The 288,358-nt window shown below is 45.6% G+C and overlaps 2 protein-coding genes, 2 long non-coding RNA genes and 1 pseudogene across 7 annotated transcripts in view; 3 read left to right on the top strand and 2 right to left on the bottom strand.

The window, feature by feature from the left end:
• Positions 1 to 39,089, top strand: part of USP31 (ubiquitin specific peptidase 31) — a 65,357-nt gene extending 26,268 nt beyond the window's left edge. Inside the window, exons 2-16 of the mRNA XM_032396216.1 lie at positions 2,468 to 2,605; positions 3,866 to 3,954; positions 4,046 to 4,138; positions 4,764 to 4,899; positions 7,394 to 7,538; positions 14,535 to 14,712; positions 17,143 to 17,254; positions 17,868 to 17,962; positions 18,958 to 19,035; positions 19,804 to 19,933; positions 24,170 to 24,289; positions 26,825 to 27,050; positions 31,917 to 32,075; positions 33,597 to 33,749; positions 35,881 to 39,089. Coding sequence (XP_032252107.1) covers positions 2,468 to 2,605; positions 3,866 to 3,954; positions 4,046 to 4,138; positions 4,764 to 4,899; positions 7,394 to 7,538; positions 14,535 to 14,712; positions 17,143 to 17,254; positions 17,868 to 17,962; positions 18,958 to 19,035; positions 19,804 to 19,933; positions 24,170 to 24,289; positions 26,825 to 27,050; positions 31,917 to 32,075; positions 33,597 to 33,749; positions 35,881 to 37,448 — 3,420 coding nt within the window. The 3' untranslated portion in view covers positions 37,449 to 39,089. The remainder of the gene's footprint in view (positions 1 to 2,467; positions 2,606 to 3,865; positions 3,955 to 4,045; positions 4,139 to 4,763; positions 4,900 to 7,393; positions 7,539 to 14,534; positions 14,713 to 17,142; positions 17,255 to 17,867; positions 17,963 to 18,957; positions 19,036 to 19,803; positions 19,934 to 24,169; positions 24,290 to 26,824; positions 27,051 to 31,916; positions 32,076 to 33,596; positions 33,750 to 35,880) is intronic.
• LOC116626744 lies at positions 10,115 to 10,689 on the bottom strand (annotated as a pseudogene). Its single transcript, XR_004298324.1, has one exon. The product of XR_004298324.1 is annotated as a 60S ribosomal protein L21-like (transcript).
• A 36,809-nt stretch (positions 39,090 to 75,898) lies between the features above and the next one.
• LOC116626735 lies at positions 75,899 to 164,753 on the top strand. 2 transcript variants are annotated; one of them, XR_004298317.1, is made up of 4 exons: positions 75,899 to 75,960; positions 134,716 to 134,795; positions 163,462 to 163,535; positions 164,677 to 164,753. It is a non-coding gene; the product is annotated as an uncharacterized LOC116626735 (long non-coding RNA). The 2 variants fall into 2 exon arrangements; XR_004298316.1 differs by lacking the exon at positions 75,899 to 75,960 and adding an exon at positions 131,237 to 131,302.
• On the bottom strand, positions 164,728 to 258,409 carry HS3ST2 (heparan sulfate-glucosamine 3-sulfotransferase 2). Its single transcript, XM_032396196.1, has 2 exons — positions 257,843 to 258,409; positions 164,728 to 166,106 (listed from the first exon to the last, which is right to left on the bottom strand). Exons 1-2 carry the CDS (start codon positions 258,328 to 258,330, stop codon positions 165,488 to 165,490), a joined length of 1,107 nt encoding a protein of 368 aa, XP_032252087.1. The 5' UTR covers positions 258,331 to 258,409; the 3' UTR covers positions 164,728 to 165,487.
• On the top strand, positions 166,462 to 181,199 carry LOC116626736. Of its 2 annotated transcripts, XR_004298319.1 has the most exons (4): positions 166,462 to 166,502; positions 173,951 to 174,091; positions 177,583 to 177,656; positions 179,885 to 181,199. It is a non-coding gene; the product is annotated as an uncharacterized LOC116626736 (long non-coding RNA). The 2 variants fall into 2 exon arrangements; XR_004298318.1 differs by lacking the exon at positions 179,885 to 181,199 and having other exon boundaries at positions 177,583 to 178,398.
• Positions 258,410 to 288,358: the final 29,949 nt, after the last annotated feature.

Here is a 288,358-nt window from a genome sequence, read left to right as displayed (position 1 = left end):
AGCAGGGGGAGTGGGTGAGGGAGAAGCAGGCTTCCCGCAGAGCAGGGAGCACGATGTGGGGCTCGATCCCAGGACCCTGGGATCATGACCTGAGCCGAAGGCAGACGTTTAATGACTGAGCCACCCAGGCGCCCCTTTACTGGGAAATCTTCTCTTTCTTCTGTAGCTCACATTTTCCCACTGTCCACACCAAATGGCTCTGGCTTTGATTCTCCTAAATGAGTGCATAAGGCCATAAGCCAAACTGTTTCAAGATGAAGTAAGGTGTCAGGTATAAAATGCTACAGGGAGATTGAGGAAGGTGAAGCCCAAGAAAGAAAATACTGGATTTGATGATTCAGGTGGTGTCTGACCCTGGGGGAAGTTTTGTAGTATAGTGAAGACTCCCCACACCCATTTCTCCTTTTGTGTACCTTTGTCTGAGATAGCATTCAGGTAGTATCCTTCTAGTCACTGAAACTTTGTTATCAGGGTCCTTCTTCTCCTTTGCTCACTTTATCCAATAATAAATTTTGCCAGTTGACACTTCAGTCTTCTCTCTCATTTGTGTCCCTTTGATTTTTTTCCTCCTTGAATTTGAATCTTCATAAATCGTCTTTTTGTTATCATTCACATTTAACTGATCATCAGGTTATGATGGTTCTTCTTCATAATCAAGTTGTAAATCTGTCCCTTCTTTTTTTTAAATATCTTTTTAAAGATTTATTTATTTATTTTAGAGTGAGGGAGTGAGTGGGGGGAGGGGCAGAGGGAGAGAATCTTCAAGCAGACTCCCCACTGGGCGTGGAGTCTGATGCGGGGCTCGATCCCACTACCCATGAGATCATGGCCTGAGCCAAAACCAAGAGTTGGAACTTAACCAACTGAGCCACCCAAGCGCCCCTTAATATTTTATTAAGTGATCTCTATACCTAACGTGAGAGTCAGACCCACAACCCCGAGCTCAAGAGTTACACACTCCACCGACTGAGCCAGCTAGGCGCTCCCCTATAATCTTCTTAATTGGAAAATGCAGTGGACAGTTTTTAGTTCTTTGTCCTATTTTATCATTCTTAACGCCATTCATCACTCTCTCCTTCATAACCCTCTTCTCTTGACTCTTGAGACTCTGTTCTCCTGCTTTTCTTGCCATGTCTTTGGTGGCCTTTTCTTGGTCTCCTTTGAGGGCCCCCAAATATATTTGTTCTCTGACTTGATCTCTCATGACCATGTCTGGGCAATCTCAGCTATACTCATGATTTCAACTACCACCCATCTGTTGACTTGCAAATCTTTGTCATTAGGGTGCACTCTTCCACTGAGCCCCAGATCTGTATTCTTCATTTATTTACCAGGTACTTCCACTTGGAGGTTCCACAGAACTTTAAATGCAGTGGATTTGAAAGGGGACTCATTATCATCTTCCCCAGACTTCTTTTTCATTTTGTCTTGATGAGGGGTACCATCAGTTGCTCATCATCTAGATAGGACACCTTGGGGACGTTAATGCCTCCTTTCTCACTGTCCCCATTCATTAGGTCACAAATCCTACTGAGTCTACTGCCTAAATTCCTAAATCTCTCAGGTCTGCCTTCATGTTTCTGTCCTCACTGCCTTAGCTTGGATCCTCATTATTTTCTTGCCTCATCAGTGCCTTTGTCTCTTCACTGCCCTCCCTTTGTGCAGTTGTGTCCCCTTCTTCCTCCCTACTTCCAAATCCCATATTCAGCTGAAATTTGAGTGCTTATTATATCTTACTTACATGTGAAATGTTGTGCATGCATCTTACTTAACCACCACATTAAATTACCATTCTCCCTTTTACTTTGGAAGGGAGTAAGCCCCGGTCTCACAAATACAAGTGGTGGGAGAGCAATTTGAACCCAGGCCTTATGCTCCAGAGCCATGAACTTAACCATTTCACTGAGAACCTTTCATTGGCCACCGCTCTTTCCATATTCTAGTCTTTGGAAGCAAGTCACTATTCAAGGTAGAAGGTTAAGGTCCAACTCCTGAGAGGGAACTATTGACATTGATTATTTGGAATTCTATAAGGAAGACTTATTTCTTATTTATTTACTCAATCATTTATGTTTTATAGATGTGTTTATTTCATACTTGGGTTTATAATTCAATACTATGTTACTTATTTAACCAGTTCTCATTTTTAAGATGTTCAAGTTATTACTAACTTTTTGCTATTATAAAGCCTGATGAATGAATATTTTCTTAGAAGTCTTGGCATGCTGTTTGATGGTTTCTTTAGATATATTCCTCAAAGTAGGATTGTTGGATAGGTGCATTTAAGTCTTCTGTACACGTTTCTGGAGGTGGGGTTTTCACATAAGCATCTGTTTTTATATTGCTGTGTCTTTCTAGGAAGTTACTCTAACACCCTTGAGATTTTGCATCCCTCTTTGGGATTATAAATAGTTCATCTTTAAAGCCAGGAACTCAACTAGGCGCTTTGATTTATTTACCTGTGTAGAGTATTGTGTCAAAGAACGCACTGCAATATCGGGGAAATTCCCAGCATGACGCCCAGGAGTTTCTGCTGTGGCTTCTGGACCGAGTTCATGAAGACCTCAATCATGCTGTGAAGCAGAGCGGCCAGCCTCCTCTGAAGGTGAGGGTGTGCACCCTGCTGGGGCAGCCAAGGAGCCATGAGCAGGGAGCTCTGTGGTGGTTTAGTGAATGGAGTGAGTGTAGATTCTTTTCTCAAACCTCCCCTGAGGAGTTGTTGCAGTTTGCATTTAGTTAATATAGTGAAATCAACTACGCTCTGGGTGAGTATAAAATTCAGGGATACTTAGAGGAGTTTTCCCGTGTTTACTGCTTGCTGGCAGCATAAGAGAGATGCTCTGTCTAAGGAACTTAGAGTCTAGTGAGAGGGGACATATTTGCATGTATGACTAGCTTTAGACTACAATCAGGTGATTCCAGTTCACTAAGCTGTTTTTAAAGCAGAAATTGGTTTCTTTTCCAGTGAGACATGTAGCCTTGTAGCTCACTGAAATGAATACACACTCAAAAAGGAAATGAGTGGAGGTCTTTGCTGTTACAATTGGATTTGAGTATAGGAACTGAACCCCTAGAATATTCTACCAAGAAACGGTGATTCATCCTCAATTTTTATGCATGCAACCTTAATATGATTGGTAAAATGATTTATATAATGGAAATAATTAAGACCAAAGAGTTGTTATTTTCTTGCCACTTTTAAAGTTTTTGATAATTCTGCACTGTATCTCGAAATTTCAGTCTGTGGTTTTGTAAGGTGTTTAGTAATTCTGATTCAAGGTCCTTCTGTGCCCGGACACTCTGTACTGTCCTAGGACCATGTGCTTGTGGCTGGCTCTCCCACCAGATTGAGATATACTTAAGGTCAGGCACTGTGTCTTATTTATTTTTGTGTCTTAATATCCTTTGCGGGACTCTCTGCAGGTGCTCAGTGACTATCGGGTGGGTGGACATGAAAAGGCCAATTCAGTATGCCATCGAGTGGCTGGGCATCCCAGCGAGCAGTGCAGCGGGCAGGGGCCTGAGCAGGTGGGCACCGTGGCTAGGGTTATTTCCTGGAAGAGGCCAGAGGGAGACCTTCGGAGCTGGAGGGAGATGGGAGCACCCTGTGGAAGGACTGCCGGACTGGGTGGGGTGGAGAGACCAGCACAGGCATGGTCTGTGGGAGAGCCTGTGACATGCGTCCTCGTGACCCCCGTCCTGGCCGCTGCGTTCCGATGCCTGGAGCACATCCTTTTCATGGGAACATCTGGACTTGATGTACTGCTTGTAGAGGAAGTCAAGGACATTTGTGACTGTTTCAGGTTCATCTTCCATCAAGAATTGGTACTTCTAACGTGTGAAATTGTACTTTCCCTTTTTTTAGCCACCGTCAGAGACTGATATGATGCCCGAGGGACCATCTTTTCCTGTCTGTAGCACTTTTGTACAAGAACTTTTTCAAGCCCAGTACAGGTATGAACATATCAAATTGTCTCTTACGTGGTCTGCTTGACACAGCTCTAGATGATCTTACTGTGCGTGTCTTTCGTTTTTGTTTCTGAAGATCTTCTTTGACATGTCCTCACTGTCAGAAGCAGAGCAACACTTTTGACCCTTTCCTCTGCATTTCTTTGCCAATTCCTCTACCCCACACAAGGTAAGAACAGATGTAATAAAATTACGACTGTACATTCCTGTGTATTCCTTTCCTCTGTAGGCTCCTGTTAGGGCTCCTTACTTATTGAGACAAGTAATGGGATTAGTGATAACTTGAATACAGGCATTGTAAAAACCTTACAGAAGTCTGTAAATCCTGGTCTCAATGTGCAGGGTGAGCAGGCACATGGGGCAAGCGTCTTTTTACAGTCCCTGTGGTTGTCGTCTGTTCAGTTGCTCATCCACTGATAGTGTGGGGCAGGGGGAGGGTTGTTGAGTGCCTTCTAGATTTTCTAGAGACTTTATGTTGCACTTTTAATTAGTTGCTTTATTTGAACTGTTTTTCAAAATTTTTGAGAGTTAATGCTGTTGTAAAGAACATTCAAACCACAGAATCAAGTGTTGATATGTTATATTTTGTTTGACTGCCTTTTCCAGAGATGTCTTGATTATTGTTTTCTGGTTCCACTTAGGTCCAGATGAGATTTTTTTTTTTCCCCTTTGGCTTCCAAATAAAGGTGTGGGTTAGCTTCAGTTTTGTGTTAATTTCAGATCAGGTTTGTTTTGCTTCTGTATTTTAGTTGAAGTAAGTGCCTAATGAGAAGATCTGACTTTGATCTGCACAGGCCTCTCTATGTTACCGTAGTGTATCAGGGGAAATGTTCTCACTGCATGAGGATTGGTGTGGCCGTGCCTCTGTCTGGGACTGTCGCCAGGCTTCGGGAAGCAGTGTCTATGGAAACAAAGATCCCCACTGATCAGGTAATAAGCCTGCTCAGGCCAGTTACATATGAGCCATAAAAGTGTTGCTTTCTGTTTTCCTGGAATTTTCTAACAGTCCTCTGCCAAGTATGGTTAGATAGAAATGTAAAACCAGTTGTGTCTGTATTGAGGAAAGAAAAATCAAGACCCAAAGAGGGAAAATGTACATCAAAACTTTTCAAGCTTCATTTAATTGTACATATATTTTTAAAAGCAAAGCTGTGACTTGACACCAAGACCTTCTTTTAGCTTTGTTTATAAAGTATAATTACTCAGCCTCTCTTAAACTAGCCTTATGAATGCTTATGTGGGCAATAGGAAGAGCATCCCTGTGGTATTTGAAGGTCACAGAGGCTTAGAAAACTCCACTAGTGGCTCTTGAAAACCCCTCTCCATTGTGGTGATAAGAATGGATATCTTCCTGCTGGTACAGGACATACAGATGCTCAGTATGGTCGCTTCCTGCTTAAAGCTGGGTCAGAGACTCACTTCATTTAGACGAGAGGAAGGAATGTTGTGCCCCTTCTGCCTTCTTTTTTTGGGTAAATTTTTGATAAGTAGTTATATTTAAATTGACCCAAAATACTTTTAGCCTATTTGTTACTTGACATTTTTGCATACAGTTTTTACTCAATTCACTATTATGATTTTATTTAGAAAAACGTTTCTTATTTTAGATTTACTAAGAAAGATGATCCTGTGGTAGAATAAGTTTTCCCTAGATAGCTTCTGGAAGCTGCTATGTAATCACATGATTAATAAAGGTGTTTTGTACGTTGGCCTCATGTGGCTTCATTTGGGAAGTTACCACAGTAAAACAAATACAACCAGTGGTATTACTTTAATATGGCGAATATCTCATATTTTCATAGGCCAAGTACTGGTGTGTTGATAAAATGTTCATATTCTTCCTTACTCTCAAGTGCTTTTTGATTCTTTTTTTCCCTTCAGGATGAGGGATAAGACTGAAAGAGGGAGGCAGGCTGAGCTGTGTGTGCAGGGCAGATCTGGTTGTATCTTTATTTTATTTTTTTAAAGATTTTATTTATTTGACAGAGAGAGACACGGCGAGAGAAGGAACACAAGCAGGGGGAGTGGGGGAGGGAGAAGCAGGCTTCCCGCAGAGCAGGGAGCCCGATGTGGGGCTCAATCCCAGGACCCTGAGATCATGACCTGAGCGGAAGGCAGACACTTAACGACTGAGCCACCCAGGCGCCCCCTGGTTGTACCTTTAAAGCTTTCAGTGCTCTCGGGCTTTTTTTGCATGTGATTTAAATGGCTGATAGAATTACAAGTTTGTTTTTGACCTTAGCTTGCTGGAGAAAATAAATTATCTTGCATGTTCACCTGCAGAAAAACAATGTGGTTATTAAACTCATCAGAAGAAAAATGTGCTAGGGATATTTTTCTTGGACTATTTGTGGAATGTGCCACCAGCCTGTTTCACCTCACAGACTCATAGTATGTTTGCATTAGCAGAGGGGATTTTAGGGGTCCCTTCCAACCCCCTCATTTGAAGGAGGCCCAGAGAAACCATGTGACTTGTTCAAGAGCATAGGGCTGGTTGGTGGCAGGCTGGGACTGGAACCTCTTCATGCCCAATCCAGTGCTTTTTCTCTAGACAGTGCTGCTGAGCATGTAATGAGCATCTAAATGTTTCCATTGTTTTTTTCCCCATCTTTTTTGTTTTGTTTTGTTTTGTTTTATTGTGAAATACTCAGCCATTTCAGAAACAGGACTCAGAAAGTGGAAGTATCTTGTCCTAAGTATCTTAGAACTAAGAGTTACTAACTCTAATACTGTGTTGTATATTCACTCCTATTTTTTCCTATGCATATACTACACTTGTTATTTTATAAAAATGGAATTGATTAACACATTATTCTTTATGTTACATCTTATTTAACTAGGAGATCTTTCCATGTTGGTGCAAATATATTCGGCTCATTCTTTGTAATTACAGTAGGACTATAATATATTTAACTAGTTCCTATTGTTGGACATTTGAGTTGATTTCATTTTTTTTTCCTATTACAAAATCCGTGGTTGTATGTCATTTTTTAACCTGAAACAAAGAAAAGTTACTGATGTAGGAGAAAGTCTTGGAATCAGATGTGGACTCTGTGCTTGCTGCGAGACTGAATAGTCAGATACTCGTTGGCAAGTCTCCCACCTCTCTTCAGTTTCTTCCCCTTGTGAGACAAGGGGCTTATACTTTGTCATTTCCTGGGGGCTCTTCTTCATGAAAACTTAGAGGAACTCTGGATTCAGTGCCATAGTGTTCTGAAATGAGAGCATATATACATTTACAGAGGATATCGTGCTTCTACAGTTCGCTTACTAAAGGCAGATAGTGTGGGCTCCGTGACGTGTTTCAGAGCCCTCTCACGTCCCCGCAAGCCCTGACGGGCTGGAAAAGCTCATGGTAGAATCGGGAGATCAATTCTTATTGGCTTTCCAGTTACCCAACTGTTTACATTTTTCCCATTTTTAGATTGTGTTAACGGAAATGTACTATGATGGGTTCCATCGTTCCTTTTGTGACACTGACGACCTGGAAACAGTCCATGAAAGCGACTGCATTTTTGCCTTTGAGACTCCAGAAATATTTAGGCCTGAAGGAATTCTCAGTCAAAGAGGTAAATGAGCATCTGTTTCCATAAGGGTTTGCAGGTTTCACAACTGTCTGCCCTTTGAGGTGTCTATTATATGATGGCATACTTTTTAAAATTATGGTAAAATACACATAACACTTATTTTTATGATGGTATAAATTCTATGGTAACATTTCTCTGGAAGAAGGCAGTTCTCACTGTTTCAGGCAAAGATATTTCCTTAGTTTCTAAGCCCCTATCTGAGGCTCAGAACTGACTGAATCCTTCCTCCTTTTCTTTTAAGTGGTTTCTTTTTTTTTTTTTTTTAAAGATTTTATTTATTTATTCATGAAAGACACACAGAGAGAGAGGCAGAGGCAGAGGGAGAAGCAGGCTCCCCAAGGAGCAGGGAGCTCAACGTGGGACTCGATCCCAGGACCCCGGGATCATGACCTGAGCCGAAGGCAGATGCCCAACCATCTGAGCCACCTAGGCGCCCTGTTAAGTGGCTTCTTAAGCATCTTATGACAGCATTTGGGAAGATGCATGATGCCATAGCTGCCTTTTTTTTTTTTTTGCATTTTGTTACCTGCTCCAATGCTTAATTTCTAAATTCTAACTCTCTGCTATAAAATGTTTTCTTGATACCTTGCTTTTAAGAAATTTGCATCAATAGGCAGCAAAAGAAAGTACAGCTGTGGACAGTGCCATTCCTTTTCCTATGATTTGGGCTGTGATACAGAATTTAGCCTGTCTCTCAACTGTGCTTGGAGGATTTGGGGGCTATTTCTGATTTTGAAAGTTGCTAGGCAACTCAAACTTTGTTCTTGGCCTTAGTGTTCTTCATGGTTCTGGGGCTTCTGTTCTTTTTCTTTACTCCAGTGATTATTAAAGCTTGAGAGGCACCTGGGACATGGTTAGAAATGCAGATTCTTGGACCCCACTCCAGACCTACTGAACGAGAGCCTCTGGGGGTGGGGCCCAGCATGCTGTTTTTCACAGGTGATTCCAATGCACACCAAAGCTCGAGAACTGCTGAACTGAGAACCTAGTCCCAGCAGTGTCTTTCTGCCATGATTTTTAGAACTGAACCTCCCTGCTCATCCTCTTTTCTTCTCCTTCCATACCCTGACTTTTCTTTTCTTTTTTTTTTTTTTTAAGATTTTATTTATTTATTTGACAGAGAGACACAGCAAGAGAGGGAACACAAGCAGGGGGAGTGGGAGAGGGAGAAGCAGGCTTCCAGTGGAGCAGGGAGCCTGATGCGGGGCTCGATCCCAGGATCCTGGGATCATGACCTGAGCCGAAGGCAGATACTTAACGACTGAGCCACCCAGGCGCCCCTCCATTCCCTGACTTTTAACTGTCCATTGGAATCTCTGCTTAGAAGTCCTGCGTCGTCTTAACACTCAGCATTTCTTAGACCTGATCCTCCTGCGTTTCTTCTCTGGAATCATGGTACCACCATCCTTCTTTTCACCCAAGGTGGATCTAAGCACTTCTCCCTCAAAATTCACATAGAAATGATTAAACACTATGCAGTTTTACTCCTCATCCTCTTGCCACTGGTACAGCTCAGACCAGTCTCAGCTGGGCTTTTCTAGTAATATCTCTACTATCTTTACCCCTAGACTTTCTTCTGTTTTTTTTCCATGGTGCCACCAGACTTATTTGGATATACGTTTCTGATCATATTATATGCTTATTGATTTGCCAGTGTTTCCCCTTTGAGATTAAATCTGAACACCTTGGAAGAATGCATGGCCCGTCATGGTTGGTTCTTGCCTTTCTTTCCAGCCTCTTTACTATACTCCATCTCCTTCCCCATGTACCCTATCTAGGTTACTCTCTATTTCTCGAATATGTCATGTACTTTTATACTTTCCAACTGTTTGCTCTGTTGAGAATTCATTTCTCCAGCTCCTTTCTCAGCTCCTACTTTGTCTCCCCTACACACGCCTCCCTGCATCTCCCCATCTCACCCAGTCCTAAGCAACCACTATTCTACTCTCTGTCTCTGTAGATTTCCCTACTTTAGACGTTCATGTGAACAGAATCATATAATATGTGGCTTTTTGTGACTTGCTTCTTTCATTTAGCATAATGTTTCAAGGTTCATCAGTGTTGTAGCATGTATCAGTCCTTCAGTCCTTTTTATGGCTGAAGTGTAGTCCATTGTATGTATATACCACATTTTGTTTATCCAGTGTTTATCCATTTTGTTTGTCCATTATCTGTTGATGGACATTTGGGTTGTTTCCACATTATGAAATAGTGCTGTTATGACCATTCATGTACAAATATTTGTTTGAATACCTGTTTAGAGTTTTTTGGGGATACACCCACATACACACACCTAGGAGTGGAAACACTGGGTCATGGTAATTCTGTGTTTAACTTTCTGAGGAATTGTCAGACTGTTTTCTGCAACAGGTGAATCATTTTTCATCCACCAATATATGAGGGTCATAATTTCTCCACATTCTTGCCAACATTTATTATTTTCCATCTTTTTTTTTTTTTTTAGGACACAAAGTTTGCTTTAAATATTTTTTGGGGGGAAAGGACACCACACTTCTACTCAATTAAGAGAAACATTTTTACAGTCTTGAGGTCTTTTATTTACTTTACATTTATCATGCCATGAATTCATAGGGAATGGGTTCCAGCAGTTTGGGCTCCTTTCCATTAGTTCTCACAAAGTGTGCTTCTCTGGGTGGGGCAGGCTGGCGCTTCAGTTGAACCCAAGTACCTTTCTCTTTGGCTTCCTTCTTTTTCTGATCATTTTCCTTCACACTCTTCAGGAATCTGTCTCGGCTCTTTGAGTGTTTAATATACTCAATGCGTACATTAATTCTCTTGGCAAGAATCTTGCCCTTGTTTGTTTACAACAATGCCAACAGCATGCTGAGTAACATTGTAGACTCTTCCAGTTTTGCCATGGTAACATTTGTGGGGCATTCCTTTTTGAACAGTGCCCATTCCCTTGATGTCCACAATATCACCTTTCTTATAGATTCGCATGTATGTGGCCAAAGGAACAACTCCATGTTTTCTAAAAGGTCTAGAGAACATATAGCGGGTACCTCTCCTCTTTCCCTTTGTGTTGGTCATTTTGGCGAATTACTGGAAGATGGCGGTTCCGGCCGAAAGGAAGCTATTTTCCATCTTTTTGATTATAGCCATCCCAGTGGGTGTGAAGTGGTGTGTCTTTTTGCTTGTATTTGCATGATAAATGATGTTGATCATCTGTTCATGTGCTTGTTGGACATTTGTTTACCTTCTTTAGAAAAATGTCTATTCAAATTTTTTCCCCATTTTTAAATTGGGATGTAAATTTACTGAGTTGTAAGAGTTCTTTATATATGCTGGATTCTAGACCCTTATCAGGTATATGACTTCCAAATATTTTCTCCCATTCTATAGATTGCCTTTTCACTTTCTTGATAGTGTCTTTTGATGCACAAAAAGTTCTTAGTTTTGATGAAGTCTAATTATTTTCTTCTTTTGTTGCTTATGCTTTTTGTTGCTTATCTAAGATTTCATCATTAAATCCAGGACCATGAAGTTTACCCCTGTGTTTACTTGTAGGGGTTTTGTAGTTTTAGCTCTTACATTTAGGTCTTTGCGCCATTTTGAGTTAATTTTTGAATATGGTTTGAGGTGGGTGTTCAGCTGCATTCTTTTGTTGTATGTAAACAGTCAGTAATCCTAGCACCATTTGTTGGAGATACCATTCTTTCCGCTATGAATGATCTTGGTGCCCTTGTTGAATGTCCTTATTTTAGTTCCTCTTTTTCTTCACCACCTACTTCGATAGGTGCCTCTAGTTTCTGAACCTTTACGTAATTCTGTATGTTGGGTTGGTCAGCTTTCTCCATTGCCAGCCTAGGATTCCGTTATCTCTGGTATACCCATATTTACATTATTATTTTCTAAGGAGTCTGTTATTTCAGTTTTAATTTTTCTTTGACCTAGCAGCTTCTTTTTGTTTTCCAGTTGCATTTTCATGTGTGTGCTTTGTTCAAATTGTTTTCTACTTTTATTACATTACAGTAAAAGAATACTCAGTTATCACCTTTTCCAGAAAGCTTCCCCCCCCCCCGCCCCGCCGGGCACCCCCCCCCCCCCCCCAGTCGGGCTGGCTGACTTCCTCCTCCTTGCTCCAGTCACATCTTCTGCTAATCTCTGACACCAGCACGTTGTGTGCAAATAATCTTTTTTCTCCTCTGTCCTTCCACCACACTGCGAAATTCTCTGTAGTTGGGGCTGTGTTTTATCTTTCTGTACCCAGCAGTTCAGTATAGTTCCTAATGCATAACAAGAGCCCAGTTAATGTTTGTTCAACTGAAAATTTGCTCAAATCCCCTTTCACACCCCCATGGCTAAGGGTTAACACTAAGTTTCTGTTTTTAATTGAATTTGGTGAGGTCCAAGTTTATCATCTACTGACCAGAGAGTGTCTTTTGGAAGACTATACCACTTATTGAGTATGTGTTAGCCTCTGTTAAAGCCTTGTAAATAACTTACTTGAGACATATGAAGCTGCTACCTTCCCCACTTTGCAAATGAGAGAGCGAAGACTTGGGGTGGTTGAGTAACCATCCCAGTCATGCAGCTGGTAGTAAGTGGGTGTGCTTTTTGAACACAGAGCTTGATTTCTGTGCAGTTGAGTGGTACCCTTCATGTCATGAGGGACCCTCATCACTTTAGAACAGGTCTTCCCAGCCTTCTGCAAGGAGGTGGGAAATGAGGTCGTTCATTGTCTCAAATTCAGACTTCTTTTATTTTTATTTTCTCATACCGAAGTTTAAAATGGCTATGGAGTGAAATCTGTTCTTCCTTTTGTGATTTCTTTTTGGTGTTTAAGCTTAAAAAGTTACTCTCTCTAATAGCTTGATGAAGATTCCATTTTTTCTTACTTCTAGTTTCTGTATACTTTTTTTTTTAAACTCTAATTCACCTGGAATTTATTTTGATTAACCACATACTAGTCATTTTAAATTGCTGTAATGCTGATGTCCCTTAATAGGTTTGGCAAGTCTTATATTGCTGGATATTTAGGTTATTGCTAAAATGCTGCTACGAATACTTTTGTATAACCACTTTTTATTTTATTCTCCTTTTGGTGGTGGTCTTATTTGTGTGTGTGTGTGTGGTGGTGGTGGTGGAGGGCTTTTGTCTTTTTTCTTTTAAGATTTTTATTTATTTGAGAGTGAGTGAGAGAGCACGGGGAATGGGGAGAGGCAGAAGCAGATTCCTCCTGATCAGGGAGCCTGACGTGGGGTTTGATCCCAGGACCCTGAGATCATGACCTGAACTGAAGGCAGATGCTTAACTGACTGAGCCACCTAGGCAACCTGGAGGGCTTTCTTCTATTTCCAAGTTTGGGTATAATTTCCTTAGGTTGTACTTCAGAGGATTAAAGAAGTGAACAGTTATTTTAATTTAATTTTATTATTTTTTTATTGAGGTGTAATTCACATATAACATGTTAGTTTCAGGGGTACAACATAATGATTCAGTATTTGTATATACTGCAAAATGATCATCACAGGAAGTCTAGTTAACATCCATCTCCATATAGTTACAAAAATTTTTTTATTGTGATGAGAACTTTTAAGATCTACTCTCTTAGCAACTTTCAAATATACAGTACAGTATTATTATTAACTGTAGTCACCATGCTGTACATTACATCCCCTTATTTATTTTATAACTGGAAGTTTGTACCTTTTGATCCCCTTCCACTAATTTTGCCTGACACCACCCAACCCCTGCAACCACTAATCTGTTCTCTGTATATGTGAGCGTGGTTTCATTGTTGTTGTCTTAAATTCCACATATAATGAAATCGTATGGTATTTATCTTTCTCTGACTTCTTTCACTTAGCATAATGTCCTCAAGGTCCATCCATGTTGTTGCAAATGGCAAGATTTCCTTCTTTTTTATGGCTGAATAGTATTCCATCGAAATGAACAGTTGTTTAATCAAGCACTTAATTGAGTTTCTCCTAAGTACAGGGCATTGTACTAGGTGCTGAATTGCTGAGTAGCTCTGATTGACAGCTCTCTTTTCACCTGATTTTCAGCAACCTGTATCATGCCAATCAATCATATATTTTTGTTCACTTAAATGTAGGTCCATCTAGTGTGATTGATTGTATTAAAGTTGACATGTCCTGTAATGGCTGTGACTCCCATAAGTGTGGTTTATCTTTTGTTTTTTATAATTCTGGCTCTTTAATTAGGGAGAAGAAACTGCAGTTAGAATATTGAAGATCATTCCACATTTACTAGTCTTAATTTTTTTTTCCAATTTATTTGGTTACTGGTTGCATGGTCTTACCTTAAATTTGTCTTGGTGGATCATCTCTGCAAACTTGCTCTTCTAAAACTGTATCCAGTATTCACTCAAGTGAAGAGGTTATTGTTTTTTATTTTTAAAGATTTATTTGAGAGAGAGAGAGAGCATCCATGGGTGGGGGGTGGAGCAGAGGGAGAGAGAGAGAATCCTCAAGCAGACTCCCCACCACCTGTGGAGCCTGATGTGGGGCTCGATCTGAGGACCCCGAGATCATGACCTGAGCTGAAATCGAGTCAGATGCTCAGCTGACTGAGCCACCCAGGTGACTTCAAGTGAAGAGTTTTAAATTTCAGTTTTCAAGATACATAAAGCTAGTTTAAAGGAAATGATGGATGCTTAAGGTATTTTAATGATGGGATGCCTGGGTGGCTCAGTTGGTTAAGCCTCTGACTCTTGATTTCAGCTCAGGTCTTGATCTCAGGGTCGTGAGTTCAAGCCCCACTTGGGCTCCACGCTGGATATGGAGCCTACTTAAAAAAAAAAAAAAAAAGAAAAGAAGAAGAAAAAAATTATTTTAATGACTGGATAAGTTATCTCAAAGTAGATCATTTGGGGGGGTTTGATTATAGTTTACATAATGCAACTTCTTAATTTCTCTATTGCGTAAATGTCTTTGTAATGAATGAAAAGAATTTTGAATTGATAGAATAAGTTTTTTATTTTTATTTTTCCAGGAATCCACTTAAATAACAATCTAAACCACTTGAAATTTGGCTTGGATCATCATCGACTGTCTTCTACACAAACTGCAGCAAAGCAAGGGAAAACAGACTTGCCCCCAGCAAGAGCGGGAAACGACAAGATTGTTCTATTAGTGTGTAACCGAGCCTGCACTGGGCAGCAAGGGAAAAGGTAAAAACTGGCTTACTAATAAGTGCTGAAACTTTAAAAGTCCAATATTTTCAAACATTTTAAAAAGTGGGGATGAAAAACCCTTACTTTTATTAATTTTTGATCCTGATATTTAGAAAGAATATGTGTATAAGTTGACCTGATTTTGAGGGGTTGGGAGGAGGAGAATATAAAATTAGGATGATAGAATCTGAATTAGAAAGGCTCTTCAAGCTCGTCTAGTTGTTAAAGGCTCGGTTCATGTGTTTATTTTTAGCTCAGGTTCCTCATGGGGCCTATAGGCCTATATCCAGCTACTTTCTTAACAGCCTTTTTTTTTTTTTTAATTCTTAACATATCTACTTGAATGGTACATGCACCTCAGCCTTATGTTCCAAACTGAACTGATTCTCTTTCTCTGTAAATCTGGCTCTCCAGTATTTCCTGTCTCAGCAAATGGCAGTACTGTTCATTCAGCTACTTAAGTCAGAAATTCGGGAGTTGCAAATCTCTCTCAAATCTGTTTCCTGCTAAGAATATATGGGAGTTTTAGACTATCTTTTAAAGCTGTTCTATCACAGTAGTAATGTAACCTGAGTAATAATGAAATATGGATATGTTTCAGGGACAAAGGACTCTGTTTCTACTGTTTGTCAGGGTAGCATTTTATTAGTCTTTTAAAATGTTGCTTAGAAATAACTTCCTTATTTAATGATGGTTAAATAACTTAAGTATGAAATGTGTTGATTTGTATATTTATGATACTTGTTAACAAATACTTTAGTGTTTACAGTGTGTTGGGCACTGTTCTAACACTGGGGATAGAGCAGTGAACAAGACAGACTGTGTTCTTGTGGAGCTTACATCCCAGTGAGGACAGACCGACTATAAACAAGTAAACACATGTCACTTCAGACAGTCCTCACCATTTTGAAGATATTAAAGCAGGCCTGGATGATGGAGTGTGCTGGTGTGGGGGTAGCCAGACCATGCTAGAGATGGGGACAGGGAGGTCCACCTGAGGAAGCAGCATGGAGCTGAGGAGACGGTGTGAGTGATGTGAGCCTCTGGGGAGAAGGCTGCATGGGGAGAGAACATGAGTACAAAGACCCTGAGACTAAGGAGAACTTGGCATGCTTATTTAAGGGGTGGAAAGAAAGGCAGCTCAGTGTGTTGATAAAAAATAAAGAACTTGTGGAGTCCCTTTTGTAATGATGCTCTTCTCTTACAAGGGAAGACATGACCATGTGAAAAATAGGAGTGGCTGATTTACATGTGCTTGTCATTTCTTTCACATCACAGTGCTGTTTGTGGAGTACTGTGTGTAGACTGAGGCTGTTAGGAACCGCTTTCTTGATCCGAGTGCCTCTGCTTCAGCCTGAGTCAGGGATTATCTCTTGGCTCCTTTGTTCATTCATTAAGCATGTACGGATTTCTGGGCATTGACTGGGTGTAGGGTACTGTGATAAATCATAGTTCCTGCTGTCAGTTAACTCAGTCTACTGGTGGAGGCAGGAAGATGGACAGTATTTGCAGCACGGTGGAGTGAATGCCGTGGCCCAGATAGCACAGGGAACAAATCAACAGGGTGCTTCCTGGAGAAGAATCCCTCTGCTGGGTCTTGATGTGAGTGAGTAGGAGGTGGCCTAGAGGAAGGGTGGGAGGGGTGTACTGAGCGGCGGAAGTTGACCGCACAGAGAGTGAGTAGGACATGTGTAGGGCAAAAGAATAGGTCTGAGTGGCTGGGCTTGCATGAGAGCGTGGCTGGGCCAGGGGTCCTCGGCCCTGGCTGCATATCAGAACCACCTGGGGGTTCCTCAGCAAATCTGTGCTTGGGCCATGTACCAGAGTGATTACAGCAGAATCTCGGGGGCTGCACTTGGGCATCACTGTGTTTTAAAGCTCCCTTGGTGATCTCAGTGTATAGCCAAAGCTGAGAACCGGGGTACGGTACTCCTAGGAGCCCAGCACGGGCAGGGGCCACATGGCTTCTGCTGCAGGCTGGGAGCTGACTTTCTGTGTCACTTGCTTGCCAGTGCCTTCCTTGTCAGACGGCCAGGCTGTGGCCCCCTGCCTGCCAGACCTTCTAGCCTTGTCTGTTCCTCCAGCACGCAGCCCCTTACATGGGGACCCATGCTGTTAGCCAGACCATGTCCACTCCCGTCGTCTTTCCTCACCATATTCATTGATCCTGTCCTCTTGCTACCTAGTATCGTCTAGAAGCCATTTTGACACATGAACTGTTAAATTTTGTTTAGAAATCTAAGCTTCTCTGCTGACTTTTTCATCTACTTATGGGAGTAACTATTAAATTTCCTGTTTGTTTTATTTTGAGAACTGTCCTAAAGCCAATCATATAGTCGTTCCATTTTAAGAGACCATGAATAAAGAATTACAATATTAAAGGGATTGCAGTACTTTTAAGGTGATTACAATATTTATGTGTGTTAGATTTGGACTGCCTTTTGTGCTGCACTTAGAGAAGACAATAGCGTGGGACCTTCTGCAGAAGGAAATCTTGGAGAAGATGAAGTATTTCTTGAGGCCCACAGTTTGCATCCAGGTGAGTAAGCATATCGACACTCCAGCATAGCATGCATGTGTACCCAAGTGAAGAAACAGTCACTGTGGTGAAATTTGAATTTCGGACCTCTGCACTCAGGGAAGACCAGGCGCTGAGCTGGGATGTTGAGGAGCCCTGGTGGACGGCTGTTTGGTAAAATCAGCTATGTTCAGATTTTCAAGACTAAGGATTTACCCCTCATTTTCTGGCCACTGCAAGAATTCCCTTGAACTGCTAGGTATTTCTTTATAATATATATTTATCTAATAAAGATTAGCACACGATCAGCTTTGAGAGATTGTAGAACAGGTATCTGTATATTTTCAAAATTAGGATTACTATATGAAGGTATCCATGGAGGACTTACATTAAATTAAGGTTCAGCCTAAAGCAGCATATTACTTGTCTTGCACAACATGTTTGATATGTAAATTGCATTTAGATAAATCATCTTTAAAGTGTGTAAGAGTGGCTCAACAACCTAAAAGAATATCAGAGAGAAGCATTTTGCAAAAGCGTTTGCTGTCCCTCTCATCTGTTTTGGAAATGCCACTGTGACGCACATGCCCTTGGAGAGAAATTCAGCCACATTTTCCTTTTCTGTTTGGTGCAGGTGTGTCCATTCAGTTTGCGTGTTGTCAGTGTTGTGGGGATAACATACTTGCTGCCCCAGGAGGAGCAGCCGCTGTGCCACCCAACGGTAGAAAGGTAAAATTCGATCAATCAGTCACCTTCTAGAATTTTATTTATCTTCCTCTGTGATTTCTAGTGATGTCTGGTATAATTTCTACGTAAGTGTGGTAGGCTCATTAGGCTCGTTTAGAAATTAAGTATACTTATTTTACTTTTCATTCACATTTGAGTATGATATATATGATCTTTTTTGAAATCAGGAAAGCAAATTAATGTATGTCCCAGGACTACAGATAAATTACACTTTAATATTCAATCAGGATGGAAGTTTTCCAAAGTAGAATTCTCATCATGCCACTTTCCTCCTGGAAATCTTAAATGGAAACCTGTAGCCTAAAAGATAAAGCCCAACTTCCATGGTGTACGAAGCTCTACACAGTTTGAACCCTGCTTACTTCCTGCTTGTCAGGCCCCGCTCTTCTCCTCCTCCCATCTTAGACCTTCAGTAGTATCAGAGCACAAGGATTGTTGGAACGTGTGGCACCGCTTCGTGTGTGCCTTTGCATGTGTGGTGTCCTCTGTTGATCATTCCGTTTCTTCAAGCCTTCTTTCTGTCCCGCCTCTCCCTCAGTAGACTTAGTCACTTCACTCTACTACCTCTGTGCTTGGTTTATGGAGAAGAAGGAGAGATGTAGGAGCAGACTTTGTTTCCAGAGGAACTATTATCCGGTCTCTATTTAGGTTGGTGAGAAATGAGACAAAAAGTTGGAAAGGTCATAAAAAAAAAAAAAGAATATCTAAAAGTGATTGTGGACAGCCTTATAACATGAGACTGATTGCTTCCAGTCTCTTTATTTCTATACTGGATGTTTTAATTTAAGGATTTTTCAGTCCAATTGTAACCTAGTTATTCTAGATACGAGGTCATAATGGTCTCAATAGAAACTTTTTCTGATGAGGAACAGTGATGAAGATTTTCAGTAATCATATTATGATACCGAATTTCAAATAGGACATAAGTAAAATCATTTCTTTAGAACATAATATGTGACTTCGTCTCCATGCTCTAGGGCGTTAAAATCTTGTGGACCAGGTGGCACTGCTCATGTGAAGTTAGTGGTAGAATGGGACAAGGAAACAAAAGATTTGTGAGTATTTTTTTTACTTAGTGCTTATAGAATCATTGTTTTAATGATCATTTTAATAGCATCCCTTTGCTCTTTCAGATTAGCTGAAACAAATCTCTCTTTAAGTATCCAAGTGGGTTGCTAATCCTTTATTTAACCAGTTATTTCTTTCCTGTACATTCTTTTGTCTGGATCTCAAAAACCTCAGAATGTTTGCTGCTGATCAGACAGAACTATTTATTCATTACTGTACAGGGCCAATTACTTTTTTTTTTATTTTTAGAGAGAGCATGCTCAAGCGGGGGGGGGGGGGGAGGAGAGGGCAAGAGAGAGAATCTCAATCCATGCTGGGTGAGGAGCCCGACTCAGGGCTTAATCTCACAACCCTGAGATCATGACCTGAGCTGAAATCAAGAGTGGGATGCTTAACCAACTGAGCCACCCAGGTGCCCCTTTGATTTTTATTACAGGCCCATTAATTCTAGTAAATTATGCCAAATGCATGGCCTTAGATACAAAGGACAAGAATATATGAATTAATAGTTCATGGCCAATCCCATGAAAACCAACTCCCAAGTTATTTCTTGAAAATAACTTTATAGATACAGAACTTTTCAAGAATATTTTGAAACATAGAAAAGTTGGATGACCAGTTGGATAACCTGTTTGCTTTCATTACACACTGGTTCTTTTTGGTTATAAATTTATAGTCACACTGTGAAGCTGCAATTTTGGGGTCAGTTTTGTAAGACATTCTCTGATAAATACCCACCCCTTCCCCCATTGCAGCTTGTTTGTAAATACTGAAGATGAATATATTCCTGATGCAGAAAGCGTCCGTCTGCAGAGGGAGCGTCATCATCAGCCTCAGACTTGCACTTTATCCCAGTGTTTCCAGCTCTACACCAAAGAGGAGCGGGTAAGAGCCTGGCAGCACTTCTTAGGTGGTGAGGGGGGCAGGGAGGGGGGTGGGGCAGGATGACACCAGAGAAGCAAATGATGCTCCAGAAAAGTCCCCAGACATTCTGCACTCATGTAAGTTCTGCTGCACACATAATGGGCATCTAAGTGCTATCCATTTTAGGACTTTAACAAAAAGTAGTTTAGATTACTAGAAAATTTTGACTGATTGAAATGCTCTAGAAGTGAAACTTTGTAGTTAATATTTTCCCCTTTTAACAATAATACACTTTTTTGTTTCGATTTAGAGATTTTATTTATTTATTCTTAAGACTTTATTTGAGAGAAAGAGAGATCGTGCGTGAGAGATCGAGCACAAGTGGGTGGGAGGCAGAGGGAGAGGGAGAAGCAGACTCCGCTGAGCAGGGAGCCCGACGTGAGGCTCGATCCCAAGACCCTGGGATCATGACCTGAGCTTGAAGGCAGACACCTAACCAACTGAGGCACCCAGGCGCCCCTCAATTTAGAGATTTTAAATCATTGGCCCTAGTAACCAGAATAGTGATTCTTAATTTTTTGGTACTAAGAACATAGGTGCCAGAACCTATTTAAATTTAAACTAAATTAATGAAAACGAAATAAAATTTCAGTTCCTTAGCTGCATTAGTCACATTTGGAGTTCTCAGTGCGGGTATACATGGAAAGTTCTATCAGACAGCATGCTTCAGACCAGTCAACACAGTGCTTGGCAGATAGAGGGGACTCAGTAAATATTTGAATGGAAGAATGGACAGATACATGGATAAGTAAGTCTCTGCGGATGGGGCCAAGGCCTGTGTGGTTTTTAAAACTCTCCAGGTTTTGGGGCGCCTGGGTGGCTCAGTTGGTTAAGCGACTGCCTTCGGCTCAGGTCATGATCCTGGAGTCCCGGGATCGAGTCCCACATCGGGCTCCCTGCTCAGCAGGGAGTCTGCTTCTCCCTCTGACCCTCCCCCCTCTCATGCTCTCTGTATCTCATTCTCTCTCTCAAATAAATAAATAAAATCTTTAAAAAAAAAAAAAAAACATTTAAAAAAAAAATAAATAAATAAAACTCTCCAGGTTTTTATGCACCTTGAGGAGCCTTGACTAGAGTACTTGGCATTCATCTAATCTTGAGTTGATGTTAGGATCATAATTTTGACTGCTCATTGTTACTGCTCACTCTTGTATATAGTGAAACAAGTCTTAATTTTCTTCCACTTGTCTGTCCTTTAAATATTTGAAAATACTTTTAATATTCTCACAGAATCTTTTTCCCCCAAGCTGTTCATAGCTCATTCCTTTAATAATAGTTTTTTATATGACCTGTTTTTTTTTTTCCCCCCCAGTTTGGGGCCTAATTATAAAATAGTTGGCTTTTTTTTTTTTAATTTTTAAAATTGTTTTAGATTTTATTTATTTATTTGAGAGAGAGAGAACACAAGTAGAGAGGAGAAGGAGAAGCAGACGCCCTGCTGAGCAGGGAGCCCGATGTGGGGCTCGATGCCAGGACCCCGGGATCGTGACCTGAGCTGAAGGCAGATGCCTAACTGACTGAGCCACCCAGGTGCCCCAGTTAGTTGGCTTTAAAATGGGTTGATGGCAGACTCTGGAACTTTGTCCTGTTTGGGCTTGCTTTTTTTTTTTTTTTTTTTTTAATTTGGGAGATGTTTGAGAATGGCACAAAGCTTAAAACTGAGCAGATCTACTATATGACAACATTGGTATTCCACAAAACATCTCACTGGTCTAGAAGGATGAGTTCAAGCTGGCAAGAAACATTTTAAATGTTTACTGAGTACATACTGTGTGCTAGGTGCTGCGCGTGGTACTGGGGATGTAACGGATCAAGCCAAGTGGTGGTTCTGCCTCTGGGCTATTTATAGTCTAGTGGGGATAAATAAGTAAATCAAGGAAGCAACTTGATGTGGTTGAGAAACAGGAATGAGGCCAGTGTAGCTGGAATGCAGGGGTGAAGAAGAGAGTTGTGAGGGTCTGTCCTGGTCATAAAATAACTGTAGCGTCTATAAGCAGTGCCTGGCACAGAGAAGGCATTTGGTAGGTACCTACTAGAATGAATGAATAAGTGAGTATTACTTGGGCAGTTCAGTCACTGGGTCCAAAAATAACAGTACAGGTACAGAGGAGGAGATAGGATTTAGCAGCAGACCTTGAGACAGTAACTTTGGGTTTAGTTGTCTGCAAGCTCAGTATTGATCCACAATGTCATGTGTCAGCCACCGTCAGCTGCCTTAAGGATACTTTAAAACAGTGTCCAGAATTCAGATGGTGATAGCACTGCCCTTTTCCTTACCTTAAATGTTCACGGTTAAAAGAGACTGACAAACCGTGGCATGAGAGAGTGGCTAGGGGATGGTACATCTGGAAACCATGATGTGCTGAATGTCTTTTGACAGAGGAGGCCTTAAGTGGGGATCTGATAGTTATTTTTAGGCACTTCAAGGACTGTCTGTGGATGAGGGATTGGACTTAATTCTATCTAAAAAGCAGAACTTAAAGATTGGAAATTACAAGGGAGAATGAATTTGTCTTAATATGAGGAAGAACTCCCTGACAGACCATCTGAAAATGAAATAGCTGCCTGCTGAGATAGCTGTCCTTCATTTGCTACGCAGAGTTAGCTAGACCAGCGATGCTCCAAGTATGGTCTGCAGGTCCAGGAGCTCTTCATAGCAGTTTACAGTAAGTACAGAAATCAGAGACGTTTTAGAAAATGTCATAGCTATTAGACATTGTCAGGACAGTCTTACTGTATCTTATACAAGTATCTGTGTTGGAAATTAAAAAAACAAATAAACAGCTTGCCCTTTTACCACAAGCTCTGGGCTGGATGGCCACATATGGAGACTATTAATATGTCAGCAGAGGTGCAGACTTACCGGATGACAGTGTAGGTCCCTGCCAGTCTGTGTCTGAGCCACCTCCATCTACCCAAACTTCTATTTCTCCCCATGTTTCCTACAAACATGATTGGGTCTCCCTGTCATGAAAAAAAAGAAAATCTCCTCAATTCTGTTTCCCTTTCCAGTGACCATGCCTGCCTTTCTCTTCCTCCTTTCTGCTTCATTCCCCATTGGTGGTTTCAGCTCTTGCCCTCCCTCCGTCTGACTTGCACTTCTGACAGTGCCCTCTGAAATTCTCTCGGTGGCCTCTGGTTTGCTCAGTTCTGTGGCCTTTGCCCCATCTCCAGCCGACCCCTCCAGGATCTCGCCATTCTCTCTCCTTGGTCTGTATAAAAAAGAATGCTTCTGGTTTGCCTGTTTTTCTGACTATACGTCCTCAGGCTCTTTCCCTTAAAAAGAGGCATTCCCCAAGATTCTGTTCTTGACTGCTATCTGTCCCATCTCAGTGGGCATTGTCATCCACACCATGCTTTCCTTAACCTCATCATGTTCATGGTCCCCGATCTGATGCCTCTTCTGAACTCCAGAAAGGATTTAAATCTCTCACCAGACATGCCTCATAGGCATCTCTAACTGAATATGTCCCCATCCTGAAACCCTCGCCTGCAGAGATGGCATATGTAGACTTGAAGCCTCAGATTGACGTTCAGAAAGACCTTGTTAATAGCAGGAGGTGGGGGGGCATTGTTTAGAGGGGTTCAGTGCTTGGGAGAGAGAGATCAGTTAGGAGACTCGCCAAAGTCCAGGTAAGTGCATGGGTGAGGATTGTGATTAAGGCCATCTTCGTGGGCATGGAGTAGAGGAGACAGGTGTGTGATATGGCAGAGACAATTACTTTGGATAGATGTGGAACTGGAGGAAGAGGGAAGGGTTCGAAGGTTTGGGATACTCTGCCCCTCCCCGCCCCCCCGCCCCTGCCGCGAGTACTGCTTTTGGTGGGTGGTAGTGGTGGTTGCTGAGGTAGGACTTAGAGGAGGAGGAGAAAGTATATTGATGGAAAGGCAACAGGTTGAGTTTAGGAGTTTGTGGAATTTGAGGTTCTTCTGTGACATTGAATATCCTCTGTGTAATATTTACCTGTTCAGTGATCTCTTTTTGAGAGATAATTTACTCAGCAAATCTTCGGGGGCCATCTCTGGCCAGGTGCCTCTTGTGATTGTGTTTTTCCACTGACTCCCCATCATATGTGGTTTCCAGAGAGATTCCGAATCGTACCACACCCTGACCAGGAAGTGAGTGCTATGGTCTTCTGTAGAAAGTCTTGCCTTAAGTGGTGCTTAACGGAAGTCGTTTCGTGTCCTTGTTTTCAGCTTGCTCCAGATGACGCCTGGCGCTGCCCGCACTGTAAGCAGCTGCAGCAGGGCAGCATTACGTTAAGCCTCTGGACTCTGCCTGATGTGCTTATTATACATCTAAAGAGATTTCGACAGGTAGGTAAATCCTCTGTCTTAGTGAGAAAAGCTGTGGCCATGTTTCTTACACCTCTGCTGGTGGGCTGCATGGGGATTCTTCGGGTGTCTCTGTTTGATCTAGTGTTCCTGTCCATGTTGTTACAGACACACACACATCTGCCCCAGTGGTTGGGGTCATGTTTTGTTCTTACCCAAAGCAAAATTTGAGCATCTTGTGACCCTTTAAATTCTAAACATTTTAGTTCATACTGCAGATATTTTACTTTGTTCTTGAGGACTTGCTTTAGATTTGTAAATGCTGTGTTTTAAATTTTAGTAAGTGTATTTTGGTATTTTAAAAAAAAAAAAGTAGAGCTCCTTTCTGGGGTGGGTAGAATTCTCTTTGTACCTAAAGTAATAATGGGTGTTATCCTGCTCCCAAGGAGCTGTCGTATAGTTGGGAAGATGAGTCATAAATATATACAGAGAAAAGCTGCTTTGAGCTGTATTACTCTGAGTCAGTTTTTCCGAAAAGGCTGTCTATTCCCTGAGGTTAGGGTTGTCCTGGGCGGGCCCCATTGTAGGAGAGGTAAAGAGGAAGTAAATGTTTAAGGAGCGTCTGAGGCCTGGCTTTAAGGTTTGTATCTGAAAGATTAGTAGGAGGCATTTCCCAGGTGAGGAGGGGAGCAGGGCTGTGCACTCAACAGTGGCAGAGGGAGCAATGCATGCAAAGCCCTGAGTGCGGATAGCATGTGCCAGAGACTGAAAGCAGGCCTATTTGGCTGCAGCTCCAGAGGATGGGGGAAGCTGTGAGCTGAGGTGGAAGGGGTACGCAGGGGCTGGCCAAGCAGACCCTTGTGGGCAGAGTGGGATTCTGATAAAGGGTTATAAACAGAGAAGCAACATGACCAAATTTGTGATTTGAAGAGACCATTCTGGCTGCCGTGTAGAGAATGTGAGGCTGCACGAATGAAGCTAGGGAGATCTGAAGGGAACCAAGGCAGCCATCCAGGGGAGGGATGCTGATGGCTTCTATGGAGCAGTGGCAATGGAGATGAGATCGGAATAGAATCAAAAGATGTTTAGGACTTGCTGATGAAGTGGAACTGTCTGTGGTGACATGCAGAGGATCCCCAGGGCTGGGCTTTCACTCAAAGGTTTAGGGTCTGGCTTCTTTAGTAAAGAATGTCCCAACTGCATGCTTCCATTGGGATCTGCACGTAGAGAGCTGGTGAGGTTCAGAGCCCAGCCTTCTCTGGCCCCTTCCACATATGCACAGTAACTTCCTTCGCTTTCTGTTTCTGTAGAAGGCATATCCCCACCCTTAACACACCTCGGACTCAAAATTGCAGTGTCGCTTTTGACTTCTTTCTTGTCCCTCCCCTGTAGCCAGTTACCTCTTCAGTTTGGTTGTGCCTCTGCATGGCCTCCTGAGTGTGTCCCCTTCTCCCCATTCTTTTTTTTTTTTTTTTTAAAGATTTTATTTATTTATCTGAGAGAGAGAATGGGAGAGAGAGAGAGAGCATGAGAGGGGGGAGGGTCAGAGGGAGAAGCAGACTCCCCGCTGAGCGGGGAGCACGATGTGGGACTTGATCCCGGGACTCCAGAATCATGACCTGAGCTGAAGGCAGTTGCTTAACCAACTGAGCCACCCAGGCACCCCCCTTCTCCCCATTCTTGGCCGTCAGCATGCCACTGCAGACCTGTGAAACTTCCCAGCTGGTTGCAGTCACATTGTCTTCTCCTTGATTTCTTAGCCTAAGCTGCTCCTCCCTTTGTGTCACATCCTGTGCACTGCTTACACAGCTCTGATGACATCCCCTCCGCCCTCAGGCCTCAGTGCTTGACTGCAGAACAAGGTCCAGATTCTTTAGTCTGACCTTCCTGACCATCCAGGGCTCATCCTGCCTTTCTCTTACGAACATTTTTCTTGTCTTAATAGATCCATGGCTCCTTGGGGTGGGCATTAGCCATGGCTGTTAATTTCTTAAAGCTCCCACAGACACAGGAAACATTTAGAAAACAGCTGTTGAGCTGACGGTTGGATTTCAGAAGATTTCCCAGTGGCCTTAATGGAAAGTACAGATTACCTAAGATTATCAACTAAATGAATATATCAAGTCAGTGTTAAGCGGTAACATGCTTGTTGGAGGAGGTGGGGGCTGGTGATAGGGCGCACTGCTTATCCAGCGCTGTTCTGTGCGCGTCGTCCCTCACATACATGAGCACTCCATCGCTGTTCATGCCTCTGTGACAGAGGTATCAGGATGAACTGCCTGATAATGTCATTTTGTAAGTCTAAAACCTAAAACCCCTCTATCAGATAAGGAAATGGACTCAGAGGCTCATCACCCCTTATATGTAGGTCATTGCTTGTTCTACTTTTAGTGGTATTACAACCTGTTCCTCCAGATAGTTAAAACTGTTAGTGAGTTTCCCTATTTTGAATGTGTCTTGGGAAACATCAGGTAACTCAAACCACTCTAGCTGATAGGGTCCACATTCCACACAAAACTGATCTACCATCTACTTGCATGAAAATATCATCAGAACTTGTTTTTCTTCTTGCAACAGGAAGGAGACAGGCGTGTGAAACTTCAGAACATGGTCAAGTTCCCCTTGACTGGCCTGGACATGACACCTCATGTGGTTAAGAGAAGTCAGAGCAGCTGGAGTTTGCCATCCCATTGGTCTCCATGGAGACGGCCCTATGGACTCGGGAGGGACCCTGAGGACTACGTCTATGACCTGTATGCTGTGTGCAATCATCATGGCACCATGCAAGGGGGGCACTACACAGGTCTGCAGTGCGAGAGGCCGGGCGTCTGTGCTGACCCTTCCTTCAGACAGGTTTTACTTGTGACAGGGTTACTTTTGCTTTAGAACAGTGTGCCAACTTTGAGGGCAGTTTTCATCCTCTGGATCGCTGTCCAAGAGCAAATAAATGAAAATTCTTCCTTCTTTTCCTGAGTTGGGTCCTCCAGTAGTTGTCTGACCTGACTGGGGAGCGGTGCGTGCAGACAGCACCATCTGGGCCACCAAGGGCTCACTGTGATTACCTCCCCTGCACTCCACATTTAAGGTTTCACTCCACCTCCTTGAAATTCTAGCTTCTCCCTTATTTGGAGTGATTTTATGAACCTGCTTTATAGTGTCTTTATAGTGACCTGGAAGAGTTTTTCTCTTTGTTTTAAGGCTAAATTTATTTTTCATTTTTTAAAAGCGACTGTGTTCATTATCTGAAATTTATAGGCTAGAGAGAACATTACCATCATCCATGGGCTCATCACTCAAAAATAACCATTGGCAACATTTTTTAAAAAATTGTGATAAATATACATATCAAAATTGACCATTTGAACCATGTTTGAAGTGTGCAGTTCAGTGGTGTTAAGTACATTCACATTGTTTTGTGGCCCTCACCACCATCCCGTCTCCAGAACATTTCTTCTTCCCAAACTGAAACATTAAACAGTAATTCCCCTCTGCCCTCTTCCCCCCATCTCCTGGCCACCACCAATCTTCCTGTCTCTGTGAATCTGATTACTCCTGGAACCTTCTATCAGTGGACCCATATAGTATTTGTCCTTTTGTGTTCAGCTTAGTTCATGTAGCATAATGTCTGTAAGATTCAGCCATGTTCTAATATGTGTCAGAATTTCCTTCCTTTTTAAGGCTGAATAATAATATCCCTTGTACGTAGGTAACATTTCTTCCAGTGTTTTTCTGTAAGTTTTGGCCATTATTTTACACTGTCATGATTGTACTGGTAGGTTCTATTTAGGTGAACATTCATGGAGCACGTCCTGCGTAGCTTGCCCTGGGCTCACATCAGAGGCACATCAGAAATGAATAGGCCTCAACCTCTGTCTTCCCGGAGTGTAATCAGGTAGGGGGAAATAGGGCCAGGTGATACGTAAGATCAGTAATGTGTCATAGGTTCTGTGGTGGAAATGTGCACAGGGGGTGGAGCAGGGGGCCGTGGGAATGGTCAGAGCATGCTGGAGGCACAGGAGAAGCTGTGGGGATAGTAACCTGCTCTCTGTACCTCAGGACCAGATGGGCTGACGGGGAGACAGACAATAAAAGTTTCAGAATCAGAAGCACAGTGAGGTGCGAGTGCTATGTACATGTCCCCGTATCCCAGTCTTCACACTTCACTGTAACAGAAGTATTTGGATGTTGGTGCTTAATTTTTATACAGTTTTTTCATGACCACAGAACATTCTGTTGATGGAACTCTAATTTTATATAGCCATTCCCCATTGTTGAACATGTCTACTGTCTCTGGTTTTTAACTTTGACTGTAACACTGATGAACATCTTTTAGTTTATATTCTAGTTTTGTAATTCCTCGAGATTGGTCTCAGAACTGGAATTATTGGCTTAAGGGCATGTGTGAACATCGGGGTGGCAGGCAGGTGTGGGGACTCTTCCTTGGACATTTGTGTTGGGGGGAGTCCATGGAGGGCGCTGCTGTTAATTTGGCAGTCTGTATGGGTGGGCGGCCAGGACTTGGATTTTTGCTTCCTTCACACTAAGCACATTTCACATGTGTACTTCTAGGGACTTCCTTTCTTCATGAACTCAGTGCTTCATGCAGTAAGACTCCAGGGCACCGGTGATTCATAAAGGTCAGGGGAGGTGGAGGAGGTTGGGCTCCACCAGTTAGTTTTTAAACATCTGTGAGACCCTTCCCTAGCAGTTAGCCCCGAGAGCCCCCTCCGCAGGCTCCAGAGCCCCTCCACCAGCACACTCACTCAACCTGCTCTCGGAGACCACAGGAGGCGGGGATGCGGCAGGTGACTGGATACAGTAATCTTTTATTCTTGAAACCCTTTTAGCTCACATTCGTTTAGTACTTAGATGCTGCAGGCAACAATTATTTGTGAGAGGAATGATCCCAACTTGGAGTGTATCTCATAGTAGAACGGTTTGTTTCGCCTCTACCCGCCCTAGGAAGCACACTCAGGGAGAAAAACGAGATAGAGAAGTCGAAGACCCTAGAAGACAAAAGTTAATTAAACATTTAGATGTATTTTACCTTGTATTTTGGTTTAAATCAAATTTAAAATCTGATAAGACTGAATTTTGTGTCTTGCATATTTTGTATTTATATTTTATGGGGCCAGTTGCATTTAAATGTCATGTGTCTGATTGGATGTTTGCCTTTGTGGCGTTACCAGTCATGTCTGTGTTCTTTGATCCTGAGTAATAGAATTATACACTCATGGACTCTTCAAATGGAAAGGGACTTAGGGGTGATTTCAGTCCACTGGTTAGCTGGTGTGGTAACACCTTTTCCAGCATCCCTGGTTAGTGTTCACGCAGCTTCAGCTTCGGTAAAGAATGTGTCTTCCGTTGATAATATTGTTTCTCAGGAAAATAATGCACTTTCCAACAAGAAATTGTTGAGAAAAAGAGGACAGTACTGGATTTTATCCTATCGTGTTCTTCTTTATATAGAGTGGGCTTTGGAAAATGCCTGAAAACCTGCAGGTACTTGGGAGGCCCCATAGTTTAGAGTCAGGAGCATGGGCTAGAAGCTAGACACCTCTTCCACGCTCTGTGACCTACAGCAGGTGACCTTACATGAACTTGGTGACTACGCCAGTGAACTAGAAGTGCTCGGACCTGCCTCTCGCAGCCTATTGTTACCTAGGAAGAGCTTAGGCACTTTCTGCATTATTTCCCCTTTGTGATGCCTAGGCCATACCACTGCTTTTCTCATTGATACATAAAAGTTTAGGGTTTTAGTTTAGAGAACATTTTAAATGCCTTTGTATTGTTGAATTCAAGATAACATGTTTTTAAGTCTTTATTTGGAATTTTATTTTGTACTAGTTCTAGCTATAATCACATGGTACGTGTATGGCTAACTTGTGTATGAATTCTAGATCAAACTTCCATGATGAAGAACCTGCCTTTTTTCTTTTTCAAAATTTCGTTTTTCATGAATCAGTCTTTGTAAAAATACAGAAAGAATATCACGGCAGTGTCAGATTGCTATTTAAATGCTAATTTCAGTTTGGGTGCTTATCTTGTTGTGGACCGGCAGCAGTCTATGAACCACAATTTGAGTAGCACTTGTCTAGAAAACACTTGAGAAGCTAGTGCCAGGAAGAAAAGCAAGTAGAATTATTTGGTAAATACACTGAAACCGTTAGTGATTTGCCGTGCTGCCTTAGTTGCCTTGCTGTGACTGGGAACCAGACCACCCTGAAGAGAAACAGACTGATGCTAGTGCTGGGCTGTTCTGTCACCTTGTCTTGGGCGAGTCCCACTCCAGAAGAGCAGCCACCTCGCCAGCCGGGTCATTTCTATATCGAGCCTGACCTGACACCACTGGCCAGTTGCCGTTTTACCAGCTCCATGTGCTACCTCTCTCTCTACTTCTCTCCCCTTCTGGTCCTAGGAGCCCATAGCGGTCCATGATTTCCCTCCCCACGATCAAAGATTCTTATTCTGCTCTTCTCTTCGGGGACATGCCCAGTGTAGCCCCCCCTCGCCTCAGTCCCTTTCATTTCTTAAGGTTCCATACTCACAAATGTGGTTGTCGCCTGCGAGGGAGTCACTCTTTGGCGCCTCAGGACGCTATGTGCCCTGCCTCTGAGTGTTCAGCAAAATATTCTAGCACTCATTTATTCTTGCTCCAATAAATGGGTATTTTTAGAAAGCGTGATAAGAATGTACCCCTTTGGATCAAGTTTAATCACACCTCTTGATATATCCTTACAAGATCACATGGCTTCATGAACACTAAGTTCTTGTCTGCTTTTGTTGGTACTCGAATGGTCTTTATTTCTCTCTCAGGCTTAGAATTTGAACTGGAGAGAAACACGCATGCATTCATGAGCTCAAATGTTCTTAGTTTGCTGGGGGACTTCCACTGGGGCCTTGTTGGTGCTACCCCTGAGAAGCAGGGTGGGGTAGTTTAAGTGCAAGCTCAGGGACTAGATACACTTGATATGAACTGGGCCCTGCTTTTCACCAGCTACTTGACCTTGGGCAAACTTGTTCATTTTTTTGAGCCTCTGTAAAATGGAAATAATAATAGAACAAATGTCATAGGATTAGCTGAGAAGTTTGGCACATAATAAGTGCTAAACAAATATTAGTTGCTGCTAGTATTAGTATCATTATTTCTAGTTCTATTTTCTATCTCTAATAAACACTAAAATGTGACAACATGCTTGTATCAGGGTTTCCCAGCCTCAGCACTCTTGACAGTATGGCTGGATAATTCTTGTGGCTGGGACTGTCCTGGGCATCGTAGAATGTTTAGTAGCATCCCCAGTCACCCACTCAATGCCAGTAGCACCCTAACCCCTAGTATGACAGTCAAAAATGTCTCCATTCATGGCCAGATGTCCCTAGGGGAGCAAAATTGTCCCAGGTTGAGACCCACTGGTTTAAATAAATGGGTATATTGTGTTTTCTAAGATTAAATAGAATTTTGTCCATTTGGAATAGTTTAAAATTTCCTGAAACATTTTGCCTGAGCGTGATAGGCAATTTGGATTTTTTACCCCTTCATATGTTACTACATGCAGCTTTAAAAAGCTCTTGAGTTAATGATACGAGCCAAAGCACTGGTGTCTGTGGGCAGAGTGGAGTGGTTGGTGCCCCCCTCCCCTGGTACTGATGACAGGCTCCTCTTTGGCAGCGTACTGTAAGAACTCTGTGGACGGCCTCTGGTACTGCTTCGATGACAGTGATGTGCAGCAGCTGTCGGAAGATGAGGTCTGCACACAGATGGCGTACATCCTTTTCTACCAGAGGCGGACAGCTATTCCATCATGGTCAGCCAACAGCTCAGTGGCAGGTAAGGCCAACTTATTCTTTGGTAGGTTTTTCTAGAACAGAAGATTGTAATTAATAGTCCAGAGAACTTCTCCACAAGATCTCATGACTCTGTGGGGTTGATCAGATCAATCCTCACATTTGCATTTAATCTGGAAACCAAAATGATTGTGGGTCAAGGAAATAGGGGTGGAATGTGTGAACCAGCAGCATTCACATGGAAGCATGTAGAGCCTGTCTCAAAGTGAGCACGCCATGTCTGCTTGTGGAATTAATGAATGAATGGAAGGAAGGAAGAAAGAAAGGAAGGAAGGAAGAAAGGAAAGAAAAAAAAAAGCAGTACGGCATGTTACCCTAAAAGGGAATGAGACTTGGCTTTGCCATGTTTTGGTTGGATCCATCATCTTGGAGCACATCCCATCCAAGCCACATGTTTAATCATCTGTAATGTGGGAGTACTAATAATACCTGCCTTATGGGGTCATTGTGTACATCAGATTAGGAAAATGTACGTTAGGGCCTTTTAGAAAAGGTAAAGCACTATTAAAAATAGTTCTTTTTCCCTGTGCAGTCGGCCTGTTCCATTAGAAGGGTTGAAGGCTACAGTCTATTAGATGGGCTGGGTTTAGCTGGATGGGGTCTAGTCTGGATGCAGCCACACAGTCCCGGCAAGGCAATGCATGCTTCTTAATGCAGAGTTTAAGAGACTGTGGCTGAGGACGGGGACATGGTAACATGGGATCATGTTAGAGAGTATTAACCCTGGGTTGAAGCTTGTGAGGGGTAGGTTCGAAGCCGCTGAAAGGAGGCACAGCTGAAGCAGAGTGAGCCCCTGCTGGAATCAAGCCTCACGCAGTACACCTGCCTCTCCGTAGCCACTCACTCCTTTAAGAGAGTGGGAACTCTAGTGCTCTAGTGCTTTTCCCCAGTGCTTTCCGGAGCCTGAGATATGCTTGGAAATTACACCCTCTTGAGGTCTATTTGAGACATGTTCTCAATTTTGAGAGCAGTTTCTGTTGCTCTGGAATATATTTCAGGGCATCCCTGGAATGGACAGTACAGATTGACACATATCCTGGGTGAGTGCATGTGTGTGTGTTTGTATATTAACATCGTGAAAATGACGTAACGACTCCAGAAAGCAGTGAGGCTAAGAAGATAATGGAGCATGCCACTTTTATTTGCTCTGTGTCAGAATTTTTTCTGTGTGTGCTTAGAACAGTACTCGGCAGTAGGTGCTTAATAAATATTTGTAGAATGAGTATGAACGATTCTATTGCCAGCACTTAAGACCTGCACTTTGCAGTACGAAGTGTCCATGCCTATACTTGGATTTCATTACTATCAACATGTGCGAGAGTCTGGCCTCCTTCTTCTCATCTTAAAGGGATATTCAAGCAGGCGCAGGTCTGCTTGGGGTCTGGGAATTAATACTGACATCGGCCACCTCCCAGCTCCGGCAGCAGCACTTTTGTGAGGGTGTGTGCCAAGCCGCCAGCCCGGGATTCTGGCCTGACCTCAGTGCCCGCTTTCTTTACTGCAGGCTCCACAAGTTCTTCCTTGTGTGAACACTGGGTGAGCCGGCTTCCGGGGAGCAAGCAAGCCAGCGTGACCTCTGCAGCTTCCTCCAGACGCACCTCCCTGGCCTCGTTGTCCGAGTCGGTGGAGATGGCCGGGGAGAGGAGTGAAGACGATGGTGGGTATGGGTCTTGTGACACATTTGTACAATGGTGTCTCATAGACACAGCACAGGGTCCCTCATGCTTAGGAATTAAGCCCCAACAAGACTGGGAGAAGGTAAAAGGGCTGTGTAGCTGTGGGTTACAATCCTAAGTGCCATTTTCTATAAACCGGATCATTCGCTTTTCCTCTGTGACCTCTAGGATGACTTTCTCCTCCTACTTCATTATTTTCCACTTCTAAGGTCTAGCGTGGAGGCTGGAGCTTTAACTCTGTATAATAATGTATACATTTCTTTCAAAGTGCTTTTCAAAGTTCCTAAAATAAGCTGTAAGGGGACTCCGCAAGGGTGATTTGCCCAGGGCCTCCTTCCTGGCAAGGAGTCGTCTCTGTGCTGGCTCCGCTGGGGGCTTCCTGACTCTTGGCTTCTCCCTTTTCCACCGCGGTTTCCTTTAGAGGAATTTGTAGCGTGTTCTTTTAAGTACAGAAGCATCTAGAACAAAAACTCTTGCTTCTGCATAAAGGTAGTTTTTAAGAATTCTGAAGATGGTCACAATATAAAAACTTGGGAAATATGATACAAATAGAACTCTTTTTTTTTTTTTTTTTTTTTACCTTTACTTACCGCTTGAGTAACGGCAGCAGAACCCTCAGTTCTGACAGGAACCCCAGGTGGTGCGGGAGGGATCAGGCAGCCCAGGCACTGAGGCTGGGAGGAGGCGAGAGTGAGCTCAGCTTCTCTAATGAGGACGGTGCCTCATCTCCCAGCAAGTCTCCTTCTGCGGCCAGCATGTCAGTTGCTGTAATCCTGTAGTCTGCGTCTAGTGATGGGTAATTGTGAGAACGTGAAGTGGAGGGAAACAACAGGAGGCTGGAAGGGGCTGCTTGGCCGGGGAGGTCTGCGTCATTGTAGCTCCAGCCCCTCTCCCTCTTCTGTCTTGTTGCCTCTTTATTTGTAAAATAACAAGAGTACTTAGCTGGAATTGCTAAGCTCCTGACATTTTATGGAAAACCAGCCAGTGGATCTTTGCTTGTTTAGGTAGAGGTTTTTCTCATTGCAGCCTTTAAATTTAGAATTCACTGTTGTTTTAACAGTAAGCTGGTTTGCCCTCGGTCTGTGTAGTTGGTGAAATCAGTATCCTCTTAAGCATCATCATCACACTGATGCCGGGTGGTGCGCACAGAACAGAGCCTGTCTCTGGGGATCTTATCTGGATGGTTTTATAAATACCACAGCTACAGTACCAAGTATGTATGAAATTTAATTTAGAATATTTTCTTTGGAAGGAAGTATTAAGGCACTCAAAATAGAAGTATGTAGTTCTAATTATGAACTTTTTCTTTGGAAGTTGGAGATGACTCAGGAGTATATTATTCTAATTATGGATATTGCCTTTAGAAGTTTGAAGTCACTCAGGATAGGAGTGTATTGTCTGTGGTTCTTTCCACTGGTCTGCTGTTATAGTCAATAATTACAAGCCAGGCTCCATGTGGCATTGAGTCAGGGGCAAGGGTTTGTGGTTCTGGTGTTAGCTCTGCCTCTGATTCTGTGTGATCTTGAGCAATGACTTGACTTCTGTGGGCCCTGGTTCTCCTTAGTTAGATGAAGAAGCTGGATCAGCAGCTCACATTTACTGAGCGTCTGTGAAATGTCAGGTGGGCATAGGACTTTCAGGATTTTATCTAGTTCTTATAGTAGTCCTGTGAGTTAGAGCAGACAGCCTATGGGCCAAATATGGCCCCTGCCTTTATTTGTAAATAAGGTTTTATTGGAACACAGCCACACCCGTTTGTCTATGTGTCTTCTGTGGTGGCTTTCATGCTGCAGTGACAGAGTTGAGTATTTGGCCCACAAAGCCTAGAGTATTAACTGCCTGGGCCGTTAAGTCTCTTGACCCCCGACGTACAGCAAGAAGTAAAGAGTTTGCCGATCCCTGAGTTAGAATGTCCCTATTTTATAGATAGGAGAACTGAGCTCAGAAAAGTTGAAGTCACGTGGCTGCTCTTATGACCCCAGACATGCTGGCTCTGAAAGTCACGCTCCTGTCATTCCACCAGGCTTGCCTTCCTTCCATCTTCAATATCTTAAGGTGTTGCTGGGACATGTTTTCGGTTTAGCTTAATGCTATTCTCTCTGCTGCATTCAGGAGGTTTCTCAACTCGACCATTCGTGAGAAGTGTCCAGCGTCAGAGCTTGTCATCCAGATCTTCTGTCACCAGCCCCTTGGCCGTTAACGACAATTGCATTAGACCTTCTTGGTCCTTGTCCGCCAAGCTGCAGATGCGCTCCAGTTCTCCCTCCCGGTTCTCAGGGGACTCTCCAATCCACACCTCTGCCTCCACCTTGGAGAAGATCGGGGAGGCAGTGGACGACAAGGTCTCCATCTCTTGCTTTGGCAGCTTGAGGAACCTTGCCAGCAGTTACCAGGAACCAAGTGATAGTCACAGCCGACGTGAGCACAAGGCTGTGGGTCGGGCCCCTCTGGCTGTCATGGAAGGTGTGTTCAGAGATGAATCAGACACCCGCAAATTGAACTCCAGTGTTGTAGACACACAGAGCAAAAACTCAGCACAAGGGGATCGTGTGCCCCCAGTCTCTGATCCATTTGATAACAATAACCAGATTGCTTATGTGGATCAGAGCGATTCTGTAGACAGCTCTCCAGTCAAAGAGGTGAAGCCCACCAGCCACCCGGGCTCCCTCACGAAGAAATCAGACAGCACAGCCAGGAGATCCCCCAGCTCCAGAGGCGCTTCTGAGCCAGATAGAGGCTTGCGGAAGGGGAGACCAGTCTTGGCAAGCCAGGAATCATCTCTTTCAAGTACATCTCCTTCTTCTCCTGTTCCTGTAAAAGTTTCTATAAAGCCCTCCCGCTCCCGAAGCAAAGCAGATTCTTCTTCCAGGGCCAGTGGACGGCATTCCTCCCCTGCCTCTGGCCAGCCCAGAAAGGAGTCCTCCCCCAAACCCCAGGACTCCGTGTCATCTCCTTCACCCCAGAAACAGAAATCATCTTCCTCCCTCACCTACACTGCTTCCTCCACATCTGCCAAAAAAGCCTCGGGCTCTGCTGCAAGGGGTCCGTTCCCTCCTGGGAAGAGCAGGACTTCAGACCGGAGCTTGAGTAGAGAGGGCTCCAGGCAAAGCCTGGCTTCGGACAGAGCCAGCGTCACCTCCAGCTCTAAACCCAACTCCCCTCGGGTGAACCAGGCCAGGGCGGGGGAGGGCCGAGGGGATGGAAAGCACGTCAGGAGCTCCTCCATGGCCAGCCTGCGTTCCCCCAACACAAACATGAAGGCTGGTCTGAAGAGGGACAGCAAGTCGGAGGACAAGGGGCTATCCTTCTTCAAGTCAGCCTTGAGACAGAAGGAAACCCGGCGGTCGACTGACCTTGGCAAAACAACCTTGCTCTCCAAGAAGGCCGGTGGGAGCTCTGTCAAGTCGGCTGGTAAGAATGCTGGGGATGAGAAGGCAGAGAAAGGCTACCAGCCTCCAGGTTTCCAGCAGCCAAGTGCAAGTGCAGTTGGAAAAGAGCAGCTTGTCTCCAAGGACCCTGCTTCTGCTAAACATTCCCTGCTGTCCGCTCGCAAATCCAAGTCTTCCCAGCTAGATTCTGGAGTGCCCCCATCTGGTGGCAGGCAGTCTGCTGCGAAATCCTCAAAACAGTTCTCTTCTAGCATGCAAACCTCTGCACGGCCTTCTCAAAAACCTCAGTGATGTTTCTGCAATCCAAGTGTTTTATCTGTAAAGATGTTTATTTATTTAGAACCCCTTCCCTCCCACCAAAGCCCTCTGTGCTTTTGTTTTGTATGTTTCGGGTCACGTGCCTAGTGTGTGTGCGTGTGTGTGCGCGTGTGTGTGTGTAGAATTCAACTGCAAATTGTCAAAAGCGTCGCCTTATTCTGCCATTGAACCAAATAACAGCCATAGGCAAAGTATTGATACCAAGCTAACTGGAATAATTGTAGACGAGACCCTGGGTGGTCCCTTTAGCAATTGTACATATTTCTTTCTAGAGAACTCTAATGACTTTTGTTGGATACTAGGGTTTGGAAACCTGTGAGCCAGTTAAGCTGTCATTAGTGTGTGCTGTGGAAGGACCGGTTATTTGACTTGGGTTTCATCTGAGCAGGATTTGTCCTCACAGCTAATTGTCATGTGGCACCAGGAGCTCTAAAAACTGTGACGCTAACAGTGAAACAAACCGAGAGAAGACTGTTGCTTTCTGCACTTTGGCCCCATCTACCAGTCTCTGCAAAGGGCAATATTTTAACACTAATGTTTCTCAGGTATATACTCAGCTAGTCTAGGGTGGATGCACAATGAAGAAGGTGGCCTGTGAGTGACTGTCATTTCTCCAACTGCCACAGATAGAAATTTCTAGAGGTAGAAATGAAGTCTTTCATAGCTTCATGTCTGCAAAGATGTGTGTACCATAAGCTGTCTTGATTCTTAGGATATGTCCTAAGGGGTGGCAAATTGGACAGCCAGAGAGCCAGTCACTGATTAATTTTGTTTTCCTTCTAAATTCGCTAGCTATGGCCATGGGATTTTGAAATGTAGAGCAGTTGACATCTTTGAAAGATTTCCGGAAAAAAATGGATTCTGAACTGGATGCATGAATCTGTACCATTTTCCTTCTCTGGTGTTGCTTTTTCCTATGTTAGAAGCTGAAAGCTCCATGTTGCCCTGTGTGCGCATGCCCATGTTTCTTGTAACTTGGAGAGGAAAGAAGTTGCCTAATGCCAAAAGTCAGTTGATGGTGTGTTGAAGCAACGTGTGACAAAGTATTATGTGTGCGCTTCTGATGCTGCCTGTCAGTCTCAGTTGTAGACTGCTTTTCAGTAAGTCATTTATTTCTTCTTTGTGCTTAAGACTTAATCTCTTACCCAGGACTCAGAAGCAGGATTGGAGCATGTTCCATCTGGCATTGTCAGTGCAAATTGCATTTCTTGTTTAGAAAACCAGGGAACCTCACAAAAATCTTACAGATAAGCAAGATACATAATTCTTCAAGCTTTCTGGAGGTATCCTGGCAATTTTTAGCTTTTTTTTTTTCTTTTTCTATTTTTTTTAAAATGTCAAGAGAGTCATGGTCCTGATTCTCTTTGAATAGCATTTGTCACTTTGCCATGAAATATAGCATGCTAAGTTTATATGCTTTTAAATACTAACTTTTAAAAAAATTATAAACCCTTCCAGTTCTTCCTGAACTCTTGGTGCACAGATCCATTTATAACCTCCCTTTTCAGTATTGCTGTGTGTGAAGTAATTAGAACATGTACACATGCATAGCTATGAATTCTGCACTGCCTTTTTTTTTTCTCCTGTTCCCCCCCCCCCCCCCCCCCGCCCCCATGAATACCTCTTGGGAAATATTTCCAATAGGTTTCTAACTTTATTTTGCTGCTACTTTGAGCATTAGCAGGTAACTTGCAAGTCTGGAGGCCATTTATGTTGAGGGTAGCTGGCGTTTTAGACCCTTGCAATTTTTAAGACTTGGCTACTCAGCCTTGTGAAAGTTACCATAGTGCTCCATGAAGTTCATTGAACGTGAGCCTGTTGCCCGGTGCACTCGGTCCTGTACTCACCCCTTCACTAGGTATCGCTGTTGCACTGCATCGGCTTCTGGTCTCCCAAAGCAGCGTTCCTCTCCTCTACTGTAGTGTGACTGTCCAAGACTGGCTGCGCTCAGTGTGGTCACTGCTTCCACGGGCACACTGACAGCCCCATCAGTGTTTAGCCACCGTTGGTTTTTCTGTGTCACTTTTATTTCCTGAAAAGGATGCACCAAGTATGGGATCATCAGTATCAGGAATTGAATGTTTGTCTGATTTGAGCCTCTTGTCTTTCTTTGAAATAGGTAAATCTCATTTGAAATCTCCTATCTGAAGCTCTGAAACAGCCTTAGAATTATAGTTTGACTACATAAAGGTTTTTAATAACACCTTTTTCTGGGGCTGTTACCAGTTAAGCATAAGTAGGATCTAGTTTAACTTTCACAGTGGCAAATATTTTTATTCTCAAGTCCTCCAGGAATGGATTTTCCGTTATATCTAGTGTTTTCAAAAAAAACAAAACAAAAACAAGCAAACAAAAAAACAACTCTACAAATTTCTTTAATTTTCCATGGGACCTAGAAATAAAATTTCAGTATCTGTAAATAATATGTCTATGGAGTTTAGTCTGGTTTTTTTTTTTTTTTTCAGATTTAAATGAAAAAAAATCAGGAAGTATAATGGCATTGTCTAGGCTTCTTTAAGCTGTTCCATTTCTGTGCTTGGTAAACAATGAAAATCTCATCCATATCTACTAGGTACAACCTTTAAGTCACAGAAAAGGTTATTTGCCCAAAAGTTTGAAGGTGCTCTTTGAGGTGTGAAAGATCTTATGGGAAAATTATTACTTGGTTCAATTCAGTTGTTCAGTAGGTTAGGGACTTGATGTTTGTTTTGTTTTTTATTTTCCCAGTGATGTTTGGCACATTGAGCATATCTATGCTTTGGGGTTAAAAATGATCTGCCAAGGATGGTGGGCCTGAGTTTCTGGTTGGCAACCAGGTGGGCCTGATTAGAGCAGTCATTTCCTGGTAGGCACAGAGTAATCCCTGACAGGAGTGTGGCTCCTTAATGTTTTTTGCTTTTAAAAAACTTTTTATTTTTGATTTCTTTTCCTGTGAACATCCAGTGCACTGAGGCTATGTCATTCCTTCAGATGGCCCTACACCTTGCCTTTGTAATCCCTTGTATAATGTGGAACCACAACGAAACTGTTAAGCTCATGTCATCTCAAGATCACCTCCCAGCCCTTGTGTTTTCCCATCCTAAAAGCAGCCTAACTGAAAGGAAGTAATACCTTGCTGGGCCAATAGAAATGGATGTGGGAGTATTTGTGGTCTGGTAAAATATTGTAATTCTTGATGAAGCTGCCCTAAATCCTTGTAATCATTCTTTCCTCATTCATTCATTCATTCTGCAAGCATTCGTTGAGGGCCTGCTTTGCTTGTAAAGGCAAGCGGAAAGTGTCAGGAATTCGCTGTAGCCGAGGAGCCCTGGGAGCCCAGCCGATGAGCCAGGGGATGCCAGTGATACCCTAAATGGGGTGACGGTCCCCCCCCAAACAGAGAGCAGATGGATTCTGGTGAACCAGTCAAGGCCTGTGGTCCTCTTGAGCAAGTCTCTCCTGTTCCGGAAACCAAAAGTGCCCTTCTTCATCTTCGGAGACATTTTACTCTTACATCCACTTTTTCAGACTGAGCTGTCTCTACTACTTAGGGGTTGAAAATCCATTACGAAGTCACTTTCCATTAGAATTTGGTCATCCACGTGTGTATGAAATAGATGTGGGGGTTGGGGGAGGGGGACAAATTGCCATCCCTCTAAAGTAACTATCATGGAAAAAACTAGGGACAGTTTGTCCAGGAAGCAGTAGTGTCAGCCTTTAGGAAAAATGGAGCAGAGATGAGCTGTGAACAAAGCTCACTTATTTCAAATAAACATGTTTTTTTAAAAATAGATTGACATCTGACGTTACATTTCATTCTGACAAATTACCGAAGAGCCGAAGTTGTTGTTTCCTACGTAGGTTATTGGAATTATTGGATGCCAAGATAATTAGTGTTTCTGGGTTGGATTTTTGAGATAGTATGCAAATCATAAGCACAGTTTCAATAAAACACATATTCTGTGAGGCGTGTTGAACTTGTATTATTTGGAATTGAGAAGAGCAAAATTTGCTGACAAACCAGTGCCTATATCATAAACAGAAAGCAGCTGCTACCGTGCTGACTGTCTTCATGTTCGTAAAGGATACATTACTGTGTTAAACCTGACTACATTTTTTGAGGGGAAATCCTGTGCTTTCTTTAAATGAACACTTAGTGTTTCACACTGCCTTTTGATCAACTCTCAAAGTGTTCGTTTTGCAGCTGCAATTTGAGCATGACCAGTCATTTTTTCCCCCAAGTAATGACAACAGTTTTGCTTGGCCTCCATATAACCCAGAAAGCATGTTCTTACCACCTATGCAAACAACTAATAAAATGTAGACTACCCTAAATGTAAATTTTTAAAAAGGCAATTCTTGGATTATGGAGCTCTATTTTTGAATTTGTAATTTTTTACATGTGGCTTTATCATCAGTACTGAAGAGCCTGAATATGTTTTCTTGTTTTGCTTTGCACATGTTTCTCTTTGCTGTTTTGTTTTGTTTTTTGATCGTTGGCAAGATTGTATGTAAAATAAGTATTTTGCAAGCAGGAGTGGAATTGGATATGTTGAACACACATGGGTTTATATACTGTGTTTAGCCTGAACACTTTTCCTAAAGTATTTTGTTCTAAAAATAACCTGCCATTTTCTATAGATTTTAATTTTTTATATCTCCTAGGGTTCTATCGTGGTCACAGGGAGAGAATGTGGCTTCTAATAGTGCTAACAATTTTAAAATGCTTTTGTAGAGACTTAGAGCTGTTTTGGAAAGCTTTGGAGCTTCCCAACCACTGGTCACAATAAGACTAAGCTCGTGGAATTTATGGTAGCATTCTATAGTGGATTAGGTTCTAGATCCATCTCATAAGCATTTAAAACAGGTGTTTCCCAATTTTGGAGGGAAGGGAGATCCACTGCAGGCTTGTGAGCCTTTTTTCAAATCTCATACATGTACTCTCACCAAGATTCTGTTAAGCCTCTTCTGAATGACTTGTCTGAGATTCTGATACTCAGCATTCACTAGCATCATCTAGAGAACTTTTACTAATGCCTGGGTCCCACTCCCAAGCTTTTGATCTAACTAGTGTAGGGGCAGGTCCCAGGAATTGCCATACATTTTAAAGCTCATGGGGGTTTCTAATTTGCGGTCAGAATTGAGAACCACTGTGCTACACCATCCCTATGGTGAGAATCAATGCCACGTGAAGCATTCAGGAATGACTCAGACTCTGTTTTGTTGGAGAGGAAAGAAAAAAAAAAAGAGAGAACCACTGATATTAATATCCTGTTTGAAATAAGGGAGCCTTTCTGATTTGAGACCCTATTTGGGTGCTTGGAGCCTTTGGTGGGTGGCCCAACACTTGCCAGTCGATTGGGATTCAGTGGTCTTCAGTTTGCTGGAGCAGACAGAGTCCCCTGTGGGGTGTGCATCCTTCCCAGAGCCTTTTCCCTGGATGCCACCACAGGGCCAGACCAACAGGGGAGTTGGGAAGTCACTCTGAGTTAGAAAATGCTGAAGTAAAGCCTTTGTGGCCTTGGAAAACCTGTTCCTGATTTTGATAGAATGACTATCTTTGTAGTAATTACAATAGCAAACTCCAGGCTGCCACCTAATTTCCTAGTTAGCTCATTCTCTACTTATCCGCAGTGTAATTTTAGGAGTTATTTTTAGTTTAAAAATGAATGTGAGACATTTTATTTGGAGTCTTTTTTTTTTTTTTTTTTTTGGTAACCCTCCGTGTTTTTTCATGTAATTACAAAATATCAAATAATACTCATCCAAAAATTTGGCAGTATATGTTACCTATGGAGGCAAATGAAATCTAGTTTTAATCTGTGGTGAGCTGAAGGCACTTAAAACAACTTCAAAGTAGTCTGCTGTGTTTCTCAGGTGGTTTCATCCTGTTGAGCATGATGCTACCTACAAAAAAAAAAAAAGAAACACAACTTACCTGGTGTTTTCAACATTTCAAGGAATGAAGATTTAAGTAAAAATCCAAGTTGGAAATCCCCCTGTAGAAAAGCCCCTTGAAGCAGAATGGCCTGTTGTGGTGAATTTGCAGTGTGAAGTTGCCTATAGGTGCTATTCTAAGTGGTGCGGCATCCTCGTACCAGATGGGAAGGCAATTCCAGTGTTCTCTGAAGCTCAAGTTCTCTCTGTCGGCCTTTCAAATGTGCATCTGTGTTCCCCGTCAGTTTGCTCACCAACTGTGCCTCTCACCACTGGTTAAAATCGAATTCAAGCCCCATTACAAAAGCAGTTTCTTCCCTGAATGCTTCAGTTTTACACTGGAATTTCTGTAGTTGTCTTAAAAGCTGCATGTCCCTGTCACTGTACACAGAATGCCTTGATATTGTTCATGCACCATTCATAGTGATTTCTCTACCATTTTCTTCTTTAGTTGTACAGTAATACGGAAGGCAGGATGTCTTTCCTCGAGGCTGGAAGAAAAGTGTACCATACATTTTAAATTATTTTAGAAACAAGTGCATGAGTTGTGTCACTGACTTCTGTTATTTATTTGTATGTTTTATTATTCAAGGTGTATGCACTTTTAAGAAGCAAAATTTATATTTTTATGTTTAAAACGTTTTATTTCTGGAACAGCAGTTGATTATATAGTATACAGTTGGAATTAAGAGAAAAGTGGAAACTGTAACAAAATATAATAAATTTATTACATGATGCCCTCCTTAAGCCATATTCCTCTTTCTCCCCTTGCCAACCTATGTCTTTTTGGTGTTGAGTAGCCTTGGAAATGAAGCAGGAATTATCTTTGTACCACACTGATCTCTACAAAATAGTTTAAAACCATAGTGTGAAGTGAAAAAAGCAAGTTACAGAAGAATACAGACAGGTACTCTATATGTAAAATTTTAAAACAAAAAAAAATCACATCTATGCTTATTTTAATTTTCACAATCAGGGATTATTCCACTTTCTCTAAGAGGTAGTGTGTCCTGGGCCCTGGGGCTGGGCAAGAACTCACAGTCTGGCTCAGTTCCCGCAAAGGAGCCGTTCTTTTCTGGGCACTCACTTGCCACAGATATCCTCGTTTTTAACCATATGTTCTGAAAAAATTTTTCCCAGTCTTTACCACCTCTCAGGATAGGACTCCCTGTCGAGGATGTCACATTACTTATGACCACTTGGGGGCACCAAAGATCGCCATCGTCAAATGTAATTTAAAAGTCTAGTGTGTTCTTCGCCTCTCTGTTGACATGCTTATTCATTATGAGTTGAGTGCATTTTCAGCGAAGCAGGGGTTTCAGTTTAGATGAGTACCACCAGCCATCGTTTTTCCTGGAAACTATTAACTGCAGGTCATAGAGCAGGTCTTGTTTTCTAAAGCTCAGCAGGATGGTTTAGGATTAGGGCAGGGAAACGGTTCCTAACCAAGGACAGGTGTGAACCACATGCCCTAAAACTGAGGTACAGCACTTACAAACCTCTCTAATTTTAAATAGTGAAGTTTTGTTTTAGTTTCCATAAAGAGTTTAACCATGTAGTACACTGATTATTCAAGAGACTCCATTATGCCTGAAAGTATTTGCGTGTCATAAAGTACATAGACTTAATAGTCATACAGATATTTACGATCATTTTGTCTGTCTCCATAGAATTTGGAAGATTATTTTCAAATATTTGAATGATCAGTATCTCCCTGTACACCATTCTGTCCTCTGTCAGTCTTCCTGGAGAAAGCAGGGGCATGATAAAGCCCCTGGCCCTGGACCACATGTTCCTCTGGGCCCAGGGAATGATTCTAGGCCACTATAACTCCATAGGATGAGGCTTCGGCCTGTTCCCCAACCTCAGTGTCCCCTTTCTCTTTCTGAGGCCCGCTGCTAAGTGCTCCCAGGTGGTGGTTTTGGTTTTCCTTTTTGCGGCCCTGTTCTGAGTCTGAGGCATCTCCACACTGGTCATCTGGTAGATCTCACCTCTCCGGGTGGGTTGGGTCTACCTCATGTAGAACCCTCTGGATTTCAGTCTTGATTTGGTCTGGTCTTAGCCATGTTTCTCACCCCCTGTCAACATTGGCTACACACAGAAAGGACAAGGGCTCTCTCCTAGAGTGATAGGTTTTTGTATCATGCCATATAGCCTGATGGCCTTGCACCTTATTTCTTCAAGAGTTCAGGGCTGTGATGTTAATCTGACTCGTTCTTTGTATTTATTACAGCTCGGTTTTTCTTAAAGTGGGAAGGTGTTGTGAGTGAAACCAGGGTTGTAGTCAGAATCAGGCCTCCCCGCCACTGGCAGGCTCTCCTGCGCCTTTCCTTTGCTTCAGAAAAATCCACAGAGGCCCACAGTATACAGACCCAGTTTCCGAGAGTCGGATGGCGTCAGATTCGTCATCCCTTCAGAGAGTGGGAAGAGGAAGGCACATGTGGGGATGCTGCTGTGTGGCTGAGGACGGGTGGCGCCAGCTTCAGGGTTCCCAATCCACAAAGGTTGTGGTGGAGAAAGTGTCCCTTTACTGTTGCACTCAAGATCGAAGTCCAGATTCTTTTGTTTTGCAGTGCTTCCTGTCTGCCAGAATGCTGGGGGTATGACCATGTCCGAGGAGCTCACGGTCTAGCCGGTGTCAAGTTGGTTGATAGATCATTAACATTTTGGTGCTCACTGCCGTGCCATTTACTCATTGCTCTTCCCTCAAGGCATCACCACGTTCCCATCCCTCTTCCAGCATACTTCCCGGAATTCTGCCTAGGAGGCTTGTCTCCAAGGTACCCACATGGCCCATCCTGTCATCTCCTTCATGTCTTTACTCAGATGTCACCGTCTCAGTGAGGCCTTCCCTGACCACCCTTTTAAAACACTGCAACCTGCTTCATGTTCTCCCCCTTTCCTACCTTATTATATTCTTCATGTAACTTGTCACCAACTACCACAGTCTGTATGCAACATAATCTACAATATACGTGCAACATCAGTCTATCTGCAGTGTATATGCAACATAGAATATATGCAGTATAGTCGGTCTATATGCAGTAGTATAGATGCTACCTCAGTCTATAAGCAGTACGTACGCAGTACATAGTCTGGATGCAATATATGTGCAGCATAGAGTCTGTGTGCATACAGGGTACATAAGCTCACTTCTACAGCTTGTTTACCTGTTCTGTTCACTGCTCTTTCCCGGTACCTCAGAGAGTGCCAAGCCTATTAGTACTTAGTAAAAATTGACTACCTGAATTAGTGGATTTGCTTGAGTAATCCACTTACCATTCTGAGTCCCCTTCCTATCTAGAAGATGAAGAACAGTACTTTCGTCATGGAGTTGTGAGGGTTAAATAGGAAGGATGCCCATTATGCATCGTCCGGCACAGTGCCTGGCATAGAGAAAGGGCCCAGGGAATAGTGCCATTCCTAATCATAGCAATAGGGATGGAGAGAGGGGCTGACCCTCACGGGAGCTTTACAGAGGAGGGGCCATTGGAGCAAAGCTCATACCTTCCTGACTGGGGAAGCTGCTGGTACTTTCTGGAAACCCCAGGAATCAAAGTTTCCTGGAAGGTAGGGCAGGAATCAAAGTTTCCTGGAATGTAGGGCAGGAAGGCAGGAAGCAGTAGATGGAGGGAGAAGGGAGGCCAGCAGAGGCCTCGTCTGAAGGACCTTTCATGACTTAGGTCTGTCCTGAAGTAAATGAGAATCCAGGAAGAAATTTTAATTTAGGAGAGAGATGAGATCCAGTTTGTGCCTTAGCATGGTCACCATGGCAACAGTGTGGCACCAGTGAGCCCTGGTTAGGAGCTTGCTGCAGGAATCTAGGTGCAGTCTGTGGAATGCTGACCTAAAATAGTGTTGGGTGGACAGAGAGGAGGGGGAGCTCCTGGAGGGGTGACGTGCTCAGGTCCCAGAGGTGGGCTGCTGGTTCAAATTCTGGTACTTTGACTTCCTAGCTGGACAGCCTTTGGCAGATTACTTAACTTCTCTGTACCTCAAATTCTTCACCTGTAAAATGTGGCTGATAATGTCTGCATGATCGTTGGGAGGCTTAATTGGGGTGGTTGGTTTGTTTACACTTAATACATTGCATTAATTACAAGTGTATTTGATTTTATCTCCCATCTTACTATTCTTTTGATATTTGTCCCACCTATTCTATGTTTCTTTTTCTCTTCTTTCTTGTCTTTGTTTTAGATCAGTCAAGCATTTTTTAAATTCCAGTTTTTTACCTCTATTAGCTTATTATTCATCCTCTTACTCTTTTTTTAGTGGTTGTCCTTATGGTATCAGCATGCATTCCTGATTCAAAAGAGTCTAAGAAAACTTAGTAATTTTTGCCCCTTCAGGGTCTTAGAACACTTTGATTCCCATTTTACCCTTTCCACCATTTGTTACTGGTTGCTGTGCATTCCAATTCCGTGTGTATTTAACATGTATGGATACATAACACACGTAACTAAGATGATTACGAATGTTGAAAGCCAGTGTCCATTTAGATGTACCAGTACGTTCACCTTCGGTTTCTTGTCTTCCCCTCTGGTGTTCCAGTGTGTCTCCTGCAATCCTTTTCCTTCTGCCTGAAGAATTCCTTTCAGTCTTTCTTTTTTTTTCAGCCTGTGCTAATGATGCACTCTCTTAGCTTCTGTTTGATTGAAAAGGTCTTTATTTTGCCTTTCCTTTTGGAGGGTATTTTCACTGGGAATAGAATTCTAGGTTGCAAGTTATTTTCTTTCCTTTTCATTCCGTGGTCTTTTGCCATTATTATTTCTGTTGATAAGTCAGTTATTAATCTCATGGTTGTTCCTTTGAAGGTGTATTGCTGGGTTGTTTTTTTTCCTAAATGCTTTGAAGATGCTTCTCTTTGTTTTTCACTGGTTTCATTTTTAAATGTGTTTTTATCCTGTACTTTATGAATCTGACCTGGAAACTTTTTTAGCCATTATGTCTTTAAATGTTGCTGCCTCCCCATCTTCCCAGCCCGTTTTAGGACTCAGTAATTGGCGTCACCATCCATCCTTGGTGCTCAGTCCAGACCAGGGATCCATCCTTGACTCTGGTCTTTCCCTCAACCCCCATCCTTACATCAGATCCATTCACAAGCCCTGTCCAGATCCACTTACCCAAGTAGGTCCTAAATCTGCCCTCTTCTCCAACTCCATTTTATATCATCCTTTCCTCACTTTCAGGCACAGAAGCCACCTCTTAGTGCCTTGACTGGAGGGTCTTATTTCCATTTTATGCATATATAGACTGAGGCTCAGAGAGAGTAAATGACTTACCCAAGATCACACAGGTAATGAGTAATAGGTCTTGGATGTGAATTAGGCCTAATACTACAAGGCTTGTGTTTTTTCGCATTATTACTCCCAATTCCCTATATGATAGTAAATAAGGGAATTAAATAATCAACATATGGAATTGTATTTAGCCATGCAGTTACTAGAAGGAGAATCTAGATTGTATAAAGTCCTTTTCTTTGTAATCTCTGAGTAATTATAGCAAATTCCAGAAGTGAGGAAATTTCTGCTTTTTGGTAACAGAGTTTAGGAGAACCTCCTTGGCTCAATTTTTTTTTTTGAAACTAAAAAGTAATAATAATTTTAGACTCAGAGAAAAGTTGCAAAAAATCGTTCAGCTAATTCCCATATATTCTTCAACCAGCTTCCCTGAATATCAGCATATTGTGTAACCGTAATACAATGTTCAAAACCAGAAACTAGCCTTGGTACAATACCATTAACTAAATTACAGACTTTATCTGGATTTCACGAGTTTTTCCACATCTGTCCAGTCTTAGGTCCTACAGTGCATTTAATTGTCATGTCTCCTTAGTTCCTCCAATCTGTGACAGGGCTTAGTCTTTTTTGACCTTGACAGTTTTGAAGAGCACTGGCCAGTTATGTAGAATGTCCTTTTGTTTGGGTTTATCTCATGCATTGTCCCAATTAGATTGAGGTTTTGCATTTTTTGGCAAGAATATCACAAAAGCAATATGCCCTTCTCAGTGCATAGGGAGTACATGATATTGATATGTCCTGTTACTGGTGATATCAGAATCTTGGTCATTTGGTTAAGGTGATGTTTTTGGGTTTCTCCACTATAAAATTACTGTTTTTCCCTTTGTACTTAATAAATGTCTTGGGAGAGATACTATTAGACCATGCAAATATCTCCTCAGACTTTGGCCAACTCCTCAAATTTTAGGATCCATCAGTGGATCTTGCCTGTGACAGTTTTTATTACTGTGGTCTAATGGCAAAAAAAAGACATTTTAATAACCTGATTTCATAAGAAATCCAGAAGCAGAACAGGAGCAGGGGTTGGATCAGCACCTCATCAGTGTCATGAGGACCATGGTTCTGTCTGCCACGGTAGCCTTTGTCCCCAGAGTTGGCCTTCAGTGGCTGCCACAGTTGCGTAAACTTGAAAATGTCCAGCTGAAGAATGCAGGACCTGTCTCTCCCTAGGTCTCTCGACCAGTAAGAGAATATTTCCCAGAGACCATCCCCAGCCTCCTCTAAAAGTTCTTCCCTCTTGTTGACCAGGATCTTGGTCACCTGCTTATGACCAAGTTGCAAGAAAATCGAAGGAAGTATCTGACATTTCCTGCCAGTGTTTTGGAGGGTAGAAGGGTGTGCTCTGGCAGAGAAGACCGGGGAGTGAGTTTGGCGAGACAGCCCAGCACCTGAGGCCGTGCCTTGCAACTAAATGTTTGTAAGTCTCAATAAATCTTTGTGGAGTGAATGAGTTTGTCTCTTGCCTAGAGACATAATGGGCCATTACGTGGAAGCATTAGAGCTCTTGATTGTGGAATCAGAGAAGAGAATGACTTAGAGAGTGGATCAGAGGAACAGTGAGGACATCTTGGCAAGGATGGCAGAATGGCAAACGTGGGTCCCTGGTGGGAGGGTCCCAGCTCTGCGACACCCTTAAGCTTCACTGTGCTTTGGTCTCCCCGAGGATGATGCACCTCTGGCCCCGTTGTTCCCTCTCCAAGACCTGGAGAGACCTTACAGACGCATTTTTGAAGGAAGACAGAGAAACCTGTCTGCTAGACCCAATTGCCTCTACCCAAAAGGGTCTCTAGAGGCAAAAGGGCGCTGAGAGGAGATCCCTGCTCCATACACTCAGGCTCCTGGCTCTTGGGGCCTTGGGCACAGCCTGGTAGCTTGTTTGGTAAATAATGACATTGTTATAAATATTTAATAAGTCAAGGGACTGCAGCACATGCAAAATTGATGAGGTCCCTGTGTGGGAAATGCGGGCTTTTCTCTGTATGTGTGCTCTGGAGGAGGCAGTTAGAGGCTGACGTCTGCTTGGGCTGACACCTGTATTTGTGGTAGGGCTGATGAATGGCTGTAGGAATATTCGCCATATTTAGGAAGCATCAATCCATCACGCTGGAGTTTAGGCTGAGGGAGGAATTCACGGCCATCAATATTCTCCATGTTTATTAAGCACCGCGTGCTGCATGAGACAGTGAGTCCTACACCGGTCCTGGGAGCAGAGCCTCCAGAAAGGGCACGGTGGCTCCTTGATGAATGACTTTAATAAGAAGCAGCTTGGAAGTACCTTCAAGTAAGAAACTAATAATAATTAGATGTTTCTTAATCATTTATTTATTTTATAATTTATGCCCTGCCTGCTCCCGGAAAAGGAATGGATGTGGCTCGCAATTAAAACACATCTACCCAGGATGGTTCAAATGAAGATAAACACGAGTTCAGAAACTGTATTGAGGGAGTGAATTTTTCTTAATCAACTTTGCTGCTACCCACCGAGAATATTGTGTTCCCTCTGCTCAGCAGTCACCTTTGGCTCTGCGAAGCCCCGGGCTATGGCAGGTGTAAAGCAGCCCCCGGAGGTGTCGTGGGGGCAGGAGGATGAGGCCGGAGCACGACGTGACCTGTAGTCTCAGCATCTCAGCACTGGGCTCCCAGTCACATTTGCATTTCATTTATCATTGCTCTAAACAAATCTGTGTGTCTGTGGCAGGGTGGCATGAAAAATTAATGCCCCTGTGTCAGGCAGAGCTTGTCAGAGTGACAGTGCAGAAAGGGGATAACAAAGGGGCAACATGTGTGGCAATTTCTACTTAACAACCACTCTCGTGTTCCCTGAACGCCTTCTCCCAAGCCTGTGGGTCGGGCGAATGGGGCTTCAGCAGCCAGCACCCGCCTAGGAGCTCAGCACAAAAAACCTGTCTCTGTGCAGTAGCTCGGGCCCCGTGTCTGGCATGTGCTGTCCGGAACAGAAGTGGCTGCGGTCAGAGCTGGGTGACCAGTGTCCCAGTCTTTGCTGAGCCATCCTGGGCTCAGAGGAGCAGAAGGAAGGCAGCCCCGCGGAGGGTTCTCGGAGAGCAGGTCAGGGCAGAGATGTGCTAGAGAAGCTCCAGGATGGGATTACCTGGGGAACAGGGGTGCAAGAGGACAGGGAGGGGAGGTTCGAGTGTCCAACACCTCAGAACCTCCATGAGACTAGGGCTTTTTCCTGCACGCTTTGATGCTCCACAAATATTTGCTCAGTCAGAATCTTGTGCTGGCTTCTTTCTGACCTGTGGTCCTAGGGGTGGGAAGAGCCGCTTCCTTCCTGCAGCAGGGATGGTCCGGTGGAGCGGTTCTGAAATCATGGATCCTGGGGCCACACTGCCTGGGTTCAAGTCCCAGCTTTACCGCTTCCTAACTTTTTGTGGCTTTGGGTAAAAAAATTTTTTTAACCTTTTTGTGCCTCCATGTCACAGATGTATTTAGACAAATGTCTGGTGCTTGGTGTTAATTGGGTTAGTGATTATTATTTCCCTGACCTTCATCCAAGGTGAGTGGATGGGGAAGGCCGTGGAACTCAGTGACCTAGCCTTGAGCCACATCAAAAAGGTCATGCGGCCGGAGCTGTGTAGCAAGAATTAGGAGCTTATTGACTTGCTGAACGTTCGGCCTTGGGAAAATAGACATGCTCTTCTGTCTGGCTGACCCACTGAAAAAAAGAAGTCCCTCTTGCCTCCCTTCCCCACCCAGCATGAGTATAAATGCCATGTTAGGTTTCTGAGACGAACCACTCTGACCCAAGCCATGGCTGAGCAAGGCATTCTCTTACGAAGGAGAAAGGAACACAGCTTTCCTGCCCTCTGGAAGTTTAGTAGTAATCTTCAGGCACTGGATCTCTTCCCTCATTGCACATTAGAATCCCCTGGGGAGTTTTTTAAAAAAATTGCTGACGTCTAGAACCCTCACCTAGAGATTCTGATTGGTTGAAGGTAAAGCCTGGGTAGCAGTGTGTTTTTACGGTTCCCTCCATGTTAATTCTACAGGTGGTGATGAGTGAGTCCAGAGAATCTTCAGGAGGTGTGCAGGACGGATGATAACAAGGTCAAGGCGTGTGCACCTCTGGTGTAAGGGCTGCAACATGATTTTGTTTTTTTTTAAAGATTTTATTTATTTATTTGACAGAGATAGCGAGAGCAGGAACACGAGCAGGGGGAGTGGGAGAGGGAGAAGGAGAAGCAGGCTTCCCACCCAGCAGGGAGCCCGATGCGGGGCTCGATCCCAGCTGAGCTGAAGGCAGACGCTTAATGCCTGAGCCACCCAGGCACCCCTGCAACATGATTTTGTACAGGATGTGGATGAGAGATGTGGCAAAAATTGCGAAGGTAGTTGTAAAATGTCTGGAGTTTGGAGAAACTCTGAGGTAGATCATCCACTATGGTTTGGGGCTGGTCGGGTTTCCTGCTCTAGCCCTTGAAATAGGAACTTCTGCCAACACCTAGGCAAGTGTTTAGAGGTGTTGAGAAGTGAGTTTATGTCCCGGGGTCAATGATCTCATCCTCTGCTGTACAAAGTGGCAATTGTCCTCCATTTTCCATTCTTCGAGACCCTGCTAGCAGCTGCATTTCCCAGCCTCCCTGCAGGCAGGGGTGGTCCTCTGACTAAACTCTGGCCAGGAGGGTGTAAGGGGAAGGGATGCATGTAACTGCTGGGTCACATCTTTGGAAAGGAAGCAGGTTGCCCTCCATTTCCTCTGTTTCCTCTTCCTGCTGGCTGGGCTGTGGTGGCCCCTGCAAGCAGAAGCAAAGCCGCATGTCAGGGAGGGCAGTGCAGTCCCGCAGCTCTGCACTGATGTGCGAGAGAAAAGAAGAGCCTGTTATTTTATTGAAGTCACCACATTGTTAAGTCTTTGTTTCAATAGCATAGCCTGCACTCTAACTAATACATGAGTCCTCTTTCACCAACGTTGGCACACTCCAGAATGCTAGGAAGAGGACAGGGAAGAGTAGAAAGAGGAGGGGGAGTAGGAGGATTTCCCCCTCCCTTCGCCACTGAGGTGATCTGTGTTACTCTCTTCTCAAGTACCAGAGAAGTCTTCCCTGACTCTGATCAAGTCCATCCCCTCCTGCTCTACCACCAAACGCCTCTTGAGTTCCGTGCACCCTAGACTTACAGCATTTATCACAACTGTGATTTTTACGCCCCCCTTTGGCTCCTTCAAAGGTTTCACCTTCAGGTTTGCTCTCAGCTGGCTCAGGTTCTTGGTTTGTTCTCCAAATCCTGCCAGAGCAGGGGGACATTATTCCTTGACCCCTTTGTCCCCTCTGCCATTAGGAAGCAATGATCTGCAGTCAGACTCTGTGCCTCCTCTCAGATCAAAACATGATCCAGATGGAGCCCTTTGTTTTCTCTGTGGATTCCATTTGGTGACCTAGCCTTTTGCTGAAGATTGGCTTATTCATTCAACATGTATGTATTGAATGCCTACTGTGTGTCAGCTACAGTATGCCAGACACTGGGGGTAGAGTGTTGAGCAAAACCAACATGCTCTTTGCCATCATGTGGCTTACAGTCAAGTGGAAAGAAAGTATTAACAGAATAACTTCATTGACCCACATTATTTGCAGAGAAACATTTGCATTTTTCTTTCTTTCTTTTTTTTTTTTGTTCATGAGAGTCAGAGAGAGAGAGAGAGAGGCAGAGGCAGAGGGAGAAGCAGGCTCCCTGCCTAGCAGGGAGCCCGATGCGGGACTCGATCCCAGGACCCTGGGATCATGACCTGAGCCGAAGGCAGACGCTTAACCATCTGAGCCACCCAGGCACCCCACATTTGCATTTTTCTACTTTGCTCAGGCCTATCAGAAAAATGAGAGCAATATTAGCCATCAGTGGCTTTTTTCCCTGGAAATGAGGAGAACTCTAGTATCATTTTGGTTTTTATTACTTAGATTTTTCCCTCTGATGAGACAGCAAAGAAATAAGCTGGAGAAAAGGATTTTTACAAACCAGTTAACAATTTAAGCTGTGCGTCTGACTCTCTCTTCCAGTATCTTACTGAAGTATCCTCACTTAAACCAAATAGAAAACTCTAAGCCACTCCTACAAATAAAAGTAGCATCCCTCAGGAGGCGTCCGTGGAGAGCTCAGTGTGGGGGTAGGGGGGACCCTTTAAAACCTGTGGCCTTGCGAAGATATTGCAAAAAAGGGATGGGAGGATTCCCCCACCTCCAACCTCCCTAAACCCCATGGCATCTGTGGAATCAGTGAAAGGATAGGGAAAAGGACTAGTGAGTACAAAACAATCCAAGGGACAAGTCCTGCGCTCGATGGAGCGGGGCTTCTACAGTGATGCCTTGGAGCCTGCATTCACAACCTGTAGGGGTTGAGGGGGGATGCTATTGTGTGTGATCAGTACCTGCCAGGTAGCCCCTTGGGGAGGGGGTTATCGAGGGGGCGGGGGGGGGAATAACTAAATACATGCATGAATAGGAGAAAGAACTTTCAATTATTTATGAAGGCTTTTCACAGACTGAATATAATAATATGCCATAAACCAAGGGGGTATGTTTACCTCAACTTTCTGTAACTGAGGTCAGTCAGACAAACAATCTAATGATCAAACAAAGTAGAATTTCCTTCTTTTGGTCTCAAATCCATCAACATGAGGTGTCGTTAATGAAGCTCACTCTCAGCTACTGGCATTGAACTATCTTCACTTATTTCTGAGAAAAAATCTCTAGACACGTGAAGGAACTCATCAAAGTGAAAGAGGGGGAGTACCCTGAAGACTCAGAACAAGGGATACACCATGAAGCTGCACTGCTACCATGAGATTTGGGGGGCGAGGCAATGACAGAAGCACATGCAGGGTCCTGTGAAAAGGTATCCTCAGAGAAGCAAAAGAAATTTTGGCGAGACAAAGCATGATTTCAAAAATGGGATAGCATAATTAAGTGAATAAATTAAAAGGCTTTATCAAGATACTCCTCTAGAATTTGGTTTAAAAAGACAAAAATCATAAAAGACAAGATATGAAACTAGATCAAATTATTCAATACTTATGTAAAAGAAGTTCCAGAAATACATAATGAAGTAGATGGAGGGGAAAAAATAATCAAAGAAAAGAAAATTTGCTTGACCTGAATACTTAAATTTTTATGTCCAAGGGGCTTCCTGATTTATGCTTAGAATTAATTGGGGAAAAAAAAGTTCTGCACTTGGAGATGTTTTGTGGATTTTTATAAATTCTAAGTATAAAAAAGATACTAAAATTAGCTAGGGGAAGACAAGAGCAAACTAAACCTAAAGGATGCAGAAGGAAATAATAAAGATTACAGCAGAAATTAGTAAAATAGAGACTAGAAAGATAATAGAGAAAAACCAACAAAACCAAAAGTTGGTATTTTGAATGAGTCATCAAAATTGGCAAATCTTTTGCTAGAGTGATCAAAAAAAAAAAAAAAAGACTCAAATTACTAAAATCAAGAATGAAAAAGAGGACATTTGTAATATTGTGATTGGTAATAAATACCTATTTGGTCTTCATCCTAGTTCTTGGCACAGACCTCCTAAAACCTTTGGAATTTCCTGAGTGAGAAGAGTGATAAAAGTGAAAGGAGTGTCTTTTATTATTCATAAGAAGCCCCTTCAACCACACCTGAATTTGTTATTGGGAAAGCCCCTAAGAAGGGAGTAGGTGCTGGTTGCCAGGAGAACCACCTTTGTGCTTAAGGGTTGGAAATTTCAGCCTCACCTCCCAACTTTCAGAGAGGAGAGGACTAGAGGTTGAGTTAATCACCAATGGTCAATGATTTAATCAATCATGCCTACGTAAGGAAGCCTCCATAAAAATCCTTAAAGTACAGGGTTTGGAGAGCTTGTTGGTTGGTGAAGACAGAAGTGCTAGGAGGGTATGGAAGCTCCTTGCCCCTTCCCACATAGCTTGCCCTACCTATCTCTGCCATTGGCTATTCCTGAGTTGTATCCTTTTATAATAAACTGGTAACCTAGTAAGTAAACTGTTTCCTGAGTTCTGTGAGCCATTCTAGCAAATTATCAGACCTTAGGAAGAGGTTGTGGGAACCTCTGGTTTATAGCCAGTTGGCCAGAAAAACAGGTAACAACATGGACTTGCAGTTGGTGTCCGAAGTGGAGAGGTAGGGGCAGCCTTAACTCTGGGATCTACGCTAACCCCAGGTAGACAGTGTCAGAGCCATGAAATTATAGGGCATTCAGTGGTATCTATAGAGAACTGGAGAACTGCTTGGTGTGGGGAAAAGCCTCCCACACTTGAGTGTTAGATGTGAAGTATTGAGAATAGTAGTAGAGATTTGAGAGGAGAAACAGTGAATTTTTCCCTTCTGACAATATTACTACTGACCTTACAGAAATAAAAAGGATTATAAGGGAATAATACTGTGAACACTGTAGCCAAGGAATTAGATAGCTTAAACAAAATGGACAAGTTCCTAGAAAGACAAAGTAGCCAAGAAGCAGTAAAACATCTGAATAGACACTGAACAAGTAGAGATTTAAGTTAGTAAAATGAAACCAAAAAAACTACCCACAAAGAAAAGTCCAGGCTGAGATGTCATTGGTGATTTCTACCAAACATTTAAAGAAGAATTAATACCAGACCCTTCCAAAAACAGAGGAGGAGGGAACACTTTGCAATTTATTCTATGAGGCTAGTATCTTGCTAGTCAAACAAGTTAAAGACATCACAAGTAAAGGACACTAGAGACTAGTATCTCATGACTATGAATACAAAAATCCTCAACAAAAATTACTAAACCAAATCCAGCAATATATAAGAGGGATTACACACCAGGACCAAGCAGGATTTATCCCAGCAATGCAAAGTTGGTTTAATATCCAAAGTCAATTTAATGTACCCTGTGAATAGACTAAAAGGCAAAAGCCACATGATCATTTCAATAGATGCAAAAAGGTATTTGACACTAACATCCCTGCATTATAAAAATACTCAACAAGGAATAGTAGGGAACTTCCTCACCCTGATAAAGGACATCTATGAAATTTCCACAGCTATCATCATATTTAGTGGTGAAAGGCTGAATGTTTTCTCTCTAAGATCAGGAACAAGAAGGATGTCTGCTCTTACCACTTCTATTCAACATTGTACTGGAGGTTGTAGCCAGCGCAGTTAGCTAGAAAATGGAATAAAAGGCATCCAGATTGGAAGGAGGAAGTCAAATTATCTCTTAAGTGCAGATGACATGGTCATGTATGTAGAAATCATAAAAAATCCACTAAAAATGATTAGAACTAATGAGTTCAGTGAGGTTGCAGCATACAAGATCAATATACAAATATCAATTGTATTTTTATACACTAGTAATGAACAAACTGGAAATGAAATTAAGAAAACAATTCCATTTCCAAGGGCATCAAAAAATAAAATACTCAGTAATACACTTAACAAGAGAGATTCAGAACTTGTACACTACAACTACAAAATATTATTGAAAGAAATTAAACAAGATTTAAATAAACAGGCTCGTACATTGGAAGACAGTATGGTTAAGATTGGCAATACTCCCCAAATTGATCTACAGATTCAATGAAATCTTTATCCAAACCTCAGCTGGCTTCTTTCAGAAATCGACAGGTTGATTGCTCAAAATCATATGGAAATTTATGGAACCCAGAAAAACCAAAAAGAAATTTTGAAAGAGAAGGACAAAGTTGGAGGACTCACACTTCCTGATTTTAAAACTTATTAGAAAGCTACAATAATCAAGACAGTGTGGTATTGGCATAAGGACAGACATATGGATCAATGGAGTAGAATTGAAAATCTAGAAATAGATTTACAGTCAATTAATTTTCAACAAAGGCATCAAGACAACCCATGGGAGAAAGTATAGTCTTTTCAACAAATGCATGGATAACTGGATCTCGCATGCAAAAGAATGAAGTTGAATTTCTGCCTCACACCATGCACAAAAATTAACTCAAAATGGATCAAAGACCTGAATGTTAAGTACTAAAACTATTACATTCTTAGAAGAAAACAGATGTAAATCCTTGTGACCTTGGTACCAAAAACACATACAGAAGGAAAAAAGTAGGTAATTGACATCATCAAAATTAAAAATTTTTATGCTTTAAAGGACATCATTGAAAAGTGAAAAGATAGCCCATAGAATGGGAGATAAATTTTGCAAATCATATTTCTGATAAGGAACTTGTACTAATATAGATAAAGAACTCTTACGACCCCAAAATATAAAGACAAATAACTCCATTTAAGAATGGGCAAAAAAATCTAAATAGTTCCCCAAACAAGATATACACATGACCAATAAACATGAAAAAATGTGAACATCATTAGTTATCAGGGAAATGCAAATCAAACCCATAATGAGATACCACTTCCCACTTATAAGAATGGCTAAAATAAAAAAGACAGATTACAACAAGGGTTGGAGAGGATAGGAGAATTGGAACCCTCATACACTGTTGGCAGGAATGTAAAATGGTGCAACCACTTTGGAAAACAGCTTGGAAGTTCCTCAAAAATTTAAACACAAAAATAAATGAAGTACTGATACGTGCTACAACATGGATGAACTGTGAAAACATGCTAAGTGGAAGAAGCTGATCTTAAAAGACCACATAATGTATATATCATCCCATTTATATGAAATGTCCAGAATAGGCAAATCCCCAGAAGCAGAAAATAGATTAGTAATTGCCTAAGGCTGTGGGCAGAAGTGGGATGGAGGAGGGGTGAGAGGGGTGGGAGGAGTTTGGATGAAATAGGGAGTACTTCTAAGGGCTGGAGAATTTCTTGTTGGTGTGATGAAAATATTCCAAAATAGATTGTAGTGATGATTGCACAAGTCTGAATATACCAAAAGCCACATACATTTAAAATTGTGAATTATATGGTATGTGAATTATAGTCTCAATAAAGCTGTTATGAAAATAGCAGTGGTGAATCACTGATATCAGTGAAAATTAGAATTGGCTAAGCAATTGTTAGTGTGGTTGTTAAGGCTATTATAATTGAGAAAAATGTTTTATTGGGAAAACATATTCTTTGTACAACAATTATCAACATTTTGACAGTCTTATTTTATCTCATAATATATTTTTAAAGATCCATGATAATCTGGGACCATATAAACTCTTTTACATATTTAGAATATGTATTTAGCATTCTTTTCAGCTGTCCACAGATGAGTAGAAAAACTCACTCCTCTCATGTCTTTCTCCTTTATTCTCACACAACTACCACACTCACAACACTTCTGATGCCATTTGTGTGGTGTTTTTTCCCACACAAGGCAATCTCTATGATACCAGCTGGGTATCCTACAATTCAATTCAATTCTGACACTAACTGGAGTAGCACAGAACCCATAAGTTAAGGACCCAGTCCCACAAGACTGCCCCCCCCCCACTTTATAGATGCCATTCACAAGAGGTAGGTCCCAAGTTATCCACAACTTCTGTTGACTTGGCTACAAATCAGAGGTTCCCATGACCACCCTCACCCCCCACTTTGAATTCAAGTATTTGCTAGAACAGCTCATAGAACTAAGAGAAACACATATTTACATTTACCAGGATAACATGTGAAGAGAGAAGAGATACATAGAGCAAGGTCTGGGAGGGTCCCAAGCACAGGAGCTTCTGTCCCTGTGGAGTTGGGGCACAGCACCCTCCTGGTATGTGGATGTGTTCACCAACATGGAAGTTCTGCAGACCCCATACTATTGGATTTTTATGGAGGCTTCATCATGTCAGCATGATCAGTTATTGACTCCATTTCCACCCCTCTCCCCTCTGTGGAGAACGAGAGGGGAAAGGTGGTGGGGCTGAAAATTCCAAGCTTCTAATCATAGGTTGGTCTTTCTGGTGACCAGCTCCCATCCAGGGGCCACCCAGGAGCCCACCCAGAGTTTTCTCATTAGAACAAAAGACACTCCTGTCACCTAGGAAGTTCCAGGGCATTTAGGAACTCTGTCAGGAACTGGGATCAAGTATCAAGTATTAGAGCAAAAGAAACTCTTAGTGCTCTGATCACTCAGGAAATTACAAGGGTTTGAGGAGTTCTGTGCAGGAACTAGGGGCAGAGGCCAATGTATTTCTTTTCTATTTTTCACAACAGAATACTTCTAAAGAATTATTTTTCACTGAAGATGAGAATTGTCTATTTTGTTTACATGCTGAATTCTTTTATGACTCAGAAGTGCTTTCAGATGCAAGTAACAAACCCAACCACAGTGGCTTATACCAACATGAGGAAACTTTTTTCTTCATATGAAAAATCCGAAAGTAGGCAGCTGCTGATATTGGTTCAGATGCTCAACAATGTCAAAGCAAATATTTCTGGGATTCTCTTGGTGTTTCTAAACATTAGCAGTCAAGACAGGAAGAAGGAGGAAGAAGACAGGGCAGCACCAACATCAGAAAGGTAAAAGCTTAAAAAAATAAAAGAAAAAGCTTACCTGGCAACCCCACCAACTTCCACTTACATCTGGGTCACATGGCCACCTCCAGTTGGAAAGTGGATGGGAAAAGGAGGGTCAGGGATGAGACTAGGAGGCAGGACACCAACGAACAATATCTGCCAGGATCCAGATGTCTATAACAATTTTTGTTATATAGTAGGAGGTATCTCTGTAGTCCTTTATAAATATCTATTGAATGCATATGGTACAATATTTATTCACAAATATTCAGCCCTCCTCTGTTGAGAGGATAAGAAATCCATGCTTTTTTGAACTCAGGTGTCTGAGTTTCATTCTTCAGCGAATGAAGTGGACACAGAAGTGGCTTTAATAGCCAGGCCTTCTTTTCTCTGCCCCTGTGATCATGGAAACATGTGTCAAAATGGAGTTTCTATCAGCTCAGGTCCCTGAATGAGCATGATGAGAAGAACGCCCAGCTTACCCATGTTATTTAAGCCACTAAGAATTTTTGGTTGTTACTGTAGCTTAACCTAACCCAACCTGACTGATACAATGTATGTACCCAGGCAAAGAAATCCACAAAAAATCCCCAAATTAAAATTTTATAAACTGTATTTCTTGATCACATTAATAGCAAGTCTGTGCCTAAATTGAGATAAATGGTAGCCATCTGGAAATTAAAGAAAATAAAAAAATAGCCCTTTTGTCAAAGTGGAAATTGATACTGAAAAAAACAGGCCAGACATTTAAGATGATGAGAACACTATAAAAATACATACAGGTGTGTGATTAAAGTTATTCTTAGTAAAATCCATAATCTAAAGCTGTTATTACTAAAATAAATATGCTTAAACATTGGAGATTGAGAATAATTGGATTAAGAATTCAAAATAAGAAGCTAGAAAATGAACAGGAAAATAAAAGCAAGAGGAAGAAATTAATAAAGATAAGAGCCTACATTAATCACAAAGCAAAAAGTCAGTGGAATTGATTAATCAAATCAAGGACCAGAACTTTGAAAGGATAAATCAAATAGACAAATCTCTGGGAAGTGCGATTCCTCTCAAAGCAGGTGGAAACATAGATATTCAATGTAAGGCATGAGAAAAGGACAATATAAATTGCTACAGGATTTCTGGTGGGCGGATTGACACAACTGTCAAAATGTAAAATGTGCGTACCTTGAAAACTTGATGAATAAATAAATGTTAGGTTGAACTGAATGAGGTTCTGAAATGTTGAAGTCTCATGGAAAAATACTACCTTTTTGTAAGAAGTTTGGAACCCCAGACCTGGTGAACAGGGGATAACATGGAACCTTCTTCTCCATCAGCCTTTGAAGAGAGATGTGTCTCGATTGTTTTGGTCCTGGAGATGGGCCATATTACCTTGGCTCCATGATCCTGTGAATCAGTCCTGTACAAAGGGGGTGATCCCAGCTATCCTACTTCCCTTCCCGCTTCCCTTCCGGAAATTTTTCCTGGATTGACAGACAAAACCATCCCCAGGCTCCCAGAGCTTCCCCAGACTCAGTGGGTGGGGGTGTTCACTGTAATGCCTTCTCCACTCACTGAACTGTCCTTGTCTGATGCCTCCAGGGAATCTCCTTGAGTCACCTTGCCCCTTCTCATGCTATGAACCAAGGCCTTTTTGAACTCAGGTTCACGTCCCCTCCTCTTTCACCTTGTTGCCCTAGGCTTTAATCAGCACTTATGGCTGGAAGGCTGGGGGTCATTTTGTGCACTGGACCTCTCTGCCCTTAGCATCTTCATCACCCATGGGATGATTTCTTTAACGCCCAGAATCCTAGAATGCAAAGTGCCAATACATCCAGGCTTCTGGCCTTGAGTAGTCCCTGGCCATTGGGATTCATGGCCAGAAATGAATGATAGACTATTCATTCATTTATGCATGTTGGCATTTATTCATTCACTCTAGTCACTCAAAAAAAATTTATTGGCATACCTATTTAGTTTCATCAGTGAAACCTACAGAGGAAAATCCTTGCCCTCCTAAAGCTAACATTTTAGTAGGGTGGATAAATAGTAAACAAAGTAAGTAGGTGAACTGAAGTGTATGTCAGTAGTAAAATCTATGGAGAAAAATAAAACAGAGGTGGAGGATAGGGAGTATGTAAGGGGTAGAGGCCCCACCAAGAGGTGACATTTGGATAAAGGTGTGAGGGAATGAGCCCTGAAGATTTTCAGGAGAGACATATTCCAGGCACAGGGAATAACAAGTGAAATGCCCTAAAGAGGAAGCCTATGAAGAGTATCCGAGGAAACAGCAGGGAGGTCAGTAGTGCTGGAGCTGAAGGAGCAAAGGGATGAGTGCTAGGAAGCGAGGCCAGAGGGAACAGCAGGCTGGAGGCCATTGTCAGAACCGTGGCTTTCTTCTGAGTGAGCTGGGAGCCACCGGAGGACCCTCAGTTGGGGAGGGACATGGAAGGACTCTGGCTGCGCGCTACTGGAAACACACTGTCGTGAAGCTGGGATAAACACAGGAGGCCAATCAAGAAGCTTCTGTAATAATCTGGAGAGAGGCGATGGTGGCGGGCCTGGGTGATGGCATGGAGGTGAAAAGTGGGGTGTGAAGAAAGGTGACAGTGACGGCTCCCAACGCCAGCTTTTAACACCCAGAACACGCACCTCCTGTAGGAATCCCTGCAAGGTAGCGTGGGCTCTCATCACTCATCTTCTAACCTCTTCCTCTCCGAGGACCTGCATGAGGTCATCTCTAAAAGCTGTTCCCCAGAACTCTGTGATTCTCCCTCCAGAGGGCTCTGTTACCCACTGTTGGATGAAAAATGAATAGGATGAAAACACCAAGTGAGCACGGGCTCATCTGAATTCTGCCTCAGCCCCCTTGCTCTCTTCAGTGACAGGAAAAAAACATCACCGTGTAAGCTGCTCAATGAAAAACAATATTTAATTAGGGCTGAGAGAGTTAGACAAGCAAACAATTAAATGTTCTATTAGAATCAGTCTTTAGCCATTTAAGCTTCAGTTCAAGAAGGAATTATTATAAAGGTCTAGTAGAAATGAAAATATAAATAGGGTAGTTTTGTGTTGCATTTCAACAGTTGCCTCAGCCTTGCAGATCTAAAGTCAGTTTGACCATGGCAGATGAAGGCTCCCAGCCACAAGGGGACTTAACACAAACAGGAAGGAGGTGGATGGCAGGCATGTCCACCAGCTGGCTGGGGCATAAGCAGGAGCCTTTCAGGTAAGCCTGTTTCATCCTGCACAACAGGGGCTTTTTCATTTTAATGTCTGAGAAGCAACACGAGAATTCTGCCTGGGAGGCAGAAGAGGCAGCTTAAAAGAAGCTTCTAGATGTCTTGTGAGATGTTGGATTATAGAATAAATATGTCTAATAAAATCCCCCTGGTTACCCAGTTTTGAGGATTTGGAAGTAACTTTAAGACTGTTTCTTGAAGGAATTGCTTCACTGCAACTGGAAAACTACCTGCACAGGGCACCACAATCACAGCAGAGGACTTTGGGATAAAGATATCATTCGTCACTGAGGTCTGAGTCTCTGCAGCCAGGATACCTGCACAGCCTTCTTGGGATGTAGAGAGGCAAGTCCAGGTCACCTCTTCCTTGTATCTTTTCAATGTCTTTTTCCTCTCAAGGAGTTCCCATCTCTTCGCTGGAATATCCAGTGTGTCATAGGCTCTGGTCTGGATGTAGTCCTAAGATAAGTCAGGTCTTTGCGATTGCAAGTGACAGAAAATCCCACTCAAATTGGTTTAGGCAAAATGGAGAACCTGTTGTCTTGTGTAACTGAAAAGTCTGGGGCTGGATCTAGCTTTGGGCAGGATTGGATCCAGGTGCTGAAATGAAGTCCATGGGAAAGCATCCACCTCAGCCTTGACTCTGCTTTCCTGGGTGTTGGCATCATTCACAGATAAGTGTTCCCTGTGTGATGGTAAGAGGACTTCTGGAAACACCAGGTTTATACATCAGTCTTTCAGCAATGGCAATAGAGAAACAACTTCTCCTAATACCTCTAGTCAAAGACAGCTTGGGTTACGTGCCCATCTGCAATCTGATTTTGGTGCCCAGAGGAGTGGAACACTCAGATTGACCAGAGTAGGATCACATGCCCATCCTTGGATCCAGAGGTGGGATTAGTCCCTACAGTAATCACTTGATTATGAATGGGAGAAGGGTGGTTTCCCAGAGGAAAATCAGAGTACAGTTTCCAAAAGTAGATGTTCCAAAAACAGTAACAGATTACCCCACATCCTTGCCTCTTGGTTTTCACAGTCATGATCAAAAGCTTGCAAGTCCCTATAAACTTAAACACACTGGGCATGGTAGGATTGCTGTTGTAACTTCATCACAAAAACAGTGGCCAGTGAGAGGAGATAGTCTGGACACCATGAGATGACACAGATCCTGCCCTTGAGCTTCCAGTATCTTTCAGTGTCTGAACTCTGGACTTGTAGTTCCCTTATCTACTTTAGGGTCTTGTTCAAGACCGGTCATGAGCCAGGAAAGAACACACATAAAATGAGGCACAGAATGAGTGTCTCAGGCTCATGGATCCAGGCCTTGAGAAAAGACTCTTTTTTTCATTGCATTAGTCTTTGGTTGCCATCAGAACTGTCATATTTAGAGCAAAAGTTGGCAAACTTTCTGTAAAGGGCCCCAGATATTAAATATTTTAGGTTTTGCAGGTCTCTGTTAACTACTCAACCTGCCATTATAGTGCAAAAGCAGCTATAGATAAGAGTGAACAACAGGCTTGGCTCTGTGTCAATAAAACTTTATTTACAAAAGCAGGCCACAGACCAGTATTGGGCCATGGACCATAATTTGCTGGCCTCTGATTCAGAGTACTGTTGCAGGTTGGGCTCCTTGGAACACTGCAGTGGAGATAGAATGCAAAAGGTTTTTCAAAGAGTAACACTTATAAAGAAAATGGGAGAAGGCAAGAAAGTAAGATGGGGCCACAGGAGCCCTGAGACGACATTGCAGACCTGATGAGGTCTCTGCCAGCCCAGGGGGAGCTCCAGAGCCCAGGCTGCCCATTAGAGAAGTCCCGCATTGGCAGAAATGACCAGGCCCAATACCACCACCTTGCTCAGTCATTGGCCAGGGACCAGCCCACAAAGAGTGTTACTTTGGTTCAAACGCTAAGGACCCTGAAGGAGCTGCCAGATGGAGGCTGTCAGTTACTCATACTCCTTGCCACTGGACAGCTTGCTTCTCTTGAAGGGGGACTTGAGGGGTATGTCTTTGGGTCTTCCATAAGCCCCCAGATCAAGCAGTAAATGAGTAAATGTGGTGGAAGAGGCTAGGGAGGAAGAGTAGGACTTTGGCCTGCCTTTAGAATGGGCCAGAAGGTTTAGATTTGGGACAGAAGCCTTTCAGTACAAAGTGTGATTTTGCCTACAGCATTCTTTTTCTTGAGAACCTGTGGTGGCATTCAGGGGCCTGGCTCCTGGCCAAACTCATTGTGGCCACCACATTTAAGATTAATCAAACTCATTTTTTTTTTTTTCCATTGGCAAACTTTTGGTTATAGTTTGGCTTCCCATGTGGCTTTCTCTGTAGTAAAGACTGTGCTGGCCATTGGGCTTGAGTGAATAGTTGTATTTCTCATTGTAAATGAATACTTTGAAATTACACCTTACATACCAGCCTCTGTTTCGGTAAGTCTGCCTCAGAGAAATGGGTCCACTGTCAGAGTCTGGACAACATTTCAGCCTCATAAACTGAGAACTGGACTGTGACCCACCAAAGCAAATGCCACCCTTTAAGGCTCTTTGGAACTTAAGGAGGCTGCCTTCCTTAGAAACCCCCCCTAACGTGTCAAGCTCTTCTTTGGACCTTCTACATGACAAGTATTTGAGAAGGTTGTTTGGGTGGACGACAACCACCAAATCTTGTAAGATGTAAAAGGCCCCACCATTCACCAACACCTGTTTTACCATGAGGTCAGTGCCGAGATTAACAACCATAAGGAGAATTCAAACCCCCCCTGCAGTGGGTCTGAAAGACACATGGCTCTCAGGCAAAGACTGCACTTCCCTGCCTCCCTTGCAGCTGGCTGAGCGTGGCCGTGGATCTAAGTTCTAGCCAGTGGGATGTGGAGATAGATAAGCCACGGGTGCATCTTCTAAGTTACAGAAAAAGGGTTTTTTCCCCACTTTCTCTTCCCTTTTCTACTGTCTGGGAGATGGATGTGATGATTGGAGCAGTCATCTTGGGCCATAAGATGGAAGCCATGCAATGAGGGAGGCAGAGCAATGAGCTAGAAGGATCTTCGTATCTGGATGATTATGCAGATACCACACCAAACACTGACCCCCTATCTAGGCATTTTAATGACAGAGAAATTAATTTCCAACTTTTAAAGCCACTATTATTTTGGGTCCCTCTCTTATAAACAGCTGAACTGATATCCTAATGAATTCAGGCCTTTTATTCCTCATGTGTGCAGCGAGAGAGGATCAGCAGAAGATTGCAGGTTTTTGACAAATGTCTAAGGGGGTACAGTGTGGGCAAAGGAGCTGTGAGCTGAGGGTTAAGGAATGGTGGCCAAAGGCTGGTCAAGGAGATGCATAGCTCTGGCCCCAGTGCCAAGGTCTTAACTGGGGAAGAGAGAGAGCGTGATCAGGAAACAGGAGAGAAAACCATGGGGTGTTTGCTGTATTCCAGGCACTGTGCCAGCCCTTTACATAGTACCCAATCCACCGGCCAGTAAGACCCAGGAATGCAAGAACTTTATAGTGGTTTGTCACTATATTCCCAGGGCCTAGAACAGGGCCTGGTTCATAGTAGGCCCTCAATAAATATTTGTGGAATGAATGGATAAATTACCCCACAATAATTCAATGAGATCTCTAGTCCTAGCCTGATTTTAGCCAACGAGGAAAGCAAGATTCAGAGACATTAAGTAACTTGCCCAAGGTTGCAGGTGGTAAGTAGCTGAACCAGGATTCAAAACCAGGTGGGTCTGTCGCAAAGCTTTGGCTCTTTTCTCTGCTTGGATATCATCTCTTTTGGGAGTACAGAATTTTATGCTTAGATCTGGCCAGAGAAGCAGTATTTCTATATGGATCAATGTTATTCAAACAACTAGTCTTAAATTCTGCTTTGAAGTAGCACAGAGTCCCTTCAGGATATCTGTGTCTTTACAAGCAACAGGGAGGCTGAAACCATTGTGTGAGTCCAGGGTACAGTTGGGTCCACTGGGAGTAGAGGAAAAGAAAAATCTGGAAGGAGCCCAGGTTACCATGAAGCTTATTTCTGTGCTTAGGTCCAAGACAGTTGTCCTGGGTGGAAAAACCCCATCAGAAACATTATTGTGACTATGAATTTTTTGCACATGTGCAATAACCAGAGGGGCTGTTGGTGATGAAAATTAACCAAAATAGTGTTCTTGAGTACAGGTAAAAGTTGTAATTTACCAAATAGTTGAGAGAACAGACCCAGTTGCAAATAGATTTGTTTTGTTTTGTCTTGGAAGAGAGGAGATTTAAAGCATTTGATAGCACTTTTAAAATGGGGAGAGTTGATTTGAAAATCTAGGGCTTGAGGGGCATCTGCCTTCTTTGAAGGGGCCTAGGTCGCTACTCACCAGGGTCCACCTGGCCACCTGCCCTTGTTTATTTATATCCCCAGTCTGGCTCTTGGTTCCTTCTGCATTTATAACCCTCCATTTTAGAGAGCAGAGCAGCGGGACTTCCAGAGGACAGAAGTGGGTGTGGGTCTTCCCCGGGTCCTCACAGCCTAGGGTAGATCACAGGTACTGACTTGTGGATGGCCAACCCGGAGCCCAGGTGGACAGGGTCCTTACGTCCTTGGGGAGAGCAGAGCAGCGCTTGCGGCACCATGGAGCCAGAGGCCACACAAGGCCACAGGGGTAGTACCTTCCTGAGGAGTGGGGAGTGACCCCCTCCCCCCCAGAGCTGCAGAATGTCCCATCATCTTGCTAGGCGTGGGGAGGTTGGCCTGGTACATGGGGCTCTGAGGTGGGCGAATGGATGAATGTGTGCGTGGGGTCTGTGTGTGGAGGCATTTTCCCCAGGTGGTCTCCAGGTGAGTGGTGTGTGTGCCTCGGGAGAGGAGGCTTTGTATCTGCTGGCATCCGAGGGAGCACACACGTCGTGTCTGTGTGACCGTGACAGATGAGGAGCCTGTGCCATGAACAGAGGGTGCGAAGCGTGTGTGCGGCATCTGCATGAACGTGCTTAATTGTTACCATCATATAGCTCTTTTATCAGCATATTATTTGTTTAATTGATAGCAGTTCTCCCTCCTCCAGGATAATTCATTCGGATTTAACATTGAGAACAGAACTAAGAGCCATCCATCCTCATTTCGCAGGGTGTTTGGAACTGATCTTCTGATTCTGGTTTGCCTGTCTGGTTAGTTGGTTAGCTAGCTAGTTGAGTGGTTGTACTTTAAGTAACCTGAGTGGGTTTCCTGTCTCTTTTCTGAGCTGCGTCTCTGGCTTGTTCGGTGGAGTCATCAAACCCCTGTTCTCTCCACAGCTCATTGCCACAGAATTTTTTCTTTCTTTCTTTCTTTCTTTAATTTTAATGAGTTTAAATCATCTCAGGATATATTAGATTATCCTCTCCCTTATGTTGGATATTCGTAGGGATGGAAGTCATCTTTTCTTCTCTTAATTGAACAGGGGCTGACTGCTGGGAGGTTTGGTATTCTGCCCAAAGATGTCCCTCGACATCCACAGCTGGGCTTCTGTCAGCTCTGTAAACAACAAGGACAGGCCAGGGCGAAGGTGCTCCAGCATTTAGAGCTGGAACCTCGGTGTGTGAACAAAACCTGTTTGAGGCACCCCGTTTGAAGCCCTACTGAATCCATGATGGCCGAGTCCTCCCTTAATTGGCAACCATCTGCCTGGTACAGTAATTCACAGGGACCTCATGCTGGCATTTAGGCAGCTTCCTGTTTTGCAAATGATTTGTGATTCATCATGAACAAAAGATTGCTCTTCAGATAACCTGTCAGGGTAAGGGGCCGGGATCCATAGGAATCTGTCCTCTGTGTTCTGATGGGTAGGAGGGATCCAAGGGGCCACGGTAGTGCAGGGGTGATGCAGCGCAGGCTTGCTGCTAGCTTATACAATGCCTTTGTGTGGATTTGCAAGATGTTCCCCCTCTGGGTAGACACAGCCCTGTGGCCACACAGTTTGGCAAGGGGAGGGCTCCTTCTAGGAAGAAAATGTGCCTCTTTCCCCTGGCACATTTAGCCCTGTGCTAAAGAGTGTGCTTTGCTAAGGAGAGTGTGGACTGTATTTCAGGCCCCACTTGACCCCTTGGCCAGGTGCTTTAGTGCAGGGCCCTGAAGCAGATGCCACTCGTTCTCTTGTGGCAACTGGGTGAGCCTCTCCTGGTACTGGTTCTTCCCACCTTGAGAGTATTAAAAACAAGACAACAGGCCCAAAATGAAGTCGCTTATGCTAAGCTCCACCTCACCAAACCAAGGCTTACTTTAAGGTAAGGCTTACAGTTTTGGCTCTCCCAGAAATGGAACCTTAAACCATCAGTCAGGAAATCTGCCTGATAAACCCCTTTCATCCGCTAAAGGAAATTAACCAGCTGCCTTTTTTTTGCTTCCTTTTTCCTGTTCCCTTTTGCCTATAGAATCTCTTGCCTTATGTAGCTCTTCAGAGCTCCTTTCTATCTGCTAGATTGGATGTTATCCACTTCATGAATTGTGGAATAAAGCAAATCTTTAAAATTTACTCAGCTGAATTTTTTTTTTAACAAGGGAAAGAACAATCTATCCTTTTTGCCTTCTCTTTCTCATGTCTTCCTCATATCTCAACCATTCTGTTATGATGTAGGTATTATTGGTCCCATTGGAGATAAGAAAATTGAGGATCAGAGAGATTTTCCAAGGCTGTGAAGCTTGCAAGTGATTGGATTGGGATGATTAGAACCCAGGTCTGTCCACTCTAAAGCCATGGTCTTTCAACTACATTTCCTTGTAAAAATCACTGGGTGGATTTGGATTTTGTGTGATCAGGATACTGCAGTGTTGGGTCTCTTCTCCTCAATCCTGTGATAATGCCTTAGTGTAACTCTAGCTACCAACTTTTTGCCAGGCTCTGTGATTAATGTTGGGTGTAAGAGGTAAATGAGCAAAAGGAACTTTCTGTCAGGAGCGATTGACAAGTCCTGTCACCCAACTACCTTGTGTCCATTTCTGTGTCTCCATGAGAGGTACCTAGGGGAGAAGAAGGAGTCCTGGACTGGAGGTCAAGGGTCTGGGAGCCTTGCCTCAGGTTGGCTGATGATTTGCTCTGTGATGCCCTGAGCAAATCACTCAGCAAGGGACCAACTCATTCAGTCTGTTTTCCTGGGGACTTTCCTGGTTTTAGCACTGGAAGTCCTACATCCTGGGAATCTCCCACACTTCTCCACAAAACATCACAGTTGGTCACCCTACACTCAACCCTAAAACTCCTATCAGGCTCCTTCAGGAGATTGCAAAGCACTTTGCAGAAGAGGAACATTTTCTTTTGTTATTTATTATATAAGTCATGCATGTTGATGGCTGAAAATGGAGATAACAAAAAAAGTACTATGCTAAAATGGCTAATAAACATAAGAAAAGATGCTCAGTTATACTCTTAAAGAAATGCAAATCAAAACAAGATATCACTTTCATCTCTCAGATTGGAAAAAAAAATGAAAACATTGAGAACACATAGTTTAAGCTGGAGAGGTGTGGAGGATGCATGCCCTTCCATTTTCCATGGTGGGAATGCAAATTGGTACAACCTTTTAGGAGGTCCATTTGGCATATCTATCAGCATCTGAAGGTGTACATCCTTTGTCCTAGCAAATCCATTTTTAAGAATGGGTCCTACAGAAATACTTGCATGAATGTATGAAGATGTATACAAAATAATGTTCGATACAGACTTTTTGTTGTTGTTAGAGAAAATTGGAACTAATGCAGGATTCCACCAACCAAGGGTGAACAATAGAAAAATTGAACATGGTGGAATTTTAGACATCCTCTTCCTGTGATTCCTATAGCCAGGGGTTCTCAAATGTTAGTGTGCATCAGAATTTTCTGGAGGGCTTGTTTAAACAGATTGCTGAGACTCATTCCCAGAGTTGTTGTTTTAGTAGTCTGGGGTGGAGTCCAAGAATTTGCATTTCAAATAAGCTCCCAAGTGATGCTGCTGGTCCCAGGACCACACTTTGAGAACCACTGATACAGAGAGAAAAGAGAAAAATTTTTCAAGTGTGACCTTGTCCAGATCTGGGAGGAGCACCGTCCGAGACAGAGAGGCCTGGGCAGGGAACCAGGAGGGAGATGGGACGTACCCTCTGATTTCCTCTCCACTGGCCCGAAGCCTTCACCTGATCCCTCAGAGCATAATCCAAGTAAAATCCTTGGCAAACAGGAAGCAGGAATGCCTGGGATTCCTACAGAGCAAGTCTCCTCTGTGGGCAAGGGAAGGGAGCAGCTTGAGGGTTGGCCTTGCTAGCAAAGGTATAGGGTGCAGAGGAAGAGAGAGGGCCAGCTGGGTGACTTCTGCCAGTTGTGTTTGTTGGTGTTTCTGCTCCTCCCTGGGAAGCTGGCATTCTGGTTTCAAGGACAACATCAGATGCTAGGGGAATAGAGGAGCAGGTGTTCTCTGGAACCAAACCTAGCAAATGAATTAACAGGTGCTGATTGCTGCCGGGCCGAGGTGTGTTACATGTGGATAACTGTTTTGCTGCCTTCTTCCTTCAATTCCAGGCTGAAACCAACCACCTCATCCTCTCAGCTAGAGGGCTGCTCTTGAACTCTCTCCATGTGCATACTGTGACTTAATTTGGGACTTTTCCTTAGGTACACAGTTTTGTACTGTCTTCCGTGGCTAGGGCAATGGTTGTGGCATGATGAAGAGTATGAAAAAGGAGTGCGGAAACACCCCCTTTCTTGCCTCCTTTTTGGAAACTCCCACAATCCCCACTACTACAACCTTTGCTAGAATTTTTCTCAATGTCCCAGGAAAGGTCAATGGAAGGCGGGAAAAGGAAAATAAATCATTGCTACTGCACCGCTCCTCACCCACCCATTTGGGCTTTGTTCCATTGCTGATCTCTGTTCTTTCTGTGTTCTATCTTTTGCTTCCACCAGATTTGTCCAGGTCCTTTAAAATGCTATATCTTCAGGGGTGCCTGGGTGGCTCAGTTGGTTAAGCATCCAACTCTTGTTTCGACTCAGGTCATGATCTCAGTGTGGCGAGATCAAGCCCTGCATCGGGCTCTGCCCTGAGCATGGAGTCCGCTTAGGATTCTCTCTCTCTCTCTCCCTCTTAAAAAATAAAAAGATTTAAAAAATATAAAATGCTATTCCTGGGCACCTGGGTGGCTTAGTAGTTAAGCGTCTGCCTTCGGCTCAGGTCATGATCCCAGGGTTCTGGGATCGAGCCCCGCATCGGGCTCCCTGCTCCTCGGGAAGCCTGCTTCTCCTTCTCCCCCCCCCCCCCGCTTGTGTTCCCTCTCTCGCTGTGTCTCTCTCTGTCAAATAAATAAATAAAAATCTTAAAAAAAAAGATGCTATTCCTTCTACTACCCGTTCTGTGCATCACCTAGAAAGGGCATTCTGGTGCCCACTCACTATTCACGGTCTTATTCTTGAACCACTTTGATCCATTCATCGCATTTCACTTGATTTTGGACTTGACTTTTCTGGCCATTGAATTTGTTATGCATTCTCCCATTTGTCTCTGTTCCTCATCCTTCATATTCATACCAACTTGGCTCTTCTCAAAAATGCTTTTAGTTCTCCACCTAAGCTTCACTGTCCTAGGTTACCATGGGTAACTCCCACTCTTAGTTCTCCCTGCTACCCTTTCTCTCACCCTTCTGGTTCCAGCACCCTGCCTGCAGACAGAGCAGCCCCCAAAGAAAAAGACTGGTAATTTCCTCTAGGGAAATCCCTGCCCTGAACTGGAGAAGAGAAATATGAACTTGGAAGCAAATGTTGAAGGCCCGAGCCGTAAGACTCCAGCCTAACACCAAGTCAGCTGTACAGCTCACGGGAGGGCTTTGAGCCATGAGCTGACAGAGAAGGACCGAAAGGTCGGCCAGTGAATGGAGCTCTGTGATAAGCTTCCTTAGCAGCGTCTCTGCTGTCCATGGTGCTGAACCCCACCAACCCGTTGCCTCGAAGAGACGAATAGGATCAAACGGTCCATAGGAAGGACATTAAAACCAACTGTCCTGGAACCTAAGCCCCACCAGGAAGATGCTTCACACTACATTAAGGTCTAGTTAAACTGTAGTTATTTGAGGTTGTCTGCTTGGGCTTCAGGTCCACTGACCAAGCAGAGAGGAAATAACATTGAACTGCTGGCCAAGCATTGTGCTTGACACCTTGGCTACATCTTAATCTTTAAAATAACTGACAGGGGGTGCCTGGGTGGCTCAGCCGTTGAGCGTCTGCCTTTGGCTCAGGTCGTGGTCCTGGGGTCCTGGGATCGAGCCCCTCATCGGGCTCCCTGCTCGGCGGGAAGCCTGCTTCTCCCTCTCCCACTCCCCCTGCTTGTGTTCCCTCTCTCACTGCCAAATAAATAAATAAAATCTTTAAAAAAAATAAATAAAATAACTGACAGGGGTAGGAATGATTATCTTCAATTTACTGATGAGGAAATAGAGGCACAGAGAAGGTGCTCACACTTTGGCCAAGCTCCTTCAGCTATTAAGTGGTAGAGTCAGGTCTCAGGCACAGAGGTGCCCATTCCCAAAGCTGGAACTGCTGCCATTAGACCCATGTGCCCTAAGGCTAGTGCCGATGGCTCTTTGTTAGGCAGATACCTAAGAGCTGCTGACATTTGGGTAGGTCACCAGATCGTATGTTTTCTCCCTGGGACATTTCAAATTTTAAATCTTTGAGACTCTGAAACCATTTCAAAAGCCCTCATTGTCCTCAAAAAACACACAACACACCCACACAAATGAACAAGCTTCATTTACTTTCTCATTTATGGGAAAGGGATGTGAATATAAGCAAGACATTCAAATTAAAATTGACTGTTTTATTTTAATTGACCTTTGATTTCCAACTCACTATCTCCCTCATGTCCCCGCTCCGGCCTCTTCCATCCCTTGCTGTGCTCTGTGAGTCATGAGGGCCTGAGGCTCAGCAGCTGTAATTGGTTTGTAACTTCCTGGAATGTCAAAGCCAAGATGGAAATTTTACGTATCACTCCACCAATTCTGTCCTGGCTTTAATAATAAGTTGGCAGAAGGGAAGGTAGATTTACAGCGGGAGAGAAATGTAATCAAATTTGGAGGTGAAATGCAATAAGTACAAATGCTAGTTTTCATTTGGAAGCTCCTTAGATAAATGTGATCTCACCCAGCTCCCCAGCCAAATCTGTTGTTTCTTCTCCTGGAGCGGTGGAGGGCCCTGGTGTAGTAATAATCCTCAATAGGAGAGTTTGTATTCAGGATTCCCCCTACCCCAGCCCCGGCAGAGTGACCCTGGAGGGCTGGGAAAACAATAGTGAAAGAGGCATGAAGAGTCCGTTAGGGAGACAAGGCTTAGCTGGGGCCTCAGACAAACAATACTGGAGGGGAAAGCTAGAGTTGAGTACTTGCTAGGTACTGTATTAAGTGCCTTGCATGCATTCTGTTTGAGTTTCATGGCAACCTTATAAGGAAGTGATGTTATTCCTCTCATTTGATAGAGAAATAAAGTGAGTTTTAGGGGTGGTATTCTCAGTGATCGCAGAATGAGATTCTGTTTCACTCTGAAGCTTATATTATTAACCCCTCTCTTCCAGGAATTTTAACAGCTATCGTTTCTTGAATACTCACACTCTTCAGGTGCTTCGAGAGAACTTCCATAGCATCTCTGTGTGGTAAGTACTGTTCCCATTATTATCTCTGTTCATCAGGCAAGTAAACTTTCACAAGATTGATCTTGTAAAAGTCAGTGGGTGTCACATGAATAGATGTTCGAATCATTAGCTGTTAGGGAAATGCACATTAAAATCACAATGAGATGCCCGTATACCTCTGTCCGGATGGTTAGAGTGTTTTTCCCATATGCTTCTTTTTTTTTCTTTTTCAAGTTTTTATTTAAATTCCAATTTGTTAGCATTAGTGTAATATTTGTTTCAGGTGTAGAATTTAGTGATTCATCACTTATGTATAACACCCAGTGCTCATCACAAGTGCCCTCCTTAATCCCCGTCACCTATGGGATGATTACAGTTTTTGAAAATAGTGATAACACCAAATGCTGGTGAGGATGGGGAGGACCTGGATCACTCATTCATTGCTGGTGGGGATGTATAGGGATGTAGCCACTCTCAAAAAGAGTATGGCAGTTTCTATGGAAGTTAAACATGTGCTTTATCATACAACCCATCAATTGTACTCTTGGGCAATTGTCCCAGAGCAGTGAAGACCTATATTCACACAAAAGCCCATGCATAAGTTCATAGCAGCTTTATTCATAATGACCAATAATTGGAAACAATCCAGATGTCCTTCAACAGGTGAATAGTTAAATTGTGGAACATCCATACTATGAATTAATAGTCAGCAATAAAAGGGACAGGCTACTGTTACATGCAACAACTTGGATTGGTCTCCGAGGGATTAGGCTGAGTGGGGGAAAAAAGCCAATCCCAAGGGATCACATACCATATGATGTCATTTATATAATATTTTTGAAATGACAGAATTATAGAAATGGAGATTAAAGGTGGCCATGCATTAGAGAGGAGGGGAGGGAGGCAGCTGGTGGTGGCTGTCAAAGGGCAGCACGAGGAATTCCTACGGTCATGGATCCCAACAGCGGTGGTGTTGACACAGATCTACACATGGGATAAAATTGCATTGAACTAAACACATACACACACACGTATGAATGGATTGTATCAATGTCAACTTCCTGGCTGTGATATTGTATCATATTTATGCAAGGTTACCATTGGAGAAAATTGGGAAAAAAGATCTATGACCTCTCTTTTTTCTTAAAAGCGAATGTGCATCTACAGTATCTTAAAATAAAACCTTTTTTTATTATTTATTTATTTTTTTTAATTTTTATTTTTTTTATTTTTTTTTTTTTAAAGATTTCATTTATTTATTTGACAGAGAGAGAGACAGCGAGAGCAGGAACACAAGCAGGGGGAGTGGGAGAGGGAGAAGCAGGCTTCCCGCGGAGCAGGGAGCCCGATGCGGGGCTCGATCCCAGGACCCTGGGACCATGACCTGAGCCGAAGGCAGACGCTTAACTACTGAGCCACCCAGGCGCCCCTAAAACCTTTTTTTAAAAAATGTCAGTGAGAGAAGTGATTGGAGAGAGCAAAGAGGGGAGAAGTGAAGGCACTTGCCCAAGTTCACACACGAGGCAATTGGACTCCAGAGCCTTGGGCTCCTATCCTTTGCTCTGTGCTGCCTCCCCATCTGATAGAAAACTGTTTATCCTTTACTTCTGGGAGCTTCCCCTTCTTCTCTTCATCTGACTTCAGTGATGTGATCAATAAAGGGGCCTGGAGTCCAAGATCACAAGGCCCATGCTCTTACTCACACTCAGTGTTCATACTCTACTGGCCCACTCCCCACACCCCCAGTCTGTTGTCCTCAGCCTTGCTGGAACTGGGCCAAGTGCTGCTTTTCTAGACCCGCCTGGCCCTGAGTCCAAACTAAGCTAGAGCAGAGGAAGCAAGTCTGATCCTATGAGGTGAAGTGAAGTGTCATTCCCTGGCAGGCTGGTCTTCAGGATCTGCGGAGGTGCTCCCATCTAATCAAAAGGCTTGGGCCTGAGTCCTGAGCTCTCCCCTCTCTCCCTCTGGGCCTCTAGTCTGCTTCCCGCCCCACGTTCCTGCTATAGGTGTTGTACAGACTCCCAGCTCCTCCATAAAGGGAATTACAAACTGGAGGTCTACAGATATGTCTTCTTTGGTTCACACAACTATTATAAAATGGAATTCTTTCGACAACATTGAAAAATAAGGATATTTCATTTCAAAATCTAGACTTTCAGATTGTCTTGACAAACCTGGAGGATCTTGTGTGGCAAATGGCTGAGTTGTGCCCCCAGTAGAGGGCATGCAGTGTTTGGGTCAGCGCACTTCAGACTCCAAGGTTGCCTGCCTGTCTCCGTGGGCACTGGTTTGGGACCCCTGCTCCGTGAGCCTGGATCTGCCTTCATCTACTAGCCCTCCCACTCTGAGTTGGGGTTGTCCCCTTCCTCTGAGCTAAATCACAGATGCTGTGAAGAGCTTCCTTCCACATTCTGCTGGCTGACCTGAGGTGAATCACCAAAGCTCAGGGACTAAAGTGCCCACGGGAAAGAGACAGTGAATAAGAGATGTGAACGTCTTAGATGCAAAATTCTTAAGTGCATGGCTGGTGACTTGGCTGGGACCTCATTTTTTAGTAACCAAATGGGCTTATTTGGTTTCTGGGGAAGTTGAAAAGATGTCAGAGACCCATCTGGCTGGCAGTAAATTGAGAGTTTACTATTTTCAGGTATCTAGTTACTTGCTCCAAGCTTATCTCTGAGGGGATGATTTTGCCCATGATTTATAGGCTGTAGGAAACACCTTCTCCTAGGGCAAGAATAAATAGTCTTTTCTAATTTTTGATCTCCTCCTGTGCAGCATTATTACCAGCCACATTGTGTAGCTGGGCAGGATGCAGGGCAGGGAAGGAAAGCCTCCAGGAGACAAGGAGGAAAGTTTGCTGCTCTGCCTCGGGCGGGTCCCCATCTTCTCATCCTGAACTCTTCATCACTTTAGGATTTTTAATGCCTACTTAGAATATTTGGAGGATATGGGCTTTTTACTAACCACTCCAGTGCTTGGGTTCTCCCCACCTCATGTCCCAGTGGATGCCAACATTAAATCAATCCCTCGTAGCAGTGAGACCCACATTTCTTATAGCAGAGTCTGTGGCCAGATTTTGTTCTAGGTGACTGGGCCCAAGAATCTGCATTTTGCTGAGTTACACTCTAGCCAGGAAAAACTTACTCAAATGGAAGTTTGATATTTAACTGATATAGACTCTAAATTCTAGAGGAAAGATTAAAGTATATATAGGCAATGGAAGTTGAATTTTTCACTAGATGGCTTTGTTTCGTAGGTAAGTTTTGGCAGGGTGGAGAGCTGCAGAATTTAAGGCTGGGTTTAAAGGCTTCAAGCATGGAAAATATTATGGTGTTCCCTGGATCTACCACCATTAATTCAGAATAAAAGTAATACTAAGGCAGAAAACACAAAGTGTATGTGTTGAAATAGCTTCCTTCTGAGATGTGCTAATTGGCAAAAGTTTAATTAATTTGTTGAAATGGAAACAATTTTATTTTGTGGCTGCTACTGCTTAGCTGGTGTCCCATGATGATGTTTGTTCTGCCTCGTGAATCATCTGGCTCTGGTAACATTCATTCATTCATTCATTCATTCATGCAATGAGTATTTATTGAGCTTGGCATAGCAGTTAACCAAAAGGCAAACATCTTTGCCTCTACGGAGCTTACGTTCTAATGCTGGGGAGACAAGCAAGAAACACAGTATATAAAATATATGGCATGTTAACAGTGATGCGTGCTCTGGAGGATAATAAGGCAGGAAAGACAGATAGAGGTTCCAGAAGTTGGAGGAGAGGTGATCAGGGAAGGCTTCCCAGAGGCAGGGTTTCTCAAAGTGAGCAAGTGAGCCTTGGAGGAGGCAAGTCCTGGCAGAGGGCACAGAACTTCGCCTAATCCTGGAGCAGCCAAGATGCAGGACCCTCAGGTACAAAGCCCCAGGTGACCCCAATCCAGAGGGAAGCCAGGCCAGACCGTCCCTCTCTTCTTACAGTAGTAGCAGAGTCTGAGCTGCTGCTCATCGCTGGTGACAACAGGGGCTGTCACCCAACTTCTGCTGAGAGTTACCACCTTCTCCTCGTGGGTCTGATCTGTCCAGTGAACCCCAGTTAAGCACCGATTCCATGCCTGGACCTGTACCAGGCACCTGCAGGTCAGAGACTGGTCAGCAAGCCTGACACAGAAAGTTAGAATCTCAGTGTGAGGCACTGAGCAGGGGCTGGTGGGGGGGAGGGTGGGGTCAGGGGCTTCCTGACTCTGACTTTCTCTCATCCCATGTCCCACTCACTCATACTCTAGGCCGCTTTCTAGGTCTCAGAGTTACCAAGTCTGGACTCACTGCGGGGCTTTTGCTGTTTCTTTCCCTTGCATTCTCTTTCCCCAGGTCTTCCAGGGGTGAGCCTGCGTACTGTCACTCTGTGTCTCATCCTTTATTTCCTTCCTGTCATAGCCACTATCTGAAATGATGGGTACTTGTGTCCCCTCTCCCTCACTCTTTCCACGAGAGCTGGGACCCAGTTTCTCCCATTCATCCCTCCATTCCTGGGGCCTGACAAATAAGAGGCTCTCAGTGAATATCGACCAATGAATAATTGATGCATACTTGAGCAACCTACACCCCTCTGCCTGCTGTTCAGGCCAGTGTGGCACATTCTTGGATGCTCCCACTGGCCATGAGAACTGTTGTCATCCATCCTGCAAGACTCAGAGCAATGTAATGATTAAGAAGATGAATTAGGGATCCAGACAGGCTTGCTTTGACATCTGGCTCTGCCCCCTTTCAAATGGTCTGCCCTGGGCAGGTTAATTAACCTCTCTGAGCCTCAGTTTCCCCACCTGAGCAGAGGATGCTTTCAGTAAATAGTAGCCTTTGTTATTCTGCCCAAACAATGGTTACCAGATTCCTGTGTCCAGAAGGGTGGCTTGTACCACTTTCTTCCCAAGATGAGAGCCTTGGCCTAGGCTGGAGCCCCCAGAGACCCCTGCAGAGAGATGGACACATCTAAAAGTCCAGCCTCAGTGATTGTGCCTCTAGGGACCAAGAGTTAATGATCCAGGGATGGTTAATGAGCTTCCTCCTCTGCTCTCTCCCATCGCAGGTGGCATGGCAGCCTTCCAGCCCAGCGGCTGCTCCCTGCACCTGTCCCCTCCACATCCAATTTCTTTGCAGTGTCCTAAAAAGCTAACCAAGCTGAAATCACTTATACCAAGGTTCTAAAACTCCGGCACCATTATTCAGTGTTCTTGAGGCCCCAACCTCATCACCGTCTCCCCATCCTTCCCATCTGCTGGAGCGGTTGAAGGACCCAGTGTTAACCACTGAGGTGATCTCTTTGGTGCTGCCCGTCTGGCCCTGCTTGGGTGGGGAGGACAGAATGAGGCTGCCCTGGAGGGCTTGCTTTGGTTGTGAATTCCTGAAACATCCCTTCTCATTCCTGAGCATTCTTCCTGGTGCTTTCCCAGGTAGCCCCACACATTAGAGTCCCAATTATATTATCTAATAAACGCCACCAGGGATTACCCCTGGAGAGGTGGCAGAACAATGTGGCTAGGAACAAAGACTCAGGAGTCGGGCTGCCTGGATTGAATCTTGGCTCCACCATTTAATAACTGTGATCTTGGCCCAAAATAATGTTAGTGTTCATTATCACATACAGCCTGCTTCACGGGAGCCAGGCATTGCTCATAAACCCTCAACCTAATAATAATAGGAGCTAATATTTATTGAGAGCCAGGCAATACTTGATGAATTCCCTTAATCTCCAGAGGACAGGTATGTTCATAGATAACTTTTGGTGTTCAGGGCTGTGCTTCAGCTGGGACTGGACCAGAAGCCTATGAACCCCAGGCGTTATTTGCATGGTGAGTTACATCAGGGTAAGGGAACTGTGATGAGGACATTGTAAGGGTTCATGTCCAGGCTCAGAGAAGACAGGATGGCATGTCCTCAGCCTAGCTTAGCCCAGCCCACACCACATCCCCTGGCCCTTGTCAGATTTCAGCAGCAGCCCATGGTGGGCACTTCTCATGCATGCAGACAGTGTCCCACCTTCTCTCTGCTTCTCTGTCTCACTGAGAGCCGACTCAGCCCTTGGACAGGCTGGGGAGATAATGCCCTTGGGGATAGACCTCAACTAATGGGATATGGGAGGAGGGGTAAATGTCTCAGCCTCCTGTCCTTCAGAGACACAATTCCTCAGCATGTCTATGGTAGGACTGAGTCCTACTTATCCACAACAGTTATCAGGTGAACAGCACACAATTTATTGACTTTTTATTGACTTTTCTTCTTTCCCCTATTACTCTGCCTACTTCTCCTCTCCTACTTCTTGGGATCACCTCCCAAATCAACTATTGGTACCCAAATCCTTGCCTCTGGCTCTGCTTTGAGGGATCCCAAACTACGACAGTCACGTAGTTCTGGGAGCTCCAGGGGACTGCCCTCTGGTCTACGCAGTGCTTTCTCTGCTGATTCCCAGAGCACTGACACAGCAGACACGGCTGATGCACAGGAACTGTGGGACTCAGGTGGTGTTCAAGCACATGTGTGACATCTTCCAAGGCTCCCAGCAAAACCTGGGGTGGTGTTGTCATGTTGACTCCTTATCATTCCCCCAAATGTACTCTTCCCTTTTAATTATAGGACTCTGTAGGCTGTTCAGTGGAAACTACATTTCGCATCCTCCCTTGTAGCTCGGCGTGGCCACATTCTTGCCATTGGAATGTGAGAGGAAGTGATGTGTCATTTCCTTAAAAGGAAATTGCTTGGCCTCTAATTCTTCTCTTCTCCCCTCTCTGGGGGCTGGAATGTTGGTGGTGGTGCACGAGCTTTGACTTAGATGAGAACAAGATAGAAGGAACCTGGGACCCTGAGTGACACTGTAGAGCAGAGTCACCTCCCTGTCCGGGACCACTGTCCACCTCTGGGATGTTACATGGGGGAGAAATCAACTTCTATTTTGCCTGAACTACTATGTATTTAAGTCTCTCTGTTCCAGCAACTTATCCTGTGCCCTAATGAAGGAGTCTGAGCAAGCAAATTACAAGTATAAATGCTGGTGTGACCTCATTTGTGCCCCAAGGCTGGTGAGGCCTAGGGGCATTTTGGTTGTGTAACTCTCCTATATGGTATGCTGAGCACTAAGGAACACCTAGTCAAGTGAGACCCAGGCTCTTCTCTGACTTATCACAGACCTCAGAGGCTCCCTTCTCAGCTTGTGTCCCCCTTCCTGTAATGCCATCTGCTTCCATGTTCTTTCTCCCAAACACCCTCTTCCCAGGCGTGGCTGTATGTTAGGCTTGGGCTGTCTTGTGTGGAGAGGGCTTTAAACGGAATACTCAGTCAGCTTCGGCGACCTGGGCCCCACAGTAAAGAGGCAGCATGTTCTGGAGCAAACATGCCTTGGCTTGTGTCTTCTCATCTTTGTGTCCATGTGGGGGCAGTATTCCACCTTTAGGTCATCCTGTATCTCGTTATCTATTGAACAGGTGGTGATGACTTATGGTATTAGTTTTCTATTGCTGTGTAACTAATTACCACGGCCTTGGCAGCTTAAGATAGCAGCCATTTATTACCTCACAGTTCTATGGGTCAGGATGCAGGGTGGGCTCAGCTGGGTTCTCAGTTTCAGGTTCCCCAAGGCTGAAACCAGATGTCAGCTGGGCTTGGCTGTCATCTTGAGGCCCTGGTGGAAAAAACCACTTTGGGGATCATTCAAAGTGTTGGCAGAATTCAATTCCTGGGGGTTGTAGCACTGAAGTCCTAGCTTTCTGGCTGGCTATTGGCCACTCTCTAGTCCTTACACACGGTCCCCTTCATGTCCAAAATCAACAATGGCACGTTAAATCATTCTCATCCTTCAAAAATCTTGCTGACTTTACTCTTCTGCTATCAGTTTGGGAAAACTTTCAGTCTTTAAAGGGATCCCATGATTTTATTAGACTCACCAGATAGCCCTCCTTTTTGATGAACTCAAAGTCAACTGATAAGTAACCTCAATTACATCTGCAAAATCCCTTTTGCCATGTAAGGTAGTGTGATTGCAGGCATGATTGTGCATCATATTCACAGTCCTGGTCATTATAGCAGGAAACCTTGGGGCCATCTTAGAATTCTGCCCACCACATCTGCAGTCCCTTGGATTTTAGAATGTTTGACCTTCAGCCTTCCTCAGGGGGAAGGAAAGGTTGTTTCTCAATGCTGGATTTAGGGGAAGAGCCCTACTATGTCAAGGTGTCCAAGGGGGTGAGATTAAGAGCCAGAAGCACGATTAATCTTGGATGAAAGGCAGAGATTTTATTTGCTCATCCAGCCATATTTATTGAGACCCTCTAGTGCTAGGTGCTCTGGATCTGGCAGTCAAAGGGACAGGGGCAGTCCATGCCCTTGTGGAGCTGATGGTCATAGTGGTGTAGCAGATCTTGAAGATGATGATGGCTCCCCAAGGAGAACTATAGGGGTCAGTGGGAGGGAAACTGAGGTTAGAATGTCAGCTAAGTGTGAAGAGAGCATGGATTGACATGTGGTTGAGGTAAAGTTTTACAATTTCTGTGAGGAATGTGAAGGCCACCATCTTTTTGGTGAGGTTAGAGATCAAACATTAAAGAGCACCAAGTCCTTTAAGAATCCTGAGATCTCCTTGGGTCCCATGGATCACCGAGAAACTCTATAACTTAGCTTATTAGCTTAGCCTTGGGGTCACCAACTTGAATAGGAATGACTACCAGGGCAGGAACTTGACATCAATCAATGAAGCAGCCTGAGTGTGAACTAAAGAACACGGCAAGCATGAAGGCAAATGGGGACTGGCCTGTGGTCTCAGTGTCGGGGGTGGGGGGAGAGTGGTGGGTAACAGGGGACAGTGTTGTCTCTGCACACGAGCATGGACACCTAAGGTGGGGGGGTCCAGCTGCTTGCACCATCGGGGACAGATCATCTGGTCTTCTGATTTTTAACTAAATTCAACTGATTTTGTAAAATATCCCAAAATATTTTAAAATTTAAGTAATTTAAAATTTAATTTTTTTGAAAATGTAAGGATCTTCAGAGAGGTGACACATGTGTGGGTGTTTGTGGCCCAGGGCCAGCCTGCAGGCTTCTGTTTGTGACTTTCAGCAGAGTTACCCTCCCTGAGTTGAATTTGGATGATCTGACATCAGCTTTAACTGAGAACAGTTCTGAGGAGGGAGGTGGCCTCTGTATCTCAGAGTTCCCAGCCCGAAGTTCTGCATGAGAAATGCCTTTGAGATTTCAGCTGAGGAAACCTTATGTGTCCTCCTAGAGATTCCTTTTTCTTTCTCTTCTTCCATCATGACCTCGAGAACAATCATGTTGCCCTTTCTGCCATCCATGTTAGATGACCACCATTCAATTCTACTTATCCCTCCCCCAGAATCTAGTATTTTGTCTTCTCTTCCTCCTCAAAGTCTCAACTCAGGCAGCTCTACGGGCTTCTGTTCCATTTCCTGGTACTTACTATCTGCCTCTGGGCAGGGGAGGTAAGTATTTTATTTAGCTCTGTATCTGCAATGCCTGGTACATGGTAGGCACTCAGTAAATATTTGAGTGTTGGACCAATGACTTGAGTATTGGACGAAGGATATGTTGGCCATTATTTTTGGTTGATACCAGAAATAGGCATGTATAAAAAGAACTCTGAAATTTGCGTAACTGCTATTATTGAGAACTCATCTCTCAATGTCACTTAATTAATTAGGGTGACCAACCATCCTCATTTTCCCAAGACTGAGGGAATTCTTGAGACGCAGTACTTTTAACCCAGGAAAACTGGGATGAGTTGGTCTCCTGCCCTTAAATAAAGACCTGAAGGAAAACAAGATTCTCTTGAAGCTCAGAAAGATGGAAAAAGCCCATTTCTCCTGCTAATCTGAGATGTTTTCTTTTGTCTGCTGATGGGATGTTTCAGAGCTCGCGTGTTTCTTCCCTCTTTGCTTTGACCTCTGAGAAGCTCCAAGGTAACTTCTCTGACATTAGTCAGTAGCATCTGTCAGTCCAGTTAGTGTGAAATAATTGTCTCATTGCCTCTGCCTTGGTTTTTATTGTCTTTTTTTCTCTTTAAAAATTTTAACAGATGGTACAAATTGTACCCAGAATTACATTAAATTATTCTTACCCAGGGGCACCTGGGTGGCTCAGTCAGTTAAGCATCTGATTCTGGGTTTGGCTCCGGTCTGACCTCAAGGTGGTGGAATTGAGCCCCTGGTCGGGCTCCGTGCTCAGGGTGGAGTCTGCTTGGGATTCTCTCTCTCCCTCTTCCTCTGCCCCTCCTCGGATCTCTCTCTCTCTCTCTCAAAATAAATAAATAAATCTTTAAAAAAAATTGTTCTTACCCAGCAAACATGGAGGAATGCTATGTCTTTTTGCTTCTTTTCAAGTGGCTACTATTCTATCCTATGTGTTTATTATTTCAGGGGTTGGCAAACTATGATCTTTGGGCCAAATCTGGGACTGCTGCCTCTTTTTGTAAGTAAACTTTTATTGGAATAGAGCCATGCTTATTAATTTACGTATCATCTGCGGCTGGTTCAGTGTTACATTGGCAGAGTTGAGTAGTTGTGACAGAGATCGTGTGGCCCACAAAGCCTAAAATACTTACCATCTGTAAAGTTTGCCAATCCCTGCATTCTATCAGAGACCTCAAATCCTTTTGAAAGGATTTCTATAGAATTTCAGATTTTACATATATAGGTATACTTTCTGTTCCAAGATATAGTATCTGTGTATATTTCTGTTTATAAAAGTAATATATGCTCGTTATAAACATGCGAACAACACACAAATATGTAATGAAGATAGTAACCATCCCTTTTAAACTCAATTCCTATGAGTGGCTTCAGTTACCTAATTGATATAGATTCTTCCTGATTCCTTTCAGTATGTAAACTAATCTGCATGTATCATTAAAACACTAAAAAAGAAATAAACCTCCATGTGAGCAGATTTTCCTGGGTAAGCATTCTTAAATTCTCCATCAGCAGCATTTTTCAGCCGCATCTCCACTGACATACTGGCTGACATTCCCACTCATTGTTTCCAATATCTTTCCTCATTGATCTAGTTTAATCAAAAGCCCTTTCTAACTCATCTTCACAACAGCAACATCATTGCAAGTTCCAATTATTCTTTTTTTAATCATTACTAATTACCGTTACTTTAAAACATCTCTCAGAACCAGTGAGGATGTCAGATGCCTGAAGATTGTCACCCTGCTTCTAAACCATTAAGCTAAGTATTTAGGACGGTGGCTTCGGCTGATCATCCTCTTGGTTCTGGGAGATCACTCAGCCCCCGAAGTCCAGATCTTGTAGGGCATCTGTCGTCACCCAGAATCTGCAGTCCATTGTGTTTTCTACATCCCGATTGGACCAGTTTCCCTTATCCCCCTCTTCCCTCCCCAGACATTTGCTCTGTCCCCTCTGGAATTCCCAGTTTGTCACCAGCAGACATCCCTATATTCTCAACCTCTTCTCTGACATTGTCTTTAATTTCTTGTCTTAGCTTACACTCAGAGGTCCCCCAGCCTCCTGGGCAGCCTTCCTGAGTGTAGGTTGCTTATCTCTGTCACCTCAGGTACCTCAGCATTCCCCTTTGCCACTTCCAAAACATTTTCCCTTTCAAAAAAATCCCCAAATCTTTCAAGTGGAATCCTCAGATTATGGTACCAGTTGCTTCTCCTCAAAGTGGTCATTTACCATCCCCTCACTCATTAAAGACTCTGGTGCCCAGTTAGTCTTTCTCTTCATTACCATCCCACTCTCCTCATCATTCTTGGTGATTTCAACATTTAGACAGCTAACTCGTCCAACCCTTTGACTTCTCCATTCCTTGGTCTTCCTACACGCCCGTGATTTGTTTCTCCACTTCTCCTCATGCTTTCCAATAGCCTCGACATTGATGGTAACTGTACAACCTCAAATCTAAATTTCACGTTGCTCAGTCTCTGACCAATATTTCTTCTTTTATTCTAATACCACCACCCCACACATTTTCCCAACTCAGTGAGACCTTTAGTTCAGCCCTGTTCAACAGAAATATAATGCAAGCCACATATGCCATTTATGTTTTTCTAGCAGCCACATTAAGAAGTATAAAAGAAACACTTAAGATTAATTTTAATATTTTTAATTTAATCCAAGAGATCCAAAATATTATCATGTTAACATTGTAGCCAATATAAAATTATTAATGAGATATTTCACATCCTCTGTTGCTCATATAGTCTTTGAAATCTGTGTGTACTTTATACTTACAGCACATCTCAGTGCAGCCACATTTCAAGAGCTCAATAGTCACATGTGGCTAGTGGCTACCCTATTGGATAGAGCAGCAGCTCTAGTCCACTGACACAATTAAATTTTTATCCAGCCTTTTGAATGTCTTATCCAGTGTAAGTTCCATGTTCCATTACTATCATCACACTATTTCAAATATTCTCCACTTTCCCTTAATCTATTCATCTAGGAAAAAACTCATTACTGGTTGGACCAAACCATCAGTCTGTACCCAGGCAATCGAATACCACAGGAGAAAATCACACATCTGGGCTGCCTTGCTTCCCCTTAGCTTCATGACCACAAATTTCAGATGGACACATAGCACTCCTCAGAAACCTCATCACACACTCCTCATTGAATCCGCTTAATCACTCTCTGAGACTACCATTTCAGATGTTTCTGCCTTTTCTCAAGCCTCCCGCCTTCCCCCCCCACCCCACCTCTCCCTCTCAGCAGATGCCCTGCTTCATTATTCACTACCAGATGTCACAAATGTAACATGTCCAGTTGGAACCCTGCACTTTCCATCCTGTTCAATTCAGGTGATGGGGCCATTGTCAAGCCTGGAACCTAGGAATTGGCTTTAATCCTCTCTCACTTCTAATTCACCAACCCATCCTATCATCCAAAAAGAACCTAAAATCTGTCCCCTTCTCTTGGAGTCTAGAGCCACCATCTTGGATATCAGTCATCATCCCCTGCTCAGGCTTCAGTAACAGCTAACTGGTCTTCCTTGTTTCCATTCTGCCATCTTGCAATCCATTTTCCACTCAGCAGCCAAAGCAGTCTTTAAAAAAAACATAAATAAATCAGAGCATGTTGCTCCCTTTCTTAAAGTCCTCGTTTCCATGGCTACAGAGGTCCTCCATTATGGCCCTTGCATCTTCAGTGTAATCTTTCATTGCTCTCCGGCCCACTCCCCACACTGTAGTCATACTGGCTTCTCTCTCATTTCTGCAACACACCAAGTTCTTTCTTGCCTTCTGGCTTTTTGCATTGCTGTTCCCTCTGCCAGAAAAGATCTTTCCCTAGTGTTTCTCATGATTGGTCCCTCTTCTCCTTTTGCTTTTTAGAAACATCTTCCCTTAAAAACCCCATGTAAAGTCTCCTCTCCCCTCTCCCATCAGTTAGTTTCTTACCAGGTCTGTTATTTCGCTCATGTCACTCATTATCTGAAACTACCTGGTTTATTTCCTCAGTTACCTCTTTATCATCTGTTTACCCACCAGAAATAAATTCCATGATTGTAAGGATGTTGTCTTATTCACCATTGTATTCCCTGAGCCTGGCACAGTACCCAACACATAACAAACTCAATGAATAGTCACTGAGTAAATGAAAGAAGGAGTCAAAGAACCGGAGGTTCCAGTATTTCAGGGCTCCCCCTCATTACTGTGAAACACACAGACTCCCAAGATTGAACTTAACAGCCCCAGCGAGATCATTAACCTCCTATCTGGGTCACTGAGATTGACAAAGTACCCTCTTTCCCCCACCTTGATAGAGATAATGTCTATAAATACTTCTGGGTGTTTGAGCTCTCTAAATGTGGTAAAACAGCAAGTCTAAATAGACCGCTTTCCTGACAGGGTTGGGTCAACAGAATATATTATCCCAGAGAGGCAGATGGGGTGGAAGCCTCGGGGCTACATCAGTTCGGGAGCTCAAGGGATGTTCATCATGCAAGCTGTACAAATAGGCTGTGACCTAGTAGTAGTTGTGGGAACTTATCATATGTTCACTTAAAAAAAAATCACGCTGGCTTCTGTGTGGATTAGAAGGAGGCAAGAAGGGATATGGGGCATCTGTTAGTAGTCATTCATTGGCAGGTGACAGAAAATCAACCATGATTGGTTCCAGCAATACAAGAATGTATTGACTCATGTAACTGAGTAGGCTGGAGGTGTATGGCTTCAGGTGTAGGTAGATCCAGGGGCTCAAAAAGCTACCATTAGCCAGGATGTGCAACTTAGTTACCTCTTCTCTCTTGAGCATAGGCTGTACTTAATGACTTGCCTCCAAAGAACAGAGTTTGGGAAGGGGGAGAGAACAAGGTAACATTAAGTAGAGAAGCCTGGAAAACTTTATGTTGGCCAGGTGACCAAGGTTAACAGTGACAGCCATTTTGATAATATGTACCTCCTGTTATGATGTGACCAGGAGGGCACTTCACTTCTGGAGCATTTCTCCCCCAAGCCCATAACTCTAGTCCAATCATGAGGAAAACATCAGACAAACCAAATTAAGGGACATTCTGCAACATACCTGACCAATACTCTGCCAAACTCTCAGTGCCATGGAAAATAAGGAAAGACTGAGAAGCTATCACAGACTTTCAGAGCCCAAGGAGACATGACAACTAAATGGAATGTGGACGCCTGGACTGGATCCTGGAACTGAGAATGGGAGTGGAAAAGCTAGTGAAATCTGAATAGAGTGATAGTGAAGAAGGCTGAGGGCAGGGCAAGTGTATAAGGAGACACTGTGTACTTTCCACTCAACTTTGCCTTGAACCTTACAGCTGCTCTAAAAATAAAGTCTTTTAAAAAAAATTTTATTTAAAAAATGAAACTATCAGCAAGACTCAGCTTCTCTCTGAGTTCTGCTTTCCTTGCTGTCAGCTCTTTCTCATGGGCAGGATGACCAGTCGCTCCAGCATGCCCAAGACAGTCCCAGTGCTTACCTGTTGTCCAGTATAAGTACTAACAGTATCTCCTTTTACTCTCAAAGTGTCCTGATTTGGATGATTAATTATGTGGTTACTCTGTGTGTGGACCTCAGCAGCTCCAGGCCAGCATCCTCCCAGCTTCCAGGCCAAGAGGCAGGAAAGATCCTTGTTTCTCAGCATTCGGACAAAAGTCCCTGCACTGGGTCTGACTGGCTCTGACTGAGTCCGGTGACCAATCTGGGACCAATAGTCTGGGGCATATTGTGCTCTTATTGGCCACATCTGGGCCACATGCCCACACTGCTGGCATCGGGACTGGAACCAGCTCTACCCAAACCACACTAGAAAGTTGGGGGTAAGGGCTTATTTTTCAGGCTGCATTGGAGGTAGAGTGGATACCAGGCAGGCAAAAACATAGATGTCAACCCGATGGGGAGACAGACGGTTTTCAAATGATTTACCTTCCCAGCTCCTAAAATTAGAATGGGCATAAGATTGCATGTATAATGCGTTATTCTCACTCCCTTGCATCATAGTTAGTGTGTTAAGAAACACACATAACCTGCAGACTATCTCATCTTGGCCATAGTTCATAGTGATGGATTATTGCCGTGGTGTTGTTTTCTTAACTGTGATAGTTGGGAATTATTGGGCTGCCTGTGAGTTGTGATTTATAGTGGTGTCAAGTTTCTTTTACATTCTACCCATGTGCAGAGTAGAAATCTTGCTATGTCTACAGAGGCATATTGTGAATTCCACCTGGTACGTGTGTCAGCTGTGGGGAATGGGTGAGAGCCATCATCTCAGTGGACTGATGGCCATTCTCTGTCACAAGAGGTCTCAGGGCCACCCAGCAGGGCTGGCCGAGTCCTCAGTGTGCTGAGTTCTAGGCAAGTCCCATCTACTTGGGCAGTTGTTGGAAGCACTGGCTAATAGGTCACAGGCTCAGAGGGAGGAACCTCAGGGCTGCCAAGCGGTGTGACCTTGGGCAAGTTACTCCATCTCTGTGAGAATAAATGAGACTAATAATCCCACCTTCCTCAGAGCATTGTTTTAGAATTAAATAAAATAATGCATAGGTAGCACTTAGTAGTGAGTAGCACATAGTAAGAGCTCAATAAATATTTGCTGTTACTTTTATTATTTTAGCATAACTCCACAGGCCTGTCTACAAGAAGTCAGCATGGCAATCCAGGGTGCCTTAAGGCCGCGCAACTCAAAGTGTGGTCTTGTTAGAAACGCAGACTCACCTGCTTCTCCCTCTCCTCCCTGCTCATGTGTTCTCTCTCGCTATCTCTGTCGCTATCTCAAATAAATAAAAATCTTTTTTAAAAAAGAAAGAAACGCAGACTCACGGGCTCTGCCCACCTCTCACCCACCTCTCACCTTCCAAGTCAGAATCTCTGGGGTTGGGGGTTGCAGTTTAACAAGCTCTCCTGTGATTTATTTGCATGCAGAGTTGAGAACCACTGCCTTTATGTGTCTTTCTATTAACCCTGGCTCCCAGTGGGGTAGATTCCAAGCCATAGCCTTGCTGTCGTGAGAAATGAGGCGAGGAGAGAAGATAAAGCAGAAGCGATGAGGTTTTGGGAGGGAGGCATTGGTCCCCAGTAATACTCTCTGGCCACTGAGACCTCGACTCTGGTTGGAGGTGCAGGAGGCTCTTCCTGTAAGAGTGAGCAGAACCCTGAGGCCACACCTGTTTGTTAGACTTTAAAATGCAAAGAAGGACGGTGGGTGGCTCTTTAAGGAAGCTGTTACTTTGCAAAAGTCTTTTTCTCCTTTTCTGGCTTCCATGACTATCCTGAGCTCTCTTGATGGTCCTTGACCCTGAAGGCTCCCTTTTGCACCTCCTTCCTCCCTAGCCTTTCAGTACTGTTCCCCAGGACTCCATTCTCAGTCCTGTCTTGTGTGATCTCACCCAGCCCATAGGTTCAACCATCATGAGTCTATGGAGCCCTTACTTTTCTCTGGAACTCCAGGTAAATGGAGTGCCTAGTGCCTAGAACAGTGCCAGGTCAGCACATGTATTCAATAAGTGTTGGTTGAATAAATGTCTAAAATGCTTTTCCAAATCAGCTGGGAGCTAACTGCAGCTAACACTCCTGGCAGCTGGGGCACACAGGGGCATGTGGGCAGCCCACATGGCATCCGTTACCCACCCCTTGAATAACATTTAGCAGAATCTGCTCTATATCACTTGTGTATTTCCACCTCTCCCTCTCAATTTATTGGCCCCTGGAGGGCCAGAACTAAGTTTTCCCCATTTGTCTGTCCCTGATGATGCTCAACACATGTGTTTAGTAGATGGTATTTGAATTGAATTTAGCAGGAAAAAATTATGCCTAAGAATTTTCTTTATTTGGGACATTCTCAATGTAGACTCTACAGAGGGTTAATGGAAATGCTTTTTGGGTTGGAGTGCGGAGGCCATAGTCAAGCTCCCAGAAATGTAGGTATGGGGACTGAGCAGTACAACTTAATAAGTTTTGAAGATGCTTAGACATTGGGTGCCCTCCTCTCTTTGAAAAGCAGAACAGAAGTGAGTGCTGAGCATCACAGGTCTGGACTACTGGCACATAATACTCCAATGTGAGAGTATTTTTATAAGATGGAAATTTGTTGGGAAATTCAATGTTTTTTTTTGCTGCATTCCTTCCAGACACGATACCTAGAATACATGGGCTGGAGGAAGGAACCAGGAGGAAGGGGATAATTGAGAAAAATCATGGGTTTCAAACTAGAGTTCAACCCTAGTTAGTAAAAAATTTGATGTGTATCTTTTTTTTTTTTTAAGATTTTATTTATTTGCGAGAGATTGATGTGTCTTTCTAATGGATGAGTAATTGAACAGAATAAGACAGGGGATGCCAAACATAAGGCTCTTGACAAGGATTATCAATTTAGGGTTGAACCATTTCAAATCTATCCTGGTGTCAGACTCCCCACCCAGCTGGAATGGCTTATGTCTCTCCCACTCCTTGTTTCTTAGACTCACAGCTGTTGGGGTTTTACCAGTCCTATCCCAGCTGGATGAAGACAGGTGACAGGGCAGTGGCAGAAAGGGTCCCACTGATTTAGGAAATAGAGGGGCAGCTGGAATGGAGAGAAGAAATAATCTACTTGCCTGTGACTAAATGCTGTGACTTGTCCCTTTGGACTCCAGGGTTAAACACAGAAAAGTAGAGACCAGAGTGGATTACAACACCTTTAAAGTTTGATTAATGTCATGATACTTTCTACACCATGATAATAAGACTATGATGTCCCCAGCAAACTCAAAGGAGTTATGTGTATTTGAACAGTGTTTAATAAGTCACCAGCCAATTCAGCCATTCTTCACATTATTTTAATAACCTACTTTACATGTTAAGTGGCAGGGAGGCACCCCATTCATCAAAAGAGGTAGCTTAAGCCTGTAATCATTAAGACAGTATGGTATTGGCACAAAAACAGACCATAGATCAATGGAACAGAATAGAGAACCCAGAAATGGACCCTCAACTCTATGGTCAACTAGTTTTCGACAAAGGAAAGAATATCCAATGGAAAAAGGACAGTCTCTTCAAGAAATGGTGCTGGAAAAATTGGACAGCCACATGTAGATGAATGAAATTGGACAATTTTCTTACACTATACACAAAAACAAACTCAAAATGGATGAAAGACCTAAATGTGAGACAGGAATCCATCAAAATCCTAGAGGAGAACACAGGCAGTAACCTCTTTCGACCTCCGCCAGAGCAACTTCTTGCTAGATATGTCTCCAAAGGAAGGAAACAAAAGCAAAAATGAACCATTGAGACTCATCAAGTTAAAAACTTCTGCACAGCAAAGGAAACAGTCAAAAAAACTAAAAGTCAACCTACAGAATGGGAGAAGATATTTGCAAATGACATATCAGATAAAGGGCTAGTATCCATGATCTATAAAGAACTTATAAAACTCAACACCCAAAAAACAAATAATCCAGTCAAAAAATGGACAGAAGACACGAACAGACATTTCTCCAAAGAAGACATACAAATGGCCAACAGACACATGAAAAAATGCTCCACATCCTTTGGCATCAGGGAGATACAAATCAAAACCACAATGAGATACTACCTCACACCAGTCAGAATGGCTAAAATTAACAAGACAGGAAACAACAAATGTTGGTGAGAATGTGGAGAAAGGGGAATCCTCTTACACTGATGGTGGGAAGGCAAGCTGGTGCAGCCACTCTGGAAAACAGTATGGAGGTTCCTCAGGAAGTTAAAAATAGAGCTACCCTATGACCCAGCAATTGCACCACTAGGTATTTACCCCAAAAATACAAATGCAGTGATCTGAAGGGGCACCTGCGCCTCAATGTTCATAACAGCAATGTCCACAATAGCCAAACTGTGTAAAGAGCCAAGATGTCCATCGACAGATGAATGGATAAAGACGATGTGGTATATATATATATTATATATATATATATATAATATATATATAGTGGAATATATCAGCAATCAGAAAGGATGAATACTTACCATTTACATTGACGTGGATGGAACTGGAGGGTATTATGCTGAGTGAAATAAGTCAGTCAGAGAAAGATAATTATCATATGGTTTCACTCATATGTGGAATATAAGGAACAGCACAGGGGATCATAGGAGAAGGGAGGGAAAACTGAATAGGAAGTCATCAGAGAGGGAGAAAAACCATGAGATATTCTTAACTATAGGAAACAAACTGAGGGTTGCTGGAGGGGAGGTGGTAGGGGGATGGGGTAATTGGGTGATGGGCATTAAGGAGGGCATGTAATGTGATGAGCACTGGATGTTATACACAACCAATGAATTATTGGCTAATTAAATTAAAAGAAAGAGGTAGCTTAAGCAAACCTCACATGTATTATGGCTTTGGATGGTTTCTCTGTATTTCCCATTTTTGAGATCTTAGTGACTTATGACACTCAACAGATGCTGAGTACAGTGGACAGTTGACTAGAATGCTCCAGGGTTGATTCAGCTGCCTATCCCAATAATTTCACCATAGCTAGCATTAACCGATCAGACAAATACTCAAACTGGAGACTGGCCAGATTATGAAGATGGACAGTTGGGATGACGGGGCAGACACTAAGTGTCCTAGGGCAGGGCAGATGCAGTAGGCCCTAGTGTGTGTCCTGGGGCAGCTCACATGAAGTCTTGGGGCCCTTCAGGTAGGTGGGGCCCAGTGCTGAGAGAAACAGATATGGTGATACATTGGAAAGCAGTGGGTCTTGTCAGGGAGACTTTCTGTTATAGGTTGAATTGTTATCCTTCAACAAAAGGATATGTTGAAGTCTTTACCCCCAGTACTTCAGAGTATGGCCTGATTTGGAAACAGGGTCTTTACAGAGTAATCGAGTTACAAGGAGGTCATCAGGTGAGCCCTAATCCAGGATGACTGGTGTCCTTATAAAAGGGGCAATTTGGACACAGAGACAGACATGCCCAGAGGGAAAATGACGATAAGATACACAGGACGAAAGTGGCCATGGAACTGGAGGGATGCATCTATAGGCCAAGGAATGCCAAGGAACTCCAGAAACATCAGAAAGTAGGTGAGGCCAGGAAGGATTCTCCCCTAGAGCTGTCATAGCACAGACCTACTGACACCTTGATTTTGCACTTCTAACCTTCAGAACCATGTGGAGACCATAGATTTCTGTTGTTTGGAGCCACACAGTTGTTTGCACTTTGTCAGAGCAGCCCTAGAAAACTGATAGACTCTCTAAGAGACATTGGGGCCAATTGAGTGGGGGCAAATACCACATGACACGGTGAGGAGCAGGCTTAGTTTGGGAAACTTGCAAGTCAAGAGCCATGGAGATGAAGCAAGCAACACCCCTCTCCCCATTCTCTCAGTGTCCCCCCAGAGTGGTTTTTCATAATGTGGGGCTGTACTGCGGGGGAAGAACCTGGCCCTGTGTCTCTACCTTTTTATAGCACCTTCGTATAAGTGGCCTTGTTTTGCGGGGGCGGGGGGGTGGTAATAAGGCTCTGGGCGGGGGGCACAGGCAATCAATGTCTAGATGCCGGATGTGTAGGAATGGCACATGACTGCCAGCTTCTTGTTCCTGGAAACCTCGGGAAACCTGGCATGTGCCGCAGCTCTGCCTCTGAGAGTGGTGGACCCTCCCCTCCCTCTAGCGTGCCATCAGCAAACCTGAACTTGTAGGATCACTCACAGGATAGTCCTGTTTGTTCCTCCAGAGGAAGCCATTCCTTGAATGGGCTCTGTTCTTCTGTTCCTAGGATAATAGCAGAGCAAGAGAGGAAGGCAGGAGTGCCGCAGATGACAACAGGGAGGGTTATGGCTCACAGCGTGGTACCTGCCCAGCAGGGATCCCTTGGCACCAGATTTCAGATCAGAGTGGTGGAGGAGACAGGGTGTAAGGAGACAGCCTGGGAGTGAGCTCTCTGGCACCCAGATTCCAAGTCTGGGTTGTGACTAATGCTGTGTTCTAGAAGGAGAAATGGGTGCAGGAGAAAGAGGCTGTGGGTGCTGCTGAGGATGTTTGGTTCAGAAAAGTCAGTGCTGCAGGAAGGAAGGCCTTTTCAGGACTGGTGCAGGACCTGAGGGAAATGGAGCTGACCCAAGTCTGCAGACGGAGGAAAGAATGGGTGGGCTGGGCCGGGACTGGGGAGAGAGCCTGACAGTGATGGACCGGGGCACACAGAGGCAGTGGGAAAGAGACAAGTGGACAGTCTGGGAACTCAGCTTCATTTGGAATTCTGTTTGGTGACAGTTGATGATTTTACATAGGTGGCATGCTCTTTCTATCTGCTTAGTTTTTCTATGAACTCCTTGAGGGCAGAAATAAGCTTGGTTGACATTTTTAGTCTCTGTGCCTGATTGAGTGCTGCCACAAAATAGATGCTCAAAAAAAAAAAAGTTTGTGGTTGCATAGGTTATTACTATGGCTACCATGTGAATAAGTTATTTGTGGCCCTGGAGAAGAGAGGTTTTAGTATGATTGCTTCCCTATATGTGGGGAGGGTGAGCTCCCAAGGATTGCCCATCTCTGTGGGAAAAACTGATACACAATCTTAGAATGGTGATTTTGGAGCTCACTGAAGGTCAACCACTGAACAACAATTCACTCCAGAAATGAATTCTGGTGAGGGAGTGGGGTGGGTGGAGAAAGGATAGGAAAGATCTGGACTGGCCAAATGAGGTTGGTGTTCACCAACTTGTGTGTTAGCTGATGAAAGTACCAGGACCCTTCCCTGCTTAGTCAGTGAGGCTGCCTGGCCCTCCAGGTCATATGGAGAAGGGCAGAGACCACTCTGGCTTACAGAATTTTAGCAAACTCGATGGGCCTCATGCTGCTACCTGGCATCGTGGAAATAGGACAGACAATAGGGTGGGCCTGGCTCAAAGGGATACATATCCAATAGAACTTGCATAAAGCTAACAATCATTTTTTACATAGAAAAATGTTCACAGTTCTCTCCCAGTCCATTCTCTAGCCCTCTCCACCACCTCCTATGACCCACATCCCATGAAAAGTGGCAGGAGAGACACAACAAGCAAGATGAATAAGGAAACCTACTCCCCAAGTTGGAGATGTTCCTTCTTAGCATCTCATGTGGGAAGCTGTCACCCTGTGTGCCCCGGGAACCCTCTGACATGTGCTGCTGAGTGATCAGGCTGCTGAGTGATCCGGGCACCAAGGGGATGCTTGGGCTCATATATTCCCTCCCTCTGGTATTTTCATATCATTTTTGCCTTTTTCCCAAGACTCTTTTGGAATTTTGTTGAGTTTCTTATCAAACTGAATGACTTATTTTGATTACATAGACCTTCATTTGTACCACGTCAAGGAATGTTCCTCCCTAGTCCATTTTTCTTTTTATTAGAGAATGCCAAAGGAGAAGAAAAAAATTTCACATATTGAATTTCCAGTGGCAAAAAAAAAAAAAAAGGATATGCTCAAAAAGAGATTTCCCACAGGTTAGATAGAGAAAACACCCCTTCCTAATTTCCTGGTGGCTGGCAGATATTTGCATCAGGCAGAACTCTTGATTTAAGCAATGGAAAAAGAGAATTTATTAGCTTATGAACAGTAAAGTTCAGGGGTACAGTTAGCTCTAGACATGGCTGGATGCAGGAGCTCAGACAAAGTCATCAGGACTCATCAATTTCATTTTCAGGCAGACCCTCCTCAAGTGGTGGCCAGGACAGCCCCCTGTGGCTCCAGATTATATCCAACTAGCTTGCATATCTAGGAGAAAGAGAAAAACTTTTGCCCAATCATTCCAGCCAAAGCCCTAGGGATGACATTTGTTGGCTTTGATTAGTACAGTGATGGGCCCTCTGCTTACCTTCGAACCCATCACTGTGGACGAGGACATGCAGTGCCCTCATTGACCAGGCCTGGCTTACTTGCCCATCGCTGGGGCAGAGTAGTGGGCTGTGCCCCCCACTAAACCTCAGGGACTTATAGGTTGATGGGGAGTGGAGGGGGCCAAGGAGGGAAAGTGGTTCTACCAAAGGAAACCATGGTGCTTTTGTCAAAACAGAGGCAACGGTACACTGGGCAGAAAAACCTGGCCATCACGCTATTTCCACACACCTCCAACAAGACGCAGACTAGCCTGTCTTTGTCATACAGTGGGTTGTTCAAGTTGGCGCTACACTCAGCTTACCAAAGACTTTCTTGGCCATCCTTTTGTTGTTACGGAACAATTTCTTCCCTTTTGCTTCTATTCTAGATATAATAATGAGACGTAGGAAAGGAGGAGCTCTCCATCTTCCCAGCAGATGTTTCCACATCCACTTCTTCCATTTGCTTCCTTTCATTCCTTAATAACCCAGAGGGGCACGGCTGCCGCAGGGAGTGGCAGTGTGGGAATGCACCTATTCTTCGGCTTCGCCTTGGGGACGCCAGTCTCATCACTGCACCCACCTTGTCATTAGCACATCCAAACAGGGGTCCCCCCCCTTTAAAGGAGACACAAAGGCAGCTTTTGTTTACGCCTTGGAGTGTAATGCAGTTTGAGTCTGGGAGCAGTGTTGGGTCCCCTAGTGACACTTCTGGCCCCAGAAACCTCTCTGACTCTGCAAGACTGGAAGGGCGATATGTATATGAAAGTGAGCACCCAAGGTGGGGGCAAGAAATCTGAGGAGTGACAGCCACACAGCGCAGTAGCCAGGAGGAGGGGCTGCTTCCAGCTTGTACCCACACGGGAATGGATATTTTTGGCCAACCCAATGCAAAGTCTCCGCTGGGAAAGGGCTTAATTCTTGGGAGATTTCTGAGTCTCTCTGCCTGCTGAAGAGGAGACTCTTTAGCCAGACTGGGCTAGGTCATCTCCTTTCGTCCCCACCATTCCTGTCAGCCCCACCCAAGCCACATGGACTGAGAGAGGAGGTTGGGTGATTTTATCCAAAAAGGGGATTAGTGTTGCCAGGAAAGCATGAGATGTCCACGGGTGCCCAGGAGCACAGGGATTCTCTGATGACAGATAAGGACAATGATGTGGGGATGAGGATAACTCATAGAGCCCTGTAATTGCTAGAGCCAGTCAGATGAAGTGTCCACAATTGCATCCGAGTGCACTGTAAGTGAAGTAAGAGGCCCGCCTTGGTGGTGATGGCCAGTGTGCACTGATGCAGAAGGGCTAGGCGCTGTGCTCAGCCTCCCTGCCCATCATCCCAAGCAACTCTCTCAGCAGTCTTTGCACCAGCGACTGTTAGCCCTGTTTTGCAGTTGAGGAGCCCAAGGCCCATAGACATTATACAAGGTGATGAGTAAGCGGGGGCAGAGCTGGGATCTGGGCCCAGGGCTGTTTGTGAATCCACGAAGACATCCTCTACCATATGAGGGCTCACTCTAGGTGTGGGGGGAAGGGTGGTATGTGAGGCAGGGCCCACTCACCCCAGTTCCCAGAGGAAGAAAAAAGGGAGGGAGAACAGAGGGCCTTGCTCTCTGCATCTACCACCCATCTCAGGAAATCCACCCAGACCAATGGAAGAAGCCCCTCAGAAGGGTGGTGACAGGTCTCAGCCAGAACCAGGCTGTGACTCTCCAAAGACCCAGAACCACCTCACTGGGTGGACGCTGGGCTTTAGGAGGCTTGGTTTCTCTGGGACAGGGCTGGGCAAATTTTTCCTGTAATGGGCCAGGTAGTAAATGTTTTAGGCTTTGGGGTTATAAGGTCTCTAACAAATATACCCAACTCTGTTTAGCTGTAAGCAGCCCTGGATGATACGCAAATGAATGGGAATGGGTGTGGCCTTGTACCAATAAAACTTTATTTACAAAACAGATCTGGAACAGGCTATAGTTCGCTTTAGGGGCTCTAGGAGGGACAGACTGCTAGTGCCCCCCTAGACCACAGAAAGTGGGGCTCTTGCCACAGAATCAACCCTTTTCATGGAACTTCTTACAAAACATCACCCAACCCAGACCTCTTGGACCTGAGCCTCAGCGGAAGGGCCTCAGGGGCCCTTGTACTGTCTCCCCTCTGACAAATGAAAGATAATTGGTCATCAGCCTGTAGGGTCATGTGCAGGAACTGGTAGGGTGATGGAGAAGTTGTCCAGCAAGTATAGCATCTTTTTAAATTCATCTTCCCACTATCTTGTTACTGTTGCATTATCTTATTACTTCTCAGATAGAACCTCTCCTGTGGCTCCATATCACCCAGAGTAAAAGCCAATGTCCTTGTGATGGCCTACAAAACCCTGCACTGTCTGGGCCCAGACCCCCTCTTGGGCAGCATGTCCTACCCCTCGGCTCCCCACAGTCATCCTGGCCTCCCTGCCATTCCTCGAACACACCAGGCACACTGTCATTCCAGGCTCTTTGCACTGACTGCTGCCTCTGCCTTGGATTCTTTCCCCCCCATTTATCTGTATAACTTGCTCCCTCATCACTTCTGTCGGGTCTGTGCTCATATGTCACCTTCTCATCAGCGCCTTCTCTGGCTATCTCATTGGAACTGGCAACCTTCCCTTCCCACTTCCTCAAGGTCCTTATTCTTTTTTCCTGCTGCATTGTGCTCCATCCCAGGTAGCACCATCTGACATTCTGTGCATTTTAATTATTTATGTGTTTATTGTCTGTCACCCTCCATTAAAATACAGGCTCCCAGAGGGCAGAGATTTTATTTTATTCACTGCTTTATCTCTAACATCTGGACTAGAACCTGGCACATAGTATATATTTAATAAACATTTGTTATATCTTTCTGTTTGATATAAATTGATCACATAGCTCTTATGAATTCCATTACATGGTTATATCCTCATTTATTTAACTGACTTCCTTTCGATGGATAGTGTCTACTGGTTCCAGTGTTTTGTTTTTAAAAATAGTGCTGCAAAATCTAGACTGAGAAAAAGTCTACAGACAAATGACCTGGTTTCTTCAGCAAAGAAATTGCAAGGAAGATGAGAGAGAAATGGGGTGGAGGGTGGGGAGGGCCTGCAGACTAAAAGAAATGAGGGACATGTCAGTAAATAGCAGTGTGTGAACCTTCATTGGATCCCGACTCAAATAAACAAACTCTTAAAAAACATATTTTTGACATTTATGGTACAATTGGAAATCTGAACCCTGGGTATTTAGCGATATCAGGAAAACACTGTTAATTTTGTTGGGATATGATAACAGTACTGTGGCTATCTTAAAAGAATAAAGTTCTCACCTTTTGAGATACTTAATGAAATATTTACAGATGAAATTATTTGATGTCTAAGGAATGCTTCCTAATAAGACAGGGACAAGGTAAGCAAGAGGGATAGAGATAAGACAAGCCGGCCATGTGCTGATAATTGTGGAAACTGGAAGGTAGGCTTATGGGGCTTATTGTACTGCATGGCGTACATTAGTATATGTCTGACATTTTCCATAATAAAAAATTAAAAAAATGAACTACAGTGCTGTAAAATCTATTATATGGGGTAGGATGGAGTAGGTGGGCTTTTAGATGACGTAAGATTATCTACGAGTTGGATCATTGTTAAAGATGATGGGTGTTGTGTACATGGAGGTTTGTTATACCATCCTCTCTCTCTTTATATGCTTGACATTTTCTATAATGGAAAAATCAAACAATTGCACTAGAGCGAACCTCCTGTTGCAAGCTTCTTAAGTCCTCCCTGGTCTCAGTCTCCTTAATTCTTTTTTTTTTTTTTTAAAGATTTATTTATTTTAGAGAGAGAGCACAAGTGGGAGGAGGGGCAGAGGGAGAGGAAGAGAAGCTCAAGCAGACTCCCCACTGAACGGGGAGCCTGATTCAGGCCTCGATCCTATGACCCTGAGATCATGACCCGAGCCAGAATCAAGAATCAGTTGCCCAGCCGGCTGAACCACCAGGCTACCCTCCTTAATTCTTGATATGGCTGATTACAGAGCCGCCAGCAGTGGTATCTGACCAAACTTTGGTTTGGCTTTGATATGCTAATACCGAAACTGTTAACAAAAAACCCAGTTTATTGAGGGAGCATTTACATATCATAAAAAAATTCACTTGTTTTAAGTGTGTGATTCAGTGCTTTTTAGTCACTTGGCAGAGCTGTGCATCCATCACCATAAACTAGTTGTAGAAAATTTCCATCACCCAATAAGACCCCTTGAGCCTCTTTAACACTTAATCTCCTTTCCCACCCCCAACTCCAGGTAACCACTAATCTACTTCCTGTGTCTATAGATTTGCCTTTCCTAGACATTTACCTAAAAAGGGTCCCTGCCTGGAATTTTTGACGTTCTCTTCCCTACTCTACAAAATGCCATTTCTTACTCAAGGATTCTTCCTGTTTGTTATCACTGCACCACTTTTTTTGGAGACATATCTTCTCATTTCTGTTCAGAAATTTAAATGATTCAGTTTCCTACATTCAGAGAATTATTGTGTCACAGGGATGGTCTGTGACCCCTGCTTTACATAGAAATTAATGATATGCTAATAAGGCAGAAATGATCAAGGCTCAGAGAACATCCTGCAGATTAATGAGCGGCTTAGAAAGCAGGCAGACAAATCCAAATCTAGAGGTCACCAACCTTGATAAGTAAATTTCTCGATAAATGTTCCCAGGACCATGGCAGTTGATAAGGTCCAAGAACCCTCTGTTATTTTTTTTGCAGTCCTGGGGCTCAGTTTTGCATTAGGTCCATGTCACAGATATTTGACAATATCTGCAGTTATCCAATAGGATAACTTTATTTGAAAATCCATGGGGGCCCTCCACTCATTCAATAAATACATATGAACAAATACCTACTCTAGGTCAGATGCTGTTCCAGGAGTTGGGGATACGGAGATAAAGAAAAAACTAGTTCTTGTTTTTAGGAAGTTCACAGTCTAGTGATAAAGACATATAGGAATAATGGCAAAAACTGAAATATTATGTGCAAGGCACAGTATTAGTGTAAAAGGAATCAGGAAATATTTCACAGAACTTATGTTTGATTTGGGTCTTGAGGGGTGAGTAGGAGTTTGCACATGGCAAAAAAGGGCAAGACCGTTTTAAGAGATGGAACATATATGAAGCAAGAGGTATAAAATGAGATTTGAGAGCCAAATCCTTCCTTTTATTTTCCATTGAGTATGATTTTTCTCCTTTCAAAAATCTAAAATGAAATGCCTTTTTTTTTTCTTTTTAGGTATTAGTATGATTTATTAGTATGAATTGCTGTCAGTTGAATAGAAAGCTGGCATATAGATTTGAAGGATTATCTGGAAAATTAACAGCTCTGTGGCTTTGGGGGAGGATAAAGTTGCAGGTTGGTTTCATCCAGAGGGAAGAGTACCCTGGGGGCAATAAAGGGAACTGTGGAGCATCCTCCAGAAAAGACTTTCTAATGTTATGGTGGCAAAAGGTTTTCTGGACCAGTATGTTTCAGAGGGAGAGTATCTGCACACTTAACATCTTCAAAAGGAACATCTTCCCATCCTTGCTTTAGGGCACCATTGTGATGCACCTTAAGCTTTTATGATTTTAACCAGACTTATGTAGGACCACCAAATCTGCAGACCTGATTGCACATTTCTTTGTGCATTTTAGACCTTTATTCTGGGATTCACTTTCTTTCTTCTTCAAATACTTCCTTTATTAATTCCTTAATGAAGACATTATTTTATTCTATTTGTCTGAAATGGCATTATTTTGTTCTTGTTAGAAAATGACAGTTTAGCTAGGTATGTAATTCTAAGTTGACAGTTCTTTTAGCACACTGAGATCTCAGTCTATTGTCTACAAATTTCCATTGAGAAGTCTTGCTACTCAGATTTCTATTCCTTTGTCTTTTATTTCTGGCTGCTTTTAAGATCTTTATTATTGGTGGGTGGAGTAGGGGGAGGAGTAGTTAGCATATTATTCAGTTTCTGTGTGATGTGCACAGGTGTGGGTTTAAAAAAAGCTTTTTGGATTTGTGTGCTTTCTGAGTGTCAGGATTAATTTCTTTATCAATTTTTGAAAATCATTATTTCTTCAAGGATTGCTTTTCTTCATTCTTTTCATTCCCTTTTGTTCCTTCTTTGGAGGGGAAGTCTTAGGATTGTGTGCCTTCTCTTCATCCCACAAAGTCGGGCCAAGGGCCTAGAACCTCCTGTTTATTTTCCTCAGGGCAGTGTCTTGAAGTGTGCAAGCTTGTGTGCCTTCCCCCAAACCTGCAGAAACAAGCCTGCTGCTGATAGCAATGTATTGTCTGCAGGGGTTTGCACTGGCCATTTGTAGGAGCATGTGCACACCATTTACGGAGGCTCATGTGGACTATCTTAGGGGTACACATGGAGTGCTGGAGCTGCATTGGTCATTTGGGGGAGCTGCAGGTGAGAAGTTCCATGGGATTTGTGGGCAGGCCTCTTGGTGGAGTCTGATGATTAGTTAGTAGGATCTGTGGCTGGGTTTTTGAGATCCATAGGGTGGTTGCTATAAGCCTGTTTCTTTTGCCTGACTCTAGCTTCCCCAGACTATTCAGCTATGCTAATCCCTTCAGCAATCTGAGAGGTGTGAAGCGGAAGTGGGCCTCTCAGGTCACATCTCTCCAGGCTGGGGAAGCCAGGCACTCATTCTGTTCTCACTTTCCCCCATGGGAGAAATTGTGGGCCAGGGACCTCTCTTGGTACTGAGCTCTGCCACCCAGGGGAGGGGGGACAGAGATGAAGTGAAATGGTTTTTCTTTTCTTTTTTCTTTTTTCTTTTTTTTAAAGATTTTATTTATTTATTTGACACACAGAGAGATAGCTAGAGCAGGAACACAAGCAGAGGGAGTGGGAGAGGGAGAAGCAGGCTTCCTGCCAAACAGGGAGCCCAATGTGGGGCAGACGCTTAATGACTGAGCCACCCAGGCACCCCTGAAATGGTTTTTCTTACTCTCTTCAATGCATTTGTTTTCAGGTTTTGAAGAGGGTGCTGGATTTCTCCACTGGGCTTCCAGGTTCCCACAAAGGTATTCCCGTCCAGGGATGGTGGCCAGCATTGAGGTTTCTGTCAGAAGGGCTGGCATCTGCTATTCCATCATCTTGCTTATATCACCTTGCAACTCTCTTCCCTTCTTTTGGAAATATGATTGGATATATGTTCCAGAAGCAGTGTCTCTTAACCACTTATAAATTTATATTTCTATCTCTCTGTGCAATATTCTGGGTAGTTTTTTCAGTCTGTTTTCTAGGTCATTATTTTTTTCTCTTTATCTGTTCTGATTTATGTGTTCATTGAATTTTCCATTTAAATTATTGTTTTATCTTCTAAAATGATGCTTTATTATTTTTCACTCTTGCCTCTGTTCTTTGGGATAGCATTTTATTTCTTTCTTCTTTAGAAAGTATTTTTTAAAATATTCTGAATCTGACAATCTATGTTTCATATGAAGTTCTAATTCTGCTCTATTGTTTCTGCTTATTTTCATTTATGGTGGCTTGTTTATTCATGTGTTTTTTAGTTTTGGTTAGTGAGCTAATGTTTAACAGGGCATTTTCTGTGGATTCCAGGGAGGCTTGGGTTGAGGGCAGGTACCTCCAGAGAGAATATGCATTTTCTTCTTCTGGGTACTCTGAAGAAACCAACCTGGAATTACTCTACTAATTTTTCACCTTAGGGTTTTCCAAACCTTGCAGGGAGTGCAATTTAAACCCCAAATGCATGTGAGAATAATTCTGTGGTTATGAATTCTTAGGGAAATGCTCTTTCCCTATCAGATCTCAGATTGAGTCAACAGGCTTCCTTAGTCTTATCTCTTTGCCAGTGGGTAAATGATTTTTTAATCAAACTTTTCACCAAGGGCATTATCCTTTGAGAGTCTTGGCCTTATTTTCCCACCATGCGTAGGTCTGGGACTTTGGTCATTTGTTCCCATGTAACTGTTAAAAATCTGTAAAACTGTAAAAACTTCTTGGTCACTGAGATTGGCAGTTGTCCCCCAGCCTCGATGTCAATTTGTCACCCTGATTTTTAGCCCTCACTTCAAATTTGGCATCTGGGGAATTTCTGTTATTTGCATCCTAATTCATGTATTCATTTAGAAGGATTTTTACCACATGTAGGAGGATTTCTACATGTTTTGTGTCAGGGATTTTTGTCAAGATGTCTAGTCCATTAGATTATTAGAAATGCAAACCCTATGTTGCTTTATTTCATTTTTTCCTTAACAATATGTAATGAACGTACTTGGTGCCAATAAATATTCATTTAAAACATAATTTTTATGAATGAAAGTATTTACCAATTTGCATATTTCTTTGTACATGAGGTTTTTATTTCATTACAAATATTCTTTACATAGATAAATTTAAACATATGGGTTGATTTCTCCATTTTGAAAGTTAGATTTTTTTAGTATGGCAAACAGACAATTACATCCTTATCGGTGCTGCATCTTAATGATAACTTAAGATACTCCCTTGAACTTTTGTCCCAGATGTGGGTCTTTTGTTTCTTCCTTGTACAGACATTTTTTTTTCTCTCCTTGGCTAACTGTCTCAGACATCATTATCATTGTACATGCTTACCAATGCTATCTTTTTTAAAAGATTTTATTTATTTATTTGACAGAGAGAGAGAGAGGAGAGAGAAAGAGCGTGCACAATCAGGGGGAGCAGCAGGCAGAGGGAGAAGCAGGCTCCCCACTGAGCAGGGAGCCCGATGTGGGGGCTCGATGTGGGGCTGGACCCCAGGACCCTGGGATCGTGACCTGAGCCAAAGGCAGACGCTTAACCAACTGAGCCACCCAGGTGCCCCACCAATGCTATTTTTAAAGCCAAAAAAATATTCAGAATGTGTGTGTGTGTGTGTGTGTGTGTGTGTGTGTGTGAGACAGACAGACAGAGAGACAGAGAGAAAGAGAGAAACAAAGAGAAAGGGAGAGAAAGACAGAAAGAGGCAGAGAGAGAGACTGAAAACACTTACCTGCTATACAGTTGTCTTAGGAGAAAAGAGGAGAATATACACTCATACGAGTGCAGTTTTCCCCCTAGTGAGCACCTGGCATCAACACAGTAGCTTAACTGGTTCTGTGGCTATGACTATTTGGCATTTCTTAAGGCTGGCATGAGCTATCTATTGATTCCAGGGTTGCTAATGACTGTGTGGAATAGAAGAAGCTTTTGTGGCCAGACTGAATCCAGACTGGGAGTTGCATGACTAACCATTCTTGAGACATGACCTGCTAAGGTAGTCAAAGTGGGTTTTATTTTCGATAAACTTTCTGTCTCCAGTCTCCCTGTGGCTACAGGTGAGGTACAGCTGGGAGAGCAGTCTGTGCAGGACCAGGTTCCCCTGAGAGCCTGGATGTTTAACAAGAAAAGGGTTTCTTCCTGGTGCAGTGGAAAAGGAGGGGTGTCCTTGGATAATTATTTGGACCCAACATCCACATAAAGTCCAACCTTCCCTCAGTATCACCCACACAGTGGTCCCTTCAGGATTATCTATATTGGGCAGGCGTGGTCTCTAGAGTCCTGTTTATGCAAGGTTATGTAAAAAGTACTTACAAAAAGAACCACACACCAAGCCTTAAGTCAGCAGATGTTTCACGCTGAAAATTCCCCGATGTCCAAAGCTCAGTTTTTAGAATGTCTTTCACCTCAATTGGGACAACTATAGTCTCTAGTTCTGGCTTCTCCCAGGCATCTGATGAGGTTTCTCAGGACTTCAGCTGTATTTACAACTTCTTCCTTTTTTTTTTTTTTGTTAGTTGGAGGCATCTCTGGAATATCCTTAACTGGGTGGTCAGCTCCATGAATTATTCTAAAATTGACCAATCATAACTCTATAGTTTGAACAAGGGAAAGTTGGGGAAAAGGAACTTTCTACCCCATCATCCATCCACCCACCCATCCATCCATCCATCCACTCATCTATCCACTCATCCATCCATCCATCCATCCATCCATCCATCCATCCATCCATCCATCCATTGGAATGTCCACTTAGTATCAGTCACTGTCCTGGACACCCAGACACAGAACTAAAAAGACAGGTCTGGTTCCCAGTGGCAGAGAGCTAACACTCTGTCAGGTGAGATGGATAGGACACAAGTGATTATGGAATTAATTGCATCTGTAGCAGGTGCTCTACATGAGATGTGTTGACTCCTCTCTAAGGCTTGTTGCCAGAGTCATTTTCAGATTCCCACCACTTATAACCTTCTCCACTGCAACTGCCCTGGCCTAAGCCACCATCATCTCTTGCTTCCTAAATGGATACTTTGCTTCTGCACTTATCCCTCATCATTCTTGACCCCTTCAGTCCATTCTTCATATGGCAGCCAGAGTGATCCCATTAAGCATAATTTAGATCTTGTCACTCCTCTGCTCCCCAATGGCTCCTCACCTTCCAGCGCACTGGTACCTCTTTTTTTTCTTTAAGATTTATTTATTTATTAGAGAGAGAAAGCAGGGGGAGGGGCAGAGGGAGAGAAATCCTCAAGCAGACTCCCCGCCCAAGCACAGAGCCTGACATAGGGTTCGATCCCAGAATCCAGGGATTATGACCTGAGCCAAAATCAAGAGTCGGCCACTCAACCAACTGAGCCACCCAGGTGCCCCCCACCTGGTACCTCTTTGACCTCATCTCTGACTCTTCTCCCCTCACTCACCCATCCCAGCCACACTGGCCTCCTTGTAAATCCTGGGACATGAGAGTCCCATGTCAGGGCTTTGCACTTGCCCTTCCCTCCACCTGAGATGTTCCTCTCCCAGATGTTCACACAGTTCAGTTCCTCCCCACTTCCGGTCTTTGTTCCTATGTCACCTTCTCACCACCTTCTCATTTCCCTGATTTGTTTTTCCTTAGCACTTATCACCAAACACTATGTGTTTTACTTATTTATCTTATTTGTCGTCCATCTGTGCTTTGGAATTCAGGTCCAGGAGAGCATGCATGTTTGTCTTGGCCTCAGCTGCATCTCCAGACCTAGAACAGTGCCAGGCATCTAGTAAGTGCCTGTTCAATATTTGTTGAAAGAAAAACAGGAATAAACCTTTAGTTTCCATCTGCTTGGATGCTTCCCTCTCTCATCAGGCCACAGTCTCATCTATCTGTCAAAGTAAAGAATCTGGGGGAAAGAGAAGGTGTGAAGAGGCCCCATTCCCCTGGCATGGCCTTTCTCTGCCCATTGCTGGGATGGTGGAAAACATAAGCCATCCTTAAACTCAACTAACACCTCCTTGAGGGAGGAATACCTTGCTCTTGATCCTGGCTCCTGCTTGGGGAGGAGTGAGAGGCTAGATGAGGAGAGTGGCAGAGAAAAGGAACCTTAAGCTACATTTTTAGAGGCTGACACGGGACACTCTTATAGACTGATTAGTGGCTCCATTTGATAGTAGTGAGTAGTTGTTGCCACCTTGTGGGCTTTGGGTTTCTTCTGGGCAGGCAGGACCAGTTTCCAGGTCTCTTATGGAAGGGAAAGAGGCCACCCCTCTAGCTGGCCACATTTCCAAGCAGAGAAGAGCAGCTCTTATCCACAGCTTGGGGAGGACCAGCTGGCTTGAGCCATGATGATGGTACAGAGCCCAATCATGCACAGTGTTTAACAACTGAATAGCTGAGACCAGACACTGGCAAGCCAGTGGTCAAGCAGCAAACTAAATAGCCATGAACCAAACCAGGGGCCAAGCAAGTCCAGAATCCAGCTGGCTAACGTCCAGAGGAGACCCCTGCCCCCCAAGCAAGCAGGAAAGCCAGAGTCGTCATGGCGAGTGCAGTGCAATGGTAAAGAGTGGTCCAGGAGTGGACCTGGGAACATTTCCTAAGCTCACTTAGTGGCCAGCCACCTCCTTCTGAATTCACTTTCCACTGTCAAATCAGATCAGACTTTTCTATCCACCTGTGAGGGCCATATTTTGGCCATGTTTTTCTCATATGCTCTGTAGAGCCTGCAGTTACCCTCTTACACCACTAGGTGGTGACCCTGCTTTGAAGAGTCAAAAGCTGAGGTTATTAGAAGCTGGGCACTGTGATAAGCAAGGTTTTTACATGCATTATCTCATTGAAACTTCAGACAACTCTGGGGAGTAAGTGCTATTATTATCCCTATTTTACAGATGAAAAACACTGAGGCTTAGCAAGTTTTGAGAGCTTTGCCTAAAGCCACTCATCCAATAGGTGGCTCTCTTACCACATTGCTATCTGAATAAGTTTGGGATTGGCAGAAACTCAACAATGACCATTTTGAAAAATATATAAAAAAAAATCATTAATAGTATTTAGTGCTCACTATGGAGCCCTTCCTATGTCTCAGGTACCAGAATAAGATGATTTAATTTAACCCTCAAATAACCCTGTAGATCAGACTCTGTTGTTATTCTCACTGTGTAGACGAGTTTGTTAAGGCTCAATGGGTTCAGTTAATCGCTGTGTAAATGCATCTGAGTAGGTGACAGCCCCAAAACCAAAAGCAGAGATTGCTTATTGTTTAAGGTGTTCTAAGTTCTGAATGGATGCTGGGGGGCTCTAGGTCATTGTGCTCTAGTGTGGAAGTTGGGTCTCAGCAAGGCAGGACTCCCATCTCCCACAAGCAGCACAGAGTCAGAAGTCTGACCCACATCCCAGCACTGGCCATGATTCAGGGACTTTGAGCTTCTACGAGGGTGAGGTGGAGGGTTAGGTCTTCTCATTTACAAAATACGGGTTAGGGCTGTTAATATAAAGGTTTTGAACTCAGACGCTTGCGGGATCAAGCAGGTAACAAAAATGAGAGACATGGATCAGGCGCGGACTGTGGGAAACTGGTGAACACAGACCCCATTTTAAGGAGCAATTCCAGCCAATTGTTGCCATGCAAGAATGGGGTGATTGTGGCTAGATCCCCTGATTTTTCAGGAGAATCCAGAAATTTAGATTTTTATGTAAAATCTCCTTTAAAAAATGCTGGCAGTGGATTCAAAGCTTTTTAAAAAAAATCTGTATAGATGAAAACACACACGCATGCCATGAGCCGGATTTGGCTGTCAGACCCTCATTTACTGTGCTCAAAGATGCCTACAGTTCTCTCCAGTTCTGAGGTTCTCTTGTCCCTTGAGTTTTAAGAGCCATGGTGCCAGATAAGTGGAATTGAGGAAGAAGAAGAAATTAGGAGGAAAAGAAAACTGTATGGCAAGCTTCCACGGGACTCTCCCCTCACAGCACTTCTTCTACTTTGGTCAGTTTCAGAACCACCTGGGATCTTGGTTATTCTTACCAAGGCCAGGACTGCCCTCCCTCATCCAGCCTGGACCTCTGTGTGCCCAGTGAGCTCTCCAGATGATCCTGACACACACCAAGGCTTGAGAACCATTGTCCTAGGTCAGCAGTTCTTAGCACGGGCTGCATTTGAGAATTACCTGGGGAGATTTTAAGACCACTGATGTGCAAGCCCTACCCAGGGCCAATTAAATCAGATGCTCTGACTGTGGAAGACAGGCTTTGTATTTTAAACAGCCCCCAGAGGATTCTAATGTGCACCCAGAGCTGAGACCCACTGACCTGGATCAATGTTCCTGGTCAATGCTCTTCACACTTTAATGTGCTGGAGGGTCACCTCTAGGATCTGGTTAAAAATGCAGGTTCTGAAACAGTAGGTCTCGGGTAGAGAGAGACTGAGATTCTGCAAATCACACAAGCTCCCAGGTGCTGCTGCAGCCACCGCGCTGGGGACCACACTTTGAGTAGCAAGGGTCTGTGATGGGGTTTTCCAAACTTCCCTGATAAGAAGAATCACTTGTTATTATTAAATATATCAATTCTGTGGAGCTAAATGAAGACCACCTAAATAAGAATAAGCAAAAGCTATTTATTCAGAGCTTCTCTAGCAGCTACCTTTGCCTGAGTTTTGGCAGAGACTCAGACAGGCAGGGAGTGGGAAAGTTTACAGTGGAAGAGAGGGAGGATTTTGGGGGTGCCCTGATTGGAGGCTATTGGCATGGGGATTCTGAAGGTGGGCTAACTAGAAGTGGGGCATCCTATGTGATGGCTTTAGGGGAGCATGTTTGGCTTTCTCTGCTTGGTCCTAAGTTGGAAGCAGGGCCAAAAATTAGGGAAGCTATTGATCAAGTCCTGGCTGTGTTGAGTTGATGGCTTCAGGGGTTGCTTAGCTTGATGGGCTCATTGCTGCAGATAATGGGTCAGAGCTCTATTTTTATATACAATCTGGCCAATGTCCATTTGTATATTCAGTCTTTCAATTCTTGGGTCTTTTTTCTAGACATTTTGATTCAGAAGTTCTGGCCAGGGGCCCAGGAATCTCCAGGTGATTCTTACCATCAGGAAAGTGGGGCGGGGTGGGGGGCACTGATGGAAACCATGTGAATTAGTAAATGCATGGGGACATGAGTTAACAGTAGTTACCAGGACCCTATCCCAGACTTAATGAGTCAGAATCTCTGGGAGTGTGGTGAGCAATCTGCGTATTTCGTATATCACTTATCTAGTCCTGAGTAATGAAGTCCCTCTAAACTTAGTGGCTTAGAGAAATAATGATTTATTATTTCTCATGTTCTGTGGGTTAGACTGGGACCTTCCCAGTTTAAAGACCTTGGAGCCCAAGGAAGTCCCTCCAGGTCTATTATGTGTCCCTTAGGAAGGAAGCTTGGTAAGTACTAGGGAGTCATCTACAAATTAGGTTGAGTGAACCCCAAAACTGTATTTTGGGATTTAAATATCAAAGTGTAGTGATTTCAATGGATTCCAAGAGGGAGTTTCTTATAATGTGATCTAGTGACTACAGGTGTTTAATTTGCTGCATGAAGCCTGTTCTGGTGGGAATGATGTAAATGAAGTTTTTGAATGACAGACCTTGTAAGAAGGTACATTTCAAACAAGCTGTAATAATGATAGCTAATATTTACTGAATACGTACTATATGCCAAGTACCGTTCTAAAAACTTTATGTATTTAATCCTCATTCAATTTTTATGATGACCCTATGAGTTACATCCCATTTAACAGAGGGGGGAAAAGGCACAGAGCAATTAATTAATTTGCCTGAAGTCATAAAGCTGGTAGGTAGAGGAGCTGCGATTTGAACCCAGGTAGTCTGACTCTACACTCCACACACTCAAATACATTGTATTATACTGTATACACTCAAATAAGAGGAATTCGCTCCATCTGAAGCCCCAGGTATAACCTCCCTTACTCTGTATTTCATGGGTTACAGGAAAGACACTGCTTTCCTGGCCTGGCTGGATTCAACAAACAGTGGTCATCAGGCCAGAAAGGACTAGATAGGGGGCTCAGTCTCCCAAAAGAAATTACTGGGGCGCCTGGGTGGCTCAGTCGTTAAGTGTCTGCCTTCGGCTCAGGTCATGATCCCACGGTCCTGGGATCGAGCCCTGCATCGGGCTCCCTGCTCCGTGGGAAGCCTGCGTCTCCCTCTCCCACTGCCCCTGCTTGTGTTCCCTCTCTCGCTGTGTCTCTCTCACTGTCAAATAAATAAAATAAAATCTTTATTGAAAAAAGAAATTACCTCCTGTCACTGTCCAGTCCTCAGCCAGAGGAGGTGGCCTCTCTACCCCCTTTCCCCCTGCCCAGCACCTGTAATTGTCCAAACATATCTACAGCCTGCTTAACAATCTAGAGCTTGTAAAAATAAAACCATAGAGAAAACAGCCACATCATTGTTGCTATGCCAACCTATGCTGCAACCAAGACTATTTTCTGGGGGTGTTGAGGTAGACAAGGTTCTGGAGGCTAAGATGGGGAGTGTTCGGAGTCAGCCTCAATGGATTTTGTGACTAGTCTGCCCAAAATATCCTTCAGTGGCTTGCACTGCTCTTAGGAAAATGTCTTCCTGCTTCACATGCTGACTACTTCTCCCCACCTGCTCCCAGCTTCATCTCTCCCATTTCCTCATCAAGTTCCCCATTCCTGTTATAGTGGACAGTTTTGTTCTCCATTTCCTTGCTCTCCACCACCTCCAAGCCTTTGCACATGTTGTTCTCTGCCTGGACCTCTGTTCATCCCCACCACCTGCTTTATTTATTCTCCAGCTTCTGTTTGTGTCACTTTGCTTGGGAACATCAAGAACTGTGAAGGGTCTGAGTCTTGCCATCCTTGCAAGCTAAACTTTTTAGCTCTGCTACAGCTTCATAGATGCTGGCAGAAGACAAGAGACACCTGGGTCAGAGAAAGAGGACAGTTTGTTACTCACAGCAGTAGCAGAGTCCAGAGTATCATCATTTTGCTTTGGTTTTCTGAGTCCCATTTCCCACAGTGTGATGTGAAGAGGACTAGATGACACCTGTGCATGCAGTGGGCTGCACTACAGGAGAGGAACCCAGGGCTTAGGGAACCCGAATCTTTTATACTGGGCAGTGAGCATGCTGACCTGTTGCTTCAGAGGGAGGTGTTATCTCTGTCTTCCAAGGCTGTTCACTGTACGAATAGCCTTGAAAAGCTAGCCCAGGGATGTCTGGGTGGCTCAGTCAGTCAAGCGTCTGCCTTCAGCTCAGGTCATGATCCCAGGGTCCTGGGATCGAGTCTTTCATCAGGCTCCTTGCTCAGCAGGGAGCCTGCTTCTCCCTCTGCCTGCCACTCCCCCTGCTTGTGCTCTCTCTCTCTCTGACAAATAAATCAATAAAATCTTTTAAAAAAAAAAGAAAAGAAAAGAAAAGTTAGCCCAGGACAAAGGCAGTTAGGACCTCTGTTTTCAAGATGTGTGGAGAATTATGAGATCTATGGAGAATTATCTCCCAGTCACTCTGGGTTTGATGGTTATTTCCCCTGGTCCTCCCAGTTAACTTCTTCCCAACTGTCAGTTGGAGGGGACCTTTTTTCATTCCCCACTCTCATGGTTTACACCAAATTTCTTCGATGTAACTTCTCATAGAACTGGGCTTTTGTCTTTTAGAGTACTTACCTCAGTCTGGAATTATATGGTCATTACTGAGATTATTGTGTTAACCCTTATTTTGCCATGATGCTAAATGCTTCATGAGAGGCAGGACTATTTTCACAACTGTATCTGTGTTGTCCAATACAATGCCTATCACACAGTGGGAACCAAATAAGTGTTTAATGAATGAATGGGACTACTGAATTGAACAAAATAAAATCGCTCAGGCCCAGAGAGATGAGGTGGTCTAGCCAAGGTCCCACAGCTAGTTTCAGGTAACTAGACCCAAGCTCCCTTGGAATTCACAATCCACTTCCTTTTCCTTCCATGGACACTTAGTCAGATTCTGTCTCTATATAATGGTGGGGTACCTATTGGGTGGGGCACTGGGAGAAGGGGGGACATTGGGCATGCATGAGCAGTATCTGGTCCTGTTTGGCTATAAGATTCCTCCCAGCCGTTCTTGCCCAGGGCTCCACTGAGGCCCAGAGTTGGAGTAAGGCTATTAGAAGCCTAAGAATTTAGTTTAGTGAGAAGTTCAGAGCTAAGACTATTGTGGAGATTGTAAAAATAGTCCCTCATTATTCCCCTCCCTATGTCCATGAGCTTGGGTAGTCCCCTCCCACACTGACTCTGGACTGGCCTTGTAACTTGCTTTGGCCAATGGGACATTGGCAAACACGATACAAGAGGAAGCTCAAAAAGCAGTTGCATATTGGGATCCTCCCTCTCTCATCCATCTTGGGATCCCTGTGACCACCTCTACATTAACAGTCTGGAGTAGCCTACTGGATGATGAGAGATGCACAGCCAAGTCATCTCTGTCACTACAGCTCAGTTAGATCCAATCACCAGACATGCAGATGAGGCTGTCCTAGACCATCTGGCCCTGGTCAAGCTGCCAGCAGACCACAGAGATCAGCTGAGCTGGCCCAGACCAGAAATACCAGCCTGCCAATTCATCTAATTGTAATAAATGTGTGCTGCTCAAAGCCATGTAGCTTGGGGATGGTGTGTTACATAGCAAAAGCTAACTGATACAACTATGGTGCACATTTGTTTAGGTTGAAATCCTAGCCTCACCATTTAATTGTTGAACCCAAGAAAAGTTCCTTAACCTCCCTGTGCCTTAGTTTCCTCACCTGTAAGATGAGCACAAAAATAGATCCTGTAGGGACACCTGGCTGGCTCAGTTGATAGAGCATGCGACTCTTGATCTCAGTATCATGAGCTCAAGCCCCACGTTGGGTGTAGAGCTTACTTCAAAAAAAATAGATCAAAACCTCAATGAGATACCATCTCACACCAGTCAGAATGGCTAAAATTAACAAGTTAGGAAATGACAGATGTTGGCGGAGATGAGGAGAAAGGGGAACCCTCCTACACTGTTGGTGGGAATGCAAGCTGGCGCAACCACTCTGGAAAGCAGTATGGAGTTTCCTCAAAAAGTTGAAAATAGAGCTACCCTATGACCCAGCAATTGCACTACTGGGTATCTACCCCAAAGATACAAATGTAGGGATCCGAAGGGGTACGTGCACCCCGACGTTTATAGCAGCAACGTCCACAATAGCCAAACTGTGGAAAGAGCCAAGATGTCCATCGACAGATGAATGGATAAAGAAGATGTAGTATATATATACAATGGAATATTATGCAGCCATCAAAAGGAATGAGATCTTGCCATTTGCAACCACGTGGATAGAACTGGAGGGTGTTATGCTGAGCAAAATAAGTCAATCAGAGAAAGACATGTATCATATAACCTCACTGATATGAGGGATTCTTAATCTCAGGAAACAAACTGAGGGTTGCTGGAGTGGTGGGGGGTGGGAGGGATGGGGTGGCTGGGTGATAGACATTGGGGAGGGTATGTGCTATGGTGAGCACTGTGAAGTGTGCAAGACTGTTGAATCACAGATCTGTACCTCTGAAACAATGCAATATATGTTAAGAAAAAAAAAAGAAGAAGATAGCAGGAGGGGAAGAATGAAGGGGGGAAATCGGAGGGGGAGACGAACCATGAGAGACGATGGACTCTGAAAAATAAACTGAGGGTTCTAGAGGGGAGGGGGCTGGAAGGATGGGTTAGCCTGGTGATGGTATTAAAGAGGGCATGTTCTGCATGGAGCACTGGGTGTTGTGCACAAACAATGAATCATGGAACAATACATCAAAAACTAATGATGTAATGTATGGTGATTAACATAACAATAAAAAATTTTAAAAAAATAGATCATGTAATTTAAAATGTTAAAGCATTAAATGAGTTAATATTTTAAAAATTCTCAGAATGGAGCCTGGTACACAGTAAGTGCTATACACAGGCGTAGCTATTATAAAAGATTATGGTTTTTACCACGCATCCCATATATAATTAAAACAAAAACTTAAAAAGAAATTAATACATGTAAGGATGTCTACAAAGTCTGTTTTGGAAATATTAAATGCTAAGTGCCATCAGCATTCTCCACCCCCTCATTTTGTGTGCACCCCCTGCTGCTGATGCCCTCAGTATATTCCAGTCTGGGGAAATCCCAGCTGAGAACCTCTGGGTGGAAGGATTCTCCCTTGTCTCATGGCAGACATTAAAGAGGCTCCAGCCAGCCCTCTCCCTGCAGGGGCCTGGGTTTTAGTAGGCTTCATCTGTATTCAAGCCAGGGAGCCACAGCACAGAGCAAGAAATTCACATGCACATCTGAGATCCTGTGAATCCTGTTCTCCAGACCATGATCTGTAGGGAAGGCAGAGGCCTTCCCGAGGACCCGCGCCTTTGCCCTCACTCCTCAGGGGTTGTGCTCATTAGAGGGAGAGCTCAGTTAATGGGGGTGCTCATCTGCACCAGCCAGGACCCTGCGCATGCTCTGCATACATAGCCTCAGAGGCCCCAAAAGGTTATAGAGATCGCCTTTTCCCACTTCCCTGGCCTTAGAAGTGGATACAGGTCTGTTTCTTTAACAAATTTCCACTGAATGGTATTAATAGAAAGAGATGGAGCTGTCTCTCTACCCTTGTATTACGTGATATCATGAAATCATCCCCTGGTGGAGGAGGAGGGATATCATTGTGAGCAGTCCTCTCTTCTTGAGGTCTCTGGTTTACATCCAGCTCATTATTACTTCCCAAGCCCCCAGTGTTCTAAAATGCTTAACAGAAAAAAATATTAGAGCCTAAGAGAAAAAGATACAATGTTGAAAGAAATAATATAGACTGTGCCAGCTTTTCTCAACCTTTTTTATTTTATATTATCTTCTTCCTGGGCACACAGACTCTGGCATAGATAAGGGGTACAGGGAATGACTCAGAAGACAGGCCTTGATGGCAAACAGATTTTTGTCTGTGTCCCAGCTGAGTTATTTCCTGGGTGCGTGAGCTGGAGCATGCTATTAATCTGGCCATACTTCAGTTTCCCCAACTATAAAATGAAGATAGTATTAGTCCCTATTGGAAAAAGTTGTTTGACAGTTAAAAGAGACAGGCAAACTTGACATGCTTCTCTACTCTTAGATTCTGGAACACCTATCAGGTATATTCCCACCCTCCTCCCACCTGATAGAACTACCTCATTCCATACAGGAGGAGGCAAGACCACCTGAGAGGGATGTAGGTTGCCCCAGGCCACACACAAACAAGTGACGGAGCCATTCTCAGAGTGCAGGTCTCCTGATCTAGCCCTTGACTTGTCACTTTGTCATCCCCTCTATTAAGAATCTCTCCACATCCACACAGTGCTAGCTTTCCAAGTGTTGACTGGACCAGGGCTAGACTGGCCTGAGGGGTGGCCGATCTATACTTGCTGTCAGGAATTTGACCTGTGACATTCAGCTTCAGCTGAAATGGCCAAACCGCATTTAGAGAGGTTTTCACATTGAGTTGGGGCCATGTGAGGGAGGAGTGTGTGTCACAAACGAGGGACAGTTGTGAAGCAACAGGATTTATAATGTAGAGAAAAGATAAAATATAGATGATGGGGAAGCATCAGGAGATGCAGATGGTCCAGGGAAAAACCAGAAAGCAGCTAAGTGGAGAACAAACCTGGTCCAGAGTGGGTATTCGGCAGGTGTTTATGGAATGCTGGAGGGATGGAAAGAAACACTGGAACTTCTTCAGGTTCTGCTTATCCCCAGATTCCCAGCCTCACCAAGGCCAGCCGGCCTATAACTCCTGCTCTCGGATTTCTGGGAGCCTTGCAATGCTTAATGCCTCTCAGGCATTCTAAATAAACCTCCTCTCTCTGCCTTTTCTGTAGGCTAAACTCTACTATCCCTAACAGGAGTTGCCCTCCTGCAAAGTGATGGGCAGGTGGTGAAGGGTGAAGGTGTAGAAGGAGGAAAGAATGGCCTAAGGATGGGGCCATGGGGAGGATAACCCGACAGCCTCTTTCAGGTTAGACACTGTTCTGGTTATTCATTTCTGCTGTAACAAACCACTCTAAAGCTTAGTGGCTTCAAACAACAACTTATTTTTGTCTCTCATGGTTCTGTGCGTTCACTGGACTCAGCTGGGTGGTTCTCGCTTGGGGTCTCTCATGCAGTTGCATGTGGGTGGCAACTGGGCTGCAGCCACATGAGGGCTTGACTTGTGTTGGATGTCCAAAATGTCCACTTGCATGGCTAGCAGTTGGTGCTGGCTGATGTTTGGAATCTCAGCTGGGGCTCCAGGCTAGGGTGCCTACACAGGGCTCTTAGTGTGGCATGGGCTTCTCAAGGCTTGGAGGCTGGGTTCTGAGAAGCAGCATCTTGAGAGCAAGCATTCTACAAGGTCCAAGGAGAGGGTGCAAGGCTTCTTATGACTTTGCCTTGGAAGTCCCAGGACTCTTGCTGCATTCTATTGGTCCAACAAGTCACTAAGCGAATTCCAGATTCAAGAATGGGGCAATAAGACCCACTTCTCAATGGGAGGAGTGTCAGAGAATGTGTGTCCTTCTTTAATCTGCTGCAGAGGCCAATCCGAACAAGCATGAAAATGTTTCCCCAGCATCTCAGCAGAGATGATGAGGGTGCGGTGGACCCTGGGTGGGGGTTTTGCAGGGCAGATAAGACTGAAAGGATGGGGAGGAAGAAAGGGGGACAGTAAGGCAGGCTCCAAAGACCCCTCATTCCTCTAATCGTCATCATCATCATCATCATCATCATCATCACATCATCATCATCATTAGCTTGTTAATAAAATTAGCTAATACTTACAGAATGCTGTCTATGTGCTAAGTTGTTCACAGCAATCCAGTGGGGTGGTGACTGTTATCCCTATTTCAAGGAGAAGAAACTGAGCCATAGAGATACTAAATAACTACAGCAAGTCCACACAGCATGTAAACAATAGCACTGGGCTTTGAACAAAAGGAATCCAGCTCTAGAGTCCCTACTTTCAGCCACAATCCTACACAACCTAACATTATTGCCCAATTAGCCATTACTGAGGACCTGCTATGTCCCAGGCCCTGTGTTAAGTTCTTTGTTATCTCATTTAATACCAAATGGAAATGAGGAATATTGCTGGAACTCAGCTCTGGAATCCTACAGTGGGTATAATTGCCACTAATTCTACCTGATTCAGCCTCCCATGCCATTCATTTTCTGTTGCCTGTGCCTAGGATTTACCAGTGGGTAGGGGGGTGAGTGACTGTCACAGTATGAGCACTAAAGACAGATAAGCCAAGTGAGTCCTGTCACTCAGGCCACCAAAGTGAGACATGGCTCAGAGTTTCCCAAGGCAGCCACAGGGGCTGTGTGTTGGAATGATCCATGGCCTGATGGGTACAGCTCAACTGGATCTAGACAGTGTAGCTGCATCATTGTTTAAGGAATTCAAATATAAAATATTATATGCATATAATGAGTAAGGTCATGTATGATTATACTGGTGTACCGCTTTTTGACCCTCTCACGCACCATTGCTATGGACCAGATGAGTAGGTCTTGACTATAAACAAAGATGTTGGTGTGCTCTTAATTCCCGAAGATGGGGAGAGATCTGTTGTCAAAGAGCCTATCTCCATCCTCACTCTAGAATTAAGAATGCCCCTGGACATGAGGGCTGACCTTCCCCCTGAGTGCTAATCTCTCCATGCATGGACAACACCTTGCTTACTTAGGTCATTGTGCAAAGACACAGTGATCAATAAAGGTCTGTGAGGAATGCTACCACCAGGCTCCACTGCAAGGTGCTGAGGAATTGATTCCACCCTCAAACTGTCCCTGGGGGCAAGCATGGTGATCTCTTAAATGGAACAATGGCAACGGTGTCATAATCTACAGCATCCATTAAAACAGAACTTTGTTGCTGCTTGGGTCAGAGGCAATGGTTGGTTTACCTTTGTCACAGGTTCTCTTAGGTACAAGCACCAACATCTCAATGAAGCTGAAAGACTTGATTGAGTTTGACAATTAAACCAAAACACATTTACACTTCATTCTTCAACTGATTCCCAGGTAGCCTGGAAGGTGAAGCTAATGCTGGAGATCCTGTATTTGTAGTGACATTTGTAGGCATTTCTGTGGTGGTTTTCAGCAGCCCGAACAGATTCCTGGTTAGGGAGGTAGTGGCAGAGGAACAGGGGATTGAGAGTGTGGGTGGCAAGCCGTTAGCTGAAATGAGGGATTGTGGGGTCCAGGCCGGTTAGGGAAGGATGTGAAGCCAGGCAGTTCACAGGCTGAGAAAAAGAGGACAAGACCCTGAAGGCATCAATGGTATTGGAGTGATGGAGAGGGGAAGAGATCGCAGCTGGAGAATTTAGCATTTATGACACGAGGCACTTTTAGGAGATGCTGAGAAGTTCCAGGTATGGCTCAAGTTGTTATACGGGAGACATCACAGTTGTGGGGTTTAAGAACTGGAGGGCTTTTTGTTGGACAGGTCATCCTCATGGACACTGACATTACCCAAGCTGTAGGGGAGTGTCCAGGAGATCAGGGATGTCAGTGATGAGGCTCTAGGGATACGTGGTCAGGCAGCATGGGCTGTTTTTTTGCTTGGGGTTAGAAGAGTTGGTGGGGAAGAACCCTGGGATAAAGTGAGGATGGGAAATATCTAGAAGATAGATTATCTTTTTTTAAAAATTTATTTATTTATTTTAGAGAGAGAGAGAGAGAGAGCACGCATGAGCAGCAGGGGCAGAGGGAGAGGGAGAGAATCTCAACCAGACTCCGTGCTGAGTGCAGAGCCCAACTTGATCTCAAGCCCGGCTTGATCTCAAAACCCCAAGATCACAACCTGAGCCAAAACCAAGAGTCAGAGGCTTAACTGACTTTGCCACCCAGGGACCCCTAGAGGACAGATGTTCTAAGCTCTTTGTATCTTATATAGTGGCCAAGAATGGCGGAGCTGTCTGGTGGTATGAACTGCCTTCAAATTTCTGGCTCAAGCTAATACTTTTGCAGGAGTCCAAGAGGTGTTGGCTGCTTCTGACTTTTGCTCAAGGTCTCACTTAGTTAGTGGGTCTTGAAAAACAATATGTTCCAGAAGCAAATGAGGAGGTGGGTTGGGAAGCCACCATGTAGACCCAACTCTTACCTGAATGATACATAAGCACACATCCTTCTGTGGAATCACTTACCTACTCTCCTTTTATGTTTCTGTGGAATTTTGGAGCGAAGAAAGCCCCTGATGGCCTCTGAACCCAGAGAAAGCTCCCTTCCTATGGAAATATCTACCACAACTTCTCTTGTACTGATCTAACCTATCTCGGTCCCTCTGGGAATACCAGCTGTGTCCACAATTGTAGTTGTGTTACAGATACTTCCCAAATGGTGAGGGTCTTCCTTTTGGACCTTTGACCTACTCCTAACTACCCACCTTTTTTGTGTGTGTGTGACACTTGTGAGGGAATAATTATTTTAGATATTAACCAAGGATTCTCTGTCCTTCCTTGTCCATTAAGTCAGGGGCTTTTAGTGCTTCTGGGGAGGAATGGTATTACAGAAAAGCCAGTGAGTGTATGCTATTTGGGGAGAAGGGTCTGGAAATAGCTAAACGACCAATGTAACTCTGCCATGGGAATGAGCAGATCTCAGCAAACACTCTGCATAGACAGTGAACAATGGCCAAGGCAGGAGGGGAGCAGGGTGGCTTGGAGGATACCAGTATGGGTGGTGGACAGTGACGAAGGATCAGATTCACCCTTGGCACTTGGCTCTTCTGCCCCCAGAATGTAGGTGTCCCACCCATCCTGGGAACAAGCTGGGATGGGGCCTTTTTGAATTGCTGAGATTATATTTCTACCACCAAAAAGAAATGGGGCTTAGGATACCACTAAAGATCAGCTGTAGAACCATCCAGAAAGTTCAGTTTGTGGACCGAAATTCTTACCTTTGAGGGACAGTCTGTCAGGAATTCTAATCCTCATGCTTTATTTTTTTAAAGAATTTATTTATTTATTTATTTGAGAGAGCGTGAGCAGGAGCAGGGGCAGAGGGAGAGTGAGAGAGAATCTCAAGCAGACTCCGTGCTGAGCATAGAGCCTGACTTGGGGCTCAATCCCATGACCCTGAGATCATGACCTGAGCTGAAATCAAGAGTCCGACGTTTAACCAACTGAGCCACCCAGGCGCCCCTAATCATCATGCTTTCAATTAAATTGCATGTGTGCATGTGTACTGACAGCAAATGTTAGAGATAAAGCCATGTTTCCTCAGGGCAACACTGTGGCTCTGTGAGAACTAGGGAGCTGAAGTCACTGCTAGTTTTTTAAATGATGGTCCCTGTGATAAGAATGAAGGAGGAGAAGTGTAGCTGAGTAGGGGTTAATGGAGAGAAGAGCAGGGAGGGAGACTTGCTTCAGGAGATCTCTCTTAAGGGTGGAATTTCTGAGAGGACTAGATCTTCTACTGGAGAGGACAGGGCCAGGCCATCAAGGCAGAGAAGATTCTGATATCAGGCCAAATCAGCTTGCCTTTTAGTTCTCCTGGAGGTGAGCCACTGAGTGTTAGGGAAGGAGTGGGTGTCAGGATTCTCTTAGGCATGGGGCTCTCAAGGGTGGAGCTGATGGTCAGGGCCCTTGGCCTCAGGAGCTTGGCCCTCATTAGCAGTCTCCGGTGCCCCCAGGCGTGGATTGGAATGGTTTAGACATAAATGCTGCGATCCTGATTGACTTGTCTCCATTGAGTCCATACCTATTAGGGATCTGTTGGTAATTATCCAGCTTCACTTCAGCCCCTGGGGGCCTGTATTCCGCAGCAGTAATGAGTCTGAGCAGCCTCTCTGGCATAATAAACAGCACCGGAACGGGCACAAGGGCACTGGCTTCCTCTCTCAATAGGGCAACTCGGGCTTCAAGGACGATGAAGTCACGATCACAGGCAAGCTTTAATTGCTTTTGTAAAACTGCAGATGAGTAGCAGGCATTGAGATCCCCTGAGCCTCAGTTGAGAAGTGAGATCTTTATTCGTTTTGCTTGTTTAGAAAGTAGTGGGATTAGTCACAACAACAGCTATCACCGAGTGTTATGTGCCAGGCTATGTGTTAAGTGCTTTCTATACATTTTTTTATTTAAAACTTATCACTACCTTATAAGCTAGGGTCTCCTGTCATCCACATTTTATGGACGGAGAAAGGAAAGCTCTGAAGAAGTGAAGTGATTTGCCCGGATGGCAAAGGATGGATCTGGCTGTAAATTTGGGGATGCTGGGCAGGAGTCAGGGGTTCTAGACAGGAGGATATGAGGAGTCTTTTCTGGTTCCCTTTGTCTTCAAGCTTGATGATGGAGTGCTGGTTAAAGGACATGGAGGCAAAGCAATATCTTCATGTATGAAATCTTTGTCACAAGTCTTCCTGTCTCTCCTAAAGGAGAGAAGGCACCAATAAAATCTCCTAAAATCTGCCTGTTGAGCAATCTCCATGTTCATGTAAGTTACCGGAGGACCCCAAGAGTTCACAACCCCCTAAGAGTAGTAGCAAGAGGTCCCAATAACCACACATACAATATCTAGGGAAGAAAGAGACTTTTAAGATAATATATAGATAATATGATTTTTTTTAAAGGGAGAAGAAGCAGCCATATGCACCAGTGGTTGGAACGATGTATATAACCATCTGAGTGGTAGAATTCTGGATGAATTTTCCCTTATTTTTGTTTTGTATAATGAACCTATTTTTAATTTAAAATAATCTCTGAATCAGTTATTTAAAAAACAACAACAACAACCATTAAAACTCTCTCCTAAAAACTCAGCTGGGGGGCGCCTGGGTGGCTCAGTCATTAAGCATCTGCCTTTGGCTCAGGTCATGATCCCAGGGTCCTGGGATCGAGCCCCACATCGGGCTCCTTGCTCGGCGGGAAACCTGCTTCTCCCTCTCCCACTCCCCCTGCTTGTGTTCCCTTTCTCGCTGTCTCTCTGTCAAAAAATAAATAAAATCTTAAAAAAAAAAACAAAACTCAGCTGTGGATATAAACCTTTTCAAAGAAAAGTAGAAATGAAATGTAACATCTTTGGTTTTATGGGATAAGCTAAAGCTGGATTCAGGAAAAATAATTGCCTTAAATGCTTTAGCCATTAAAGAAGTAAAATGAAAACAAATGAAATGAGTATTGACCTCAAGAATTAGGAAGAGAAGGTCAACAAAATAAACACAAGGAAATCAGGACAGAGCACTTAAAAAAAAAAAAAAAGAACAACCAAACTGAGCTAGAAAATCTAAGACCAATAAACATTGATAGCTAACTGGAAGACCTGGTTCTTTGAAACAGCCAGTAAAATAGAGAGACCTCTGGGAAATGTAAGAAAATAAGCAAAATTGAGAATGGAAAAGGAACCAGATGTATGGAATTAGAGGATCTTTTATAAGAATTATCAAAGGATATACAATACATTACAAATGAATTTAAAAATCTGGATGAAATAGCTTCTTTTCAAGGAAGATACAAGTGAATGAAATTGATTAAAGAAAGAAATGGAAAATGTAGATGGACCAGTAACCCTGAAAGAAATAGTAAAAGTTATAAACAAACAAACAAAACTCCACTTCTCTGAAAGTTTCCATGCTCAGATAATTTTATGGATGAATTATTTATTTATTTATTCACTTGAGAGAGAGCATGAGAGTGGGTGAGGGGAGGCAGAGAAAGGGAGAGAGAGAATCTCTCCACACTTAGCAGGTTCCACACCCAGCGCAGAGCCTGACTTGGGGCTTGATCTCACAACCCTGAAATCATGACGTGAGCTAAAATCAAGAGTCAGACGTTTAACCGACTGAGCCACCCAGGTACCCCTTTTTATTTATTTTTAAATTTTTATTTATTTTTTTGTTTAAGTAGGCTCCATGCCCAATATGGGGCTTGGATCAAGATCAAGAATTGCATGCTTTACTGACTAAGCCAGACAGGTGTCCCTATGAATGAGTTTTTTAAAGACATACAAAGAATAAGTCATTTTCAGACTACCTGAGTAGGTAGAACAAACAAAAAGAAGAAAAGTTCCTCAAATTGTTTCATGAAGCTAGCATAACTGATAGCAAAAATCTGATTATAAACATCACAAGAAAGGAATATTACCAACCAAACTTTCTTATGAATACTGATGTAAAAACCCTAAATAAAGCATCATCAAATCAATTTTAACCAAACTGGTTCTAGCACTAACAGTGCAATAAAGCATGATCCAATCAAGCTTAGTCTTGTAATGCAAGGATGGTTTAATATTAGGAAAGTTACCAACACATCTGATTATATTAGTAAGTACAGAGGGAAGCCAGATGATCAACTCTGTAGATTTTGTTTACACAATGGGTAGTCATTAATATGCATTTTTCTTAACAACTCTGGGTAAACTTGGAATAAAGGAGTAGTTCCTAAATATGGTGAAGAATTTCCATTTTAAAACAACTTCCACATTAACTTAAAAGCAAAATACTAGACATAATCTCATATGGTCAAGAGCAAAAAGAGATACCTATTATGATTCTCATAAGATCAGTATGTAATACTGCCAGTTTTAAGCAAAGATTTTCAAAGATAATATTATCTAGCCAGAGACAGTCTGAGATGTAGCCTCTTCTGGGCTTGCTACTATTTGGTGCCTCTTCAAATCTAATTTAAAAAATGGAACATTTGAATTACACAAGTTGTATGTGCTTGTTGACACAATTAAAACAACTGATGTAATTCAAGCATCTAAAGTAAAATTAATAATCTTTTCTTCCCCTCTACAGACTAATATCCCTAATAGACACTGTTAAAAGTGTTGTGTATTATCTTCCATATTTTCCTTTGCTTATATAAGGAGATGGAAACATATGAGTGCTTATGTAAGTTTTCTTTAAAAAGTGGGGAATATGGTGGCTCAGTTGATTAAACATCCAACTCTTGATTTCTGCTCAGGTCATTGGGGTTGTGAGATTGAGCCCTGCACATGGCTCTGTGCTCAGTGGGAAGTCTCCTGGAGATTCTCTCCACTCTCCCTCTGCCCCTCCCCCCACTTGCATGCACTCTCTCTTTCTCTCTCTCAAAAAAATAATAAATCAATTTTTTAAAAAGAAATTGTTCTTCGGCTTGCTTTTATCAGTTATCAGTTTACCATGGGTATCCTTCCAGTTAATACAAAATACTCTACATGATTAAAAGTGATGTCTATTAAACATTTGTTCAGTAGTTAAAAAGGAGAGTGTCTGAGGAAGACAATTTACAGCAGTTTTCAGCCTCTGTCTGTCCCCAGCAGTTTGGCTCTGGCCCTGAACTTGCACGCTCCAATATGCAAAATAATATCCCTATAGTTATTTGGACCCACCTTCCTTAGACAGCAGGTTAATGACCATCTTTACCCCTCCTGTACAAATGGCTCAGCATATTTCTTCCAGCCACATAAAAACCTCTCTTTGAGAGTTTTGGTAATGAAGATGGTCAGTACCATTTGAGGCTCCTGGCAGTGCTTTCACTGATGCCCCAGGTGAGTGTTTAGGTGTCTCGCCCCATAATCTGGTTCTGAATCTACTGTGGATGAGGGGGTGGCGAAATAAGCACTCACACACAGTATGTGAAAATGTGGTACAATATTTATGTGCGGTCACTTGTGCATCAAAATTGGCATACTCTTTGACCAGGTAATTTAACATAAAATGATATAATGTAAATAAATAGATTTATAATAAAATAATCACAGCTATGGGTAAGCTTTTCTGGACAATGTATTTACAGTATCAAAAAATTGGAAACAATCTTTATGCTCACCACCAGGAAATATAATTATGGTACATTCATGCAATGGAATTCTATTTGGTTTTTTTTTTTTAAGATTTTATTAATTTATTTGACAGAGAGAAAGAGAGCACAAGCAGGGGGAGTGGGAGAGGGAGAAGCAGGCTCCCTGCTGAGCAAGGAGTGCCAAAGGCAAACACTTAACTGACTGAGCCACCCACACCCCTCTATGTGGTTGTTAAAAGCAATGTTAAAGAGGGGTGCCTGGGTGGCTCAGTCGGTTAAGCATCTTCCCTTAGCCAGGACCTGCTGTCCCTTCCCTCCTCTTCCTGGGAGCCCCCAATCTTAAATCTTTTACCTAAACACTCATCTGAGGCATCAATGAAAGCATTGCTGGGTGGCTCAAATGTTGCTGTACATTGTACTTACTAAAATACCCCTCAAAGAGAGTTTTTAAAAAATTTTTTGTTTGTTGTTGTTGTCGTTGTTTGGGGGGGGAGGGGAGGGGCAGAGGGAGAGAGAGGGAGAGAATCTTAAGCAGGCTCCATGTCCAGTGCAGAGCCTGACATAGGGCTCAATCTTACAACCCTGAGATTATGACTTAAGCCAAAATCAAGAGTCAGACGCTTAACCAACTGAGCCACCCAGGTGGCCCTCAAAGAGAGGTTCTTCCGTGGTTGGAAGGAATATGCTGATGAGCCATTTGTAGAGGAGGGATGAAATGCCAAATCTGTCTCCTCTCATTGTCTTAGTGGCAGGGGATAAGTGGGGCCCTTGATGACTGCCTCCCCGCCCCTCCCCCCTAGAGGGGGGCCCAATTATAGAACAATTAGAGTGAGGCTCCCTGCCTAAGAATAGAGTTCTGGAGGCCACTCCATGGAGAAAGCAAGGATGGCAGGTGTAGGAGAAAGAAGGGAGAGGAGAAGCTTCATCAGATACCCCACAGTCTAGATTAGGCCTATTTGTTTTGTACAGTGGGTTTTTAAAATTGAATTAGTTGCCAGCATTTAAAAAATGGTAACGATATTTTAAAATCCAGATTTCTAGCCTCTTTTGAAAAGTCACATTGTTCTGGCACCACTGGTCCCACATCCCTACATTGTAATAATTCTCAGGAGCTGCTCTGGTCCTTTAGTTTACCTACAACTTGATTTGTGTTGTCTTCCCAGGCCCTGTAACATGACTGCCAAGTTGCATAGATTGTGCACTGCACAACTTCAGAGGGTGTCATTCCCATAGACCAATATGAAGAGTGCCCCCTGGAATTATGCAGTGTGGTGAAAACAGATGGTCCTATTTTATTTGCATTTTGGATCTCTAGATTAGGGATTTTTATATATAATGTGCAATTTTCACAAAAGCCATATTTAAGAAAGTCAAGGATCACTTACATCTCCATATAGTAGCAGTGCTTATTTCTGGCTGGTGGCATTATGGTTCGAGTTTTATTCTCTTTGTGATTTTCCGTGTTTTCACATTTTTCTGCAACAAACATGTATTCCTTCTATAATCAGAGAACAGGAGGGAAGCGACAATAAATGTTACATTAAGAAAAAAGTAAATGAGGTGCCTTGAGATTCTGGCAGGAAGGAGAGCGGAGGCCAGCATTTACTTGCAAGCGAGAGGCTGGAAGCAGGCAGCGAGAGGATTTCTAATGAGGCCAAGAGTCCAGGGAATGCGCCAGAAGGGGGCTGTGATTACCATCTGAATCTAACAGGCTTCTTTAGAAATTACTAAGTGCACAGTGTCCTGGGAACACAGGGAGACACAGAAACCGGCACAAGCAGGGTACATTGCCCTAGGAATGTGGACTGAGGTTTGCTTTCTTTTCTCTCTGTCCGCCAAAAGGAAGTGAACATAGGCTCCGAGCTTGGGAGAACTTGAATAATTGCCAAGCTGTGGCTGGTGAATAAAATTTCAGTTACAATTGTGCTTGTTAATGAAATCCAAGTGCTAGAGCAGGAGACCAGCAGAAGCAGCTCTCTTTTCTGAAAGCACAAACCGGGAAGCTGGTAAGGGTGGGGCTGGGGTGGGTTGCTGGGGAGCACAGTCAGGTGCTCCCCTGGGCTGGAAGTGCTGGGAGCAAGAGTGATTTCAGAAATAAACTGCGTTCAAGTGCGCAAGCTGTAAACCCTTTTGTACTTCAATGACCTCATCTGTAAAATGAGGATAATAATGCCTTCCTCACAGGATTATCGTTAAGAATGAAATGGTGTTACTAATACAAAGTTAGTTTCCCCCCCTCTTTTTTTCCCCTCAAGTTTATTCAATATGCCAAATACTGAGAACTTGCAGAAGGCAGACCACTGTGCTAGGTTCTGGGGGGAGGAGTAGACAGAGGGAGAAGATATAGCACTGTATTCTTTATGTATGTAATCTCTTTTGACATTACCATGATCCCATGAGATAAATATATATATATATTTTAAAGATGTATTTATTTATTTGAGGGGGGAGGGGCAGAGGGAGAGGGAGAGAGAGAGAACCTCAAGCAGACTACATGCTAAGCTGAGATCATGACCTGAGCTAAAATTGAGAGTCTGATGCTTAACTGTCTGAGCCACCCAGGCAGGCGCCCCAAGATAAATATTTTTGTAATAACTTCATTTTTAACTTTTCATTGGAAATAATTTTCAGACTCACAGAAAAGTTGAAAAATATGGTAGAGTTCCTATGTACCCTTCATCCAGCTTCCCCTAATATTAACGTTTTATGTAACCATAGTCTGGTTTTCAAAACCAAGAAATTAACACTGGTACGGTTCTGCTAAGTAAACTACAGACCTTACTCGAATTTCCCCAATATTCCCCCCCAGTGCCCTTTTTCTGGTCCAGGATCCCACGTTGCATTTAGTAGTTATGTTTCTTTAGTTTCTTGTCTTTCACAATCTTGACATTTTTGATGAACACTGGTCAGCTGTTTTGTAGGATGTCTCTCGATTTGATTTTGTCTGACGTTTTCTCATGATCAAATTGAGGTTATGCATTTTTAGTGAGAATACCACAGAAGTGATGTGTTCTTCTCAGTGCATCCAACCAGGGGGCTCATAATGTTACTATGTCTTAGAATAACTTTTTAAGAAAATAGGAGAGTTAACTTGCCTGATGTTCACAGTTTGGGACCAAGCAGAATCACTTACCACATAAAAATAGTCTTGGAAGCAGGAAAGATTTATAGATGTCAGAAGTGCAGGATTGATGGGGCGCCTGGGTGGCTCAGTTGGTTAAGCGACTGCCTTCGGCTCAGGTCATGATCCTGGAGTCCCAGGATCGAGTCCCACATCGGGCTCCCGGCTCAGCGGAGAGCCTGCTTCTCCCTCTGACCCTCCCCCCTCTCATGTGCTCTTTCTCTCTCAAATAAATAAAATCTTTTAAAAAAAAGAAGTGCAGGATTGAAATGTAGGTGAGAGATCATGACTGCTCCTGATTTAAGTTGTTCTTTGCATGTGGGTGTGAACTAAGCTAATAAGATCCTTCCGAGAGGAAACAGGGAGTTGTAGGGTCACAGATTCAGTAGCATCAGTCGGCATTAGGAGGTGGAGGGACACCGTGGGGCTGTTGCTTCATCTGCAGGGGCAGCTGTGCTCAGCTGAGCTGGCTGTGGCCATAAAGGAATGTGGGCCCGGTGTGGCCTGATCTTGCAAGTTTTTAAGAGCATCCACTAATCTGGATTCGTATGTGAAAAATGGACTATTATTTTTTAATTATTATTTCCCCCAGTTTTATTGAGATAGAATTCACATATGACACTGTATAAGTTTAAGGTATCAATGTGATGATTTCATAGACCTCTATATTGCAAAACAATTACCACAATAAGGTTAGTTAACATATCTATTATCTCACATAATTACAATTATGTATGTGCTGAGAACATTTAAGATCTACTCTCTCAGCAACTTTCAAGTATATAACACGCTATCGTTAACTATAGTCACACTGCTGAATATTAGCTCCCCAGAGCTTTTTCATCTAACTGGAAGTTTGTTCCTTTGACCAACATCTCCCCATTTCCTCCACCCCTAGCCCCTAGCAACCACCATTCTACTCTCTGTTTCTATGACTTTGGCTTTTGTTTTAGATTCTACATATACCTGAGATCATACTGTATTTGTTTTTCTCTGTCTGACTTATTTCACTTAACATAATGCCCTCGGGCCACATCCATGTTGTCACAAATGGCAGGATTTCCTTCTTTTTTATGGCTGAATAATATTCTGTTGTGTGTGTGTGAGAGAGAGAGAGAGAGAGAGAGAGAGAGAGAGATTCTTCTTCTGTTCATTTGTTGACACTTAAGTTGTTTCCATGTTTTGGCTATTGTAAATAATGCTGTAAGGAATGTGGGGATGCAGATACCTCTTCAAGATAGTGATTTCATTTCCTTCGGATGCATACCCAGAAATGGAGTTGCTGGATCATATGGTAGCTCTATTTTTAATTTTTTGAGGAACTTCCATTCTGTTTTCCACAGTGGCTTCATCAATTTACATTCCCACCAAAAACACTCTGGAGTTCCCTTTCTTCATATCCTTGCCAGCATTTATTATCTCTTGTCTTTTTTTTTTTAATTAATTTATTTAATCTCTACACCCAGCATGGGGCTTGAACTCACCGCCCTAAGATCAAGAGTGGCATGCTCCACCGACTGAGCCAGCTGGGCACCCCTCTTCTTGTCTTTTTGATCCCAGCCATCCTAGCAGATGTGAGGTGATATCTCACTATGGTTTTGACTTGCATTTCCCTGATGATCAATGATGTTGAGCACTTTTTTTCATGTACCTATTGGCCATTTGTGTGTCTTCTTTGGGAAAATGTCTATTCAGGTCCTCTGCCTTTTTCTTTCTTTCTTTCTTTCTTTTTTTGCTATTTACGTTGTATGAGTTCCTTACATATATTTTGTATATTAACCCCTTATCTGATATATGGTTTGCAAATATTTTTTCCATTGTGTAGTTTGCCTCTTTATTCTGTTGATTGTTTCTTTTGTTGTGTAGAAGCTTTTTAGTTTGATGTAAATGTTGCAAATGAATTAATTCAAAAACAGTGAGAGCAGCCCTTTATGGGCAAAGCCAAACATGTCTTTTGGCTGGGCATGGCTCACATACCATCTCTGGGCAAGAAGAGCAGAAAGCTGGAAATTATTATATTTGCGGTGGAGGAGGAGAGAGGCCAGCCCCCCAAAGTCAGAAGTCTTGGCCTGCTGGCTGATGTAGCAGATAAGGGCAGCACCCCAGAGGCTAATTGTGGGGGGGCGGTGAGGGGAGTAGTGTAAGGTAGGGATGTCAACACTGCTGAAAGCTGCAGAAAGGGAAACAGTGTGGCAGACTGCCAGAGGCCTATTCTTTCTCCTTAGTAACAAGATGCTTACATTTAGTAGAGCTCATTGCCACTTGGGATAAAAGACTGTTTTCCATTTTCTCTTGTAGATACGTATGGCCATGTGATTAACTGAGTGACTACTGAGATGCAAGAAGTGTGTAGGGTTTTGGGAAAGTCTCCTTAAAAGGTAAGGGACACATGCTTCTTTCCTCCTGTCCTTCCTCTGGCTGCCTGGAATATGGATGTAATGGCTAAGCACAAGCAGCCATCTTGGACCATGAGGTGACTAAAGATAATGGAACATCAGGAGGCTGGGTCCCTGATAACCAAGGAGTTACCAGAGCAATCCTGGACTCCTCCTCTCAAGGCTTCTTACTGTTGCAAGAGATAAATAAATCTCCGTGTTGCTCAAGTCACTAATATTTTGAGGGTATTTGGTTGCATGCATCTTGAGCAAGGAATGAGGAAAGGTCATTTGGAGAAGATAGCAGTTTCTATCTGAGATTAAATCAATGTTTCTCAAAATGGGTCATATTCCACCAGACATCAAGGTCACCTGGTGTGGCCATGTAGGTCCTAAGGGACCACCCAAGATCTCCTAAATCAGCCTCTCTGGAGGTGGATTCCAGAAACTGCATTGAAACTTGTTTCCTGGTGGTTTTTTACACGTTAGAATTTGTGACTTAGAAGAAGGTATGTTTTGGGGGAGGGGGGGGATGAAGGAAGTAGAGTATTAACCATTTGCCTAAATCCAATTTGCCTGAAGTGGAAGGTTATTATAAGCTGCCCTCCCTGTTGGAGAGTTACACATCCCTGCCCAGTTAAGCTCAAGCAAAACATTGAGATTTGCTTCGGTCAGTCACATGTGAGCAGAAGTGACATGTCTCACTTCTAAGCAGAACCTGTTCATGTTAGAACAATGTTTACCACATTTCGGTAATATTCCGGGTAGGGGCTGTACTATCAGCCTGGTTCCTGGGATGAAGATGACGTGGAGTGTAGCCTCACTCAACGTGTGCTGGAAATGGAGGGTGAGTGAGAAATAACCTTCTGTGTGTTAAGCCACTGTGATGGGTTGTTCCTGCAGCAGAACCTAATCCATTCTGACTGGTAGCAATTTATCTATAGACCATTCACCTAGTTGGCTATGCGTATCAGTCTAAGGCCATTTTCTTCCATTGGCCTAAGGAAATTTTTTACTTAATTTTTTATTTCTTTGAAACATTGTCTAAATTTGTACTGTTTCATTCTTTTGGATGTTTTTCCCTCTTCGGTCTGCTAAATAACCTTTCTTTAATGTGTGTTTCTCCCAATAAATATTTTCAGACCTGCTACATTTTGTATAGGATTTACCAAATTTATCCCTTTTGATTATTTTTGTCTCCTTCTTGAATTTTGTTTTGTTTTGTACCGTGCATGCCTGAGTGTATTTCACGAGCTAAAACCAAATTAATATGTAGCCGGCATTCTCTCCTGTTTAAGAAGGCATTGGCATTTTGACAGCAAGGATGAAGACATGAGATAGAATGGTTCAGAATTGTATTGCATTCCACTCTATTTTATTTTTCAAGATACTTAATTCATAAAGGAATTCTGGGATTATGAGACACAATGATACATGTAACATTGCTACCAAATGTATTTATTACTAAATTATAAAACTTTGCAGAAAAGGGCTCCAGACAAGCTAGCAGAAAGTCACTAACGTATTTGAACATTCATTCATTCAATAAATATTTATTGAGTGCCTCAAATCTACCAGGGCGACGGCAGGGATAAGATAGGTGTCTGCCTTCATGGAAGGCAAAGCAGGGTTTAGGGCCAGTAGTACGACTCAGCAATTTACTTCATCCTCCCTCGTGGAGCCTCAGTTTCCCTGTCTGTAAAATGAGGACGATCATAATTCACACGGTCATATGAGAAATGGATGAGCTCATGACACAGAGCTGGCAGAAGGCAAATGCTTAAGGATTGGTAGCCTTGTTGGCATTAGGCAGATGTCTTAGAGGAAGCGGGGACCATGAACAGAGGTTGCTTTTCTAGAGAAAAGTGTAATGGTGGAGGAAAAAAGATGGTGGGGGCCTGAGGGAAAGGGTCATTTGTTTAGCTCAGGACACTCAAGGATGCTTCCCAGCAGAGGGAGAATGGAAAAATATTGAAGACTCAAGAAAAGTGAGACAATAGGTAGGATCAAGCCTGGGAAAACCCAGGCTGGTGTGGAATCCAGGGCTTGGGGACAAAAGTTAGATTCAACCCATGAGGTGGGATGATCTGCAGTGAGCCCCAGGACTAGAGTGCAAAGGTGCCCAGGGATCCTGAGGCAGAGAGGCAGAAGCTGAAGGGCCCCTTGGTCTCTGTAAGGGAGAAGACACTGATGTGGGGTCCCCCACTCCCTGTGGAGTCAACAGGGGCCGAGAGACCTATGGGATGACACTGGCCAGAAATGCTCTCTCCTTCCTTGGCTTTTTAAGAGACTGCCTTCCTCCCCAGTCCCCTAAAATTTCATTTTTAAAGAACTCACATGTTTTCTAACCTGAGAAGCATGACTTTTTTTTTTTTTTTTTTTTGCCCCAGGCTTCCTAGGAACCTTTTAAAAGCAGGCAGGCTGTCACTCTGTCCCCAGAGTGACTGTGTGGGAGGAGAATCTGGTCAGCTCCCCAGCACTCAGCCCTTTGATGACTTGCCATTTGCCCTCTGTTTGAGAAAGGCCAAATGAGTTAACCTGGCTTACAAGGCCCATGGTGACCTGGCCCCCCTTCCTCACCTGCCACACCCCACCTCCCTTTCTCCCCAGAGGTGCCTCAGATTTTCCTATGTAGAAGGTGGGGCACCTGTCCCCAAGCCATACAAGTTTTACAGTGGCATAAAAACTTAAAACACTTTGGGACGCCTGGGTGGCTCAGTCGTTAAGCGTCTGCCTTCGGCTCAGGTCATGATCCCAGGGTCCTGGGATCGAGTCCCACATCGGGCTCCCTGCTCAGTGGGGAGCCTGCTTCTCCCTCTCCCTCTGCTGCTCCCCCCACTTGTGCTCTCTCTCTCTCTGACAAATAAATAAATAAAAATCTTTAAAAAAAAAAAAAAAAAAAAAAAAACTTAAAACACTTTGCCTAAGACTGAGACCACCTCAGTTGTCCATCTCCAAGAATGGAGGTGGTGGGACCAAAATTAGAAGGCACCCATTGGCTTCTGTCACTTTATGCTCCAGCCATACATGAAACTTGGCTGGGTTGCTCCAGTAACTAAACGATGAGGGAGATTTTGTGCTGTGCTGGTGCTCAGCCCTGGGTCTTTGTCCATGCTGTTCCCTCTGCCTGGAACATATTTCTCCACCCTTCTTAGCCTGGGTAATTTCTGCTCATCCTTCCGACTGTAACTTGAATGGCCCCTGCTCCGGCAGCCTTCCTGGCTTCCCTCCCCTTTCAGCTCTGCGTCTGTCCTCATTACAATTGCCTGCTTACACATCTGTCTCCTCTACTAGACTGTAGGAATGTTGTGTCCCTGGGCCTGCAGCCCAATTCCGTGCTCCTGGCACAGAGCAGAAATCAATACGTGTCTGTGGAATGACTCACCGAATGAAGGAATAAATGAATGAATTCAGCAGTGGCCCAAAAGAAACAGTGACCAACTCTACCTGCAGGTGGAGGTAGCTGAACAGGCAGACGGGAGTGGGAAGGGCATTTAGGAGCCCCCAGCGGGGAGAAGGAAACAGCTGGGATGCTGGTATGGTTCCTTACCGCCTGAAGGTTTTCACCTTTGTGGCTGGTGAGCCAGCGGTCTTTGAGGCTGAAGTTGATGTAGTTTTGGAATGTATGTGAGGTCCCGAGTCGATGGCCAAGAATTCTTAAGACGTCTTTGGTGCAAAAAGGTGATTTTATTAAAGCACGGGGACAGGACCCGTGGGCAGAAAGAGCTGCTGCACCAAGGTTGTGAGAGGTGACTGATCAAATACTCAGGAGTTGGGGGACGCAACGAGAAGGGAGGTTTTCAAAAGAACTTTCCTATGCTAAAGAGGACCTACAAGACACTGGAGGCCTTGCCATTGTCAAGTTAAGGTGGGTTTTCCTTCTAGTAAAGCATTAACATGAAGACAGTTGGGAGTTTCCTTCTGGAAGTGAGGTTATTGATAAGAATGCTTTTTTTCTTGTAAATCACTAAGACATTTTATAAACCGAGGGAGCCTCATGTCTTGCAGGACTGTGATCTCTATTAGTTGACCATTTGTTTTTCCTTCCCTTAGCTTTAGGGCAGCCAGGAGTGCCTGAGGCATGTCACACATAGCCCACTTGGGAGTGGGGGGGATTGTGGGATGTCAGCTTGGGCTTTGCCCTCAGCTTGCCTCTGCTCCCTCATCAAAGTGATGGCCTTTATCAAAATATGGGTGCTGAGCGGTCACCCCATGATTAAATCAAGACCATCAGCTTTGGAGTCAGACTTCTGGAGTTTAAACCCAGGCTTTGCTACTTGTTGGCTGTGAGATCTGGAGCAAGTCACTTAGGGTCCCCTGAGCCTCGGGTTTTTCCTCTGACAAATGGGCATTATGATAATAGCACCCACGCCCTCGCCCTCGAGATGCTAAAAGTGGCAGAAGCGAAGCATTCAAGGGTGCCAGGCACGGAGCAGGGCGCAGGCACTTAGGGATGAACAGGCTGAGAGGCGGGGGTTAGTCGGGTTTGGGGGCATCGGGCTCCCCTCCAGCTCATGCAGCCGGCATGCGGGCGGCCCTCCAGGCCTGGCGATCGGGCTCTGAACTCCTGCAGCAGAGGTTCTGGGGGATCCAGTCCAACTGGGGGCTGGAAAGGAGGCTTGCGGGCGCGTGGCTTCCGCTGCTTCCCTCCTCCTCTGGTGAAAGCAGCGCTGCCGGCTTACAAAGTGGCCCTTTAAATGGTTTTTATAGCGGCGTAAAAGCACCGGCAGTGCAGGCGGCCAGCCCCTCCCGTGACCTCGGAGCTGGTGGTAAATTGCCTCTCTTGGCAGAGGCGGCTCCGGGGGGAGCGTCGGGATCGATAGCCGAGCCTGGCCTGCGGAGGGGCGCGCTGGGCGGGGCAGCTCGCGCCCGATTGCCGGCCCTGCGGTGGGGTGTGTGTGTGGGGGATCGGGGTGGACTGGACAGGCAGGGCTGAAGCCAGGCCACCGAGGCCCCATCCTGCCTGGGAGGCTGGGGTCTCTGGGTACTAGGAATCCTGGGGATCAGAGGGAGTGTGTTGGGGGGTGAGGCAGGCAGAGATGGCACTGGATCCTGGGCGTGAAGGGAGGCTCTAGCCCGAGCCCGAAGCAGCCCCCACTGTCCCCTTCCTGCCCAAGGGCCATGGAGGGGCTGGTGTCAAATTAGGAGGCTGTCCTAATAAGATGGTGATTGCAAGCGTCAGCCCTGGCAACAAGTCTAGGTGTGTGATTCCACCTTTGCCTCTGTGACTTGGAGGAAATGACTTCACTTCCAACCTCCCTCCCTTATCTGCAAAGTGGAATGATAAGGTAACCCCACAAGTTGATGTGTTCTCACAGGTGTGGCTGGTACAGTTCCTGTGCAGTCTGCTGGGGTCTGAATGCTTGTGCCCCTACCCCACTCATATGTTCAAGTCCGTAGTGGAGGTATTAGGAGGTGGGGCCTTTGGGAGGGGATTGGGTCACGAGGGAAGAGCCCTCTGGGATGCGATTAGTGCCCTCGTGAAAGGCCCTAGAGCGTTCCCTCTTTCCTTCCAGCCTGTGAGGACACAGCAAGAAGTGGGTTGTCTGAACCAGGAAGAGGGCTCTCACCAGACACCAGCTCTGCCGGTGCCTTGATCTTAAACTTTACAGCCTTCAGAGAAAAATAAATTTCTGTTGTTTATAAGCTCCCCCAGTTTATGGTATTTTTGTTACTGCAGCTGAAGGGATGAAGACACAGTCTTATGGCCATGGAGACATGACTAGTTGATGGCTGCAGCCTCCACCTAAGCGTGGATAGCCTCAGCCTTTGCTCTAAAGAGCTACCTAATCAGATTGGGCTCAGGATGAAACCTAGGGTCCATCACTGACCTTGGACCTTGGTAGACCAAGGGCTTCAAGCTACATCACAGTTACACCCTCTTAGCCTCACCTAAGAATGAATAACCCTGCACTTATTACCCATAAGCGTGTTCCAGCTTTCGCTGCACTAGGGAAGTTTATGTCAGCCAGTAGGTTTACGCGTATATGTGCATATCTTCTCAGACGTTATTTAGAGGAGGATGATGTACATGAGGACACTTCATCTGCAGAATCTAATGAACATCATCAGATACTTACTTAAATGGAAACTTTGGTGTATTGTTTGCCTGTTAGGACCTATCATGAGGATGTAATAGCTCATCAGGTTTTGAAAATTAGATGAGAAAATATATGTAAAGTACTTGGCACAGTACCTAGAACGTGGCATTTGCTCAGTAAAAGTTAGCTAGCACTAATATTAAGATACAGAGACTGCAGCCCATAGGGTGTGAGCATGCATCAGTGTTTAGTTAGGATTAGTTTCTGCTGCATAAGTAGAAACTACTCTGCTTGATGAGGCCATGGCCATGCCTGACCCACTTCCCTTCCAGTCCCACTCTCCCACCCCCCACCCCCACCCATGCAGGCTTTTCTTGGGAGCACAGCTAGTAAATGACCGTCACGTAAATCCTTGTTTTGAGGCCGGCTTGTGGGGAACCCCTTCTAGGACAACCAGCCCCCCTACTCACTGTTATTGGGACCAGTCAGATTCTAACCCAGTTCAACCGATCAGAATTCAGTCGCAATCTTATCCTTGCTGGTCATGCTCACATCAATAGCAGCTAACATTTGTACCAGTCACTACAACAATTGCTTGACATATATGAACTGATTCCATCTTCCCAGTAACTCTATGAAGTGGATACTCTTGTTATTCACATTTGCAGGTGAAGAATCTGAGAACCAGAGAGGTCGAGTGACTTGCCCAAGTTACTTACAGCTAGTAAGTCATAGAGCCTGAATTTAGACCTAGGCAATTTGGCTCTTAGAGTTTGGGTCTTAACGGTACACTCTGTAGCCAATCACTAAAGGCACCCAGGAGAGTCAGGCAGGGTATGTAAGGTAGGGGACTGGAATATTCAGGATGGCTTCTTCATTCACACGTAGGTACCTGGGCTGGGATGGCTGAAAAAGCTAGATGCTGGCTGGCACCCCTGTCTCTCTGTCTCTCTGTCCGTCTCTCTCTTTTCATGTGACCTCTCCTTCTGGCTAGCTTGGGTTTCCTCACAGCATGGAAGTTTCAAGGTAATCTGACTTCTTACATGGAGGTTGGCTTCCACCCAAGTGTGCAGTCAGAGGCTATTCTCCCTCTTAAAGGCTAGACCTAGACTGGCACAGCATCACTTCTGCCAAAGTCCATTGATCAAATCAGTGATGGGTCAACCCAGCTTGAAGGAGAAGGGGAAAAGACCCCATCTTTCTGCTGGAGGAGTGGCCAAGAATTTACTTTGCCACAGACTATGATGTAAGAAAGATATAAAGGTTTATTGTTAAACTACTAGGCTGTTGGGACTGTTTGTTACAGTAGCTGGCCTATACCAACAGATATACCCTCTCATAACTCAAGTGTAGGGGCTCATTTACATCTTCCCTCCTGTAGAAAGGAGTCCCTTCTACAAGGAGCATCTAGTAAATGAAGCAAAATTGAGAGAGAATTGAAGACACTGTACAAGGAATAAGCTCTGGTTCTTATGAAGACCTCCTTTTTCTGATCTTCCAACTCCTTTTTACATGAAAGGAAAATAAGTTCAAGCAAGAGATATAGGGACTCAGATTTAGTTCAAAGGAAGATTTTATTAAGGAAATCAAGCTGGTAGTCAAAATGATCTACAGCCAGACTGGACTGTCTTGGAAGTAATGAGCTTCCCATCACTGAGAGGTGTTTGAGCCAAGGCTGGTGTCACTGAGATGTTGGAGGAAGAATCCAGTCATCATTGCTTCCATCCCCCAGACGAGTTTATACCCAAACCCTGTGAGATCCCAGTTTGGTGGGAAACTTTCCCATCCCAGAAGACCACCTGGTTAGGAATCTAAGCTCTACAGCATATTGAGCAGGCAGCTAAGGAGCATGAACATTCATCTTTCTAGAAAGTTCCAAGGCCAGGTAATAAGAAATTGGTCCTTGGCATTTGATAGGAATAATGTATTTTATGAAAGTCTTTTATGGTCTACTGTGAATTTCTCTAGAATAGGAACAGTGCCTGAAACATGCTTTGTTCCTTCCTCTCTGCCCCTTATCCCCAACATCGAGTGCTTCAGCATGACCTGCCATCCCTATCTCCAAAATATACCCGGCATGTGTCCACTTCTTGCCATCTTCCCTGCCTCCACCCTGGTGTAGCCCGCCATCATTTCCTACCTGTAGTACTGTACCAGTCACCAAACTGACTTGACCATGTGTTCATCTCTCCTCCCACAATCCATTCTGTACACTTGAGGCTGAGAGATCATTTCGACATGAACCATGTACTCTCCTGACTAAAACTCTCCAGTGGTTTCCCATGGTGCTTAGAATAGAGTCAGAATTCCTGCTATGACTAGAGGCTTTACAGGTTGGGACTTTTCATGTCTCATTGACTTCATCTCCTACCCTGTTGTTTTCACAACTTAGGCTCGGCCACACTGGCTTTCTTCCAGTTATTCACACACACCCAGCACAATCCCTCTTGCTTCTCCCTCTGCATGGAATACTATTCTCCCCCGTCATCTTGTTGTCATCCTTACCCTGCTCAAGGTCACCTCATCAGGGGACCTTTTCTGATCAGCCTGTGTAAGATGGAGACCCCTGGGGTTCCTGGGTGGCTCAGTCAGTTGGGCATCCAAATCTTGATTTCAGCTCAGGTCATGATCTCAGTGTTGTGGGATCAAGCCCCATCAGGCTCTGTACTCAGCACGGAGTCTGCTTGAGATTCTCTCTCTCTCTGTCTCTCTCCCTCTCTCCCTCCCCCTACTTGTGCTCTCTCTCTCTAAAATAAATAAATAAAATCTTTAAAAAAAGAGACCCCTCATCATTCTCCAGCTCCCTACACTGCCTTAATTTCCTTTCTATCACCAATTTATTTGCTTAGTTATTTGTTTATCTTACGTCTTCTCCCATAAAATGTTATTTCCACAAGATGCCTGGGTTATCTTGCCTTCACATTGTATCCCTAGAGCCCAGAACAATGGCTGGCACAGAGTGAGCACTCAAGAAGTATCAGTGAAATGCATGAGAAAACGAGCAAATATTTGGAGCTCCCTCAGCCTGTAGTGCAGAGCAGGCAACCACTGACTTTGTCGAGGGACTGAACGGACTCTGAACTGGCGGTGGCTTCGAGTTGTTGCCTGTGTTATGGGTCTGTGTTTCAGTACCTGCAGCATGATGATTTCATTCTTCAGAGGGGTCTTCGAAATCCAAGAGAGAATGATGTGGGAAACTGCAGGTTGGGGTCAGGCCACGAGGGATACTGCCCGGCTCTGTCCTGAGCTTCCAAAGATTCTTCCACCTTCCTCCTCTCTGGAGCACCTCACTCCCACATGAACGTCTGATCCAGCAAGGAGCCGGTGGGCAAGTCAGTATCTTCAAGGCTTGGTTAAAACACCATCCACACTCTGAGTGTATTGGCATGCTCCCGAAAGGACAGACTCTCTGGGTGGATATAACACGTAGTCAAGGATGTCTTAAGTGCTGGTGTTTGGATAATATTGCGAGACATGAATTTGTATTTTCTCCTTTTTCCTTTCTCCCATGCAGGCAGGTGGCAGGCTTGGTGTTTGATTGTTTCGGGGGAGGAATGTGTCAGGGCTGGAGGCAGAAGTATCCCCCGAGATTTCTGTTGTTGTTGCTGAAAGCCTAAACATGTTGAGGATAGGTTTGTGGGAGGAGGCACACTGGCTTGGAAGACTCAGGAAGGAGAGAGACTAAAAAAAAAGAGAGATCCCCTGGGCTGGGGTAGGTGAGAAAGGCCAGTGGGGCCCCAGAGCAGTGGGAAGGCAGAGCAAGCCCAGGGAGAAATGGGTACATGATGTGTCCGTGGACACAGAGTGTAAGGACCTGCCACGTACCCCATGTCCCACCCCTGGGGTGGAAACAGCGCAAGCAGACCTGAAAGCACCACACAGACGGAACGATGGAACTCTCGGGGGGTAACTGATGGCTGAAGATCCCGGGCCCCACGCCTTGGCACTGCACAAAGCCCCAGATCCTTGACAGCATGGTCTGGGCTGAGCCCGGGGGCCCTGAGAAATTGAGGCGGAGGTTCCCGCCAGCACTGCGAGACCCGGAATGGGGAAATAGGCTGGTTATTGAAAAGAGAGAGATGTGACCATTCGCGCATCCCTGACTTCTGAGACAGGGATTCATATCCACCCTATATTTATTACCGATGGGCTGAGAGAGCAGCGTGAGAGAGGAAATGATCGACGAGCGCGATGACCGCCTTTCTGGATGATAGAGGGGGTGGCTGAGTCTGTACTTGGTTTCCAGCTTGTCCTTGAGGAGTTCCAGAGCGGCTGCTTCCCCCGGGCTTCTGTATTCACAGTTACGGAAGCAATCCGTGCCTAATGATGCCATACGCACCATCACACCTTCTTTGTGTAAATAATGTCTGATAAAATGAGGTGTGAGCCTGCTGCTGCAAAGAACACTTAGCTGTTAAATGCTTTCCTTTCCACTCCATTGGCTTCCCCTCTTTATAGTGATTCCAGCAGAGCGTTTGTGTCGTATCTGTTTCCTGCCAGCTGGTGGTTTCCTCATCTTTGCTCTGAAGGGAGACCCACAGGGACCTCCCCAGGCCCACCCAGTCCCCGAGGCCCCGGCCTCTGCTTGGCTCAGGTGTCACCACAGAAAATGCAGGGTGAGGCCTCTTGTCTCTTTCCCTCTGTTCTTGGCTCAGAAGCTTCTTTTCCAGCTGAGGCAGTAACAGTTCCTCGACCTGGGTGTAGCTGCTGGTGTAGACCCCTGAAGAGTCGAGGGGCATAGCCTGGGGGGAGAAGCTTTCCTGTCTTGCAAAGAGGGTGTAGGATGGCGAGGTACAGCTAACCTAAGGACTTCCGGTGACTTCTAAGGAGGATGGTGAAAGACGAATACTGAAAGTAACGTTAATACTAATAGTAATACTGGTCGTTAATCTTTACTGAGCTGTTTGCTATGTACTGAGCACTGTACTAAGAACTTAAATACATTCCCATTTAGCCTCATCCCGGCCCCATGAGGTAGGTCTTGAGTAGGCAGTATTGATCAGAGGGGAATCCGCTTACAGGAGGAGATAAGATATTGTGGCTGGTGAGCAGAAGTAAAATGAATTATGTGGTACATTTGGGAGAAACCATAGAGGTCAACTCTGTGTTGTTTGGAGAAAGACAAAGTAAGGAACTAAGGCATGAGGAACAGTGGAATGTTTTTTCGTTCTCTGGCCCCACAAGTGGATTTTAACCAAGTAGAATTTAGGTCCGTGAAGACTGAATCCACAAGGCACCACTTCCGGTTGCCCCGGTAAGAGGACTCTCGCTTTAGGATAATAACATTATAATGAGAAAATGCAAATGAAATAATTAATTAGAGAAAGAGCTGTGTGTGGCCCAGTGAGTGCCACCTTGGGGACGACAGATCATCGATGAAGGCAGGAGGGAGAACATTTGTGCTAGATACAAAAGCTACCTGGAGAAAACGGGTCATGGCATGTATCTGGTTTCTCCCATGGACTTTGGTGAAAAATGGAACGGATAGTAAGTCATGCAGCTGCTTATCCACATTGGCTTCCTTTTCTGCCATTGGCTTTTCCTATTTATAGCTGCCTAGAGAAGTGTTTTCCTGGGACATGGTGAAAGATCATCTTCATGGTGACCCATGCATGGCTCTGTACTTGGCTTTGGACCCTGGGGTCATGGCTGACCTGGGATCTGAATGGGCAGCACAGAGTCAGCCTTTGCCTCTGCAGGCAGGTAGGCTCAGGGCCACCACCAGATAGTGATTTTAACAAACTGCTGTTTCGATTTTTCTTCCTGTCCTTACTACCAGAGGGTTGGGCATGCCCCAATGGAGTAATGGGAATTCACCAAGGGGTCAGAAGTTCTGGCTACTGATGTTACTGTATAGATGAGGAAATTGAGGCTCGGAAAGCCTAAGTAATATGTGCGCCAGAGCTGGTTAGAACCCAAATGTTTCTGACTCTAGTCCAAGCACATCATTCCCTTCAGCCTCTTATGCCCCTTCTTAAACTTCAAGAGACCCAGTGGGGCAAAGAGGATATAACGGATTGATTATTTTTTAAAAAAATGGTCACAGTCCTTCCCTTCTCTGAATCCTTTTGCCCTGCAAGGTGACCCTGAAGTTCTTTCTTTTTTTTTTAATTTTTTATTGTTATGTTAATTACCATACATTACATCATTAATTTTTGATGTAGTGTTCCATGATTCATTGTTTGTGCATAACACCCAGTGCTCCATGCAGAACGTGCCCTCTTTAATACCTATCACCCGGCTAACCCATCCTCCCACCCCCTCCCCTCTAGAACCCTCAGTTTGTTCTTCAGAGTCCATCGTCTCTCATGGTTCGTCTCCCCCTCCGATTTCCCCCCCTTCATTCCCTGAAGTTCTTTCTATCAAGAGGCACTTAACGCTGGAGACTGGGCTGGCCTGGTTACTAAGGATGGAAGTGATGGTGTGTCAGCTGTGAGCCCAGGCCTCAGGGGGCTCTCGTAGGCTTGCATTCATCTCTTGGAACCCTGTCATTGCCATGTGAAGTAGGACAGGCTGGTGTGCTGGAGGACGGGGAAACCCCAGAGCAAGGCTAAGCACCCCAGCTGATGGCACATGCAGAAGATCAGCCAGTGACGGCCCCAAGCAACAGAACAGCTCAGCCAGCCCAGGGGCTCGGGAGCAACCTAAATGTTTACTGTTTGATACCCCTTAAGTTCTGTGATTATTTGTTACACAGCCCTACTGTGGCGATAAATAACGAACACAGAAAGCTGTGGAGACTCCATCCTGGAAAGATGCCCAATAGAATATTGGACAGCAGGATGGCCAAGTAGGTTTGGCAGGTCACAAGGGCTCTAGGAATCTGAAACCCTGTGAGGATTCTGCACTCAGAGATGGATAGAAAAAAATAGATATTATGCAGTACCATCCTCAGGGACACTGCCCTTGGAGAAAGAAAAAGGAAACCAACATTCTGCACCAAGTAGTCTGTGTTCACTGTTCCATTTTGTCCTCACCGCTACTCCCAAGGACACCATTTCACAGCCGAGGGAGGGGAGGGGGCGTGCTCAAGGTCACACGGCTAGGAAGTGACAGAGTGGGGATTCTCAAGCAAGCCCGATGGACCCCAAAGACTGTCTTCTTCTCCATCAATTCTGTCTTTGCCACTGAGTCACGGAGCATTATTTATTTATTATGCTGGGCCCTGCGCTCGGCCTGGGATTTTCTGGTTGAAGGGAAGATAGTCTCTGTCCTCAGAGAACTGGAAGTCCATGGGAAATAAGGTATTTTGGGTGCCATGAGTCAAGTCTATTCAGAGTGTGGTTCCTTCCCAATAGAGAAATGCTGGGTCAGAGGGTTGTGGATTTAGGTAATGACTAATGCATGATGGTTTCTAATAACTCAATGCCTTTGCCTCCACACCTTATTCCTCATCCTGACATGGGCTTGGGATTTGGACCCTGGTTATGGATTTAAGGCAAGACTGAATGCAGGGCTACTATTTTACTCGGTTCTGGATTTGGCAGGGTTCCAGAATGGGTTATGGAGAAGGATCTAAATTTAAACTTAGATTAGACTTTGGCTTGTGTCCGAACTGCCCTGGGAATTGTTGGGTCCTTGTTGGCCTTTGAACTGTTTTGTGTTCCTTTAAATTCTGTACTTGGCTTTGGACACTGAGGTCTTGGTTAAGCTGGGATCTTAAATGAATAAGGCAGCTGGGCCCAGGGCTGCCACTGGATAGTTCTTTCCTTCTCTTGCTCAAACAGCCCCTAGCATCTCATCTCCTGGGAGGTCTTCCTCATCCTCATTAGAAGAAGGCCATACTTTCTCCCTCACCCAGGAGTGGACATGTCAAAGCATGGTTTGCATGATTCCTCAACCTATTTGCTACTTCCTCAAACAACTATACCACTTCCCTGACACTGGTTATCGGTGAGTCCTGTGTTAATCTATGTCCCAGAATCCAGAGCAGGAGAACTCTAAGGACACATTCTGCCTATAAAATGCCAAGGTCCTTTCCAAGAGCCTGTGACCACTGGGTTGAAGGAGCCAGGTACTCCCTGTGGTCACCTTCTGAATGGGCTGGGGCTGCCAAGCTGAGAGCTGAGCAAACCTGGAGACCTGGGATACTTTCTGGGCTGGGTTTTTGTTTTGTTTTGTTTTGTTTTTAGCGGGGACGGGGTTCCTAACAGAAAAGTTGGTAGGTGCTCTGTTTCTGCAGGGTCCAGGCCAGTGGGTGGCTGTCTACCTCTGCTCAGTAAAAAGCCATAGGACTAAAACAGGTTTACAGAAGTAAAATTCAAGATTCTGGGCAGGAGAAGACAGCATGGACAAAGATGGGGCCACAGCTGGAAGCCACATTGAGAGAAGATAGAGGAGCAAGGAGATGGGAAATTTAATAATCACATTAAAAAATTAAACATCAGGCCCCAGTAGTTGTCGCTTCCCATTCGCTGAGATTCACAACACTTGACATCCAATTATAATTGTGGGTTCCTATAAAACAGCCCATTAACTGCAACTATAAATTATTATTGCTTATGTGGAGTAGGCTGCTGGCTTAGTAGCTGATACTGAAGATTATGGAAATTATTAACAAGCAACAATGTCTCTTTGAGTCCTCGTGCTCTGCGCAAGATGTATGGACCAGGAGAACGAAGACAGCTGCCTGGGAGTTTGGAACTGCGTGTTCCGCCACAGCATACAGCTGCCTTTGTATCTGACGGAGGGAGGGCTTCTTTCTCTGTGCTCCTCCAATTTCCATCTGGTCACCTTCCACAGCAAGGAGCCTATGTGGCTGTGCCTGAGGATCTGGAATACAAATAGGTACATGCATGTACCCCCCCCCCCCACGCCCCCCCTCACATGCGCACACTCACACACATTGTGTCACTCCTGCCAGCAACCACTGCATCTCTGAAGGAAGAATCAAGGAAACACTTGCAAAAATTCTTTAACGGTGTATTCCATTCTTTTCTCAAGCCCTGAGTGAGCAACTCTGCTTTCTTCATTTCTCCCCTCTGGGCAGCACTCCTTCCCTGGAGGAATGTGCCGGAGAGCCAGGGGGCAAGGATTCTGCTCACCCCCAGCAGAGCTGGAGTGAGCAGCCCAGTGGGGAGTTTTCCGTCAGTCTGTCTGTGTCCTTTTACATCTTCCAGGAAGTCTCCAGAGTTTCTGAGTATTGGTAGTAGCTTTCTCTCTTTCTCAGGGCTACTCAGATTTTTGCTTTGTATTATTTCATTGGTATTTGGGGAGAGAATAGAGGTGAACATGTAGGCTAAATTCACTCTCTAGAAACCAGAAGCTGTCCATTGGATTTTAAAATAGGCTAAGTTTTTTTTTTTTTTTTTTAACAGCAAGAAGAATATGTAATATTAGTGACTGCTTTTTGCCAAACAATGGATGTTTCATCACATTAATCTTGAGAATTCTATGAGATAGGGACTATCATTACCAGCCCTTTTTACAGATGAAGAAACCAAGACACAGAGAGGTCAAGCTCACAGCTGATAAATGGCAGAGCCAAAATTCCAACCTGGGTTGTCTAAATCCAAAGCCTTTCCTTTGAACCTAACCATGCTGTCTTTGGGCTAAAAACAGTATTTCTTAATTACTGTCTTTTTATAAAATGTAGTGTCTTGTTAAATCTCAAGAAAAGATGAAGTAGGAATCAGAATAAAGAGCTTTCTCATTTTTCCTGGCTTAGGTCTAACACAATCTCTATTTAAATTCCCAAATCTTCTCTTGGTGGCACACTGCCCCCCCATCATCACGGCCCCCCGCCCCTGTCATTTTTCTCTCCTTGGGCATCTGTACAGAGGGAGAGCTTCCTGTCCAATCCTGGGTTTTAAAAAATAGGTCTGTCAGAGAGCCTGTGGGTCCTTGTTCAATCTTTTTGTCTCTGACAAGAGGGAGATGGGGAAGCTTGTATTTTTGTAGTTATCTTTTGCTGGACTGGGGTTTTAGTTGCCTGCAATGAGTAGGAAGTGAGTTTCCGGGGGAGTCAGCATTGCAGGAGAGAAGTTTCCTGCCGGGCAAAGCAGTTTCCTTTCTGAGTTTATTTTGGCAGCAGAAGTTAGTAGGGCACTGCGCTCCCCTCTAAGTGCCGTCATAAGGAGCTCGTTGCAGAAATGCCTCCACGTGGCTTGGCCTGCAGTCTGGGGGACCCGCCGGGGCCAGCAGCTCCGTGGGCCCATGGCCCACAGCCCACTGCCCGTGTCTCTCCACGCTGGGGATTCGGCTCACTGCCTGGCAAGCTTCCCTGTTTGTCAGTGCTGATGAAAGTCTCCCTACCCCACACCACCTGCCCTCTTTATTTACTTTTCTGTGACTATTTCAACTGGGATTTATGAAGGAAAGGAATTATAAGCACGTGTTTACATAATTATGATAAAAATGCAAATTTAAAATTTCCTTTTTAACAAGAAAAGGGACTGAGTGGATAAATACCCAAAGGTATATCTGGCTAGTGGAATTATGGGTGATTTTTATCCTTTTCTTTGCAGTTCTTCTTATCTCAGTTGGGTATCTATTGGTTTTACTTAATACTGTTTTTGTCTTTTAATTTCAAAATTTCAAACATATAGGGAATAATATAACAGACATCCAGGTACCCACCACAGATGTTTAACAAATGTTAGCATTTGCCCTATTGGTTGCAGATCTTTTTTTTTTTTTTTTTTAGAGCATCTATTTCTTTTATAATCGAAGGCTTCAGTACTCAGAGAAAGTTAATTCAGGGACCCTGTAAAGTCCTTCTGGATGGAAATAACTCGTTTCTTGACAGTGAAACAGGAAGCTAACACTGTCAGTGGGAGGCAGGTAGGTAACCTGGCTGCCCAGGAACCCAAGTCAGATTTGGAGGCACTGCTCCTATTGCCACAGTCCACAGGAGGGAAGGGGGGGGGCAAGCACCGGCCAGGTGCCTGGGAGCAAATTCCAGAGTGTAGTGACATCCACTCCCTGCCTTCCAGACCTCGGAGAGCCTTGCTACTCAAAGTGGGGTCCACAGACTAGTAGTGTCCCTTGGCAGCTTTTTAATCTGTTTTGAGAGGGAGGAGAAAATCCTTTAGTACTGTCTTTTTAAAGCAGCTTTATTAAAGTATAACTGTATACAAAAAAACACAAACCCTGCGCATGTTTAATGTGTATGGTTTGATGAGTTTGGACATGTGCATACACCCATGATACCATCACCACAATCAAGATAACAGACACAGCCAACACCTCCCAAGGTTTTCTTGTGTCCCTTTGTGATTTAAAAAAAAAAAAAAGAGACTACTTAACATGAGATCTACACTCTTAACAACATTTTAAGTACACAATATGGTATCGTTCACCGTAGACACTATGCTGTACAGCGGATCTCCAGAACTTATTCATCTTGCATAATTGCAATATTATACTTACTGAGCAACAACTCCCCATTTCCCCGTCACCACTTCCTCAGCCCCACCCCCAGGCAGCTTTTCAGAAACGCAGAGGTGCACTGTGCTTCTCGCTCATTAACACATTAACGTGCATATGAATCACCTGGGGATTTTGATAAAATGCACATGGTGATCCTACGGATCTGGAGTGGGGCCTGAAAGTCTGCATTTCTGACAAGCTCCTAAAAGACTGATGATGCTGGTCTGTAGGAGGCATTCTGGGTAGCAAAGTCTGAGAGGTTTTTTAATTGCCCCAAGCTGAAGGAGGCCACACTAGTTGTATATGGTTGGAATCTGTTCTCATTGTCCCAGCCAATGTTGTACTGGTTTTTATTGTTATTTTATTTTATTTTTTTTTTAAGATTTTATTTATTTATTTGAGAGAGAGAGAATGAGAGCGAGCACATGAGAGGGGGGAGGGTCAGAGGGAGAAGCAGACTCCCTGCCGAGCAGGGAGCCCAATGCGAGACTCGATCCAGGGACTCCAGGATCATGACCTGAGCTGAAGGCAGTCGCTTAACCAACTGAGCCACCCAGGTGCCCTGTACTGGTTTTTAAATCTTTTGAATATCTCCCTGCTCCCGGGTGATTTGACCACTAGAATGCTTTAGACTTTGCTCTCAGTTTTGAGTGCCCCAATTATTACAAATTATTATCATTAACTCTTTGCATAGAGTCCATCAGGGTAAACTCAAAGTATCATCTGTTCTAGCTAGAAAAAAAAGGATAAATTTCTATAACTTCCCAAATTATTGTCCATTTTTGGTGTATACCAAAGTGGGACAAATGTCTTGTTGGTGCATGAGAGGATTTTAGGTAGTAGACTGATAATTTCTTTAAAATGTTAAATTTGTTGGGATTTGAGGGATGTAATAAGTTTTGGGGATCCAACCCTATTCTTTCCATCTGAATTCTGAATCAACTGAGAAAAAAGACAAAAGCAGAAGGTGGATGGGAGATTACAATGGCATCCTTACTATGATGAAGTCTAGACTGAAGCTTGGTTCCTTAGCCTCACTAATACCCTCCCACATCGCCCCCTAGCTGACACCTTGGGCAGCACCTGAGGGAAAGAGAGGAACAGACCCAATTGTGGCAGATTATTGCCTTATTCCAGTCCAGGTGTACAGGGGAGGAGAAGGAGACAAAAATTGTATTTTTTCTTTATATTAGCCATACCAATCAAGACATTTGGACCAAATGACTATGCCTGCCAACTAGGTAAATTCTTGCTGCCTTTGTCTGGTAAGAGAAGAAATGTTCTACAAGATTCTAGGAATGTTTTGTGAAAATCCCGTCTTCTTGAAACCAGAGGGATGGGGGCAAAGACATCCACTCATAGTGATAGTTATACTTTTGTATTTTGATTAATTCAGGCTAGTGGGACTGATTTTCCATGTATGATAGAAATGTAAGGCTTCCTTTTAGAATAAACATAAGCAAATGAAAAGGAGATGATTAAAAGAAAGAGATTAAGGTAATGATAGCACAGGTAGTTTGTGGGTATGACCAAAATTGTAAAGATGGTGCTCAGATGGCTAAAGTTTGGAAAATGCTGGTCGAATTCATATTCCTTGAAATCTCCATGTCACATTTCATCTTTACAAACTGCAGATCAGGGTCACTTGTCCTAATGTTCTCTGTGAGGGACAGGTGGCTTTAGTTCACTTATTTGACCATTGATCATGGTTTGATTCTGTTTCACTCAATAGAGAACGTTTAGAATGAATAAACTAAGACCCTTGATATATTATTGGCTTTGATTTCATGTATATAAATCATTTATGGTTCAAGTCATGTGATCTTAATAGTATCGATCCAAGGCTTTTAATTCCCTCTCTCTGTTTCTTCCACTCATTTTTTCTAAATTCACTGTGAGAGTCAGAGTTGTGGGTAGGATAGCAAGTTCTGTTTTGTTTTTGTTTTTAAATGGCATACAATGAGACTGTCCTTCAACAATTTGACACAGTTTCTATGTGAACTAGAAACATGTCCTCCTGTCCTGGCAAACAGGGAGACCAGTATCCTTTTATCCATTGGATGTCACGGTTATATTCACAGGTGCCAGGAGACAACATGAAACAGTCCAACTGGTGGGCTAAATGCTGCCAGGTAGAATTAGCTAAATGTGAATTATGCCAAAAAGAAAACCTGTGTTTGGAAAAAAAAAAAAGTCTTGGCATCCAAATGGGAAATGTTAAATTACCTACTCAAAAAGTTCATTCACTCAGTTACCTGGGGGCCATTTTGCTGCCGAATTTTCCAGAAAGGTTAATTGCTACACACTTGTACTCAAAATTGAAAGTAGTCTCCCAAATAGGCTTATGTAAGGGATGGCAGCTCCCTCCACTAAAAAATTCCCCCAGAAAAGATAGAGTCATCTTATATTTGAGTCCTTAGAAAGTCTCCTTAGTAAAAGACTTGTCTCTAAATTACTTAATTTTGAACCATGAAATATTGTTTGTGCATCCTGAAGTGGAGTCAGTGCTACTTCAGGATGTTTATATAGGTTGCTGGGTGGACTTGGTACCAGAGAAGGCAAACAAATTTAGCACAGATTTAGTCATCATTCTTTGTGATATGAACTCATGGACAAGTGTCGGATGGAATCAAGCCATTGGAAGGTTGCCTTACAAAGTGAGGTGTTAGGTGGTTATGTTGATGGGATCATGACACCACCCCTTCCTGACCAATGACCCGAAAAGTCAACTGTCCTAATGTCCTGGGAATGGGTACATGAGACAGGGAGAAAATTCCTGTGGTGTCACAGAGTGGGACTTGACAGACAAGTATGACAGAACTGTTGGGTGAACTCAAGGCCCTGATGCCAAAGGTTAATGAGGAGAATTTGAATAATACCATTTCATGAGATATGAGGATAGGGGAAAGCAGTCTTTTTTTTTTTTTTTTAAAGATTTTATTTATTTATTTGACAGAGACACAGCGAGAGAGGGAACACAAGCAGGGGAAGTGGGAGAAAGAGAAGCAGGCTTCCCGCCGAGCAGGGAGCCCGATGTGGGGCTCGATCCCAGGACCCTGGGACCATGACCTGAGCCGAAGGCAGACGCTTAATGACTGAGCCACCCAGGTGCCCCAGGGGAAAGCAGTCTTATAAGTCCATATATTTTTTCCAGATGATGCCATTTTAAATACATCTGAGTAACTAAAATAAATGAGACATTACAGGTAGCTAGCTAGCTCCTCTAAATTTCTAAAAAGTTTATATTAGGTTGAACTGAGTGAATCTGACATTTTTGCAGGTCTAAACAGCAGTTTCCCATGGTTTGACTTCATAAACTCAAGTTGACAAAACACTTCACAAAAATATCATTGGGAAATGGTGGGTCACCTTATACGCAAGCACACATGCCACAGGGTCCCCTTATGTGCAAGCATCTATGCTTCAGGGTGACAGTGGGACCTTGGAACTTTCTAACCACAGAGTCTTCAAGGCAAGGGCCGTGATGATATTTCGGAGATTTAATGGGGCATTTGTTGAATTTTGTAATTAACGGAGGACCATTTGGGGACACAAACTCTTGGCTCTGTCAGTTGTTACACCAGTAATCCTCCTTTTAGAATAATCAAGCTTGTAGTTGTTTTCATTATAAATTATAATTTTTGTTCATTATTTGCCCAGTTTCTGTAGTAGAAGTTCTTTCACATGAAGTTGCAGAATACTTGTCTTTCATGTGCTCACTGGTGACATCAGTGGTGAATCCTTTGCCTACAGCTAATGCCAAAATCAGATGGTTGATGTTCCAGGAGGGATAAGGTAATAATTATTCCCTCAGAATTCTCCAGACTTTATCCCTGTATGAATTCAGACCAGTCACTGTTTGCAAATCTGCATAATGCTATCTTGATCTCCCACAGAATCCCCTTAACAGACCCATTATTCCATATTCTTACTATGTCTGGTTATCATTCTTTTAGGTAAGAAAGATAGGCGATTATCCCAGGAATTCCTGTAAAAGTAATTAACAAGGATACATTATGCTGACCAGCAGCTCTTAGGTAAAGGTCTCCCCCAGGAAATTGATTCTCTCTGCTTTGAGGTCACTTGATGGGATCAAGTGAAACACACTACCCATCGGTCTTCCGTAAGAGCCACGTTTGAACTCAACACGGAACCTTTATCATATCCTCGGATGTGATATCATATACACAAGCACACCATGTATCACACACATTTCTGCATGTAATGCTATCTTCCTCTTGGTCGTTTATTGTTTCATCTGGAATTTCATGTTGACTGTTGCTGCTACTTGGCTCTCCGGATGTCGGTTCAGTTTCTAAGCGTAGGCTTGTGTCAAATCCACACCCTCTCTTGCCCTTTATTGCCCCAGACAAAAACCAGGATTTATGCCCAATTTCTTCCTTTTATCTCCACTTCTCAGGTATTTAATATACTGGCCTTCAAGCCTGCTAGCTAAAAGACGACACCTAGCTGTTCCTGTTCCTCATTCCCAGACCTGACCACATTTGTGGCTGTCAAGTGTTTTCCAGAAGACAGCTTACATTTTAGTGCTACAGTGTTAATAAAAAGCACGGAATTTGGAGCTAGAATATACAGATTTGAGCCCTGGCTGTGTGACCTTAGACAAGTCGCTTTAACAAATACTCTGGGCCTCCATCTTGTCCCTTTGCAAAATGGGGCTAAAAATCTTGGTTATTACAAAGAGAAAATGCTGTTAAGGATGTGAAGGCAGTTTACAGATCCTGTCATCATCATTCAAAGGCAGGAGAAAGATTGAAGTCCTGCTTAAATACCTTTGTTTCCCAGATACTTGGCCTCTACCGTTTTATCTTTGTGTCTCTCTGTTACCCTGAGTCCCCTTGCTCTGTCCCTGCCCAAGGGCTCTGAACAGCTGCAGCCTCTGGAGAGATGCCTCGAAAGCCATGGTGAGAGGCCCAGCATGGAACCCCATCAGGACTGGGCTTATCTGGATCACGTGAACTACAGAGCCCATGCTGAGCTCTGATCCAGATGCCCAGCATGGGAGGAGGGGCCAGGTCAGGGGCTGAGGAGCAGCTACAGCCCAGCTGTCCATGCATCCTTTGCTCAAGGCCTACAGAGGAAAGGAGCCCTTCCTAGAAGCCTGAGGGCAGGACTGAAGGCCCATCAGCCTGTGGCAAGATGCCAGCCCCCCTGTAGGATTGAGCAGCCGTCAGTCAGACCGGTTCCCGCAGACAAGCTCCAGGCTGAGGTGTGCTTGCTGGGTGGGCCGTGCCCACAAAGCAGGTGTCAGTCAGCCGTGATCCAATTAGTCGTGTGTCGTCAATCACGTTCCAGTCAGATGGGGATTAGTGAGACACATGTCAGTCACACAGATGCCTCTCCAGTCCTTCGAGGCACATGGAAGTAAAATAAACATCAGCCACACACAGGCCCATAGCATGCATTTCCCCCAAACACTCTGCTGAGCGAGGAAGGGGCACAAACCGTGTGCCCCCAGCCGCGAGCAGGAGGAAGGATGAGGTAGTAATAAAGAAGCTGCTGGAAGCCCTTCTGTCCTCCCCTGCTCTTCTCTTGCCACTTCTCATTCATGTTCTGGTCCCTTCCTCAGCAGTCTGAGTGTGTGTCTACAGGGATGCAGATGCCAAGTGGTGGGGGAACAGGAAGGGGACTGCCTCACACTCAGAGACTGGGTTCTGAAGTCACCAGGCCACGTGACAAAGGCAAAATCACTGTGAGAAATCCCCTCAATCCAACACCACCACGTTTCCCTCCCATCACTGCTATGGATTTCTGTTCTTTATCGAGGAGGCATCTGAGGAAGGAGTTGGCTTGCGTGTAGGGGCCATGGAGTATGAAAACAATAAATAATAGTCGACATTAGAATCACAATCATTGGAGCAGAATGCTCACACTGTGACGGGGATGTAGGGCCGGAGGGGATAAGAGGGTCCGTGGCACCTTCTCATGGTCACTGTCGTATATGTTCATGTAGCAAAATGGCCAATGAAATGGGGCTCACACTATTTAAATCACCCCTTTCCTTCTCTTGCTGAATAATAGAATTGAATTTAGGTGAACTGAATGCTTGTATGACGTGACTCCTTTGCATCATCAGATGAAACGCAATCTGCCTCGTTGTGGAGGTGTTGGAAATATGCTCGGCCCAGTGCCCAGAGCTCAGGGTCCGTCCAGGTGCCAGGGATACGAGTGCATAACAAGATTCCAGGGCCTCTGACTCATTCTCTCAGATGTTTCCTGGCTAGGAGGGAGGGAGATGAGAGATGGTCCACTCTCTCTGCCAGAGCTGGCTTTAGAACAGACTCCTGAGCGGGGATAGAGCAGCCTCTGGAGAGAGGACACTTGACATCCGTAGCTTGAAATTGCCTGGGGTGGGTGCCCTCACACCAGGGAAATTGGTAAATGACGCAAATCAGATGTCTCTTCCCCACCACCCCCTTCACAGAGCCAGTTTGGTGTTGAGGGAGGTGAGAAGGTGGTGCTGGGGGCATGTGTCTTTAGAAGTCAAGTGGAGGTGATGGGAAGATGAATCAGAGATCTCAGATTGGGAGATACTAGAAGATGGTTGTGGGAGGTTTTGCAGATGGTGGGAAAATATTGGGAAGCTAGGAGACAGCTTTTTCAAACAGTTGGGAGTTTCACTGTAACAGAGATTGTGAATTGTATCCACTCTCTCCTTCTTCCTTAACATCAAAATCTTGGGTTGTCTGGGAGAAGATATATTCAGCTAAGAGACTACATTTTCTGGCTTCCCTTTCAGCTAGAAGTGGTCAATGAGATAGAAGTTACTGGTAGAATTTCTGGGCAATCTCCTCAAATAGGATTGACTTGGTTAGGAGGAGTGTTTTTCTGAATTCTTTCTTCTCCTCCTCCTTCTAACTGGTACATAGATGTGGTGGCTGGTGCACCAGCATGCATCTTGGGCCATGAGGACAAAACTAATGGACTAAGGATGATGTGGCAGAAAGAGAGGAGGAAGCTAAGTCCTTGATAACAAAATGGAGCTGCTGTCCTAGGCCTAGTCTGACCAGCTCCAGATTTCTTTTATTTTTATTAAAGATTACTTATTTATTTGACAGAGAGAAAGAGAGAGCAAGCACAAGCAGGGGGAGCAGGAGAGGGAGAAGCGGGCTCCCCACTGAGCAGGGAGCCTGAAGTGGGGCTCGATCCCAGGACCCTGGGATCATGACCTGAGCCAAAGGCAGATGCTTAACTGACTGAGCCACCCAGGCACCCCTCCAGATTTCTTTAAATGACCTCTTTGAGAGATTAATTCCCTAATTTGTTGAAGCAACTGTTGCTGGTAAAAAGCAGTTAGGAATATAATTTCTAAATGACACATTCATATTTCCATTTCACATTAGAAAATGGACTAAAGTTTGTTCTAAGTTTGTTTTGGGAGCTGAGGTATATAAGCTTTCTTATTATTTTTTTAAATGATAAAAGCAATATGTCCTCCTTATTTATCAGGAAGCCAAGTTTATCAAGAGCCAAGTTCATTGTCAAGGTGGGAGGAGCCCCGCTGGGGCACCTATTTATCCATCTGATTTGGTTCTTCAGATTTCCAGTGCTGGGCTCTGGGAAGTAGGGAGAGAGGACAAGGAGATTACAGATGTTCCCTATGGAAGGACTCTAAGTTGACTAGTGGCCCATCTTATCTGGGAAAAGAGTAGATCTGCATTTCTCCTCTTAGTATCTGGTAGGCAGGTATGAGGTACACTCTGAATTGGTTAAAAAAACTGAGAGTAGCCTTGGAACTAGGGTGTGGCAGAGGTGGGTCCAATCCAGTGACCAGAATTTATTTAGCCCAGTGCTCTGGTTCCTTGGTCGCAGTTAGCCCCACCTAGAAAAACCATGCTCCAGGGGCATTTCACACTGGCGTAGACCACTGTTCTCCAAAAGACGAATTCCTCCTCATCCTTCAAGGTTTGGCTCGGCTCCATTGTCACTTCCTCCGGGAAAGTCCCTGCTCTTTCCCCCTTGTCATGCAGTTTCAGATTATTATGTAGTAATTGTTTATGTAACTCTCATCCTCGTTAGTCTAGGAGGTCCACGAGGGGAGCAGAGAGGAAGACTAACACAACTGTGCATCCTCAGTGCCCAGCTAGTCTGCGTAACGTGTTCAGTAAATTAGGCGGAATGAATGAAATCCCATCGATGATTCATTGTTGTATACTTCATCTAGTAGGGTCTTCACCCAATTTGAGGAGTGGTCCACATTATGTCATTCTTGTTCCTGGGAGATGTAACATGATCATACCCGTGGGATCTCATGAAAAAGTTGAACTTTATCCAAGAGGGCATGAAATTGGTTATAAGGGGAGAAGGAGCGGGAGGAGCTCCATGCCCTTCATGGAGTCTTTGCGGATTCCACCTTCCGTTCCTGCACTGGCTTCAGGTATTGAACTTGCCTTCCTCTCTTGGGTATCTCTTGTGTGACTTGCTCCAGGGCAGCATCCAGAGAGCAGCAATCAAGGCTGCGTTACCCTCACATGCTAGGGGTGGGAAACAGAAGCATAAGGAGCATAAAATAGCTTGCCTGAGGTCCCAGAGTAAGAGAGTAGTGAGCTACAGTTACAACTCAGACTCTTTTTTTAAAAAGTTTATTATTTTTTTAATTTAATCTCTACACCCAACGTGGGGCTTGAACCTACGACCAGAGATCAAGAGCTGCATGCTCTTCTGACTGAGCCAGCCGGGTGCCCCGGGCAGCCCGTGCTCTTAACCACCATACTTGACATCTTGTGTCTACTACACTTTGAAGTAGCACTTGCTTCGAAGGGCAGAGATATGCAAAGCACAACAGCTGCCACACCCAAAGCACTCAGTACATGTTGGCTGTCCCTACGCCTTACCCTCCTTTTGCAAACACTCTGTAAATACTTGTTGAATAGTTTTGAGTGTTAATAAGTGTGAGTGAGGATATAGAAAACAGACAAACACACACACGAGCGTGTGTCCACAGAGACACGTGGGCGCACATGCCAGAGAGATCACACGTGATGGGTGGGCAATCACGAAGCACCATGACACCAGCAGGGACAGAGGAGCTCCACAAAGACAGGCCGGCAGCCAGCAGAATCCAAAGCATCTTGGATGTCTCAGTGCTAATTCCAGGAGCATTCAGGGCCCGGGAAGCCCAGTGAACGGGAGGAATGGTGGTCAGGGCTGCCATGCATGATTGTGCGGTCTGTGCCCTACAGCTGGGGCTGGGGAGAGCAGGGGCTGATAGCCAATCTGCACTCCATTCACTGTACATACTGTGCACCTGAAAGGCTGTGTGCATCCCAAAGGGGCACCCTTTTCTCACTGATCTGCCAAGGGGAGTAACTTTTTCTAAATCTCACAAAGATGCTGTATAAGCTAATAATGGCGATAAAGATCCCAAGAGACCGAAGAGATCCCAGGCAGAAGATAGTGCTTAGGGGCAGCATCCATTCTTGGGGTTAAGCAATAGTCAAAAAAGGCTGGTGTTTAGGGACAGAGCCCCAGTAGTTCATTTACTCAATTATTAAGTACCTACTGTATTCTGGGTACTCTGCTGAAGAAGATGGATATGGACTGCACTTCCATGGAGCTTACAGACCCATGGGTGAGACAGATGTCAAACAAGGAAACTAATCTATAATGTCAGCCAGTGGTTAGGGCCATATTAGAAGGAAAACAGAATGAAAGATTGACAGTGACAGAGGAGAGGGAGAGCAATTCTGGGTAGGTGTTTGAGTTGGGAATGCAATGTTGGGAAGGAGCCTGCCATGATATCTTGAAGATCAGCCCTGTGAGAGAATGAATGAACTGGTGTTGGGGTTCAGGGTAATATCCAAGGAATAGCAAATGGTTGGAACCAAAGAAAGGCAACCTAGAAGGACTGAGTTCTACCCAAAGGGATGTGAGAGAGAAAATAGTACTATTATCCTTGCACAAGCCCAAGGGGCCCCACTCATGATAGGAGGAAGCTGTGAGCAGGAAGGATGTTGCAGCCTCAAATGGAGGAGGCTTATTCTGCCTGTGCCCTTTTCCTCCCAAGAGAGTGAGTGTTCAAATGGACAACAAACAGCCAGGCCAAATACGACAACAGAACTCTGACCCACAATCTCTGTAGCAGAATGATCAGGACCTATTAATGACTGCCAGGACTCCTATTTTGATGTCCCTGCTTCCACCTCAGGACCAACCAGAAAAAATTACATAGCTATGCAAACCAACTACATAGGAGGCCCCACTTCTAGTTCACCTGCCTCCAGCTTCCCCTGGCCAATAGCCTCTAGTCAGGGCAGACCTGAAGCCTTCCCAATGCAAGACCCTTTGCTACAGCAAGCTCTGTGTCAGTAGGCTCTGTTCTCTTTTGGGAGTGTCTTCATGGATTTCTAGACTCCCTTTCTGCTGAGTGGGGATGCAGATATGGGGTGAATCGTGAGAGCTAGAATTGCCATATACCCTGGACTGTTAGAAACACACACACACACACACACTCCCCAGAGGAGACTTTTTGGTCTCAGATTGAATGGTCAAACTTCATCTGTTTAAACTGTACTAATTTGGAACTTGTGCAAGTTTGCCTGGAGCGCCCTGGGCGAAAGGGTACATTTGCACTGGATTAAAAATCAGAGTTTGCTGAGCAGATTCATGTACACCAGATTTCACTCATTTACTGGGATATTTGAGGTACTTTAGCCTCTTTCATTTGCATACAATGACGGATATGCTCATTACAATAGACTCTGACCTATTCATTAGTACTTAGAGCGCACTTAGTCTGGGTGGCCTGGGAATGCTTGGAATGGAGAGGAATAAAGCTGCTCCAGGACCCACAAAATTTTGAACTCTTGTCAATTTTGACTGGACTCCCCCAGTCGGGATGAACAAGCAAACCTTACTCTTTCTTGGATATTTTGTGTCCCCAGTGTAAATCTGTCTTTGGATACAGCTCTGGCCACCATGTGGCCCAGGATCACAGGACACCACTCTGGATGGGGGATGTGTAAGGCCAATTCATTAATGTCTACATACAACCGACCCACCCTTCTTCTGGTCACTCCAGCTTCTCGGTGGTGACAGCCCCCACTGGTCTCCACGTCACTTCTCTATGCCCACAGGGAAGCACAGAGGGGGCAAACTCCCAGACTGGCTCCTTGGTACCGTGGTCTCAGTCATTTGATCTCCTAGAAGCAGCTTGGGGCAGGAAGATGGGCCAAGATACAGAACTAATGTCTTAGGCTTTTGTGTCCTCCAGTCTCATAATTCACTCTCATTTTCAGGAACCTTGCACCACACTTGACCAAGCAAAGACCAAGTGGCCCCTGGAGGTTCAGCAATCCTTCTCGGCTTACCTGTGAGTACTATGGAGCTATCTGGGAATCATGACCCAGAAGTGTAGTTCTTTGGAACATTCCTGTCCATGCCCCCAGGCCTCCCAACACCTCTCCACCCATTCACACATTCATCCATTAAACATTTTCTGTGTGCCTCCTGCATGTTAGCATGACACAGTCTTGACTCTGGAGGAGCCGTGGTCTACGGTGAGACAGACATTTATACAAATAATGCTAATCTAGTGTGATAAAAGCTGTAATTGAGATGTGTGCAAACTACCAAGTGAATGCGGAAGAGTGAGCAGATAACTCAGCTTGGTTGGGGAAGGCTTCACAAATATCAAGCAGGTGACGCTTGAATGGAGTCTTGTGGAAGCTTCCATTAGCTGGAGACATGGGGTAGGGCTAGAGGGTAGGGAGGGGAGGCATTCCAGGCAAAGGCAGGAGGACTTAAAAGAGTCAAGAAAGGGCATATAGTTCTGTTGAGGTTGGAACAGAGGATGAGGGAAGGGAGATCCCAGAAACTGGAGTTGAGGTTGTCTTGGGCATCCTGCTGGAGGATTTGGGCTTTATTCCGAGGTCACAGTATACACACCCAAAGCAGGGTTGTGAACTCACATGCCAACAGGGGCCAGGCGATGATGTCAATCAGTGAGGTGGGCCAGGAAGCCCCGGGAGCACAGGCTTTATCCAAAGGTGGCAACTGATTGTTGCCATGCTAGAATGCACTCAGTGTCGCCAAGTTCCCATTAAAAAAAAAAAAAGGAAATCCGTATTTTTATATGAACACTCCCAAGTTTTAACTGTTGGAAATTATTTCAAAACATCATGCTGGCCAAGCAAAAACATCTGATGTCCTATCAGTCCCTGGGCTTCTAGTTTGGCACTTCAGATATAAAGCTTAAGCAGAGAGCTGTCATAGTCAGACTTATGTTTCAGAGTGTCCTCACAGATCTCCATATGACGTTTCTGCAGCAGCCTCTGCCAGCAAGAACCTCTTTTCCCCATCTTCACCCCCTTGCTCCTTGCCCACGTGGTTTTTGCATCCCTTGCTGCCCTCCGGGACCACGCCCACCCCTCACTGTCCTCCGGGACCACGCCCACCCCTCACTGCCCTCCCGGACCATCCTTGGCACTAACCACCGCCCCCATCTTGCACAGGAGGAGCAGGATGAATGAGCCGTGCTCCAGGCCTGGCTTAAAGAGAAGAGCCCAGCATTAAGGACACGAGAGAGCCATATTTATTTCACATGGACAAGCATGATTCCTTCGCATGCTGAACATGAAAGCTCGCGTGAGGAAAGTACCCGTAACAGCAGAATTAATGTGCTTTTGTCCACAGGGAGCAGGGAGGGTCACAAAGTGGTTTTCAAAGACAGTTACCCTTCAAGCAAAGTTGAGACCACAGGCTTTGAAATCTCTGGTTTATTTCATCATCGAAGGGTCTGTCTGCTAGGAGTGGCCAGGGGTGCTTCCGGCTCTGCAATGTCTCGATGAGCTAAGGTCAGGAGGAAGAGGACGGTCTCCTGTCTCACCACCCAGGGCGGCTAGGGAGAGTGAAGCTCAAAGGGGAGGTACATGCCACCTGGAATTATTAGCAAGTCCGCACTGGGGTGGACAGTGACAGGGACAGACTGCTGTGTTCACAGCAACAGAACCATCACCACTTATAATATCTAGCATAATCAGAAGATCTGCTCTTCTTAAAGCAATTTCCCAAGGCCTCTGATGGGCTGAAGGGAAATGATTTGAAATTGACCGGACATGGCAGAAGCAGGTCAACTTTGCCTAGACAGACTGGGGAGAGCTAGTGGCAGGGACCCCCTGGTCTCATGGCCTTTCAGGACGATGGAACCCGAGATGGGAAAGGGGGCTGGAGCCTGGGTTTGGTTTGCTGGGGGAAGAGGATCACAGGCTCTAGGGGCAAACCTCATGGAAGAGACAAGCAGAAGAGCCCTTGCATCTCGGTGGCTCACTCCCACCTGAAGTCCTGTCCAACCGTTTCATAAAATTTAATATTATAAGGTCTATAAAATTCCCGGAGCTGGTCTATCACTTCCGGATCGATCTGTACATGAGTTCTGCCTTTCGATTTGCCCAGGCACCGAGGCAGGAGGCTCGATTCTGTTTTTCTCAAGCAAGGGAATCCTTTGGTCTTGTTGAAGTAGAAATGCTTGTCCGTGATGAACCTCTTGATGCCCAGAAAGTCCTGGACCCGGCCCATCTCGCCCGCCGGGTCGGTGATGAGCCGCTCGCCGCTGACGAAGTGGATCTGAGCCAGCGGGAAGTACTGCAGCCAGCTCTCCAGGTGCAGCGCGTACATGCCAATGCGGATGGCGTTCCACGACACATCCACCTGGCCCAGCGTGCGGTTGCGGAAGGACAGGCCCTCGAAGGTGGGGATGTCTGGCTTCTTGGAGAGCGTCTGCGTGTAATCCGAGATGGCTCGGGTCACTGGGTTCCGCACGACCACGATCAGCTTGGTGTCCCGGGACATGTTAAAGATGCGCCGAGGGGCCTCCTGAGTGACGAAATAGCTGGGTGTCTTCTCCAGTGTGATCTGGCTCTCGAGGGTCCGGGGCATCAGGCTCCTGTGGGGCAGAAGCAGCACATCGTCAGACTGGGTCCCCCTGGGGAAGGGGAGCAGGGAGATCATGAGCGGGCCCCCCCCCCCTTCCTCGGTGACATCTGAGCTCCACCTGCATTCTCCGGGGGAGAAAGCCACTTTTAGAACTAGTCTTTCAGCAAGCGTGACGCTTACAATACTGTGTTGTCGACTATAATCACTACACTGCATTAGATCTCCAGTGAGGAAGCCACTTCAACTCGTGCTAGTTGTTTAAAAAAAATCTTTCTTTAACAGGTCTGGTCCCAGGAATTCAGCTGGGTAGGGATCAAACCATTCTGAACACCTACGAACTCAACAGGAGATCGAAGAAAAGAATAGCAACAACTCTCTGAATAGAAAAGTGACCACTTTCTGGAAGGTAGGACGTGCAGAGAAGTGAATCTGAGGCGATATTCGGGAGGGTAGACGGCGGGGGAGGGGGCCTCCGTCGGCCACTTCTGGCCAAGTGATAGAGCAGCGGAGCACAAAATCGGAACTTTTCGAAGTCCGCTCCGCTGAGGGACGTCGCTCCAGTGGCTAAGCAGGGGGGTGTAACCCTCGCTGGGACAGTGTGGTCTCAGGACCCTCGGGGTCACAGAAAGACCGGGGGTGCCTGAGTGCGGCAGAGCTCCCAGGTATCGGAGCGGGGAAGCCAGCTGCAGAGACGGAGCCCAGGCGCGGGCTCTCAGCTCGGGGTTGCCATAAACTGTGATCCGGGGCACAGTCGGGCCACTGCTCCTCCAGCAGGGACCCAACAAGCGGCAGATCTGGGGAGACTCCCCTTCCTCCCCTGGGAGGAGCGGCGCGGGAGCGCACCGCAGGGATCTACTGGGTTTGGAGACTCCACACGGGGTCGGGTGCCAGAGACAGAAACGCACGGTCACAGGCCGGGTGAACACGGAGTGTGGCCGGAGACCGGGGAGACGGGAGTGACTGACTGCTTTTCTCTGGGGCTCACTGAGGAGCGGGGCCCCGACTTCTCAGCTCCTCCGGGGCAGAGATTGGGAGGCCGCCATTTTCACTCTCGGCCTCCAAAGCTGTACGGAAAGCTTGTAGGAAACAAAAGCTCCCGAGAGCAAACCCGAGCAGATTACTTAGCCCGGACCGGGCAAGGGCGGGGCAATTCCGCCTCTGGCAAAGACATTTGGGAACCACGGCAACAGGCCCCTCCCCCAGAAGATCAGCAAGAACAGGCAGCCAAGACCAAGTTTACCGATCAATGAGAACGGCAGAACTCCAGTGCTAGGGGAATAATGCACATAGAATTCATGGCTTTTTTACCATGATTCTTTAGTCTTTCAAAGTTAATTTTTTTTAACTTTTTTTTTTAAATTTTTCTTTTTCCCTTTTTCAACCAACATCTCATCAATCCCTTTTTTAAAAAACATTTTTATTTTTCATTTTTAGAGTCATATTCTATCCCTTCATACTAGTTACCCTTATTTTTGGCATATATATATATATAAGTTGTTCTCTCTTTAAAATTTTGAGATACCATTTCTTCTAACAGATCAAAATATACCCTAAATCTCTAGTGTATGGCTTTGTTCTAGTCTCCTGCCTGATCACATTCTTTTTTTTTTTTTAAATCCTTTCTTTTTTCAAACTTATCAATTCCTTTTATAAAATTTTTTATAATTTTCATCTTTACAGTCATATTCCATCCCTGCATCATATTAACCCTTATTTTTGTACATATAGAAGTTTTTCTTTCTTTAAAATTTTGGGAAGCACTTTCTTCTAACTGACCAAAATACACCCAAAATCTAGTGTGTGGCACTGGTCTATGCACCAGCCTGATCATATTTGATCATATTCTGTTTTTTTTGTTTTGTTCTGTTTTTGTTTGTTTTTATCTTTTTCTTTTTTCTTTCTTTTCCCCCGGTTTCAGGTCTTTTCTGATTTGTTTAGAGTATATTTTCTAGGGACCTTGTTACCCTGTTAGCATTTTATTCTCTCATTCACCTCTTCTCCTCTGGACAAAATGACAAGACGGAAAAAATCACCTCAACAAAAAGAACAAGAGGCAGTACTGACTGCCAGGGACCTACTCAATACGGACATTAGTACGATGTCGGAACTAGAGTTCAGAACCATGATTTTAAAGATACCAGCTGGGCTTCGGGGCGCCTGGGTGACTCAGTCAGTTAAGCGCCTGCCTTCAGCTCAGGTCATGATCCCGGGGATCTGGGATCGAGCCCCGCATCAGGCTTCCTCCTTGGTGGGGAGTCTGCTTCTCCCTCTCCCACTGCTTGTGCTCTCTCTCTTTCAAATAAATAAATAAAATCTTAAAAAAAAAAAAAAGATACTAGCTGGGCTTCAAAAAAGCATGGAAGTTATTAGAGAAACCCTTTCTGGAGAAATAAAAGAACTAAAATCTAACCAAGTCAAAATCAAAAAGGCTATTAATGAGGTGCAATCAAAAATGGGGGCTCTAACTGCTAGGATAAATGAGGCAGAAGAGAGAATTAGTGATATAGAAGACCAAATGATGGAAAATAAAGAAGCTGAGAAAAAGAGAGATGAACAACTACTGGATCACGAGGGCAGAATTCGAGAGATAGGCGATACCATAAGACGAAACAACATTAGAATAATTGGGATCCCAGAAGAAGAAGAAAGAGAGAGAGGGGCAGAAGGTATATTGGAGCAAATTATAGCAGAGAACTTCCCTAATTTGGGGAAGGAAACAGGCATCACAATCCAGGAGGCACAGAGAACCCCTCTCAAAATCAATAAAAATAGGTCAACACCCCGACATCTAATAGTAAAACTTACGAGTCTCAGAGACAAAGAGAAAATCCTGAAAGCAGCTCGGGAGAAGAGATATGTAATCTACAATGGCAGAAACATTAGATTGGCAACAGACCTATCCACAGAGACCTGGCAGGCCAGAAAGGACTGGCATGATATATTCAGAGCACTAAATGAGAAAAATATGCAGCCAAGAATACTATAGCCAGCTAGGCTGTCATTGAAAATAGAAGGAGAGATAAAAAGCTTCCAGGACAAACAAAAACTAAAGGAATTTGCAAACACAAAACCAGCCCTACAAGAAATATTGAAAGGGGTCCTCTAAGCAAAGAGAGAGCCTAAAAGCAACATAGACCAGAAAGGAACACAGACAATATACAGTAACAGTCACCTTACAGGCAGTACGATGGCACTAAATTCATATCTTTCAATAGTTACCCTCAATGTAAATGGGCTAAATGCCCCAATCAAAAGACACAGGCTATCAGATTGGATTAAAAAACAAGACTCATCAATATGCTGTCTGCAAGAGACTCATTTTAGACCCAAAGACACCCCCAGATTGAAAGTGAGGGAGTGGAAAATCATTTACCATGCTAATGGACATCAAAAGAAAGCTGGGGTGGCAATCCTTATATCAGACAAATTAGATTTTAAACCAAAGACTGTAATAAGAGATGAGGAAGGACACTATATCCTACTTAAAGGGTCTATCCAACAAGAAGATCTAACAATTGTAAATATCTATGCCCCTAACATGGGAGCAGCCAATTATATAAGCCAATTAATAACAAAAGCAAAGAAACACATCGACAACAATACAATAATAGTGGGGGACTTTAACACCCCCCTCACTGAAATGGACAGATCATCTAAGCAAAAGATCAACAAGGAAATACAGACTTTAAATGACACACCGGACCAAATGGACTTCAGAGATATATTCAGAACATTCCATCCCAAAGCAAAAGAATACACTTTCTTCTCTAGTGCCCATGGAACATTCTCCAGAATAGATCACATCCTAAGTCACAAATGAGGTCTCAACCGGTACCAAAAGATTGGGATCATTCCCTGCATATTTTCAGACCACAATGCTTTGAAACTCGAACTCAATCACAAGAGGAAAGTCGGAAAGAACTCAAATACATGCAGGCTAAAGAGCATCCTACTAAAGAATGAATGGGTCAACCAGGAAATTAAAGAAGAATTAAAAAAATTCATGGAAACAAATGAAAATGAAAACACAACTGTTCAAAATCTTTGGGATACAGCAAAGGCAGTCCTAAGAGGAAAGTATATAGCAATACAAGCCTTTCTCAAGAAACAAGTAAGGTCTCAAATACACAACCTAACCCTACACCTAAAGGAGCTGGAGAAAGAACAGCAAATAAAGCCTAAACCCAGCAGGAGAAATAAAGATCAGAGCAGAAATCAATGAAATAGAAACCAAAAGAACAGTAGAACAGATCGACGAAACTAGGAGCTGGTTCTTTGAAAGAATTAACAAGATTGATAAACCCCTGGCCAGACTTATCAAAAAGAAAAGAGAAATGACCCAAATTAACAAAATCATGAATGAAAGAGGAGAGATCACAACCAACACCAAAGAAATACAAACAATTATAAGAACATATTATGAGCAACTATATGCCAGCAAATTAGATAATCTGGAAGAAATGGATACATTCCTAGAGATGTATCAACTACCAAAACTGAACCAGGAAGAAATAGAAAACCTGAACAGACCTATAACCACTAAGGAAATTGGAGCAGTCATCAAAAATCTCCCAACAAACAAAAGCCCAGGGCCAGATGGCTTCCCAGGGGAATTCTAACAAACATTTAAAGAAGAATTAATACCTATTCTTCTGAAACTGTTCCAAAAAATAGAAACGGAAGGAAAACTTCCAAACTCGTTTTATGAGGCCACCGTTACCTTGATCCCAAAACCAGACAAAGACTCCATCAAAAAGGAGAATTACAGACCAATATCCTTGATGAACATGGATGCAAAAATTCTCACCAAAATACTAGCCAATAGTATCCAACAGTACATTAAAAGGATTATTCACCACGACCAAGTGGGATTTATCCCTGGGCTGCAAGATTGGTTCAACATCTGCAAATCAATCAATGTGATACAATGCATTAATAAAAGAGAGAACAAGAACCCTATGATCCTCTCAGTAGATGCAGAAAAAGCATCTGACAAAGTACAGCATCCTTTCTTGATGAAAACTCTTCACAGTGTAGGGATAGAGGGTACATACCTCAATATCATAAAAGCCATCTATGAAAAACCCACAGCGAATATCATTCTCAATGGGGAAAAACTGAGAGCTTTCCCCCTAAGGTCAGGAACGCGGCAGGGATGTCCACTATCACCACTGCTATTCAACATAGTATTAGAAGTCCTAGCCACAGCAATCAGGCAACAAAAAGAAATAAAAGGCATCCAAATCGGCAAAGAAGAAGTCAAACTCTCACTCTTTGCAGATGATATGATACTTTATGTGGAAAATCCCAAAGACTCCACCCCAAAACTGCTAGAACTCATAGAGGAATTCAGTAAAGTGGCAGGATATAAAATCAATGCACAGAAATCAGTGGCATTCCTATACACCAACAACAAGACAGAAGAAAGAGAAATTAAGGAGTCGATCCCATTTACAATTGCACCCAAAACGATAAGATACCTAGGAATAAATCTAACCAAAGAGGCAAAGCATCTGTACTCAGAAAACTATAAAATACTCATGAAAGAAATTGAGGAAGACACAAAGAAATGGAAAAACGTTCCATGCTCATGGATTGGAAGAACAAATATTGTGAAGATGTCAATGCTACCTAGAGCAATCTACACATTCAATGCAATCCCCATCAAAATACCATCCACTTTTTTCAAAGAAATGGAACAAATAATCCTAAAATTTGTATGGAACCAGAAAAGACCTCGAATAGCCAGAGGAATGTTGAAAAAGAAAAGCAAAGCTGGCAGCATCACAATTCCGGACTTCCAGCTCTATTACAAAGCTGTCATCATCGAGACAGTATGGTACTGGCACAAAAACAGACACAGATCAATGGAACAGAATAGAGAGCCCAGAAATGGACCCTCAACTCTATGGTCAACTAATCTTTGGCAAAGCAGGAATGAATGTCCAATGGAAAAAAGACAGTCTCTTCAACAAATGGTGTTGGGAAATTTGGACAGCCACATGCAGAAGAATGAAACTGGACCATTTCCTTACACCACACACAAAAATAGACTCAAAATGGTTGAAAGACCTAAATGTGAGACGGGAGTCCATCAAAATCCTAAAGGAGAACACAGGCAGCAACCTCTTTGACCTCAGCCTCCCTAGAAACATCGCCAAAGGCAAGGGAAGCAAGGGCAAAAATGAACTATTGGGACTTCATCAAGATAAAAAGCTTTTGCACAGCAAAAGAAACAGTCAACAAAACCAAAAGACAAGTGACAGAATGGGAGAAGATATTTGCAAATGACATATCAGATAAAGGACTAGTATCCAAAATCTATAAAGAACTTCTTAAACTCAATACCCAGAGAACAAATGATCCAATCAAGAAATGGGCAGAAGACATGAACAGACATTTTTCCAAAGAAGACATCCAAATGGCTAACAGACACATGAAAAAGTGCTCAACATCGCTCGGCATCAGGGAAATCCAAATCAAAACCTCAATGATATATCACCTCACACCAGTCAGAAGGGCTAAAATTAACAAGTCAGGAAACGACAGATGTTGGCGGGGATGCAGAGAAAGGGGAACCCTCCTACACTGTTGGTGGGAATGCAAGCTGGCGCAGCCACTCTGGAAAACAGTATGGAGGTTCCTCAAAAAGTTGAAAATAGAGCTACCCTATGACCCAGCAATTGCACTACTGGGTATCTACCCCAAAGATACAAATGTAGGGATCCGAAGGGGTACGTGCACCCCGATGTTTATAGCAGCAATGTCCACAATAGCCAAACTATGGAAAGAGCCAAGATGTCCATCGACAGATGAATGGATAAAGAAGAGGTGGTATATATATACAATGGAATATTATGCAGCCATCAAAAGGAATGAGATCTTGCCATTTGCAACGATGTGGATGGAACTGGAGGGTGTTATACTAAGCGAAATAAGTCAATCAGAGAAAGACATGTATCATATGACCTCACTAATATGAGGAATTCTTAATCTCAGGAAACAAACTGAGGGTTGCTGGAATGGTGGGGGTTGGGAGGGATGGGGTGTCTAGGGGAGGGTATGTGCTATGGTGAGCCCTGTGAATTGTGCAAGACTGTTGAATCACAGAGCTGTACCTCTGAAACAAATAATACAATATATGTTAAAAAAAAAAAGAAGAAGAAGAAGATGGCAGGAGGGGAAGAATGAAGGGGGGGAAATCGGAGGGGGAGACGAACCATGAGAGACGATGGACTCTGAAAAACAAACTGAGGGTTCTAGAGGGGAGGGGGGTGGGAAGATGGGTTAGCCTGGTGATGGGTATTAAAGAGGGCACATTCTGCATGGAACACTGGGTGTCGTGCACAAACAATGAATCATGGAACACTACATCAAAAACTAATGATGTAATATATGGTGATTAACATAACAATAAAAAATTTTTAAAAAATCTTTAACAGGTTTGCTTTAAGAGAGGAAACAACCTAAATGTTCATCAATATGGGTTAAATAAATGGTGGACTAGCCAATTAATAGAAATAGGCATATCTGTTGCATACAAAAAGGGGATGATTTCCAAGATACAGTGTTAAAGGAAAAAAGGCAAGATACAGCATGTTCACCTCAGGAAGGACACACAACAGACGGATAAAAATGGCTGCTTCTGGGGAGGGGTCTTGAGGTGGGGGCAGAGTGAGAAGGTCAGGGATAAATGAGAATTACTTTTATTGTATAACCTTTTATGCTGCTTACAATTTTTAATGTATTTATTGATTACATATTCAAAAAATACAAAAGGAAGGCACTGAACATTCTTCTGGCAAAAGATATTTCTCCAAACATATTAAGAAAATCTTTTTTTTGGGGGGAAAGGCGTGTTTTGCAGGAACAGCAAGTGTTTTAGAAACGAGTTCTGATGCCTTTTTCTGCTGGAACACATCTGAAATACATCCTCGGTATAAGCCTGAAATAGCATGGAACTCCAGGCGGTTCAGGACCTCAGCCAGAAGCCAGGTAAGGCAACCTCTTGCTCCCTTACTTTTTAATTTCCTGGTTCTGCTTGAGACTTTAAGGGACGATGGTGGGATGCTCTGAAGTCTCCTTCCCTGATGCGTCTCCTTCAGGCCTTGATGGAGGGGAATACTCCTTGGCTCCCACTCGCTACTTCTCTCTGAAGGTCATGTTTTACACTTTAGACCACCCAAGGAATTTAAAAAAATGCAGATGTCTGGGGTCTATCCTAGACCAACTGATAAGAAATATATGGGGTGGGTACTTTTTTAAAAAGCTCTCAGATGGTTCCAATGTGGAGGCAGAGCTGAGAACCCCCACTAGAGATCATCGTTTCCCCACTGTAACTCACCTACCCCCAAAGCATTCATTTTCACCTTCCTCTGGAGCTTACAGCCCTGGCTCCTGGTCATCGTCTTCCCAGTTCCCATCATCTTCTCCATCCAATAACCCAGCTTCACAGCTCTTTAACCAAAATCTTCACTGTCTCTTTCCTTTTAGAAACTCTTCCTCATGGCCATATGTTGGGTTTTGTCATTGGAATTGCCCTAATTCTGAAATGGTTCACCCTGAAATTCCACTCTAGGACTGTGGAGGGGGTCGAATGGTGACCCTCTGAAAGATATGTCCACTCAGAACCTATGAATGTGACCTTACTTGGAAAAAGGGTCTTTGCAGATTTAAGTAAGTCGAGGATCTCGAGATGAATCCAGGTGGGCCCTAATCCAACGAGCAGTAAGCAGCCTTATAAGGGGTAAACAGGGGAGAAGAGACAGAGAACGCGGCGATGTGAAGATGAAGGCAGAGCGTGGGGTGATGGATGTACAAACGGGAAATGCCAAGGGCTGTTGGCCACCACCAGAGGTTAGTGGTTTCAGCCACACAGTTTGCCCAGGAAACAAATACAGACTATTATAACCTTATTTCTTTCCACCTTGATTTAACACAGTCTCAAACTCCTTATACCTGATCTTCAAATCCATCTATGAATCCCTTGATTTCACGGTCCTCCATGCCTGCTCTGGACCCACGAATACCCATCACAGTAGCGCCAGGTCATGGTCACGAGCATCCTCCTCCTCATCCATTTCCTTGTGCTAGGTGTTCTCCCATCTCTAGCAATGCGTCCTTCCCACCTTGCGTCCTCTCCTTGGACTGAGAGACAGCAGCAGAGAACATTACTGACCCTGACAGCTGGATCCTGGATATACTCATTAATTCGGGTTGCAGTGGAACTCTCAAACACTGCTCAGTAATTGTTTATATTTGTCTTTCCAGAACCCCCTACGGTTCTTCCTAATAAGTGCTCCACATTCTCACCAGGAGTCCCCAACTCTACTCCCGTTCCTTCCCCACCACACACATCAGCTCCTTCTGCCTTCCCCTCCTCCACCTTCGGACTGTTCTCTGTACCCATCCTGCGCCCCTCCCACCGGTCTCGGAGGACAAGGTGGGCTCACCTGTCCACCTGTGCTCTCAGATCCCTTCCCCTGGTGCCTCCCCCGGAACCTGCAAATCCGCTGTGACCTGACAGACAGACACAACTGTTAGCCTGCTTCCGAGCTCAAGGTCTAGAATGGACCCTTGGGAGTTGAAAGTTTAAGATTTATTAATGCTGAGTAGGCCGATTATTTTTAAAAAATAGGATATCATTATTAGCAATCACAAGTGCACATGAACAGAATTCCTTGGCTGGATTTCCTTAGAAATATGGCTATATTCTATTCTGACCCTGGCATACCCTGTAATTAGGCGTTGGCTTTAAGGACAAGAGCAGAAGGCATTATATAGATGTGATGGTGTGCTGCAAGCTAAGGACTTTCCAAACTCTATGGGAGTTATTGATATAAAGGTTTTCTCCAACACAGAAGGCTAACTTGACAAGCTACTAAACTGATTTCTTTGCAATACCCTTTAACATACTAACAAATACCCAAGAGAGAAACTTGTGGGTACGCATTCCCAAGCTTATTTGACTAAGGAGAGATACTTTTGCCAGGAGCACCAACGAACATCTCTCTGTTACCAGTCTGGGAAAATTCTGACCAAGTCCAGTGATCCCGGAGTACTGCATCATGCCCCCAACTGTGCCCTAAAGGGAAGTCCCATCCTTCCCAGTCCTAACTAGCGTCTCAGTGGCAAAACCAAGTTACAGATACTAAGGAGACTCTCACTCCAGACTGCAAACAACACACAAGTGTCATGGTGCCATGAGTCAAATGGCTCCTGGACCCGGTGCTCTGCTTTTCTCCATCCCTTCTGTATCGGTTTCTCCTCAGGTCATCAGGATAGACTACTGGGGGCCTGGGATGAGCATGTGCAAGGAGACTCTACATATACCCCGCTGCTCTGTGCCCAGGCAGGTGTTGGCGGCATTGGACTTTTCCTCGAGGCTCATTTTCCCTCTTCACATCATTGTTTAAATTTTGCTTACCTGTTTCCAGCTGCTAATAGCTGAACTCTTCTCTCTCAGCTCTGGCCTCCTTTCTTTACTATGTAGCTCTGCAAAAATTACTGGAAGAACTGTCTGACACCCCCAGTCTGGACTCACTCACCTCCCATCTGTTAGCGTAACCTGCTCAGTGGCAATTTTCCCTACATCTGGCAATAGCCCCCAGATTTCTCTATGAAGAACTCCCACTCCCGCTTTGGATAAAATCTTGGCAGGCCAAGGGGGTGGGTGCGTGACTGAAGTTAAGGCAATCAGGCCAATTGTGTCATAAAGACTGGAAACTGTGGGACTGAATCCTCCAACCGGGCACAGGAGCCTGGAAGAGCCTCCTCACCAGCCTTTCCTACCAAATCCCTTTGGCTGTCTTCATTCACGTCCTTTAAGATTTATTTTAAGAGAGAAAGAGTGTGAGAAAGAGTGGGAGGGGCAGCGAAAGAGGGAGAAAGAGAATCTTAAGCAGATTCCATGCTGAGCATGGAGCCCAATGCGGGGCTCGATCTCACAACCCTGAGATCATGACCTGAGCCGAAACCAAGAATCGGACGTTTAACCGACTGAGCCACCCAGGTGCCCTTGTTCTTGTCCTTTCTGAGACCTGGTTCTTCCATTTTCCTCTGTGTTCTGTGACTCCCCACATGTCCTTCCAATAAAGTACTACTAGTTTAAGTTCGTGAGCCTTGGTTTCTGTTGCTTACACCCCGAGAATCCAAATCTTATCTTTTTACAACCTGGCTTCCTCCCTGTTAAAGCCCTGCTCACCCCACTGGATTATGAACTCCATGAGGGCAGGGCAGGGAGCCACTGTGGATCTTCCCAACACCTCCCCCCATTCCACGTGATCTCCCCAGATGACCTCACTCCTCCGCCAGCCTTTAACCAGCCCCGAGGAGCTGCAGACTCACAAGTCTGTAATGGTAGATCCGACTCGCCCATGCTCTAGCCTGGAATGCCCAACCTTCTGTGGACTGGACAGCATACCTCCACAGCTGAATGCCCCATTTTTCTCCCCAAACTCACTTCTCTCTTTTGCCTGTGCTTGCAGATGATACCACCATGAATCCACTCACAAAGCAGAAACCCTCAGGGTCATTCCTGACTCCTCCTCACATCATTCCGGTAAGTTCTCAAGGAGCCCCCTTGTCTCCCAGCGTGCTCGCACAGCCTCCGGCTTGTCATCTATTTCTCCCTGACTCCATGTTTCTAGTCTCCTCCCTCTGTCCGTTCTGCATCCTGCGTCTGCCAGGGAAATCTTTCTGAAGCACATCCAATCTTATCAACCATCAACTATTCTTTTGCCTATTCCTTGACTTGGTACTCAAGGCCACTGCCTTACCTTTCCAGAATTCATCTCTCGCCACTTCCTGGCAACCCGATGCTCGTGTCATGCTGAATACAAAATCCGCTTCCCAAACACATTGTGCTCTGTCATGTGTTTTGCAACTTGCTGAGTTTTTTGTTTTTGTTAAGACTCTAGATCATTTTTCCTGTCTCTTTCACCCTGGAGAACGTTGACTCATCTTTCCAAGTCCAAACTACAAGTCACACCGTCTGTGAACCCCTTCTTATAATTTCAGGGCATTTGGTGCATCCAACTACCAGCACCCTCATCCCATCATGCAGAACTTACCAGATATGCATTCGCTTATATCAACACATGGTCAGCCACTTGGGCAGCTTTCTCGTTAGTTTTTACCTTCTAGCACAACACCCGGTATACTACAGGTGCTCAATACATGGGTCAAAGATCCAGTGTCAAAGGCAAATACCTACTGACAGGTTATCTTGAGTCCTTAGCAGTTACGAGTGTTCATTCAGGAAGCCCAGCCTTTTCTTGGCCTTCTGGCCTTGGGCAGAGGAAGGTTTCAACAGACAGGCCTGGGAGGGAGGGGGTGGTCATGGTGCTATTTTTAAGATTTTATCAGGGCCACAGGTACTCAGGCTCAGACTGAGGGAGGTCCAAGCTCGGCTTCAACCAAACCTCCACATGTAAGAAGGTAAAATGAGATGTAAGAAGGATCTTGTGCCCTGTTTTGCTGACCACACACACTCCTTCGCCCAAGGCTCCCGCGGTGTGGAGAGAGAACTGGGCTGTGGCCGGTCTGCAGTGTAACTGGGGTGGGGGTGGGGTAAAGTCCTGCTGCCCACTGAGACCACCTGCAAAGCTTCTGGAGATATCTAAATGGTCGGGCCCCACACCAGACTATTTAATTAAATCAGAAACTCTGAAAGTGGGGCCTGGACCCCTGCAATTTTGAAGCTCCCCAGTAGATCCCAGTGCGTCCCAGGGCCAAGAACCACTGATGCAGAGTGCATGTCCCTTCAGCCAATGAGCCTTTAACACAGTTGTTCGGGAGTATCAGCTGGGGTGCACCTTAGAGGAAAAGACTCCAGGCCCCTCCCCTGGACACTCTGATTCAGTGGGTTTGGAGTGCAGGAATCTACGTTTTTAACAAGCGCCCCCATGATTCTTCCTCTCAGAAAAGCCTGGGAAGAGCCACCATAATAACACGTACTCTCACCAGAAAGGTGCTCATGCTCGTTCCTAATATATACTTATGTGTATGTTCATGTCTCTGCCCATCCCCACCCCCAAGCACAGACTCTAAGTTCTAAGAGAAAAGGCTTGGTGTCCCTCTTGCTCACTTTCTCAGCACCAGGGAGGAGACTGGCACTCCGTAGGGGAGCAGGAAATGTTTGTCCGAGGGAAACACGAAGTCAGGGCTTTCACGTGGGAAGAGTGAGGAAGGAGCGATTTGTGTCACTGGACACGTGTGTCTCTTCCGTGCCACAGAAGTCTGCACTCTTACCCTCTTCCTGAGGGAAGAATCAGACTTCCTGGGGACCCTACCAAAAAAAGAAAAAAAAAAAAATCTAAATACTCTCTTGCCAGCCTGAGGCTCTCTGGAAAGGATGTTGTTTGAGCTACCTGGTGGGGCGCAGGCCACTCCCGGCCCCCCGCTGTCCACACCAGGGACGTCCCCTGCGTGTCAGCACATGGGAGCCTGTCTCAGCTGGGCCTGATTATGACCGGTAATACTCTCTGGAAGGTTTCATTTTCTACAAAATCTATACACTCCACATATGTGTTCTGGAAGGCCCAGCTGCCTGGGGGACTTTGGTGAGTTATTAGCTCCTAACTGGGCAACTAGGCTCCTTGAAAATCACTGTGGTCTCCAGAGGGAAAATTAAGAGCAGAAGAGGAAGAAAAAGGCTTTATTGCAAGGAACTGGTTCTTACAAGGAAAGCTGCTCACCCCCTGCATGCCGAGCCAAGTGCAGGCCCAGCCCCGGTGGTCGTTTATCCTCATCTGGGTGAGAGGATAAGTGAGGACCCCTTCCTTCCAGGTCCACAGCCCGGAATCCTTACACTTATGGGACCCAGGAGCAAAACGTGAAGTCCCAGCTTGAACTCCATCAGCAACTCCTCATTGCTCATAGGATGAAGACTCTTCCTAATCTGGCCCGTGGCCACCCCGGGCTCTGGCCAGACTGGACCCTTCAGGGTTCTCCCCACAAGACTATATTTCAGGCTCAGGGACCTTTCACATGCTGTGAAGCCCTCAGTAGCCTGTCAGGCAGAACTTCAGATCTTAGCTCATCATCACCTCCACGAGGGAGCCTTTCCTGCTCCCCCTTCCCGGAAGATGTAGGCATTTGCTACCCTTGTGATTCCATGGTGCCCACTGCAGACAGAGCCCCCATTTCACACATTATCTGTGTCTATCAGAGCCCTAGAGTGTAAGGTCGTGGAAGGCAGAGATCATGACTGTCACATCTCTATGTCAATGACGCTCAGCCTAGGCCTGGTAGGCACTCATGTATTCATTCAGTAAACAAGCATTCATGAAGCACCTACTGTATGCCAGGGATACAAAGATAAGCAAGGTGTAGCCTCTGTCCTCGAGTTAACAGTCTTGTGGAAACAGGGGTGGGGGGGGGGTCCTCATTTCCCAGTGTGAGGGCCAGTACCTGAACCTGGCTTCCCACAACGGCTGAGGGCTTCCTCCCTCTGGCTAGAGGGGCTTGGCCTGAGCCCAGTTTCCCCCACAGGTCATCAAGGTGCCAGGCAGCGGGCTTTCCCAGATAACTCCTGTGCCCAGCCTGCCTGGCATCCCAGTAGTATGACGATCCCCCAGCCAGCAGGGCTGTGCTCACCCCTCCCCAGAAGAAGGGAAGCTGCTGGAGGTGTGGGGGCAGAGTCCCTTCCCTGGAGCATACACCCAGGCCCTGGCATGTCCCTCGGGGCAAAGTCAGAGAACAGTTAACCCCACACCTGCCTCTTCTACTGAGACCCTTGCTGTGCAAGTTTAACCAGTGCAGCCTGTTCTGTCTTCCATATCTCGTGCATTATGGAATTTGTCCTGGATCCTGCCATGTGACAGAGACCAGAGAAGGACCCTCCTTGCATGACATGTCTCTACAGAGATGTTTGGGGGTAGTGGACACCTCTACTGGCTGGTTGTGAGCATGGGATCTGGAATCCACAGAAATGGGCACACAGCTTATTTCACTAAGCGTAATGTGCCCCAGGTTCACCCCACGCTGTTACAAGGGGGCAGGATTGCGTTCTTTTTTTATGGCTGAGAGAAGTAAGCCAGACACAGAAAGACAGATACTATACGATTTCACTTAAACGTCGAACTTACAGAACGAGAGAGTAGAAGGGCGGTTGCCAGGGGCGGGAGGGAGGGGGCAACAGGAGATGTTAGTGAAAGGGTACAAACTTCCAGTGAGAAGATGAGTAAGTCCCAGGGATCTAATTACAGCATGGTGACTCTAGTTAACAATACTCCATTGTGTACTTGAAATTTGCTAAGAGAATAGATCTTAAGTCTCAGCGCGCGCACGTGCGCACACACACACACACACAGTAACTATATGAGGTGATGGATGTGTTAATTAACTTGATTGTGGCAATCATTTCACGATGTATACATATATGAAATCATCACATTCTAGATTTTTTTTTTTAAAGAAAGCAATAAACGTGCAGCATGCATTGGCCGTATGCATGGTCTGCTAAGGGCTGAATGTTTATATCCTCCTTCAAGTTCATACTTGGAAGCCCTACCCGCCCCCCACCCCCCATGTGACTATCTTTGGAGGCAGGGGCTGTAGGAGGTAATGAGGTCATGAGAGTCAAGCACTCACTGATGGACTTAGTGCTATCCTAAGGAGAGAAGCAAGACAGATGACCCGGCAGGAAGGCGGCTGTCTGCAAACGAGGAAGAGACCTCTCACCCTGAACCAGATGGGCCGGCAATCTGATGTTGCACTTCCAGCCTCCAGCAGTGAGAGAAGTAAATGCCTGTTGTTGAAGACCCCCCGGCCCCCGTGGTAGTGTTGTGACAGCAGCCCGAGCCGACAGGGATGTGGTCCCCGGTGCCCTGGACATAAGCTCACGCCTGTTGCACACTGGCCCGGGGCCTGCTCTGTGGGAGAGCTGCCTCCCTCGATCTCCACATGAACTCCAGGAGGCCGCCAGCCTCGCTAATTCCTGCCTGCGAGCGGAGGAAACTGGGGCACTGAGAACACACGTCATCGCTAAAGCCACCGCAAGTCACAGAATCGGGATTCAAGTGTGACTCTAGCACTAGAAGGAAACGTGAGAATGTAAAATTAATCTTGGCACGAGGACAGCCTTTCTAAGCATGAGACAAAAATCATGAAGGAAGAAACTGAAAAGTTAGACTCTGGGAAAATTGGAAGTCTCCGAGATGGAGAAAAAAAGAACCATAAATTGAATAGAGGGAAAATGACCCCTTGGAAACATATTTGCGGCATGTGAGCCTGAGAAACGAAGGGGTGACTTGTTTCAGAGTTTTTGCAAATTAGTAAGAAAGAGAGAACCAGCCGGTAGAAGGAAGGCACACAGGCCATGTGAAGAGTGAATAGTAAAAGAGCTTGATTAAAATAAATACGTGAAGGGGCACCTAGGTGGCTCAGTCATTAAGTGTCTGCCTTTGGCTCAGGTCATGATCCCGGGGTCCTGGGATTGAGCCCTGCTCTGTGGGAAGCCTGCTTCTCTCCCTCTCCCCCTGCTTGTGTTCCCTCTCTCGCTGTATCTCTCTCTGTCAAATAAGTAAATAAATATCTTTAAAAAAATAAAATAAATACATGAAAAAGATACTCCATCTCTCGCAAAGTTAAAGAAATGCAGATTAAAACCATGATGAGATAATATCCACCTTTAACACCGGGAAAATATATTTTCCAAAAATGCTGACAGTTACTGCTGGCCACAGTGTGCTGAACTCAGCACTCTCCGACGCGGGCAGGGGTGTCAGTGGGCGCAGGACGGCAATAAGAGATCACGTCCCCAAATGGAAAATGCACCCTTAAATCCAGCAATGCCACTTCTGGGAGTTTATCTGTCCAGGCGGGTGAAGGCCTGGGTGCCTGGGTGTCTGCGGCGGCATCTGGGGCAGAGATGGGGAGGCCCGACCAGACGCCTGCTCCTGTTTGTCAACGGCAGCTGCCCAGCCAGCTGTGCGCGCGTGGGGCGCTGTGCCTGGTGCCTGCCCCGGATGGGGGGGGGCGGTTAGAGGCGTGGTGTCAACCTCCAGCCAAGCTGCTCACAGAGTACGGGCGTCCTCCTCACTGTCACTCCTGTCCACTGGCTGAACGCAGGGAACTCTGGAGGTCCCAGAAGGACAGAGCGAGACTTGATTTCTACCTTTCCCTTTCTGCGCTCAGTGGATTTTTCTTTGCCATAACTATGTATTCTTTGTAGTTAAAGAAAAAAAAAAAAAACACTAGCTAATAAAAAAAAGGGATGTTAAAAAGTCTCCATTGAGAACTGTTTTGGAAGAAGATGACTCCAGTTCCGTGGAGTGAGGGGGAGGAAGCGTGTTTGGAGGAGCCGAGGTGTGGGTGGGAAGCAGGCACTGGGAGGCCCAGGATGTTCAGCCCCCCTCTCAAGACGCTTGGCTCAGAAGAGAGGGAGGGTGACCGTGGGTGTTGGATGAATAGTTTCTGCTGCTCCGCAGACAGCTCAGTTAGTTTCCAGGCAGCTGGACCTCAGTCTCTCAGGCACTATCTGTGGCTAGCGTGGCCTGACCATGGGGACACTCTCGGGCTGCTCTTTGGGGGTAACTCTGGATTCCTTCTTTCTCAGTCTGGGCTTAGCTCCTTCCCCACACGGAAGCCTACCCTCCCTTTTCCCTGGGGGTGGGCCCCTTAAATCAGTGCTTTTCACACTTTAATGTGCATCTGAACCTCTCTGGGCAGGGGGTGGCTTGCTGGGATGCAGATTCTGACTGGGTAAGTCTAGGGAGGGGGCCTGAGACTCTGCATTTCTGACCAGCTCTGCAGCGAGGCTGACCTGCTGGTACACGGACCACCGTTGGAGTAGTAAGGTCTTACAGGAGTCCTGGTGATAGGCGCACAAGGCGCGTACCCAGCAAACGTTCACTGCATTCAGTGGAATTAGCTCTTCTTCTTTTTATTTATTTAGTTTTTATTGAGATGTAACTGACATATAACATTAGTTTCAAGTGTGCAACGTGATCCGCTATATGTATATACCGCCGAACGATCACCACAATAAGTCTAGGTAGCAACCATCACTACAGTGACATTTTTTTCCCCTGATGAGAACTTCTAAGATCTAGTCTCTTAGCAACTTTCAAATATACCATATGATTAACTGTAGTCACCATGCTGTAGAGTTCAAGTCTTTTTGATTTTTAAAAAGCTAATCACCGGTCCCTTCACCCTCTCCTGCCACAGTCCTATTATCTCCTTTTCTCCCCCAAGTTCTTGAAATAAAGCTCAGTGGCTCCACCCGCCCTCCTCACATGCATCCCTGACGTGTCCCATCTGCCACCCACCCCGTCACCCTGTGCAGCGGCGCTCCCTGAGGACACTCCCAAACAGCAATCCCGGCTCTGTCCTGGGCTTGTCACACTTCCCCGTGGTATCAGAGGCACCCACTCCCTACTTCGTGAGAAATGTGTTTTGTCCTGGCTTTGGGAACATCTTTTGGTCTTCTCCATATATATTTAAGAGATTTTCCCTCCACTTCCCATTTCCCTCCTCGTGCCTCAGTTAATGATCCCACTATCCACCAGTTGCCCCAGCAGCTCCCACATCTAGTCCATAAGCAAATCCAGCTGGTAACCTCCCACCCAGTCTCCTCTGACGCTGGCCCCAGCCAGCTTGGGAGCGGGCACGGCTTCCTTGTCCATGGTCAGAGCTGCAGGGAGCAGCTCGGCACTTTGCTCGAGTGAGGCACCAGCTTCTAGTGTCCGTTCCGAGCCAGCTCGCTCTCATGGGACCCTCCCCAGGGGCACCAGCACCTGGGGGCCACCAAGGGGGACCAAGGCTACCAGTGATGGTACCAAGTGGTGGCTTAGGGGATCTTCACCCCCTCACAGTCTCTCAAAGACAATCTCTGTGAAAGTAGAGAGAGGAAGAGGGGGGAGGCCAGAGCACCCCTGAAGGGCAGGTGAAGCCGGCAGATTGGCTGCTCTACAAATGTCCGACTGCCCCAACACAAGGGGGCCTCGGCCCAGTGGGCACTTCCGCCGCGTTCCTCTGGCCGAGCCGCTCTCCCACTCTCCCACTCTGCGCGACAACGAGTTCAGACCTTCTCTACCCTCTGCCAGTGATCGGAGCCTGCCCTCGCCTGCCCGTCTGCTGCCGAGCTCACGTCATACTCTAGAGAGAAGCCGTTCGGATGGAATGTCCTCACTATCCTGCTGCCAAACACATAGGGTTTTCCACCATGACCAACCCCAGGCTGAGGCTGCAGGTGTCAGCCCAGTGGCCTCTGAAGCCAGTGTCTCCATCTCCACCTTCCAGTGTTCCCTGCCTGTAGCGGCCATGGAGGTTCCACCCTCCACCTGTGCCTGGGTCCATTCTAAGGACCTGTCAGGCCCTCCCAGTTCTGAATGCTCCCCAGGCATCTGCAAACTCTCCAGCTGATAATCGGGTGAATCAGTGAGTTTACGTTATTTTTTAACACCAAGCTTTACAGTCGCACACTCCAGAGTCCCTGAGGCTACTAAGTTTTGCAGGGCGGAGCTGCAAGCCTGCCCCACTTCTTGCAGCATCACAGTGCCCCCTCGTGGGAGGTGATCCAACTGCAGCTGTTGGAATGAACCCCCCCTCTCCCCCTACCCGGCCCCGAGGCCTGCCCCTCTGCAATGCTCCCCTCCCATGCAGGGAGAAATTAGCCCCAGACAGGAGTCCTTTCCATCTTGCCTCCCACACACACAAGTGTTCCAGAATACATTAAGCTCCATGGTTGCAAAGGGTTAGCGGGGGCTGGCTTTCTGATCATGCAGGGAGTAAGGAAAACTGTGGACAGGGCTGCTGGGAAGTCAGTCTGCTGCTCACATATCATCCAGGCCTCTGCTGTGCCCAACGCCACATGTATGATTATTGAGTCAGTAATACTTGTGCACGGTCCAAGGCCTGCCCAAACTATACAGACCTGGATTCTTGTCCAGGCTATGGTGTATAGACAGTCCAGCTCTGGCATTTCAGATCTGGAAAGCATTCAGAATGCCCCAGCACAATGAGCTAGCAGACGCCCTTATCTTGTCCAGTCCTACCTTTTCCTGTCTCCAGGCCTTTGCTCTTCTTCCTGCCTGGGACACTTTCCCTGGTCTTCCCATGGCTCAGTCCTTTTCTCCTCCGGTCTCTGTTTACCTGTCACCACTCTTGGATATCACTCTCTACACCCCGTGGTTTATTTCCTACAAAGCTCTAAGCAGGATCTGTCATCATCTTGCTTATCTGGTTGTGTATCTAATGCCTTTCTCCCCAGTCGGTCTGCAAACCCCATCAGGAAAGGATGGTGTCGTCCCTGCTGACTGTGGTATCTCTGGTCCTCGTCCCTGTGCCATCCTGTTACAGGCAGCCAAAAACCAATGACTCACGCCGGCTCAAATGGAGAACACGGGAGGGAATCAGCACCCAGATCAAGAAGACCTGAGCTCCTTGAGGAAACCCAGCAGGCCAAGCTCTTCTATAGAAAGGGCTTCCCCAGGTGCAGTCACTGCTCATTCGTCACGTGCAAGCAATTCATGGACAGAGCTTACATGTGTTACAGTTATGTGTTCATTTTAATGTATTTTAGAAAACTGGAACTAGGAATCACCTTCATTTCACAGATTTCATTGCTGAGGGTGAGGCTTAACTATGCGGCGAACGCAGAAAATGTGAACTGATCTAAAGACGAACGTTCAGTAAATAATAGTACAAATGGCACATGAATACGGAAGAAAGGAGATCCTTCGATGACTGAAGTCTGGGAACCTCTGGCTCAAAGCAATGCTGGCAGGGCCGAAGGGAATCCAAGCCAGAGTGATGTGGACCTATACTCATTCGACAAACAATTATTAAGTGCCTACTGTTTGCTAGCCATTGCACTAGACGCTGAGGCATGGCTCTAAATAAGACAGATGTAGCATGAAGCCTCTAATCTGGTGGGAGAGATGACAAATAAATGCAGAATTACAATGTGGTGTGAAGGAAAAGGAGAGCAAGCATAACAAGGGAATTGAGTGGCCAGAGAAACCCTGGAGGGGACATTTGAGCACAAGGTCAAGAGGTGGGTATAGGCTTGTGTGAAAAGACGAAGGAAGACAGGAAAAGACAACAGGGTAAGAAAAAACTGGGTATGGATGAGGTAAGATGGTACTGCAGAGAAGCTAAAAATGTATCAGCAAATGACACTGGTAGCAAGAAAGAGCAGAATTAGTGACACAGAAAATTAAAATCAGAATACACTTGAGTCTGATCTTGGGCTTCTCAAGGAAGGGTCCACAAGACTGAACTGATGAGGGAGGAGGCGATGTGGAAGACAGAATTGTCATAGGCAATGCACAGTCTGCAGTGTTATTGAAGAGGAAATCTGGAACAAATTGGACAGAGTGATGGGCCAAGATTTCATTAAAGAGATATTTATGAGATAAAAGATGGCTATGGGGGCAGATCAAAGGCCAGCTTTGTCCTAACGAAATAAAACCCACATCCAGGAATCTATCTATCCATCCATCCATCCATCATCCATCCACCTACCCATCCATCCATCTCTCCATCTCCCCATCCATCCATCCACCCACCCACCCATCATCCATCCATCCATCCACCCACCCATCAATCATCCATCCACCCATCCATCATCCATCCACCCATCCATCTTTCCATCCACCCACCCACCCATCCATCCACCCACACACCCATCATCTATCTATACAAACACACATCAGGACAAACATTTTAAATTATACAAAGACTGCAAAAGTTCTTTAAGTATTATAGGTACCCAAAATGGCTAAAGCAAACAAAACGGGTTTTCTACAAATTCAAGCCAGACAAGGACTTTGCAACAGCATGAAATGCTAGAAAACCACGGATTATCATCTATAGAGCTTTGCAGAAAAAAAAAAAATTGTGACTTTCAGTACTTAGCCAATTTGCTTGTGAAGGCAAAAGAAAAGCATCACAAGATGTGCAATAGCTTTAAAAGCATTCCACCTCTTTCTCCAAAAAGTTCCTTGAAAATGAAAGCAATGACCTATGTGATGGTGACAAAGAATTCGAGAATGGGAAAGTTGTGCATAAAAGGGCAATGACTGGGATCAAACAAGTAGGAAGTCCAGATAACCAACAAATTCTGCTTCTGATATCATGATTTTCCTTTAAGAAATTGAAAAAATTAATCAACAATAGTTAAAAATTAGTGATTTGATAAATCAAACCCAATATCCCAGATTAAATTAGTAAAGAAGTTGGTGACAGAGGAAGAAGGGGAGGGTGGCAGAGTGTGTGAAAGTATGAGACTCTTTCCCAAAGGGCACTGCCTACTCATTTTCTCTATTGGAGCAGAGTGTAATGAACAATTCAAAACAGGACATGTATCTTCCAAAACACTGGAAAATAAAGAAGCAAAGAAAATGCAGCTCATATAACAAAGGAGACGGGAAAGGAAAGCCAGGGGAAAAAAGAGCCAAAATTGTAGAGCAAGATGACAGAAGTGTACGAGTAGGAATGATTGTGGTAATATTAAAAATTACTGAAAATAGGCTAAACACCCTAATTTTTAAAAATGACAATAAAGATTTCTCATTCTAAAATAAAACCTAGTCATTTTTGTGTTTACAAGACCACCCCAGGACACAAGGACAGAAACATTTCATATGAAAATGGAGAGGTTCAGATACATCAGGAAAATGCCAGTCTAAAAGAGAGCTGGAGTCATGATATTAATACCAGAAAAAGTAGAATCCAAGGCAAAGACATTAAATGAGACAAAGTGGATCATTTAATATCAATTAAAGGGCCCAAGTCCCAGTAGAACTTCCATCTAACATGGTGGATCAAACACAGCGTTCATCTCCACTCCCTCTCGGGTCACCACTAAATTGATAATGAATGGATAAAAAATATAAAGTCTACATAGTGAAAGAAAAGGTAAGGAGCTGGTGGCAGACAATGAAGAGAGACATATTTTTGGAAGAAGGGAGGCCGACGTGTGAGGGTATTGGAAGAGAGAGCCATAAGTGGCTCAGGGAGGGGAGGGGGGTCACTAATAAAAAGAAAGTGGATTCTGGAACCGGAGCCACCAGGGAGCCTGGTGGGGTGAGCAGCACAGGCGAACGTATAGTCAACAGTCAGGGTCCTATAGATCTCTACAAGCAGCAGCTACATTGCAGAGCTTGCCCCCAACCCTCGGCCCAACCCAGGCCACTGCCCTGCTCCTGTCAGGGCAGAGAAGGGGAGATTATGCTTTGGAGCTGCTGAGCCAGGCAGCCCCCGGACACCCGCACAGTGGACTGGGCCGAGACGCCTGCCAGAATGCCGACAGGCAGGCCCACCTACCTTAGGCTGACAAGCACAAGCTCCCTGACCAGCCAAGATTTCAAGTAGTATCTACCAAAGCATAATTTATTAAAAGAAAAGCTGTCACGTCCCATTGAGATCCATTATCATTACATCTAATACGAAATCATAATTCAGTGCAGAAATAGGTCAGAAGAGAAAAAATGATCATCTCAACAGATCCTGGAAAGGCACTTAGTAAATTCAACATCCATTACTAATCAAGAAAAAAAAAAAAAAAATCTTAAGAAACCAGGAAGGCTGCCTCTTTAACATGAAAAAAGAACATCCACCTCCAACCCACAGGCACCAGCATATTGAAGGAAATAATACCAACAGCTAACATTTACTGAGAGCCATGGGGCAGGCACGGCTCGAAGTACTTTCACATGTATTGTCTCATTTAAACCTCATCACAGTATCACCAGGTAGGTATTTGTATTAGCCTGATTATTCATGTAAAGAAATTTGGCACAGAGAAGTAACCCGCCCGAAGACCCAAGGTACTGACTGGTAAAGCCAGGCTATAAACCCAAGCATTTTGATTCTAGTGACTCCGTGCTGGTAACCCACAGGCTCCGAGTCTCATTAAAGTTAGGCAAGACAAAGATGCCTGCTAACACAATTAATATTTAATATTGTTCTATAATTTATAGACAGTTCAATTAAAACTTTAATAAATGGAGAGATGGGAAGTCATAACATTAGAAAGACATCCATTCTTTTCAAATTAATCTATAAATCAAACGTAATAGCAATCTAAATCCCAAGAGGATTTAAAAAATTGAATTTGACATGACAATTACAAAGTTTCTTTTGGATGAATAAATTAAAGGTAAGAGCTAATGCATCATGCTGGAAGGAAGAATCATGGGCAGGAAACTACAATGTCACACAATATATATTATGAAGCTGTAGTAATTAAAACAGTGTGGTTCTGGTTTGGGAAGAGGCAAATGGATGGGCAGAATCCGAAATCAGAAATAAGCACAACTACATAAAAAGCACATGGTAAAGGTGGCATTTTAAGTCAGCTGGTAAATTGGCCCATTGGGACTTTGTTGGGGGCAATTAGCAAATCGTCTGGGAAAAAAAGTGGAATCAAATTTCCTCATTCACACCTACACCAATGTGAATTCAAAATGAATGAAGTAATTCAAAGTGAAAAAGAAAACAGTGGAGTAAGCAATTAAAATATCAATAAGTATGTATATATTCTTGAGAACTGTGAAGGCTTTATACTCATAATACCAAAGGAAGAAAGCAAAGCAAAAGGCTTTCATATAACCACATAAAAATTTTAAAGTTTTGGGAGACAAAAAAAAAAAAAAATCATCATAAGGGGAAATAAAATGCAAAGGAACAAACTCTGCTCTACATAATAGATAAATATTTAATATCTGTAACAAATCAGTAAGGAAATAGCCCACCAGAAAACTTAGGAAAAGACACAATTCCTGAAAGAAGATATAAAATATAAAATTGGAAAGATATTAAAATTCATCAGGTATCAAAGAAACACAAATTAAATCCAAAGACAGCATTTTGACCTATCACAAAATTGAGAATTATTTAGTGTTATCCACGGTGCACAGAAACCTGCTAGGTTTTGCAAATAAGTTTACATTTTATGGAAGGCACTCATTAGAATTTATCATGTTGAAATGTGAAGATATTTGCAGGCAGATACGTATTTGAAGGATGCGCAACATCCGCTTAAAGTGGTAAAAGGTAATACTAGAAACAACCTAAATGTATATGCATTTAGGTAATGTTATGCTGTGATTATAAATAATGTTTCAGAAAATAAGACATGGGGAAAAAAAGAAGTCAGAAAACACTACATACACATGATAGCTGGTCTCTGTGTGCAAGTGTGTATACTCGGATATCAAAAAGAAGGACACAGTCACCCCATGATATTCTGGTATCCTCTACCTCTCCTAACCATATGTAAAAATAGATGACCTGCTGTTCGTGATGACTTTTCCTGAAAGATGTGTAGAATAGCCTGTTCTTTGCTTGATATTCGTACAAAACCCTTCCACACTTTGCTCCCAAAGCATTTAAAATTTACGAATTTTAAATAGGAAAATTCAGTATAGAGAAATAGTCCATTTTAGCCAAATAACTTATAATAGCAACTTCAAAAAGAAAATAAGGTGTAGATGCATAGAATATACTGGATGATACAGAATAATATCAGGGTGGGCCTCCAGGAAGGAAAACGAGAGGGCTAACAGTTGGGAGGAAACTCATTTTCCATGACATATCCTTTTTGTATCCTTTGACTTTTTTTTGTCAAATGCATTTTTTTTTCTTTTCTTTAAAGAGAGAGAGTGCGCATGTGCAAGCAGGAGGGGCAGAAGGAGAGGGAGAGAGAGCATCCTCAGTAGGCTCCACGCCTAGTGCAGAGCCCGATGTGGGGCTCCATCCCATGACCCTGAAATCAGGACCTGAGACGAAATTGAGTCAGACGCTTAACGTTGACTGAGCCACCCAGGCACCCCTCGAATGCATTGTTTTTTTCAAATGAAGAATGCAAAAGAGGAAAAATACAGGCTTTGGGGCCAGCCTTGTCTAAGTTTGAATCTCTATTTTGCCACTCACTCATGTGCAGCCTCGGGCAAGTCACTAACCTCTCTCAGTTTCCCCATTAAAGGGGGAGAAAATAAAAGTTAGTCTGCAGAATCGTGGGAAGGATTGATGATGTATGGAAATTTCCTAATGTGTTGGCTGGTGCATAGTAGGCGCTTGTTAGTTGTTGTTATTATGATTAATCTTGTACCTGTCTGAGACTGGAAGGAGAGCTGGAGCAGAATCTAATTATCCATGTTGGAACAAAGCCAGGATACCTGAGTCTTGCAAAACATGCTGTTGAATGTTCAATCAAGATATGTAAGTACACACAGCCACAGAACATACCCAGTGCTTTCCCCCAGGGTTTGGGAAGTAAAATGCATTTTACCATGGCACATCTGCTCGTTTTTAAAATTCCACAACTAATTAACCAGAATCCTCATCGGCAATCTCCTTGTGGATTAACTAAACATGTCAGCAAACCCTGGCCCTTTTCTGTTAAACACAAGCGATTTCTTCTACCCACTAGCGCCTCCAGCAAGATGCTGAATGCCTGGGGAGTTGAACAGAAAACAAAATCCAACTTTTACTTAACCTACTGGAAGGAATTTCTCATGCCAGAGGTCAGTGTGATAGCTCTTGAAAATTAGGAAGGCACACTAACTTAGCAGTTAAACCCCACAGGCTCTGGAGTCTGTCTGATATGACTTCTAATTGATCACCCCTTAACTGAGAAGTCACTGGTAAGTTACTTGACCCTCTGTAAGCCTCATTCTTCTCATCTGTGAAATGGGGCCAATTATGGTGCTTACCTCATAGGATTATTCTAATAGTTAAGGGTAAAGATGGCTAAGAATTAAATGTATACATTATATCAGTGGTGCTCGGCAAGGCCTCAAAAAAACGTTAACAAAACAAACAGACCTATGTGCTTTTCCAAAGAAGATCCAAAGGGAGGATAATGTCCTCATGAGTGCAATGGAGAGAAAGATGTATGATGTACATACATCTTTGCGTAGAAAGATGTAGGATGTACGTAGCTGCACTCTCTTTAGGGAACCCTGTAAATGACCAGGAAAAATAGTTGCAAAGAACAACCATATTGTCCTCTGTGTTAAGCTTATAAATGAGATTTGCTTATTAAGTATCTCCAAGACAAAAAGTAAGGAAAACCGTTTAAAGGTATGATTCCATTATAATCAAAGCCATTTCCTGAAACTAATGTAATACTGTGTGTCCACTATACTTCAACAAAAAAACAAAAATACAAACAGTTCAATGGTTTAAAGGGATAAAAAATACAGCGATGCTCCTTTAAGAAGAAAATCCCTTTAGAAAACCCCAAAGTCTGAGGGCACTTGGGTGGCTCGGTCAGTTGGGTGTCTGCCTTCGGCTCGGGTCATGATCCCGGGGTCCTGGGATCGAGCCCTGCATCGGGCTCCCTGCTCCGCAGGAGGCCTGCTTCTCCCTCTCCCTCTGCCTGTCGCTCCCCCTCCTTGTGCTCTCTATCAAAATAAATAAAATCTAAAAAAAAAAAAAAAAAAAGAAAACCCCAAAGTCTGGTTATTATTGTGATTATCTAATGGGATCTCTCATATATCAACATTATTCAAGGGATGGCTGTCATATAAATGTGATTAATTATTATTTACTCTACACACTTATTAGAAAAGTAATTTTCTGATTAGTAAGGAGGTCAAAGGAGAGATGTCAGAAGTTTTTTGTTTCCCTTTCTGATTGTACAAGATTGTCTCGAGGGAGACATGGGTTTTTCCTTAAATACCAAGAATCTTGAAATGGAAGAAGGCAGCCACTATGTAACTGCTATACCTTCAAATCAAACCTAAAAATAGTCATTGCTCCAAAGGCAGTTCTTGGGTCTGTTTTATTTTTAAAGAAATATTTTTGCCAAAAGTCCATCATTTTCCAACTGAGAGCCTTTCCCCTAAGGTTAGGAACAAGACAAGGACGTGCACTCTCACCAGGTCTATTCAACCTAATTCTGGAAGTCCTAGCCATAGCAATCCGACAACAAAAAGAAATAAAAGGCATCCAAATTGGTAAGGGAGAAGTAAAACTTTGACTATTTGCAGATGACATGATACTATATAGAGAAAACCCAAAAGATTCCACCAAAAAACTGTTAGAACTGATAAACAAATTCAGTAAAATCACAGGCTACAAAATCAATCTACAGAAATCTGTTGCATTTCTGTACACCAACACTGAAGCAGGAGAAAGAGAAATTAACAATCCCATTTACAATTGCACTAAAAATAATAATATGCCTATGAATACACCTAACCAAAGAGGTGAAAGACCTGTACTCTGAAAACTATAAAACACTGATGAAAGAAATTGAAGAGGACACAAAGAAATGGAAAGACATTCCATGCTCATGGATTGGAAGAACAAATTTTTTTTTTTTCCTGAAAGAATATTGTTAAAATGTCTATACTACCCAAAACAACCTATACAATTAATGCAATCCCTATCAAAATACCACCAGCATTTTTCACAGAACTAGAACAAACAATCCTAAAATTTGTATGGAACCACAAAAGACTCTGAATAGCCAAAGTCCTCTTGAAAAAGCAAAGCAAAGCTGGAGGCATCGCAATTCCGGACTCCAAGTTATATTACAAATCTACAGTAATCAAAACAGTATGGTAATGGCACAAAAACAGACACACAGATCAACAGAATAGAACAGAAAACCCAGAAATAAACCCACAATTATATGGTCAATTAATCTTCAATGAAGCAGGAGAGAATATGCAATGGGAAAAAGTCTCTTCAACAAATGGTGTGGGGAAAACTGGACAGGGACACGCAGAAGAATGAAACTGACCACTTTCTTACACTGTACACACAAAGATAAACTCAGAACGGATAAAAGGCCTCAATGTGAGACGTGAAACCATGAAAATCCTAGAAGAGAGCACAGCAGTAGTTTCTCTGACATTGGCTCTAGCAACATTTCTCTAGGTATGTCTTCTGAGGCAAGGGAAATAAAAGCAAAAATAAACTCTTGGGACTTCATCAAAATAAAAAGCTTCTGCACAGCAAAGGAAACAATCAATAAAACTAAAAAGCGACCTACTGAATGGGAGAAGATATTTGCAAATGACATATCTGATAAAAGGTTAGTGTCCAAAATACATAAAGATATGATAGAGGCCCCTGGGTGGCTCAGTCCATTAAGTGTCTGACTCTTGATTTCAGCTCAGGTCATGATCTCAGGGTTGTGAGATAGAGCCCCATGTAGGGCTCCACACTGGGCATGGAACCTACTTAAGATTCTCTCTCCCTCTGCCCTGCCCCCCCATATTAAAAAAAAAAGAAAAAAAGAAATGACACAACTCAACACCCAAAAAACAATGCACTGGGCTCCCTGCTCAGCGGGAAGCCTGCTTCTCCCTCTGCCCCTTCCCTCTGCTTGTGCTCTCTGGCTCCCTCTATCTATCAAATAAATAAATAAAATCTTAAAAAATAAAATAAAAATGGGCAGAAGACATGAACAGACATTTCTCCAAAGAAGACATACAGATGGCCAACAGACCCATGAAAAGATGCTCATCATCCCTTATCATCAGGGAAATGCAAATCAAAACTACAATGAGATACCACACCTCACACCTGTCAGAATGACTAGAATCAAAAATTCAAGAAACAGGAAGTGTTGGCAAGGATGCGGAGAAAAAACTCTCCTGCACTGCTGGTGGGAATGCAAACTGGTGCAGCCACTATGGAAGATGGTATGGAGGTGCCTCAAAAAGTTAAAAATAGGGGCGCCTGGGTGGCTCAGTCAGTTAAGCAGCTGCCTTCGGCTCAGGGCATGATCCCAGGGTCCTGGGATCGAGCCCCACATCAGGCTCCCTACTCCGCGGGAAGCCTGCTTCTCCCTCTCCCACTCCCCCTGCTTGTGTTCCCTCTCTCGCTGTGTCTCTGTCAAATAAATAAATAAAATCCTAAAAAAAAAAAAAAATGTTAAAAATAGAACTACCCTCTTATCCAGCAATTGCACTCCTGGGTATCTACCCCCCCAAAATACAAAAACACTAACTCAAAGGGACACATGCACCCCTATGTTTATAGCAGCATTATTTACAATAGCCATATTATGGAAGCAGCCCAAGTGTCAATCAATAGATGAATGGATAAAGAAGATGTGCTACATATATATAATAGAATATTAGCCATAAAAAGAATAAAATCTTGCCATTTGCAGAAACATGGATGGAGCTAGAGAGTATACCGCTAAGTGAAATCAGTCAGAGACAAATACCACATGATTTCACTCATACGTGGAATTTGAGAAACAAAACAAATGAGCAAAGGAAAAAGAGACACAAACCAAGAAACAGATTTTTCAACACCCAAGAAACAGACTCTTAACTACAGAGAACAAACTGATGGTGACCAGAGGGGAGGCGGGTGGGGGGATGGGTGAAACAGATGAGGGGGATTAAGGAAGGCTTTTGCTGAGATGAGCACGGGATGATGTATGGAAGTGTTGAATCACTATATGGTACACCTGAAACTAACATAACACTGTATGTTAACTACACAGGAATTAAAAATTAATTTTTTAAAAGTCCATTATTTCCCAGGAAAAGGTTATAGGCAATTCTCAAATCCCAGTTCTGAACCCCACCTCCTTAGTTGTGGTAAAAACAAAACAAAACAAAAACCAAAAAACCTGCTGAATGTGTAAAGCATGACCCCAAGGAGAATGTTTCAATGTAGTAAACCCTCGGGCCTGGGTGGCGGTCCAGTGTCTCCTACTTTGAGGTCGAGGTACGCGGAGCAAGTCACAACAGCTCTCAGACTCAGTTTCCACACATACGAAATGGAGAAAGTAGTATACTTCTGAGATGCGTAGTTTTATGTGTCAGTTTGCCTGGGGTGTGGGAGGCCCGACTAGCTGGTTAAACAGTATTTCTGGGGGTGTCTGTGAGGGTGCTTCTGGAGGAGATTAGCACTTGAATACAGAGTAAATCCTGAGTAAAGAGATCCGCATTATCTGATTTGGAATAAAAAGGCAAAGGAAGAGTCAATTCACTTTCTGTTCTTGAGCTGGGAGGTCCAGGTTTTCCTGCCTTCCGACCTTGGGGCTCCTGGTTCTCAGGCCTTCAGACTCGGACTGAATTTATCACCAGCTTCCCTGGTTCTCCATTTTGCAGACAGCAGATTGTGGAACTTCTCATCCTCCATAACCGCGTGAGCCAATTCCTATAATAAATCTCCTCTTATATATAATCTATATATATCCTATTGGTTCTGTTTCTCTGGAGAACCCTGACAAATATAATTTCTTACAGGGCTTCTGTGAGGATTAAATAAAATGTATATAAAATATTAGTGCAGTGCCCTGCATACAAACAATGTAATAATGTTCTGCTCAGCCTCCCTTTTCTACTTGTTATCATTGTCACTATGTTTGATTTTGGTTGTAAATTTATCACCCAGATTTTTAAGTCAGAAGCTTTCATTGTTCTCTGCACTTCCTCCTTTGTCTATTTTCAGAAATGCCTGTGAGCATGTGTATCTCCAGGTTTTTCTATTCGTGTTATTGTTACTTGTATTTTGTGACGGTTTCATATTTGTATATTGTCTTTGTATTGTATTTCAGGTAAACACATCTATGTGTGTCTAGAGTGTAAGGGAAGATAGGTAAGATAGGTTGATCTCGATTTTCATGATGCAATGGTTATTAGAGTTTCAACTCCTTCCTGCAACAGTCATTGAGAAGCTCAGTTGCTGGTGCCAGGCGCTGTCCTTGGTGCTGAGAGCAAATATTTGGCCTGAATGAAGGGCTCATAATCTAGCCGAGGAGACGAATAGCTACAGAACAAGGAGAAATGCTGAAGGGGAACATGCACTGAACATACAATGAGGGCAAGTGAGGAGGTGACCTGTGAGTCTACTCCAGAACGTACAAGAGTGAGAAGACTTCTCAGAAAGATGTGGAACTAGAAAAGTAAGAATGTGCCCAATGGGCAAGGGAAGGGAAAGCATCAAATGCAAGCAGAGTGTGTTAGCAAGCATGCGGCATTCTAGGGCAAGAAAGCTCAGGGTGGCAAGAATGAAAGGTGAGTATGAGGCAGTGGATAGAAAATTCAGGTAGGGGTCAAACACAGGGGTGCCTTTCATGGCATCCTTTGGAGTCTGACCTTCATGTGGTAGTTGATGGGTAGCCATTGTGGGAGTGACAGGACGACTGTACCACAGCCAGACTCATACTTCAGAATGGGGCCCAAAAATGCCTACAGGGGCCAGACAGATGACATATATAAGAAGCCCATTGAGTTGGTTCTTGGGGAACTGGAGAGCCTATGTCCCACCTCAATAAGGCAGCTACTCCTCAGCTGCAGGAATTGCTGCCATGCAGGCTTGATATGGAAACGTGAGTTTCATGCTGAATAGCTCGATATTTAGATGCTGACATCTAATGACTTTTAGAAAACCACCATGTAGACCAAAAAAATCATATGTAGAGCGTGATGATGGCTCAAGACGTCCAAAATGCAACCCCCGATGGCAGTGTGGAAGGGGCAGACGTTGGAGGGAAGGAGACATGTGCGCAAGCTTTCTTAATACAGTAGGAATGACAAAGGCTTGAAGTCACCGTGTGGTCGGAGAGGGAGCATGAGGTGTGTGTGTGGAAAGTCTAGTCTACGGTAACTCTCCAGCTTTTGACTCAAAGGGTCAAGGGAGGAAAACTGACACTCGCCAAGGTAGGGAATATGAGAGGATCAATAGGGTAAGGGGCAGGCAGAGGAGCTCATCAGCTCAGGTTTTGCATGACTGAGTTTGGGATGCTGAGGAGATCATTTACGGTCGGCACTGGGGAACCCAAGCCAAGAGAGCAGGAGAGAACTGGAAGGTTGGATCTGAGGGGGTGCAGCTGGAGAAGCTCCTCCAGAAACAGACTATGAGCGGTGAGAGAACCACGGGAAGCACAAGAGCTTGATGGGCTGACACAGGAAGGAGACCGGGCGGAGGACTCTGAAGAACGGGATGAGAAGAGAGGAGAACCAGAAACATGTGACTGCTGTTTGCCCCCTAGAGCCTATTACCCCCTGTCCCCGCAGTACTAGAGCCTCTCGTGTTAGCTGCACACGCACCCGCCAAGGGGAGGACTACACTTCACAGCCTTCCTTGAAGCTCAGTGTGGCCACTGCATCTAAACCAACCAGATGCAAGCAGATGTGATGTGTACCCCCACTGCACCCCTACACCCATGCCTGCACCTTGCTTCCTGCTGAGCCACCCTGGACTTTGGGGGTAAGAACAATACTCCAGGGATAGAGGAGCAACAAGGCAGAAGGGGTGTGGGTCCCTGGGTTGATGGTGTGGAACAGAGCCGCCTCGTGCTGGCCCTGGACTGCCTCCCCACACTGGTAAAGTAAGAGATGCATCAACTTCCATCTCAGTCCAGCCAGTATTAATCTGGCTCCGTCTATATTTTAACTAACTCTCTGGTGAAGTGGAAGACAAGGGATAATAGAGTTTCTAGAAGGAGCAAGGTGGTCAGTAGTGTCTAATGCTGTAAACAAGCCAAAGAAGTTTTCTTTAAAAAGTAGCCCTTGTGTTTATAAGATCATGAGATGATGGGTGGTCTCAGAGAGAAAGGAGTGTAAGAGCACGGGTCAGCTGGTCAGCTCTGAATGAGAAAGACCCGTGATGGCATTAGGGAATGTCTAGGTTTGATTTCCCCCCAAGAAGTGTCACAGAGACAAGGATTTGAGTGCAAGGAAGGCGACACTGAATGCAATAAGGTGATATCAACTTACTGGAAGGTGATATTAGGAGACACCAGAGAACAGGAAAAGGAGGTAAGGACAGAAAGGCCAACAATAGAAGTGTTATCAAGCCAGCTACCACTGTGGGCAACTGCAGTGCGATCCTGCTGGAAGCTCTGGCAGATGGTATGGAACACACCCCAGAGTCGTCCCAGTGGAAGAACAAGAATGCTGGAGTATCTATCCACTGAGCCTCCGTCTGTTATTGATGGAGTGCGGTCTCCGGGGCTGAGAACTCGCCAGCACTATGACTGCCCTCCCGAGGCCACGCGTGCTTCTGCTGAACCACAGCCTGCAGTGTGTGCGGGTGATGACCAGACAGGGGCTGCTCGAGGTGCACACGTGCGTGGAAACAGGTGGGCGGGAGATGGGAGGCTGGGAGGGAGCAAGGTCACCTGCTGAAGGGCGGTAAAGTGCGGCAGAAGACCTCAAGCAACCCAGAAGTTCTGAAGTGGCCCCTGGGGGATGGGTGTGGGAGGCCACCAGGCACGCACCAAAACAAATGCTCAGAAATGCTAGGGACTCTGATGAAGTCTGTGGCTCAGAATCCCAAAGTGGAATCAACGATCACACGGGGACAGCTTTACAATGTGAGGTTATGAAGCAGCACAGAAGAGGGGGGACAAGGTCTCCTTGGGTTCTTGAGTTTGTTTTGTTTTTAAATCCATGAAAACAGAAGCCACTTTCTAGGCGGTGTGGATGCACCTGCACCGGGCCCACTACTTTATGCTGTGCGAGAGCTTTCCTGCCCAAGGGTGTGCGGCCGGGGGGACGCAGGGAGAAATCCCATCTCCATCTGGTTCACCTTCCCATGAGTCTCCAGATGCACCCGGGCTCACCAGGAGTGGGGCCTCTGTCGCTCCTGCAGGAGGCTGGCGCCGGCCCTGGGCCACATACAAGGGACCCCCACCCACCAAGGTCAGGGCCAAACGTGGATCTCCAAAGGGGGGATCATCCAGGCCCCGTGTCCAATGGAGTAATGTGGGTACCCCCTTACCTTATAGCACCCCTCCCCAAGTTATCCTTGCCAAGAAAGGTCTTCTGCCTATTAGTATCAGGGAGAGCAAAGAAAAGCTCTATTTCAGTTTGTTTATTGCTCTAAAGCATCTGTTACTTTGCTATGTTTTGCGGGGAAACTTGGCATCTCATATTCATAAACAGGCTGCTTTGGGTTTAATTGTGCAGCTAACTTGAGCTATCAAATGGGATCTGTGGTGGCCTGGAGAGGTGTTTGAGGGAGAAGCAAATGAGCCTTGAGAGCTCCTTTGCTTAGAAGATAATCTACATGCTAACTGTACCCTGAAAAGGATGCACAGTTAGCTCTCAGTCTTAGGGTGGAAGGGAGCCTGGGCTCCCACACGAGTTACGAGAAGGCAGCTAGCTGATCTCTCAAGACCTGACCCTCACAGAGAGCTCGGCTGGGTCTGGGAGAGTCTGCTGAAATCTCCTGCTCCCAGCCTTTTGGCGTCCGGTACCCAGTCCCTGTGCGTCAGACCTTCCGCGCCGCTCCCAAGACCTCATCTGTTCCTGACCTACCAGGTGAGGCAGGTGATGCTCCTCTGGGGAAGGCCCCCACTCTATCCCCAGTAGAGGAGCATCTCTGGTAAAAATCCAGGACCAAAGGGAATCCACAGGGACATACACTGAGGCCACTCTCGTAGGAAGTGAGATGTGAGGGCAAGAGCCCCAAGTTCAAACACTCTGTTCTTCCTGGGGTTTTCGTTACTTCTGCCAACAACCCCCCCCCCCCCCCCCTCCAAGGGCCTTTCGAGGATTCTCCCTGCACTGGAAGCTTCAGGGAACGAGGCAAGCAGACTTTCCTCTGCCAAGCCACCGCTCACCAAACCTTCAGTGGCAGGGCAGAAGCCGGGGGTCGGGTGGCGGCAGTGCATCGTGTAAGAGTGACAGAAGCACAACGGTTAGAGCTGAAGATGCCTCCAGCAGCAGGAATGATGGTCAAGGCCAATGTCTAGGTGGGATCGGACACTGCCTAACTTTTCACAGGGGGTAAAATGGACAGCAGATGGTTTTTCCCTCTGTTTTACATATGGAAGAACTAAGGCTGGCGGAGTTACCCGAGATCATCCAGCTTGGAGATGGCGGAGGTTTGACCCAAATCCATTGGACCCAGAGCCTGCCATGGAGGGTGATACTGCTGGGCCTGTCCTTAGGATCCAGGGAGAAGATGTGGATGTGAATCTCCTTCTGTTACGGAGTCCTGTGCCTGGGGCCACGGAGACTCCTGCCAAAACTTGCATCCTCTTGGAAAAGCTTAGTGAATGAAGCTTCCGCTTCTTCGGTCTTGGCAGGAGCTCCAATTTGGAGTCAGACAGACCTGGGTTTGAAGCTCAGCTCAACCACTTACTAGTAGGGTCTTAGGCACACTAGTAGGGTTTCTTATACATAAAACAGAGATGATAATAGTAACACTCCATAGGGTTGTTGCAAGGATTAAATAAAATAGTACAGTGAGATAAATCAGATCATGTGAAGTTCCTAGAAGGGTCCCTGACACACAAGAAGCACTCTGTATCAGATGTCTGAAGTAACAGTTATATGGTGACATTTGGGTAAAGTATGGCTCAGCTTCTTTCTTGACCCCATTTCTCCTTCCTTCTCTGTCTCTGACTTGCCTCGAATTGGAGCCCTTGTCCCACGTGGGGCAGGACCCACCTGTTCTGGTTTCTAGAGGCCTGGCTAGAACCCTCTGGCTTTTCTCTACCAGACCCAGAAGAGAGTGAGGCAGGTGTAGTTCCTCCCTGTGGCCGGCTGGGTGGGTGCCCCAATTTCTCCTGCAGGCTGGCCCCTACGTCAGGGTTAAGGAGTGACGAGTAGCTGTAGAACGCCTAATTTTGATCTTAGGTTCAAGATGCACTCTGCAATCTAGCTTGAGCAGAACACAAGTAGAAATTACATTTTCATTTCCACTAAATTCAGTTGAGAACCAGGAAGTGAGGAGGGGAGTGATTAACGGCTAATCTCAACAGAAGGGACGTCCAGCTAGCATCTTCTATTTTATCCTCAAGCCAAAAACAACAAAAACCCAGGTAAGTGGTTATTTCAGCCACTCCAGGGACTTTCTAAAACAGCTCACTTCCTTTTTTTGATGACGGTACCTGTGATTCCTTGAACTTCCCATCTGTCTTCCACAGCACGGCGGGCCTTCCACGTAACATACTTCTATCACAGAACTCTTGTTCGAGCAAGACTGCTCCTATTCCTTCAACTCTTGCCCAATGGATCAGTTGTTCTGTTGTGTGTGTGTGTGCATGTGCATGCATGTGTGTGTGTGCGTGTGTGTGTGTGTGTGTCCTCTGGCCTCTCCAATTTATCTGGCTCACCCTTAAGGGTGTGAAACCCTGTCCGCTGCTAGGCTAATGTTTAAGGCAGCACTTTCCTGATGCAGTGAGGCTGAGAAATGTTCTCTGGCTTCTTTTTTTTTTTTTTTTTTTAAGATTTTATTTGTTTGAGAGAGAGAGAGAGAGAACAGGGAAAGGAGCAGAGGGAGAGGGAGAAGCAGACTCCACGCTGAGCGTAGAGCCCGACACGGGGCTCGATCCCAGGACCCCGAGATCACGACCTGAGCCAAAACCGAGAGTCAGAGGCTTAACCGACTGAGCCACCCAGGTGCCGCTCTGAGCTTCTTTACTATCATTTCTTTTCACCCCGTGACTCTCAGAGAAGGAAGCACAAATGGTCAATGTGGCCGGGAGCTGGCATCTGTTGGCAGTTTATAATATTCTGCAAGCACTACACAATGATCCAAATTCGCCCCAAATGGAGCATATGGTTAGCAGGGATGCTGCTATGGTCTGGGAATCTGAACGCAGCTAAGTTCACCTGCCTTGCTGATCCCCAAGACTCTCTCTGGAAATCCCACATATGCTGTTTTTTTTTTGAAAGCGAAGTCAGAAATAAAGATGTTCATGTGGCATTTCTCAATTATAAAATTTTGGCTAGTGTTCTTAAACAACATCAACAGCCACGGAAAAGCACGGTAAGGGCCAAGTCAGATTGTCCCCTGATGCCGCAGCCTCCTGGCTGCCACTTTGCAACCGGGGCCACTGGCATTTTCTTTCTTTCTTTCTTTTTTTTTGAGAGAGAGCGAGAGCGAGCTCGCAAGCAGGGCGGAGGGGCAGAGGGAGAGGGAGAATCACAAGCAGACTCCATGCTGAGTGTGGAGCCTGACGCAGGGCTCGATCTACGACCCTGGGATCATGACCCGAGCTGCAACCAAGAGTCAGATGCTGGGCCACCCAGGTGCCCCAACATTTTCTTCCTTTCTTTTACCAGATGTCTGTTAAGGACCCGTGAAATGCCAGTAACTTGAGAAGATGCTGGGAGCAGAGAAGCAAGCAATGGACCCACAGTTCTTGCCACTGTGGTCTTGCAAAGAACTAGATTAGGCTATGAACCGAGGGCAGGAGTCTCTGAGATGCTACGAAGTGACGTGTCTTCTCTGGCTTCCCAAGGTCACTGGAAGCCTGTGTGTCCTCATCTTGGTGAGGAGTTAGGGTTGTGCCATAGAAGCCGCCTGTCCCTACAGACACTTTTGTTCCTCCTCTGGTCAGAAAAGCTCTACTTCCTCTCAACTCATTTCCTTTGCTTCTCACAGGGCTGGACAGGCATTCTGGCATGTTCTTTAGAGCATGGAGCGGGGACTGGTGACCAAGGGGAGACGGGGAAACAGAGGAAGCGGGGAGAGACAGTGCAAGAGGCAGGACCCGAGAGCAGCCTCAGAGCTCGTGGGGTTCCCGAGGGTTCCCCACACCTCCTCCTGACAGCGCCGTCTGCACCTCCTGCCACGAGGCAGTGTCCTCCAGGCCTCCCAGTGCAGAACGGAGGGAAGGGGACCAGCACTGCTCCGAACACCTGGCCATGTCACAGAATGGTCGGGGCATGCACACTCACCCCCCCACCAGCCCCACAAGGCACAGGGCTATTATTATTCCCATTCTGCAGATGAGCAAAGTGAGCTGAGTGAGTTCCCAAGATCACAGAATCCATGGACGGCAGAGCTGGGATTTGAACTGAGGTCTGTCCCTTGGTTGCAAGTGATGAGACTCCACTCAAACTAGCATAAACAACAAGGGGATTTACTGCCACACATTCTCTGATGGCCAGTGATTTATCTGGTCTCAGACCCGTTTGAATCCAGGGGCTCAAACAGGTCATCCCCATATGGGGGTCTGTCCCCAGCACGTGGCTCTGCTGTCCTTGCTACAGTGGCTTCACTTTGCAGACCAGTCCCCGGTGGGACTGGCAAGGATGTGCGTTGGCAGAGCTGGAGATCCCAGAGGAAAAGGGAGTTATTTCCGCCAGAGCCCAGTCTCTTAGGGAGGTTTTGACTGGCCCGGCTGGAGTCACATGCCATCCCTACAAATCTCGGTGGCCACGGAATGAAGGTCCCTGACTGGCCGGCCTGGGTCACGTGCCCACCTCGGGAGATGGGGTGCAGTCTTCTATACTCAGCCAGGACCCCGTGGCACAGAGCAAGTTCTCCACAGGAAAACCCAAGCCTGGCACCAGCCAGAGAAGGAAGGAGATGCTGAGCAGGCAAAACGCATAAACGTTGTCTAGACTTTGGGTACCAAAGCTTTCCCCACACCTTTACTAGAAAGAAGACAAATCGAGAGAAGAGACTTCGCAAAGCTGAGCCTTCCCTCACTCATGCGCTTACTCGCTAGCATGGGGGTTGGCAGAATGGCCTTAACTCGTCCCAGAGGCTGGGTCCTGCGCTCTCTGGAGCTCTGTGGGGCTGCGGACGGTCCTCGTTCTCCTCTCTCACCACGGCGGCCAGTCACGGGTTCCCTCCCGGGCCCGTGGCCCTGAGCCCTGTCGGTGGGGCTCGGCCACGGAAAATCCTCACGCTTCGGTGGCCGAAGACGAGAGTGACGGCCTCACCTACTCCGGGCGCCCAGGGAAGATCTCAGGCTCACACGTATGTGGGGCAAGAATGCAGCAGCGGGGCTGTTACCTCCGGATTAATTTACACTCCGGTGGCCCCCAGAGACGCTGGAGGCTGAGGGATGCCGTGCCTGCCGGGTGTGCGGCCGCAGGAATGTCGCCACAAGCGCAGCTCATCGCCTCCTCCCCACACCTCGGACACGGTTCATCTGTGAGATGGGGCCGGCTCGCCAGGGCCACGTGCGCTCCATGGCAGACCGCTGGGGTGGGCACCCGACTGGCCTCCCACCACGGCAGAGGGTGCTGGGCCCCCACCTCCACCCACCACCTGCCTTCACCCCCGCAGGGGCGAGGCGCAGACGTGCAGGAGACCTGGCAAGAACACATTCCACAAGAGGGGCTCGATTACCTTCCGAACCCGGGAGCTCAGTGACGGCTGAAAGGACAGGAGAAGGACAGCTCCTAACACCACAGGCCAGCTCGTTAGGGCGCTGGGCCTCGAAGGCTCCGGGGGTGGTCTACAACACGCTGAAACGCAGGAGATCCTGCTGGAATCCCAGGAGGTCATCAAGCTGGGTTTTGCTCAGAAAGCAGAGACTGGGCTTGGGGCCGTCTAGACACAGAGGCAGGGTTGATAATGACATAGTGCTCGTGTTGCGTGTGGAGCCGGGGCCCAGACAACCTGTTTAGATGGTCCTGACACTGGCTGGTGAAGGCAGGTGCTCAGCTGGCGAAGCTGGAGTACAAAGTGGCTGAGTGATTTTTTCACTCCCCCCAGCTAAGGTGGTGCTTCGGGCAAATGCCAGGGGGCTGCCTGCACCCTCCCCCTTACTTCTGTCAATTCGTCTCCAACCATGTGCCCTCTCCCTTGCTCCCTCCATTCCAGCCTCATGGGCAATTTTGCAGGCGAACACACCAGGCGCACACACCAGGCGCACTCCTACCCCAGGGCCTTTGCACGTGATGTTCTCTGTGCGTGGAAAGCTCTTCCCTCAGATCTCCAAGCCTCCCTCCCCTTCTTCAAGTCTGTACTCAAATGCACCTTCTCAGGAAAGACACCCCTGACCGCCTTATCTAGAAGTGTAACACTCCTCCCCCGGCGCTCCTTTTCCTCCTTTCTTGTTCTACTTTTCTCTGCATCACTTGCCACCCTCTAATTACTCCACAATTTACTTGTTTCTGTTGTCTGAGTCACACTGTGCTGCTGCTTAATATCCTTCATCCACTCCCCATGGCTTATGGGTCCCCCACCAGGTGAGGTAATTTGGGGGGTGCTGGGGCTCAGCATCAATCAACACTGAGTCACAGACCAAAAAGGCTATTATTCCCTTTCCAACCTCTCCTGCTTAGCCAAGGACGAAGTCGCAGTTTGGCATTAGCGTGTCTGTAACACCTGTTATTCTGCATTTTTAACAAAGAGAGAGCACGTCTCATGCTCCGAGCCCACGGCAGGCAGCCCTGTCTAACCAGACGTGAATAACATCATTTTGTTTTTGTTAGGTCTATTTCTTTGACAAAAGACTCCAGTTTTCCCTTCACCACAGCAAGAAAGAGTTTACTCGCTAAATAATTAAAGTAGAAAACCCAAATGCCTGACACAAAGAAAAATCAACAAGGGGCTCCGCGAATGACAGAAGTTTGAGAAATCGTCATACACACAAGCAATTCCAAATATCCTCACATGGCGCCCTCGGCCCTTCGAGATCTGTTACTTGCTTCCATTCCGCGAACCCCCCACTCAGGAAATTCAGGAGGATTTAAGGTGCCCCCGGACTGTGTTTCCCATGCCCCTGCCCTCCCAGCGAACTCCTGCCCCTGCTTCGGAGCTCGACGTCGGCCTCGCCTCCTCGGAGAAGCCCCCCGCTATCCCTCTGTGCACGACCGAGGCTGTCCTTCGCCCCTCTCCGCTGGGCACCTCGCTTACCCTGCGACGCCTCGCGTGCGTGGACAGCAGCTCCCGGAGGGCAGAGGCGTCCTCTTCCTCTCCCGCCTACCCCGCCCAGCATGGTGCCTGGCACTTTCCAGATGCTCCATAAACGCTGAGCGAGACAGACCGTATCTCTCGGATGCGGGACAAGCGGGCTGCCTGGTGCGGCAGGGTCAGGGGTGGATCCGGGACACGATCCACGCGGAGACTGACCCGGCACCGTCCTCAGGGAAAGTCGTGACTGCGGGACACAGCCTCGGAGTTTCAGATCCCCGCCCCATGCACGTGAGACTCTTGGCTGTGGCAAAGGGACAAGCATTCTCCTCTGTACGCGTCACCGGCCACCGGCCACCGGCCAGTGTGAGAAGGGGCCTCCGTTTCCCTGCCACGGCAGCCACGGAGGAAGGCCTCAGCTCGAATGACTCCTGGTCTCTCCCCCTCCGCTCGCGTCGCTCCTCACGCTGACTGAACTAGCTGGCGAGTTTGGGAGAAGGCGCCAAGGACAGGGTGGTCAGCAGCCCTCCCCGAGCCCTGCTAGAACCAGCTACCCCCCCCACCCCCGTAGGGCACTGCCCACTCCTCTGGGCCGTCAGTGCTGAGGGGCAGCGGTGGGCGACACCGGCAGTCCCTCAGCTATGCTGGTGACCAGGCGGGTAAGTCTAACTCAGCAGGACGACTAGCAGGCTCTCCTGACCACATTCTCCAGCCACCTCCATCGGTGACAGGGCTGACATTTCAATCACCTGTTGTCTGACCGTCGACCCCACTGGCTCTGAGCTTGGGGAGGGAAGAGAGGAAAGCAGTCTTAGGTACCACCCTCCCCCTCCGCGCCCCCAACCTTCAACAGGCGTCAAGTCTTGGAAGTCTCCGGAGGCCAGAGGTCACGGGTGCGGGCAGAGGCCCTGCGCCTGAGCTGCCCCCAGGGGAACTGGCAGTCAGCACCCGACTGTGGGTGCTGTCGGAAGACCAGGTGCCCCTCGCCGAAGCTCCAGGGTCCCGGCCCCTTCAGAGAGATGTGGGCTGGCGAGAACCACACCAGGGCGGGAGTTCACCCTTCCTGCGTTCACTCATTCCCCCTTGCTGCTGTCTTTCCCGGCTGCCCCGCAGATCTCTCCCGGCAACCTCAGTCGCCCTCCCTGGCAGCCCCCGAGTCAGACAGGCCAGGCCTTGATCTTCGCCCCCTCCGCTTCCTGCTGGCTGAGCTGGCACGAGTGACTTCCTGTCCCGGTGTCTCGGCTCCCCTTTCTTTAGAGCAGCAGCACCACCAATACCAACCGCACAGGGCACGCGCTCAGCACGGTGCCCGGCACACAGCGAACGCCGTCCGTGTCGGCTGCCGCTGCGACCGGCCCATCGGGGCACGTTTCTGCGGCCCTGGCCTCCCACGCCCCGTGTGCTTTGTGATTTGGCGCCGACACCTGTGCTCCGGCTGCAGCCGCATGTCCTGCACCGCATCACCCAGCCCTGGGGGTCGCACACGGGGACTCAGCCCATGCTGCCTCCCCGCAGGGCAGGAGGACAGGCAGGTCCAGGCTGTCCAGATACTGGCAAAGGTCTCGGGGTGGAAACCCTGGGGCGTCTCTTCTGAGGATCTCGGGGACTCAGAACACAGCCCCCTTGGGGGCCTGGCTTAGGGATACAGAGCGCAAAGATCTGAGAAGAATCAGGAGATCTGTCGCTGGTCCAGCCTCTTGGGCCTGCAGGGACAACGGGTCCCAGTACTCATCCTGATTGTCCTGGGTTCTGGCCCCAACAGCTGCCTCTGCCCATTCTCAGCAAGGACGTTTACAGTAACTCAGGCCTTTTCCCAGACAGCATACGGCCTTGGCAGCATTTGGCACACAAGAGGCCCAGACTCCCAGCCGCATGGGCTCGCTGCCTGAGCTATTCTAAGCTAGGCCACGCCGGGCCGCAGGGGTTGGGGGGCTTGACTAGATGTCTCTGGGCACCAGGCTCGAGCGGAGCACAGCCCTGCGGGAAGGCTGGTCGGGGCGGCTGCCGAGGGACAGAGTCCAGCAAGCCCAAGAACCTGGAGGTGGGACCCTGGGAAAGAACACACTCGCCTTTGGGTTTTCTACTTAATAGAAGTTGAGGGGATCAAACTGATCGCAAAACCAGCTACAGTAACTCCTCTTCCTGTATTAACGTCCTTTGGGAGAACCCGGTCACAGTGCCTCCAAACGTGGCCACATGACTTCCTGCCGCCAGAGGACAGGAAATGCGACGCGTGCAGACCCTTCAAAAGCTCTCGTGCCCCGGGGCCTGCCCTCTTGCTGCTCCTGGAACCCCACGGCCACCACGGAGCACACCTGGGCTAACCAGCCGGAGGGTGGGAGACCACCGGCAGCTGGGGCCCCCTTCGTCTCAGGTGTCCTGGGCCAAGGTGCACACACCGGCCAGCCCCATCGACCTCCTGGTTGGCCACGGATGCGTGAGCGGGCCCCGCCAAGGGCAGGTGAGCCAGGCCCAGCCCAGAACCGCCCAGAGGAGCTGCGGCCGACGTGCCGACCTGCAGAGCTGCTGGGCTTCATCGACGGCTGTTGCTTTAAGCCCGAGTTCTGGAGGTGCCCCACAAAAGCCCACGGATTTCATGTTGCCAGGGACCACCAGAGGAGAGCCAGACGCAGACGCGTGCCTGTTCAGAACACCCCCGAATGGTCATTTATAAAATCTGAGTGACAAAGGGAATGATCAGGCATCCCAAACTACCTGCACCAGGAACGAAAAGCCATGTCCTGCTCCTCCCTTCCTTCCAGTCTAAGTTATCGCTCACCCAAGAGTTTTAGTTCGCTTTAAGTAGAAGTCCCAGGAAAACGGTCCTAGAAGCTTGACATTTAAGCAAAATAAGACTTAACGAACATTTGAGTGTCTGCTACATGCGAGGTGCTGAACCCGGTTTTTTTTTTTTCAAAGATTTTATTTATTCATTTGAGAGAGAGAGCGAGCGAGCGCACAAGCACGGGGAGGGTCAGGCAAAAGGGGAGGGAGATGCAGGCTCCCCGCTGAGCAGGGAGCCCAGACGCAGGGCTCGATCCCAGGACCCTGGGATCATAACCTGAGCTGAAGGCACAGGCTTAAGCGACGGAGCCACCTGGGCGCCCCTGAACCCGTTCCAGTTTCGTTGGCCTCGGCCACCCCCAGGTAATAACCCATGGCACGGAGCCTGCTCTCACAGGTTGGCTCGGGGTGGGGGAGCCGGGCTTCGAAATGCCCTCTGCTGACTCGCAGCTCAGCACTGTCTCTCACGACAGCACAGAGTTCCCGTTCAGTGAGTTCCTGTCCATCACTGCTCACGTGCCAGGTCCTTTTCTGGACGCTTTATGTGAATAACGTAACCCATAACCCTAAGCGTCCAGCATGGGACTGCTGTGGTCCTCACCTTACAGAGGAGGGAACAGAGGCACACGGGGGTAGGAAATCCGGGTCAGGTCACGAATGATGAGGAGGGCTCCAGCCAGGACTTGCCACCACGGGGCCTTCTGCCTCGGGAGCCCATTTTAGCTGGACTGTTCAATCTTAGGGACTGGAAGTCTGGAAGTCATTATAAGAAATAGCTCCTTTTCGTCTGCCTCTGGGAAACCAAGGCAGGCCCCCAGGCAGGGCAGTAGATTGCCTCACAAGTCGGTGTTTTGGATTCTTTGAGATGAAGTTTGGGAGAATCTTGCGCTCTGGGGTCCAGAGCTGCCCCCTCCCCCACCTCTGTGGAGCAGCGCGACACCCAGCGGCGGGCACCAGGGCAACCAGTTGGGACGCCCGCTGGGGTCACGCAGGTAACAGGGGAGAGGGACGGGCTGGGCGGGCCGGCAGCTGCCACCGAGACAGGAAATCCTTTCTCCCTACCCGCTCGTCAGAAAGCAAAACTGCGTCCCTGAACGCGCCCAATCTCGTCCGAAAGCAAAAGTACGGGTCTGCCATTGCCCTATTTCCCCATTTTTCAAGACAAGCCAGAAATGTATTATTTCCATGTGCTATTTTGAAGTTGGCACCCAGTGGGGGAAAAAAAAGTTTTCCCCCTCAAAATACCGTGTGAGCCAAACAAAACTTCTCGGGGCCAAATATTGCCCAAGAGCAGCATCTGCGACATTTGGTACAGAAGATAAAACTCAGGGTAAATGGCAATAAAAATCAGGCTGAGTTTAAGGGGGAACTTATCTCCTGGAAAATAAGTCTGGAAGAATCATCTTTAGGGTCGATAGGAGAAGTGAAGGGTGGATTATTAAACAGTCTTTCACGCGGGCTTATCTCCAGGGCCTGCCACCTGACATCCTAACACTCAGCTGACAAATCACACGGCTGCCCCACTTCTGTGTAGAGAGCAGATTTATAAGCCACGTTCTGAAATTTTCATCTCGGGGTGTCTGCGTGCTGCCGGCTGTCCGGGTGTCTCCGCTACACAGATCTCGTTTCTGTCGACAATAAGCAGACTGACGGCAGGAGCCCGAGGCACCATCTGGAATCATCCATCCCCCTGGCACCAATGCAAGGCCCGCATGTCTGGTCAGGTCCCCAGCGGGCCGTTCTGGGCCTGCGTGCACCCCCGGGGGAGCCTCCCCCGGCCCCGATAAGGAGTTCTGCTCCCTTGCCAACATCGGAGTCCCAGCCACACAGGTCCCTAGCCCACGAGCTGTCACCAACAGCGGCTGCTCTCGGCGTAGGAGCTTGGCGAGCTTTCCCAGAACTTTGCCTCCAAATTCCAGGCCCCTGCGAGGAGGATATGTTGGACCCGGTTCCTTCATTCATCAAATATTTATTGAGCATCTACGCATGCGAGGCACTGTTCCAGAGTCCATGCAGGAGACTGAACCACAGAGACAAAAATCCTTGCCTTCACGGGACTTGCGTCGTTGTGGGGAGATGGGCAATAAACAAGGCGAATAAACAAAACAGGCAGCATGCGAGGTGACTTCAAGTGCCAAGGAGAGAAAATAAAGCAGGAACGGGGATTATGAAGGGTGAGGGAGGTTAAAATTTACAAAGGGCATTGAAGGAAGGCTTTGCTCAGAAGGGGTGTTTGAGTGGAGACTTGAAGGGAGGGAGGGAGGGAAAGGGGCAGGAGGCTCTTGGAGGAGCGAGCGTTCCCGGCGGGCAGACACAGGTGCGATGTGGGGCGCCAGGCACCAGGAGGAAACCGGTGTTTCCAGAACAGGATGGACGAGGAGAGGAGATCAGAGAGACAGAGTGGAAGAGACAGGGGCATAGGACCTTGGAGGTCACTGAAGGACCTGGAGGTTTACTCTGAAGGAAACGTGAAACCGAGGAGTGACCCGATCTGACTCCTGTTTTAGCAGATCTCATGAGACTGCAGTGCCGGGGACAGACGGGAGACAGGGGCAGAAGCAAGAATCAGGAGGCTGTTGACAGACGCTCGCGAAAGAGAGGATGGTGGTGTGTCTGCGAGTGGGCGAGGAGCAGTCAGATTGTGGGGACATGCAAGTCCCCAAAGCCTCAGTTATTCCTCCCACCACAGCTTACTGAGCATTGCCGGTGGGATTTGGGGCATGGGGGATGGAGTCCCTGAAACGCTGTTTTGTGTCTGGTACATACCTGTCCACTTAGGCAGGTCCATCCCAGGGACTGTAAACCAAGCTCAGCAGTCAGACGGCCAGAGTTCAAATTCCACAGGAGCCCCTTACCCTCTAGAACCCTCGGCAAGCTTTCAAACCTCTCGCTGAGCCCGAGTATCCTCACCTGTAAACACAGGGATTTGAACAGCCACACCCTCCTTAAATGTGAGAATTTAAGACCATGTTCGTAAGACACTTCATAGTAAGTGCTCAAAATATGTTAGCTATTTTTTTTTTAAATCCAATTTCCTGAAGGCACTGGTGACCCAGATAAGGTGGAGACTCCAAGGCTTTTGCCTTCAACCTAAACTGCATCACAGGTGACGAGAAAGGGTTCCTTCTGCTCCCCTGGCCCAAATTAAAAGCAGGTTTGGGCGCCTAAGTAGCTCAGTTGGTTAATAAGCATCCGACTCTCGGTTAGGGTCGTGATCTGAGTGCAGAGTCCCCTTGAGATTCTTTCCCTCTCCCTCCCCCTCTGTCCCTCCCCCTGCTCATGCTCTCTCTAAAATAAATAAATCTCTAAAAAAAAATCATTAAAATAAATAAAAGCAGGTTGAAGATTCGGGGGTGTCCTCCAGTCCCGCTCTATAATCTTAAATCAGGAAAGTGAGTCTTGGGTGGGCTGAGTAGTTTGCAATAACCTACCCAAGATTACAGAGCTAGAAAGCAGCAGAGCTGGGCTTGAACCCACGGCTGGGTGGTGCTAAAGCCACATCTTTACAATAGCATGTTGCCTCCCGAATGTGATGGAAGACTTCTGCTCCAAGATTCGTCCAGCAGGGCTGGTCAGGAGGCCTCTAACAGAAGGCAGGGTCCGAACCCGCCCTGCCTCGGACGGCTCATTTTACAGAGACCCCCTTCTCTGGCTTCACTGGGCTTCCTTCTGTTCTCTGAACCACATAAATCGTAGCGGCCGGTCTCCCTGTTGAATACCTGTCAGGAAAATGCTAATTTCACTGCAGGTCCCACTGCTGTTCAGATGATCACAGACAGGTCCATCAAAAATCCTCAAGGGACGGCACTTATAAGAGATTCCCCCTGTAGACTCTACCGATGCAGCCTCTTAAAACTGCTGCTTCATTAATGGGCCATCTTCATACTTGTTAATGTCTAATTACTGACACTAATGGGCCCATGTATTTTAAAAATGAAATTATGGGTTTTATTCAATTAGGAATTGCTGAATAAATCTGGCCAGGGACACAGAGGACTGGTAGTTAAACAGGCACCCCCAGCTCAGGAGACCTCAGGATGCTGTGGCAGCAAAATTCACTCCAAAAAGAAACCAATCAATGCCGGGACTTGTAAACTGGATGAATTCATCTGTAGATTAACAGCAGTCCTGGGTAGGGCCCAGGCTCAGAAATGGATCTGAAACGTAACTGCTCCTGACTTTAAAATATTTCCTGACTTGGCATTCTCTGGCTGATTTACATGGAAATAACGCAACGGATAAGCAGAAAGGGGAAAAAAATGAAGATCCTATCTAATCCCACCAAGCAGAGATAAACACTATTAACAGTGTGGTGTACATTCCTCCAGACTTTTTATGTTTCTCTTTGGGTGATTTTGTGCAGGCAGAGTATTTTCAAAAAGCAAACTGAATCGCAACTAAATGAATGTGGTGTTCCGTAACTTTTTAAAACTTAACACACACTGGATAATATTCCTTATTAAAGTTTGCATTCATATTCTTTGTCTCTGTAAACAGTTGAGTAGTATTCTGTAACAATCCCCTAGGCTGGATATTTGTTTCAATATTCAAACAAAACTTACAAAACCTCCTTGAGGTGAAATACGCATCCACTCTTTCTTTCCTTGACACTATCTTCTAAAAGCAGAATTTCTGGGTGTGACTGAGTTTCTAAGGCTTTTCAACAAACGGCCAAATTTCCTTCTAGAACAGTTACACCAATTGACATTCAAAATAGCACCACAAGAGGACAGTTCCCAACTTCACAGGTGGGAAAAAATGCTATCGTTATTTTACTTCATTTTTCTCATGACTGCGGAGTGGAGCGTTTTCCTTTCATTTGTAAATTGTCCATTTGATTTTCTCTTTTACACATTATGTGTTGCGGACACCATTACCCGTGTTACCTTCTGCTTTACATTTATGATTTCTTTTTTAGTGTAAAAATGTCTTTATGTTTTTATGTAGTCCAATTTCTTAGCCTTTTCCTTTACATTTTCTGTCTTGGGTGTCATGTTTTGAAATTTCCCACGGTTCCATAACTATAAAGTGGTTTTATTTTTAAATCGAAATCTGTAATCACATTGAGACATTTTGATACACGTGAAGGAAGATCTATTTTCCAAATGGCCAGCCAGTTGTCCCAGCACCGTTTGTTGAATAAATCTTTCCCACAGATTCAAATGCCACCGTATCGTATGTTAAATTCAAATTTTTCAATGGATTTTCTCTTCTATTCCACTGATCTTTCTTTTATAGCAGTACTATTCTTTTAATTATTACAAACTTACATTTTGTTTATTATTGTTATTTTCTTAAGTAGGCTTCACGCCCAATGTGGGGCTTGAACTCACGACCCTGAGATCAAGAGTTGCATGCCCTACCGACGAGCCAGCCAGGCACTCCAACAAATTTATATCTTAATATAATAATCTTATTCCCCATGTTAACAATTTTCTTTACTGCTCTCACTGATCTCCAGATGAGCCTTAAAAGTCAAGGTTAAAAAAAAAGTCAAGATTTTTCTTTTCACTGGAGATTCCACTTAGTTGAATAAAAGGAGTAGATTAAGGAGAATTGACATCCTGGTACATACATGCCATGCTGTGCACTTAGGCCTCCTGTTTACATCATCCAGTAGAGTTCTATAGTTTTCTTCATACAGATTCTTCCTGCATATTTAAGTATTTAACATTTTTGTCTCTGTTATAAACAACCTCCCCCCATAACAACACACACCATATTACTGAACTGGTTACTGTGTGTGTGTCCCCTTTGCCAAACTTTGCTCAGCTCTCTTATTCATTCTAATAGACTGCCAGTTGGTTCTCTTTGGTTTTGTGGGCACACAATACCATCCTCCTCTAATTCTTGGGGAAAAAATGTGACTTCTCTTCAGGATTTGTGTCTCTTTTCTCTTTTTTCTTTTCCTATTGCATTGGCAATACCGTCCAGACCAACACTAATTTACTGCAGTCATCCTAGTGTTGTTCCGGGCTTTACGCATCATGTAGGGAGCCAGTCAGATAAATAAAAAAGAGCATCCTCCATCCTAATTTAGTATTTTGTTTTCAGACATGACCACTGACTTCCAGCAATGCCTAACTTAAAAGCCACCCAGTTCTGCATTTTTCCTTCTTCTGACCCGCTGCAGTACCTTGGCGGTGTTAGCAGGCGTCCGGATGACAAGCCATTAGCATTCCTGGAAGAAATACTACTTGGCTACAACATAGCCCCCCCACCCGAATTCTCTAGATACATATTTCTTTGTGCTAAGTTAGCCAAATACTATTTGCTCCTGTAGCGTTCGGGTTTTCTGCGTCTGTATTCAGTCTGGTATCAGGGCAATCCAGTTACTTGCTAGTAAAATAAACAGGGAAGTATGTTTTTCATACGTATGTCTGGAACGGCATAAATAATCTGGTTCCCTGAAGATCTGATGAATTCATACATCAGATATTTCTGGTCTAGCAGCTTTTTGGGGACATTATTTTCAAATACATCCATGGTTATCAGTATATCTTCATTTTTTCTATATCTTCTTGAGTCAATTTTTCCCCTAGAAGACCATCTGCTTAAATGACATCTTAATAAATGCCATATATATTTTTAAAATCTGTTTTGTCTTTCTAACATTGTGCATTTGAGTTTTCTTTTTTTTCCTCCCTTGATTTACCTACCCAGAGATCTCTTCTGCCTTTTAAAAAAAGTATCACTTGAGGGGCGCCTGGGTGGCACAGTTGGTTGGGCGTCCAACTCTTGGTTTTGGCTCAGGTTGTGGTCTTAGGGTTGTGAGATCAAGCCCCATGTTGGGCTCCACACTCAGCGTGGAGTCTGAGTTTCTTTCTCCCTCTGCCCCTCCCACTTGTGCGCTCGCTCACTCTAAAATAAATAATTGTTTTTTTAAAAAGCAGCTTGGGGTTATTAACTATAGTGTCTTGAGGGCCATGCTCTCGGAAAAAGTGGTAAATACGTGATTTAAATGTACTCAGTCACTATAGTAGATACATTCTGGGCTGACATCTCCCTTTCTTCGAACATCCCCCTCACCCCCAGGACTGGCCCCCTGTGGCCATATTTGGACTCAATAAGCCTGCCCACCCTGATTTGAAATGGACCAGCTGCAGACATTTGGTTCAGGCTACGGCAGTTGAACAAGCCATCTCTCTGAGGACCTTGGAACTGAGAATCAGAGATGCTAGTTCATGTTTGCCGTTTGCTCAAACAGGTAACTGCTGCTTTGGTTCCTGGCTACAGTTCTTCATGAGGACCTGCCATATTTCCTATACTTAGTTCCATGAACTATCCCTGTAATTTTATAATAAATCCCCTTTTCTGCTTTACCTGATTTGAATAAGGGCCTTCCCCTTGTACACCCCTTAGATAAGATCCTCAGAGAGCTTAGCAAAACCCTGCTCTTTTTGGTCTGAATGGACCAATCTGGTCTTAGCCCAGAAGCCCAAATTCCTCCACACACGGACCCCAATAATGGCATGTGCCCCAGGTTCTGCCTCTGTGTGGCCCCTAAAATGTGCCAGGTACTCCCTCTAGGACCTGTGAGTCATTAACTTCTCCATTCCAATTTCTCTTGTGGTCTTTGGTTGAACCTCCTCACCATCTGGCACCCTGTGTTCCACTTAACAAATGTCAATTTAGCAAAGTCTTAACACGTGGTCCATGCGCCCCATGATCAGGGGCTTTCAGATGGAGTGAGGAACCCTGCCAAACTCAACTCGGGAAGGAACAGCGGAGCCTGGTCACGGGTGCTGGGAGTTACAGAGGGTGAGAGAAGAGGGTGGTGGGTATTTGCCACCGAGCTTCTTGCATGGCCTGGAAAACTACAGGTTGTGCTACTAAAAACGGAACACAAACTAAGATGAAAAGCGCTTAAATGGGGAGAGAATTTCTGCCACCAAATGGGAAGATGCAGACCCCGCCGGACCCCAGGGGCTCGGATGATGTCCTCAGAGCTCGGGCTCTCTCTGCTCCTCTCAGCTCTGACTCCCTCAGTGTGTTGTCCATGTGGCAGGATGAGGCCTCCTATGGGCCCAACAGCCCCACTGGAAGAAAGCAGGCAGCCTCATGAGTCTGGCAGGAAAAACCCTGCAGCAGACACTATGGTTCAGCTTGTACTGAGAACCGACTGCCACAACCCAGGGGGATGGACGTTCTGGGATGTGTGGGGTTTGGGAGCGGGATAGGATGGCAGAGGGGCAGACAGCACGCCCGGGCCTGACAGAAAGCTGGACGGTGGTGCAGATGTCTTGGGATTTCAGTTGGAGGGATGGGTGGGTGATACGTTATAGAAGGCTTGGCCACATCTGTCTTCATCTTGAGGCTCAAAAGGTTATGTGTGTGTGTGTGTTTATTTTTACCCCAAGTGGAGCTGTTTCCTGTCAAGTTCAAGTTCCTGGGAACAGGAAGCTTGTGCCAGGGAATTTGGATACACTGGCAATGGCAGGTGTGTTGAACTTTGTATTGGGCCGCCCACACGCACTGTCACTTTGTCCCCCTGCATCTTAAAGACACCACAGGGTGGCAAAATCACCACTGTCTTCGTTCCCTGCTTTTACCAGGTTGATGGGGAAAGTCATAAAACCTAACTAATTAGGGATACTGTGAGTTCCAAAGCAAACACTGTCATTTCAGCCACGGCCATTTTTAAAATTTCACTCAAGTTTTCCTTGGCATCTAGTAGTTTCCGAGCTGTGCTAGGTGCTACGGATGCTTGCAGTGAACAAAGCAGGCCTGGCTCCCGCTCTCCTGGGCTGCCTTCTGCCTTCCCATGGGAGACATTCCAAGGCTCTGCTCTCCAGCCCACCCTCCTTTCTGCTCGGCCATCAACCCTGCTCGACTTCTCTGGAAAAATGAGAGCATCAGCCATACCTCTCTACCCCCTGAGCCTGGTTCTCCAGCCCGCCTCCTGAGAATGGACTCTGATCCACGAGGAGAGTAGCGGAGTCCCCAGAAGGTGCCGGAGTGTTCCAAGTCTAAGTGATCCCGCAGCCCGGGGTCGATAAGCTCAAATGCTACATGAGCAGGCACATAACGGGAATGTAAGGCACGGGAAAAGTTGAAGACAATGGATGCCAAACGCCAGGATTGCAAGAATACCAGGTGCCTGGTTCGTTTGCCTTTAAAACTCTGTGGGAGGCCAATCAACCCCCTTCAACAAAGCCACAGGCTCCATCCAGCTCCACGATCTGCCAGCTTGCAACCTCTGCTGTTGATTCCCTTCAAAGGAATGGAGGAGAAGCCCGCCTCGTGAATGAGATGCCCCCACCAGTCGCCTTTAGATCCCGAAACAAGAATGCCTAATTGGCTCGCTGGTCCGTTCATTCATGTCTTCCTTGTAGAGACGCTCACTGAGCCCCCATGGAGCGCCAGCCGCTACGCGGGGCGGGAAGGCTACCGTGGCGAAGATCCCGTTCCGAGGGGGGGGTCGGAGAAGCAGTGGAAACCAAACACGTAGGAGAAACGTGCCAGGAAGAAAATCAAGGGGATGGGGGAGGCTACTCTGGAAGGAAAGGTGCCTCCGATGGGATACGCTGGGCTTGGCTTTGAAGATGAAGGGGGGTGTGCAGAGCACTTGGGGAAACAAGGGTAAAGGCCCCGAGGCAGGAGAGTGGTTTGGCGGGTTCGAGAAATACAGAGGGCCAGGTGGCCGGAGCGCGGGAGGCGAGGCTGCGGAGGCTGCGGAGCTTGGCGGTGGCCAAGACCTGAGAGGCCGAGGCAAGAGGTTTGTATTTCATTAAGTTCCACTGACTCCTGGGAGGAGGCCCCCCACCCCCCCCGCAAGCTCTGGACTAAAATGTCATCGGCGGTCAGATGATGGCGCAGGTGCCCGCTGGCGAGAGCCGTCTAAGGCCGGTCCTGGGACCGCAGTTCCTCCGGCCAGCCTGTCACCTCGCCCCCCACAGACAGCCGGCGCACAGCCCAGCCCCCGGGCGTGTCCGAAACAAGAGCCACCCGCCCGGCAGGGGGCAGCCCCCCCCCCCCCCCCCGGGTTCGGCTCTGCGTGCCGCTGCAGGCCACAGGCAGGGACACGGCGGAGGCCGGTGCCCGCGGAGGCCAAACAAGGAGCTGACACGTCCAAACCCTGTGGCGGGACCGGCTGTTCCGTCCGTTCCCTCCGCAAATTATCAGGAACCTACGATGCGCCAGCAAGTGTTGTGTGAGGTAGGGATCAGAGCAGTGAACACACAAGCCAGTTCCTGCCAAGAGGGGGAGAGAGCGTCCCTCCCCCAGAGCAAATCAGACAGCACGAAGGGATCGGTGCTAGGAAGGAAAATAAAGCCCAGGCGCCGGACGGCAGACTCTGGCATGTACGGGAGGGGGGCTGCAACCTTCAACTGAGCCATCAGGGAGAACCTGATGGTTCTCACTCCCGCCGAAGCAGAGATTCGAGCGCCCGCCAAATGCAAGAAGGGCTGAGGTTCTGAGGCTGGGTGTGCCTGACACGCTAGGGGAAGATGATGTGCCAGACGTCAGGGTGCAAGGGGGGCGGGCGGAGCTGGGGTGCACATCATCGGAACTCCGGTCCCACAGCCCCCTCGTCCCACTCACCACCTGCCCCAAAGCTACCTCTCTGTCAGGTCCCACTTCCTGCTGGAGATTAAGATTTTAGGTCAACTTCAGCCATAGATTGCTGGAATTTTCCATCAAGACGGGCAGTGGGGATTTTGAAGGCAGAGGTGGACACTTCCCCAGAGAAGCCAACACTGGCAGGTGAAGACCACCCTGGCCCGCTCTGGCTCCAGACCAGGACAGGAAGGTGAGCGCACGGGATTCTTGATACAAGCCCAGAAAGGAGATAAGCAAGTCTGGCACCTGCTACACCAAACATGAGAATGAGTAGCAAAGTTTTAATTCAATTACGTTTTCAGCAAATAATAACAGAGCATGTACTAAATTCTGTTTTCTGGCCTTCTGCAAATTTGTGAGTCCCCAATATCTCTTCCAAAATTATTAGAGGTGGTGGCATTGTTTGCAAACAAGAAAAATTGCAAAATACTTCCACCTGTCTCTAATGTGAAGGCTCAGCTCTTTCCAAAGTATGGTACGGCTAACATTTGCCTGGGAACCTTGGGAGGGGAGACAGGGTCAGAAAACAAGAACTGTGTGGTTTTATCATATTTTCGATCAGCAAGACTTGGAGTTTTATTATACTGATGTTGCACTTTGCAATCCATACGACAAATTCATGAACGTTATCCCAGAGAAGGCCAGCGAGGGAGGCATTTCCCTCCTTTTTCAACATAGAAACAGGCTCAGAGAGGTAAAGGGACTTGTCTAAGGTCACACAGTACAAAGTGGGGACTTGAACCCGGGCTGACTGTACAATCCATGCTCTTGCTGATCGGGTTTCCTCACTAAATTGACTGCCTCCCCAGAATAGCTCACTCCTCAAATAGAAGAAACTGGTTCCAAAATAGGTCTTCCTAGAATTATATCCATAATAATACAGTAATCTAATTATCCCATACTTCATGATTTGAGAATATAAAATATCTCGGTTGTCTCAGCAGCTGAATTTTCTGGTTTAAAGATCAGGGCCATCCGCACCACAAATGTGTCTTTATGCATCCGCCTCCACAGTCCGTGAGCTGCTCAAGAGGGCCAAGGTATGTGTGATCCTTTTACCTCTGGTGTCTAGCACTGCGCCCTGCACGTTGCACATGTCGGGGAAGGTCTGTAAGATGAATGAATGAGCACAACAGAAAAGCCATCCTACTTGCTGCTGGTCCCTTCCATCTCTCCTTCAGCTCCCCTCCGATGCACCCAGTGGCTTATTAATTATGGATGGGAGTGGAGGCTCTGGAACAGAAGCCAATGTGGGTATAATCACACCCTGTGTTTGCATGATCATAAGTAGATTATTAAAAATGGATAAGGCAGCCATAATTGGGCTCCAGCCTACCAGAAATCTTAGAGGAAGCAGATGGAGCATTTGGGCATTTTCTGTGCTTTAATCTAAACCAGCAGAAAAAAAAATTGATTGGAAGATTGTCTTTCACATTCCATTATTGATGTGCGGGCTATCATTAGCAAATGGGTCACTGTAAGAGCCTTCCCCAGCACAGAATCAGAGACATGGGGATTTCATTTAGAGGGAGTTAAACTTTGTTCTGTTTGTCAGGCTCTTTTGAGAGTTTGGGCATTTAGCCAAAGTTGTAAGTGAATTTTTCCCCAAACACATTTCCCTATCATTTTGAAATGGGCCTGGGAAGGAAATGATATTAACGCATTTTCAACTGTTTATGCCTTAAAATCATCTCGAATACTCATCAAGAGGCTCTGGTGGGAATGACAAGGGGGAACTTTCTTAAAGGGAAATCATCCGGCGTAACGAACATGCAGAAAGATGCAGGAAGTGTCTTGTGAAGCAATCAGAGTTCATATTTTCTAATGGAAGAATTAGGACTGTGAAAACCCATGGTTAACAAGTAAATACATGTAAATAATCAAGAAGACCATATAGTATTGAGTGCTTATACCATCTTGGGCGTGGAGCCCAACACGGGGGCTTGAACCCACGACCCCGAGATCAAGACCTGAGCTGAGATCAAGAGTCAGACACTCGACCGACTGAGCCACCCAGGCACCCCGAGTGCTTATGCCATCTTAGGAAGCAAGTTTTATCATGTCCACTTTACAGAAGAGAAAACAGAGGTTCGAGGTCAAGTGACAAAATCTGAACCCAGCCCTGGCCGAATCCACATCACACCGTCATCCACATTTGCTGTGGAGTCATTATAATTATTTTGTCACTAGACTTAGCATTAGGAAATAACACATAAAGTCATGCGTGTGAGACCAAACAGAATCTTATTTTTAAATATCCAGGTGTTAGGGGCAGCTGGGTGGCTCAGTCGGTTAAGCATGTGACTTCAGCTCAGGTCATGATCTTGGGTTCCTGGGCTCCCTGCAGACTTCCGGGGAGTCTGCTTCTCCCTTGGCCCCTCCACCACTCCATTCGTGCTCGCTCGCTCTCTCTCAAATAAATAAAATCTTAAAAAAAAAAAAAAAAAATCCAGGTGTTATTTAGCCTCTCTAAACCTCACCTTCCTTACTAATAAAATGGGGGTGTCAGTAATATGTACCTGGGGTTTGTTATAAGGATTAAATGGCATAGTGTATCTAAAACAGCCAGCGAAGTGCCTCATACTTGATGTTACATATGAGCATTGAAGAAAGGGTTATTGAAATTATGTAGCATTTGTTGAAATGTTATTCTTACAATTGAAGGATACCCCCACCTCAGATCTGAGAGGTGGGAAAGCCTTCAGAAATTACTCAGCCCTGCTCCCTCCTATAAAGGCCCAGCGGAGAGACACGACATGCCCAAGGCAGAGAAAAATCAAGACTGCCCCTTCCTGGGTGCTCTGACGTAACTCTCAGCTTGATGATGTATCAGCTACCAAGTGGAAGCAGGCAAGGGCCTCTCCTGTTCTTCCAGAGCCTAATCTACCGGCCCCAGAATGGACTTCCCACCACTCTCTACCACCAGAAATGCTAAGAGATAAGGGATGGGGAAAGCATGGTTTCTTAGTGAGGGTATATGCTTTGGGGCTAAGCATGGGGGCACAGGAGAAGAATCATCCTATATTAGCAATAAGATTTCTATTTCTGAGAAATGACACAAGAGTGAGGACTTACATACTTAAACATGCAAAAGCAAGCTAAAGAAACTGCATCAGCCCTGGTGGCTCAGGAAAAGGAAGTGCAGCTTGCAAAAAGAACCATCGAGTTACAGCACCTTAAGAGGCCTGCCCTTTGATACCAGCCTCTAAGGCACCTTTATGCAGTTAGCAAAAGATGCCCCATCTGATACTTCTATCTGTCAGAAAACTAAAAGTGACACAAATTTAGAATGTCTATGATGTGACTTGGGCTCCCTGAGATGCGGCATGGTTATATAGTGCACAACCTGCCCAACTATACAGAGCAGCCCTGCTGGGTCCGTTCACCACTTGCTACTCTGTGGAAACAGAGCAGTTTTGCCGAATTAAGTGGAGGAGTCTTCTGTAACAGACATCTATTGTTTGTGCCGCCACCATCCATTCATCCTTCTTATAGTAATGGTACCCCAACATTTCTTCTGAGGATTTGGATGTGGCAGATTCCAATCCCTGCTTGAGAAGTGGACATATAACCCATGCCGAAACCAGGCAGAATATCCCACCCCCTAGATGTGACGAGCAGTTCAAAGACGAGCATGTGACCCGATCAGAGCCAATGAGTCTACAAGTAGACTTTTCCCGAAAATGCTGGGAGAATAGAAAATATTCCTTCTGTATTTGGAGTTGTGAGGATATGAGGGCTGAAGCTATAGGGGCATCATGCCACCATAAGGAACCTGAGAACGAAGGGGAGAGACAGACAGACAGACACTTGATGCATTGTTTCAGATACCCCTGAATCCAGCCGTACCTGAAGCCACAATGACTCCTGAACGTTTCAGTTACGGGAGACAATAAGTTCTCTTTGGCTTAAGCTAGTCCGGGTTTGTTTTTATGTCATTCATGCACAAAAGAGTCCTGAACGTCACCGTGAGGGCTCTGGACACCTGGGGCATTTGAAACATGCCACGGTCCCCTTGTCAAACGCGGGGAAGTCACAGTCCTGTGCTGGGATGGTCTGTGGCCTTATCTTCCTTCTCTTTCCCCCAGGATGTTCAATCCCTGAACTTGCAAAAACTTCCAGCTCAGGATCCATGGTGGGGGTTGGGGGGAGGGATTACTAGAAGAACCCACTCACCTCTACGTGGGAGGAAATGGCAGACCTGGATAGAACTCTCATCAATTAAAAGTAGTAAGAAGAGGGTGCCTGGCTGGCTCAGTCAGTGGAGCATGGGACTCCTGACCTTGGTGAGGTGAGTTCGACCCCCACAGTGAGCATAAAGCTTGCCAAAAAAAATTTTTTTAATTAAAAAAAAAAAAAAAAACACCTGTGAAACCTATGAGAACTATCTATGTCATGAAATGGGTAGAAAAAACATGCTTTTGAAAATGATTTTCTGCAGGAAATAGAAACAAATTCCAACAGCATTTACTTCATACTTTCAATAAAGTTAAGGAAAATGCAGACATCATGAATCAAAAACATAGATGAGATTAAAAAAAAAGAGATGAAAATGATTATGGTTTTGAGGCAGAAAGGAAATAAGCTATTTAACAATGTGTATCATGAACAAGATACTAAAATAAATGTAGCAGGAGCAATATTCAATACAAGAAACAAAGTTTCCTGAATTAAAAAAAACCAAAGCTGTGCTTCAAAAGAGTGCAAACCGTATTGGGGGGTAAAAAAGAAAATTCATAGACACCAAAACCAAGACACATACCCTGGTCAAGTTCAAACTTCAAGGAAAACAACTGGACAAATACTCAGGGGAAGAGCTTACCGACAAAGGCAAAGAGTCAGCCTGGCCTCAGACCTCACCTGTGTGGCATCAGGCAGAAGGCAATGTCCAGTTTTGGGTTCTGGAAGCCTGCGACCCCAGGGCTCAACACACCAGCCAGGTTACCGTCCCCGTGTGCAGCAAGAGGACCGTCTCTCAGCTATGGAAGGCCCAGAATATTCAATACTCCCATTCTACACTCCTGAACTCATACTCCAGCCAGTCATCAGCTGATTCAAAACACAATTCTGAGAGCACGTGTGTCTGTGCCTATAAACGAAAAATTGGATGAAATGGATGTTTTCCTAGGAAAGGATAAATCACCCAAATTGACTCAAGAAGAGTCAACCTGCTTAGACCAATAAGCACGCCAGGTATCTTGCTCCAGCTGACACCAGCCTCAGAGGATGCCCAATCTCCATGGATTTTTATTTGCTTTGGCTGCCAGCGCTGGGAGATGCCTTCCACAGAGCTGTTCTGCACATGGCAGCCTTCCAGCCTGGGAGGCAGCCCAGCTGCCATGCTGGCTTCTGCTTTAGGGATCTCTGCCTACCCGTGGCCCTCTCCCCTCCTCTCAGGATGGGGAATGCGAGGCTGCCCTCCCTGGTACCTTCAGACCAACCTCATTGCTACCAATGTAGCAGAAATGCCTTCAAGTTTCTACCAAACACAAAAGCTATTCCCAGAAAAGTATCCAAAACAAATGCAGAATTTCCTCCTGTTGTGTTGACCGTTCTCCTGGCGGGGGGGGGGGGGGGGGCGGGGGGGAGGTGAGGGGCGGGCGGGGGCTTTGGTCCCTGTCTTCTCCAGAAGTCCTGAATTCTCTTTTTACCCATTCACGGCCTCCTGAAATAGCAGCAGCAGAAATTTTACCAAATCCTTTCTCTTTCCTGTGGAAGAAGCTATTGAGAGTCCTTCAAACACATGGACAGAGAGAAGCCAGACACAAATGAGTAAATAGTACATGACGCATCGTATGATTCAGGCTATGTGAAGTCTTGAGAACAGACAAAATCTTGGGTGATGAAGACAGAATAGTGATTACCTCTGGGGGGGTGGTGACTGCCTGGAAAGGGGCACAAAGGGACTTTCTGAGGTGATGGAATGTTCTAGATCTTGATCTGAGTCGTGGTTACATGGGTGCATACAGACGTAAAAACTGATCCAGCCATACCTTCGGGTTTGGTGCATTTTACTGTATGCAAATTATACCTCAATTTAAAAAATAATCCTTCAAAGTGGGTGGAAAAGGTAAGCTGATATAAAATGGAATTGCTTATTCGGTAGGTAAAAAAAAAAAAGCTTCTATAATTTCTTTCGGGCAGATTAGTCAGAACCCGATCCTTTTCTCAGTTTGGGAACCAAACTACATAAGAAGATCCTAGGGGATGTGAGGATTTTATAAAGGACCAAAAGGAACGATTTTCATCTTTTCTGAGAAAGTACAGAATGAATTAGCCTCCTCGGAGACACGAGTCACCACCGAACACACGGAGTCGTCAGGGCTGGAGGGGCCAGCCTGAAATGATGAGAGAAAAGGCTGAGCCTTCCTGCAGGAGAAAACAAGCAGTAATAACCAGCTGGAGAAAATTCTTCAGACAAATTGAATGTGACAGAGAGGGGAAGGGCCAGGCCTGGCGAGGGAGAGAGTCATTAAGGGCTTCAGGAGGCAAGGAAGAAGGTGACATGAGGCTTGAGGGAGGAATCTTTGGGGCCTAGGGTGGTGCCTCCCTTCCCTAGGGGGTGTCTGGGAACCAGTAAGAACACAAGCTGGTGAGCTCGGCAGCCCCTGACTAGAATGACCAGGGACCAGTACCAGTGAGATTATGAAGTTTAGCGGGAAGCAGCCATCTATGAACTTGGGTCATAAAACGTGGTTCCCTCATCTGCCATTATATCTGCTACTTATTACCCAATAATGCTGCATTAAAAACCTCCCCCCAAACTCAGGTTTCAAATAACAGTCAATTAGTTTTGCTCACGTGTCTATAGAATGGGGGGAAGTTTGCTCATCTAGCCCCAGATTTCTCAACCTCAGCACTGCTGACGGCTTGGGCCAGATAATTCTCTGTCACGGGGGACTGCCTGGGCATGGAAGGATGTTTAGCAGCATCCCTGACCGTCGAGGCCTACTAGATGCTCAGGGCACCCTCTTCCTAGTCTGACAATCAAAAATGTCGCCAGACATTGTCAAATATCCCCCAGTGGGCTGACACTTGCAGCCGAGAGCCACTGCTCCAGGCTGAGCTGGGGCTGGGCTTCGGGCTGGGTCCAGGCGAGCCACATGTCTCCCATCCTTCTAGCCCGCTGGTTCTTTTTTTTTAAAATATTTTACTTATTTATTTGACAGAGAGAGACACAGCGAGAGAGGGAACACAAGCAGGGGGAGTGGGAGAGGGAGAAGCAGGCTTCCCGCGGAGCAGGGAGCCTGATTCGGGGCTCGATCCCAGGACCCTGGGATCATGACCTGAGCTGAAGGCAGACGCTTAACGATGGAGCCGCCCAGGCGCCCCTAGCCAGCTGGTTCTTGTAACGACTGCAGAAGCACAAGGGAGCAAGCCCAAGGATGTGAGCACGTCTCAAATCTTTGATCACGTGACATCAGCGGCGAACAGCCCTTTAAGCCAAGTGTGTCACATGACCAAGGCCAACACCGATGGAGTAAGGGAGCGTACTGTGCCATAACGGAGGGTGAGGAGTGTGAATATTTATGGAATAATAATCCAAACTATGCCCGCCATCAACACCATCACTGGCTTAAGATGATATTAGTCTAGGACGTTCTTTATCTTTTATCTCAAATTATCCTAGAGGACACAGAGAGAGTGTGACACAACCAGCAGAGAGGGGGAAACTCCCATGAGTCAGGAGAATCCGGATTATATCTGAGAGCCTCCTCCTTCAGGAGGATGAATTTTCATCTGTATTCTTAAATCCATGGACAATGGCTGGACCAGGCCAAAGAGGAGACAGCCGGGCTGCCACAGAGAACAAAAATAGGGACTTGGAGCCAGAAGACCCGACTTCTACTCATTGTTTTGCCATCTCCTACCCGTTTGATCTCAGGCCTGTCTCTGGACTCCACGATGACTTTGGTTTCCTCATCTATAAAACGGGGCTACATTCGTTTCTCCCCAATACAGCTGGTGGGGGGCTGTTAAATGACATAATGCATGTAAAATGCATGCGGCCGACAGTCTGCATGATGACTCCATCCATCCCTTCCCTCTCTGTACGTGCTCTAATTCCCTGGGCCCTGAATCGAGACTGGCCTCAGGGACCGGCTTGCCTAAGAGAACCCAGCACAGGGGAGGTCCAGGGACTTCTGAGACTAAAGTCATAAGAAGGCCTGCAGCTTCCCCGTGGACCTCTTGCAATGCTTGCTCTCGAGAGGCTTCCTCTTGGATCACAGCTGCCATGCTGCCAGAAGCCCACGCCACACAGAAAGGCCGTGTGTGGACACTCTGGTTGGCAGCCCCAGCTGAGCTCCCAGCCGACTGCCAGCCCCGGCCGTCAGCCGCGTGACAGCGCCATCTCGGACATGCATCCCTGCAGAACCTTCAGATGATCACGGCACCAAGTGACATTTACTGCCGCTGTATGCAAGATACCATGCACGAAGTGCCTGGCTGAGCCCCACTTGCCCCCACGCAACCGGGAGAGGTAATAATAAACTACTGGTGTGAGTGACTATGGGAGGTTGTTTGTTACAGGGCAATAGTAACCGGAACAGGTCATGCCATAATAATGTATTATTTTAGGGCTCTATGACCATATACACCTAGAGGGAGCATCGCACATTTTCGGCACTACCACAGTTATCACACCGAACAACTGCTTTGTGCCACTCAGTAGACACGGTCTCTTATTCTGATAATACAGCATCCCGACTTTGCTTTGGAGGAACTACCCTGTCCCTGCACGTGGTCTGGGAAGGGGTTCCCATATGGAGCTGCCAGTTTTAGCAAATAAAAATACAGCATATCCAGTCAAATTTGAACTTGAGATAAACAATAAATGATTTTTTAGTGTAAGTATGTCCCCTGTGATATTTGGGACTTCCTTATACCAAACATATTTTTTGTTGTTTATCTGAAATTCAGATTCAACTGGGGATCCTGTATTTTATTTTATGGGAGCAACCGTACTCCTATACCCAGCCCCAGAAGTGGGGGTGACCTACACTAAGCTGAGAGGGCACTGCACTGCCCTAGCCGTGGTGATCACATTGGTATGGCTATATTACTTAATCAGGGGCAATGAGAGAGGGACTCTCAGGATTTGAAACTACTTGAGGAGACTCTGTCTCTCCTGCTGAGTAGGGTGCTCTGATGTGAAGATTAGAACTGCTAGAAACTAAGGATGGAGATAACCCAGAGGGAGCAGATCCAAACAATGGAGCATTGTGTGCCCTGGATCAAGCCTTTCCTGGAGCTGCTCCCAGATAGACACATTAAGAGCAAGTGCACACTATTGAGGACGTTCCCTTTCTACTTCTGTGGTGACTTTGGGAGCACATACCCAGAAGAAGCCTCCATGAGCTGGGTCCCTGTGTGACCACGATGAGTAGAGGTCCCCTGCGGATCTTGAGGGTCACTAGCACCAGCAAGAAACAAGCCTGTGCTGTGCTAAGCCATGGACACACGGGGGGCTGTGTGTTAACTACAGCACAGCCGAGCCTACTCAGCCTGTCTACACAGACTGAGCCCGAGAACTAGACAATATGACGGGTGCTTTCCCACAGACAGAAGATAAGCCGTAGTACTTCCGTGCGGCGGCAACGTTTTAGTAAAAGGTTTTTTCCTCCTTCATTTACGCTGTGAGTCTCTGGGTGGGCTGGCTGATCTTAAAGAGATGGAGGACTAGACTATTTTAAAGAGGTAAGTGTGTGTGTCTGCGCGCTCCTCCTGGCAGTGGCACGGGAGCGCGGGTGGACGAGTGAGAACCGGGCGGGGAGTGAAAATCTCGGCTACACCTGCTATTTCGGGCACCCGGCATGCTTCACGGCCTCGGGGCGTTTCGACGCACCGTGCTGAAGTTCAGGCCCGTTTCCTAGATGAGAAAAACAAGGCACAGAGAGAGGCAGCAACGCCCGCCCTGATCGCACGGCTTCATGGTCCAAAATCAGCCGGGTTTAAAACATTCAACGTGTGAAAGCTTTTACAGATTCTCGGGTTGAATGCAAGATTTTAGAAAGCAGCTGGATAATTTTATAGCGAGTATAACCTGCTGCTAGGATGAATGCAATCAATCTAAAGGCCTCAGAAAATCACCACCGTCCACGGGAGAGTGTCAGGATTTCTAGAGTCTGCGGCAGGCGTGGGGGTAATCACCCAGCCCCGCATCAAATTCTGGTCTCTCTAACAGACAGCAGAGAACAAAAGGGAGGGGGAAGCCAACCTGAATACACACAGGCCTTCTCTCGGAGACCAGCAGGGAGGAAGGTGAGTGAGGAGTCACAGAGTCCCCAGGACTGAATGTGGAGACACAGAGCTGGGGAGGGATGTGGTGGAAGCGTGTGTTTTCCACAACCGCACTCAGAAGCAAGCTTGATGCTTTAAAAACAAAAAAACACCGTGCAGAAGTTCTGTTTTAGCTGGACCCAAAGCCACCATCTTTTGCTCCGCTCTACCGTGAATATCAGAGTTCCCTTCTGTCTACAAATTTTTGATAGGACCCCTATCATGTGTGGAGACCCACGGGAAACATAATCAAGGAGAGGATGCTTTACTGATTTACTGAGTCTCTGCTATAGGCTCTGTACTGGGAAAAACCGTTCACACTTCTCACTGAGGCCTAGTAACAACACTCAGAGGTCCTTGTTCTCCAAATGAGGAAACCGAGGCTCAGAAAGAGGATGTGACCTTGCCCAAGGTCAGACCGTCCGTGGAGGAGGCCCACCTGACCCCCGATCCATCGACTCTCAGCCACATCTTACTGCAGCCGTGTAACAAAGAATAAGACACAAATGCTGGATTTAAAGAGCTTATCAAGAGAGTGCGGGGGGGGGCAGGGGGGAGAGACACATAAAATAAGAATTACAGGATTCCAGAAAACACGCGAGGCTAGCCTGATCAAGCAAGAATTCAAGGAGAAAATGAGACTCCCAACTGAACAAATGTTCATTTCTTTCTTCTTCTTCTTCTTTTTTTTTTTAACATCGTGTACTGAGAGTTAATCATACTCCTTGCTCTATGGCTTATCATCACTGTTGATCTGTGCACGGCCCCTTTCTTACCTATATGTTAATAATGTATTCGCCTCCGTTCTCATTCTCCTCTGCCATAGGCAATCCATTCTCATATATTTAATGTGTATCTTTTTGCTTGAGTGTGTTCTTGCAAAATGTATACTGTTTTGCATGTGGGTTTTTAAAAATTTACATAAATGGTATTATGCTGAAAATCCCATTCCCTTTCCTGCATTTGTCACTCGGCGCTGTACTTTTAAGGTCTATCCGTGTTGCTTTGTGTTCATCTAACCTGGTGAGTCAAAGAGCCACAGGGGACTCTGCGCTGTGGACCCCCACCTCTGCACCCCCACTTTCCCCGGCTGGACACCGCGATGGTGGCCACCTTCCCCGCACCACCGCTGTGACTTGCTGTGACTTGCTTGCTTGTATGTGTCTTTGATGGAGCGCTCTGAGAGTGTCTTTAGGCTATCTGCCCAGGAGTGGAACTCTGGAGTTGGACAGGTTTCATCTGGCAGTAACGTCAGACTGCTTTTCAGAGTTACACCTGTCTGCCTTCCCATCAGTGGTCCAGGAGAGTCCTCATATCCCCGCGTCACGCCAACACATAGCGGTATTCTAATTTTTGCTAGTCTAATAGGTGTGAAATGACATCTTGATTTATTTTAATTTTGGTATCTCCAATGACAAATGAGTTCATAGAATGTGTACAGATTTTTTTTTGAACTGCCAACTATGTGCTTGGCATGGTGGGGGGTAGGACACAAGTACATGACCCGGATCTCACTAAGCTTACGCGGGGTACTGGGTAAGGTCAAGCATATAACAAGGGAGGCATTAAAGGTGGGAGGACAGAAAGGGCTTGCAGTGAGATCTGCTGGGGACACCACCAACTAAAGCCAAAAATAATATATTAGCTGGTGTTGACTGGTCCTCTTGCTCCAATATGGTAACCAGTCTGAAGGGCCCACTCATGTCAGTCCATCCTCAAGCAGCATCACACCAGAAGGGTCTTTTGTTAATGAGAAGAAAACTCAATTTCAAAAGACGAACTTTACCAAAAGCTGAATTTGCTTTAACACAAAAGCCTTCTCTTCACTGTTCTGCTACGTTTCTTATTGAAAGCAAATGTAGCCACACTTAAAGAGACATCATGAGGCCCCATAGCAAAGTAGTCTGAGCCAATGTGAACTTTCCTACCAACAGAAATGCTTGATGAAAGATTACAATAACAAACACATAGGTGAGTTCACAGAAAAGAAAGGGGAATCCCTGAATGCCAGGAGTGAAGAGAACACGGACGGTCAGAGTGTGCCACAGTGGCCAAAAGAGACAAAAAACCACCAACAGGCTTTAGTTGAGGAGTTGGTATGTCCGGAGAAGGACCCTAACCACATGAGAGTACCTAGAATCAAGACCCCTGCTTAGAGCCAGGAATCCTCAAGAGGTTGCCATTGTTGGGATGGGGCACTAGAGAAAGTCTTCTCGCTGGCCCAGCAGAACCGCCTGAAACATTGTCTTTACTCAGGGCTCAGGGAGGAGAACCTAAGTCTCAAGAAACTGAAACCCTGAACTTGCGTTTAGGACACAAGAACTCCAGAGCAAGAAATTAACACAAGAGTTTGTCCCCTTGCGGTAGGAGCAAATGCAAAGCCTCTCAGTAGAAAACACTTCCACAGCCGGGACACATGGAACTCACAGGGCAAAAACCACCCTGGCTAAGATGAGCTTGCAATTTAAAAATCACAAAAAACACGCCAGGAAATGATCCATCGTAATGGAGAGTAAGAAATACGACAAAAAGGGAATGGATCTTCCAAAGAACTTGAGATAATAAAGCAATTTTTTAAAAGATTTTATTTATTTATTTGAGAGAGAGAGAGCACATTGCACGCGTGGGCACGAGCAGGAGGAGGGGCAGAGGGAGAAGCAGACTCCCCACTGAGCAGGGAGCCTGATGCAGGGCTCGATCCCAGGACCCTGGGATCATGACGAGAGCCAAAGGCAGATGCTTAACCGACTAAGCCACCCAGGCGCCCTATAATAAAGCAATTAAAAAAAAAAGATAATAAAGCAATTTATTTTTGTTAAAGATTTTATTGTGTTATTTATTGGAGAGAGAGAGAGTGAGCATGAGCAGGGGGAGAGGTAGAGGTAGAGAGAAAGGGAGAAGCAGACTCTCCGCTGAGCAGGGAGCCTGATGCAGGGCTCGATCCCAGGACCCCAGGATCATGACCTGAGTAGAAGGCAGATGCTTAACCAACTGAGCCACCCAGGCGCCCCAGCAATTTATTTTTTTAAAAAAGATGTTTTTAGTTATTCATTTTACAGAGAGACAGAAAGCGAGCAGGAGCATAAGCAGGGGGGCAGGGCAAAGGGAGAGGGAGAAGCAGACTCCCTGCTGAGCCCAACGTGGGGCTCCATCCCAGGACCCTGGGATCACAACCTGAGCCAAAGGCAGAGGCTTAACTGAGCTACCCAGGTGCTCTGATAATAAAGCAATTTAAAAGAAACTGTAAAATAACTATTTTCTTAAGGTGAAACCTCAATTAAAAATAAATAGAAAGCTTTTGAAAGGTTCAAAATAGGACAAAAAATAAATACATCTTTAATATAATTTAAGAGGTTAAAAGAAAAAAGAACACAAATGAAAAAACAGCACATTATAGGGGGAAATACCTCCCCAGGCAAATCCAAGTTTTGGAAGAATTCTAGCCTTTCCAAATTGAGCCTCTTTCTTGTTAAAAACAGATACTCTCAAACAAATGAAAAATACAAAGGAAATTTTCTATAGTTCAACACAGAGAGCCTAAAGGAAGGAAAACGGGAAAGTGTAAAAATGTGAAGTGCTAGGGAACATTCATTAGCAGGTGCAACAAGTGTCTAACAGGAGGAAGGAGAGAATGTGGAAGCGAAAACAGAGAGATGATGGCTGAGAATTTTCCAGAACTGACAAAACGGCATTAAACCCTCAGATTTAAGGAAGCAAAATGTGTCCTGATCAAAAAAGAAAATAAAAACCTACTTAGTGCATACTAAGATACGTTGTAAAGAAATTACAGAACACCAAAGAAATAGCAAAAAGCAACCAGAGATACCACACATGTTCCCTCCAGAAGAATGATGACTAGATTCAGAGCAGAATTCTCAATGACAGTAAGGAATTTCAGAAGATGCTAGAATTATACCTTCCAGAATCTGCGGGAGAATAACCACCGACCTAGAATTCTGTTAACTATTAATCAAGGGTGAAGGCAACATAAAGACATTTTCAGGGGGAAAAAAGTCATTGGCAGAATATTTACTGCTAACAAGACAACTACAGCGCATACTTTGGTAGAAAGCAATTCAACTCAGAAGGAGGAGGTGGAGAAAGAAGCAATGTGAGCCAAGGAATTAGGAAAGCTCTGGATAAATCTACACAGCTATTTACTCTCTTTCAAAAAGGCAGGAATAAAAATCACAGGATCTGGGCTGTAACAGAAATCCTACATGGTACATGGACGTGGGGTGGTGACAGCAGTTAGTAGGTGAGGTTCCTGTATTATTCGGGAAGAAGGTACGATCCTGATACATTCTAAGACGGTTATGGTAAAATGGCAAGGATGACCCCTCAGAGAACACGGGCAGAAGAGAGAACTTCCAGAGTCGTCGAAGTAGACAGGCTTTTGAGCCGCCTTGTGGCTTGGAGCAGCAAAGGAGAGAGGAGCAGCGCCTCTGGAGAGTTCTGCAGCCACGGACGTTTCCCCGACAGCTTGAGGCAGGTCACGGGGGGAACGCGAACTGTGCCACCGATCCTAGCACGCGGCTGGATGTCAGTCCCGCTACCTCCCCGTGCAGCCGGCCGCTCGCCTTCACCTCTTAAGTGCACCCTGACACCATCACGGGATTCCTATTTTGCAAGCTCCTTTGGGTAATTGCAAAAGCAGACGGCAGCTCTGAAATAATGAAGTTTCTTTGCCAAGCAACGAACATGCAGACCGGGCTGGAGGTGACCTCCCTGACATGCGTGCAACGGAAATGATGTGGCGTGATTTCCACTTAGGGAGTCTGGGGGAAATCTCATGCTCTTTGACACAAGGCCACTCTCCTTGGGCGAAGCTGCCTGTGGAATCCCTGATTCCATCTGCTTCTACTTGCCTTTCTAAGGCAGGTGCCCATCGCCATGAAAACCAAAAAGTCAGAATCGATTTGATGTCAAAGACGACATGCGCGCCACACTGCAATTCCGCTTCTGTGCAAGCGAACAACATCAGCAACGCTGGCACCAAAGTTGCCTTTTGAGCAAACCTGAAGGCCACTCTTTGTCTTATTTTGCATAATTTGGGGGGTTCTGCACCCCCCCAGAAAATGACCACTTATGTGAAAAAGCAGAAGTAGAAAAAACAGAGCTCTTGGCCAAGATCATACTCCTGTCGCATGCATTCGAAGGCCATCAATTTCCATTGCAATAAGATGCATCCTCTGCAAAATGTTGCGGGTATGTATTTATAAATTTGAGGGGGATGGGAACAGAGCTTTCAGCATGTTGTCAGAGAAATTTATGAGCAAAATGGAGCTGGAAGCATCCAAGGCATTAACTCTAACTAGCAGGAGTGGCAGGTGAGGGGTATATCTGATCTTTGGGGACAAGGGAGAGAAACTGTGTATCATCTTAAAAAAACAAAAACAAAAACCCAGCATTTAATATGCTGCCTTGAGTTGAAGAAAAAGAGTGAAGTCGCGGCCACCCTGGAAAGGAAAGTCCACCTAACTCACGGGAGTTACCTACGCAGTTGCTTTTGTGCCAAAAAGAAAGCAACGTGCGATATGCTGCTCTAAGGTGTGATTTCATGTATCAAATGTGATTGACGGACCATTCAAAATTACACCTATTCTGAAGCTGCAGGCAGAAAGGAACATTGTTGTGCCCCTCCTTCACTACGTACGTATGCTTTTTTTCTTTTCCAGAGCTCCTTCCAGATTTCCCCAAGAAGCTCTTCACCCTTTCGCGCCTTCGCAGCTGTGAGCCATAGGGGCGCGTGTGCCCTCGGTGGGCGCCTGGGAACTTTGCTCAATCCTGCCCTGCCCGGGGGGGGGCACCCACAAACACACACTCGCTCTTTCGACAAACAGGTACCTATGTTACTAGGTGCCAGGCACTTTGCTAGGCGCAGAGGAGAGAGCCAGCGACAGGCGGTGCCGGCGGGGGGTGGGGGGGACCGGGACCATCACAGCTCAGCGCACACATGGGGCGACAGCGTTGGCTGTTGTAGGGGCAGTGAGATGGGGGGCTGGGGGTTCGTGGCTGGGCAGGGAAAAGCAGCGCTGGGCTGGGCTGGGCAGTCCTGGGCTTGCGCAGCGAAACCAGAAGGTCAGCATCACCACACCCGTGAGTCCTATGGTAATGACACCACGGCAGGATTTCCCAGGAAGAACGAGCACCCCGGGACCCCTCTCCTCCCCTGCAAACGGCAACGGGGCACACGCCAGGTGACACCTGAACCGCCCACCCTACACCTGCAAGAAGGAAGAACGGACGTTTCAGGGACTGCCTGTCTCCACACGCCGTTGTCCTTTGAGCAAATTGCCTCCCCCTCTCTCAAGCACATTCTTGCCCTTCTTTATGACCCCTGGCCTTTCATAAATGTGGCTCTAGGAGCTTCCGCTGCTGAGTTTCAGCAGCCGTGGACACCTAATCGATAGCTATTCCTAACGATTTTCTCCCCAGCGAGGAGGTCGGCCCAAACGCTGCAGCAACAAGCACACCTGGCCTGAACTACACAAGGATGTCAAACAGCCGAAGAGGCAATTTACCGGTTATGATTTTTGAGGGCCTGCTCTGTGGCTCCTGTAGGAGACAGAAGCGTCCTCCAACTGTCAAAAATGCCTCTTTGATCCCATGTTGCCGATACTGCACCTGAAGGGTGGTTTGCTGGGAACGCATTCCAGAGCGTCCAAAACGGATCGTTCCAAATCCCAGGCCATGGAATGTTGTATTCGGAGTCCCAACTGCGTGATAAATTTTTGCTCAGAGAGATCCTTGAGCTGGAAGGATCCTTAAGTTGATTTTCTCCAAATTTAGTCAGTCATATACAACTTGCACAATTCTGGCCATATTCTTGCACTTGTGTTTATTTCATGTTTCTCTTTAAAATCCACTCACTTTTTTCTTTTTCTTTAATTTTGCTTACATAAGTCTCTGTCTTTAGGTTTTTGGGTTTTTTTCCCCTAAAACGTTGTTAGAATCACATATAAAAAACCAGTATCTCTTGCCATAAACAAATACAGAGGAGAAAAAGATTTAGTTCTACCCAGGTGGTGTCGAGCTGCTGGGGACGTGTTACAGGCCTGTGAACACCAAGCTGAGACCTTCTCTTTGATATAATCAGAAGGAGGCAATGAAAACTGACAAAGTCATGTGCTCACAATGTTTTTTGATGTATGTAATATGAGCGCGTGTCATCCCAGATCCCCTCAAGGGTCGCCCCAGACCACCCGGTTCATGATACATTCACCTCTCAGGACACCCAAGTCCAGTCTAACTCTGTAATTCTATAACAGAAAACAAAGACACTAAGAACACTCAAGTCATTTGCCCAAGGTCAAAGGCAAGCCCACGAACTTACCAAACCTAGAACACGGGTTTCTTATTCTTTGAACACCACTACTGGACTGAGATTTCCTTCCCTCATGGCGCAGGACCCTGAGCACCATTTAAGATGATTCCTTAGACGTCCTCAGATTCCCCAGCAAGGCTGAGCTCCAGTCACCATACCGTCGACCAGGTATCCATAACCAGCCCCTCCTCTTCCCTGCACCCACTCCTCTCTATCAGTCCTGCTTTCAGGAATCACTACCTAAATAAACTCCCTGCACTCATGTTCTTGTCCAAACTCAGACACATAGTAAGGTCAAGAGTGCCAAGCTCATGCACTCCAGGTAAGGTGCCCGGGTGAGTCACACTGGATAGAAACTCTGGATAGAAGAGGACAACTCCTGTCCCACTCAGCGAGGGCATGCTTTCCTAGAGAGAGAGCAAGCACAAAGCCCAGGGACGCAACAGAAGGAAGGAGAAGAAAGAGGCTGTCCATCAGCAAGAGAGTTAGACTGAAAATCCGCACTACAGTGGGAAACACCGCAAAGAAATCCGGTAGTTCCAGGAGGCAAAAGACGGTTACAATGCTGGTTTCAGGTAAAAAGGCCTCCTTGTATGTTCAATGTCCCTCACTCCACCTTGCCAGCCCCTTTTGCTAATGACAGAAATAGGAGATGTCTGTGTCTGCACTGGGACCTGGGGACGCGCTTAACTCACGTGCCAGTAGTTCCAAGGATTTTTTTTTTTTTTTACAAGATGTAATTAAGGTGAGACCACAATAGCCAAGACATGGAAACAACCCAAGTGGCCACTGACAGGGGAATGGATAAGGAAGACGTATGTATTCATGACGGAATATGATTCGGCCATGGGAAAGAGGTAAATGGGTCACCTGTCTACTGCCACAGAGAGGGGAGAAAGATCACCAGGTACATGGAAGGAAAAGGCAGTTCAAAAACTCGGTACGAGGAATCAGAGCGCATGTCATCAAAGCAGCAGAGTTGCAGCAAGAAACAGAAGTAAGGTCAGAAAATCGCCGGCCGCGTCCTCAACGGGACTCAAGAAAACATTACATCCGTGCATCCACGGAGAGGGAATGATCTAGGGGCAATAACAGCTGCAGAAGAATAACCAGTAATGATGGGAAACGGAAAAGCCAAGACTGGAGCTGGAACCCCAGATGCCACGTGTCAAACTATGGGTCAGTGAATAGAACAAGTCAAGAGAAACAGCAATCAGAGGCAAAGGAAGAAAGTCCTGGAAGAGGCGAGAACCAAAGAGGACAAATCTGCAAAAGTGATTAAGATTTTTTAAAAATTTTTTAAAAGATTTTATTTATTTATTTGAGAGAGAATGAGTGGGTGAGCACAAGCATGGGGGGGAGGTAAAGGAAGAGGGAGAAGCAGACTCCCCACCGAGCAGGGAGCCCCATGAGGGAGCTGGATCCCAGGACCCTGAGATCATGACCTGAGCTGAAGGCAGATGCTTAACTGACTGAGTCACCCAGGTCCCCCCTGAATAAAAATTTAATGGGGAATCCGGATGATTAGATAAGGTGGGTGCTATTGATCAGAAGTGCTAGGAAGTGGTGATGTGAAGTCAGGAACCACACCTGAACACATCCTGATGAAATGTTTTAATTGAAACAATAGAGAAAAATTGTATAAGCATCTAGGCAGGGGAAAATGAAATAGTTTGTCTGCAGAGGGAAAAAAATGAATCCAGCTGACATCAAACTTCTCCTCTGCCATATACACAGAAACACACACACGGATACACATACACAGACACACACAGACACACACACCCTAAGATAATACGACCACATCTTCAGAGGTATTTTTGAAAAGATGTTGTCCTAAAATTTTTAATTCTGCCAGATTATTGCCCACGCATGAGAAAAGCAGGAAGAGTGTCTCTGAATCCGCAAAGGACTCAAATTAAAACACTAACTGAAAAAAAATTTTTTTCTTCCTAAGAGTTCGTCCACTGGTTGAGAGATAAAAATGAACAACTAAAGAAAGGTATTAATTATGGAGAAAGGAAGGTGAGGCTCGGTACCCGTAAACACAGACTTCTGCTGTTACTACGGTTTCGAAGCTGAAGTAGGACATCAAATGTAGCATCTGAAACAGAAGACGCATTACAGGAGATGATTTAGTAACAATTACTTAGCAGCAAAATCCCCTGCAACAGTGGCTAAGGCTGCCTGTTTTCTGTGGCTCCTGGGCATGACCTTTCCTCAGTTCTCCGCTAAGACTGTGGCTTTTAGCTGTAGTCCTTGTCTAACTCCTCCCGCACCTACATTTTCTTGAGCATGTCCACGATTTACCAGCAGAGAGTCTGGGGAAAATGCTCCCCCACTCCCCGCCCAGGCCGCCGTGCTGAAAATTAGCTTGAAAATGGTTTTCAAGATCATGCTAAGAAAATATCTTTAAGATACACAGAGTGCTTTATGAGGACTAAATATTAGATTTTACCTACTTCTTTTGCAGCATCATAAAGATGCTTAAGTCCTTTGGGGATTTTTAAAAGTCTGTGGTTACATGCTCTTTCTCATTCCTAATTTTGCATATTTGTGTTAGCTTTATTTTATTTTTTTCTTGATTAGATACCATTGGTGTTTGTTGATTTTACTGATCTTTCAAAGAATCAGTTCTTGGGTTTATTATTTTTTTTAAATCAAGGTTACTGCTTTCCTAGATTAATCTTCTGTTTTTATCTTTCCAAAGGACTCCTTCCTTATGTTTGTTTCATCATTTGGCTAACTTCTGGGGCAGAATCCTTAGTCAATTCATCTTTTTCATGTCATAAAGAAGCCAAGGTGCTCTAGCATCCAGCATCCAGCTACATCCGACTGGTTTCAACATATTATTATACACATTATCATTACTTTTTACATATTGCACACCTGCAGTTTTGAAATTCTTCATTTACCTGAGCAATTGAGAGGTGCAATGTGAGCTCCCAAGGTTAGCCTTTTTGTGATTCATAAGACGTGGCAATATAAACATATTACTTGGTAATATGGAGGAACACAGAAGTCTGAGAAAGCCCAAGGAATCAAAATTGGTTGCTCCATTGCATGTGAATCAGAATGTCGGGAGTCAGGCGGTGGGCTGCAGTTTTGGTGATAAGCCTTATGATATTATTTAACTGTTTAGACAATGTAGGCATTATTTTGATGAACATTAAAATCACAGAAGTGGAATAAAATACTGGGCAACCATAACATGGACAGTGTTGGGGTGGGGAAAGGTTGGGAGTCATGATCCTCGATTACTTTTTGCGAAGGCTTTGTTTGGTCAGATGTAAGGGCAACCATTAAATGCACAGAAATAGCTTGTATAACTTCCACTCCAGTAGAGGGAAAACAAGAAAGCTCCACTGATCCAATAGCAGAGTCAGGAGAGGGGGGAAAAAAGAAGGAAAATGAACAAAATAAATGATAGAAAAAAATCCAAATCGGTTGATAATCAGAACACACATAAACAAGCAAACTCTTATTGAAAGATGATTATCAGACTGCAGAAAAATATAAAAGCCAGCCAAATTCTATTCACCCAGAAACACACATGAAATAAGATGATGCTAAAAGCATGAAGTGAACCCAGAATGAGCATCCTAAACCCCTCACCATCTCTTTGAAAAAGAGAAAGAAAAATCTCCGGAGGTAAAAACAATTAGCCAAAATTTTCAGAAAATAAATACAAATGGGCAGTAGACATGTTTAAATTGCTATCAAAATTTTTCAAATTAAAAGGAGATTTTTTTTTGAAGATTTTATTTATTTATTTGACAGAGAGAGCAAGAGAGCACAAGCAGGGGGAACAGTAGAGGGAGAGGGAGAAGCAGGCTCCCCGCCAAGCAGGGAGCCCGATGTGGGGCTCAATCCCAGGACCCTGGGACCATGACCCGAGCCGAAGGCAGACGCTTAACCATCTGAGCCACCCAGGCACCCCAAAAGGAGATTATTTTCATGTGTTAGATTGGCAAAGATCAAATCGGTTGTTGATAATCAGCGCTGACAAGGTTATGAGGTTTTGGAAAAGCCCTTTTCGGCTCTGCCAGTGGAGTAGAAATGCCTCCGCCATATTGTCATGGGGTAGGGGAGGGCTGGCAATTTCTATCAAAAACTTTTTTTTCTTTTATGTATACTTATTCTCAAACCCAGAAACTCTTCTGTAAGAGATTGATCCTCAGGGAAAAGAAAATGGACAAGATGCTTGCTGCTGTTTTTATTTTTAAATAATAAAACGTGAGGACAATTGAAGTGTCTGTCAATAAGAGATGTGATGAAATAGATAATGGTCTAACTGAAGGCACTTACTATGATCCTGTAGATCCACGTGTACTGTGAGGGAAGGCTAGCCATGTCATACTGTTAAATGAAATCGCAAGTCATAAAATGATGTAAAATAATATATGTGCATGCATAGAACGGTATAGATGTGTCTGGGGGAGTAAAAAGCAGAATGCTAACAGTGGTTCCAACTGGAAGTACCATTCTGGGGGTACTTTTTAACCCTTTTATCAGTTTCCTTATTTTGCCACAATGTGCAGTTTCTATTTTCATTTTTCAAAGAATATACTCACATAGCTCAAAAAAAATAAAAGGTGTGTAGTGACAATCTCCCTCCTACCCCATCCCCATCCACCCAGCTTCTTGTGTATCCTTTCAAAATTTATGTACGCAAAAGTAAGAAAGTTCAGAAATATATTATCCCCCCGCCATTTCACACAAAGTGTGTTTTTCGCCTCGCTCTTTTCTCACCTGAACAATAGATCCTGAGAATGTCCCATATCGGCGTGTATTCTTTACCCACTCTGCTGAATTCCACCATGTGGCTATTATCTTTGTGTGTGTGTGTTTTCTTACTTCTTTACTTAGAGATGAATCATAATCAGAAAAGCCTGAATATTTGTATGCTGGGGACCCTGAGGACAGTGACCGATGTCAGACACCTTGATGTGTAGTATGATCATCATTTTTAAAATAGGTTAATATGATTTACTGAAGCCGACTGTGTAAGAGCCCAAATAGACCAGGTAACGTCGAGAAATAGAAATGGTCTTTCCCTCAGCGGAGGAAGGGAGGCTGGGCGGGGGGGGCACCAGGAACGTACCCATGCGCACGCCCCCTGCGCCATTGTGGTCAACGCACAGACCACCCTTCGCCCCTCCCCGTCGCTGCGTTCATTTACCCCCTGGGCATGCCCCCCCCCCCCCCACCCCATGCCCTCCTTCTCCAGCTATTCGGGCTCCAGAGTACTTGCAGCCACTTCGTGAATCCGATCGCCGCCCACAGGCTGGCAATGCGCACACTTCTGCCTCCAGCCCAGGAGGCTGTGGAGCACCACCCCAGTAGCGTCTTAGCCACCTAAAAACCCATTCAAACCAAGCCCAGTAGGAAGTGCCGTTTGGGGAAGGATGCTAGGGGAGCCTGGTGGCTTTCGTGGCTGCTCTCTGTTGTACGCATGGTCTCCGTGCCCAACTTCAGACACCATGGGAAGAGAGAACATGACTGGGTGCGCATCTTTAGCCGTGGCTGGGAAGTGAAGCCTTGTGGCCCGTAGGGCTCTGGGAAGCATGGTTCTTTACCAAGTACTGGGAAGAGGGAAATGTGGGCACCTCCAGTCCACGGTGCTCTTCCCCAGCTCTGGGGGTGCTTTGGCTGGAGGCGGTGCATTCGAGAGCTGTTTGTCCCTGCTGGGTTGGCTGGGGGTGGAGAGTGGGGGGAGCAAGGGGACGCCTCTAGCTTAGTCCTTAGGCTGTCTGGTGGCTGGGAGGTTAGACTCGTTGTCAGTACATTGTGAACTGTTCTGTTTGGGGGGAATCCTTGGATTCTTCTTCCAACCGTGGTTTGTGACCCATTTTTCCCCCATGCTACATCTCTTCCAACTGTCCCTGGGAATCCCAGGCAGATCTGCTGTCCACCAGCAGGCACTCTGATTACAAGGTGCATTTCCCACTGCTGCTTCCCACAGTCCTGACCTCAGCCCCTCAGGGGGAAGCCTGGCTGGACGTCTGTGCTGGCCACGGTGGCCCCAGACCTCAGTGCAAACTTCCCAACCTTTGCTTCAGATCCTAGCATCATTCAGGACCGGACGCTGGGACGGCGGCGGGGGCGGGGGGGGGGGGCGGTTACTGCTTCTAATTCGCGATCAGGATGGAAGTGAGGGAGGCTGGTGAACTCCAAACACATGGGAACTGGGTCGCTTTTTGGTACTTAGGATTTGGGGCATAGCATGCCCATCCGCTGCAGAGTTCTACAATCCTGGATGTTTTTTTTAAAATCAAGTTTTGGGTTTTTTTTTAAATCTTTAAAAGTATTACACAGTGAAATAGACTTTTGACTGGTGTTCAGCTCTATGAATTTTAACACACGTATAGATTCATGTGACCGCCATCACAGTCAGGATACAGAATGGCCCCATCACCCCCCAAAAATCCCCTTATCTGCCTCTTTATAATCATACCCTCCCCCTGTCCTCAACCCTGGCAACCACTGATTTGTTCTCTACCCCTGTAGTTTTGTCTGTTTGAGAGTATCATATAAATGGAATCATACAGTACATAACCTTTCTTTCACTCGGCATAATGCCTCTGACATTCATCCAAGTCACAGTTTTTTGTTTTTTGTTTTTTTAAGGAGCAACAGATAAAGGTTTTACGTAGGTTGTTTAAATTGGAATTGTAAAGCAAGTTTGGGTTAGCCCTCAGGTAATAGAGAGAAGGTACTGGAACTTACCAAACCCAGAGTCCAGATAAAATTATACAACACCGATCCAGGGGGGGAAAAGAAAAATCTAAAAATACAGCAGAGCTGGATCTTTTCCTCCAGTTCTTCACGTCTCCATTCGCTTTTCCCATGATGCCCCATCAATTTGCAATTAAAATTGGAATCACAGCTTTTGAAACCACCCAGACTTTGTAATGTCAGCCAGTCCCTCCCAAGCTGTTGATGGACCATGACAAGCAAGTACGATAAAATAATACAGCGACTTCAAAGCAAGAGGGATCTGAGGGGGTTGGCCAGCGTGTCCCCCAATATACACACACTTTGGTGGTGTGTACCACCAGCTGAAAAAGAAAAATGTAGGGGGCCCACGGACACAACTTGAAATGCCACCTAATCACATCCCTAGAAAATAATGACCTTTCCTTTTTCTTTCTGTTCAAATCTTCCGATTACACGATGGAGAGTCTTAGGTGTTAAAATGTTGTTAACGCCTCTCTAATGGGTTTCGTTCCCTCTCTCCTCATCAGAAAGAACGAGAGTGCCTCAGGCTGAGTATGGGCTGAGACTGAAGCGCGTGGTTTGGTTTCTACAGACTTTGTGTTTATGACAATTATCTACTCCGGGCTAGTGGGGATTCTCACATATGATGGTGACGCGAAGTTTCATGTTTGAGTAAATCGGTTTTAAAGTAAAAGTTATGAGTGGACTTTAAAGTCATGTGAAGTCAGTATCTGTAGACACATCCAAAGGTAAATCATGAAGATGGTCCCCAAGTGACTGAAGGTCTCGATGTGCCGTCAGATTTCAGACAGAACCACGAAGACCCAGTGCCTGAGGAGGCTTGCAGACAAGACTGCCCCCCAGGCACCACAAAGCCCACTCTTCCACTGACGGTTCAAGCATCCGGGCTCTCAGTACTGACCATGCAACCGATCCCAATGGACCGCCCTTCCCATGAAAGTTTTGCTTGGCTTCAGAGGGAACTGTGTCATCTCTGACACAATGGGTCCTCCTCACAGGCAGCTGCTTTCTCGGCTCCATCCGATCTCTCCCCCCAGCATCCTCTGCAGCCCTCACCCCAGTGTTTCACTGTCGTTCTGAAGGTGCCAACTCCTGATCAAGGCTGAACAAAAATTCTTCCAGGCTGATCTTTACGTCCACTCCTTGCCCTTCCCTTAGCCTCTCCTTGTTAGCAAAATCCACTCTCCAGGTTGGACTTCTGTCTACACCAAACCACCGAGTCAGAGAGGCAGTCACCTTCTGTGCAAGCAAGGTCATCTCTAAAGCATGGACCGCTGAGCTGCTCTGCCCTATCCAGTTATGAAGGCCAGAAGAAGGATGCAGAAGGCTGGAGAGCCCGAAGCTGTTCTGAACAGCTCTGCGCGCTGGGGACAGTGACCGAGCTGCACGCAGCAGTTTGGGGGCAGGGATGGCGTCACCAACTCAACATCCTCCAGGTACTCCAGGGCACCCACAGGAATGACAACAAGGAGCACAGGGGATTGTGGGTTCCCTCCCTGGGGGCCAGCTCTAGAACCACATGGGTTTCTCCAACCATAGGTCATCCTGGCTCTAGAATCGTCTCCTCCCTATTGGTCCAACTGAAGACTGAGAAGACTCCAGCTTTCCCCACCCTGACAAAGGTCCACGTCATGCCTCTTATCTTCCAGGCATGCCCAAGAGCTTAGTGATGGTCACACCTCCTCCAAGCACGATCCAGGAAGGGGGAATCACAATAGAAATAAAATCTAATGCATACTTAGGACATCAAGTCAGTACAACCTGGGAGGTAGGAACACATGTCATCCCCATCTCGCAGAGCAGAAAGCAAAGCTTAGGATGGTGGTGACTTACCCCACAGCGAATACACACCCGAGGCAGGACTGGCAAGCAGCAGTGCCTGTTTTGACGACCCAGCCCATCAAAGTCACGAAAGGACAGTGACAGGTAACATCCAGCCCCCAAACATGTTTTACAGAAATTGTCAATCAGTAAGACACAATTATAAATTGAGATTCGCTTTTTTTAAAAGATGCCATATTTCAAGCTTGTTCTAAAAAAGGAAAAAACCTAGAAGATCTGGCAATAAATCTGTTGAGATTAACTAGTGGTTGTCCCCCCTAAATGGGACAGCGCCCTCTCTAACTGGGACTTGTCCTTATCGTCCCTTCTCTTCACTGTCCCACAGCCAACTTCATTCGTTCACACATGTGTCTACAGAGTCCCTGAAGGATCTGAATTTGTGATGCCATCACTGTTCCAAACTGTTCCTCCACGAGATGCAAGGTCTGGGCAGTTCGGTCACTGCCCCTGCTCACTGCTCAAGGCTCTCCATGCTTTTACACACCTCCCTGGGCATCAGCCACCCGGATAGGGTAGAGGTACTCGGGGGTTCATGTTTGAGAGATGACCGTGAGGGCACACTTGTCATTTGAATGATGTCCAAATTTGAGTGCCTATCAAAACAGCTTTGATAGAAGTACCTTCCAGATTCATTTATGCCCATTTCCCCCTCTTTATCCTCGGCAGGAAAGAAGAATTGAGTTAAGTCAACTTCTTTCTCTCCTGGAGAAATGACGGACACATAGCAATCGGGCCAAGGTGCTCCAGGATTTCTGGTTAAGGGAGAGGTCTGTGCTAGAGAAAATACCAGATGGGGGGACCTCCAGTAGGGATTTTGCCACCGCGGAGCTTTGCAATGACTTAACTCATTTTTCACGGAATTAATAATTCAGATCCCCCATGGTTTCAGCCAGAAGTGGCCATAAACTGCAGAGTTTAACCAACCACTTCTGAAAATGGGATTGATCCTGGGAAATGCTACCTCCACTTTCAGCCACCTCGCTTGAGCAAAATGAAAGCTGTTAGGTGATTTCATATCTTCATTAAAACCATCAAAGCAGAAACACTGCAAAGAGGCTGCCAAAGCAGAGAACATTTCCCCATGCTCCGGCAGCTCTGGGGAAGTCAGGGAGACGCAGACCCCGACTACCTTGCAGGAAGGCGCTACGGCGTTCAGTTCTGTTTGAAGGGACCCACACCCGCAAGCCCCCTAAATCTAGCAGTACCAGCAAGGCTGTTATCTTGCCATGCATGCTGATGAGGCTGGAATGAGAATGAGAAACTGGGACACACACACACACACACACACACACACACACACACACCCTGAGGGGCAGGTACCTCTTCTGGGTTGGAGCAAAGCTAATTCAACCTTCAAAGGATCTCAAGAGGTTACTTAAGAACACTGCAATTGCAAAAAGAGCCTCAAAGACCCCTAGAAAGAGGGACTATGCCATCTCCCAGCCTCCAAGCTACAGTAGAACATGATTTTCCTGTCTTTGGTTAGTTCAAGGACACCTACAGATAGACCCTTGGCCAGTCAAGCCAGGGGCTGTCACAGGAAGTGTATGAGGATCAAACCCCAGCACCACTACCATCCTCAGCCCACCGCAGGCTTCCTTGACGGCCGTCCTCACGCCTTGGCACAGCAAAATCCCTCAGCATATCCGACTATGAACCTTCACACCGTACCCAGTGTCCGACACAGATGTCTTTGAGTAGGTCACACCTGAGCTGGAACCGACACGATGCGAAGCAGCCAGATCTAGGATACGGCAAAGGCCAAATCCCTAAAGCTGAGGCACCGGCCCCCCAAAGCCTCTAACCCACGCTGGGTGGGGACCCCTCCTCTGTGATCCCACCGTGATCTCACAGTCCCTCTGCTAGTCTCACTCCTGCACTTGTTTGCCCTTCAGCTCTTTAAAGGAGAGATCCTATTTCCCATCTCCACTTTTCCAGGGCTTGGCACAGTGCCTGGTACATAGTCGATGGTCAATAAATGTATGCAGGACTGAAATCAGAAGTGAAATCATGGCATGAATGTATTTAGAAACACCCTTGACCTCCCCACCACCAACTTCAGCCACTCCCTTTGAGAAATCCTCTCTGCCCCCTGAGACCCAAATAACATACTGCCTCCTCCAGGAAGCCTTCTAAATTTCTCCCAATTGGATTTCATCTTCTTTCTGTGCTGCTATAGCTCTGCTTGGATCTCTACATGGTATCTCTCACCATCTGATTTTCCATGAGCATCTCATAACCGCATCAAACCATGAAGAGCCCAGTGGCAGTACCCATGTCCTATTTATCTCCAGCTCAATACAGACTGGATGAAAAAAAAAATCAATGACTAATAATGACAGGTAACCCTTGTTGGACACCTTCCACATGCCATAAATCTGAGCACTTGTCCATGTTATCACTCATCTGATCCTCACAGCAAGCTTACAGGGTAAGGCAACGTGATTCGTCCTGGTGTGCAGATGGAACTGAGGCACAGAGAAGCGGCTGACTGGTGGGCGCACACCTGGCAGGTGGTAGAAGTGAGAGCCCAACCCGTTCATTCTGGTTCTAGAGCCAAGTTTTTAATCACTGAGCCCAAACTGCCTGCCCTGGGGCTCTCTGCCTCCTTACCCCCATTTTGAGGTCATCTCGCCCACGCCCTTTGAATCTGGGCTGTTCTCCCTCCTTCCAGTGAGATGCTTCTTCTCATCCCCCACTCCCAGGAGCACCGCTCCCCCAAGAGCCAGGGCTGCAATGCCTGGAGCATCTCCCTCCACCAGCCTCGGGGAGGATGCGGGACTCCTTCACCCAGCTGTGAGTACCTAGATGGGCGCGGGGAGGGGGGCACTGAGTTCATAGGAAGCCATCTCTTCATCAGCGCTGATGGCTATCTGCCCAACTAAAGGCAAGCTCCGGGAGCCCTGCTGTCACAGACACCCTCTAAATTGCCGCTGCTGGATACGGTTCTATCCAGGGACAATTTTCCCCTGTGGAGCTCCCTCTACGGAGCTGAGAAGGCCAAAGTGTCACCTTGCCCCACCACTAGGTTGAAGTCTCACATCATGCATCCCAGAGTGGAAGGGACTTTGCATCCTGAAAATTTAAAAAGACACCCTGTCTTGCATGAGCCTCAAAATTAAAAAAAAAAAAAAAAAAAAAGGCTTGAGCCCCATTCCCATAAGTTGCCATAAATTGCCGAGTCCCTGGTGGAAACAACTTTATGTCTGACTTTTGCCACACTGACGCCTGCATGTATGTATGTGACTGCCTTCGTAGATCCGATAATCGTGGGGAGGAGCGCCGTTTTTCCACCCATGGGGACAGTGAAGAAACCAATGGCAACTTTGAGAGGGTTGGGGTTTTTTTTTCCCTTTAAATACCTGCTATACCCTTTATTCTGGGAACCCCTGTTCTTCTGAAGGCTAGACTCCCTTGTAAATATTGCAAGTCAAAATACTTCTTGAATGCTCTTATTTGTTCGGAGTTTTCCTTTGGCTTGTCTCTTCCAATCATTAACACATCAAAGGAATCTGAAAGCTAGAAACCTCCCTGGATTTACTTAGGGTGGATTTCCTGCAAAATCTAGCAGCGCTTCCCCAGATGGGATGTCGGCTGGATGGCCCATCTCGGTAATCTGGAGTACTCCACAGACCTACTAAATATCACCAGGTAGTTATGAATTATTTATGAAGTATCACTGACTACTTCTCACTGTGAGAAAATTTGTTATTCTTTACATTTTGTTTCCACTCCTTCCATTCTCCCACATCAAGGAGAAAGGAAAGGCTCACACTGAAATTAAGATTTAACTAGCTCTTACTAGTATCCCCTAGTACCCTCTTCTATTTTTTTTTTTATTTTTTTAAAGATTTTATTTATTTGACAGAGAGACACAGTGAGAGAGGGAACACAAGCAGGGGGAGTGGGAGAGGGAGAAGCAGGCTTCCCGTGGAGCAGGGAGCCTGACGCAGGGCTCAATCCCAGGACCCTGGGACCATGACCTGAGCCAAAGGCAGACGCTTAACGACTGAGCCACCCAGGCACCCCCTTAGTACCCTCTTTTAGACAAAGCCACAGCAGGCCACAGGCTGGGAACATTCTAGCCATCTGAGGAAGCAAACTTTAATGGCACTGTTTTGTCTTCAAGCTATTTATTCTTATGATTCCCTTCTAATTATGGCGCATGAGGCTGGTTTTCCATGTAGGGTGGTTTTGAAATCAAGTTGATTTTTAAAAACACGTATTTTCACTCTCTCTGCCTATCCGGTGTTGGGCTTACAAACGCACAGCACGTCTCTAGAAGGACACGCAAAAGCGGGGACCTGTGATGGCTCTGGGAAGAGGGACCATACAGCAGAGAAACAGGGGTGGGAAGGAGGGGGATAATTTTCACGGGACATCCTTGTGAAGTTTGCATCATATTTTCAAAATATTCGCACTGAAGAAAAAAAAAATAAGCCCAATTCTCTAAGAAAAAAAATCACAATCTGCAAACGTGCTGACCTAAACAAAAATATCAAGAACATAAACAGCAGAGGCCAATGCCAGAGTTTGGCAAATATCGTGAAGGTGGCACAAGAATGTCCGACACTTGGAAAACGCGCCCCTCGGAAGATGGCAGGGAGCAGCCCCCCGCCTCCACCCCGAGCAGACGCCCCAGGTTTCTTTCTCATGGGAGCTGGTGGTCATGGGCACGGAGCCTCTGATTCCAAAGCTTGGGAAGACACCGCCAATGGACTTGTGCCCGGGGAAACCACATGTCGCCCAAGCCCCAGATAACCCGGTCAGCACCCCTGGCCCGGGTGCCTTGGAAGAGCATGCCCAGTAATACCCCCTTGCCCCTCTCCCTCTGCCATTATCTTGCTGAGAAAGCCGCCCCCCGCGAGGGCAGCACTGGGCCAACACCCCAGCTGTGTGGCTTGACAGGCAGCAATTATGTCTGAAATGCTAAGTTATTTCCACTCACTGGTGGCTTTTACCCACCTCGTCAAGCTGCCCATGGACTACAAAGCACCGCAGCCCCTGAGGAGAACAAAGTGGCAGCAAGGGCTGGCCTAGAGCAGCCTGGCACGGAGCCTGGCACATGGTAGGCATTTGACAAATACACGGATTAACCCGCCCCGGGGTCAGCTCTGGAGGAGAGAGGGAGTCCCGCCGGTTCAGCTCGGCTGCGACCTCTCCGACCCCTCCAGCCTGACTCACCGGCCGCGTGCCCGTCTACCCGCCCCCCGCCCCCCCCACTGCGGGGCCCTCCGAGTCCTCCGGAGGTCCCAGACCGATAGAGGGCTGTGTGCTTCCACCCCTCCCCACGCAGTCCGTCACTCAGGCATTCAGGGCTGACTCACGGAGGTCTGACCGAAGGGGAGGAGGTCGTCCCCGGACCCACGCGGCAGGTGCACGGGCGCATTAGCAAGGGTGCGGGCGGCAGCACCTGCTGGGTGCCGACTCTGCCCCGAGCCCGTTAGGGACTCCTGGGATGTGCCTCCAAATATCTGGGCGGTCCAGCAGCCCACAGAGAACGTGCCCGCCATAGCCTCTTGTTACCTTCCTTGTGGGAATCGGGCCGCACTTTCTCATGTCAGAAGGGACGTTTTCGGGGAGATGGGCACAGCTCCCTGACCCATCAGAAGAGGCCCCCGCTGGCCGCAGAGACAGCAACCTGGGGGCTCCCTCCTGGGCTGGCACTTGCCACCTAGCGTCGGGCTCTTCGGGGGGGTCCAGTGGGTCCCCACGGCAGAAGGCACCTCTGGGCGAGAGTTTCCACCCAACATGGAAGCATTACCTCACTGCATCTAAGACCCCATCAAATACCCTCATTTCAGAGATGTTAAAATGTGGGGGGAAGTGTGCTCTTAGAATCTTTGATAAATGATATTTTCACATCCAAAACAGCCTTAACAATGTGGGGCACCTGAAAAGCACCAAGGCTGTCGGGGTCTTTTCCCCCCTAAACAGCCACACACCAGAGGCCGCGGGAACAGCCCATCCTAGGGTGAGCTCTCCCACTGTCCCTGGAGGCTCCAGCGGGGAGCGAAGCCAGCTCTTCAAGACACGTCTCTGGGCCCTGCCAGTCCTGCCTGCCCATCCTGCATGTTCCTCGGTGCCTGACAACTGGACACGGGCGAGAGCTAACTATTACATCTCCAGCGCGCCGCCAGGCTGACAGCGAGCATACGAAGGACGGGGGATTTATGGACTCAATGATTTCCTTTAATCAGCGTGGATGACATCCTCCTGGACTGAGGCAGGAAAACTCCTCCGAAGACCTGGGTCTGCACAGACGTAACCGCGCGTGCAAGGGCACCCGTGTGGGGTGGGCGTGCGCGTGCATCTCTGCACACCTGACAGGCACCGAGCAGCCCGTGTCGGGTGTTGCTCAGTTGGTTAAAGACGGTAGAGTCTTTGGTCTTAGTTCTGCCTTTGGTCTTAGTTCTTTCTAAAGTTTGGCTTTGCTATTAGAACCTCACTTCTTGATTGAGAGGAGCTGGAACCGGTGATAGACCGTATTCTCGGCTTTTGATTCTGTGTCTTAAGACAGTTGCGTCCCGGGCACATGCTGTGTCTTCTCTGCCTTACACCGTCCCCAACACCACCATCGATGCTGAACAAATAAACAACCTGAGATGTGACGTCTAAAGTTTACAGGACCGGCTTATCTATCAAAACGTCGTCACCAAAGCACAGAGTCAACGATTGTGTCTTAACTCGCTCATGGTGGCATTTCAATGCATTTTAGAGAAGGTTCGGTTCCTCCTCACACCCCGCCCTCACCCCCGGCCATCCCTAAAAACTAGCAAAATCAAGAACACTTCGGACAAAACTCAGCTCCCCCTAAGACTCAAAAAACTACTAGATCATGCACCGTGTATATCTCCTGATGAAAGATGAAGGGCCCAAATAATTCTGCCTCACACGAGAGCATCCCACATATGATCTCAGATTGGGAGCAGCCTCTTCGCATGTTCTGTCTTACTCGAGTTTCACGAGATTGTAAAGCAGGTCAGACATCAGTTCCATTTTTAAAGGTGAGCAAACAGACACCCAAAAACACGAAGCGACTGTTTATCGATGCCAAAGGAAGGAAGCGAGGGAGGGGGGGAGGGAGAGTGGGAGGAAAGCAGAGAGAGAAAGAAGACCGAAAAATAAAAAAGCAAATTAAACCAGAGCTGGAACTAGAACTTAAGACCGGGATGCTAGCTCGTCTATCATGGAACTACTTTTCTAGCAATTAGTCATTTCCTCAGCCCCATCTGGTAACAGCAGCAGGGGTGGAACCCAATAGCTTTAAAAGTACTAAGAGCACTGACGGCAATCCAGAAGCCTTGGAAGGGACGCAGCTGGTAGCCACGGCGGCAAGAGTGTAACGTGGCTGCCCTGTCTTTATACCCCCCAGACTTTTCCAGCGCACTTTCCCACACAGGGTTTCATTCATTCTGCAAAACAACCTTCTGCGATGGTCGCTACCGGCCCCATTCCAGGAGGAAGCGGAGACGCAGGAGGACCACGGTCGGCCAATCCCACAGCATCTGGGCGCCCTCCCTGGTTCCCTCGTCAGGTTCCCTCCCTGCTGTCGCTTTGCCCACCTGTCCGAGCATCCAGCTGAGCCCACCCCGCAGGCCCAGCTGCCACCTTGGGGAGGAAACCGGGAGAGGGGAACCAGGCCAGACACGCACATTTGGGATGGAACTCAGAGAAACCTCTAAGGGGAGGGATCCCAAAGCAGAGGGCTGGGCTCTCCTAGGGTGGCCCGAACTGGGCTGGTTCCCAGGAGGGGCTCGGGGTCGACACAAGGCGGGCACAGATTCTGCCTCCTGGTCTCCAGCTGTATCACTCTGCCTTCAGGCACCGTGTGTCACCTCCTGACTTACCTCCACAGAAAGCAGGCTCTCCTTTGGGTTGGGAGTGAAGCTGGATTCTTCCACTGTCTCTCTGTACTGGGGCCTCGGGACCCAGGAAGTTGTCCCCAGGGGGCTTGGCCATGGGCAGATTATAATGCGATGCATGGCCTGCTGCTCTGCCATGCTGAGCTCTGCCTCTGGGAAACACAGTCTGCTGCCATGGGTGCTCTTTGGCCAGGTCTACCCGGGGGACACTGGCCCTACGGTGGCAAGCTGTGCAGAGCAGGGGCCAGAGCGCTTGGCTGGAAATATGCGCACCCGCGCACCCGCACCCACACATACGTGAGCATGTAGATACTGCATGCCGGTGACTTCTGGCTCATCAACTTGCTTTGTGACCCCATTTCAGATGCTCTCCGTTTTGGGGGCTGCAGTTTTTACATCTGTGAAATGACACGGGCCATGGGCAGAAAGAGGAGCATCCTATCACCTGCTGTCCGAACTCACAGAATTTGGGGATAAAGTGAGAACATGGGTTTTAAAGGATCCCAGGAATCCCTGTCACTTCTGCAATTAATACATATTTCTTGAGCAATAATAAAGGATAAAGCACAGGCAGAGAAATGTTCTGGAAAGTCTGGAAACAGCATCCAAATGGGGCAGCATTACCTTACCTAGAAACGGCAAACCACAACCAAACCCCTGGACTCTGAGGGTGTGGGTCTGCAACGAAGAGAAGTGCAAACCACACAGTGCTTTCCTGAGCTGTACACTCCCGGCCCTCCTGGGGAAGCGGTGGGATGGGGCAGTTTGCACCAGAGCTCTGGGCTCATCGTTCTAGAAAGGCAAAGCGTGAGAGGGAGGGTAACTCAGACCCTGGGAAGTGGGGTGGAGGAAAGAAGTGGACCTGTCAGTGTGCTTAAGGCTAAATAAAACCTACCAAGACTCAGCTGAGAATTTCAGCAGAATCCAAATGTGCTATTAAAAAAAAAAAAGGCATGGCTCCCATCTCTAAGGTTCACAGCTAAGCTGGCTTAGAATCACACATGCCAAGGTTAAAAATAAAAAGCAGCCATCCCTGAATGACACGGGCTCCGGGAAGGAAGCCTGGGGTAAGCTGTTTGCTGGTGAACCTGGGAGAGGGGAGTGCAGACACTGGGTGCAGGGTACTGGTGTTTACTGGAGGACACAGTATCTAAAAGCCAGATGCTCAGAATTTTGCTATTTTGCACTTAAAAGGCACTTCATACTGGCAAAGGGTTTCATAATAATCTTCAGATTTTCCATCGAGGAAAGCCTGCTGTGCATTAGAGTGTGACCACGGCTGACCCACACAGGGTTCTGCTGCTCCTCGCATTTGCCTCCCTCACCCTGGGGTCTGGCTCTGGCGCTGTCCTCACACACCTCGTACACCCAGATGGGATGCCTGTGGGTCACAGCGTGGAAAGCACCAGACCTACCATTCTGTGTCACTCTACTCCATTAAGCCAACATAATGGTGCTGGGACCACCAACAGGCCGCGTATCCCCTGCTGAGCTCCACTGGAGACAGGGTGTGTGTCTGCCTCCTAAGGACAGTACATGTCCCATCCCTTGGCCCCACAACCACGAACACTACAGGTCAGGCCTATCGGCCTCATTACCCCCTTGCAAATCCAGGACCCCTTATTATGACCCCAGTGGGGTCCCCCTTCTAATGAATTTTTCATTTGTCCAATATGCTTATGACTTCTACTCTCTAAAGGGTTTATTTTTATAAACAATTTTTAAAAATTAGCTCTAGTTACTGTTACTCTAGTCAGCTACCATGTTACTCCTCAGCTCTATGACTATGGAGACATTTCTAGAAGGTCTTCAAGGTGTCAGGTGAATGATGGGAATTCTGTGACCCATGTGTTCAACACCACCCTGGGGGACGCCCTGACTCAGCCCACGTTTGGGCCAGTCCTACACCACAGAACCATACAGGGATTGGGAGGCGGATGGGCCCTTAACAGGAGAGGTGGTCACCTTCCAGAAGCTTCAGGCTATCCCCAGACACCACCAGCCTGGGTGACTGTCATCCCTGGCAGGGCAACGGAGGAGTGGACAGTCTGGCTGTCCCTAGGATCTAGCCAACCCTTATCTGAGGTGCTCACCATATCCCAAATTCCACATCCTGGCTGCCGGTTTGGAAGCACCACCCAGGGCAGATGTCTTTTTTACACCTTGAAGGCACTTTAGAAAGACCTCGGAAAGCAGATGAGAGAAGGGACGATTTTCCTGCCCATTGTGATGGATGAGAAAATCGAGGCTCGAAGAGTTTCAAGTATTTGCTCAAGCTAAGTGACAGCATGACTCAAATCCAGGGTTCCTTGCCACTACCCAAGACCACTACCGCAGGGTCAGAGCGTCTGGGGGTCTCAGCCGAGGCACAGCAGCAAAGACCTGGAGCTGGGAATGACCCTCCAGAAGGGACCTTCCTCATCCCCACACCTCTCTTAGGGCCAGCGCGGAGCCCCGCCGCAAGGGGGCCCTATTCGGACCTTCTCTGCTCAGGGTCCTTCAGATGCCTGGAAAGATCGGCGAAGGTCAGGAGAGGGCCCCCTTCCCCGGGCACCCTGCTCCACCCCAGAGGCTGGACAAGCTGGCAGCCCACCAGCTCGCCCTGAGGTTTGGCTAGAGACCCCCCTTCCCTTCCGGCGCCTCCAGAAACAACTGCCCTTTGCCGTTCGAGAAAGTGCGTGGTCTACACCATCCCTGGGAAGTTCTGAGTAAATCCTGCTGGAGTCCCCCCACCTGTCAGCCTGAACCCACACAACGAGCTGGATTAAGGGGGAGAGAAGACGCAGGAGGAGGCCCTAAGGATGGACCCGACTGGGGACCCGGCGCGCGGAGTGGGGCGCTCCCTCTCACCTGTACCAGTCCAGCCCGCGACCGTAGTTCCTGTCGAAGAAGTGGGGCTCGGTGCCCAAGGCCCTCACGTCCGGGTGCACGCGGATGAACTCCAGCACGGCCCGCGTGCCCCCCTTCTTCACGCCCACGATGAGGGCTTGGGGCAGCCGCTTGGTGCCCGTCCTGGCCGAGCCCGAGTGGTTGGCAGCCGGGAGGCGAGGGGCGGGCGCGGCGGCGGCGGCGGGCGCGCTGGGAGCGCCCGGCGCGCTGGGCGTGGGCCCCGCGGGATCGCAGGGGCGGGACTTCGGGAGAAGTTTCTGGCCGCCCGCGCCGGGGCCGCGGAGGCACCGAGGCGCGCCGAGGAGGCGGCTCTGGCCCAGGTCGTCGCAGCAGCACAGGAGGCTGTAGCACAGGTAAGTGCAGGAGAGCGAGAGCGTGAAGGCGAAGAGCAGCCTGCGCGCCCTCCGCGGCTGAGCTGGCCCCGCGCGGCCCAGGACCCTATAGGCCATGGCTCCATGGGCCCGCGCCGGGGGTCATGGTTTCCGGGGAGCGCCGGCGGCGGAGCTGCTGTGGCCCTGCGGCCGCCTAGAGGGCTGGCGCGGCGCTGCCCCGGCCCCGCGGGTCGGGCGTGGGGGGCGCCGTCTTCCCCGGGCGCTGCCGGCCGGGGCGCGCACCATGCCCGGGGATCCCGGGGGCGGCGGCTTCTCGGGGCACAGGCGGCTGCGCGTCCCACATCTCCCCGTCCCGGGCCACGGGGCCCCGGGCGGCGCTCCTCGGGTCTCACGTGCGCCGGCTTCGGAGTGCGCCCAGCGCCCGAAGCTCCATTCCCGGTCGTTGGAGCGCGGCGCCCCGAACGCTCGGCGGCGGCGCGGCCCTCGGGCTGGCGCGCGGACCGGACGGTGGCGCTGGCGCGGGCCCCGCTCGGTCTCCTCGAGAAATGCCGAGCCGCGCGCGCTGCCGGCTCTATTTAAGGAGTCGCCTGACGTCAGCCGCGCGGGTACCCCGAGCCCGCGCCCCGCCCTGGGACCTGGCCCGCCCCCTGCGCCCCCACTCTCCTGCCCCTCCCAGGGACGCGCTACCCCGGGCCCTCCCCGCGCCGGCCGCTTCCTGAGGAGCCCCGGCGGGCTTGGGATGGCGAGGCATTTACTCCTCCGGGGGGGCTGGACGCCCCCACCACTCCCAGGGCTGGGAACCCCGGTCCGGGTTGCGCCAACATCCAGACCCGGGCGCAGACGCAAGCACTCTACACTGATACACGGTCCCGCCACACTGACACACACACACGCAAGCACACACACAGGTACACACGTACCCTGACCAGGACACACCCCCTCACCCCACATGGGCGTGGAAACACCGACAGGGACCCTCCCCTGTCCCCCTCATCCCCATCTCACCAGACACACACACAGCCTGGAATCGGACATCGTGCCGTGTGCGCACACACGCGCGGGACTGGGACACGCGCTCTAGACGGGGATGGGTGGAGGAGCCGATCGTGAGATTCCGTGACTATTCACGGAGCTCCCTAGCCCCCCGCGCGCTGACTCATACCCAGGCGGCTCGCTCTGTCTCACACCCATGAAGCATGCGCCCCCACCCCACTGTCACCCCACCGTTCCCGGGACGTGGCGGGAGAGTGCGCCCCAAAGGCGCGGACTCCGCGAGGGAGTGGGGGGGGGGGGTTCCTCTCTTAACGGCCGCCCCCTAGCGGCGGACTGCTCCCCAGGGAGCTGTTCCGGGGTCCCACAGTGTCCCTAAGGTCCAGGATGATGCAGACTTCACCCAGGGGCACGAGGAGGAGAAAGAGGGGAGGACTGATCCAGGAGCAATTCCACTTCGAATGACTCCCAAGTAATTGCTCACAGTGACCATGCCCAGACCAGGCATGTGTGACCAACCCCAGTGCTGCCCTGAGTGACCCACACTAGTGGATCAGAGCAAACCTAAGTCACAGTGCCCAAGAACGCAGCTAGCTAAGTTGTCACCCCACAGCAATGCCAAATCCCTGTGCCCAGGTGTTCACCAAGTGCTACCCCACAGAATGTCTGAATGACCACCACCCCCTCTACCGTCTCCCCCCACAAGCTAAACATCCTTCTTCAGGGAATAACCTGATCAGGCTCTGTGGACCTTAGCCCAAGCCAGGGAATATTAACCAGGCCCATCCTAGAAACCTTAGGCCAGTCCTTCTAGTACAGATCATAACTACCAACTTTGTTTCAAGCCCTCCCCAGGTTAACTCAATATCAACCACAGCCTATGAGTTTGTTACCATTATCCCCACATCACTTCCCTTCCTTAATTCAAATAGCAGCTAACATTTATTGAGTGGTTTGGTGCCGGTAATGTGCATATCACTTGACATGCACTATCTCCTTACTCTTTGGAGATAGGTTACTCATTTATAATTCCTAACTTATAGACAGTGAGATTAAGGCTTAATGAACACATAATCAGTAGTCAACAGGGCTGGGGTTAACCTGACTCCAGGATTCAAGCTCTTAATGACAGTGCTTTACAATTCCCTCTCTTCCTTTGATCATTCCTAACAGCATTCCGTGCTAGGCTCCTCTTCCAGGTGTGAACACATCTATATTACCGCTAAAACCTGACACCTGGGACCCAATGAGGACTTCCAGGTGTAGGTTGAAAAGTTCACCGGGATGCTCACCTCCCTTCTGTAAACTCTGCCTCTAGTAATGCCACCTCCGACTCCATTATATTTTTCTTGTAGCTACATCAAGCTGCTGACATCTCAAGCTCATAGCCAAGTTCCATCTCTAAGTCTCTTACAACTGCTGCTGATTAAGGCATATCTACCCCATACTGTGCTTGTACAGTGGGCTTTTTTGGACCCAACATGTAGGTCCTTACACATCTGACCTGATTAAATTTTATCTTGTCTCATCAGCTCACTGCTCCAGTTTTTAACAAATGTCTACTTGAATCTTAAATCACAATGCAGCTTTCAGTTATTCAAAAAGAAAACGTAGAAAGTTGAATTCTGGCAGCCTGATCCTCGATTCCAGGTGTACCTTGGGCAAGGGTTGACCTTTCTGAGCCTTGGTTTTCTCAGCTGTAAAACGGGGAGTTAGGATTAACTAGGAAAACCTCCTGGGGTTCCATTATTCAAGGCATGAACCACTCTGTTGGCATTATGTCATCTCCGTGTGTTTGAGTACAATTTAATTAATTCTTCTCTCACGTTTTTAATAATAATGTCAAAACAAATATGTTGGAAGGATCTCTAAGATAGACCTTCGACAGTTTTTCACATTGTGAACCTGTTATTTCTGCACTTCACTGTTAGAATTACAAGGTTAAATGTGGATTAATCCACTCTGACAAGAAATTTTTTCTTGCAAAAAAAAAAAATGAGTGTAGTTATTTCTCCTCATTCTCTACTTGGCTCAATTTAAAAATTATTTTTATCTTTGAATTCATAAGCTGTGAAATGCCTGGGTATTCCAGCCCATCAGAGCCAGGCAGATTTGCCTCTTCAATTTTCCAACTAGAGTAGTGACCGTGATTTGGATAGAGTTTCTCAGGAGTGAGACAGCGGACATGCCTGCTTATCATCCCCCACCCCTCTCTTTTTTCTAGAAGTACCATGATTCTCCTTTGAGAGCATCAGGGAGGATTATGCATGGACTAGGACTGGAATCCTTCAAAAATTAGACACAGTACTAAGATCCAGCTACTTCTCTCCATCTACTCTATTCCTCTTTGGACCTTATTTTCTTCTCACTCCTATCTGCCTTTTTACCCCCTTTATTTATAAACCAGGAAGGGCTACTGAGTTGCAAGCAAAAGAAGCTGATTTTGGCTAATAGAAGCAAAAAGAGGGATTTGGAACAGCTCACACAGGAAAAGAACTTAGCAGTTGCTCACAGAATGAAGAAGGTGGGGGAACTGGGCGCATAAACAGAATAGCAACCACAGGACACAGATCCTTCTCTTGCCTTCCTTTGAGTCTTCATTTGCTCTTTTGCATCAGCATTCTCTTGAATCTTCCCATCCACTCTTACGCCCTGCATTTAAGACCTTGATCTGAAATTACAAAACAAGGAAATGTTCTTTCCCATAAGTCTATGGACCCAATCAAGCCTTATTATTCAGTTGTATTTCAGTGTAAGTTTCCATTCTGTTCCCCCTAGAGCCGAGTTTTGTAAAATGTGAGAAAATGTTCCAAAGAGGGTGGTTCCTAAGAGGCAAAGGACTGTGAAATGGACTCACATGGTCTTGAGGGGTTGTGTGAGATGCAGAGTTCACATCTGAGCCGGAGGGTGTGCATGAATATTATACCTTTAGGAACAGACTGGGAGTGAGGATGAGAGAAGGTTTTCCATGTGCTTCACGCTCTGGCTAAAGTCAGAGGGCGAAAGCTCGAGGGACCAGATGCTGCCTATAGAAGGGAACAAATCTGGAAGGCCAGGAACCATGGTTGATTTTAAGTACTTTGTAAGATTCCAAACTTTCTGTCGTCTCCATGTTGGTTTACTTGTGCTGTTGGCAGTATTCTTCTTCTTCATCATCATCATCATCATCGACATGATGTATTGACCACCAGGCACTGGGCTAAGCATTTAGGTGCAGTACCTGATTTAATCCCAGCAATAAACCAATAACGTAGGGCTTATTAGTATCCCTGTCTTATAAATATGGAAACCATCTCAAGGAGGTTGATTTTTCCATGTTCTCCCAGATGCTGCAGGCTGGAGAAGGGGGAAACCAGTGCAAAAAAACATGAATGGGGCACCTGGGTGACTCAGTTGGTTAAGTGTCTGACTCTTGATTTTGGCTCTGGTCATGATCTCAGGGTCATGAGATCCAGCCCCCAGCCCCGAGTCGGGTTCCGTGCTCAGCGAGGAGCCTGCTTGAGATTCCCTCTGTCCCTCTCCCTCAGCCCGCCCCCTCCCCCGGCTTCTCTAAAATCAATCAATCAACCAAACTTAAAAAAAAAAAGCCAGAATGGGGAGGCTGATGATCAGCTTCACCCATAGCCTTCCCTTGGGTCAGAACTGTTTCGTGCCCCACCTCCCATCCTGCATTATGTAACCCACACAGTCTTCTGCTCACCTTATCTTACCATCTTGCCTTCTTAATGTGACTGTAAACCCCTTGGGGGCCAGGGACTAAACAGCTAGTTCCAGATCAGCCTGGTACTTAGAATCTGGGCTGCATATTCATGTTGGGACTCCCCTGGATTCCTGATCTCCTTTCTCCTCCTTGATGGACCACAGACCACTATTACCCTGTTAGGTCTTCCAAGAAAAAACTAATATTTCATTTCAAAATTTATCCAGAGTGGATTATTTGTAATGTCTGGGAAGATACTAACCTTGTCCAATAATGTGGTAGAGCTGACCCGGAAGTACCTGGTGATACTCCCTCTCGTCTCCTTGTCTTTAACCAAATGGAAGCAGATGAGAATGTCACCACTGGTGACCCCCCGGTTTATCCATTGCTGAAATGCAGATCTTAGTGGTATAAGAAGAGTACCTAGCTACAGAGAACAACTTAGGGAGATATATTTGTTGGCTTGCATTGAGTTTTTTGTTTCCCTCAACATTATTACTCTGTAGTAATATCCTGAATGTAGAAACAATTGAAAATCCTGAGAAGCAAAAAGAAAAAAGTCCCCCAAATAACAAGACTCAGAAATAACTATCACTTAATGTTTTTTACATCCTTCCAGTTATACATGTGTTTGTTAGTTTATGGGTCAGCCCATATCTATTGTTTTGTAAAATGCTTTTATGCTTGACAATATGGTGAATCTATTTTATATCATTAAATACAGACCTATGTAGGTCTAGTACTTTCAGAAAGAGAAAATAGGTTGCTTGCTTTTCTAAGTATGGGGTAAGCTTGCAGCTACCATGAATGGAGAGAACTGAACACGCTTATGAACTAATTCAACATGTAAGTAAGCAGAGTGAAAGGGAAAGACTGAGTCCCAGTAATAGTGTTTGAATCCCTGGATCCAGCTTTGCCTGAAGCTGTCTCTTCAAGAGACAGTAAAGCATAGTGGTTAGGAGTGCAGTGTCTGGAAACAGGCTGCCTGAGTTAAATCCTGGCTCTGCTAGTGAGATAAAACAAGATTATAAATGTAATGCACTCAGAACAGAGCCTGGCTAACAGTAAGCCCTCAGTAAACATTAGCCATTATTATACTGCAAACTTTTCAGTTATATCATCCATAAATTCTTTTTTACTTATTTTGATTGATAGAGATATGTATTTTTCAACTAGATCTTTATCTTTCAACCCACTTAAAAATTTTTATTGACAATAAAATAAAGTCAACCTGTGTTCTCAGTAATCACCTAAGATCCCTCCTGCTTTGGATCCAACTTATCTTCCTGATACTTTAAATGCTTCTAGGGAAGTAACCACATATCCATTCTGGACCTAGTTCGTGGCAAGTGTTCAGTAAATGCTTGTTAGAGAAATAGCTAATATCCCCAAAGACCCCTCTGCCTGGAGGACAACAATTTTAGCATGAGGACATGGAATAACTTATCTTAAAGGACTGGATTTTCTATTCATTGATCACCCCCCTCATTCCCCCTCTGCACAGATAAACATGATATATAGTCACTTTTTGTTTATGCCATCTACCCCCTTGATCCTTTCTCACTGTGCTATATTTTCTGGTTAAAATCAACTTTCTGCCCACTCAGTGCCCAGTGCCTGCACCCACACAGCTGAACACAGCAAATGCACAAGCATGATGACTAGTCCCACTTAAAACTCATCATTTCTAATCTCAAGTGGACCCTTCACATTTCCTGGCAATCATGCTACATTTCCCTTGTCCATTCATTCTCGGTTCTCCTATGTAACTATTTGGTTCCTTCTCCCCTCTTCTCAATCCTCAAGCAGCTCCTCCCAATCCTGATCATCTGATGGCCTTGCTTCCTCCAGACTTCACTGGCTAATAGAAGCAACTGGAAAAGAGCTCTTACTCCACCTCTACCCACCTGCCTGTAGCTATGTTCACATACTTTATTTTCTCTCTTGAATGGGAGTTCGTGGTCTTTGTTCCTTGATCAGGTCAGCCCCTCCATCTGTGTACTCTATCCAGTCTGTTTCCGTCTACTCAAGGACATGACTCCAGGAAGCCTTCCCTTTTTCTCCCTCATTACCAGTGTCCCCTCTCCACTGGGTCCTTCCCATCAGCGTATCAATAAACTGATATCTCTCCCATCTCCAAAAGAAAAGAGGCAAGCAACCCTGTCTTGACCTCATCTCTCTCTCCAACTGGAGCACCATTTTCATCCTTCTCTATATAGCTCAGCTCTTCAAGGGTGAGCTCTACTCACTGCTTCCCATCTCTCTCCATCCCCTCACCCTAAGCCCATCCCAGCCAGGTGTATACTCCCACCTCCCCTCTGAAGCTGTTCTTCTGGAGGTCACCAGTGCCATCCATTGTGCGAAACTCAAGCCAACTCTTCATCTTAGTGGGACTTGACCTAGGGACAGCCCGTGGCACAGCCGACCCTCTTTTCTTCCCGAAACTCTTTGTTCACCAGGATTGGAAGATGCCACAAAGTGTTTTTCTCACTTTTCTGCTCCTGAGTTTCCTTTGATGGCCTATTTTTACCTCCCTGACCTCTCACTTGGAGTACCCCAGGGATTGGTCCTTGAAAATTACCTCTTTCCTGTCAAGACCCCCTCCCTTAGTGACACCAAAGGTCTCCTGTGTGTATCCCTTCATATACTACTGCATCTCAAATTTGCAGCTCCTTTCCCTGGAATGTCTACTGAGACACGTCTGCCTGGAGGGCTAACAGGCATCTCCACCTAAATACGTTGCAAACCAAACTCTTACTAGTTCCCTAAAACCTGCTGTCATTGTAATTTTGGTCATCGAAGTAAATGGCAATTCTCATCTTCCATTTGCTCAAGCCAAGAATAATCTAGAGTTAGGGGCGCCTGGGTGGCTCAGTCAATTAAGCATCTGCCTTTGGCTCAGGGTCCTGGGATTGAGCCCCACGTCAGGCTCCTTGCTCAGCAAGGAGTCTGCTTCTCCCTCTCCCCTTCCCCTTGCTGTGCTCTCTCTCTCTCTCTCTCTCTCTTTCAAATAAATAAAAATCTTCAGGGGCACCTGGGTGGCTCAGTTGGTTCAACATCTGCCTTTGGCTCAAGTCATAATCCCAGGGTCCTGGGATTGAGCCCCCGCATCAGGCTCCTTGCTCAGCGGGGAGCCTGCTTCTCCCTCTCCCTCTGCCCCTCCCCCTGCTTGTGCACTCCCTCTCTCTGTCAAATAAATAAAATCTAAATATATAAATAAATAAAAATCTTTAAAAAAAAAGAATAATCTGGAGTTGGCCTTGACTTCTCTGTCATACCCCACATGTGATTTGTGAGCAAATCCTGTTGTTCCTCCCCACCCAGAATATATACTGAATTTGACTGCCTCTCACCACCTCCACTGCTAATATCCTAGCAGGCTTCAAATTTGTTCGAGCAGCTTGGAGTGCATGTTCCTGTGGCCTCAGCAGCACAGAACTCATGGGTATAGCAGACCCTCCACCTCTTAGACACCTTTGGGGTCCAGAGGATCCTGCAGTAGGGGAGTGTGACCACCTGGCTTGCTGCTAGGTGGGTGTGGCTGTGGTCCCTGAGGCTGCAGACAGTTCCAGGTGCTCCGGAACGCACAGCGATGTAGCAGTCGTGGGCTCTGCTAACATTTTCCCTTTTGCTTCTCCGGCCTGGGTGGGGGCAGCTCCTGAACTTACTCATTTCGCAGTAACTCCATCCTTCCCTTTTGGCGCCATCTACCCTTCCAGTACTTTTAGAACCAATCTCCTGTATTAAATCATTTCTGTTTGAAATACCTAGAGTGTTTCCCTTTTCCTGTCCAGACACTGATTGATCTAGCCCCCACCCAGTCTTCCTAAGATCTTCTCAACAATGAGAGGGATCCTTCTGTTGAAAGCCCTCTGTGGCTTCTCAGCTCATCCAGAGGGAGGATCCACCCCAGGGACTAAAGCATTGTCAACCTGGTAAGAATTGTTGGGAGATAGTAAACCCAAAATAAAACTGTCAGCTGCCCAGATCATTCCCCTCCACCCCGTACCTCTGCCTCCCCACTATTCTCAAGCAATGAGGAGTCTCAGAATTGACCTCATTGCAAAATGAGAATCAGAAGACACTGCAGGGGACTCAGGAATAAATACTCCATAAGAGGGTGATTTTAACCTCTCCCCTTGGTTCATACCAGCGCACCTCTCCTTTTCTGCACTCTGTGAGATTGCCATGCCTGGAGCTCACCTGAGTCACGTTTTCTATAGAACAAGTGACTGGAGAGTGGGCAGCACACATTCCCAGTGGCGTGCATGGCAGGCGATACCTGGGGGGGCCGGCTGCTCAGCCTGGCACCTCTCCCCCGCTTCCCGCAGCACCCGATGCGTCTGAGTACTGAGCTTTTGGCGATCCTCTCGGGCAGTCGTTCCTGTTTCCAGTGTTCGGTTCTACTTTCTTGGCTCTGCCGTGCCAGGTAGTGCTTCTGGTGTTTTATTGTAATTTCTCATTAGCTGTCATGTCCTCTCACTTTCTTTGTCCTTGTAGGTTAATACCTTTATTTCATTCCTTTAGACGCAGTGGTATTGTAAGCAATACAATCTGTGTGACAGAGGGGCTCTGAAAGAACCGTGAACTTCTCCAACACAGAGCACTCAGGTGGTGGCTGTCGAGCTAATCTGTGTGTGCCAGAGAGGCTGCCCCTCCAAGTCCGGGTCTTCAGCTCTGACAGCTCTCACATGTGGACCCTGCAGGCAGCAAGCTGCAGGCAAGTAGACAGTTTGAGAAGGTCAGCTGGTGGGTAGGTGGGAAACCTAATTAATTCGTACCATTCAGGTAGTACACGAATCATTCTTTTTGTATGAAGGAAGGATGGCGGAGCCAAAGAGGAGGGGCCCTTTGACCATCCCCCAGCAATTTTTCTTCTCTCCCCAAAAGTTCCTAACATTGGCACAGCGTACGTAGTCTACTTTTAGTCTTTCTTCTGTGCTTTCCTGTCTAGAAAACTAGGAAAACCCGGCCGAGTTTATTAGGGGTTTGGAGTGGAGAGTACATAGATGATGAGGATATTCTGCACCTTGCTTTTTTTCACTCCACGTGGTTAATGCCTGTAGATGTACCTCGACCTCTGCAAAGTATTTCATCGAACATTTGATGCCTCAGGTTGTTTACAATTTATATTGTTTACATATCATGGGTGATTTAGTCAGTTCCCTGTTAATAGGCATTTACCTTTGTATCCATTGTGATTAAATGTGACTGCCTATGACTGAGAAGCCAAAGTAGCAGCAGTTTGAATAGGATATTCATTTGTCTCATTTAAAGGAAGTCCAGGGGCGCCTGGGTGGCTCAGTCAGTTAAGTGGCTGCCTTCGGCTCAGGTCATGATCTCAGGGTCCTGGGATCAAGCCCCACATAGGGCTCCCTGCCCAGCGGGGAGTCTGCTTCTCCCCCTCCCTCTGCTGCTCCCCCTGCTTGTGTGTGCTTTCTCTCTCTCTCACTGTCAAATAAATAAATAAAATCTTAAAAAAATAAAATAAAGGAAGTCCAGAAGGAGGTGGTCTGGGTCAGCATGGTGGCTCCACGGAGTTCCCAGGCACCTGAGCTTCTAGCTCTGGGTAACCCTGGATGTGTCCCCCCTGCTTGTGCTTGAAGTTGGGTGCTGCAGTCCCCATAAGCACCTCCTCCTTCCCGGGGACTGCATGGAGGAAGGGGAAGAGGGTGTTCATCCCCCCTCCCGAGATTTCCCAACAGTCCCACGCGAATGTCTGCTCACTTCTCATTGGCTGGAATTCCATCACGGGGCCACCCCTGGCTGCGAGGAAAGCTGGGACAGGCACTCTCGTTCTGGATGGGTGGGAATGTGAATAGGTTCTGTTGGTTTGAATAGACTGTGGGCCCAGAGCTGGAAGGGGGTCTGGGAGTTAATCTCCGGCATTGACTCTAACTCTTAAATTGTTGATCACAGGACAGTATGGGGGGGAGGGGAGAAGGTTCAAGTGGCCTGGGCAGTGGGAGTCAAGGGCCCTTGCAGGACTTGAGGTGGGGGCTGTCTACCAACTTGAAAGGGAAGTAGTTCAGTATCTTAGCAACTGGTAGAGCCCTGCCTACACCGGCTCTTACCGTGTGCACGTGCTGCTGTTTTTCCGAGTGAGTCCTCTAGGTCATAGGGTGTGTGTTTTAAATTTTGATAGATCCTCCCAAACTGGCTCCGCTGATCATACCCTCCCAGCAATTCGCCCCCCACCCCCGCAACCTCATCAACGCTACATATTAAGAGATTATATTTTTAAAAGTAATTTTGCCAATCATACAGAAGAAAAATGATAATCTAATTGTTGTTTTTATATACATTCCCCTGATTATCACTGTGGGTAAGATTCTTCTTATATGTTCCTTGGCCATTTAGGATTCCTTGTCTGTAAATTACCTGTTCATGGAGTTTGCCAATTTTCCCGGAATTTATTTTTGTATATGATCTCAGGTAGCGCTCTAATGTTTTCCAGTTAGATAAGCACATGTCTGAAATCAATGACTGAATAGTCCTCTCTTCTCTTGCAGATATAAAATACTGTTTCCTTGGGCACCTGGGTGGCTCAGTTGGTTGAGTGTGCGACTCTTGATTTTGGCTCAGGGTCATGAGCTCAAACTCCGCAACCAGCTCTGGGCTCAGCGAGGACTCTGCTGGAGATTATCTCCCTCTCCCTCTGCTCGCACGTGTGCACTCTCTCTCTCTCAAATAAATAAATAAAATCTTTTTAAAAAATACTATGTTTCCCATGTGTGGACTCTCTCTTTGGTTCCACAGATCTGTCAATATTTGCAAACAATATTGTCTTAATATGCATTAATTTTGTAATAATCTTATAAGAGTTTCTAAAATACTATTCAAGGAAGAATCAAAGAATAGACAGAATACTTTTGAAAATAAGAAAAAGAATGATACACAGTTGACCCTTGAACAATATAGGGGTTAGGGGTACCAGTCCTCCACGCAATCGAAAATCCATGTATAACTTTTGACTCCCCGAAAACTTAACAGTTAATAGCCTACTGTTGACCAGAAGCCTTACCAATAATAAAGTCAGTGAACACATATTTTAGAAGTTATATGTATTCGGGGCGCCTGGGTGGCTCAGTTGGTTAAGCGTCTGCCTTCAACTCAGGTCATGATCCTGGAGTCCCAGGATCGAGTCCCACATCAGGCTCCCTGCTCAGCAAGGAGTCTGCTTCTCCCTCTGACCCTCCCCCCTCTCATGTGCTCTCTCTCTCTCAAATAAAATCTGTAAAAAATATGTTATATGTATTCTATACTGTATTCTTAGAATAAAGTAAACTAGAGAAAAGAAAATGCTATTAAGAAAGTCCTAAGGAGGGGCGCCTGAGTGGCTCAGTCGGTTAAGCGACTGCCTTTGGCTCAGGTCATGATCTTGAAGTCCCAGGATCGAGTCCCGCATTGGGTTCCCTACTCAGTGGGGAGTCTGCTTCTCCCTCAGACCCTACCCCTTCTCATGCACACTCTCTCTCTCAAATAAATAAATCTTTAAAAAAAAAAAAAAAAGTCCTAAGGAAGAGAAAATACATTCATGGTACTAGATTTTATTCATCAAAAAAAAATCCACCTGTAAGTGGACCCACACAGTTCAAACCCATGTTATTCAAGGGTCAACTGTACTTTTTGGAAGATTTTAAAGTAAATGATAAAGTGACACTATTAAAGCAGTGTGGTCTTAGCTCAAGACAGAACAGACAGAATGATCAGCAGGGCAAAAGAGAAAGCTCACAACAGGGCCCTTATGTCCAGTATGTGATGGAGATGCCATTTGGGTGTTGAAATTAAGGCAGTTTCTTTGCCAAAAGAAATTGCAGATGAATCAAAGTATTTAATGTTGGAAATTAGACCATAAAATAATTACAAGAACAATTTAAAATAAAAAGAAACTTGATAAACCTAAAAGTAGTGAAAGATACCATAGAGGATAAGACTGGGAAATTTGGCTCCATATACAATTTACACTTCTATACCTAAAAGTCTCAAAATCAAATGCACCAAGAAAATATTGGCAATGTGCATGACACACAAGTCATACTGTAATATATGTTAATATACCATTAATATGTCATATATTAATAACCATTAATACTGTCATATATAAAGACTCTTCAAAAATCAGCAAAAGGGGCACCTGGGTGGCTCAGTTGGTTAAGCAAGTGACTGCCTTCGGCTCAGGTCATGATCCCAGGGTCTTGGGATCGAGCCCCACATCAGGCTCCCTGCTCAGTGGGAAGCCTGCTTCTCCCTCTCCCACTCCCCCTGCTTGTGTTCCCTCTCTCGCTGTCTCTCTCTCTCTCAATTAAATAAATAAAATCTTTAAAAAACAACAACAAAAACCAAAAATCAGCAAAACTGAACACCACAATGGAAAAATGGTCAAAGCACATGAATAGCCACTTCAGAAAAGAAATACAAGTGACTAATATACAAACGGAATTAATGAACATCAAAGAAGTGCAAAGTAAAATAATATTAAATAGAATTTATTACCAACCAAGTTGGCCAGTAATTTTTGAATTATTGAAACTTGAGAAAGTATCCATACCTTTTTAATCAGAGTAGGAATTTATCCCAAGAAAATAGATTATGGATACATGCAGAGGTTTGCAACATAAGGTGACTGGTTCATTAGAGCATTATTAATACAAAATTAGAAGCAATCTTAAAACTGCATCTGTTGGTTTTTGCTTATATAAATTATGGTCTCTTGCTCTCTCAATGCCAATCCTGTATCTCCACCCCAATTCAGAGTGTACTAGGAAGAGGGAGGAAGTCACAGATTAGAGAAGGAACAAGATTGCCATCCCTCATGTGTGTCTGAACTTGGCCCGTTAATGATCTAGCCTGTTGGCTCTCAGCTGGGCTGCACATGAGAATCACCTGGGGTGCTTTTAAAAAATGGCTTATATTCAGCCCCACCGACTGGTCCTAGGTGAGGTCTAGGCCTGGTATTTTTTTTTTTTTTTAAAGATTTTATTTATTTATTTGACAGAGAGACACAGCGAGACAGGGAACACAAGCAGGGGGAGTGGGAGAGGGAGAAGCAGGCTTCCCACGGAGCAGGGAGCCCAACGCGGGGCTCGATCCCAGGACCCTGGGATCATGACCTGAGCCGAAGGCAGACGCTTAACGACTGAGCCACCCAGGCGCCCCTAGGCCTGGTATTTTTAAAGCTCCCTAGGTGATTAGTGTGCAGCCAGGGTCAAGAACCATTGCTAACCAGCACTCCCTTTAAGTTGATTAATTACATAGGCTATTGACCAAAGCTGAAACTAACGGCCTCCAGAAGCCCCAGGGAAGCCAAACCATTGCCTGAGCCCGGGTGATCGCAAGTGGGCAGCGGCCAACCTCATGCCCCAAGAGACTGGCCTCCCTGGTCTTGCTACAGCCCGGCCAGCCAAGTGTCTGTTAGATTTAATGCCAAAGAGGTCACGGGTGACCTTGACAAGCACACTTACCGGCGAGGGATTCTTGACTGTTCTGTGACAAACTGCCATAACAAAGCTACACACCAGTTCGTGTTTCCATTTTTAGCCTCTTTATTACCTCCATCTGTTGATGGAGACGAGGCAGCAAACACACGGAGTGTGAGCTGCAGTGCTATCTGGTATCGTATAAATAAGGACCGCCAGACTCCTACAGTCTCCTATTTAGGGTGGGGGCTAATGCTTCCTCTGTGAGTCCCTCCTTCTGTCCCTTCCCCTCCACCTCTATAACATGTTTGCAGTTTACACTCCATTTCACACAAACAACTTTCTAGCACTTCCTTGCTTATCCAGTGATGGCTTGAGGCTTAGCTGCAGACCTTGAAAATGCTTCTCTATTTTCATCGGCGACTGCCTCTTCCCTAATCCCCCAGCCCTATCTCTGCCTCCAGACCCACCCCAACCCCTGTGTAATGGTATTGGGAGCTCCAAGGACCACTGTTCATTTCAGATCGTTTATTAACATACAGAGGAGGCGATGTATTAATGTCTAGAATCCCCCCTTCTAAGTATGAATGAATAAAAGGGAAGGAGGAAAGATGTGGATCGTATTTATTGAGGTTCTTTAATTTTCTGTGCCCTGTGCACCGTGCACAGATTCCTTAGAGAGAGACAGCAGGGAATTGGGCATATTCCAGGGTAGTGTGCCTTGAATTTCAGTCATTTATGTGGCATCTCCGTGACTTCTGCCCTACCTGTGTACCAACAATAGGATTACTTCGATAACATTTCTTTAGATCATCCCCTCCTTTTATGCTTAGATATTTTTAAAGTGAGCCTGAGTAGTATTTCCTAGCGTGGATGTATCCTTTTCTTTAATCATTTACCCAATGAAGGACATTTGGGTTTTCCAATTTTGCCAATTTTAAGTAGAGCTGCTGTGAACATTCACGTACGGATTTTTATGCGGACATACGTTTTCACTTCTCTGGGATAAATGCCCAAGAGATGAAATGCTGGATCCAATGGTGGTTGCATCTTGACTTTCTAAGAAACTGCCAAACTGTTTTCCAGACTAGCCATCCTCTCTTCTGCTATGTGAGCGATCCAGTTTCTCTGCATCCTTACCAGCATTTGGTGTTGTCACGATTTTTTTTATTTTAGCCATTCTGCTAGGTAACTAGTGGTCTCTTATTGTTGTTTTTTACTTATGTCTCCCTGATCGCTAATCACATTGAACATTTTTTCGTGGGCTTATTTTCCATCTGCATATCTTATTGGGGGAAAAGTCTTCTCATGTCTTTGGCCCATTCTCTAATTTTTTGTTTACTGCTGAGTCTTGAGAGTTCCTTATATATTCTAAATACTAGTCTTTTGTTGGATGCATGGTTTGCACATCTTGCTGCCTGAGTACCAGTCCCTCCCACTGTCCCCAATCTGCAGCTTATATTTTTGTCTTTTTCACAGTTCCTTTGCAACACAAAAGTTTTTAATTCAAGGTCAAATTTTAAATTCGAGGTTTAAATTTGAGGTCAAATTTACCAATCTTTCCTTTTACGACCGTGCTTTTGGTGTCCAGTCTCAGAGCTCTTTGGCTCTAGATCCAGAAGGTTTTCTTCTCATGTCTTTTTTTTTTTTCTAAAAGTTTTATGGGTTTACATTTTTATGTTGATCATTTTCAGTTAATTTTTGTATAAGATATGAGGTTTAGGTCAAGGTTCAGACTTCCCCAGATTTGGTATATAGGTACTAATATAAATATATGTTGTTATGAAAATGAGTTGTATCATATCTTACATCCTGTTCTATAACCGTTTTCTCACAGAACCCTGTATTATGGACATCTTCACACGCCCACTAAATGTATTCATTTTCATCTGTATGATAGTTTCTAATGGCCGTATCGTAAGTCACTGCACTGATGTATCATGCTTTATTAAGGCAGGCATATTTTAAAGCCTTCTTACACTGTTCTAATACCCATTGAATGGAATCCTCTCTAGCTTAAAGCAGGTGGTGACAGTATCTGTTGCTTGAAGCTAAAGACTCACGCAAGCATATAAGCGGCTTTCTGAGAGGTTATTTAAGCAAACATCACGCATCAGATGTGTCAGGAAATGTGCTAGAACCTTGAAAACAGTTCTTTCCTTGAATCCCTTCAGGCCTCAGGGTTAGGACTGAGAATCTTGCAGCTTCAAGCTTACCCTCATCTTCGTGGGTGTTAAAATACTCGCCAACCCATGGTGCTCATGTCCTTTATGTTTCTAGTGTGTATTTGAAGGTTGACGTAGTTTTTTGTTTTTTTGGTTTTTTTTAAGGACCTGAGTCACTGCCAAGGTTGAGGCTGGAGCTTTAGAGGTCATCCATCTCGCTCAGTGGTTCTTTCCTGGGAGTGCTTACCAGCATCGTCTGGGAAGCTTTTTCAACATGTACCTGCTCAGCCTTACCTGACCTTTCTAGATTATACTCTTCTGGGGTGGGACTTGGACCTGGCTGCTTGGGGAAACCCGTCAGGTGATTGTCTTCCACACTCAGCGTGAAGAACCCCTGCTGTGGTCCAGTCTCCCTCCCTTTCAAGTATTCCAAAGTAGGGATTTCTTCTTAAAAGTTTGCTTCATTGACTACCACCAGAAACGTGGAGTTCGCTCCTGAAGCAGCCCATTCAGGGGTTCAAATTCTTGGATTATAGAAAGTTTTCTCTACTGGGTATGAGTGTATTTGTGAACTTCCACCCACAGATTATCGTTTCATGATAAGGTTGTGGTTCCTGCCCTTCACTACACCTTGAAACCATTTGGGGGAGCTGTAAGAACCCACCCCCAGAAAGTCTGTTGTATTGGGCTGGGGCGCAGCATTAGTACCGGGGTGGGGGTGGTTGTAAAGATCCCCAGGTGAACTGAATGCAAAGGCAAAATTGAGAACCAGTGGATGAAAGGCACGAGGGGTCACAAATGCAAACGCCTATCGTGGCCAGACAGGCAATGAAGTAAGGACTGTGGTGAGCTAGAGAGCTCTAGATTCTTCCAGAAGGGACGTCAGCTACTCAGCTCCAGGTAACTGTTGCTGTGCAGGAAGGTGAGCCCAATATTGTCAAATGTAGGGATTTTTTTTTTTTTTTAAAGAAAGGGCTGGAATTCCAGATCTTTATGTGAAATCCCAGGATTCTTAAACATTAGCCAGTGACATAAAAAGAAAGACCCCTGGAGGCCCGATCCAGCCAGGGGGCTTGGGCCTCTGCTCTACAACATCACAGTACGGGAATGCCTTCTGAGGTTTCTCAAGCTCAGCACAATCAACAATTTGGGCTGGATAATTCTTTGTTCTCAGGCTGGCCTGTGCACCATAGGATGCTCAGAAGCATCCCTGGCCTGTACTTAACCAGATACCAGGAGCCATCCTGCCTCCTCCCACTGATGACAATCAACGTCTCTCTCTCCTGAGGGGCAGGAGTGCCCCTGAGAACCACTTTTCTGAAACAACGCTGGTTGATTGCCTCCAGTGATGAGGAACTCACTCCGGAAGCCACCCATTCTGTTGTTTGACAGGTCTAAGATAAGGAAGTCGAAGTTTCTTCTTCTCAGTAGAATTTACCCTTGCCATAACCTGCATCCCTGAGTTACAGTTCCATTTTCCAATGCCACACAAAAGCAAGCCTTCCAAATTTTAAAGTTGCCTCCTGTGTCCCCCTGCCAGGTCTTCTGTCCTACCTGCTAAGTTCCCAGATTTGCTTCCTGCTCCTCAAGAGGTGCCTTTTCCAGACTGTTTGCCCTCTGCCAAACGCCCTCCAGGCTTGTGATATCCCTAATAAAGTGCGGTGCCGACCTGAACACAACATTCCAGGGGCGGCCTGACCAGCAAGGCCAGCCAACACAGGGGCTATTTCCTGCCTTACTCTGAACATTGTGCTTCTATTAATGCACCTTTGGATCACATTAGTTGTTTTTCTGGCAACCACATCCCACTGTTGACTCAGACTGAGCTTGTGGTCAATTAAAACCCACAACTCTTGCTCATGCTGTTCTAAGGCCACTTTTACTCCATCCTGTACTGCTATGTGTGTGTGTGTGTGTGTGTGTACATGCACGCACACGATATGCACTTTAACCTAATTTTAGCATATTGCATTTACTGTTTCATCTCCTTGGTCTCAGTATATCATTCTTGTATACTAAATATTTTGAATCCATATTCATCATTCCGCAGAAGAGCTGTTAGGCCCAATTTTCTGTCATTCACAAGTTATTAGCTTGGCAGCCCTCCTGGGTCCTCATTTAAGTCATTGTTAGAAATGTCATCCAGGGCAGTCTGGACAGGAGTCTTGTGGAGATTCCTGAGACAGCTTTCCTCCCCCATGACACGGACTCAGTACGATTTCCGTATCCCTCCCCTCAGTCCGCATTCCTGCCATTTAGCCACAGGATATTGGGAGAAAATTTATCCCGTTAAAATTGAGATACAATATTATTCAGCCTTTAAAAGAAAGGAGATTCTGACACATGGCCACACGGACGAACCTTGAGGACGTTACACTAAATGAAAGAAGCCAGTCACAGAAAGAGAAATATTATGTGATTCTTCATAGAATCAGAGAGCAGTCAAATTCACAGAGACAGAACATAGAATGCTGATTGCCAGGGGCTGGGACAAGAGGGGGCCCTCGAGGGATTGTTTCAAGGGTACCATTTCAATTTGGGAAGATGAAAAAGTTCTGGAAATGGATGGTGGTGATGGCCGCACGGCAGGGCGAATGTACTTAATGCCACTGATACGTACACTGATGTGGTTAAAATTGTAAATTTTATGTTCTATATATTTTACCACAATACAAAAAATAAAAAAGATACATTATCTAGTAAAAAAAAAAATTGAGATATACAACGTGCCCAGAGTTTCCTGCACCTGAGGAGTATTTTGTGGGGCTTTCAGAAGAGAAGGTAAGGTCTTGTAAGCTGTTTGGGGTATTCAACAGGCAGCATGAAAATCCAAAAGTATGGCTGTGCTGGACTTGTTGGGAGCAGGGGGGCAATGGCCCTCATGTTCCCCAAACTGTCCTACCTCTGGTAGAGGAGATACTTGGAAACAATAAACCATTAGTTCACTGTCATCAGAAGACACCCCGCCTGACTTCCCTGGTAAAGGAACTCATTTGTGCACATACACACACACACATATCCAAGCACATGGGTGTTCACCTGTCCGTGGCCCTTCCAGTCAGGTCACGGATGAGGACAGACTTCTCTACCCACCTTTCATCAGACTGCATTGTGAACTGGGGGGAGTATGTCCAGAACTTGGATGGGTAACCTGGTTGCCAAGCTTGGTAGGGGGGAGGGGGAGGTAGGAAAAGACCCATGAAATGAAATGGGGGGTTGGGTGGACAATTACTTTGGGTCTGGGGACTCAACCTCATTTAATGAAGCAAGATTCTCTCTACCTCCCTCTGTTGTTCTTTAAATTTCATTTTTAACGATTTCTTATTTCAAACCTGAAGACCATTTTCTTTGTTGGAAACAAAGTAAGACCCGAGTTCTACTTTTAATCTGTCATCTGTTGGCACCATCCTGTCATTTATCTGCTTGCTTCAAATGTGCCCCCAAATCAATTTTTCTCATCCTTAACATTTTGGCAAGCCTTTAGCTCTTTTTGCCTCACAGCCTCCCTGAAACCATTCTTGTCCATGCTTAAGAACTTTTGTATTCATCTTTGGTTTTGTGCCTGTCTTCCCATTTTTATGGACTGATCATTTTAAGATCAGGACTTGCCGGAGAATTCCCTGTGAGAACACACTAGTTTCTTCAGGGCTTTACTCTCCCTCACCCCACCTGGCCCCACCTTGGGAATTACATGGAAAATTATCAAACGTCCTTTTATATGAGTTCCATAGATCCTGCTTTGCATTTTTGGCCATGGGACTCTGGCTTATGAAATGTGTAAGTCCAACAGTGAAGCCATGGGGCATGGTAACTCATTTGAGCTTCACAGCTGCCCTGCGAGCTAGGCAGGGCAGATATTAATATCCCCCCCCCCACCCAGCTAAGACAGATGAATTGCAGGGAGGTCACATGAGGTTATAATTGAGACGAAGTTCCAGATTAGTTGACTCCTAGTCATCAGCAACAACACACAGCTACAGTCTTGGTTGGGCACTTACCATGGGCTGGGCACTGTTCCAGACTGCAGGGATATAAAGGCAAACAAAACAAAACAAGGGTCTTGTGGGACTTGCATTCTGGTGGAGGACAAACTGTATACAAGTAAACAAAGAGAGTATGCCAGGTGGTGATAAGAAAGGAAAGGATGTTGCTTTATATTAGATCAGGGGATATATTTGAAGGACATGAAGGAAATGAGGGAGTCATGTGGATAGTGGGGAAAGAGAGAAAGAGTATTTCAGACAGTAGGAAGAACCAGTGCAAAGGCCCTGAGGTTGGAATGTGTTTGGAGTCTTGAGCAACAGTAAGGAAGTTAATGTGGTTGGAACAACATGAGTGAGATAGAGAAGCAAGAGATCACATCAGAGGGTCCAGATCATGCACGATTTTATGGGTTACGGTAAGATATTTCGTTTTTACTCTGAGGCATATGGAAAGCCACTGGATTTCGTGGGGTGTTAGAGAAAAAGAGGAGTCAGTGATAATTCAAGATTTCGGAATTTGACAATTGAAAGTTTGGAGGTGCCATTAACTGGAATGGAAAGGATTGTGGAGGAAGCAAGTGGGAGTGGGGAGAGTGGAGATTGTGCCATGTATTGGAGTAAGGAGGATCACAGGAGGAGCAAGTGGGGGTGGGGGCAGAGGAGGCTGAGGATATAGAGGCATTTATTGATCACAGGATAGGAGTTCTAGAGGGTCCATGGAAAGGTTTGAGAGAATGTTGTAGGAGATGCAGAGAAGGGTGGGGCTAAGGACATGATTCCAGACTCACAGATCCACTTGCTTCCTTGGCCACAGCATTTGGAGGTCTTAGTCTCCCAAACTTAACAAGTTCAAAGCCAGTCCACTGATCTTCAGGTTCAAATGTGTGCCTCCACCCATGTCTCTCACTTGAGTAAATGGCAACCATCTTCCCAATGCACACACCTGAAACCTGGAACCTTCTTCTGTCCTTCCCTTCTCCACCCCATCCCTAGTGCAATCTATGGGCAAGCCCTCTTATGTCATCCTCCTATAAGAGAGATCCTAAATCCAGCTGCTTCTCTTCCCCACGATCATGTGCCAGATCAGGCCTTCATCACTTCTTACCCAGTGTAGGCAAAACCCTCCTCATTCCTGTGCCCACCCCACCCTTGCATCTGCTAGTCTGTTCTTCACACAGCAGCCTAGAGATTCATATATATATATATTTAAAACATCTATCAAATCACATCACTCCTTTGCTTAAAACTCTTAGGGGAAAAAAAAAAGTTCAGCTTTTAACTGCAAGTTTCAAAGTTCTGCACCTTTCTACTTGGAGATCTTTGCAATACCGTTCCCTCTGCCAGGATCTGACGTGCTTTTGTGTTGCCTTCATACCTAATACGAACGTGGATGCATAGTGAGTTACAGCCCGATGTGGGGCTCGATCCCAGGACCCTGAGACCATGACCTGAGTGGAAATCAAGAGTCAGACGCTTAAGCGACTGAGCCACCCAGGCACCCCTCGTGTTTGTTTTTGAAGACGATTATTTCCCTGCTTGGATGCTTGTAGCATAATTTCTTTACATTCAAAACATTAAGAGACATCTTTAGATTGTGTCTAGTGGCAGGTCTCCTTCCATTGATGTTTTTTTTCCCCTGAAAAGATAATGAAGTTTTTTATTTAAGAACAGGAAATTTTTGCTTAGTATGTCTTTCATGATTCTATAGTTGCCACACTGCTATTTCCTTGCCCTCTTTTATATTTTACTTCTGCTAGCTATGGTTTTTCCAACGCTGAGGAAGAACACGTAAATCCCGTGAATCGAAACCCCTGGCCAGACCACTGGTGGCCTCCCACAACAATCATGGGATGCCTTTTGAGCGTCTGGCCCGACTTCCCTTTTGGGGTTGTTGTAACAGAAGCACGAAAATGCCCATTCATGGGGCGCCTGGCTGGCTCGGTGGGAAGAGCATGCAACTCTTGATCTCGGGGTCATGGGCTCAAGCCCCATGCTGGGTGTAGAGATTACTAAAAATAAATAAACTTTTTAAAAAATGTCCATTAAGAGATACATACAGCCCCATCCTCAAGGAACAGAGGAGCCAAGGGGATGTAGTCTAGAAACAGCAAATAAGATTAGAGGCAATATTCTGGCCTTGATGTCTTTGTCAGGTTCTGAGTAGAACAGATCAAAGTTTGTCTTTATTTCCACAACCAAAAAAAAGAAAAAAAAGGGGGGCCTCAGGCCAAAAAATGTCACTGCTAATTCAATTTTCTTCTTCTAATGTGTATGTCACTCAGCACCTTTTGATTTTGTGGCCATCCGCCGGCCGCCGTATTTTCTAATCCCATTAGAACTGAACTTCATGGCCTGTTGCTTTGGTCTCCTAGAGGCACATGAGACCCTACAGATGGACTCTCCGCCCGGCAGGGACTCCAGTTATGAAGTTTGGGATTACGGGTGTCCTATAAAGCCTAGCAGAGAAAAATAGCCATTCACTAAAGTCTTTTCCCAAATATCTACTTTTTCCCTTTCCTGCTTTTTTTTTTCTGAACAAAACAAGGAATTTGGGGGTGGCAGAAGTGATATTTCAGGTGGGTGTTTTTTTCATTGCAAAAGTTAATCCCACAGGGCAGAACAGGGTTCATTCCACAATGCCCAAAATTCAGGCAAAGTCATGGTTGAAACAGTACAGAGTCTTTTGAGGTCAGCAAAAAAAAAAAAAAATCATTAAACATATAAAGCTTCCAGAATTTGTAATCCAAATCTATAAATAGATTTCCATACACTGATGTAGAGAAAACACAATTATCATTCATCATGGGTCTGTTATTGTCAGAGCATCTGAGCCGAGGCCAGTCCCGCAGCCCGAAATATGCTTCTTCCGCCACACCCCAACTGAAGCTGAAACTGACAGGGATGCGAGACAGACACTGAATAATTCAGGCCCCCAGTCACACACACACACACACACCCCCAACCCCGAGCTCCCTCTCTGTGTGTATCGTTCTCCGTAGATCTGGGTGGTTTTGTGCACATCTATGGGTTTGAATCAGGAAATTACCTCTATTGATCTCGCTGGAGTGTGTGATATAAATTTACATTCTGTCTCCCTGCCCCCAAGCTAAATGCCAGTTGAGTTCCCTTCCAAACAGCCAAGTACACGGGCCATTCAGCTGGCCCTGTGGTTTGAGAGCCTGTGCGGGGGGGAAGCCAGGCTCTGAAGGTACTTTCATTGTGGTTATTTTAATTTTTAGATTTTTATTTGTGAACTGTTTCAAACATAGAGTAAATAACAGACAGCTATGTACCCAGAACCCAAATTGTACAGTTTGTGCACACTGTCCCCAGATTTGCCCCCAAATACGTATTTGTTATTTGTTTGCAGGCAGAATGTCACAGGTCAAACAGAAGACGTCCTCCTCCCCCGGCATGCTCGCCCTACCCAGTCTCCAGACTTCTCTCCTCAGGTGGAGACGTGGCCCGAAGCGGCTGTGTATCCTTTCTGTGAATGTTTCAGGATTTCCACTGCATATAGACATAGCTTTAAAATTGATACCGGAGAAATTAACACCATGCTCTCCTTCTCTTCAACATTAGGGTTTTGAGATTTCTCAACATTGAAAAATGGAGATCTAGGTTATTTTAACTGCAGGATTGTATTCCGCTAAGTAGATAAATATGACCTTTTTTTTTACTACACTTTCGGCTATTTTCAATTTTACTATTGCCAACAACCCTACAACAAATACTCATCTCGACCCTCCCCCCTCCCGTGGACAAATGTGAGGGTTTCTTTATGGCAGGGTCTGTTTGATTCTTTTCTTTCCCATGACCCCCAGAAAGCATACATTGCCATTGCCACCAACACACAATTTTTACAAAACCGACACTTAATCTTACTGTGGGTAACGCACGTTGATATTCTGTTTCCTCTTTGTTTGCTCTGAAGGCTGTTTAGGATCTTCCTGATGCCATGACCCCCTAATGGGTGGTGGCCAGGCCGTGGCATGTGCTCAGAGATGGCCGACTTGGAGGGTGCGCACGCTAGTTTGTCTAGCTGCTGACGAGCCTCCCAGACCTACCGCGGCCTCCACGCCGCCAGCCAACAGCCGTGATGGAGGTTCCCGCCGTCTCGTATCGGTGCTGATGCTTGTCCTTGCCAGACTTGTCTCTACATTTTGCCATACTGACAGGTGTGCCAGAATCTCCTTGTTACTTCAATTTGCATTTCCCCCATTTCTACTGAACTGGCCGCTGTACTCTTCTGTGTGAATTTTTAGAATCAGCATCTGCGTGTTTTAATGGGACGTGTTTTTTGTTATTGCTTATGTCTAAATATGTTCTAATATCCATCAGATTTCTTCTTTGACATGTGAATTGTTTAAAAGTATAATCATTTCCCTGGGGCACCTGGGTGGCAGCCTGTTATGCAGCCAACTCTTGATTTTGGCTCAGGTCAAGGTCTCAGGGTGGTGGGATCAAGCCCTGCGTCAGGCTCTGTGCTCAGCACAGGGGATTCTCTTTCTCCCTCTCCCTCTGCCCTTCCCCCCGCATGCTCTCTCTTTCTCTATAATAAATAAATCTTTCAAAAATTAAAAAAAATTGTAATCATTTCCCAAAGGAGGGGCACCTGGCTGCCTCAGTCAGTGGAACGTGCAACTCCTGATCTCCAGGTTGTGAGTTCGAGCCCCACACTGGGTATAGATTACTTAAAAATAAAAATAAATTTATAATGTGTAATCATTTCCCAAAGGAGTGAGGAGAGGGTTTGACTGCTTTTCTGTCCTTCTGTTTCATTTTTCTTCCATCAGCAAGGAAGTAGTCTACAGGAATGGAATCTTTAGCATTTTGGAGCACCTGGAAACTTTTTATATTTTAATTTTTAAGTTTTGTATCCTAAACATGAAAGACCAAGTTTATGAATCGTGATGTTCAAAACTTCAATATCCTTACTTATTTTTCATTTCCTTTGTGCATCAGTTTCTACAAAATGCTGATTGTAGATTTATCAAATTCTTCTTGTCATTCTGTCATATTTGCTTTATCTGACGCTGTTTTGTTAGTTGAACATAGCTTCTAGTATTTGTATTTTACTGGTGAACTTTTCCCTTTAATAATTACATCATGGTCGTTTTTATCCCTAATTATGCTTTGTCATCTTAAGTCATGTTTTATCTGATGCCACTGTTTGATATGCCAGCCTTCTTTTGGTCAGCCATTCACCTGGGATATCTTCTTCAACCCCATTACCTACAAAATTATTTTTTTTTTTTTGCTGGTTTTCTTTTTTTTTTATTAACATATAATGTATTATTTGTTTCAGGGGTACAGGTCTGTGATTCATCAGTCTTACACAATTCACAGCACTTACCATAGCACATACCCTCCCCAATGTCCCTCACCCTGCCACCCTATCCCACCCACCCCCCTCCACTCCAGCAACCCTCAGTTTGCTTCCTGAGACTTACAAAATTACTTTTTAGGTGTATCTCTAATAAAAAGCATATAGATACCTTCTTTATCCAATCCAAAAATCCCCGTGTGTTAACTGATGACAACAATCCACTTACATCTATTATGATTGCACATCTGGATTTACTTTGACCATTTTATGTTGTGAATTTATTTGATATTATATATTTTATATCATTTATATTTCCTATTTTTGTATTGAATGAATTAGATATTCTTTCTGCTGCTTTGGAAGTTATGCATTCTATTTCTATTCTTCTAGCAGTTCCCCTTTAAGTTTTTAATATGCATACTTTGTCTCTGTAACTGATTGCTATTTCTGCTCTGCTCCATAACACTAAGCAGCCCCTAGGAGGATTAGCTCTCACAGCTTTCCCTTCATTGCATTCATTTTTGTTAACTGGTTATTTTGTTCCCACGCCCCCCCCCAATATTAGTTACTATTTTTTAAGAGAAATGCTTGTTTAGTTAGTGACAGAGGGCAGTAGTGTGTTTGCTAAATAATGCTTCTGGCCCCCTACCCCTTTTTTCTGTGGTCAGTATCCTTTTTCCAGAATACATCCCTGGGGCATTAACCTTCCTCCACCCTTTCTGTCTAGAGATTTTTTTTTTTTTTATGACCTTCATTGTTGATGTTTAAACTGAGTATAGAATTCTAGATTGACAGTTTTCTTCTGCAGGAGTTTGAAGGGACTCTTTTACTGTTCTGGGCTTCTCTTGTGGCTATCAACCTGTGTTTCCTTTGCAGATAATTTCACTGTCGTTAATATTTTCATTGTCTTTGTTATCTTTCAGTTTCAAGTTGATAGATCCATATGTATGCATACCCTGTTCAGAACTCTGTGCTTCCTGCATTCTGAAAATCCTGAATATTGCCTATTGCCCATTATCTGTATTCTTTCCCGCTAGAATGCTCCTTGTATCTGTTCTCCCTGTCTCTTATCCTTGCCCATCTTGTCTTCTGCGACTCATTCTGGGTGATGTTCTCAGCACTATCTTTTACTTTAGTAATTCTCTTTTTGGTGGTGTTTAATCTGCTAACATATTTGAGGTTTTAATTTCTGTGCCCATGTTTTGTTTTGTTATAGGCAGGCATTCTATTTGCTTCTCTTTCAAAGCTGCTGGTTATTCTTTTCATATTATCTTGTTCTTTCAGGATGATTTCTACTTTTTTTTTTCTCTCTTTAAAAATCTTAACCAGACTTTTTCGTATTGCCATCCTGTTGCCTAAAGTTCCTGAGGTGGCTACTTTTACTGCTTGTGGTGTTTACTGACTCTTCCTCATGGTTGACCATTTCTTCCTATGGTTTGTACTATTTTAATGATAGCTAAATGCTAATGGGGACTGTTTATACCGTGGGAGTCCCATGGAACCTAGGGTTATGGTAATGGTATTATACAGTACTTCTGCTTTTGTGTCTGCAGGGAACCTTGGGGGTTTCACTAGTTTAGAACACATTTATAATGTGAACTCATCACTTTAGAAATCCGGCACTTAACAGTAGCATAAGTTTGATTTTCAGCATCACCATGAAGTGCAGACTTGGCATCTCAGTTTCTCATGAGTGAGTTGGTTTTGTTTATTTTCCAACCCAGAGCCCTGGTTAGTGACAGATTCGCTGTTTGCTTCCCTGGGCTGATGGGACTCAGTTTTTCTAAATCCCTTTCGCTGAGGCTGTAACCCTACCAGGGTTCTAGCTTTAGTTTACTTAGACATCAATTCTCAATCCCTCCCACTATCCTGGTAGGGACAGTAGGTAGAGCAACCCAAACTGATAGGTAAGGGTTGAGCTTTCAGTGACCAGTGATGCTGACTCACCATAATACAGGCCACTGTCTCCACATTCCCCAAGGCCAGTTTTTTCTCTGCTGATTGTAGATCTACATTTCAAACTTCAAACTCAGATATGCAATAAATATGCCTTTTTTCCCCCACCTTAACTTGATTATCCAACTGCATGCTCTCTATCTCCCTGATTTGTGGAAAAAGTTAACTTTGGTCCTTTTTAGGGTCAGTCACCTCCATGCGTTTTGCATCCAAAGACTGGCTATGTTTGGTTCTCAGTTACCTGTCTACGCAGGTTGCCACTGATGCATCCATGGTCCCCGTCTGCATGGCTTTTCGTCCACTCCCTTTCTGTGTCTTTGTAATGCTCGCAGCGAGTCTTTTGGGAAGCTTCCTGTGGTCCCACCTATCTGGGAGCACCACAAAGCTTTCCGTCTCTGAGGTTTGTGATCTGTCCCAGTGGTGCCACTGGAGGGGGAGGCTCATCTCCTCTGCCCGGGATTCATAGGGTGCTGTCTTGTTCTCTGTCTCCTTCCCTCCTTCACTCCATCTCTCTCCCTTTCTCTGCCCCCGCCCCACACTGCTCATTCTTTCTCTCCTCCTCCAGTCTAGCAGACCCTAATTCTAGTGGAAAAAATCTTGCCATTTTTTCAAGCCAACACACTCTGTGTTCTTGGATCCCTCTTCCCTAAAGCCTTAAGCTTTGGGAGGAAAAGACCAAAAGGAAACCTTTTTTCCTGATTTCCACTCCACTACAAATGCCCCAGGAGGCAGGGGTCTCAGAGACTGCTCCCTACTTTAATACAGGGAAGGAAATAGGAATATAGAGAAGAAGGGAAATTTGTGGGAAGAGAAAAAAAAAAAACATTAATACTTCCTAATATTTTCCTAGAGTGATAGTTAAGATTTTTTTGGTTTTGGAGTCTGACATACTTGATTTCAAATGCTGGTCACACCACTGCTAGTAATGTGATTTGGGGCTAGTTTCCTAACACCTCCTGACATGCACTTCTTCATTTTTGTTGGGGGATAATAACATTAGTTACCCTGTAGGTTTGTTGTGAGCAATAAATGAGCTAGTGGATATAAAGGATTTATTTCACTACCTGGCACATGGCAATTTAATTAATAACTGGTAGCTATTCTTATGAACCCATTAGTCGTCGTTAGGATTCACTTTCTACTTAGAGCTAGATCGTCTGGGATGAGTTATTTAAGCTCAGTTCCCTCGTTGTGTTTTGAGTATCAAGGGGTGCCATTTTGAATGAGAGGACCTATAAGCCTGGAACCACCAGGCCCCTCTAGGCACCCAGCTCCTGGTGGTGACTGCTAGGGTCTCATACTTGCAGGCTTCTGAAGTCAGCTGGAGCTCCCCCCTGCCTGGAGATCCCCTGCTTCTCTCCAGGGCCACCTGAAGCCAACAGCTGACTGATGTGGGGGGCATAAAAGTCAGCCCCCTTGCTACAAGACAGTACTGACTCTGTGGAGGATTCACTGTCCAGAGCTCTTTCCTGAACTGAGGTACCAAAATCCACCACATCTTTGTCTAGCTTCTTATCCTGCCTCTCTTGCTTTTTTACACATTTTTCCTGAGAGCAGTCTCATCATTTGCAAAAGAAGGTCCTTCTTAGGTTCCACCTCTAGGAATGCCACCTAAAACAGAGCCCAAATTCATAGTAAGGTTGGGAACACAAATATTTCTAATACCAAGGATGAAAGTCTTAACTTCTCCATTGTACTGTCTTTCTTTGAATTAAAAGTTATCTTACAGATATATGCACAAATGCCTAATATGATGAAGTGATGGTTTATTTATTCATTTATTCAAAAAATATTTACTGAAGACTTACTATGTATTGGACAATGTTGTAGACCCAGGAAATTATGCAAAAAAGCATAAGTATGTTAAAAAAAACCTGGATTTTATAATAACATTAATAGTTACTATTTACTGGCAATCTGTTATATGCTAAGATACTTTATATATTATATCTAATACCCAGAACAGCACTGCAAAGCCTACATTATTTTTGCCAACTTTTGTCATAAGGCAATGAAGATCCAGAAAGGTCAAGTGACTTGTTCAAGGTCATGCAGCTAGGAAGTGGTGGAGACAGGATTCATATAGAGGTCTCTCCACAACATACACTCCTCACTGCCTGTTTTATTGCCCAGAATTTCAATCATCTGCTTAAACGTCTGCATCCCCCCCAGCCCCCACACACTAGACTTGAGTTAATGGCAAGACAAGATTTTTCCATTTTAATACCCCAGACCTAGGAAAATGCTTGACATCATAGGCACCCAGAAATGCTTGTGGAATCAATAAACGGGAATGGATGGGCAGGACTTGGGGGTAATCTGTTTCCAGAATTGATGCCACACCCCCTCTTTCCTGCAGGACTCCCGTCCACTTCCGGTAAGAGGAGACACAATCTAGCTTTTAGCAGTCCATTTTAGTTTAATTCAGCACTTGCTATGGGCCTATTTCTGGGGCCCGTTGTCCATTCCCAGCTAACAGTCAAGCTTGGCTGAGGCTGATACAGCTCATGAGTGGAGCCTAGGGCCCTGGATGCTGAGAACCAATAAGGACAAAAGCAACTGGGGGCAACAGAGTAGCCAGCTAAAGGCAAATAAGATCACTC

Source organism: Phoca vitulina, unplaced genomic scaffold (genome assembly GCF_004348235.1).
Source record: "Phoca vitulina isolate PV1807 unplaced genomic scaffold, GSC_HSeal_1.0 scaffold90, whole genome shotgun sequence".
NCBI classification, from domain to species: Eukaryota; Metazoa; Chordata; class Mammalia; order Carnivora; family Phocidae; genus Phoca; species Phoca vitulina.
This window is presented reverse-complemented; position numbering and strand designations above follow the sequence as displayed.

What these genes read in the sequence shown, in the direction of transcription:
- HS3ST2 (XM_032396196.1), bottom strand. Translation starts at nt 258,330, where the DNA reads ATGGCCTATAGGGTCCTGGGCCGCGCGGGGCCAGCTCAGCCGCGGAGG. An exon ending in CGCGGGCTGGACTGGTACAG is followed by an intron (nt 166,107 to 257,842) that starts GTGAGAGGGAGC and finishes TCTGCCCCACAG; the next exon opens with GAGCCTGATGCCCCGGACCC.